At 41.1% G+C, this 225691-nt stretch overlaps 3 protein-coding genes and 1 long non-coding RNA gene across 6 annotated transcripts; all 4 read right to left on the bottom strand.

The window, feature by feature from the left end:
• Nucleotides 1-1532: 1532 nt before the first annotated feature.
• LOC309704579 (protein shisa-8) lies at nt 1533-139318 on the bottom strand. The gene is made up of 5 exons (XM_082529817.1): nt 139234-139318; nt 138172-138811; nt 89707-89822; nt 22368-22484; nt 1533-7429 (listed from the first exon to the last, which is right to left on the bottom strand). The coding sequence occupies exons 2-5, from the start codon at nt 138735-138737 to the stop codon at nt 6933-6935; spliced, it is 1296 nt and encodes a 431-aa protein (XP_082385943.1). The 5' UTR covers nt 138738-138811; nt 139234-139318; the 3' UTR covers nt 1533-6932.
• On the bottom strand, nt 72923-75440 carry LOC309704594. The gene is made up of 2 exons (XR_014276295.1): nt 75001-75440; nt 72923-74934 (listed from the first exon to the last, which is right to left on the bottom strand). It is a non-coding gene; the product is annotated as an uncharacterized lncRNA (long non-coding RNA).
• On the bottom strand, nt 75457-83139 carry LOC309704580 (uncharacterized protein). 3 transcript variants are annotated; one of them, XR_014276289.1, is made up of 2 exons: nt 78166-80010; nt 75457-75747 (listed from the first exon to the last, which is right to left on the bottom strand). XR_014276289.1 is itself a non-coding variant. In XM_082529818.1 (2 exons), the coding sequence occupies exon 2, from the start codon at nt 79698-79700 to the stop codon at nt 78480-78482; it is 1221 nt and encodes a 406-aa protein (XP_082385944.1). In that variant the 5' UTR covers nt 79701-79834; nt 82579-83139; the 3' UTR covers nt 76907-78479. The 3 variants fall into 3 exon arrangements, 2 of the variants coding, with proteins under 2 accessions (XP_082385944.1, XP_082385945.1); XM_082529818.1 differs by lacking the exon at nt 75457-75747 and adding an exon at nt 82579-83139 and having other exon boundaries at nt 76907-79834; XM_082529819.1 differs by lacking the exon at nt 75457-75747 and adding an exon at nt 80135-81059 and having other exon boundaries at nt 76907-79834.
• Nucleotides 139319-189728: 50410 nt separating the features above from the next.
• Nucleotides 189729-221960, bottom strand: LOC309704566 (myocardin-related transcription factor A-like). The gene is made up of 20 exons (XM_082529793.1): nt 221823-221960; nt 221664-221729; nt 211695-211750; nt 211118-211193; nt 210856-210999; nt 206916-207091; nt 203528-203620; nt 203148-203213; nt 202818-202996; nt 202491-202674; nt 199746-199947; nt 199505-199647; nt 197487-198422; nt 197022-197219; nt 196363-196476; nt 195372-195437; nt 193332-193475; nt 193138-193221; nt 192944-192992; nt 189729-192241 (listed from the first exon to the last, which is right to left on the bottom strand). Exons 2-20 carry the CDS (start codon nt 221668-221670, stop codon nt 191700-191702), a joined length of 3459 nt encoding a protein of 1152 aa, XP_082385919.1. The 5' UTR covers nt 221671-221729; nt 221823-221960; the 3' UTR covers nt 189729-191699.
• Between the last annotated feature and the right edge of the window lie 3731 nt (nt 221961-225691).

Here is a 225691-nt window from a genome sequence, read left to right as displayed (position 1 = left end):
CAAAACCAAACATGATGAATTTGGCAAGCGCAGGAGACACGACACGAAGGAGATTTGTCAATCAGGCTGCAGAATGCAATGCTGTACGGTGCAAGAAAAGAAAAAGAAAATCAGCGAAAAAGCGAAGCAGTGACGGATGAGCGGGACCACTGTGTGCTGTTTATTGATAAACAAAATATATTCCTATATGACAACATACATAAAAGCAGAACGGTATTTGTACGTCAGTGGGAAAATAGCGGTGGCTTGCTAGCTTTTGTGCGGCTTCCCCGGGTCAGCGAAAACTTTCAAAAGAGAAATGAATGAACTTACCAGGTTGCCCGATCTCTTTACATATCTTCCTCCAAGCTCGGTCCTTTATATTCCTGTCTCGGTACAGAAAGCAGCTGGTGTCGTACAGCTACGTTTGCTACGGCGTTGATTAGCCTTCCTTCCATTGAAGAATGAAGGGCTTTGGCTGGATCTGCCCCTTTGACTTAAGTCACAGCCACGCTCCTGATTGGCTGTCGCAGCGCGGTTTGACGCTGGAGTTCAGATTTTTCCAACTCGAGCGGTAGACGCGTAACGCGCGTATGCACAAAATGCAACACAAAAACTCACGCGCGTGGTTTTTTTCGCGAGTCAAACGCTCCAAACGCACTAGACTGACGTGCGTTTCAGGCGTTTTGGCGTTTTGGCGACGCAAATCTGCTTCCGAATTTTTGCGGGAGCCGCAATCGCGGGTCATTGCGCTTTCCCATTGACTTTACATGTAAACCTGACGCTCTGTTCGCGTCTATCGCGTTCGGTGTGAACACACCGTAAGGGTCAGTGGTAGATATTGGATTTTCTAACTTTTGTGCAAAGGCAGACTTTTTCCTGTCTTCATGCAAAGTTAAGCTAAATTGCTGCTGAGTTTTTTATACTGTAGTATATACTCCATATGTCAAAGTTAAAAAAAGAAAACTACATGCTCTTTCAGTTTTATGTATAAGGACAGAAAAGAAATCATCTAAATTAGGTAAATACAAAACATATTACACTGTGTCATCAAGATGTAGAATCAGTGTGTAAAGAACCAAGAATATCCTCACTACTTCCATAGGAATTTAGAGGCTAAATAGCAGCCAGATGCTGCTAGTGAAGTGCACTTGATTAATTGATCATCAGCAAGTGTGAGCACGTCTATAAAAGCAGAAGTTTTGGCAGTTTGCGGGAGCATTGAGCTTTATGCCAAGGAGGGAAGAAATTAGCAATGATCCTAAGGAAGCAGTCTACTACCCATCAATCTGGGAAAGGTTAAATGGGCATTTTCAAGTATTAGAAAGTCCATAATTCATTAGAGGTTGTACTTTTTTAAGGACCAGATGATTTTTATTACATCCCATTAGGTAAAACTTTAGAATTAACTGTCTGTTTACCATGCCTGTTATATCATTTAGGCAAATAATGGTGCTAAAAGGTGTGAGATAAACAGTTTCCTAAAGCAACATGACTCTTAGAAAGAAACAGCCAGCAGACACAGGTACGATTAACAAATGCTATATTTCTTGAAAGATTTATTCAAACAAGACACATGGGCCAATGCAGTATGAGTGCCTATAGACATTGTAGTTTGGCAGTCAAAACTTTATTATATAGCATTTTGTATGCGTGAAAATTCTGTTCATATCCCTTCATCCCTAAAAAAACAAACATAAAAACAAAAAATCTGGAGAAATTTGTCTTGAGTTACAGAGTGACGTCAGATTGCCCAGTCTGCTTTTATATATCTATAAAAAGCCCTTATGTAAGCTGAGTAGTCAACGAATTTCACAGCAGACAAATGGTATAGGATACATATAAACACAAGTATTACATAGCAATCCAAGGCAGCCTATTGCTGCCTATTACAAATTATTATGAGACGACGCATTACTTTTTTTTTTGTCTTTGTCTTTTTTTTTTTTTTTGCAGATGCAAAAGCTGTACAAGAAACCGCTGAGTCTTCCTTTCACTTTCAGCGAATGTGTTGGCAAAGCACTTGGATACAATGCAATATCATTTAACATTAAATATATGAGTGCATGTATACCGTACAAGCTTCAAACACATGGCATATAATGTAATTCATCTGCTTGACGTTACATTGTATGGCATGTGCTAGGTGATTGCGAGGGGCGGGGGCAAGGGGTGCGGCCATGAAATCTGGAAGCTCTTCAAAATTTTTCCGTTGGTCAATCATTGAAAAACACCGTACAAAAACGGACAGAAAACAAAGAAACAATCAAACCATACAACATAATCTATATATTGCTCGGGATCATGGAGCCCAAGTATGTCTACCAGGTTGCATTCAGATAACCTGCCGTAGAATACTTGATGATTCTTTTATAGAGAGGAAGTTTTACAAACAACAGTCAGTTAGCTCTGACTCGAGCGAGCAATGCCACAGTCTGTCGTAATCAGGAGAGATTGAGTAAATTCACTCTAAGCTGATGATCCAAAGCAGTCCCAGCATTCTCACCGTTTTGGATGTTTAAGCATCAGTTAGGTGTACTCAGTTTCTCCTGATTCAAGGCTTTTGGTCCTGCTTCATATCACAAAGTTGGAGACTTTGTGTTTAGGATATAAGTAGCGTTATACGTCTGTGGCTCTTGTGTCTTGTTTCAGGTGTGTGTGGATGTTGGTACATGTATGTCATTTGCTTGAAGGGAGTCATTAAGGTTCATCCATCGTTGATGTAAAAACACATCCTTCACTGTCCATTCGCTGTCCATTGGGAAATTAACACTGAAAGGTGCCATTGTTTTCCAGTACATCAGCAAGATTGCAGCTGTGATACGGATCTCACAAAATGAACAATTCAAGAAGCAGGCGTTCACAGCGCTCGCTGTCAGCCATCTCCGCGAGACATGACAGTTAACAAAATCCGAGCAAAGCTTTCAAGTTGCCAGTCTCTTTCACTTTGCTGGTAGCCTGTCCTCAGGCTTTGCTTGTCCTGAAGGACTAACTCTGCTCCTTAATTGCAAATCCTGGAGCCTGTGTTGGCATTCTGTTCAACCTCCGAGTTGTTGGGTAGCACAAGCTTCACGCCCTCTGAGGCCAGGCAGTGAGTACAGGGTCCAGTTCCTGATTTTGTTGTTGTGCAAATCAGAGTAAACACCATATTCGACTCCCAGCTACAGTCACAAAGCGTTTTTGATAGCTGGTTGCTTGAATGCACAGAGATAAGACCCAGAATGAATGTTTTTAGACCACCCAGACAAGTCAGAATGAAAAACAACCATCGCGATATCGGCTGTGTTCGTACAGCCACGTTTCTCTTTTCTCATCTCATCGCCTTCATTTTTTTGTCTCAAGCCCTCTGCACAGCTCATTCTTTCACTCAGCTCTGACGTGGCTAATAAGGACACCCGTGCCCTTATTAGCACCCAGCCTTAAACTCTGAGGAGGCTTCCAAATAGGCAAACAGAAAGAGAGAGATAGGGCGAGGGAGGTTTAGCGCTTATTGCTTCACTGATGCATATTGCTTGTTTACTCGCTGTCATTCCTTATTTATTCTCAACCTCTTATGCATTCCGACTGATTAGGGAGAGAGCCCACAGAACGGTTTGGTAGGGATTTTAGAGGCCAGAAAGCTTTTCATATGAAGTGACCCACTAAAAAATGTGGCACCTCGAGAAAATAAAAGTCAAAGAGATGGTGAAGCCACGCAAGAGAAGCTGCGGCACTGTGGTGCACTGAATACTGTGCAGTGCTGGCGAAAGCATAAGCACAGATGTGTTTGATGCATATTCACAGCATGCATATCCCATTGATGCTTTTGTATTCATGATCCCCATTCTCTACTGATCCCCTATTATAAAAGCATGCCATCCCCTACCACCAGTCCAACAGCTTGCCTAACAGGTTTTTCACATCTTGGAGAGGTAAAGTGGAGAAGCCATTGCAGCATTACAAGCGAGCATTATACTGCTACTTGATTCTTGCTCGTTAAAGTTTTACCCTGCTGCTCATTTTATTCGCTTGTGCACATTCACAGCTCCAATAAAATTGAGATGCAAATTGGGGAATTTGGCTGACTGACATTTCTGCTGGCAAGTAAAACATACAAACAAAATCTTCTTAAAAATTTAAATCTGTCTTACATAAAATCCACTTTACTTCTTTAAGCTTGGCATCAGCAAATCTCCAGATATGAATAATATATTGCAAAGCATTTGGTCATTGATGCCACAGCTTGTGTTTGTGGATGCTAGCTTGTGCATGTGCGTATGAATGTAATCGTTTTTGTGTGAGCGCTTGTGCGGTGTGGTGTAGTGAGGATGAATCTGGAGCCTGCCATGCTTTGACTGGCTCTGTCATTAATTATAGTTTTCTCCTTGTACATGCTCAAACACACTATGAAGACCCAGTGAGGCTATCACGTTTACAACAGCTTGGAGCAGTGGGTACCAAACATCAGGGAGAGTGCTTCGTACCCACTGCTCAACCCTTCCTGGATATGGATGCACAAAGGGAGGTCGGGCAGTAGAAGAAAGTCTGCTAGGACACTACAAGTAAGAGAAAGCAAGTGAGATACAGAGTGAAAGAAGAGAGATAGATGGAGAGACAGAAAGGGAGGGAAAGAGAGAAAAAGTGCCAAATAATGTGCGACTCTGTTAAGCGGTGCTGTTTGATGAGGTTCCACCACCTGCCGGATGCGCTGTAGCATGAGCCAGGCATATGCACTGCGGAATAGCTGGTGTCCCAGTGATAACAAATGAAGGTGAATTCAATCAGTGAGTCAGACTGGCTGTTGGATTGGTCTATATTGAGGAGGAGGAATTGGAAATAAGTGGTGGGATGGTAAGGGATTTTGAAGGATGAAAGCATTATTGCGTTTTTTTATACTTAAGCTATCAAAAAACTGCTATTTGGCAAACTACTCTAGAAATTCTACTTTAAAAAAACAGTATTTCTAGTTACTCCTCTGGAATAGCAATTAGGTAAAGGTACAAAAGGTGCCTTTTATGGTTGGAACTTTTAACATGGGCAAATTTCCATTATTTCCTTGTGTTTAGCTATTGTGCCTGTAAGGGTCATGCCAAATTTATGCTAGCTGACATTGTTGCAAGAATTTGGTGAAAATCTTCAAAAAGGTTTTTCTAAGATTAACTAAAAGTGAAAAAAGAGTTGATGGCTAACTACACTCATGATAAAGCTGATAACTAACATTTGTTTTGTTTAATGTATTTTTTTTAAATGCTATTATTCATGGCTAGCAAGCTAGCTAAGAAGACACAACCTATAAATAAGATAAATTAACAATTAGCTGGTGCAGAACTCCTGTGTTCACCAAACATAGAGAGACAGCAAACCAAATTGAAACAAAAAGGGATTTTTTCTAAGATAAAAAGATATAATTTATTTATTAAAATGTAGAATGAGCATCGACGGGTTGTTACGGGTTGTTACGTTACCACGTATGATTATCAATGGGTATTAATGATTATGGGTATTATTATGATTATCAATGGGTATTAACAATGGGTATTAATTTCTACTTTTGGCCCTTGGTATAAATCTCTCGATTTATACCTGGTTAATTTTTTATGTCAGTATTCAACAGTTTGAAGCGTTATCTCCCAGAAATCCACTGATTTATGCTGCTGTGTATGCACGTGGAAGCAGTTATTAACTTATAGTGTTTGAGCACTTTGTTAAGAGGAAGTGAAGTAAACTGCAGTGTACTATGTACAGTTGGTTTCAGCCTTTCAGATTATGTTAGTTTTGCAGAAATATCTCCATGCATCAAACAGCAGGGAAAAAGGTTTCTGAATGCATCACATCACTCTCTTCCTACATCCAGAATTATGTTAATCATTAGTGTCTAATTATGAAAATGTATCTTTGCAAATGTATGGCACCAAAAATAACAAAGCGAAATTCTGGGGTCAGAGAAAATCCATGTCTGTACTAATGTGCAGGATTAACTGACTTTTCTGTGATGCATTTGTGAAATGGAAAGAATTCACTGACTTTGCAATGACATTTCGGGATGATCCCTTTGCCCCTTTTCTAGGTATTGTAACACATCCTCGGCTTCATGTAGAGGTAAAAATATCCACCACGTCACAAGAGACTGTGACTGAAATTTGCTGTTCAACATGCTGCCACAAATAACTAAAGGGCCAGCCTGTTCATTTGCCCAGTTTTTCGGATGGAGGTGGGGTTTTCTGTGGTCCCTTGACACTGCTGGGAACCTTGTATAATTTTTGACAAGTGTGTAGTATGTACATGTGTATGCATTCCTCATTTATTCTTATCTTTCTCATCTCACTTGCGCCTGGAATGAGATGAATCCCTCCCACACTATCCTGCCCTCCACTCTAGTATGAATTGCGAGGCTGATATCTCATTCTTTGGAGGGCTGGAGGGCAATGAGTGGTGACAACACAATGGCATTGTGTCTACTGATGGGAAGCTAGAGTCTTGGGGGACACACTCCTCTACCCTCCTCTCCTGTCAGTGTTAGAGTCTGGGCCAGTTTGAGGGGTAAAGCGTGTATGAGTTGAATTTGAACATTTGTACATAGTGGAAGGGCACTCGGCACCTGAGCAAAATGTCACCGAGGTACAAGGGGCTTGAGAGGAGACGGAGGAGAGAGCTGTGCCAACTGCCACTCAATTATTTAGAGACGCTGCTGGGTTCAAAGAGTCAAAGCAAATAATCCACTAATCCACCACCTTCACAGCTTATCTGCAACTTATCTGTTTTGCTTTAGTTGTCATAAAAGTACACAAATATCACTCACATTATTGTTATTCTTGGTAACAATGACAAGGAAAATGCAGAGTTAAAAAAATTCCAGATACGATATTTGCTTGCTCCAGCACACCATTATAACTGAGGATATAAAAGATATTAGAACATTTCCCCTCAACTGCTCCATTTTTGTCTTCTGTCTGTTCATCAATCCTGCCCCATGTTCACACAGTGACCTCTGTTTTGCTGTTAGTGGCCAGTCCCTTGTGCTTGGGGTGCATATGCGGCGAATGGCCGTAGCCCAGCGGCTGCGAGAAGAGCTCGGGCAGCGTTTCAATGCTGAACTGCCTCTTGTTGGAGTAGGCCTGGCGCCTGCTGTTCTGTTGGTGCAGTGTCTGGTGCTGCTGCTGTTGGATAGGGTGATGCTGTTGCCCGCCAAGGCCCATGTGGGAGGCTGCCGGGTGCTGAATGTGGCTCTTACTTGGGTCCCATGCTTTGAAGGCTGAGCTGGAGGTGAGTGGGTGAGTGTTGGTCTTGGAGATCTTAGGTTTGGGGATCTGGGAGGCGTTGATGGTAATGGCTAAAGGTGCATGGACATCTGGTGGTGGGAGGAAGGGCTTGTCCTTGGGGTGGAAGTTGATAGGCTGGAAGGTGGGAGGAGACTGGCGGTGGGTGTAGTCTACCATTGGGTAGCTCTTGTAGTAGTCTCTTGGAGTTGTGTCTAGATGAAAAGGACAGAACAAGACAAAGAGGTGGTTATATTTTGATATTATATAATTACAATATTACCATATTCAGTTCTATCCGGTCTTTAAGTGATGACATGATCTTGCTTCTGGGCCCAACCAACTCTGCGTTTAATAAGGCTGTTGTGTTTTGAACATGTTTTCATGGTTTGTATCTTGTTCTATTTAATCTCAACAAGCCCCTAAAACAGTCATCACTGTCGACCTCTTTTGGTTTCTATTACCGCTATTCATTTTAAAGCTCAGTTTTTAAAACCTTATGATGTAACTACAGCCCAGCCCATGCCAGCAGTATATTAATGGCTAACCTCGTATTGTGGATGGATTATCTCAGTTGTTCTCCTGACTGAAGTTCAGTCCGTTTACAGCACCCTGCCATGCAATTGCATTTGTCCCTAACCATCGGGAACCCCCAACTTTTATCCAGTGGAAAAAGTTAGCGTTCGTCCTCCAGCTTCACTGTGTTTATGTTATGCTAACATAGCTGTGTTGCTAGCGATCACATAGCACGTCATTACATACCAGCTAGCCAAATTTCAGTAATCCTACAAAACGACACTGCTGTTTAGTTTTCTGTCTTCATTTATGTTGGAAGTGATAGCAGAGCTGTATGTTTTAAAATTTTAAGAAATCTCTCAGTCAGAACATGGTATGTCATGTTTAGGTGGAAACGAGCGAGCTAACTTAAATTTAGTAAATTCTGTTTTCATGGATGCCTGGATATTAAACTTAATTGTTGCTTAGGCTGCTGCCCCCGCGACCCGTAGTTTTCTATCTTCATTTGTGTCAGAAGTTTGATAGCAGAGCTGTATGTTTAATTATTTTTCTGAAATCCCTGAGTCAGAACATGGTATATCATGTTTAGGTGGAAACTAGCGAGCTAATTTCCTGCTAACTTCTATCTCTGTTAAATTTAATAAATTCTGCTTTCAATGATGCTTGGATGTTAAACTTAATTGTTACACCTGGTAGACAAGCCACATTTTATTACAGATGAAAGAATTTAGACAGTTCTTCAACTCTTAGTGATGTCGCAGTGATTGTTTGACTTTGAGACCTGCAGCGGAGTTTGGGCCCAGACATGGCTAATGACGTTAGACTTAAAGACCGGATAGTGCTGTACTATCCTAAACATTTGTATCAGGCTGTCCAATTGATCAGTAACGGCAACAAAAGTAAATCAAAGACTGATACATTCATTACTGATCTATACTGTTTACAAGGCGCTTTATTACAGTCACTTCACTATGTGCAAAAGTAGACATGGACATATGGAAATGATCAAATTAACCCTGATTGTCATCAAGTTTCTCTTTAGACTCACTCACTATGTAACTGTGCCCATGTAACAACATATAATTTTCCAGTAAATATAGTGATTATTCATGTGTGGATATAGATGATTCAAAGGTGGTCCTAACAATGAACAAATGTCAAATATAGACTGTTTTTGGTTTGATATATGAATGTGGACCCCCACCACCAGACCACCACCCACCTCATATATTTTTATACTTTGAGCATTCAAATATTTATTCATTTTTTGCAATTTTTTTAAAGAAGCTATATGGTTTGTAATGTCAGAGAATATCTTTTTATTATCAGTCACCAAATTCCAGATAAATTAACAGGTAGCCAATAAAAAGAAAGAATTTGTGAGCATTTGTATGATTGCTATTTGCTCTTTGCTCTTTGATCTGTGTGCCCGCTGACCATAGATGTAAGGCAGAAGAGACAAATAAAAATACAAGCAACAAACTATGGGGAAAAAGTGGCATGAGCGAGTCCCGAGCAAAAGGAGTGATTTGTAAGGAATAAAAATAGACCCGGTTCAGCATGTCGAGTCAGATTAGTGTGAGCTCTCTGAGTGGAACTCGACTCTGCTGTTTGGTCATCACCACCGCCCCCAACACCACCACCACCGCCACCACTTCCCTCATACATGCTCTGCCCTAAAGACACTTACAACCTTGTTTGCTTGGCCCTATTTTATCGGTCCCTTTTCCTGGAGAGAAAAAAATATTTGAAAAATATTCTGCTGTATGATTTTTATTATTTTTTCTTGCCCCTTCACCTTTTCTGACTTCATTGCTCTAAATCAGCCTCTCTTAAATGTACATTTCATTTCCTCGTGACGTAACATCATGCTTTCAGCCCCTGTTGTATCAAGTTAGTCTTGTGCATCTGTTTTTCTCGTTATACTGTTGAATTTGACAGTGGATGGCTGTGTGTGGGCGTTTGTGGCTGCAGACCCCAAATTTATTGATTTATTTACTGTATGAAAAGTTTAGCCAAGGGCCACTTTTCTGCTCCATAGCTAAATCTGTCAATTTCAATAATATATTCTAGCCAAGATGACTAAAACCATTTCCTTATGTTTGCCTTTCCAGAAAAACACCTAGAGGGCGAGTCTCACATTCACACATGTCAGGAAGCTGTCCAGCACTATCACAGTGCTGTAATTGCTTATTGAACCCTTTTGTGCGTCCATTGTGTAACTCTAGGGTACTTCAACAGCAGCTGTTGGCGACGAAGACAGAGTTACAGGAAATTATCTACTCCCTCAGAAAAATTCTCCATGCTGGCTCAAGGATTTAAGCAGGTTCTAGCATTTCTCAGTGCACCATCAAGTATTCCAACAGCACTACAGCCATTTTCAGTCTGTTAATTCTGTAGAGGAACAGAAAATACTTCAGGAACAAGAAATGAGTAAAGTACAGGCACTGGGGGCTATTTATAACAAATGATTAGCAGAAGAGTTCTGCTTTTATTTAACTTTGGCACGATACAAATGAGGATTAGTCTGCATTTCTGTGTCTCTGTCTGCAAATATGCACAAGTGTGAACTGTATGTGTGGATTCACACACTTAGCTCAATAATTTGTTGGACCTGTTTGGTTTGTCTGTATTCAATTTCATATTTAATTAAAGCTGCAAGCAGCCACGAGAGGGCCCTTTTTCTCTGGTGCGGTCCAGTCTCGCTGAACATCTCCTATACCATAGGTGTCAAACTCTGGTCCGCGGGCCAAATTTGGCCCGCAGCCTAATTACATTTGGCCCGCGAAGCCATACCAAATTACTATTAGAGCTGGCCTACTACCTATTACCTATTATACAGCTAGTATATATATTGTTTAGTATTAAGCTTTGCTTGTTCCATATTCAGTTTTCCAGCAAAACTTATTTGAGTCCATAAGAAAAGATTCATTCTTATATCTGGAGGAAGATTTTTTTTTCAATAAATATTAATGTTAGCCCGCGACTTTGTTCCAGTTTTGAATTTTGGCCCACTGCGTATTTGAGTTTGACACCCCTGTCCTATACCCACTACAGGGAGTGCAGAATTATTAGGCAAATGAGTATTTTGTCCACATCATCCTCTTCATGCATGTTGTCTTACTCCAAGCTGTATAGGCTTGAAAGCCTACTACCAATTAAGCATATTAGGTGATGTGCATCTCTGTAATGAGAAGGGGTGTGGTCTAATGACATCAACACCCTATATCAGGTGTGCATAATTATTAATGTCCTTTCCTTTGGCAAAATGGGTCAAAAGAAGGACTTGACAGGCTCAGAAAAGTCAAAAATGGGGACTTCCGATGACGTCACCGTAGTGATCGGTCGAGCTCTGAACTGCTCCTGCAAGAAACTTTGCTAAATCCTTAAAATTAAGGAAAAACGCTCCGAAACACGAAAACGAAATACATTATAGACCCACGATGCCTGGACCCGGTAAAACTACCAAGGAGAAGACTAAGTCAACCATGCAAACCAAGATATCGGTGTTTGGCGGTGAAGCTAGCGCGTCTGAGACCTGCGCAGTTAACAAGCCAGCCACCATGAGCGAACACGGCCCCACGGATAGTGGCAACATGGAGGAGAGGTTGCAGCGTGCCATACGAGAGGAGTTTGCAGGTATTGAAAACAAGCTTGCAAACGCGCAAACTGCACTTTGGGACAAGCTGGAGGGCGCTGTGGCCAAGTTTTCCAGCAAGGCAGATGAGGTTGTGGCAGCCATGAACGAAATGCAGAAAAAATTATCTGACTGTGTGGGGAGAGTAGAGCAAACGGAGAAACGCATTTCAAATGTAGAAGATGAACATGTAGTGATGGGGACCACCATTTCAAGATTAGAAAAAGAAAATAAAGCAGAAAAGTCAAAAATAGTGAGATATCTTGCAGAGGGATGCAGCAGTCTCAAAATTGCAAAGCTTCTGAAGCGTGATCATCGAACAATCAAGCGTTTCATTCAAAATAGTCAACAGGGTCGCAAGAAGCGTGTGGAAAAACCAAGGCGCAAAATAACTGCCCATGAACTGAGAAAAGTCAAGTGTGCAGCTGCCAAGATGCCACTTGCCACCAGTTTGGCCATATTTCAGAGCTGCAACATCACTGGAGTGCCCAAAAGCACAAGGTGTGCAATACTCAGAGACATGGCCAAGGTAAGAAAGGCTGAAAGACTGAAAGACTGAACAAGACACACAAGCTGAAACGTCAAGACTGGGCCAAGAAATATCTCAAGACTGGTTTTTCTAAGGTTTTATGGACTGATGAAATGAGAGTGAGTCTTGATGGGCCAGATGGATGGGCCCGTGGCTGGATTGGTAAAGGGCAGAGAGCTCCAGTCCAACTCAGACGCCAGCAAGGTGGAGGTGGAGTACTGGTTTGGGCTGATGTTGTGACCATCCGCCTTGAAACATGACATTTCCTGTTCCCACTAGGTGGCACTGTGGCCATTGTCAAATATTGCAGTTAAAGAGATGTGTGGTCCAGATCGGACCATGTATGTGGTAATAAGAACAAGTAAAAAAATTTACCAAAATGACCAAAATTTAATCTGGTGCCACGGCCACGCCCTTTGACGAAACTTCTGGTGCTTCTATCAGCAGTCATATCTTCAATAAACGCTGGTGACACAGTTCCACTGGCAGCCTTACATACCCATGCCATAACACTACCTCCACCATGCTAGACAGATGATGTGATTGGATAATTAGCCATTTCTCTCCTTATCCAGACTTTTCCCTACTCATCATTCATTTTGGTTTCGCCTGTCCAAAGAAAATTATTCTAGGACTATGCAGGCTCTTTTAGATGGTTTGTTTTTTTGGTAAAGTCTAACCTTGCCTTCCTGCTTGAATGTAACCAGTTATAAACCCTCTGTATTTACATTCACGAGGGCGTCTCTTGATTGTAGATTTTGAAAATGACACGTCTCCTTAAATAATCAATTTCTTGATTGTTGATTATAATCACAGTATCCCTGCCCTTGGTATAAAACACTTCAGCATGAGGCTAGCAGAATTTGACAGATACACTGATTCAAATGTTGCACACAAAGGGGAAAATACTGAGACACAATGAATTAAACACACCCTTGCTTCTCACAACAACTGCTGTTACTGTCCATTTGAGTGTTTCCACACATGTTGCCAGAAGAAGCACCTGACAGCAGGGTCCTCTGTGGCAGTATTACCCACCATCTTGTCCGTTCCACACACTCTCCATCTGCTCTCTCTTTCTCATCCGCTTGTTTCCCGCTCTCTGTTTCATTTATTCCACACTCTTCAACAACATAAGCTTTTGCTCTCTATCCAGTGGCAGCTTGAAGTGATGCCCACGGGCCCAATCTGGGCCACTGCATTATAACTGCATAAATTGGAGCCTCCAAATGATTTCAGTTTGACAATGTGCTGCATTTTTGTGTGGTCTATTTCAATGTCATTTCATTATGTTTACACAGTTATTTCTGCTTTATAAAGGGCTTATTAACATATTGACATTGTGGGAAGGAAAGATCCAAGATCCAGTTATTTCTAGACCCACACACATATTTCCACTATGCAATTCATAATTTTAAAGCTCATTTTAAAAGAACCCCACTAAGCACATATGCCAAAATAAAGGGATATTTCACTCTAACATCAGATACATCTAGTTTTCCTCTAGCTTGTGTTTCTATTCATGAATATAGAGAACTTTGCCTAGTTTTTGGAGATACAAGCTTTAGAGATGTCTTCTCTCTGATGTAATAGAACTCAATTGTGTTTGCTTGTTGTTACTAAATACAAAAAATATTTTAATATACATAAAAAACAACTCTGCAGCCCTGTCTTTATCCAGTAGAGATGACCCCATAACACAATCAACCAACCAACAAACCAACCAAACTTATCTAAAACCTAAACCTAGAAATGTTATTGTGAGCATTTTTACACAAGGTGAGGTTTAGGATGGGGGTGTTTTGCTACCTGTAGCACAAACCCCTTGTCAAAGTCAGATGGAGTATTCAGATAATTATTGTGTGGTGTGGCTGGCAAGTGTTGGAGGCTAAAAGAGACATGAAAGTTTCTAGATGAAACTTCTCACCACAAGGTTTGTGAGGGTTGTGATATCATATTACAATGCTGCTAAGTTTATAAGCTTACCTGTGGAGTAAACGCTCCAAGCACTACAAAGCAAGTGCCAATTAGACCAGTTACACAGAAAAAGAGCAGATATGGTAGGTAACTGCAAAATTAGGCAACTCACACCAAATTAATCTACCTGGATAAATAATAATACAAGTGTACTGAAAAATGCCACAGTTTCATTTTGGGGTGACATTTCTCTGGAGATTTGTCGGCTGCACATCCATGACGTTAATCTTCATTCCCAACACATCCCAAAGATGCTTTATTGGAGTGAGATCTGGTGACTGTGGAGGCCATTTGAGTACAGAAAACTCAGTGTCATGTTCAAGAAAACAGTTTGAGATTATTTGAACTTTGTGACATGGTGTGCTATCCTGCTGGAAGAAGATGGGTACACTGTCAACCAGTGTTGGTCAAGTTACTTGAAAAAAGAAATCAGTAACTAATTACTGATTACTACCCCCAAAAAGTAATCCCATTACTTTACTGATTACTTATTTTCAAAAGTAATTAATTACTTACTTACTTAGTTACTTTTTAAAAACACGATTTACAACCTGAATAGGTGATAAAGCGATCGATCTTTCAGCCCAATTCTACTTTTTCTGCATAATCCATCATACAAAATGTAATCCAGTGGAAAAGTCTCTTTTTAAAACTTGTTTTATTAGTTTTAATCTTTTAACTTTATGCATCAAGCAAAAATTTAATTATATGCAACATTCTCTGACTGGAAGAAATTTGTTTAATATTTAAACCTATTTTCTGCACATTCCAGCACATAAAAAATATTTTTTTGTGTGTTTACATTCACTAGATGCAAGTAACACACAGCAGAAAATAAATAAAGTCATAGACTAGCGGTCCTTTTGCTCTATTTTCACCTGTAAAGCAGGAGTGGGGTAGGCGGAGGTTTACCCTGGTGCAGGTGTGTCGCAGCGGGCAGTGGAAGAATCTGCGAGTTTCTCTGTGAATTTCCCATTACGTCATAGCGCACTCGGTGCTTGCTTGGAAGGGTTTTTTCGCTGTAAAAAGAAGTTTTCTTCCCATGCACAATGGACGCTAATGTTCCTTACAAAGTAAGGTCAGTACTTCCACGCTTTAAACGCTGCACGCTCATACTCTCTCCCGCACTCGATATATGATCCACTGTTGATCTGCACACAGCTGTTGTCACGAACGTCGCACTCACTTACGTCACTATCATGAGACATTCTCGCAAAAAATCACGGTTTTAGTAACGCAGTAACGCAGCGTTCCTACGGGAAAGTAATGGTAATCTAATTACCGTTTTTGCAATAGTAATCCCTTACTTTACTTGTTACTTGAAAAAGTAATTGGATTACAGTAACGCTTTACAAGTAACGCGTTACTGCCTACCTCTGCTGTCAACATAAAGGGATGGACACGGTCAGCAACAAAGCTCAGGTAGTCTGTGGCATTTACACAAGTTCAGTTAGTATTAAGAGGCCCAAAGCGTGCCAAGAAAATATCCCCCTTCACCATTAAACCACCACCACCCTGAACTGTTGACAGATGGCTGGATGGATTCGTGGTTTCATGTTTCTGCCCATCTAAGTGTTACAGCAAGAACAAAAATTCTGTAGTCCCAGTTTCCTATTATTTGCTTATGGACAGTAGAGCCTGCGGACTTCTGGTGCTCTAGCCAATCCGCTTCATGGTTTGATGAGTTGCATTGCATTAAATTAACTACTTAAAATCTCATATTTATATATATATATATATATATATATATATATATATATATATATATATATATATGCAGGACAGTTACAAGTACCTGGGGATCCCGCAGGTGAATGGGAACCATGAAGAGGCCGCTAGAAAAGCTGCAACCACCAAGTACCTGCAGAGGGTCAGGCAAGTCCTGAGGAGTCAGCTGAATGGTAAGAACAAGATCCGGGCCATCAACACGTACGCCCTGCCCGTGATCAGGTACCCTGCTGGGGTAATAGGCTGGCCAAAGGAGGAGATAGAAACCACTGACATAAAGACAAGAAAGCTCCTTACCATGCATGGAGGGTTTCACCCCAAATCCAGCACCCTGAGGCTGTACGCTAAGCGGAAGGAAGGGGGCCGGGGACTGGTGAGTGTCAGCACCACAGTCCAGGATGAGACAACGAACATCCAAGAATACATTGGGAAGATGGCCCCAACTGACCGAGTACTCAGTGAATACCTCAGGCAGCAGAAACCCAAGAAAGAGGAGGGAGACGAGGAACCATCATGGAAGGACAGGCCCCTGCACGGTATGTACCACCGGCAGATAGAGGAGGTGGCTGATATCCAGAAATCCTACCAGTGGCTGGACAAAGCTGGACTGAAAGACAGCACAGAGGCACTAATCATGGCAGCACAAGAACAAGCTCTGAGTACAAGATCCATAGAGGCTGGGGTCTATCACACCAGGCAAGACCCCAGGTGCAGGCTGTGTAAAGATGCCCCAGAGACAATCCAGCACATAACAGCAGGGTGCAAGATGCTAGCAGGCAAGGCATACATGGAACGCCATAACCAAGTGGCCGGCATAGTGTACAGGAACATCTGTGCCGAGTATAATCTGGAAGTCCCGAGGTCAAAATGGGAGATGCCCCCAAGGGTGGTGGAGAATGACCGAGCTAAGATCCTGTGGGACTTCCAGATACAGACGGACAAAATGGTGGTGGCTAACCAACCGGACATAGTGGTGGTAGACAAACAGAAGAAGACGGCCGTAGTGATCGATGTAGCGGTTCCGAATGACAGCAATATCAGGAAGAAGGAACACGAGAAGCTGGAGAAATACCAAGGGCTCAGAGAAGAGCTCGAGAGGATGTGGAGGGTGAAGGTAACGGTGGTCCCCGTGGTAATCGGAGCACTAGGTGCAGCTAGGCGAGTGGCTCCAGCAGATCCCGGGAACAACATCGGAGATCTCTGTCCAGAAGAGCGCAGTCCTGGGAACAGCTAAGATATAGCGCAGGACCCTCAAGCTCCCAGGCCTCTGGTAGAGGACCCGAGCTTGAAGGATAAACCGCCCGCAGGGGCGTGCTGGGTGTTTTATATATATATATATATATATATATATATATATATATATATTTTTTTTTTTTTTTATTTTATTTTTTTTATTTATTTATTTATTTATTTATTTTTAATAACATGACATCAAATGGAAATATCATGCTTGTCCCTTTTCACCATGTAAGTTACATTTCAGTTCACTGACAGAATTGGTAACTTCTGGCTCTCCAAAGCAGTGTTCTGTAGATTTTAAGCAATACTTTCCTTAGGAGTATTCAGCTTTTAATTATTTAACACCAGGAAAGTCCGGCAGAGCTGAGGTGGTAAAACTGAATAAGCTACAAGAAAGAAGAAAATCCCCCCTGCAGAACATCATAGCTCAGACGTTCCATTTGTTTTGAATCAGAAGGTTTCCCCTTTATAGAAACATTGCTGAAGGAAATGTTAAAACTAGATTGCTATGCTTTTCCTCATTAGTCTCTACAGGTTGTTCACTAATCGCTGCATGTAGAGAAATTGCATCATGAAGTGCAAAACGTAAAAAAAAAAAAAAAAAAGCTAAACCAGAGGAGCTGATTCATCTTCAAAGCCAGAGTTTGAGATCCCTCCAGTTCACGTGTCTAAAAATTCACAACACCTTTTTTTCATTATTATTTACATTATGTGTCCTGAAGCATATACTGAAAGTTTCAACAACCACAAAGAGAAAAAAAAATCCAAATTGTAATCTTATGCTGTTCTTCTCAGAAAGCAGATTTTCCTGTTTCCACCCTAATTCTGCATTCACTGGATAATAAATTCATTCCAGTTTATACAAGTGTTGTAACAAAATTCAGATTGACAGCATTTTGTCTGTACTCCCCTTTAAAACTGCAGGATTGTTAAAATGTAATTAAAAACTTCAGGCAGTCTTGGCCCGCAGTTTGGAGACCGAGTGGTTTGGCAAACACTCCTTCACAGCCTCTTTGAGAAAATCCCTCCACCTTCTGTCTTGTGTTTTTTTTTCTTGCTGTAAACCTGACGCTCACTGGTCACTGACTTGGATTTAACTCTGTCAGTCACACATAGGTTTGTAATTGTTTATAAAAAATCCTTGCCTTCACACTCGATTCTGAGCGTCTCCTCTACATGTTCATCTGGTTTCTGTCCAATCACGTTCTCCCTCTCTCACCTTTAGCATCTTTGTCCCGTGCTCTCCCTGCCAGTCCACCCCTACTTCCTCCAGTACTTTAATTAAGTTATCAGAGCTGCTTGATCCTCAGTCCTGCTGCTACACCTGGCAACGGTTTGACGTCATAGTTTCCTGACCTCTTTGACATGTTTCATTCTTACACACAAATTTTAAAATCTAAATTTTTTCCCTTTTTTTAACAAAAAAAGCAGAAGTGAGGTTTTACCTGCTGCAGGAAGTCCAAGTGTGTTAATAAAGATTTCAAAGCTTAGTTCAGATACATGCTGTTTCACCTGGCTGATGGTCAGCTGTCCTGTCCAAATTGTTGGGTGTCCTAGCTATGACTTTGCCCACACAGGAAGGATTTCTGGACCCACTGACTTGTTTATTGCACAGTAAGAGAAGTGATAAGCATGTGTGAAAAGATGATTGGTCTGAGTACATTTACTGCATAGCACTGTGCAAAAGTCTCGAGCTTGTATCTCAAGCCACTTTGTCACTAGCAGCAACAGGCTATAGTTCCCATTTCTTTGGTTGTATCTATGAAAAACACCAAAGACAACAGACAGGCATAAATAAGTATCTATATATCAACAAGATGATACCCACACAGCTATAGGCAAAACTTGGCAGATCTTGGCCTTAAAACAACTGAGAAAATTGGACCAGTGGAGGACAAAATAAATAGTTGCAAGTCTTAAAAAAAGGTATCTACAGCAGATGGATTTAAAAGTCATGTGCTTAGGAAATGAGCAAAGACCTGACGCCAGACCTGAGAGATGGAGTTTACTGTTCACTGTAGCCTCATCAAAAATGATCTCAGTGGACGTGTGGCTGTCAAGGAGCGATCCTTAAGGAAGGAAAACAGAGAAAAGCTGAGGTATGCCAAATTACACTCGAACTGTCAGTGGTCAGAAGATCAGTGGTAACAGGTCTGACGGGGTGACGAATCTAAATTTGAAATTTTTGGTTCAAATCTTGTCAGTACATACAGAGGAGGTCAGGAAAGAGGCAGCGAGCGAGTGTCTAGAGCCATAAATAAAACACGGGGGAGGCTCTGTCGTGGTTTGGGGCTGCATCTCAGGCAGTCATGTTGGGGCGACAGAACGTGTAAACACAGAAAAGCAGATTTTGATCCACTATGCAATACCATCTGGAAAGCTTCTGATTTGCGTAGGCTTAACTTTTCAGCAATGATCCCAAACACACTGCCAATGCAGTAAAAGCATACCTGGATAGAAAAACACACAATGTTACACTGTCAGTCATGGATTGGCCTCCCCAGAGCCCGGACCTCAACATCATTGAAGCAGTGTGGGATCATTTTGAAGAGAACAGAATAAAAAGGAGCCAAAATCCAAAGAAGAGCTTTGAAAGTCCTTCAAGAAGTCTGGAGAACTATTCCTGAAGACTACTTAAAGAAATGAAAAGAAATAGAGAACTCTAAGAGAACAAGCTTCTGAAAGTGAAACAGCACAAGCTGATAGGATTGTTTTTTGTGCAGTGTGAAGAATGAAATAAGGAGGAAACAGCTAGCCTGGCTTTGTCCGAATAAAACACAATCTGCTGAAATGTCTGAAAGACGTGGATCTCATTAGATTGTTGGCAAGAAAACAAAAAATCACATTTCCATATTTGTCAAATTATTCATTCCCAAATTATGCGCCACATCCAGTGATTGTGGAGGAATGAATTGAAAAGAAACAAATTGCTCGAAATGTTCTGACACAATGTCATGATGAAAGCGTTATAACATATGCAAGTCTTTCACACACACAGTTTTCATGTCTCACATGAATGTTGTCACAGAAACAGATTTCTTTTTAAAGCAGATGTGCTCACAGGGCTTTTGGAGAAGATATAGAGGGCATTGCCAGGGGTCGTAGGTTGTTCTGGTGTTGTGTAAGCTTTTAGGTACATACGGTAGTTAAAGAGCGTGGATGATCAGCATCGCTGATGACAAAAAGCAGAGCACTCTAAAACTGTGTGTGTGTGTGAGAGAGACAGAAATAAAGCAGTTACAAAACAGAGAAGAGCCTATGGGTCATCAAACAGTCTTAACTCAATACCTAGACATCGAGTGAAAGAGGAGGTTATTGCACCTCCGTCTGTGAAGGATGTGATACTTTGAAGTATTTTTCAGGGAAATGTGGCTGACGCTCATTGTGGATAGGGGATTGCTGCTGCTGCAGTCGGCCTTTGTCTCCCAGTCACTGAGCAGAATAATGAGATGAGATTGTCTCATTCTTGCTCTTTTTCTCTTCAGTCATTTTCCACAGTCACACCACATTTTGCTGGCCTCAGTTTTTGCGAGCTTAGTGTCCTAATTCTATGTGTTTAATATAAACGATCAACTTTTTCTTCATTCTTGAAAACAGTAGTCAGCACCACGTGGGCTCTGCTGCAAGGAATCACTTACATGTTTTGATGGCTGCAATTAGAAATCTTGCAATATTAAGTAAAGTAAAGTAAATATTTCTCTCTTGTTCAAAGCAACATTTTAGCTCCTGAAAGTGCTGTTGAATGAACTGACTGAATTATAAATGAGAGTTTGGAGTGAGGTGTCTTATTTTAGCCTTACCAACAGGCACATTATTATAGACAACTACTGTCTGTGTATATGCATATGTATGAAGTCCCCAAATACCACTTTCTACAATTTTTGGCTATTACATCAATTCAAATCACTCCCAGTGTATGCAGCTAAACAACACAACAACCAATCACAGTAGATCATCCCACCAGCCGATCCAAGTCCTACACCATAGCATTATTCCAAATGTTTTATACTTAATAATCAGTTCAAATCTGCTGCCAGTGATGGCAAAATCATTTCATTCATTTATTTGGATTTCCTAAACACTGAAAAGTTGCATAATGATACCAGTCAATCCGTTGCCACATTGTTTAGTTACTTTAATCCACACATTAACTACTGCAATAACATCTGCGTTTACATGTCAATAAACAATGCATGCACATGTGCCAAGCTGCTGTTCCTCATCTTTGTCACAGTGTCCTTATCTGTCTGAAGTGATCACATGAAGAAGGTGCGTGTGTGCGCTTTTGTGTGCGTGTCCCTGTTTGCATCTACACGTTTACACTTCCCTCCCTCAAGTGTGCATTTGCATTTGGATGAACAACATCCTGCGTGTGTACGAGTGTGCGATATGTTGGTTTATTCATGTATTTTCACAGGGCAAGCTTGAGGCGTGAACTAGACGCTTCACCCTGCTGCTGGCCAGACTCTACTGTCACTCAGCCAGTCTCTGTCGTGTGTGCACGCGTATGTTACAGCTTTGGTTTTATAATGTGAACCAGCTGAGTTACCATTCCACTACAAGTAAAAGTACATCATCATTACTGGTTTTACCAGTCTCACACTGCTGAGTTATGATCAATATTTCCAGGAAGGACCTGCCAGTATTATACTGGTTGAACTCACCCGTTGCACACAGTACGTTCTTCTTTAATTTAACTGACTTTTATGTTTTGTCTCTGTAAATCCAGCATGCATATTGATGGTTTTCCACTGGTTTTTGCTGTATATTTGGACAAGTTATGTGTGTTATGTGTGTATTATTGATGACAGCGCAAACCAACCCAAGCTTTGCTATCAGCCTTGTGTGCGCATCTGTGCACCTTGCTTCTAATCTCCTGCTCGCCAGTGACAGCTTCTCGGTATAATGTGTCTAATATTTAGCTGCAGAGACCAAAATGAAAGTTTAAGCTGGATGGTGCTACGGTGCATGAAAGAGCCTTGCTAACATTGTTTTCCTCAAAAACTCAATAGAAGAAAGTAGCTTCTTCAATTTCTGTTGCAGCTCTGATTTATGCATCATGGTGGTGAGGATATTGTGGTAATTTTTTTCATTTGTTTTTTAGGCAATTTTCTTCTCTTGTGTAAGTGCCTGCAGTATTTTTCCAACATTAGATCCTTGTAATATCAAACTGGTAGAACAATATTTGAGAATGGGTGATTATTTAAATCATGGTGGTGGGCTCATATGGTCATAATATTTACATCACAGCTGCTGTAATCTGGTGTAACAGGGTAAATCTAGACTCTACCACAGCACTCAAACATGATTCATAACTCAGAATGTCTGGATAAGAGTCAGACTCATACAAAAAACCCATCATTTTCTACTACCGTACACATTTGGCTTCACTGACCTTTGTACAGTAAGTCTGTGTTCTGCAAGTGACTTGTTATGTGCACACCAGCAGCCACATCCATGAGTAAGCATGCAAACATACAGCTGTAAACATGTATGCATGTAGTCAGGTTTAGTATGTGTTACTCACCCACAGCCTTGAGTGAGGCATACTTGTTGAAGCCAATTCCCAGGTTGTTGTGAGGGTGAGACAAAGCCATGGCTGGACCCAGAGGAGATAAAGCTGCATTGTTTAAATGGTTGTGATCTATGAAAGACAGAGAGAGAGAAGCAAATATCAAACAAATATCTAAAAGTTGATCAAAGAAAATGCTAATTGAGAGAATATTCTCAGGAGGAATAAGCGCATTAAACCATACAAAGAGAGAAAAGCAGCTCTCCTCTCTATAACTCTGGCCTTATTTGGCTGACATTTTTTTTATGAATGGATGGGGATGATTTTTAAATGTTTTTTATGTTTCCATTTCCAGAAAGTGATGCAAAAGCTCTTTAAGCTCTTTAGTCAGGAATGCAAGAACGAATTAGTTGCGGGCGTGATTTGTGCACTTCTTTCAGGCCACATTACAAAATGTCCATTTCCTAATCAAAATAACAAATATATTCAAAAAGCTGTTTTTTAATTTAATTAAATTTTTTGTTATTTTTACATCTGCAGGTCAACAAGGACACGAGAAAACACCACTTACCATAGGCCTCTGTTTGAGTGAAAACAAGGACAGCTGACGAGGAAATTGAGCACTCAAAACTCAAGCTGAAAGTTGACAGATTTGTTTACAGCGCTGAAAGTCGGATGAACTTGCACATTCACAGCTGCATCGCTATCGGCTAACTGAAAATGCCCGCTCACAGTCCTGCAGGCGTACAGCTAAGCATTCAACTGTAACTTGACAGCTACTCAGCTGAGGCACTCATCACCCAACCACAACCTCCATCTTATTTAGTTTTGGTATTTTATTATGACGATTGAATGGTCATGTATATTTTTATTTAACCCTTATGCCCGCTTCAAATTTTTACCCTTTCGACACCTTGGTGGACCAAAATGTACACACAAAAAATCTGCCATAAAAAAATCTTTTTCCCCCTTTTTTCACTTAATCAGCTTGAGCCCTTATAAAATGATCAAAACATTCAGGATTTTAACTCTTTAAATACAAGTTTAATTATTCATTATTTAAAAAAACAAAACAAAAAAGAAAAAATTATTTCCCATATTATAAATAGTCGGGGGATGGGGCATCGCTGAGTCTTGGACATGTCAAATATCAGCAAAATCTGATAACAGATACTCCCTCCTGACACCTTCATGGCCAGAAGTGTCTCATTGACTTCCACTAAAATCACGTGTTTTAGTCTCTAGGCCACTGTAGTATAAACCATTCGTCTTACCCCCTCTTTGCATTATTGGAGTGCAAATAGGGAAGTGGAAGAGAAATGATCACCAGCATAATTAAGACATGGTTTAGCATCACCTGATCTTGCTCTAACTATAAACATTTTTAAAAAAATAAAACGTCTTGATTCTAATCTTAAAACTAGACATGGTTTCTATCCCCCAAATTAACCTGGTTCCACAGGACGAACCACAATTAAACCTCCAATCGGAGTGCTCTGTTAGGGTAATACGATACTATTAGGTCTTTAAGATATGTTGGCACCTGATTATTCAAGACCTCATATATGAGAAGGATTTTTAAATTCAATTCTGGATTTAGCAGGAAGCCACTAAAGAGAAGCTAAGATGAGAGAAATATGATCTCCGGGGTCCCTCTTCTACTCTTGCTGCAGCATTTTAGATTAACTTCTCAGGGAGCTTTTAGAAATGGCTGATAACAAGAAATTACAATACTTCAGCTTGTAAGTAAGAAAGGCACAAACTAGTAATTTGGCATCACTCTGAGAGTCTATTTGTGATTTAAGTGACACTACACAGATGAAAGGATGTAGTCCATGATATGTGCACGTTGAGGGACATATTCTGGTCATTTCTCACAGTTTTACTGGAGGTCAAGCTAATGCCATCCAGGGTAAATATTGGTTCGATATCATGTTTCTGATGATTTTAGGGCAACGTGCAATAACCTGAATAAGTCTGAATTTAAAGGTAGAAAATTGACTTCTTGTTTTATGTTGAAGGTTAGTTTCTCATGTGGTTTTTGGTGATTTTACTTTCTGTGTTAGTGTCTGATTGAATCCACCTGTACCTTGTGTGATCTCTCCAGTGTTCACTCTGCGACTATTCATTCTTTATCAGGTCTTTGTCATTAATTCCTCCTGTTCACAAGTTATCCTGGGTTTTTAAAAATGACATTTTTTTGTTATTAAAAAATAATCTTAGAGGAAAATGGGTGACAGAATCCCAACTCTAGTCACCAAAGGTACCTGTTTCTGCAATTAATCATTGGAATCAATGGAATACATTTTTCAAAACAACATAAAAGCAACTGCACTCATCTTTGACAATAACAACACAGCATCTCAAAGACTCTGCAAGCCTTCCTGAGAAACAAGGTCAGGCCAGGATTACCTCCCTTCTCTGAAAGTGTCATCTTTCCAGAAGTACAAAACTTAGCTAAAACTGTTTCCTGAAGAGGATGACGCACACACACACACACGCACACACACACCTGACTCCTGGATCCACCAGCCCCACAATAGCTGAAATGCATCGATGGGAATCAAGCGAGGGGGAAACAGGAGAGCGAGGCGGAGAGCGCGGGAGACGCAGGGAGAGAAACCAGAGAGCGAGGGATGTGACACCAGCGCTGACTGATTGAATTAGAAATAGATCTTCACTTCCCCTTGTAATTGATATGCAGTAATGACACACTGTGTAGCACAGAGTGCAGGGAAGCCCAGTCGTGTGTATGCGTTGTATAGCTGTGTGTGTATGTAAAATATCTTGTGTGAACCATGTATGCCGCCTCTCTCATCACTCATTCGCCTACCTAGAGTTAAAAGGAGCACATCCATCAATCAACCAATAAACAAAAACCCACCTACACTTAAAATTGCTTTAGTTATTTAATTTATGCAGGAATTGCGAACGATTGCACAACATTCAAAGCAATTGCTCCTGCTCTTTAAGTGCCCTACATTTGGATCCCTTGTTCTCAAGCACTCCTTTTGTGAACCAACAACAGTGGAAATAATGAGAGGGTCAGACAGAAAGACAGGGAGTTGAAGGCAGACACAGCTAATTGATGGAAAGATCCCTGGCCACTCTCCAGTTTGACCACAGGGCTGTTCCCGGCCACCAGAAAGAGAGTTAGAGAGTGAGACAAAGAGGTTTATTTTTGAAAGATTTTGTTGTTTTACTCCAGCATAACATGTAACAGTGCGCATACTACTTTTGACTTTTTTCTGCTCAGTGAGTTTTTAGCATCCTCCTTCAGCAACGTTATGACAGACATGGTAATATGCTGAGGCACAGGACAGAGGACGAAATGCAGGATGGGTAAGACAAGTTTAGCTTAGCGTTAGTGTTATTATTCTCAAATAGTTTTTGATGCATGTGTTTATATTTAGAGCGAGATTTATGAACATGTGCGTCCTTAGAGATAGTAAATAGCTGCTGACCTGACTGGAGTAAAAAGCCATTTGCCCTTCAGTGATAAGGAAGGGCACAAAAACAACATGTCACACATTACAAATGACATTTCAAAAAGAACTTCAGGAGCATTGCCATTGCTTAACCATTAGATTATTAACCATATACAGAGTTTATACAATTTTTCAACAACAACTAAACATCAAGCAAGCATGGAGCAACAAAAGCCATAGAAATCAGTGTATGTGCATCCGTGCAATGCAGTGGATTTGTTTCCTTTCTTTTTTTTGGTCTCTTGCCCATTTATCAACAAAAGAAACAGTGAAGAAAAGTAATACGTAATAGTGAGCAAAAAAGAAAGCAGCGGAGCCTTTTAAAGGCTGTAAAAGCCGAGTCCATATTGTCCACAGTGCCACACCTTTTCTATTACGCCTTCAGTTTTATGTCATAACTTTAACAATATGTTAAAAGCCAAAGCCAAACCGTGTCACACTGCTATAGTAAAAATCTGCTTGTAATAAAACGGTTTAGAGAAATGGTCTATAAATAAACATTATTAGCCCTGTTAAAATGATTAAAGCGAATCTAACATTGTAGCTTAACTCACTTTGGATTAGCTGTGTCCTCATTTTAAGCATTGCTTCATTGTTGGCCTTTAGAATAATTGTTAATTAATTTTGCATCAGTCACAGATGATTAATACCTTACTAAAAGCAGGAGTTAAACTGGTTAATTGAACAAGAAGAAAAAATATGAGGGGGCAGTTGCAGAAGGGTGAACATCATTTTCAGTCTGACAATCACTAATTATTTAAAACCCAGCCTTGGAAATCAAGGTTTTTGACATTTACATAGCACACAGGAAGCAGCAGATTAAAAAAGACAAAAAACAAACAAACAAAGAAAAGTATCTAATGCTTGTTTTATGCTACTCTTGTTGTGCCTGTTCATGCTATTGTGCAGCCCTTAAACAAGCTAATGGCAGGTAGCTCAGCTGTGGGTAAGTTTGTGGGTAATGCTGATTGGCTGGCAAAAAGGGGAGGGAGTAACAGGCAGCATGAAAAGTACAGTCAGTGGCTGCAGTGCACACTTTTCATGGCCGATACACAAACAACAGCACAAACAAGAGTAGCCCACAGACAGGCTGTACCACATACTTTGGACACTTGGTCATAGCTGTTGTTGTAGCATGCTAAAATATAGCAAATGTTCTAGTGGCTAACTAGACTTTAGGTGCTAAAATACTCATGTGACATAGCAAAAACTAGCTAGCTAGCTGCTATCATTTTGATATAGTTTCCACCCTCAGTTGCAGAACTTGCTGCCCAAAGAGATTTCTCGCGTTGTGAGGGAAAAATATGTATTTCCTGAGTTGTTAACTAGGTGAAACCATTCACAGAGGTTGTTGCTCCCAAATCCTTGTTGTGAGTAGTTGTCCACTAACACCCACTAACAAACCACAGAGAGGCAGTGAAACTCGAAAAACTGCGACACCTTCAGAGCTCGAATACCTGTTATTTTTTCCAATAATTGGTGGTTACCAGGCAATCGCCAACTGGTCTCTATGGTCTCTTTTGTCCTATAATTACATGGTTCGTATTTTTTTCAGTTGTTTTTAAAAAATTTTCTACCCTGTAATATGCACAGCATGTTGATTGAATTGATTTCATCAGCTGTTTGATTTGATCAAACATGTTGTCAACATGTAGTGCAGCTCGGTTCTCTGAGCATGTAACTCCTTACGGATCCTCCTTCACATGTTTCTTTGAGTTTATGTTTTTCCACTGAGGTAAAGAGAGAGTTTTTAGGAGAAGTCACAGGAGGATTTTCTTTTTTTTGACAATTCATCTGCAACCCCCATGTCCTCCCTTTCTCTTGGTGTTTGTTTGTGTTCCTTCTGTTAGGTTATGTGGCCCTGGGGCATATTTCTTGTTTTTTCTCAGTCACTGTATTTTTGAAATATTTTTTGGACATCACTTGCTCCATCCAGTTCCTGGGTTCCACTTGACACACTTTTAAACTGAGTTGCTTTTGAGGGGTTTTCCCCTTCTCTCTCTGTAACCTGTCTGCTTCTGTAAGTGTCCTGTGTTTGCATCATCCCTCTTTATTCACCTTTTTTCAAACAAAAGTATTTCTGCTATCCTTTCATTTTCACATTTATGAAATATCAGGTCTCTAGTCTGTTTTCATTAATGATTTGCGAAATGTTACCCCTCAGCCGTCGCGATACGATTCATACCGCCGCAAAAAAAAGTGTGAGAGAGATTGAAAAGGAACAAATTATTTCCTGCAGTTTGTATTCGTGAATAAATTCTCTCTGAATGTCCCACATTTCCTCTGCATGTGTGTTCACGAGGCTGCGCGTGGTTTTTGATGTACTGTAGTATGGAGGCCTCGGAGGAAAAGCGCTGATAAGAATTCAAATTTATGTTTATTAAATGGAAGCAGATGAGAAAATGAGGACTTTACCATACATGAATGTAATTCACAGTGTGTAGAGGCGAAAACTGTGAAAGTGATGAAATGTATGTGGACCTGTGTGTGTGTGTGTCCTATACCTTTGTGAGCAGCTATAGCAAATAATGTCTGTTTGGCATGTGCACGCTTCCCTCCAGCGTGTATTTGTTTTGATTTGTATGTGTGTACTTTGAAGCATACCTTGTTTGTGTTTGTGACTAGAGTGTGTGTGTGCAGCCAGGCAGGCAGGCAGGAGAGCACCGCTGGGTGATGGCCTAATTCAGCAGGGCTCAACATCAAAGAGGTTGACTGCTGCAAGGGCTTCAGCCAGTCTTACTCTGAAATGACTACTGTCACACACACACACGCGCACAAACACACATACGCACACACACGCACAGCTAATGAGAGACAGAGAGCGAGAGAGGGAGGGAAGAAGAAAGGGGAATAAATGTAAGAACAGCAGAGTGGGATGGAGAGAGACGAGGACAGCTCGGTGTCGTTTAATGGCAAAGACTCGTCATGAAACAGAAGCCGTTGTCTCAACTTCACCCTTTATACTATAACTTGAAAATACAATGTTTATAAATATATTTGTTAAATTTATTGTCTGATGTTTCACAGTGCAGAGCACTAGCAGGGCGCAGTTTGAGTGATGTGCAGGGTGATATAAGATCATCTGTGGAACTGCAGGGCACTCTGGATGTGTTTGTGGTTGTTTCATCTTATGTGAGAGAAGGAAAGCAAAGACAAAAAAGAGGATTCAGAGGTAGGACAGAGCAGAGGAGGCTTAAAGCTTTGTCTCTTATACTTTGTGTACAGCACATGTAACGCACCAGCTGTTCAAGGGACTGGTTTGTATGTATGCTGATGTGCATATTAGTTTTTTAGAGCAGAAGGTACAAAATCATATATGTGGCCTCACATACTGCAGGCCACTTGGATCAGTGGCCTTCTGTCAGGACAAAGAAGGTGAGCAGTGATTAGCAGTTGCTTAATGAAATCTGAAAATAAACACCAATTAAAACTAAAGTGAATGCGATTCCTCTCCTTTCATTAAGGCTGTTTCCAAGCATTACCGCCACCTTGTGGTCATGAAAGATAGCTGTTGTCACAGGACAACAATGCACACTTTACTTTGATTCCACTGAAATCTAGTGTGTCTCGATTACATTGGGGGTGTCTTGTTATTGACCGCATAAACCTTTGGTGTTTGATGGGAAACTCATGGAAGTTTAGCATGGCAGACAAGATGCTGCTGGCTTCACTCTGCTAAGATCAGTTTTGATCTGCACATTTGCAGAATGTTTTCATGGTGTTTGATTTATTTTTTGATTTATCGTTTTTAGTTCAAAGGAATATCCCAACTGCAATTTTTTTTAAGTTCTTTTTGGCGTTAGTACTTTGTTCTATGTCTTTTGTCCTGTCACCCTTCCTTCACTTGCGGCAATGGCTGCCTCTCACTGGTTCTTCCTGTTAAAAAGGGAGTTTTTCCTTCTCACTGTCACCAACAAGTTTACTCATACAGGGCTGAGTGATGGTTGAGGTCTCTCTGTATTATTGTAGGGTCTTAACCTTTTAATATAAAGCGCCTTTAGGCAGCTGTTGTTGTGCGCTATATAAATAAATTCTATGAGTGTGTTAGGGAAAATGTTCTAAAACACTTCTTCAGTAAAGACTTCAGAGAAGAGAAACACAGACAGTTTTACTTGTTGCTTAGCAAGGGCAGCTCTGAGCTCTCGCACGAGAGTGAGGGCTCAGGGACTCGCGCTCAGAGACTGCCCCGGTCTTTATTTTATAGTTCCAGTGTGTGTGTGTGTGTGTGTGTGTGTGTGTGTGTGTGTGTGTGTGTGTGTGTGTGTGTGTGTGTGTGTGTGTGTGTGTGTGCTGCTGATCAAAGGGTCATAAAGCACAAAAGGTACACCCTTGGTCAGGAAGAGGGTAGTCTCCCCCACCCTAGATGGTTCACCCTTGATAACACCGTGAGGAAGTCCAGCAGTTCAGGCACTTAGACTAGAACAGACGTAGTTACGTTAATCCTACCGTAAAACAATAAAGCTAGGTACGAGCTCTTTCCCATGCTCCCAGGATGTGGGGGTGAACCAAGCCTGCTGAAAATCACACATCCTGTCACTACACAATTGATTATATGCCTCTAAGCATACATGGTTAAACATTTCCTAATACAAATAACTACAAACAGCATCCTACCATAAGCAAACTTATATCACTAAAAGATTATACTGACTACTAAATACAATTTTCCATTGACAGAGTGTGAGAAGAGACCCAGTCCTGTAATTTGTGAGGTGGCATTTTGTCACCAGTTTTGAGTTTTGCTGTTTTCATGCTGTCAGGAAATTGTCCAGTTTGGTGTGATAAGTTGAAGTTTTGAGTTAGTGGTTTTCTTTTTCCATTTATTAACACCATCTATAACTTCTTCATGTGTAGCTGTAATGCTGTTAAACCGCTCATCAGTGTGACAGCTAGTGGTGCTGAGGAAAAAGCTGTTATCAGTGTGATTTTCCAGTTCATGTGGATGATGTTCAGTGTAATGAGAAGCGCTCAGCGCTAGATCATATTGTACAGCAAACTTTTGCAGATTGTAGATTGGTCATTATTTTAAGTCTATGAGTTTTTTGTTGTTGTAATCAGTTTGAACATATGAAATTTCCCCCTCGCCGTCGCAGCTATCAGCTCCGGATTAAACTCTGCATCAGCTCCTTCCTTTTCCTTCTTTTGCATCTGTGAAGTCTTCATTTATATAGATTTTTGTTCCAGTGAGTGACTCAGCCCGCTGTATGGGTTTAACTGTTTGACTGTATAATTATGTGCACTGTCCTTCTTGAGCTCCTGCTGCAATCAGACAGAAGTTTTCTCATTTTTTCCCCTTTTTTGAGCGAGGTCTCTCTCAATCCACAAATCCTTCCAAACACAGACTGTCAGACACATCGAAAACATCAGTTGTTTTTTTCAGTTTGTTTGGCAATTTCTGATTTTATGTCATCCGCCTGCTTTCGTCTGAAGGGTTGTTTTAAGCTAATCTGATCGTCTGCTTATATTTAAAAAAATAGAGTTCATTGTTTTTTGTGAAATGTTTTCTCTGACATAGAAGTAAGAAGATGTATGCCATGACTTTTTATGCCCTTATTTTAAGGGCATAAAATTGACCAAACAGTACCTATAGAGTTTACATATTATGTCTGTTATATTATGTTACATATATGTACTATATACATTATTATATTCTGTTTAATCAGTACAAAAATATGTAGAAACTATAATTTGTTGTTTTATCAGTGGGTAGTGTGGGTTATGTGCTGGACTGGTAGCATTTTATTTTATTGCTATGCTAAGCTAACCATTTGCCTCCCATGGCATCATATTCACATTTAAGATATTTGATTGCACCAGGTAACCTTTAACATATACTGCAAATGGCAGAAAAAATATTTCATGGTACTTACAGTCTTCTTCAGTAACTCTAGGCAAGAATAGGTTAGATAACTGGATGCTGTTTACATGTTAAAGCTTTGAGTGGGTACCATGTGTGCAGCATATGGGCCTCCTTCATTAATATCTCTTCCTGTCTCAGTGTGTTGGAAAAAATACACACAAGCTTTACTCTGTGTTGTTGCTTAGCAAAGCTTTCTGCGTGTCCTCTCTTTCTTCCTCTGATTCTCAAAGTTGATCTTTTTAAAAATCTTTTTCTGTCACTTTTCCTCTGTTACATTTCTTTTCAGGCGCCTCTTTCTACTTCTGCACCTGCCTCTTCCCGCCTATCCTTCCTCCTTCCCTCCTCATACACCTTGTTTTCTCTGCAACCCTGTCTTGCCTAACTCTTTTGTTGTGACGGTAGAACATCTGTTGCGATGGAACGAAGCAGTGAAACCAATATGTGAGAAAGACTCATCTACCTTCATGTTTTCTTTTTGATTTCCCTGCCTCTTTTTCTCTGCCGTAAGTTTTAGTGAAGTGGGAGCTCAATGTTTCTCTACATTTCACTCTTTTCTTTAACAGCATATAATCTACGGCAATACTGTTGTACTGATGAGTACTACCATTATGAGCAAAACACTTCAGTGAATATTCAATGATGAAATAATTTTTGCCTCACTGACCTGCTGACTGTCCAGTGGCCATACTTCTAAACTCTCTTAATACTAAGAGGAACGTGAAGAGAGACTGATGAATGACTAGAAGTACCCGCGCCCTGCTTTGCCCAGCAAATCCCTGCTTTTCTCTTAATTTTTTTTGTACTCTTATTCTTGTTCCTCTGTGTTAAATAGAGTAAATGGAGTCATTTCAGCACACTAACATCAATGTTGAAGTCTCTTTAAAAACTGCTCCGCACGCCAACCCCCCAACCCCCCTTTTCTACCCCTCACACTCTATTTGCAGGATAAATGAGGGCTTATCCCAGGATAACACCATTATTTTCTGCCTTTAGCACAGACAATGAATGTGCTGAACGTTGCTGCTCATTGCTTTGCATAATGCAGTGAACACATCTATGCATAACACACACACACACACACACACTGACATGCTCATGCATGGACAGAGCGGTTTATCTAAATAAATAGAATTAGCTGTGGAAAGCATGTTGACTACAGAGTAGTCCAAATAATAAATAGAGCAAAGTGAAAGCAAAGTGAAAGAAGAAAGGATGAAAGAAATGGAGGTAAATTAGAGGTGAGGTAAAGATTATCTAATGTGTGTTGACAAACGATGATGTCACATCACTTAAACAAGACTTGAAATGCAGTCTTCAATCATGTAAGGTTCATTAAAACTACAAGAAAGATGTGTCAGCAGTTCACATCACTACTGTAACAGCTGCAGATGTCAGAAGTACTATATATATATATATATATATATATGTGTATGTATATATATATATATATATATATATATATATATATATATATGTGTATGTATATATATATATATATATATATATATATATGTGTATGTATATATATATATATATATATATATATATATATATATATATATATATATATATATATATGTGTATGTATATATATATATATATAAAAAACACCCAGCACGCCCCTGCGGGCGGTTTATCCTTCAAGCTCGGGTCCTCTACCAGAGGCCTGGGAGCTTGAGGGTCCTGCGCAGTATCTTAGCTGTTCCCAGGACTGCGCTCTTCTGGACAGAGATCTCCGATGTTGTTCCCGGGATCTGCTGGAGCCACTCGCCTAGCTTGGGAGTCACCGCACCTAGTGCTCCGATTACCACGGGGACCACCGTTACCTTCACCCTCCACATCCACTCGAGCTCTTCTCTGAGCCCTTGGTATTTCTCCAGCTTCTCGTGTTCCATCCATCCATCCATCCATCCATTTTCATCCGCTTTGTCTGGGGCCGGGTCGCGGGGGCAGCAGCCTAAGCAAAGAGGCCCAGACCTCCCTCTCCCCAGCCACCTCCTCCAGCTTATCCGGGGGAATACCAAGGCGTTCCCAGGCCAGCCGAGAGATATAATCTCTCCAGCGTGTCCTGGGTCTGCCCCGGGGCCTCCTCCCGGTGGGACATGCCTGGAACACCTCACCCAGGAGGCGCCCAGGGGGCATCCTTGTCAGATGCCCGAACCACCTCAACTGGCTCCTTTCGATGTGGAGCAGCAGCTGCTCTACTCTGAGCCCCTCCCGGATGGCCGAACTTCTCACCCTATCTCTAAGGGAGAGGCCAGCCACCCTTCGGAGGAAGCTCATTTCTGCCGCTTGTATCCTTGATCTCGTTCTTTCGGTCACTACCCACAGCTCGTGGCCATAGGTGAGGGTAGGGACGTAGATCGACCGGTAAATTGAGAGCTTCGCTTTTACACTCAGCTCCCTCTTCACCACGACGGACCGGTGCAGCGTCCGCATTACTGCAGCTGCAGCCCCAATCCGTCTGTCGATCTCCGGCTCCCTTCTCCCATCACTCGCGAACAAGACCCCGAGATACTTGAACTCCTCCACTTGGGGCAGGAACTCATCCCCGACCCGGAGTGGGCACTCCACCCTTTTCCGGCTGAGAACCATGGCCTCAGATTTGGAGGTGCTGATCCTCATTCCCGCTGCTTCACACTCGGCTGCGAACCGTTCCAGTGCGAGCTGGAGGCCCTCACCCGATGAAGCCAACAGAACCACATCATCTGCAAAAATCAGAGATGAGATTCTGAGGCCACCAAAGCGAAAGCCCTCCGCCACTTGGCTGCGCCTAGAAATCCTGTCCATAAAAATTATGAACAGAACCGGAGACAAAGGGCAGCCCTGGCGGAGCCCATCACCCACCGGGAACGAGTCCGACTTATTGCCCGCAATGCGAACCAAGCTCTTGCAACGGTTGTATAGGGATCGAATGGCCCGTAGCAATGGGCCAGACACCCCATATTCCCGCAACACCTCCCACAGGACACCCCGAGGGACACGGTCGAATGCCTTCTCCAAGTCCACAAAACACATGTAGACTGGTTGGGCAAACTCCCATGCACCCTCAAGTATCCTGGAGAGGATAAAGAGCTGGTCCAGTGTTCCGCGACCAGGACGAAAACCGCATTGTTCCTCCTGTATCCGAGGTTCGACTAACGGACGAACTCTCCTTTCCAGCACCCTGGCATAGACTTTCCCAGGGAGGCTGAGGAGTGTGATCCCCCTGTAGTTGGAACACACCCTCCAGTCCCCTTTCTTGAAGATGGGGACCACCACCCCGGTCTGCCAGTCCACAGGTACTGCCCCTGATCTCCACGCAACATTGCAGAGGCGTGTCAACCAGGACAGCCCTACAACGTCCAGAGCCTTCAGGAACTTGGGGCGGACCTCATCAACACCAGGGGCTCTGCCACCAAGGAGTTGTTTAACTGCCTCAGTGACCTCGCCCCCGGAAATTGGTGGGTCATTCCCCTCATCCCCAGACTCTGCTTCCTCCTCGGAAGACGTGTCAGTGGGATTAAGGAGGTCCTCGAAGTATTCCTTCCACCGCCTGACAATTTTCTCAGTCGACGTCAGCAGCGCTCCACCAGCACTATACACAGTGCAGGTAGAGCACCGCTTTCCCCTCCTGAGACGTCTGACGGTTTGCCAGAATCTGTTCGAGGCAGCCCGAAAGTCTTTTTCCATGGCCTCTCCGAACTCCTCCCACACCCGAGTTTTTGCTTCAGCCACTGCCCGAGCCGCATTCCGCTTGGCCTGTCGATACCCGTCGGCTGCCTCCGGAGTCCCACAGGCTAACCAAGCCCGATAGGACTCCTTCTTCAGCCTGGTGGCTCCCTTCACCTCTGGTGTCCACCATTTGGTTCGGGGATTACCACCACGGCAGGCACCAACCACCTTGCGGCCGCAGCTCAATGCAGCAGCTTCGGCAATGGAGACGCTGAACATGGTCCATTCGGACTCAATGTCCCCAGTCTCCCTCGGAATGCTGTTGAAGCTCTGCCGGAGGTGTGCGTTGAAGATCTCGCGGACTGGGGCCTCTGCTAGACGTTCCCAGCACACCCTCACTACGCGTTTAGGTGCACCAGGTCTGTCCAGCGTCTTCCCCTGCCACCTGATCCAACTCACCACCAGGTGGTGATCAGTTGACAGCTCAGCCCCTCTCTTTACCCAAGTGTCCAGAACATATGGTCGCAGGTCTGCTGATACGATTACAAAATTGATCATCGACCTACGGCCTAGAGCATCCTGGTGCCACGTGCACTTATGGACACTCTTATGTTCGAACAGGGTGTTCGTTATGGCCAAACTGTGATTAGCACAGAAGTCCAATAACAGAGCACCGCTCGGGTTCAGATCAGGGAGGCCGTTCCTCCCAATCACGCCCCTCCAGGTCTCGCTGTCGTTACCCACGTGAGCATTGAAGTCTCCCAGCAGGACAACAGAGTCTCCAGGTGGAGCACCCTCCAGCACCCCCCCCCCCCCCCCCCCAGGGACTCTAAGAAGGCTGGGTACTCTGAACTGCCACCCCCAACGTACCGGCAGCAAGCCGAGGGGATATTAGGATACCCACCCCAGCCCGCCGCCTCTCACCAGGGGCAACTCCAGACTGAGACAGAGTCCAGCCCCTCTCCAGGAGACTGGTTCCAGAGCCCAAGCCATGTGTAGAGGTGAGCCCGACTATATCTAGCCGGTACCTCTCAACCTCACGCACTAACTCAGGCTCCTTCCCCACCAGAGAGGTGACATTCCATGTCCCCATGTCCCTATTATATATATATATAAAACGTGCTAACTGTAACACATTTAATTCCAATTTAAATGCCTCCTAAAAGATTCGATAGTGTCATCCAGCCTCAGTATGTGTTACTAGACCTCTCTGCACATGTCTTTTATTCTGTCTTCATCCTGTCTTCCTTCTCTCACCCCAACCAGTCGCAGCAGATGAGTTCTTCCTTCCCACTGTTGCCAAAGTACTTGCTCATAGAAGGGTCATGTGATTGTTGGATCTTTCTCTGTATGTGTTGTTGTGATTTGGCACTGTATTGAGCATTTTGCAGTAAATGCTTGTGAATTATGAAGTCCATTCAGTCAGTACAGATACACTCGGTGGGGGGAAAAAACAAAACAAAACATAAAGCCCAACAGAAGTTTTACATGCAGAATTCTGCAGATATAAAACATATTCACATAAAACAGACATGCAGAGCCAACGCAGGCAAATAAAACTGATAATTAACAGGATAGAGCATTTCAAGTTTTTAATCACATTTAATCCAGCTCCCAGTCAGCCTTTATTCAAAAGCACTCCAAACTAAAAGCTGAGCCCAGAAAAGTCTTCCTCGTGTCAGCTGGTGCTGCAGCCATCCACTTCCAGACATACTCACAGCAACACTGCTTTCCAAACAGCAGTATAGTAGAAATTATATAAGAGATGGCTGAATGTATGAAAAATGTATGAATCAAAGAACAAATCATGGCAACCAAAACAACAGTAAATACGCAGTCACAGTTTGACTGGTAGGTTTGAGATTCACTTCCATTGATTAACTTTCAGTTAGCTGAATACTTGGACAAAGAGGTCAGATCACCGATACTTTCCTTCACTGGCTTCCAGTCAAATTCAGAATCCACTTTAAAATTCTAGTATTAACATATAAAGCTCTACATGTGCAGAAAAAAGCAATTAAAAAGATAGCAGGAATGAAAAAAGCTGGTGGAAGGTAAATGGGAACGATTGACAGGGAGAGGAAAGGAAAGATGAACAGATGGCAAACAGGATACAGGAAAGAGAACAGACGAGGGCTGCGAACGTCCCTCTTGGTTTGCAGCCTCTCTCCCAGACTGTTTTTCAGCTGGACAGAGCCATTAAATATCCCACTGAGATCGGGATTTGTCTTTTCAGCACCATGGTCAGCATCATTATCCATACAGAACAAGACTCAATCTGACCCATCACTGCTTGGAAAGAACAGCACAGGGGGAACGACTCTGATTTAACTGAAGTCAAACTTCTCATCTTGTTTTAATTCACCCCCTCCTCCAAACACACCTTTTCATTTCCCTTTTCCCTTCATTTACTCATGAAAACAGTCCATATTTTCATTTTATGTAAATGTTATTAATTCAGTCTGGCTGGCTAACCTGTCAAGCAAAACATTAAAAGTTGTGCAGCAACAAAGGGTAAAACAGCTGAATATTAATTAAAAGCCTTTTATTAAAGCATTTATACTTTGCTTTTCTTTGCAGTTGCTGTGACAGTTTCTGGGCATGATAATTAGTGCGTGTATGCATGCAAGAGGGGGTATGTGTATTTCTTTTCCTCATTTGTTTTGGTTGCATTTGTGCGTTATGTAACAGTGAAACAAACAGTGTGAGTGAATCTCTTTATTCCATTATTTTTTATTCATTATCTACAAAGAAGCGCTTCAACTCAAGCGTCTGAAGTCCGACTACTCCCCCCAGCCCCTTCACGCCCAAAGTCACCATGACTCATTCTTGCTCTCCCTCACGCCTTCTCTCTCTCTCTCTAATTGTTCTTCAAGGAACAACAAAGCAAACCCCCTTGTCACCACTTCTTAACTTCAGAAGATTCAATTATTCAGAAGAGGTAATTGTACTGAACTGTTATCTAAAGCTAAGTCGCCTACCCACAGAAATTTACTGATGTTGTAGCCTTATTCTCTCATCTTATGTCTGCGTTTATAAAATGTGATTTATGCGTGTGCGCCAGTATAAGTGTGTTGCATAATCACCTGCAGCTTCTTCGGCAGAAATTAGGAGAGGTAGACAAACCCTTGTTATGCAACAGGGCTCACAATTTGGGTCTCATACACAGAGATTATTTCCCGGTTTTAGTCTTTTATGAAAAATATATTGCAGGACAGAGGTCGTTCAGCATCCTTCTGACTTTATGTTGATTAATGAAAGACAAATAATCGACAACCTAGCTCACTCCTTTGAACTTAAAGGCATACTTTAAGTATGACTCCCAAAATCAGGTCATCTTTGTCTCGAAAGTCAGACTGACTGTAAGTCTTTATAGGCAACTTTTTAGCATTTTAATAGTGCCCCAAAGAGCTTGAATGTAGCATGGCAGCTGTTGCCAGACTGGCTGGCCTCAGTATTTTGAAACTGCTGGGAATTTCCCACATAACCACAGGGCTACAGAGAATGGTCCAAAAAAGAGAAAATATCCACTGAGCAGCACTTTACTGTGCAAAAATGCCTTTTTGTTTTTGGGGTAATTGTAGATTGCTTTGACCTGATAGGAATTCAACAGTAGCTTTAATAGCCACTTGTTGCAACCAAGGTATGCTGAAGGTCATCTCTGAATGCACATGTTGAACCTTAAAGAAGATGTGCAGTAGCAGCAAAGGACCACACTGCTGCACCACTGCTGTCAGCTACCAACAGGAAATTGGAAAAATAAAAGGTTCAACTCAATAATATCAAGATTTAACTACTGAAGGGGCCAGTACAGGTCAAAGGTAATACTTATTACCACTGCAATGGTACATGAAGTGTACATACTACACTAACTAGTGTGGAGGACAAAGTGGCGACTGGGGAAAATCATCTATTTAACTGTAAATACAAAATCAAGACTTTATAAATCTTTAGAAACTCATATTCTAACTTCCTATCACTTCATTATCAGCAATTCCGCGCAGGACAAAGATGTTAAAGTCATGCAAGCTCACTGCTGCATGCTCCCAAACAAACTCCCAAACATGGCAACGGCTTCACTTTAAACTCAGGAATTTCTGAAGTATTGAAAGACTCATTATTGTTACACATGCTGTTCTTCTTGTTTAGCATCTTTCAATCTACTGTCAATAAAGTTGCACGATTGCCACATTGCAGCTACACTTCATGAGGTTGCCATAAACCAAAAAAAAAGGCATACAGATTGCAATGCTTTCCTTTCTTTTTGTGCTTTCCTGTTACTTGTTTTTCCCCCCTTACTGCTTCCATGTACAGTGCTCCTCGGGGAGGATCCTTATAAGACCACCTGGGTTTCTCTCCTCTTCACCTCAGATGTGTTACTTTCAGCTGTTTTTATGTCCTATTTAGCACTGGCGTCCTCCTCATTGACCTGAGTTTGTAGTTCAGTTGCACCTTGGGGCTGAATCCTTGCATCTAGTGTAAATTAGTTTTTTGTGTTTCTTTTTGATTAAAATAATATAAAGATCAACTCTATCATATATACATAGTATTTGATTTAACCTTCCTACCATAAGAGAACCTGAAAGCATCTTCAAGTTTTATTAGAGAAGGGATGTCAAACTCACTGTACATGCTGGGGCACATAACCCCCAGCATGTAAAATGCACCCAGTCCAGTCCCTTTCTTTCAGCATAAAGAAGTTTAACTACACATTTAAAAAAAGAAAAAGATGGCCAACAGTATTTCTTAGTTTTCTACATGATAAAGAAATGCTGCTGTAGAAAATGAAAGAAAAGTGTCAGCATGATTTAAAGAGTAAGAAATAAATGTGTGAAATTACAGAAAAATATCCTTTTTTTTAAAAAATTGTAAACCCACAACGCATCTGTCCAGTGGGCCAGATTGGAGTCTTTGCCAGGCCAATTCTGGCCCCCAGACCTTATGTTTCACACCGCTTTATTAGAGTATCCTGCATCTGCACTTACAGAGTAATAACACAGAGGAGAGTGTCTCTGAACTCATAATTTTCCAGAAACACAAGTAACAAGAGCGCCAATGGCAATTTTGACTTAATTGGTAAATTGTTAAAAAGGATCTGCTTTGTAATTTACTGTTCTGTCATATTTTGTCCAGCAATATAAATCACAACCAATGCCAGCGTGGTTACGAGAGATTTAGTGCATTTCAACTTAATTGCTACAGCTAATGTTGTAGCATAAAAAGAGGGGAGGAAGAAAATTAATTAGGACATATAGTCTATAAATTGAATGTTTTTTTTACAAGCTTTATTCACCGTGGGGGAAGCACATCTATGAGTGATTTTAATGGTTTGGTTTGCTAGCTGCAGGCTGGAACTTGTTATTGTTATTACAGACATGCGTGACCAGTCTGGATTTAAAATGCAAATGCAATGTTGAGGTTTGTGAGATTAATAAAAGAAAAAGAAGCATCATTAGTGACCACAGTAGGCTCATTTTAAATACTTATGAGATCATCAGGGTTGATCTAAAGAATGCTTTTCTTTTCTTGGTTATTTAGCATAATGAGCAACTATCAAGGTCAGTGAGAAGACTCATTGAAAGGTCCCGCGCATCACACGCGGACTTCATTATTTATGTATGCATCCAGACAGGAAGAAAGGGCATGGGCTATGCATATTAGTCTCTCTATGAAATATTACCGAACAGACCTTTGATGCAGCCAAAGGAAGGCAATAAAGAGATACACAGGAAAAGAGGGAGCGCTAAGAGAGAGCGAGAGCATGGAGAAGAGGGAGTAAAAGAAAGTGATATGATGTTTAATAAGTTTGCTGCTCAGCTTAAATAAAAGAAAAAGTTAAAAATAACAACAACAAGAACATAAAAGAAAGCAGCGGGAAAATTCATACATTAGCTGACTTCAAAGGTGGGTTAAGAGCTAAAGACTGACGGGAGAGTCACACGCAGGTTTGATGAAAGAGCATGCACTGCACTTATATTTATACACGTGTGCCTTTAAGAGTTTGTGTGTATACAGTAGATTGTTGTCCATGCTGCAAGGCCATTATTACACAAGAGCTCAGTTCTCTCTGTCACTTTGATAACTTTGGCTACTGAAATGGGCACAATCTCTTGTTTGATCTAATTTGATATATAATGGTTGATGACAGAGATACACAAACGCGTGTGTCCATGTGTGCTTTTCTCTCAGCGTGTCTGTGGGTGAGCCTGTTACAGAGAGCTGAGTGAGCTCCTGTTTGTTCTGCTGCTCGTTTACTGGACGGCCATCAAATACGTTCATACACGTAAAGATTCGAGAACGCGCAGCCACACACACGAATGACTCCATGACCCAGTCATGCTCCGGCACACTTTGCAAAAATACACACTTACACTGACATGTGGGGAAATTAACAACCAGACATTTTCTAATTTGCACGTCTAAGATATTTAGATTTAGACTGAATGTGAGTCTGACAGCAATAAAGCCAAAATATTCTGCGATTTAATGGAAATTGATGATAAAATCAGAGGAAAGAAAAGCAAAACTGTGCTCCCAAGCACAAGCTGTTGTTCTTTCCTGTGGTTAAAAATCACGTGACCCCTATCAGACTGACGATAGCAGCTTTGTAATGTAGAAAACGTGTGTTCAACGTGATAAAAGCCAATCCAGACACCTACCAAACAAGTAGTTGTTTTCCCTAATCTTAAGCAAATTGCAAACGAAAACTAAAGTAAACATCAAACTAGGTTTAGACTTTAGTCATTATGCAACAGTGTAATTGTGTTTGTGCCTCCTCTGCTCATCTCCTGTGCCCGAACACAGATTCGTTTTGCTCTTTGAAAGTGGGAACACTCCTGTGTCATTTTGGGAACACCTCCCTGGGCGATTTCATTCGGCAGAAAAACAAAATGTCTTTGAGAAAAATGGAGACTTACCAGCTGATTGATCAGTTATTGACAAACAAACGACTATTCCATCCTTTCTGATAACTGGTTAGCTGCTTCGGTTGCTTGTCAAAGAGCGTGTGGGCATATATGTGAGGATGTGTCTCATCCTGCTGGCTCTGCCTCCCCTCGGCTCCATGGAGTGCTAGTGCTTCCTGACTAATTGTGGCAGGCCTGTAATGTGATTGTAGAGGCGATATGCCTTGCTACTCAGCCACATACTTCATCATGTTAATTCCCTTGTGTGTGCTTGTGCTTGATTGTGCATTTGCATTTGTGTCAAACCCAAGCCCTTTTCTCTGTGTGTGTGTATATGGACACATTTATATATACAGGTGCGTCTGAGGCCATTTGTTTGTGCGGCCGGGTCTCGTGTGTACTGTCTGTGTGTGTGCAGGAGTAGGAATGATCTCATCCATATTCTCCAGGCAGCAGCAGCAGCAGCGCTGAAATCACTCAGCTCACTGACTTCATGCAGCACCATAAAAACTCAGCAGCCAGCGTCGTCCTTCACTAAACAGCTCCCATTACAACACTCGGCAAGGAGTGACTGTTTAAGAATATTAAATGCAAACCTTTAGTGGGGAAAAAACACTCATCCAGCCTCTTAAAATTACACCCAAGTCAGTAACAAAAGGGTGGAAAATGCTGCGCATTTTTCTTCTCTGCATACACTCTTCTCTCTTCACTGCTAAATCACATGAATCTCTTCTTAAATCTTCCACACAGGCAGCCATTAGAGGGAAGCCATGTAACCAGCATTTACCCTGATTCTGATACACGTTTCACTTTTATTTACTCTTAGGAAGGCAGGACACCTGAAGCAGCAGTTTCTGCAAGCATATAACGTATAACGCATGTATTTGACAGCTAGTAAGGAGTGATGAAGCTTCTGTAATCCCTATATATTTTGTGGATAGGCGCTAATATGTATCTTCCCCGGGCAGCTTGTATCCTCGGATGGGGACGTGGACTGATGGAAGTAAGGGTGAATAATGACTCTAGCACAGATCCAAAAACCTCAAACATGAGAAACAGATTCTATCTCCTCTTTTCGTTTTAACTCTCAAGGTGACACTTATCCTGTTTAATGTAAATGCAGCAGTACAAGAAACTTAACATCAGATCTGTGCTAACCATGTTAATGACAGCTATTCATTTAAATCTTGATATAGCCACAGACTGCTTCAGTCTAAATATCACCAAGTGGCATCTTAGTTGAGTTGGGTGTGGACTTGGAGACACAGTGATCTCTCCTCTGTTACAAAACAGTAAATTCAATTTTAGTTAATTTTTTTTTATATCACGCCAAATCACAACAACAGTCGTCTCGAGGTTGTTTATATTGTAATGTAAAGACAATGAATAAATCCAGAGAAAATCCCAACAATCAGACGACCCTCTATGAGCAAGCACTTGGTAACAGTGGGAAGGAAAAACTTCCTTTTAACAGGAAACACCCCAGAACAGGAACTAGGCTGAGGGAGAGGTCATCATTTGCCATGACTGAACTTAGGGGAGGGAGACAGGGCAAAAGAGACACTGTGTAAGAGAGCCAGAGATTAATAATAACTAAAACAGGTAAAAGGGATTTTATTTGGGGTGCTCAAAGCATTTCCAAACATACTTAAAGCATCTGTTCATCTTCTCTTCCAGTACCAGTAACCAGCACACTATCGTGCCAGCTAATAATAATAAAAAGCACATTTTTTTGCCAGGAGTTGGCTGAGCAGAGCTCCCTGTTACGACTTCACAGGCTACAGGCTACAGGCTAGCTCAAAGACCTGGCTAACTAGCTAAACAGCTACTCTGTTACCCTCTGTCTTTCCTCTATATGACTGTTGGTGTAACTACACTACTGGTTCCACTATTGTGACTAGTTCAGAAAGACATTTCTCTCAACCAAGAGATAACCAGGCTTTACTGCTGCTGGTAGGAGAATAATTTTTGCTTTTTTCAACAAGCAGGAAATGAAAGCGGTATCCATTCCCCAACTAACTTTTAGACAGAAACCAATGAGACACATTTCTCCTAAGGTCAGACCATTTATTTAAAAGTGTCTGCAGTAATAATGAGCCTTCTTTCATAATTTGAACAAAGCAATTATTTAATTAGCCTCACTCATTATTTAATCGCTGGTTGACAGCATCACACGATGTGCTTTTTAGTTTGTTTGAATGAAGTCGTGTTAATTTGAGATGCCGTTTTTAATGCGACACCAATACTTCAAAATGGGTATTTGTAGTGCTCAGGCCAGTTTCCAGAGATTTCTCCAAACTTGAACACGTGTTTATTTGCCTCTGCGATATTAAACTAAATTCAATAATATATTGTTGTTTTGTCCACTCAGACATATATAGATATTATACATATACAGACACTAGATTTTTGATGTAATATGTCACATTACGGTAAAATAACAAATGTTCGACATGTGGCTGAGGAGGCAGATGGCGAGAAAATGTTTGAAACATGCCTGAGCTCCTCTTTTACTCGTCGGCCATACAGACTGCTTTAGAAGCAAGGCGAACAAACATGCTTCCCGCTTGGTCACACTGACTGCCTGTGAGGACTGCATACAAATGCACAACATGCAGAAGCTATATATGTACACACACATTTATATGGTCCTACATTCACACAGAGACACACACACACACTAAGCCACTCCTTCCTCTCTCCCTTTGTCTTGTTGGATCAGCTACTCTGTGTTTCCTAAAGCATGAATCTCTTGCCAGTGTGCTCACCCACCATGTCTAACAGTGATTGATGCTCCACAGACGCACCCCCAGACAGACTCTGTACATTTGGGTGAGTCTGAGTGCATGCTTGTGTTTGACCTTCAGGTCCCCCTTCATCCCAGTATTACCACCAACACCTCTGTCTCCCAACCTCCCTATTTGTGTCTCTTTCTTGGTATGCTCTGACCAACACCCAGTTAACACGGTGCAATGGGTTGGTGCAGCAAAGGCCACCTGGGAGGGAGTTGGTGTTGTCGTGTTGGGGATGGATGTAGAAGGTTATTAGTGTGTTCTGCACAGACTGTTAATTGGCTAGGGTTGGGATTTAACTATACAATGGGAAGTATAGAGAGGCCTGAGGGAAAGAAAGAGAGAAAGACTGCGATTTATCCTGGGATAGAGGTGTGACAGCAAAGAGATAGAAAGATAAAGAGAGAGTAGCACCACATAAAGAGAAACAGAGGGAGCAGATGGCTTCGAATGAGGAACGGATGACATGAGGGTGACAAAAGAACAGGAAACGACATCACTGCATCCAGATGCTGTCTTGTCTTGCAGTGAAGCAGTCTGTCGTCGTTTTAATGTTCTTCTCATGTTTTCAATATTGCCACATTGTCCTTAAGTCCTCGTATCACGTTATAAAGATGAAAATCAACCCATGTATTACATATCCTTAAAATGTTTAGAAAATGATCGCATTTAAAATCAGTAATTTTAATCCTGTTATTTACTAATCTGCCAATGTTGGCCGCCAGTTCCTCATCCTGCATATTCCTCATCCTGCATATTCCTCCTCCTCCACTCTATCTATTTCTACTCTCCCTCCTTTTTTGCCCCCAAGGCAGTGATTTGTGGATTCTGTCATACTCTGGCAGCTGGATCCTTTTTTTGTCCCCCTAAGAGAGGGGAGAAGGAGACCGAGGCAGAGATAAGGAAAGAGAAAGAGAGAGGGTATAAAAGGGACTTAAAGGGTCTGAATAATTACACATCCCCTCTGTCCATGTGCTGTCATCCTTTAGGTAGTGTGAAATGTAGGCCACCATACTAAAAATAATACAAAGTGTTGAGAAGATTTGCTCTCACTTTTATGAATGACTTTGCAATTGTTAAAAAGATCGGCTATTCTTTTCTATGAAACCATGGTCATATTCAAGGAACGCTTCAATCCTTTTATGATTCCAGTGTTTAATTGAAATACTTTTTCAAATGCGATTGACGGTTTGAATCCTGGAGGGTCAATTTGGCAGGTCGTGCTGATCTTGCAAATGCAAAATTGAAATCGAGATTGCCAGTTACAGTTTGTCAAGTGTTCGCCCACTCCCCCAAATTAGGAAAAAATGGAAAAAGGACTTTTTCATCAAAGACATTTTGATACATCAGAAAAATCTTTTCCATTATAACATTATACGTTAGTAGGCAGGGATAAAGCACTTGGATTCCATTTAGCAAGACTTGTTTCTAGAAGGACTTTGAGAGAGGGCATATTCTCTCTGCTTAGGTCACAGTGTGGTCAATATTTCCAGTCACACAGGCCTATACACCTTCTGGCACCAAAGGGGAAAAAAAGGGTATTCCCAGTCGATTCCCAGATTGGTTGGTGAGTGGCTGATAGCAGCTGCTTTGAAATCAATTGCTAAAGCCTCAGACAAACAGGGCTAGAAAACCCAAGGACAGTCACTGTTTGCTAAAGCAAAATTTGTATTCACCTACAGTTTGGCAAAAAAAATCTAATTGCTAGCAGATTGCCACAAGCACCCATAGTTGGCATGGGGCACATGGACATGTTTCTGAACAGCTACTCTCAGAGGAGTAGGAAAATGGAAAAGTGCAATGCAAACTGCTAACACAGACAGTTCGCAGTACTGTTTTAGCAGCTGCAACTTGTCGAGTACAAGTTGCAGCTGTTGAAATGTGTTGATTGCAGTGCTGAGACAAACATTCTCTGGTTTGTGTTGCACTTTTTCAGTTTCACTGCCACTTGTAATGTGTTTGCAGACAAGTTGGCGTCTTCCATGCAAATTTAGGGGTGACCGTAGCAATCTGCTAGCAGCTAAAGCAATAAAAACAAGGTTTATGGCGTGACAATCTTTGCAAATGATTTCCAACAATATCTGCAAACCCATGGCAAACTAGGTAGGGAATATGCATTTTTCACTTCGAATGTCCAATATGGTAATCTGTCCATGACATCACATGAGAAATTGCTACAGGTAAAATCAATTAGCACTAAAATAGCAACTAAGGATGGGAACTATTAAAACTACTGAAATTATTAAACCTAGCTTAAACATTAGCTTGCTATGCCACATGTTTATTTTAGCACCTACAGCCTAGTTAGCTGTGAGAATGTTAGCTATGTTTTAGCAAGCTACAACAACACAAGCTGAATCCTGTCAAAATACTTTAGCGTAGACTTCAGAATTACAGCAGGCAAACACTTACTGTTAGCAGAATGCAAGGTAGTGTGAATGGCCCTGGCATTAGAGGATTTTTAAAACACTTTCTGAAAAAAAGTTAATGAACACTTCAGATGATGTGCTAAAATGTCTACTATAAAAAGATTCTCCTTGTGACCTGTCATCCTGTCAGGTTATATCTAAAGGTGAGTAAATGCCAGCTCTCTTAATTAGTAATTAACCTTATCCTGTCTTTACACCAGTTAAAATTACAGATGCATCTAATTAGACCTCTTAGTACTTGTTTATACTGAAAGGAGTTTCCTAAAAATCCCGTGCAAAGGTCAGTTCAGTTTGGGTTAGAGGGCAAATCGGACAATCACACCCACATAAGGGTGTGCAGAGCCTTTAAGCATCACTGTTAAACACTTACTAATGTAATGTAATTTTACTGCCTTTCATCAATGTCATATCCAATTCATCCATCCATTCGCTTATCCTTTTCAGGGTAGCGGGGGGTACTGGAGCCTATCCCAGCTGTCATAGGGCGAGAGGCGGCGTACACTCTTGACAGGTCGCCAGTCTGTCGCAGGGCTAACACACAGAGACAGACAACCATTTGCGCTCACATTCACACCTATGGGCAATTTGGATTAATCAATTAACCTATCCCCATAAGCTGTATGTCTTTGGATGGTGGGAGGAAGCCGGAGTACCTGCAGGGAACCCACGCAAACACGGGGAGAACATGCAAACTCCACACAGAGTCAGAGTCAGTCTTGCTGTGCGGCAACAGTGCTAACCACCGTGACACCGTGCTGCCTATCCAATTCATTTAAAGGGATAAAGTAAACCTCTTTACAGCAGACATTATGGTTCTCATCACAGAAAAAAAAGAACTGGTGTAATTTATAGCAATAATGACGGCTGTGTCCCACTCACTCAATAGATGCAGTGCGTACATAACATAAAATGGTCATCTAACTTCCAGCTTCCATGTCGATCCACACTGACACCTTCGACCCAAGAGTTTCTAACACATCGACTGTAACTGCAGTAGCTTTACTAGCATTTTGCTCATTTTTATTCTCCAGCCACTCCTGCGAGATGCACAAACTGTGTGGTCAGAGATCAACTCCACTGGAACAAGCAGAGGTCAAGTTTTCCACACTGTACGTTTCCAACTGTACCTTCATGGACTTTCTCCACTGGTCTAAGATTAGATGTTGGACTATTTCCGAGTTCCTTTTCTGTGCATATCTTTCCATTTTAAATTTAACATGAAACATATGTTTAAAAAACAAAACAAAAAACAGACTCTATAAGGAAGAATCGTGACTTCATATGCCAAGGTCAGGAGTTTGACATTTGTAACATGTGATTCAGCCTGTTATTGATGGAGACGGGCTGGGTGAAGTGTACCACCTCAGGGTACATTATAAAACACACTCACAGAGGGCCACATAGCTGCACTAAGCTTAGTGTTTTTGACTGGATTCATAGATATTAAAGATATTATCTAATGTTACTACAACCATACTTTCTCCTCCATGGCTCCTAACCACCACTAACCACTTGTCCAAGATAACCAACGAGAAAGGAAAATTAAAGATGACATTAATGCCGTATGATTTTATAATTTTGCCCACATGCTACATGCAACATTGCTTGAGCATGACTTGCATCCTGACACTTTATATAGCGCACTCTCATGTAGTCAAACAAGTCAGCGGCTTTTACAATGCTTGACATTTCTCTCACTCTGCAACCAGTGCATGTGAGCTGTCCAGTGACATTTCACACAGCAGTTGGAGGGACGGACATGGTGACAGATAGTAGAATCAAATAAATGAAAGCAGAAATAGACAGGTCTAAAGTAGTTTTACTGCCACACATAAACACTTGTTTCCTCGTAACTGCAGCCTTATCCATCTCTCCTCTTTTAAGTCTCACTCCCTGGGCCCCATCATGTTTCTCACCTCATTGTCACCCTATTGCCTCCAACTGTCACACACAGATGCACACACTCATGTCATCTGCACCCACAGATACACACCATGTTGCTATTTTACACGCTCTCTTCCATATGTTTTTTTATTTTCAGGTTCCTTGTGACCACTCCTTTACTCGCTGCTTCCACGTTGTTGTTTTTTACCTCGCCCTTCTTCCCTTCCATCTCTCTCCTTTAAGATGGTAACGACTGAGATGCCAAGCAAATGACAGGCTGTGATTGGAAATCCTGTTTAGCAGAGAGTGTTGTCTCCTCCTCGCTTTCGCACCCCTTTTCTCTCCGCCTCTCTTTTTCCCACTTTCTCTGCCCCCCCTCAAGCATCAGCTCATGCACAGCGGCCAACGCTGGCCTCTGTCTGATCCCCCATAATGCACTCTGATGGCTGTGTCAGTGCTCAGCCTGATGTCAGAGAAGCCTCTCTCTCAGAGCAACAAGCTAAGATCAATTGTGAGGTGTCACCAGGGAACCGTTTCCTCTGTTGGTCTTTCTGCTTTCTCTGCCTGTCCGATTATCTCATTCTCTCACTATTCCTCGCCGTCATTGTTCTTTCTGTCTATAGCTGTGTTATCTTTCTGTCACTTTTAACAACCTTCTCAACCCCACACTGTGCCTTCTCTTGCTATCTTGTCATCTGCTCTTCTGTGATTTATTTATTGTCTTTTTCTTTTTGCTTCCCACTCTTTCCCGGCACACACTCCCAAGCAGGAGCGCCTCAGTGCACATTAAATATCCACTGCGGTTTTCTTCTGTGTGACTGCATTGGGTTAGTGCAGATTGTTCGCTTCTATTTTACAAAAAGGGGAGAAAAAGCTCCAAAATACTCTCGATATTGGGGAAGTGGTAATTTCTTTGCTGGAGTGAAGCACTTCTAAAAATTGATTTTGTGTCCATGGAAAGGCCAAGCTGATGTGAACAAAAATCTTTTGACAGCCGATGACAAAAGCAATGCTGTTAAAAAGAGTGCAGATATAAATATTTGGCAATGTAGTAAGTCGATATTCTAAAATCTTACCATATTTGCATGTCTATGCATACAGAAAGAGACCAGAACAAGTAAACAAAATTCAAGTGAGATCAGCAATAGATGAACAAATCCCACAACACACCAGTTTGGATTGAACTGTGAGACATGCAGTAATTTCACTGGTTATGAATGGTTTACTATTTAACTTAATATAATATATATTCAGAAAATATATGACATGCTAATAGAACAGAGTAAGTCATGTTTTAAGACTTTGAAAGAGTACTTCCATCTCTACTGCATGTGTTAATGCAAATGTTAGCAAAATGCTGGGTTGATAGGTGACAGATGGACATGGTATACAGAGCCTCCACTGTAGACACTCACTGTTGTACCTCTCTTCTGACCTTCTCTGTACACAGACCTGTTGCCACAGATTTTCAGTGAAGTTCGTGTGTAATTTAGCATCCCTCAGCCTTTGCTCCTTGTTACTCTTCTTAAATAAATGCTTCGTGACAGCCACCCTTCCACTGATACTAGTTCTGATAAGGCTTCAGTAAACAGAAGATGAATCAGCCGAAAGGCCAGATACATCTCTAAAGTCGAGTGTTAGGGGAAAAAAGCCATCAAAGACCTATCTTAAAGATGTGTCTTTCAGATATTGTTCATCTGAAAGGCAGATCCTTCTTTTGTCCTCCACTTTTCCATTTTCCTCAAATTTTTTCAGCACACACTGCACACCAAGGCTAAATTTCAGCTAACAGCTGTTTTTGAATTAGCTTGTTGGTGCAAAAATACAATTTTATGCCTGTGAAATTATATATAGATGTTCCTGGCATGATCACTCTTTGCATTTTGCTGTCATGTTCCTCTTCTTGTGCAATAAAAATTAAAGTACTGTTCATACCTGATCAAAGTAAGCTAGTAGTAGTGCAAGTGGGCAGAAAAACTTGCACTATCCATATCCATTTCTCTATATATGATTACTCTGTGACTCTATGATTGATCTTATTGTATTGCATTACAGAAAAAAAATCAACGCGATTACAGTAAAGTGTTACAGTAACATATAACACTTAATGTCACAGAGTCTTTCGTGTCCATCTCAGTCCAATACAGTTTAAAGGCTGCACACACAGTCAGAATGCCACATTTTTCTAGAAACAGACTGTAGAAGTGCATCACCTAATCTTTGAAGTGGCTGCACTAGTTTTGTGAATGGACAAAAGTATTTTGGTGCCATGGGTAACTGTGGCACCAAATACCGTGAGTGTTTAAACACTGCTAAGAAATGTCTTTGACTAAAGCCAACAAAACAGACCTGATGATTGATAACAGGAATTACAATGACAGTGACAGCGTGGTGCTAATAGAAGGACAACTATATCTTTGTTTTGGAGCAGATGGCTGATCAGTAATGGCTGCAACAATAAAGTAACAATCTTATCTCAACTGCGTTAGTTTTACCGTACTGTCATCTGGATTCAAGCAAAAACAGCAAACACAGGGTAGCAGGTATCATCTGCATATAATTTCCAGGTGTGAACACAAGGATGACTTTTTAATAGCTAATTATCAAAATTGCACCCAGATGTAGAACACTTTTCTGTTTGGGGCATAAAATAAGCGATGTAGTTATTTGTCCTTGTGCTGCAGATCTGTAACTGGCACTCTGGGATTGCAGCAGTGTACTCTGACATATGGTGATTGTGTTGGGATGAGAATGTTGCTTTAAGTTAATGGTAGTTAATTAGCATATCCATTAAGGGAGAGATTTAATTTTAATAAGGATATGAAAATATGAGTGTTTACGAGTCTGTGTTTGTGACAGGGAAGAGAGAACGCAAGAGAGCAAACATCTTGCCGTCGGCTGCTGGGAGATAAATGATATCTGTCATTTACACAGCAGTATACTGGCAGTGCTGTATGGCTTCACTTTGTTATATGACAGTCTCACCTTGCTTGTTATACACAGACACGCATGTGTACTGCGAAGGTTCAGTCCAGTGATTGATGTAACTATTGTAGTATCTGTGACACTACTGAACCCAACTAGTCAATACGGCTTTATAGAGACAGAGAGGACTCCCTGGAAAAAAAAAACCCCAAACAAAAACAACAACACAGCGCAGCAGTAGAAAGGAAACAGGCTTCAAAAACTGTGCTCATAAATAAACAAACAAAAAATAACTAAGAAAATAGAAAACTAATGAATATTGTGACGCGTTCGCCTTGAATGAATGCTTGTGCTGCTGTATCGCTGTATCATCTCAGAAGACAATCATGTGTAGGTGTTTTGTTCATGTCTCTGCTGCTCTCAAGTGACCGAAAAATAACTTAATGCTAGTTTAATAAATCAATATTACTGATGTTACACAAACTTAATAAAATAAGGATGTGCAGCAGCTGCATGCTTCTAGAACAATTCACTATCATTGCTTGAGGAAAAAAATCATCCTGGCAAAACATCGATTTTCTGTAAGTTTAACAAAGAGCCAAAGAGCAGTTTTCTTAGACGTCTGGTGTAAATCTTGTTAACCTTCTAACGCCTGATCCATGAAATAATTGGCAGAAAATTCTATTTTTTAAAAATTGAGTGTTTGTTGAACCTGCTGAGAAAATTTAGGAGAAAAATTAATTAAATATAAATGTTTTTTCCATTTTTCTACCTCTGACATTTATTGCTCGCAGTAGCGCCGCATCAGTCTGAACACACATCAGGTTTTTCAGGAAAAAAAGAGAAAAAATCACTGATGATGTAGTGATCACAAAAAAATCAAGTATCGAATATGAAGCAATCGGCATGACAGGGTTAAACTTTCTTCTAAAGTTTAAGTGTAGTAGATGTCCTGATGACACCCAGCTGTTGTTTTAACGGCTAAATGTTTAAATACAGAGTGAACAATAACAAAATGTCCCATGCAGTGATTGTACGTTTGACCTTAACAAGGTTCCTAACAAGGTGAACCAGCTGTTGCATTAAACATATTCGGTCCAGCATTATAGTGCTTCTATTGAACCGTCAGCAGGATGATTGTTATGCACTGTGACAGACCAGAGGCCCATACAAACAAGCTCATGATGTGACGGGGACATAACTTACTCGACAGTCGTACATCAGTGGTATGAATGGGTTTCTTTATATTTTTGAAACGGGTGTCATTTGGCTTTGAGTGGAGGTTGTGTGGCCCTCTGACATCAATCGTCAGTCACATATCATCACAGGCTGTCGTTAATAATGCAGCTGATTGATCTAAAAGTGGTCTGGACACATTCTGTATATGCTTCGCTCTCATCTACAGCAGAATCTCTTGGTATTTATCTATTGTTTCTATTTTTTATATTGTTCATCTCAGGACTTGTTTTCATGATTGAAATCATCAGGAAATAGCACATCAGATAGACTACGGTGTAATACATGCACGCTCCTGTCTCAGTCCCATTATCTCCCCCACAGGTAAACACACAGAATCCACTGAAACCCCTGTGAAGTTCCACGGGACAAATCTGATCAGATGTAAGAGCTGCTGCCCTGATGTCTGTCTGCTCCCAGGTTAGTGATATTGAAATGAAGCGTACAATTAGTCACTCAGTGTTGCCTTGCAGTCCTGTCTGTTCAGCTTTCTTCTTTGTCCGTCCACATGTCCGCCTCTGCTGTCATCCTGCACAGGCCTTTGCCATGTGTATGTAAAGCCACTGTGCCAGTGTGTGTATTGAAGACAGGCTGCTGGTCGGTGCTCTCTAAACCCTGTGGCTGTCACACAGCACATCGGCTGTCATAACAGACCTGACTCTCCCTCTGAGGATCACGCATGGTTGAGTGTGATTAGGTTAAACACGCTCTCTGAAATGACTTGATGGGATGTGGCACTGTGTGTGTGTGTACGTGAGCCTGTGTGTGTGAGAGAAAGAGTATGTGTCATTAATGTGTGCTGTCATTTTCATGTGATGGACTCACGTGTGCAAAGAGGGGTTTGTGTGTCTTTAGGCCCTTAAAGTGTGTTTTTCTGATTGTGATTCCTCACTCTTGTTCTGTGTGTGTGTGTGTGTGTGTGTGTGTGTGTGTGTGTGTGTGTGGTTCAAGGGCTCCCATGTTTCCAAGAGCTCTGGGTGTCGGGTGTGAGACTGATTTCAATCAGCTATGTTACAGCATTGTTTGGCTTAGCTTAAACACACAGGCACACATACACACTAATGCACACAAACAGACACACACACATGCAGACACAGAGCCACCATGTAGAGTTCAGATCAGCCACTGTTTCTTTAGTGATAACTACGGCAATTTAAGCTCACAGCGGGAGCAACCTTCACAGACAGGGGACGTTATCGGTGAAACACCCCCCGTGTTACTTCTTATTGGTTTTGTTTGCGTACTTCTGCTTATGAATCAGTCGTGTCCTGTGAAAAAAAATGACACCTTTAATCTTGCTGTAACAATTTATTTTCCGTCAAAATGCGATATAGCTACAGCACTAAGCCAAATGATGTATGGTGGCGCTGAATCGAGATACAAGGTTGTCCTTTCGTCTGATCTTATCTTTGAGCTTGTAATCAACATTTCGAGCTTGTACAAAATTGCTGGTTGACTAGAAAAAAATTACTCTTGTTGGCAGCGAACATGACAGGAATGCATGTAGAGATTTTCTGAGAGATGTGGAACAAAGGAAATTAACTGGCTGTATGGCACATGAGTAGATGCGTCTATAGTCACCATCCTATCAGAATGCTTGGTGTTTAACAGTTTGCACATGCTTCAGGGTAAAAACCCTAAATGCACTGGTAAAAGAAAAGGTGTAATTCTGGTTATGTACTGTAATGCTTTTACACTTTTAATATGTTTCTGTGTAATATGAAAGGGTGGGATCGCATCTGAAAGATTAGTTCAGCCAAATGCTGTGGCCCCTCTGTCACTCTGAATGAATGGCGGGTAAATGTTAATCATCTGGTACTTAAATTATGCCTTTCTATGCAAGTTGAGCCCTCAAAACATTTTACAGTGTTCCCTCATTTATCGCGGGAGTTACGTTCTTAAAATAAAAGTTACGTTCTTAAAATAAATAAAATAAAATAAAATAAAATAAATAAAATAAAATAATAATAATAATAATAATAATAGTAGGTGAAATCCAACTTTATTTTTTACAATAATTATAGATGTTTTAAGGCTGTAAAACCTCTCACTACACACTTTATACACTTTTCTCAGACAGGCATGAACGTGTTCACACTTTTCTCTTTCGTTTAAACACTTTCAAAGTTCAAACCTTCGTGGAAAAATAAGTCCAGTATTATAGAATGAAACCAAAGGCGGTTGCCTTTGACGGTGCAAAACGTTTCATCAACATTGTTGTGTCTGTTGGGGAGAAAACTTACAAACATACGGTACTGCACTTCAGAGTCACACTGCTAGCGAGCAAAGATTTATGTAAATATGACAAGGAGACACGGCACGAGATTGATTGACAATGGTCTACAGCCAATCAGGACGCAGAACACAATGCGCTGTAGAAAAAAAAGACATGCAAAATTGCACACAAAAAATCTGCAAAACAGCGAGGCTGTGAAAGGTGAACCGCGTTATAGTGAGGGAGCACTGTGTACTGCAAGTGTCTTTTACCTGTTTGCATATAGATTAATAAAAGCTAACATTCACACACGCACACTGATGGATGCATCAGCATCTTGCCCACGGGTACCTCAACATCTGGACAGAAGGAGCCACGCATCGATTCACCAACCTTCTTATTGGTGACCCTACCAGTTTTCTTATATTTAAGATAATTAAAGCATTATCAGGGCCAGCAGGAATAAAGTAATATACTCACACTCTTCCACAAACACCTTAGAGCATCTCGTGGTAGCTAGCTCACCTACAACACCATTTCTAGTGACTGTCGGGTGTGTGTGTGTTAGTTTGTTTGAACTGGAATCACAAGTTTGAAAAACAGTTTTCAGTGATGCTATCTGTGTTTTACATTTTGACCTCTACTCTGATGGGGTGGAGCAGCTCAGGTGGTAGAGCATGTTATCTTCTAATCAGCAGGTTGGTGGTTTGAACCCTGACTGCTCCAGTCTGCATGTCAGATATCCTCGGGCAAGATACTAACCCACAGTTGCTCTATGATACATCAATTGGAGTGTGAATGTTAAGTTCAAAGCACTTACATCTATAAACAAAAGTGCTTGTGTGAATTGGGCATGTTGTTTTAGGTGCTCAGGTAGAGTAGAAAAGCGCTATATCAGAATCAGTCCATTTACTATTTAACTTGGAATTTATCTTCCTAGTAGCAGGGAATCTGCAATTTTGTGCAATGCTCAGAGAAACTGCATGTCCTGTGACAATAATGCACATCACCATATTTGAAAAAAACTAAAAAATATTAGCTCATCATATTATACATCCACAACTCGAGCACAGTGGTGGAGGTTTGCAGCAGTACCTGGGGATTTGGCTGTCATTAAGTTGACCATGAGCTCCTCTGTATACTAAAATATTCTAAAGTCAGGTGTGAGGCCATCTGTCTGACAGCTAAAGCTTGGTCCAAATTAGGTCATGCAACAGGAGCAGCAAATCTCCACCAGAATGACTGAAAAAGAAAAGAATCAAGGTGGTACAGTGGCAGTCCACCTCAGCCTGAATGAAATGCTGCAGTGGGACCTTAAGAAGCAAACCTCGACGAACTGAAGCACAGTTTTAAAGAAGAGTGTCCCAAAATACCCTGAACGATGTGAGCGATTAATAAAGAAGTTAATGCTGCTAAAGGTGGTTCTACAAGCTACCGAATCACGGGCTGTAATTAGCTTTTCACACAACTTCTGCACTTTGACTTTGTTAAAGAAATAATGACATGTTTTGTCATTCATGTGAGGTTGTATTTGCCTAATTTTAAAGCTAAATATTTTATTTTCTAAATTCTCTCCTGATATGTTAAACCCAAGACCTGATAGAGTGTATACTGTATGAAGATATTCCTGCTCTAGAGAACAAACAACTTTTTTGTAACTTTTGCTTTTCTACTTTTGGTGCCCTCCATTGTTAAATAATAAATACATTTGGTTGTGGTAACATCCATAGATAGATATGGAACCAAGTGATGAAACCAACATATCTTTGTCATCATAGTATCCTGTGTATTCTGTATAATTTATGAAATTGTGTGTTTCAACATCCAACCTAGAAAAATCTTAGTCTTGCTGCACATTGGGCCCTTAATAATAATGTTGTGCAGTTTTTAGAGGAATTAAGAAAGAGAAACTATGCTTTTCAGTTTCATGTTTAATCTTCTCTACATAGATTTTTAAAATTGTAATATAATCAGGAAGGCTTAAAAATATTAACATATGAAGTGATCATAAACAGCTGAGAAGACATCAGTTCATAATTTGTGCTTAATATTCAACTGTTTAAACATTTTTTATTTCCAAAGCGGCCCGTGTAAGTCCTCAGTGCTGCCCTCGTTGCACAATTGTTGTCATGTCCAATAAAAAGAACAAAAAACAAATAAAGATGGCCAATCTTCCAAATTTGAACCTTTCAGTAAAGTCTTCCACAAAAACTAGCAGGTGATGCTACACTTCCTGTGCCCAATGCAAGAGAGACAAAGTTTGCATAAGGAGGATGTTGAGCACAACTGCTCGTGTTAATGAACTGTAACTAATTTGTATTGGTTTTCCACTTAACAGAAGAAGTAGTTCTGTGTCTCACTGCGGAGGTGTGGACTGACACCGTATTTTGTCTTAAGTTTGATTGTGCACCAGTGCCCAAATTCAATATTTAGCCTGCTTTTTTTAGTGTGTATATATTGTATTTTAGTTTAATTTAACAGCCAGGTACACTTGGAAATTACTGAAATTATTTTCCAATTATAAGGACCATCAATAGAATATATATTTGCTTCCTGTAACTTTTTTTTTCTTTTTGCTGGAATATTTTCAGTGTGTGTCATCTCCTATTCTGGTAGCCAGCTCCAGAGCTGCACTTGGCCCTAATGCATTAACCAGGAAGCCACTGAGTCCTCTTTGACAGGGGTTATACCTCATTATGACAGAATAACAGAGCCAAAATGGAGTCCGATTCCTTCCAGTCGCTTCATAACAGTAATGCTATCAGTGAGCCTGCAGCAGTCACGGCTAATCCTGGCTATTTAATGTATAGCCACACACTGCGCCTCACTCAGGGGCTCAGCAGAGGCTCCTATCAGTATCCAACAGACACACACACAAATACTCACATGCGCACACATTCACAAGCTCTTTGCATCCATGAAATGCATGCATCCCTCTTTGATCTGCCTTACTCCTCACTGCACCTAACACATAGAAAACAGCCACTTCTTGCTTACAAAGTAGAGCTACAGTAGGTGTCTTTGCATGCACACTCACTGAGCAAATAAAACCTGGAAACACAAAGACGTTACAATTCTCACAATTTCTTCAATGGTAAGATTTGCTGATATTTAATAGCCCTCCAAAAATGATGTCATGAGGATTGCTTTGTTTCACTTAAACCAGAGAGACGATTTTACATCCACTGAAAAATGTTGGTCATTGGGAGACAAATACGGACAACACAACCACAAGCATCACATGCAGCGCTGCTAACTCACACTGCTGCGCTTTTTCTAAGGTCAAATGTGTAAAAATGTTTCAATTCATAATGGTTAACCCCAGGGATGGCTCGAGGCAGGTGGTGACAGACATAACAAAGCCTCCCTAAGCCTCTCTTGACATTTCTAATACTCAACACACACTCATGCACGATAAACTGCACATTAAGACAGCACACACTGGCAAGGTGTTGTCATCTGTCTCCATTGAGCTCCAATTTATAAGAACGTCTGTCCACGCTACCCACGATGCTTGGCCTTGCTATGTCTGCGTGTGGAAGGGGGCTGTTATGACTGCTCGGTGCGTGGTGGCTAAGAGTGGACTCTTATGTCCTTCAAATGACAGAGAAGGAAAAAAAAAGTCCACTGCACAACACTGGAGCAATCCACACAGCTGCACACACTCACACAAACAAGCATCTTCACTCTTCACACACATGGGAAAATAGAGATGTGTCTAAAGATACATTACCCCCCCCCCACCTGTCCTATATACATTTCTAAATTCACATGTCCTCTGCAGCAGCTACAGAGGCCTGAACACCGTACTGAAAGCAGAGAACACAGAAAACCACTCACGTTACATTAACATGAAGTTTTGTACAGACACTGATGGCATCCGAGAGCATGCATCCTACAGATGTTTTCTTTTGTGCCACTATAAAGCTGTACGGACCTCTGCTTCAAGGTTGAAAAGCCTCTAAAACCACCACTCAACACAAAGCAATTTCTCTTCATTTTTGAAAATGATAACCTGTAATTTCCACCCATTTCCACACAACTAAGGTGGGAAAATAACCCGGGATCTTTTTTTTTCCATTCATTGCGTAACTACTCTTTTTTTTTTTTTTTACATAAACAACTGAGTGTAATAGAATTTCAGTACAACAACACTTACAGTGTGTATGTCAGCAAATACTGAAAAATGTTTTATCATTCGATTTAAATGATATAGTGTCTCTGCTCTTTTTGTGGCAGCTGAATTTTACTCCATCTTTAAATGTGGCTGTTTGGACATCATAAGCACTTTTTGGTTTCCTGTATGGTTAAATATCAAGGCGTGAACTTATTCTTTTCTGAGGGTAACATGTTGGTAATGTGTAAAATGTCTTAACGAATAACGGCTCCTGTGAACCTTTAAATTTTGTTCTAGCTTTTTCACAACGTACTTAATCATTATATGAGGTTTCACATGCGATGTCATGCTGAAGAGTTGTCTTTCATACTCGACGTGATGCAACCAGTGGTTGCTAGGGATACATGTGTATTACCCAACTGGTTACCAAGTGTTTCAAAACATGTCCAAAGAGGACACTGCACAAAAAACTTCTTTATGATTATTTTGGTTGCTAAAAAGTTGTTTCGGTTGCCCATAGTTTCGATGGAAGATGCCAACTTGACATAAATGTCATGAATATTCAACTGATTATTGAATACCCATTTCTCCCTCACAACCACGTGGTTGCCATTGGCTGCAGACTGGTCTCTAATCCTGTGTGACTTGGGCCTTATTCACTTAACCCAACTTTGGTTGTCAGAAATCCAAAGTTAAAGTCACCTGGTCAGCGACCACACAACAGTGTTAATTCGCTAATGCTATCATACTAACATACCTAGTGATGAGCTAAATAATCAATTTAGCATATAAACCACATCTAAAGCACATATTTTTCAGTGCAACAAGTATAACAGTTTTCCAGCAGCATGAACAGGCCGAACATTTCGGGAATGCCTTTGTATTAATCTAGGTAACTCACTCAAATTCATCTGTGTGTAAAGACTGTGGCTGCACAAACGCACCATATATTGGCAATAGGGATTGGGATAGGCTCCACCCTCCCTGCAACCCTAAGTTGGATAACCAGTAAAGAAAATCGATGAATTTGTTGTTGGATAGAAATTTTGAGTTGAAACTAAAACTTCATTAGCTGATTTCTCCCCATTATATGGTGGCTTTGCACATCAGAAGTCATTAGAGATGCATATACTGAATTACTGTTAATTATCTTGTGGGCAACGTAAAACCTAACCTGTGCAGAAGATTAAAACAGGACGCCATAAAAACAAAATGTGTTAGTAGCAACTAGAAATACAGAATGAAGAAATAAATGTAGGATTAGGGATGGGTACCGGTATCAGTTCTGACCCATAAACGGTAGTAACCAGACCGAAAAGCAGTGCACATTTCGGTGCTTTATTTTGGTGCTTTTTTTGCCTGAGACGTGATACACTTTGAATTCTAGCCAATCATTTTACGTTTCCGAGGATAGTAGGCGGGTCCAGGTACGTACGTTCTTTTAGAGCAGAGCTACAGATTAAAAATGCCCAAGGCGAAGCGGTCAAAAGTCTGGCTGTACTTCACAGCAAAAGATGCAAACTCAGCAGCATGCAACAAGTGCTTTAAGCTGATACTGTGATACTGTCAAAGGAGGTAACACCTCAAATCCGATGAAACACCTGGCGACGCATAGCGTTTTTTTAAAGCCGAAAAATGCGCCGTATTTGATAGCTTGCTGCGAGACCTCACACCGAGCGCATCTACTGCGAATGGGTTGCCTGTTATCGGACCCGGAGCAACATCCCCCAAAAACCCGAAGAGGAGAGTCCTGGCCCCCAGCCCTGCCAGTGTAGCAGAAATGATGACGGATGATGATGGCAGCAGCAGCAGCCGTTCTTCTCTGCGTGAGTAGCTTAATGTTGTTCGTGTGTAATTTACGTTGAGTAGGCTAACCACGTTATTACATTAATGCATGTAAGGTGAACTAGCGAACACCGTCGTAGTTACATGCAGCTGTCTTCTTGTTTGATGGCAGATACTCCCTTCACCCTGGCCAAAAAGGCTAAAATGACCAAAGAAAAAGTGGAAAACAGCTAAACATGAGAGGTTTAGGACAAAGTTTGTGTTTTTTCGATTGTTTAAGCACTGCTTCCAGCCAAGAGTGATACCATATATCACCACCTGTCCTCAGACATCCTGGTGAACTTCTATCGTTGCACCATCGAGAGCATCCTGACCAACTGTATAACAGTCTGGTACGGGAACTGCTCTGCCTCGGACCGGAAGGCGTTGCAGAGGGTCGTGAAAACTGCCCAGCGCATCGCCGGAGCACCACTTCCTGCCATGAAAGACATCTACAGGAAGCGGTGTCTGAAAAGGGCTGGGAAAATCATCAAAGACCCCAGTCACCCATCACATGGACTCTTCACCCTCCTGCCCTCTGGGAGGCGCCACAGGAGCCTCCGGACTAAGACCACCAGGTACCGGAACAGCTTCTTCCCTACAGCTGTCAGACTCCTGAACTCTGCCTCCTGACATCTGACCCACGTTAACACATGGACTGAACATACACACACCCACAATGGACAACTGTACCCTCAAACACAATAATAACATGGACTGAACCACCACTCACAACCACTAGCACTTTATATAGCCTCTGTAGAAACTATCTACACCCTCACTTATCTTAACTGCACTACTGTATAGCTCTGTGTAAATAATCATTCTGTACATTCAATAATTTTTAACCCTACAACTGTTTACAACTTGCATAGTTCCCATTTCTGTATAGCTGTATATCTCAGATTCTGTAAAGTTATTTATTTCATATTCTGTATAGTTTTTCATATTTATATCCTGTTCATAGCCTGTACATAGCTTGTACTCACTACAGCCTGTACATACTTATAGTTATAGAATATTCACAACATACTTCATACCGTGTACATTATAACATACCATAATAGACTCATTTCTGTAATATACTTACATATCTATATTATTGCTAATATATATTGTAATATATCTATATCACTAAAGCACTTCTGGATGGATGCAAACTGCATTTCGTTGCCCTGTACCTGTGCATGTGCAATGACAATAAAGTTGAATTCTATTCTATTCTATTCTATTCTATTCTATTCTATTCTATATGCCCTATAGCTGCAGAAAAGGCTAACATTGTTATCTTTTTACAAAAAAAACCAGCTGAACAGAGGTTTTTGGACCAATTTTGTGTTCTCCATTCTTTAAGCACCGGTTTGAGCACCGTTTGAGCACCGGCACCGTTTCAAAAGTACCGGTTTGGCACCGGTATCGGATAAAACCTAAACGATACCCATCCCTATGTAGGATACATTTTGTTGTTATCTATATAAAACTTTAACTTTAGATTTGAATTCCACCACACAGTATTCATTTCTCCCTTCAGACCACTGACCCTCTGGTCGGGTTTCTGTCTATCTGACTGCGTGACTTTGTTTGTCAGTTTTGTGTCATTGTTTTGGCCGTTCGCTAAAGCTGTAATCTGCTGCTGCCCTGGCTTGTTAATAAGCTTATTCTGGATATTTCTCCTCTGTGAGTTGGTTGACTTTCAGCAGTGTCAGCGGACAGATCAACACAGAACTAGAATGGATAGAATAAGGCTACTGAACCTGTTCATATGTTTGTTATATGAGTTCATTTTATTAGATATATTAATTTTACACTTTAACACTTTTTAAAAAAAAGATTTCTTTTAAATGAGATAAACCAAAAATACTACATGTTTCCCACAAACTCATGGCTTTTCTTCTGCTTTATCCCAGTGCTTTGCTACTGTTACCTTCAGGTTCTGGCCCTGTAACCCCCCCCCCCAACAAATTTGCTTTCAACTCCATGCAGCTCAACTCCAGAACACCTGAGATCACCAGAGGGGATATCAGATCTATTTATTGAAGCTCTGTGATCATTTCTGGGTGACTTTAGAATTCAGTGAGAAAATGACGGATAACACAGCTCAGTCTGCAGACACCGAGGCTATGATTTAGAGAGCAAAAGAGCGAAGCAGGGAGAAGAATGAGATAAAGGCGAAGGGGACAGAGAAGTGACAGAAAATACCAAAAAAGAAAGAGAGGCCTTGAGGGAAGTGGGACTGCGAGCACAAAGAAGGCGGGAGATCAGAGAAGATTGGCAACTAATGAGAGGGAACTGGAAATACTGTGATAGATAAAATGATACTGCAGTGGAAGAGCAGAGCGACTGAAGCACTATTGCATTATTAGCCTGATTTAAACCTGATTTGCCCAGCAATCAGGGAGGATTTTATTTTAACAAAACAAGTCAGAGACTGATAAGTAACAGTTTTGAAACAGCCAAGAAGGGAAAATTCTTCTTCACAAAACAGTGAAAGTCAGTGTAAAAGACATTCAAGTCAATATGTTCAATAAATTCATGAAACCACCTGCAACTTAGTAGAAAATATAACTGGGATTTTTCTTTTCAAGTACTTCATTACGGGCAGTTTTGGCAGCATCGGTATAATTTCAGCTCGAGGGGAAGATAAAGATATTTTGGCCCGAGGGGAGAGAAAATGAGGTGTTCGAAGTTTCTGTATGAGGGAAATGCAGAATCACATTCCCTAACCCTCTTTCTCTGCAGACAATAATAGATCATTGCTTTCTTCCTCTCGACCATATGAAAGTCGAGAGAAAGAAAGAAAAACTGAGAAGAATGAATAAGCTGCAAGAAGGAGGAGAAAGCAAAACTGGGAGAATGAAGATGACTAAAGAAAATTGCATATTCATATACAGATATAGGAATAAACAGGTTTGACATGGATAATACAGCAAAAGGCTTGTGCTGTGTTCCTGCTGCAGGCTTTGGAATCAACACTTTTAATATTTACAATATTTAGTTCATTTTTATATTTGATTCCTTTCACTTTTAAAACGTGATATTCATAATTTTATCACATTATTTATCAAGTTACTTATTCATAAACTGCACAGCTGAGGATGTAAGGAATGCTTTTAGTTCAGATTTTGACTTGAACCTGATGCAACACAGTGCACACTCCACACAAGTGACCCAGTTCTTCACAGCATCGATTCAACAAGGTGCTGAAAACATTCCTCAGAGATTTGGTCCATTATAGCAACATGGCAGCATCATATAGTTGATCCAAAATGTCATATTCTCACCACATCCCAGCAGTGATTTGAACTTCTAGACATCCACACATCCTATTTTAAGCAACCATGAGAAGATGGGTACACTGTTGTCATAAAGGTATGGACACGGCCATCAGCAATCACATGATAGGTGTTTAAGCAATGCTCAGGTGGTGCTAAGGTGCTCACATTATTCTAGCACCACCACCAGCCTGAACTGTGGAAGGCATGATGGATCCATGTTTTTATGCTGTTTTTTATGCTAAATTCACATTTTTAAGGCTCATCAGACCAGGTAAAATTTATTCAACCTTGTATTGATTGTACTATTACTTTTATGCAAATTGTAGCCTATGTTATCTGTTCTTAGCTGACGAAGATCCATTTGCTTCAAAGATGGATGTGTTGTGCATTCAGAGATGCTCTTCTGCATACCTTGGTTGTAGTGAGGGGTTATTTGAGTGACCTTTCTCTTCCTATCAGCTCAAAGCAGTCTGACCTTATGATTAGTCGTTTTTCTCTGATCTTTGACATTAATAAGACATTTTCACAAAGAACACTGATTCTCACGGTATATTTTCAGTAGAGGTGGTAGTGTGTGAAAATGCAAGAGGGTGAGCAGTTTCAGAAATACTCAGACCGGCATGTTCTGGCACCAACAACCAGGCCATGTTTAAAATCACCTTTCTTCTCCATCCTGACACTCACTTTAAACTTTATTGGATTATTTTGACAATGTCCACCTTGTTGCTATGACTATTTAGATATTTGCATTAATGAGGAGCTCTACAGGTGACCTAATGAAGTGGCAGATGAATGCAAATTTACACTAGATCCTTTTAACTTGTTGTGCACAGGCCTCAGCGATATTTAGTGGGTTGCCGTTTCTGTTCCTGTATTATTGCTGCCAAGCCTGATTAGACATATTCCAGATCTCATAAAATGTGTTGCTCTTCAGGATTAAATCTGGTTGCATGAGGTCAGAAGTTGAAGGCTGGTCAATGGTTACAGCAGTCATCAAAAGGTCAGCAAGGAACTTTGTGGTTCATGCGCACATCCTGTCAGGTGTTTGAACACAACGCCTGACAGGAGTTATATTTCAAACTAATTTAAAAGAAAACTCCACCTGATCTACACGGTGTACAATACACTCATGCACGAGTGCGTGTTTCTGTGATTGTATGAATATTGACTCATACAGACGCACGTACTTCTTAATATAGCCTTAATTCAGTTTTGCTGTGTTTAACCCCCCTCTCTCGTTCGTTCCGTCTCTGGTGGTGTGTTGCTGACGCTCAGCGCGGTTATAATTGGCACCGTCCCCATGTGGCACTGTAGTGACGATCCACAGAAATCAAGGGCACACACAAGTAAACAAACACCCACACAGATGCTAACACACACACACGATCCCCCTGCCTCTATAGGATGTGTTTTCACATAGCACCCGTCCTGCAGGCTGCAGTGATAACCATTTCCTTATTTTGATTTCAATGTCAGGCTGATCCCATCTCTCCCTCCTCCCCTCTCTCTTGCTCTCCCTCTGCATCAAAAGCACAATCCTTCTCTTCCTGCTCCATTTGTTTCTCTCAGTTTTCTCTCACTCTTCTTCTCTTCCTCTTTTCCGCCTCTCTTTCCCTCTAATGTTTTTATTTCCCTATCTATGCCTCCCCCTCCCTTTTTTTTCGGGGCCTCTATTGAAGGCTACTGACATGCAAATTATGCCCCACAAATGCAAAACCATACCCATGTCAGAAGAGACCTCCAGTGGAGAAGAAGAGCTTAGATATTTCCCCTTTTATAGCACAGGGAGTTTTTTTGTTACAAGGTTACCTGTGAGAACTTCTGAATAAAGAATCACATGTGTGCATTTGAATTACTGAGACGGAACAAAGCATGATTATTTAATGTGTTGTAAAAGCGTGTTGGAATATTAAGTAGAGCACAGACATATGTGGCTTTTTTTGTGTGTTTGCACAGATTCATCAGTCATCCAAAGTCTGAAATTGCAGGACATAATTATTGTAAAGCAGGTGTAACATTATAGATATGTACAATATTGTGCAAAAGTCTTGAGTCACCCCTCATTTCCTTATATTTTGCTTCCAAGGAGTCAGACTTTCTCTTCATTTATTAAAGTGGTCTTGAGCAGTAGTTCTCCAGGCTTTCTGAAGGTCCTTTAAAGTTTTCTTTCTACATCGACTATGACTCATTTTCAGTCCATTCCTTGCACCTGACTGTTTCCATTTGTTTTGTTAAACCACTTAACACTGACCTATGAATTATTCAAACATTAAAAAGGCACCAAACTCAAGGGATGAACCGGTGTTGTCTCTACACATAAGAGACGGGCATCCACGGGAGAGATCCAAGGAGAAAACCACTGATGATCAAAAACAAAACAAGGCTCGTTTCACATTTGCCAAAACACATCTTGATGAGCTCCAAGACTTCTGGGAAAATATTATGATTAGATAAAAGTTGAACTTTCTGAATGATTTGTGTCCTGCTACACTCACCTGAGGACCACTAAAAGAAACAATAAGAAAGTTCAAACTGTGTAGAAGAATAAAGGTGGTCATACCAAATATTGACTTTCAAGCACATTAGAACTGTGCAAACTTTGTTTAGCCTTATATAAGTCTATATATGTTTGCATGCAAGACCTTGCTAAAGACCATGTACAGTGCTGTAGCTGTAACAAATCACATGTTTCTATTATAATGGCAACAATCCATTTGTATGGGTAGGTTTCTGAAAATGCAATTCTAAGCAGAAATGATGTTCGCCTTCTTAGGCTGACATTTGCTGACTCAAATTTTGTGCCAGTCATGCTATTATTGGAAGAAATATGGGGGCTAAAAAGAGTGCTCAAAACAGTATCTGTTGCTATTATGGGCCAGTCTTTTACTTCTCTTGAATAAGTTCTGCTATTAAAGCCAGAAAATATAGTATATGCAAAATACAATAAACTCCACTCTGTAAAATTCTTAGACATGCTAGCTCTGTAAATTAAAGTCTAAATGTATAATATGTTTAAATGCTTTAGATTGAAGCTGACTGGTTCTTGCTTCATGTTGTTTTAAGTGGTGCTGAATTCAGCTGATTGCAATTTGATGAACAAAAGAAAGAAAAGAAGCATCTCTACTTCTTTGTGCTGCAGTCACTGTTACAGTTAGGCAACATTTGCATGGCTGACAGCAGCTATAAGTGATCAGGGAGTGTACGCACATTCCCAGCTTTCCATCTTCCTTCCCTCCTTTTCTTCCCTGCCATCTGCTCCTGTCTCACTCCTCCTCCCCTGCCACACTTTCTTATTCACATTCCATCGCCTGATACCCTCTCCACTCGGGTTCTCACTCTTATATAATCGCTCACTGGCTCACTTACACGCACCTTATGTTTTCATTTTACTTTCCCCACTTTTTTTTGTCCTCTCCCTCATTTCTTCAACACTTCACTCATTATTTCTTCGCTTTCTTTTCCCAATTTGTTAACTCATCATCTCTACACTAAATACAAAGAACATTTCCATGAAAGTTCATACCACAGTGGGTACATCGGTATATGCTCAGTTGGCACAGACTGTACGCACGTTTGTAATGACGTGCAAAGCCATGTATGTGCTTTGCCTGTGCATGCCCTGTGTGTGTGTGTGTGTGTGTGTGTGTGTGTGTGTGTGCGCGCAGAATAGGGTGACTGTCCTCAGGGCAGCTCTCCACACCAGAACAGAGCAGAACAGCAGCTGACCAGCTGTCCCCCTCGCAGCTAGCAGCATGTTGTCTCTTCTATCTGTTCTCTCTATGTACCACTGTGTTCATCCTTCCTTCCTCTACCTTTCTTTACCTGTACCTCTCACCGTCTTATTCTTTCTAGCCTCTGCTCTCACTCTTTCACACATTGTTCTGGAAAAAAATATTGTTCTGACCCAACTGTACACTGGATACTTCCTTATTTTCCACAGAGCTGTTAGTTTCTCCACGGCTTTGTTTCTCATTATCACACACACACACACACACACACACACACACACACACACACACACACACACACACACACACACACACGGTGATGCTAACACTAATTTAGACCTCTCTTAATCTCATACAGTGATTATCTCCTGCAGTACATTCAAAAACTACACATACTAACACTAATGTAACACCCTTTCTGAATGGAGGAAATAATGATGCTTTTCGACCTAAATACACACACACACACACACACACACACACACACACAACAGGTGACTGTGTTGCTTGCAGGAGTGGAAAGAGATGCTACATATTACAGGAAAAATAATATCAATTGAAAAGGCCAGTAACATTCAGATTAAGATTATTAAGATCTAAGTTTCACTTCTGCTGACTGTAATTCAGAATCAGAATCAGAATCAGAATACTTTATTGATCCCTGGGGGAAATTATTTTTTGTTACAGTGCTCCATTTTAAACCAACATTAAGACAAGACAGACAATACGCTAACTAAGAATAGTACAATATATACATATATATACATACATACATACATAAGTCACTTATAAATAAATAGTTGGAAAAGAAACATGTGTAGCTGTAGCAGCAAACAGTGTGTTAAGTGGATGCGTTGTACAGGGAGATGGCCACAGGCAGGAATGATTTCCTGTGTCGTTCAGTGGTGCTTTTCGGTAATCTCAGTCTCTCACTGAACGAGCTCCTGTGACTGACCAACATGTCATGGAGTGGGTGGGAGGTGTTATCCAACATTGTCTTTATCTTGGACAGCATCCGCCTCTCCGACACCACCTTGAGGGAGTCCAGCTCCATCCCCACAACATTGCTGGCCTTACGGATCAGTTTATTAAGTCTGTTGGCATCTGCGACCCTCAGCCTGCTCCCCCAGCATGCAACAGCATAGAGGATCGCACTGGCCACAACAGACTCATAGAAAATCCTCAGCATTTTCTGGTAGATGTTGAAGGACCTCAGTCGCCTCAAAAAATAGAGACGACTCTGGCCCTTCCTGTAAAGTGCTGTGGTGTTTTTAGCCCAGTCCAGTTTATTGTCAATGTGTACTCCAAGGTATTTATAGTCCTCCACAATGTCAACACTGACCCCCTGGATTGAAACAGGGGTCAAGTGTTTCCTGGTCTTCCTGAAGTCCACGATCAGTTCCTTGGTCTTTGCCACGTTGAGCTGCAGATGATTCTGCTCACACCACGTGACAAAGGAGTCGACCACAGCCCGGTACTCTGTCTCATCATCCCTGCTGATGCATCCAACCACCGCAGAGTCATCAGAAAACTTCTGAAGATGGCAGGTCTCTGTGCAGTGGCTGAAGTCTGTGGTGTAGAGGGTGAAGAGGAAGGGGGAGAGGACAGTCCCCTGTGGTGCCCCTGTGTTGCTGATCACCTTGTCAGACACACACTGTGGGAGACGTACATATTGTGGTCTTTCTGTCAGGTAATCAACAATCCAGGACACCAGAGAAGCATCCACCTGCATCGCTGCTAACTTATCACCCAGGAGGGTCGGCCTGATGGTGTTGAAAGCACTGGAAAAGTCAAAAAACATGACCCTCACAGTGCTCGCCGGCTGGTCCAGATGGGTGTAGACACGATTGAGCAGGTAGATGATGGCGTCCTCTGTTCCGAGACGAGGCTGATAAGCGAACTGAAGGGGATCCAGATGTGGTCTTACTATGGGTCGCAGCTGGTCCAGGATGAGCCTTTCCAGGGTCTTCATGATGTGGGGGGTCAGTGCCACGGGCCTGTAATCCTGGGGGCCACTGGGACGAGGCGTCTTTGGTACAGGGACGAGGCATGATGTCTTCCACATCACCGGGACCCTCTGCAGACTCAGACTCAGCATAAACAGTTTATGAAAGACTCCACACAGCTGGGGGGCACAGGTCTTGAGGACAAGGGGACTCACTCCGTCTGGTCCAGCAGACTTGCCTGAGTGAAGTCTCCTCATTTGCATCTCAACCTGGTATTGAGTGAAGGTGATGGGTGGGGGAGGGGTGTCAGGAATCTCACAGGAGGTGAGCAGCTTGCAGAGCATGTCTAAATGTTGTAAACCTTATTTTCATAAACCTGCACAGCTCTGTTTTGTGTTCAGTACGTTAATATTAAATGGGTTTGGTAAACAAACTCCCTTTGCTCCACTTGCATTGTAAATCATGATAACAGTCGCTTCTGAGCCCCCCCCCCCCCCATATGCTCTGATTATATCAGACCCTGAGATTGTTTTGTGAGATATCACAATCCAAGCATGTTTTTTTTAACTGTAGCAAGGTGACTTCAATGATATTTGAAAGTTCAGGCGATTTTAAGTGGAGTTACGTGCTGTAGGTGCTTCACTGGGATTATGTTGGAGAAAAAGCAAAAAGGTAGAAAAGAAGAGAAACCAAATCCAAAGAGGGGTTTCAAGAAATTTTCACGTCAACCGTTTTTTTTCTAATTTAAATCAGTTTCACATGTTTAGTCTCATTTGGTTTGGGAGGCAGCTCAGGATATTACCATTAAACGCCTACGATGATGCTTTGAGACAGGGCGTAGACTTTGTTATATTTTATTCATTACTGAAACTGTAGAGAGGAGACTCTTTAGACATTAACAGTGGACCATTACTATTAAGTACCCATTGTTATTTATAGCACATCGCTGCAGTTTTCAGATAGTTTTATTAACATTAATGTGAAGAACTCTTTCTCAGATGCAGTCTTATTGAAAACTGAAGCGTTGATGCAGAACAACTGTGGTCTATTACTGGCAAACTAAGCTTCTATACTGCACCATAATCCTGACTTTTTATTGCTGAATGCTATAATACATGTTACAATACTGTGTTTTTTTTTTATAGCACAGTGTTGCTATAATAAATTAAAGAAGTGACAGCAGTTTCTTGTTCTTTTCCCTCCGCAATATCAGCTGTCATTGGTAACCCCACAGGAACTCTTTGCTCTACACTTTCACTCATTCAATCATTGAAAACAGACCGTGATACTCCTCTCCCCCTCCCCTTCCTCTTTCCTTTCAAATATAGCAGCCTTTCACTTTACATCTTGACACTTTTATGCCTTACTTCATGACTTATATGGTATTAAAACTATACTGTATTGAAAATGAGGAAGCGTAGAGGAGAAAACATGATTTAGCTGCATTAGCATTGTATTCAGGTGCACTCTGAAAGTACAGCCACAATACATCAGTGCTGAAGCTTCACCGAACAGCAGATGGATCCAGTTGAGGTCCAGATGCATCTCTCCGGATCAGTGTCAAGTCTTTGGAGGATTTTTTCCTTTTCCTCAATTTGTTTAAGACACGCTGCAAACCATGTCAAGAGTGAAAGAAATGGGGGCACGTTGTATTATTTTACATTATTCTAATTACAAATTATTGTAATAAGCTGCTATTAAACAAAGCGTGTAAAGAAACATTTTTAAATTGTTTTTTCTAAGTTGTCTGTTATATGTAGATATGATGTTGGTTCATGTCTTGATTTAAGTGTCTTTTTTATAACTGTATGATTCGTAGGTCAGTGTTGACTGGTTTAACAATAAAAAACAAAAATAATTTCTCATTATTGAAAACGTAACCAGTGTCCAAAGAAAACTGTCACAGTGTGTGGAAGTGGACTGTGTGGAGTGTGAACAATGGACCTAAACGCAGACGCAGAACGTGGAACGTACCTCGAATTCACAGAAGCCGAGCCGTTTAATAAGGCTGATAAAAAGGTACAAACAAAGGGCAACGCACACTCATGCAAAACTAAATATTAACCTAAACTGGGTGAACTAAAATACAACATGAAGAACCCTGACATGAAAGTGAACGTGAACGTAAATGTGAACAAACCTGGACATGAATACATGAGACCTGGAAACATGGTGTGAAACAACAGATGACCTGACAAGGAATGAATGAAAACACACAGACTAATGTTAAGATTCAATATTGAGGAAGGGTACAAGAGGTGATCGAAGAATAACCACACCGATCCGGCCGGGTGAAGTCAAACGATGATTTTAATGAATACACGCGTGGGAAGACAACTCTGTACGCAGACAGGAAGTAGTCTTCGACTTAATCAAAGCATGAACAGATATTTTATAGCATCAGGGTTTGTTTACTGACGCCCCTTCATGCGTCACAGACACATTTTATACATAGATCAGATCAACATCATCATGACTTTTCACCCAGAAAATCATCTTCTATTTTCATGGCTAGCCCTTCCTGTCTACCTTTCAGTTCTTGTCTTGTTCCTCTTTCTTGCCGAGACACCAAGAAACGGTTCCTCTTTTACCAAGACAATTTTGCAGTTACAGCCAAACATAACTAACCTCTCCTCTAAATAAATCTAACTTAAAGTGTGTGTGTGTGTGTGTGTGTGTGTTGACCTCACATGCTCTTTGTGTCACCTCTTCACCTACTGTCTGTGTCTCGTCCTCAAATGCTCTTTCTCAATTCACCTGTTGCACTTCTGACCTTTTACCAGACCAGAAGCTCACTGAGACTATGTGTATGTCTTCTACTAAATAAATGTTTTAATCAAGAACCTCTACTAAAACCTTAATATAAAATGACCTGATATAAGTGTTTTGTAAGCATGTATTGCGATTCCTTCTATGGCTCCAAGTCACTTGCACAATAGATTGTCCGAACATCGCGCCGAACAAAGCTTCCGACCCCCAATTAATTGACCGAGCTCCAACTCTTTAATAAGCACAGATATGCATTGTGTATAAAATAGTCATAGCTGCTTAAGGCCTTCTTAAAGCTATCTGTTACATTGTTAAAGCCTCGTCTTAGCCTGCGGCTCAAAATAACTTCCTGCTTTCACTTCTGCATACAACTTCCTGTCAGCCTGCAACTCAGTCTTTCTGAAAGAGACACTGTTTAAACCTTGGAATGCAATATCCATGCTGCAGATTATATTATTAATGCAATGACAATTATTTAACAATAGCAGTACAATAATTTCCCTCCTCGACACTCCCTCTTTTGACCTCTGGAACACCAGAGGTCACAATACATTGTGTCCTCACGCAGACCCTTCTCTGGTGGTCTCGAACCTCGAGATCTCCAGGATCCTCGCCCCTCCTGTGGTCGCCGAGATCGATCTTCTGCAAAGGAAACAAAACACCTTTTCTTGCATCTCCCTAACTTATCCTATCTGGGACTCTTTAATCAAAAGCCTGATCCTAATTATCTTCTTAACTTATTGACTTGTATTTATGTATACTCTTCAACGTTACTCATCCCTTTAGAACTCTTTAAGCCCTGCTTTCACGTCCGGTTGCTCGCTCTACTTTCCCTTATCTGATCATCAACATCCTGTGCACAAGTTGTCGCTGCTGCAAGTTAATCTACTCCAAAAGAAAACAACCACTTTAATCAATTAAGTTTAAGCATATAAGCAATTACTCCTGTATACATTTCATCATAGCTAAATGCTGCCTTGAAACAACTCCTATGTGTTAACACTAACTTCATTTTAAAACCTCACATTTCCTATGTTATCACCTGTTTTGGTATAACCTTTTTATTTCATTTTGCTCCCTTTAATGTAACAATACCTTCTAATTCTAATGTATCAGACTTAACCAAAATATATGCTTTCCTTCCTCTTTGGTCCTTCTTTAAGTTCAGTTAAAAGCTAAATGAATTTAGGGCCTTTTGCCTGGAATCAATACTGTCATGTGTGTTTCTTAACTCTGTGTCTGTAAGCGTGTGCAATCCTTCATGAACTCATATTATCCTCACAGTAGATTGGCTAATCATAGCGCTAGCCAAAGGCTCGTGACCCTCCAGAGACAAATTTGAGCCACAACTCCTTTAAAAGCACAAAATGCAATATGTATAAAATAGTTATAACTGCACCTGAAATACAAAGTTAACATCATCATAAACATCTTATGGTCATCAAAGCAATGGGCAGGGCTGCGACCCAATTTAGCCCTGTCTGCGCACAAATTTTAGCCAACTTGTTTTTCAAATTTAGGTTCATCCTCTCTACCTTTCCTTGAGATTGAGGATGAAAGACCGTCCCGAACTTATGTTGCACTCCCAACATCCTCTCTACCTCTTGCAAATCTTTATTCTTGAAGTGAGTACCATTGTCTGATCTAATTCTCTTGGGAAACCCATGCCTTGGAATGTAATGATTGATTAAGCACTTAATCACGCTTTTCGCGTCTTCACATTTGGTCGCCCATGCTTCGGGCCATCCAGTCAGAACATCCACACACACCAACAAATACCTCACCCCACCTGGGCCTGTATCAATCATGTCGGCATAATCAATCACGACCTCTTCTCCTGGCCTTCCTGGCATGAGAAACTTACCAGCTTCAGGTTTTACTGCTGGCTTTGGGTTGTGTGCCCCACAAATTAGGCACGTTCTGGCCTTTTCCAGTATCATCCTTCTCAAATCAGGATGCCACCATCGGCACAAATTTCTCTCCATCTGTTTCACTCCCACGTGACCAAGCCCGTGAGCCTCATTCACCTTTTGTTCCGCCATTTTGGCTGTTAAAGCGGGACGCCCATCTGGCCCCCTCCACAAACCGCCATCTTGCCAGGCTCCTTTGTTTTCCCACACCCCCTTTTCCTCTGGGGATGTCTCCTCCTGAGCCTGTCTAACTTCTTCCATGCTGTTAGTGCTAACCTCCTCTTCTGGGGTTACCTGCACCAGTTGTCTCTGTCCTTTGTAGCCCGCTGCTTCCTTTGCGGCTTCGTCAGCTTTCTGATTTCCTCTTGCCACCATACTGTCTGCTTGTGAGTGGCCTTTGCATTTTATAATACTTACCTCGTCTGGGTCCTCCAGGGCCTTTTTGTGACAGATGGGTGCATTAGTGGCCGTTCTGAACCCGGCTCTCTTCCACTGAGCCAGTTCCACATGAGCTGCTCCAAACGCATATGCTGAGTCAGTGTAGATGTTCACTCTCATGTTTTTAGCCAACCTCAGGGCTCGAGTTAGGGCTATCACTTCAGCTCTCTGGGCCGACTGTTGTCCCTCGATTTTTCCTTCTTCTTTCACCTGAAACTCAGTTCCTACTCTACAGACTACAGCATAGCCGGCTTTCAATCCTTCTTCATCTCTGTGGCAGCATCCATCTGTGAACCAATCCTCAGCTCCAAGTATGGGCTCTGCCTTTAGGTCTTCCCTGATTTTTCCTTCAACTTGGGCTTTCTTAATACAGTCATGTGGTTCTCCTGACCCCATTAGGTCTGCCATATTTATTCCTTCATGTGTGAATATCAGATTTGGCGCCTCTAAAATTTTGCTGAACCTTTGTTGCGTCAGTGGAGTCATTGTGAATGCCTGTGAGTTCACATAGGCCACTACACTGTGTGTAGTAAGCACTTTCAGTGGGTGTTCCCTCACTATATGTGCTGTTTTCTGAATTATCTTTGCTACTCCTGCTGCGTGTTGTGTGCATGTGGGATGCCTTGCTTCTGTTGAATTTAATCTTATGCTAACATACATAAGTACATCCCTACCTCCCCCTTTTTTCTGAAACAACACACCATTCACAACTCCCTTTGTTTCTGAAACATCAAGATAAAATGCCTCATCATAGTTAGGTGTGGCCAGATCTGTGGCTCTTGACAAATCCTGTTTTAGTGAAATGAACGCTGTCTCTGTGTCCGGCGTCCAAGGCAATTCAGCCTTCAGATTTCGAACACCAACTTTCTTGATCAGGTCCCTTAAAGGGGCCGTTTTACCCGCATAGTTCGGAATGAACTGCCTGCTGTAACCTGTCAAGCCAAGAAAGGAAAGCAACTCCTTCACAGTTCTTGGTTTTGGATGTGTCAGAATTTGGTCTCTGTGTGTGTTCATTAACCCCACTGATCTGTGTGCGATCACCCGGCCCAGGAATGTTACCTCTGGCCGGACCAACTGCAGTTTTTCTTTGCTCACTTTGAAGCCACACTCCGCCAATTTGTTCAACACCACGAGCGATGCTGCCGTACAGGCCGCTGCTGACGGGGCTGCAATAAGAAGATCATCAACATACTGTATTAATGTACAGCCCCCTGGCAGTTGACATGGGGACAATGCCTCTTTCAACACCTGATTAAAAATTCCTGGTGAGAGTGCAAAGCCTTGTGGTAGGCGTGTGTACCTAAATTTGCGGCCTCTGTATGTAAATGAGAAAATGTCTCTGAGTGACTCGTGCAGTGGGAGACAAAAGAATGCATTCGCTAGGTCAATACATGTGAACCACTTTTGGTCTTCAGTTTTGTGCTTCTATTATGGTCTGTTAAATGGTATGTCAGACTTCAGCTGGAACAGGACAGGCGAACAGTTAGCTAGACCTACATCTGTGGGCCCTGCGGACCACAAAGTACCAGGCAATTTTGAGAGCTCAGCTACTGCATCAGGATGATCCATTCTTTCCCTGCCATGTATTCTGGAGATTTCTTTATGTTCTAAGATCACTGCATCGTTGGACAAACAAGTTATGCGATATATTTTACATTTTGGTGCATACCAAACGTTTGGAATTTGGGTGCTTTGCCAGCATGCGTTGTCCAGCGCCCGCTTGACCATTGGTCCCAGATCTCTTGGCCCATGACCCTCGTGGACCGCCAATGTAATGTGAGGGGCTGAATCCTCTCCCACATTGTACCAAGGCAGTTGTTCATCAGTAAATTTCACAGCCGCGGCCACACCTTCTGGTCCAACATAAATGTTATGTGTTTGCACATTCCACGTCTGTCCCTCAAGATCAGACTGGAACTGTTCCCGATAGATATCATTATCTTCCCTATCATAAAAGAGTGTAACGTGGAAAGGATCTCGCGGGGGGGAATAGACGGCCAGGCTCATTATCCAGGGTTTCCACAGCTGATAATGTCTCAGAATGCCTTCTTCCACTAGCCTCCCCCAGTAGATTTCGGCAGTGGGTTGTTCAGAGTTCTGGACTAAATATTGAGTCTTTGAAGGTGATCCCAGTTTCACAAGCAGGTCCCTGCCCATGAGATTTTCCAGGCACCTGTGAGGACACCACATATTGGTGCTTCAAAGTCTGTTTTCCCAGCTTTGTCAATGCTGGATCATCATCATTGACAGCATAGGTTCTGCCGTCCCCACGCTGTTCAGTTTCTCCGGGCTCCATCAGTATTGCTCCCCCTCCCAGCCCCAGTCGGCTACTGGGTACTGGGGGGCTGGTGCTGCATTCGGGTTTGGAGCTTGATGTGCTCCCCTGTAAGCAACTCTTTGTCTTGGGCCTCCTCGTGCCTGGGGTTGATAGCCTCGCCTCTGATAATTTCGCTGCGATTCAGGGCATTCTCGGGACCAGTGTCCTTCTGCTCCACAGCTGTAACAGCCAGTCCAAGACACACTGCCAGGATTCCCCGGATTCCGAGCCCTTTGTCCTCCCCTCACGGATCCACCACGCCCTCTCTGCGGTCCACCGGTCCCCCAATTCCCTACGGGTTGACGCTGCCTTGGTGCATTGGCGGGCCAACGGTCATCAGGGTAGAGACCCGGATCCTGATCTGGCCAGTCAGGCACAGGATCGGGCTGAGGCCTTGCCACCATTATAGTCTTATTTAGTTCTTTCGGTTCTTTTTTCTTCGCATTATATTTTCGCGAGCCTCACCCAGCTGCAGCCTAAGCAGCTGCGCCTGTGCTTCATCTAACTCTTTCTTTTGTTTGTTCGTCAAATCCTGTTCCTGCTGAAGTCTGTGGGTCACATGTCTCTCCCACTGCACCGAGTCTGCAACGGCAAAATCTGGGTTCTTTTCCAAGTCAACTGCAACCTGGTTGGGCAGCCCTGCCAGCACTGCCGAACGAAACCACGCTCTACTTTCACCCTCCTTCCCCGGATGTATTCCTGTTCCTAACAACCATTGTTCCTTTGCTTTAGCTAAACACTCTCTGGGTGTGTTTTTGGGATCCCAAATAATTTTTGGAATGGCTCCAGAGTTAGGAGTTGGGTCCTTCTCCCGAACTGCATCTGCTAAGTCACTCTGCACCTCATGATATTTCAGGTCATTTGCATATCTGGTTGTTTGAGCTATCTGCTCTACATCTGCTAACCCACCACCCAGCATACAACGTCCGGCCAAAGCGCGAAAGTCGCCCAGCGCTAATTCTTCTCCTTCCCAATGTTCTCCCTTGGTTATTGGTGGAAGTTGTTTAACCAATGCTTCCAAATCTCTCACCTTATAGGCGCGATAAACTGGTTCGTTCTTTGGACCTGCTATTAGAGGCAGACTTAAACCAGGGTCAGGAGCTCCTTGTTCAAAACTCACTCTTCTACTCTTCCTCAACTTTCCTTTCCCCTTTGAGCTCTTAAATATGGGCTGTCTCTGTGCTTGGTCTCTCTTCACACTTCTTTTCCTCAAAATTAGGCTTGTACTTGGTTGGGGTTCAGCTCCTCCATCTTCGTCCTCCTCATCGTCTTCTTCTTCTGATGACGTCGCACGGTCTTCATTCTCCTCTTCTGGCCCTCCCTGCATTACTCTCTGCTTTATAACCTCCAATGCCGTTAATGCCTCTATGGACGCACGTAGGGCCTCATGCATTTGTCCATACACTTCTCCTTCAGTTTTTAACACCAAGCTCAGAGGTATTTTATCACCCAGCCCTTTCTGTTGGGATATAATAGGTTTACTTACCTCAACCTCCATCGCTTGGCACTCTTTCTCTGCTGATTTTAATACTCCAGGGGAAGCCAAGCGAACAGCTTTCTTAAGCTGTTCGAGCTGATCCTTCAGAGGTTTGCATCCCCTTTTCCTACTAGGTGTCGCACCCGAGCTGTCAGCCATTCTCTGAAACACAGACTTACCTCTTCCAATGGCGTTGGTCGACTCCACCTTCTTGGTCTAGGTCACCCAGACACGCTTAACTTTCGGTTTCAGTCTTCGTCTCGCTGTTCTCGCAACCACTGGCTCCTCTTCCCCTGCTCGGTGATACACAAAGTTTAACCCAGCACTTTAGACGCTGTCCTCGCGTTCTCAAGCGTTGACACTCAATCAAAATTATTCGCCCTCAAAGTGTTAATATATGACACCAGCAACCCTTATGCGCAACGCGCTCACCTCCGTATACTTACCTCTCCAATAGTTCCTCGGATTAGTGTTTTTTCATTTATTGTAAACCCATTAACGGCGCTGCGCGTCCCTTATATACTTTACAGCAACACACCCTCAAGGGTCCCTCAACTTGTCCCGTACTAATAAGTCTAAAACCAAGAAATCACCTTTATGACATTATGTCAAAGCTTTCTCCATGTTGCACAGCCTGCCACAGGTTTAACAAAAAATCGCTGCCCGAGAAGGCTCCCACATATCAAGGTGGTCGTTTTCACAAACTTCCAGCAGACCCTCAAATAAACAAAAACAACGACCCAGGCAGGCTTCCAGTTCAGCCTCCTCAATTTCTATGCACACCGAAAACTCATGGGGAGATTCTTCTGTCTCCCCGTGTCCTACACAATTCACCTCCAAATGATCCCCTACAATTGAAATTTCAGTGTGGAATGACGCAGAGATTAACATTTCCTTATTTATTCACTATATGTAACCTGAATTTTCTCTCTCTTATCAAATAACAAAGGTTATCTTTACAATTTGTTATTGAACTACTAATTAAGTTGCTTTTTATGGTGTCAGTGATAAACTGCCCCTAAAAAGTCCACTTTATTGCGTGCTCATTGAGTTACTCCTATCAAAGCTATTTAACAAGTTCAATTTACACATACTCATTAATTTGTCACGCTTATTAGTGGCTCATGGTTGCTTAAAGCCTATGTCTGACTTGACCACAGAGTTAGAGCATCATTCAATCCTCTCAGGATGACCACTCCACTTACTCTGCATCCAGTCAGCTCATGAATTAACAACCCTTGCAGACTGTAACCCTTTTATTTTTTGTTTATGCCTTCAAATCCACCTTAAATCTTCTTTACCTAAACGTTGGTTTTAAACACAAACAATTCTTATATTCTATTTTGAAACGCTGTCACCATTCATATATTTACAATGTTATTATTTACTAAGCCAGCATTTTAATTGCAGACATTTATCCACATTTGCAAACAATAGTTATAGAGCTGAATGACACACAAAACCGAAAGCATAGTCCTCTCATGCGCTCTGCATCAGCTGCCTCATTTGCATGCACACACACTCTTCATCTAAAAATAGCAGCAGCATTGCCTCAGACTCCTTTCACACAGAGATCTCTTATTACAAAGACGTCTTATATTTACAACTGCACAGATTTTAAACCTTTTAACACCTATCGAATTTCGACAAATTTAACATAACAGTTTAACCGATAAACTCCCTGAGTTTTTTGCGATCAATTAACCAGTATCAAGACTTTAACTGTTTCTGGCCTCATTTCTAAAATCCCTAACTCAATTTAAAAGCGTCAACCAACCCAAACTTTTTGAAGTTTTAGGTTAAAGTTACACGCCCGAAGTCCACTTCTGCTGGCCAAAAAAGCGCAGATACCGTTTCAAACGGTAAGGAGACTCTAACTCCTAGCTTAATTCCGGGATGCCCTGTACCCCACAGCTAAACCACACTGAACTAACCCTCTTCGCCGAGAGGTCAATGTCGCGCGTCCACGACAAGGAGGGAGCGTAACCTCCGGGCTCTGCGCTTCCTAGCAGACTCGAACTGCCGTTCTAGAATAATTTATAATACTTTGAAACAACAATCAACACCCGAAACAAGTGTATAACTGAAGCAGGTGCAACCTAGTGGTCAAATGGAGACTCCAACTCACAAAATGACCGCTCAGGTCCACTCTTATGACCAAATTTGGACTCTAACCAACACAATAACCAATTCCCTACCAAACTACTTGAGACTCTAACTCAATTTCTTTGGGACTTCAACCCAGTATTTAAACTTTTCTTATCAGACTCTTAACTACTTTCATTTCTTCTTAGCAGAACTCTAACTGCTTCAACTCATGAGATTTTCATCAAAATCAAAACAGACATCCACCAGTAACTTCAGTGAGTAGACTTAAATTTTATCATGTCCAATTTGGCACACTTTGGAAATAATTCAACAGGTAGTGCCTTACCTTTTGGATAAGCCGGCTTATGCCCACTCACTTAGACCACTGGAATTCATGTCTGCCCGTCAGACCACCCAAGACCCCGGATTTCTCCGTCCAAACCTCCAACTCTCCCTCCTCAATAACCGGACGAAGCCCCCAAATGTTAAGATTCAATATTGAGGAAGGGTACAAGAGGTGATCGAAGAATAACCACACCGATCCGGCCGGGTGAAGTCAAACGATGATTTTAATGAATACACGCGTGGGAAGACAACTCTGTACGCAGACAGGAAGTAGTCTTCGACTTAATCAAAGCATGAACAGATATTTTATAGCATCAGGGTTTGTTTACTGACGCCCCTTCATGCGTCACAGACACATTTTATACATAGATCAGATCAACATCATCATGACTTTTCACCCAGAAAATCATCTTCTATTTTCATGGCTAGCCCTTCCTGTCTACCTTTCAGTTCTTGTCTTGTTCCTCTTTCTTGCCGAGACACCAAGAAACGGTTCCTCTTTTACCAAGACAATTTTGCAGTTACAGCCAAACATAACTAACCTCTCCTCTAAATAAATCTAACTTAAAGTGTGTGTGTGTGTGTGTGTGTGTGTTGACCTCACATGCTCTTTGTGTCACCTCTTCACCTACTGTCTGTGTCTCGTCCTCAAATGCTCTTTCTCAATTCACCTGTTGCACTTCTGACCTTTTACCAGACCAGAAGCTCACTGAGACTATGTGTATGTCTTCTACTAAATAAATGTTTTAATCAAGAACCTCTACTAAAACCTTAATATAAAATGACCTGATATAAGTGTTTTGTAAGCATGTATTGCGATTCCTTCTATGGCTCCAAGTCACTTGCACAATAGATTGTCCGAACATCGCGCCGAACAAAGCTTCCGACCCCCAATTAATTGACCGAGCTCCAACTCTTTAATAAGCACAGATATGCATTGTGTATAAAATAGTCATAGCTGCTTAAGGCCTTCTTAAAGCTATCTGTTACATTGTTAAAGCCTCGTCTTAGCCTGCGGCTCAAAATAACTTCCTGCTTTCACTTCTGCATACAACTTCCTGTCAGCCTGCAACTCAGTCTTTCTGAAAGAGACACTGTTTAAACCTTGGAATGCAATATCCATGCTGCAGATTATATTATTAATGCAATGACAATTATTTAACAATAGCAGTACAATAATTTCCCTCCTCGACACTAAATACACACAGGAGGTGATAAGGGAAAGTGGAAACACATGGGGAAACAGCAGACTGAAATGAACATAATTACATAACAGGGGAAGCGAAACTAGACACAATGAACATGGGACAGCAGACCTCTTCAAAATAAAACAGGAAACATAATGAGAGGCAGACATGACAACACACGAAGGGCAAGGGAGACTTAAACACAGTGACTGAAAAATGAATGAAAAATAACAGCAACCTAAGCATAATAGAAATGAACTTAGAGAACCTAATGAGCCTAAACATAAACCATAAACATCAAAATATATTAAAACTCAAAACACTGGGTCAAATGGCCCAGGATCGTGACGAGAGCCTGTAAAAGAAGTTCAGAGAGCCTGGAGAAATCACAAGAAAGTCCGACTCCTTGGAAGCAAAATATAAAGAATTTGGGGTGGTTCGAGACTTTTTTCACAGTAGTTTATTTATTGTGTCAAGTTAAAATTTCTGTCAAAGTTCAAAATCTGCAGTTCCATGCAGATATAAATGTTGACACAGGATTTTGTTAGTTGTGCAAGTTGATATGTGAGTATAGTAAACGCACTACAGCAAAGGTCACAAAAAAGGTTATAGTGGAGCCCACAGGGGACAAAATAGCTGTCAAGTTATTTCACTCTGGTGCAAAGTGATAGACCCACTCAATGAATCAACATTACAGACTGCTGTCATTGCTAAAATGTTTCAATGGCTGGATACAGATGACATTCTAATGCATTTGATTAGATTTGATTACAAATAAACTCTGTTTGGGTGAGTGGTGATTGGCTCGAGTGTGAGTTTGACTCTTTATAACAGTGAAAAGGAGCAGATTGAATAATATTGGAATGAAAAGCTCTATTAATGTTCCACAAAATTCAAACCATGAAACAAAATAGCTTTATTATACATGAAAGCTCATTTACTCAAACTTCCAGTAATTTCTTATGAATTTTCACACCTCTGTAAAGCATCCGGTCCCAGTTTCTCTCTGTCTCCTTCATGCCCCCTCCTCTCTCTCTGTCTTTGTCGCTGTCCCTGTCTAAGTGGCCGGGAGGATTAAAAGTGTTTAATTAAGAGGTGATTATGTGACAGCTGACCCAGCAGGATCAGGAAGGCTTTATTTTATTGTACCCCATTCTAGATGATATACACCACGTCTCCATATGTCTGTGCTTATTTCACACCTCTCTTTCCCTTCCCCTTGTTAGCTTGCTGTCTACCGTATTTCCCGGACTACAAAGCGCACCTGAATATTAGCCGCACAAGCTAAAATCAGGGGAAAATCCTGTTTTGTACATACATTAGCCGCACCTGACCAAAAGCCGCAGGTGTTTCAATGTTGACTTATCATATGTAAGAGAATATGCACAAAGCGAATTGTCAGGAAAGAGATGGCTGTTTGGAGACACACCCCTTTTATTAATATTTTGAAAAACAAGTTATGGGTACATATTTGCACATGTGCTGTGCTTCATAAATGAGTAACAAATGTAGTACATAACAGTAACCTACAGCACACCAGAAAAATAGATTCGGACTACCTTTTAGGCTCAGGTGCAGTGACACGGCTTTAACAAGAAGAAAAGTCAGTCATTCACCACCATCTTCCTGCGCACTAAAACCACCAAAGTCCTCTTCTCCAGTGTCGGAAACGAACAGGCTCAGGATGGCTTCGTCATCCACTCTCAGCTTCTTTCCTTCGTTGTCACTTTCAAAACCAAAGAAATCCTCATTGTCAGTGTCAGAGTCGAACACCCTCTGAAGGGCCGTGGCGGTGTCCTCCTCTCCATCATGCAGCATTCAGCCCTTCGAAATCCGTTGGTGATCGTGGATGTTTTCACACTTTTCCACGCTGTCAGAATCCACTGGTGGTGTTGAGCATAACTTGCTTTTCGCAAGTTTATCGCCGCTGGTCATCCACGACTCCCGCTGAATGCGTAGCGCTACTTTGAAGTTTGTTTTTCGCGCTACTTGTACGGCACTATGTTGCCTGGCGGATGGACATGTGACCAACATACCACTCTTGAACCCCGATCCTTCCGCCAGGCAACGTAGTGCCGTACAACAGCAGAACAAACAAAACAAATCGTCTTACGATATCACAAAAATCATGGACAATCCATAGAAAAGCCGCACCTGACTAAAAGCCGCAGGGTTCAAAGCTTGTGCAAAAAGTAGCGGCTTATAGCCCGACAATTACGGTAATTTAAACTCTGATTCACTGGTTTGTCCTTTTTCCTACATGATTTCTCACTCCCTTAAGAGTCAACCACTCTGGGTTGATTTGAAAGTGTGTGCTTTGTTACCAGTTAGCAAAAACACTCAGAAAACAGTTAAAACCGAGACCAGTGCAATACGCGAAGTTAAACACTGGTGCTGTACATATTGTATGTGTATTTGTTATTCCTTGATAATCAAATGATGTTTTAAATGCTGCTAAAACATGTGGTGCTGTGCGTGATGTTGCACACGTGAAATATTAAAAGAGTGTGGCTAATATGAGCGGGCTAATGTCAAAATGCCTGTGTAGATGTTTGACATCCCTTCTGTCGTGTGGTTTAAAGTTGGTTTATGCTCACACCTGCACTGTTTCTTTAGGTCATTTAGTTGGTTGTATGGTTGTATTTATCTCACAGGTTACATAAAAGAAGATTGATATCAGTACAGAAGTACCTTATAAACCTGGATTGTTTTACAAATAGCAAAAAGGGGCAAATTGTCTTGTTACTAAAAGAAATCCCACTGTAGAGTGAAGTCCTACTGCCTACTGCTTACAGGATTTATGATCTTAGTAGATGCTGTCTTGATGCCTTTATAGTCTTGATCACTGGTTTAAGACAGCATGATGTCCACTTTTTAAAATTGGATCTCATTTAGATTAAAATATAAATATTAGAGTCTACAAAACCAGTAGGTGTTGTCAAGGTGATCCAGTGCTTCCCTGTATTTGTGTTTGTTCATTTGCTTGTCTCTCATTGTGTTAGAGTACAGTTACAGAAGGAGACGATGATGACAGAATAAAGCTGAGAGTTGATAAGCACAGTATGTGGTGAAAAAGATGGCTAAAACTTGTTTACATCAGTGGTGGGAAGATGAAAGTAAAGGGAGAAGTCCCACTAATTCCCCTTTGTAGCTGTGTGGATGAATATTGCCTCTATGGTTTGTGAGAGAAACAAACAGACTTTTACTCTGAAATGCAAATAATTGATGGGAACTAAAGCAGAGAGGAACATCTGGGACATCCTATAGATGCTTTTACATCCAATGAAGCAGCCATCATTAGTGAGTTGTGTTTATTATCATCATATGGCTTCACATCTGCCTCTGGTGCAAAACTACATGATAGAGAGCCAACCTGGATATAAATACAACTGGACAAAAAGGCAACTTTTTCTCTTTGTGTTCGACAGTGAGAGCAGAACTGTGAGCCAACAGGGACCTTTGTCCTTTAAACACGCCATCAGTCTTGTCACAAATGAGCCCTCAGGAAATATGTCCACTAATTTAGGTCTCAACCCACTGAAGAAGCAGAGGGTTATATTAAGCATGTATACCGTGTGTGTGTGTGTGTGTGTGTGTGTGTGTGTGTGTGTGTGTGTGTGTGTGTGTGATCCAAGTGTCTAGAGAAGAAGGCAGACAGATGGGTCACACAGTTTTCCCTCTGTGGGTCTGGAGCTGGAACAGCTAATTAAATCTTAATTAAATATGACCTGTCTGTCCCTGCACGTCCCCGCCCATGAAAGACATGTATGTGTTTATGTGTGTGATGAAGACGCACCAGCTGAGAGTGCGAGTATAAGAGTAAAGTGTCTTTTCTTGTTCACTAGTTTGAAATTAAGAGCAGCACAGAAATATAAATGTGTGTGCGTATCTGTATATTATGCTTCCATGAACTTTGTGCTTAAATGATGAACTTCAGTGTCTCCTGAGCTTGTTGTGTGTTTGAGGATGATGAGTGCCACAGTCAGTGTTAAACTTTGTTCAAATCCTTCCAGTTGATCCAGCCCCTTGTTTCTGAATCCCCTGGACATACTTGCAATTTAGAGGGAACTTGTCAGGCAATATACTTGAATAACAATGATTAGCTAAAAAAAGGATAACATTTGAATAAAAAATCTGATCGATCTAGATATACTGTATGGATCTGGACACAACATAAGTCCTCCATAAAGTTTTTATTATTTTGTGCACACGATTGCATAATTGAAAAAGAAGTGAAAACATACTATGCTCATTTCCACCTCTGTATTGGTTGTAGTTAGCAGCTTTGCACTGTTCATGGTTCAGAATAATCCACATTTAGTTTATCCACTGGCTGAAACAGTTTCTGTTACCTGATTGGCTGACCCTTGCTGTTGAACAGCAGTCAGAGAAGGACTAAGCTTCCCTGAAGATTTCTGGTCTTTTTGACATTATGCAGAGCCAGAAGCACTGCTTGCCACCAGGCAAACAACTTGGGGCCCCAGGTCAATACGGGAGACCCTGAGGGCTGACAAACTTCAAACTTCAGCAAAGGCAATGTGCAAAGTTTACAATGACAGTAGAAGAGACCTGACCTCACTAAGGGGACTTTGCCTGACTCCACTCACTCTGTTTGCAAGTGGCAAGCATAGTTCAGTTTAAACAAACCGAATGACAATGATGAAAGAGTTATACTTCAGGGAGAGAAAAAAAAGTAGAAAAAGGTAAAAGAGGAGAATAGGAATCACAGTTTTGCTATCCCGCGTGATGCGGTGTGGGTTCTCTGTTATTATTTGCTATTTATTTCTTCAGTATGTTACATCATGTTTATCTTTTGTTCATTGTCTGTGTTTGTTTTAAAATGTGCATGTGAGGATGAAATAACCTTACTTGCTGTAGAAAAAAATCTACCTTGGTCTCTTGTGTTCTGGGGGCCTCTGGATGTCTGGAGTTTTGATCTCCTCCATACCTGCTTCATGCCCTGGAGGACGGGGCTGTGGCCCCCCCACACCCTCTAGCAGATCATTACATGAAGGAACCTTTTGAAAAAACAAGCGCGTCCATGCTCACAGGTGTACACACGGGTGATCACACCCACAAACTACACCCTTTTTGGCTCCTACCTCAAAGCACACTGTTCTGTTGATCTTATGTGCTGCACAATAATGTTTAATATTTAGTATTTACTGTCATATTCCCATATATCATTGTGATGTTGTTTATTCTATTACTCTTGTTCTCTTCCGCTTGTTTTCTTTTTTCTTTCTCAGCAGGTGATCCAGGTGATTGATATATGCATTTTTTTCCTTTTTTTCTTTTTCTGCTCATTCTGTTGGTTTTTGTCTTTTGCCCTTCTCCCCCGTCCCTCTTCTCAGCTGTTTCTCTTTCCCTCTTTCTTTCTCCCCTTATTTCCCCCAGTCAAGTCTGTCCCGTATTCAGTAAGTGAAAATAAAATAAACAATAAAAGGTGAATCAAATGGACCATTACGGCAAGGCTGGGATGGTCAATTTGGTAAAGTAAATCCGTTGGGCATCTTTCTTTGCCTTTAGGCAACAATTCTGATGGCAAAAGAGCCAAACGGGACAGGCAAAAAAAAAAAAAAAAAAAAAAATCTACCTACAGTACAAATAAAGCAACCTAGCCTAGCCTAACTTAGCCCAAATAGTGAGTGGAGCAGATAATAATAATTAAATTAATGCTAAATACCTAAATGCTGCGAGTCTAGTCTTAACTATGGGAGAAAGACAGGATGTAATGCAACTTCCACTAGAATCACATTATTTCATGTAAATTATTCTGGCATTTAGCATTAGTTAAGTTAGCTAGCCGAGCAGGAAGTGTGTTCAGCTCTGCTAGCTGGAGTATGACCTAACTGAGCATGCTCATCCAGGAGTCAGAGACACGATACCGGCAATCCACTTGTTACTGTAGCTAGCTAGCTACACTTGCTGGCAAGCAGTATTAACACTTCATAACCAGTCAGTGTGGTTTAGTTATCATTACCAAAAAAAAAAAGGTCTCTGCCATTTCTATTATAATGTGTTGCCTATCAACTTTTATTGTTTCTGGTGTCAGATAATTTATAACAAAGTAGTGATGACGGTGGGAAGGATTTTTGCCCCGGGCCCCAACAAACCCTAGAATCACCACTGTGCAGAGCCAAATTTAGCAAAAACTGAAGTCTGAAGCCAGAATTTTTATCTTAGCTTCCAGACTTTAGCAATTACAGAAATTCTCATCTTATTATTTAATACTATGGCCATATTTATTATTTGCATCCACTATTGTAAGTGAAAAAACTTTTAGTAGTTTTAGTAGTTAATTCTTTGGGGTCTTCATCTGGTAATGAAATCGTAACACTAAATCAATAGTAACTTAAAGTGTGTACAAATCTTTAAAACAAAGTAAATCTAGAAATTGCAGCTAAATAGTTAAAAATTGAATTGGTGAAAATTTTAGCTAGAGCTAAGAGTTCGGTAGCGCCATGTTATCATGTTATCAGCCATGTTCTGTCAGCTCAGTTTGCTTGTATGGTAACTCATACATGCCAAAAAACAAAACTTGCCATTGTTGGAGCGCAGCGCTCTGGCAGAGATGCCGTTTGTGCCTATAGGATGATGAACACCAGTACCATCCACTGCTCCGCCCTCCCCGGGTTGCTTCAGAAGCTCTGTCAAAGTCCTGGAGGGAAGAAGAAAAACAACATTTACACACTTTGAGCATCCTGCACACAATCTGAGACAGTAGACAAACAAATTGCCTAACGAGCTTTCACAAGTGCACTCACGCACATCCACAAAAAGGGAAGAAGAGAGGAGAAAAGTGTGATATGAGGCAAAGATAGAAGAATGAGAGAGAGAGAGCGCTGAAACAAAGAGGACCAGAGGGAGAATGTTTGAAAGATTGCTTAGCTGGGACTGTCAGAAAGATAATAAAAATTGGAAAAAACAAAACAAAACATGGATGTGCATATAATATGAACTGCCATTTTTTTTTTTTTAGCAAAACAACTTTATCTCAACAGCTTTACCTGCGGATAAAGATTATTTACATCAATAACACACAAAATGCTCTGAATTCAATTCAAGACAGTGGAAGTGAAGATAAAAAGGATGAGTCTCTGGTTGTTTGCCAGCTGGGAGCGTCAATCATTTATAAGAAATAAGACAGCTTCCCCTCTTGCTGTCTTTTACTGTTTGATGCCTTTGAACAAGTTCTGATGCCGCTTGAAAACTGGAACACGGGCAGGAAAAGGCCTGCAGATTTAACTCTTTGGGAGCACGCAGAACTTCAGCTGCAAACAAAGACTTGGACTGAGAGTTATATCTGATGCACAGTATGGCGTTACTCTACTTTAAATGTTTTAAAGACACTGGATAATGGCCATGTGGGTGTACTACATCGTGGGGGTACTTCCTTACTTGCTTCAGGATGTGCTGTATGTAAAAATTGTGGAAATGCACAGCTGATTTGGGAAAAAACATCTTTAGTCAGGTATGACAGGCAGGGCTTCGTGTATACTACTGTTTATAGGGTTTACATGCAGTATATTATATGTGAAGACTGCTCTCAGTGGTGTGCATACATTTAATTCATTAAAAATGCTAAGCCTAACCAGATTCTAAATATCCCACTTGTAACTTTAACTTAAATTAATGGACCTTATGTGATGTAATGTCTGCAAGAAGGTTTAGTCCAGAATAAGTCACATGGAACAAACAAGCTGAAAGAGCTAAGCAAAGATTTTTGGAGAAGCAATGGCAGAGAAGATGGAAAAATGACGGAGAAGATGGAAAATGTTGGTTTCAAAACTGCAATTCCTGCCCCGCTTGATCACCATTAATTGCTAAAATCCACTATTTGCTTTTAATAAGGCCAAAGAAAAAGAAACACTCACTGAATTATACACTATGCCACTGCTGACTTAGGAGTCTATAATTGGTTCTTACAAACTTTCTAGTGTTTTGTGTACATGGCAGGAGAAAGCGCGCCATCAACGTGTCGTTTTTGACAAGGAAATTACTGTGACATAGTCAACAAATCAGCTGTGACCTCAGAGCTGCTTTCAAAAGACCCATAAATATTTCCTCACTGTTAATCTCACTGTTGAAACCTTCACACAGCCTCCCAAAATGCATTAAAGCAATTGTCTTTCTATTAGCCTGCTGTGAAATGGTTGCCTGTGGTCATGAGAGCAGTGAGCATGAAAACATTAACATCAGCACAATATAGTGCAATCAAACACAATACACGTGCAAGAGGCAATGAACGCACCCAGCTTTGTGTGTCTTTGCAGGTCATTCAAACTCAATTCATCAAATTTAAATTCTAATAATTAAAAAAGGAAACTCTTATGTGACAGTCACATGGAAAGATGCACTTCTTAATAGGAATTATGCAAAATTTTAATGTCTGTCATTATTTTTTTCATGCATCAGTTTTGTGGCCATTTTGAAATTCCATTATCCAGAAAATTTACTTAGTTCTATGAATCTGAATTGAGCAGTTGACACAGATTGGTGGATGCTTAAAGTCCCTGAAATACTTGTTTGATCTCTGGTAGCAGATTTGGAGGCCTGTAGAAATATTATGTAAAGCAGTTTTACATATACAGTACACGTAATGTTCTTTAAAATCAATTCAAATGAGAAATAAAAGCTTCAATATAAACAAATTATTCTCAGGCAAATCTCAGATGGTCAGGTGGAAAGTGTCTGGTGAACCGACCTGTTGAATAAAATGCTTTTAGTGCTCAACCATAGTAGAAAAACACTATATTAGAAGGAGTGATGACTATGTGTTTGTGCATTTTTCCTGCTTTTTTTGTTTATCTGGTCGACCATCATTACTGTGACCTGTGTCTTATTTCTTTATAAAATGTTCATGTATATGCAGTATATCAGTCTTATAACTAGTAGCCTACACTAGTTACTTACCTGCCTATTTCAATTTAAACATTACTGTTGCTTGGGGTTGACAACTGTCCCGTTTTAGCCAGGATGTCCTCGTCTAATGAGTAAAATTGGTTCGCCCTTTACTCTAACTTAAATATTCCTTTTATATTGACCGTTACCTGGACGAGTACTTGTGTCACAGCTAGGGCTGGGCCATATTATACCGTTCACGGTAATACCGGTATAATGTTAGGCAACGATAGGAAAATGAAATATTGCGATAGAATGGGAGTAAAACGCGCATGCGCAGTGCCTTTGTTTTCATACGCACATGGCCGATTGTTGAGTGAAACAGATGAACCAGAATTGGTTTGTAAAAATGGTGCAACTTCCGTGATGTGGAACTGGTTTGGTGTTTGTCCGTCAGATACACAACAAAGCACATTTTTTTGCAGAACATGCAAGCGGCCGTTGTTATTGTCGTATTTGTCGGACTAAGATGCTCTTAAATCTGGGAGTAATCTGGGTCCTAAACTCCGTATACTTCAGGTCAAACAACACTGCAGCATCACTTAGAGTTAAAAACTGTCTAAATTCTTTCATCTTTAATAAAACGATCAGCATTGCTGCTTTACCAGGTGTAACTATAAAGTTTAACTTCCAGGCATCCATGAAAACAAAAGTTATTACATTTAACGGAGTTAGAAGTTAGCAGGAAGCTAGCGGAAGTTAGCTCGCTAGTTTCGCTAGTTACCTAAGCATGATATTGCATGTTCTGACGGAGAGATTTCTGAAAAAAATCAAACGTACAGTTCTGCTATCACTTCCAACATAAATGAAGACAGGAAACTAAACAGCAGTGACGTTTGTAGGGTTACTGAAGTTGGGCTAGCTGGTATATAATGATGTGCTACGTGATCGCTAGCGACACAGCTATGTTAGCATAACATAAACAGTGAAGCTGGAGGACGAACACTAACACTTTTCCACTTATAAAAGTTAACGTGAAGGTTCTTCATGGTTAGAGACAAATGCAATCGCATGGCAGGATGCTGTAAACGGACCAAACTTCAGTCAGGAGAACAACTGAGATAATCCATCCACAATACGAGGTTAGTCATTAATATACTGCAACAACATGGGAATAGAGCAGCTGCCAGAGAATTCAACATTAATGAATCAATGGTACAGAAGTGGAGGAAGCAAGAAGAATGAGTTTAATAAAGTTTGATTTATCTGACTGCTTTGTTTCGCTTAATGTGCCTTATAATCCCGTGCACCTTATGGTCCGAAAAATGCGTACTGCACACTGCAGTTTAATGTTGCAAAGCACCTCTTTTTAACTTCAGTGGATATTATACATGGTTATGCTCAGGATATGTCAGCCCATTTCTACTGGAAATGCCTTTTGGTTAAACTTTCAGCAAGGAATTTGCATTTGCACTGTTACATTTTTATAAAGCTTTAATGTACATAAAAACCAGCTTCTTGTTTAAGTGAAAATAAATGGAAGGTTGTCTTTTTGCGCTAGTAATGTTGTGGAGTTGTATTTTGTCTCGCATCAATTATATCGTCGGTTATATCGTTATCGCAAATTTTCAAATATATATCGTGATAAATATTTTTGGCCATATCGCCCTGCTCTAGTCACAGCCCTCAGTGACACCCGTCATGTGCACCAGATGTGTGAAATAATACGTCATTTGTGAAAATATGGTGCCGTTTGGTCTGCGTAGCATATCAACCAGGGTACCTGAATCCCCCATTTACAGTATTTTATTTAAACATTTTTTCTTTTTTGCTTATTTTTCAAAGGAAATGCCATATTGATTGTTTTAAATGAGGTATTGATTTAATTGAATACCAACATTTTACTGCATTTTTATTATAAAAATATGAACATAGAGTACATATTTGTATTATGCCCAGCTGGTTGTCCATTGTGCTTCTGGCACGCCACAGTGTCCTTTATTTGATAGCTAAAAAGTTGGCAACCCCACTGTCGCTGGTTGTTCTTAGCAAACCGTGCACTTACCAGCAACAACATTTGCAATGTTGGCTGTGATTGTGGTGCTAGCTACTGCATTTTAGGAACATTTGCAGCGTGTTGTGAATGTAAATTCATTTACACGAAAAACTAATTAATGCTACAGCACATAAAGTGTGTTGCTGTGCCTGCAATGCCTGAAGAAAATCTGCTGTTAGCTCGCTAGCATTATCAGTGCTAACGTTCCTTCAAAGTCTTTGCTGCAATCAGAAGAGAGGGGAACTGAGGACTGAGAGCAGTAAGCATGGAGCATTCACAACTCAGCTCCACTCAGCTGTTATGAGTGCTCTTGGGCAGTTGACAGAGAGAACTTATGTACTCAAAAGAGAATTTCAAAGTATAGAAGTAATAGCAAAAGTCTTCAATAACAAGCGATAGAGTTTAGTTATTCCTTTAGAATTTGTATCCTGTTTTTCCTTTCACATTTATTTTGGTTGAATGTTTTACTGATTTTTTAATTCAACCCAACTTTTTTGCCAAACTTCTGTTTGTTTAAACATCCTGACTCAGTGTCCTGACTTTGATCCTGAATCCTTTATGAGACTTAGCATAAAATTAGCTATACTGTAGCTTATTATTATTTGACACTTGACATTATGTTATAACTGTACTGCTAAAATTTGTGGATCAGTAGTTTTGTTTTTTCTTTTGGAAGTTTGTGGTCTGTTGGAGTGAGTCAGCAGTCACCGGTAATGTTCATTCTGCCATGCAGTGAACATCTATAAAACTGATATTCTAGTCCTACATCTTTCCCTTGAGGAAATACATTCTTCACTTTTCTGTTTATTTATCTTAAGCAAAATCTATTCCAATCAAACAAAAATACTAACTTCACAGAAATGTGATCTAAATTGAAATCTATTCATTAGCTTTCAATATGCAAATCACCCTAAAAACTTGCTCTTCACCTTTGATGTTTCGCAGACTTTAGCCAATCACAGGACTCTCAGGACCAGACCAGATGAGACTATAGAATAATATGACAGATATGCCAGAAAAGCATTTAAAGCAGTATATTGTGGTGGTTTAACAGGTTAGATGGAGTCCTTGAGCCTTGAACAGCATGGCTTAAATCTCAAATCTTGTTTGGTGGGAGGAGCTTAGAACAAAGAGGTGAGAGCTGTCAATTTTTACATTTTGGCTTTTTTTGTGTTGTTTAAAGATGGCTGCCTACGACAGCTACTCCCAGGTGTGAATATGAAGGGAGGTGCTGCTGTAAAGCACCCAGCTCAGCAAACCTCCCCTGGATAATTTTCTAGCCGAATAACTTTTTGTTTTTTTTCTGTTTTTCTTTCTTTCTGTTTTTTTTTATTCAACTTAGTGGAATTTCACATATTACACATGCTCTCTGGGCTGAATGTGATTAGATTGAGCTTACTGTCAACAAAGGAAAAAATTGAGCAACTCAGCAGTTTTATTAGAAATTATTACTTAAATTGTCATCATTTATCATGACTATTAGCTTAGACCTTTATCTCTAGCATTATTTGGTTGAAACTAGCATGGCTAAAAACACAAAGTTTGAAGTTAGAGAACAAGAATGAGATTTCCACAGGGATATTGTGTAACTGATGGCTTAAAGGGACATGGAAGTATAAGCAGTACCCACAGACTAGATGGTGTGTGCCACATAATGTATCCACACATGCATCTCAATTGCCCTTTGATTTTCCGCTTGCTAGCTAATACATTTTCTCATTAATACGTGTCCACTTCCAATCAATTACTCCATTTGTCTTCCTCTTTCATCCCTCCACCCCCACTCACACTGTCTCTTGATTTTCTTCAGCCTGCAGAATGCTTATGAGGGCTATTGTTGAGCACTTGTTGTTCACTGCACCCCCTATCTCCCTGGAAACATCCTCTCTTTCTTTCGCTTCTCTTCTAATTCTGTTTTATCTCCCCAACTTTCTGGGTCTGACTTTGCCCCCCCCCCCCCCCAACACTCACACCCGTTATCTCTCCCACATCTTTATTTTCATTGCTATGAGCCTTTTATCTCTCCCTGTATCACTTCCTCAACCCATCGTCTCTGTCTTCCTTCTCTGTCCCCTCTGATTCTGCCTGTCTTGCACTCTCTCACCGTTGTGTCTGCTCCGTCTCTCAGTCTCTCACCCTTTGGCCCACTTTCTTTTCCAGCCTTTTCTTTCCCTTTAGCATCCTCAGCCCTTCTTCCCTTGCTTCTCTTCCCCTCCCTGAGGAAACTGTCACAAACTATTCCAACTTGCGATATTTGTCACGGCTGGCGGAGGGAGCCGTGTGGTGTGGAGGAAAAGGAGGACCCAAGATGCAGCAAACTGATGATACGAGTGATGTTTTATTTACAAAGGTGGTGGTGACAAAAACAGGCAACGAGGTATGAGTACTTTACAAACGGAAACCTAAACTGGGAGAAACTAAGTGACAAACCTGAGACCATACAAAAGGGGTGCGGGGCAGAGAGCCGCAGAGACAGGAACACCATAGAACGCAGAGGTAGACAGATGAATGCAGACGAGCCGACAACAGGCAGGAGAACACACAGGGCTTAAATACACACCAGTAATCAGGGGATGAGGGACAGGAGGGCAACACAGCTGGGAGAAATCAGAACTGACGGGACAGGGGAAATGTAAACTGAACACACTCACATCAGACAGAGACCTTCACAATAAAACAGGAAACTCAGACACGGGGAACCAAACAAGACACAGATCTAAACAGACAGCTTCACAAACAGATGGGGTGACACCATAGACAGACAGATCCAGACGCAGACTCAGAGGCAGACCGAATATAACACAGAACTAAAACAATCATCATCATGAAAATGATAACAAACTAAAAGCGCTGGGTCACCGACCCAGGACCATGACAATATTAGCACTCTTGAAATGAGACTGAGTGATGCGAGGACATCGGAGCTGCATATTCAGATTCACAAAAGGGCTCAAACACTGATCGGACTTTGCATTAAAGGCATACGTTTAATTCCTGCTTCTGACTATCTCTACATTGCTGTATGAGGTACGTCACAGCAGCACGGCTAAAACGTAGAGGAAAAATGCTTAAATTGTGGGAAAAAAATTCAGATACCATGTAGACCTCCAATCAGAAGAGCATCCCCCCAGTCTGTACGCTGAGGGAAATCTGGCCCTTTTGTCATAAGGGGAAGAGCGATAAGAGTTGGGTAGATGCATGTGGGTAGGCCTACACACGACACACATTAAGTACACACTATATCCTGCGCCTGCCTAAGTTTGTAATTGAATAAGAACAATTAAGGTTATTTTTCCAAAGTGAGCATTTTGGAGGTTAACCAATATTCTCTGTGAAATGTGAGCTTTAAATTCCTTCATTCATTCATTTCCTAGAGCTATGAGTCCTTCTGGAGGCATGACGTTGGTAAATGGATTTGTGTTTATATAGTGCTCTTCTACTCTTACATACACAGCCATACAGAACTTTATGCTATCAAATATACACTCCAAATGGACTTCCTCTGCAACACATGATGTTATATAACCTGAATAATAAATAAAAGTTCATGCACATGCTATTTAAAAAACAGCAGAATGCACAAAAATATCTGCTACAGATAATACAGATTATTCCAGTGAGGTTTGGAAGAACTTCTGGAAAACTCCAAAGAAACATCTCCAGGCAGTCTGATAGGCTCAAAGCACCACATGCCCAGTTTGTTCCCTAACAGGACTTCCTGAACACCGCAGAGTAAGAAAACACAAAAGCTGCTCCTGATATCTCCCGAAATTATATTTGATAAAACATAATCAACTTTAAAAAGCTAGCAGGCGTGGATCTGTTGAGACTGATAACAGGGACAAATTAAAAGCCCTTATGAGCCCACCAACCAAGCATGAGTGTGTTTTCCAGTCAAGCATTTTAATATGTGCGGTAATTGCTTCAAATGGAGTCAGCCATCTACCGTCGTAGAATCCTTTCAGTCGTGCGCAATTAGTGATCATTCAGACGTTTGCAGGGAAAAGGATTAGTCTCTGGAAATTGCGCTGATATTCACGCAGTGTGAACCCTCTCAAGGGTGAAACATGTGGCGCTTGATTAGTCAGTGTGTTTGACAAGGTTTTTCTCTTTAATTTTACACACATGGAAGCTGAGGAGACTGACAAAGCTGCCTTTAAAAAAAATATAGAATAATGTGTACTGTGATTTTTATAGGGTATTGTTCTATAGAATCAAAGAGACCTCACAACACCAAGGAGTGTGTGATGTGAGTAATTTCTTATAGAAAGAGATCGTTGTTTTACTGAAAGCACATGTTGGTGCGAGACACACTGACAGGCTGATAAGAGGTTTGCACTGAAAGCCACACAAGTTTATAAAAACATGTATATTTTTATTAGGTCAACTCTGTTGATGTGTCACAATATTCATTTATTAAATTAAAGCAGCACATGGGTGTGTGGGTGAAGTTTCCAAGAAAAAAACCCCACTCTCAAATAGTAGCCTTATTTTACCTCAGTGGCAGAGAGAATTCATTTTCATGTCCCTGCGATATTCATTTTCACAGCTGTAATTTCATCAGGAAACAGTTATGAAAGGTGTTCCACTTTGCTTTTTACCTGAAATGGCATTAAACTACTGTTGATGGAACTCCTCTTATCCTCCAGATTTTTTAATATTTTGAGATTAACTGTCCCTCAGCCTTGCCTTTACTCTATTCCAGTGGTTCTTAACCTTGTTGGAGGTACCGAACCCCACCAGTTTCATATGCGCATTCACTGAACCCCTCTTTAGTGAAAAATAAAATATGATTTTTTTCAAATTCAAGACATAGATATGTTTTTTATTGGTGCACAAAATGAGCGGTGCAGGGTCTGCCGAACCCCTGAGACCGACTCACCGAACCCCTAGGGTTCGATCGAACCCAGGTTAAGAACCACTGGTCTATTCGCTCCTGCAGTCGGTCTTCAACTGTAAAAAAACTTAAAATCCTCAAAACATGAAGATAAACAAACCCACAGGATGTGTTGAATTAGAAACATTTGGATTTAATATAAAATGTGATTTGTGTTAAAAGGGATTTAAAATATCAGTGTGTTTAATAATACTGTGAAACATCCTGAGCACCGCTAATTTCTTTATATAATGCCAGACTTTATTGGCACTTTTTAAAAGTGAGCGATCGTGCTCCTTGATCTCTGAAGTTCTGTCAGTTCAAAGGTTTTCTTTGAACCTTGGCTGCTTTTTCACTCGTTTTCTGTGCAGTCCTTGTACCTGACTCATTTCAGAGGAATGCTTTGAATCATTAAAGCATAAAAAAGAGACCAATTCAAGGGATTAACTAGTGTCATGTCTACAATTGTTTGCTGCCTACAAATAGACCAATTTTAAATGGAATTTTTGGTATTTGATCCCATTTTTGTAGTCTATAAAAACACCAAAGATAACACAGTTTGATGGAAATAAAATAGCATTTTTGCACCAACACGGTGACTCTTTAAGAGATATTAACTGAAAAGTGTGCCACATCTCAGCGTGGTGTACAGTGTGCACTTAAAAAATTAAGGAAACTGGACAAGTGGAGGGCAAAAAAGAAGTGTCAGTTCTAAAAAAAACCCAACAAACTATCTACTATCTACTCAACTATTCTGTCTGATTTTTTTAAATTTAAATTTTTTGGTCAAATCTTAACCGAGGAGTTCAGCACTGAGTGCGTATAGCGACCAGTAAAACACAGTGGAGGCTCTGCCATGGTTTGAGGCTGTGTTTCAGCCAGTGGTGTTGGAGATCTTGTCAACAATGATGTAATTATGAATGCAGAAAAGTACCATCAGATATTGATCCACCATGCAACACTATGTGGAAAGCATCTTAATGGCACTGGCTTAATTTTTCAGCATTATGATCAATGATCCCAAATACACTTCTAATCCAGAAGAAAAATATACCTGGATAGAAAAACACACAGGGGAGCAGTCATGGATTGACCTCCCCAGAGCCCAGAACTCAACATTAATGTGTCGTGGTGCGACTGGTGATCTTGCGTTTTGTTTTTTGTAGTCTGAGGTGGAAAGGACGAGTCCTTCTGCTGAGTCCACCTGTGGGAAGGGCTATCCTGGAGTAACACCTTTGCACCCGTTTCTCATTCTGGAGATGTTGCAGTGGTCCCCTGTCAGATCGTCATCATCCTTAAGGTGTACTCAATTACTTTTCTGAAAGTAGCTTTGTCTCTCCTTGCTTCTGCTAGTTGACCAGTATTCCCTCTCTGTGTCCCGGCCTGCCCACTCTCACACTGGGCCACCCAGACCTTTCTCCCCACACATTTCTCTTAGGAAAGGCGACTATCATTACACTGACCACATTGTGCCTGTTTCCCTCTGATCGCCTGTTATCTCCCTGTTTCCTGTTTGACAGATTCACCTTATGTAAATCTGTAAAACTGTGGTTTCTCCGGTGCCCTCTCATTGCTGCTCTTGTTGTTTTTTTTAGTAAACTTTCCAAAACTGTCTGCTGTTCTGGTCTGCTCACTGGGTCTGTAATCAGCCTTATCATGACGCATTAAAGCAGTGTGGGATCATCTAGAGAGAGAACAGAATAAAAGGCAGCCAGCAGCCAGCATCCAAAGAAGAGCTTTGAATTACCTTTAAGAAGCCTGGAGAACTATTCCTGAACACTATTTTGTGTGCATGTGTACATATTTTAATAAATTGCTGCATCTCTTTCCCATTTTTCCTACAAAATATGAAGAAACAATGTGCAGCTCAAGACTTTTGTACAGTTATGAAGCAGCAGAGCAGCTAAAGGCTATCTTTATAAGCTCTTATAAGCAATTATTCTCTCGCTGTTGTGTCATGACAGAAAATTCAAACGGGTGTGTTGAAGTCCAAAATAATCAAGCCACAACTGACTTGCTTGTCTCAATCACTCAGCTGCATGCACGTGGGAATTTGTGACATCAGCTTAACAAGTGGTTTGTGATGGAGTGCAATTTGCCACCTTTAAAGAAAAGAAATATTCAAGACGCACTCTTTCTGTAGGCAATTTCAGCAAAACCGCACGGCTCTCGCTTCCAGGAAAACACAGTTTTCCCTCCACCGAGAGGAAGAAGGCCAATTTTGTTTTTTCATGGTCAAATTGCATATCAAACAGGGCCATAGAGTCAAACACTGTGAAACTAATTCACTGCATCTGTACAGTTGTTTTTCACAACCCTGCCGTGGCCCAGTCCTTGTTGTATAACTAAATCCGCACTATTGTTTTCAATTGTCAAAGAGCGTTTGATGCTAAAAATAAAGTGAGAAAAATACCCCGCGGTCATGTAATAAGACATTCAGTATTGTTCCACACACACGCACGCATTTACTCCCCTGGGTCTTTACCACAGCATTTTGTGGCTGAATCACTCTTCACTGTCACAGCAGGTTAGTTTATATTACAAGGCCCCCCCTCCCCGTGGATGATTCCAGGGGCCAGTAACCTAGCATGAAACAGAGCATGGAGCTGAAGCCCTGCTGTTTCCAACGACTGTATGCTGTATAATTGTGTGTGATGGCGCTTGCCACCTACAGTTGTGCCATTTGACTAACCTACACAAACACTGATTTGTGTCCACTCATGCACACGCAGATAGACACAAACACACACGCGCAGCTGCCAGTCTCCTACCTACAGTTGTGCCTAGGGGGAGTTAATTGATGCCACATAGAAATGTGACTCATCCCTTAATTCCCAGGGGTGGTAATTTAGCGAGGTTACAGTAGGCGGGAATTGTACAAGTGGAAGTGTGTAGTTAGCAATGATTTCACAAAAAAAAACCCTGAATCTTTCAGGGGGGCAGAAAACAGATTTAAAAACTGAACAAAAGAGAGTTTACTCAGGTTTATGACCCCATAAACAGTTTTTTTTTTAAGTCATTATTAATTAAGACCTCAAATTAAACAAAACAAACCACTTCTCAATCATTTCCCAGCTTCATGATGAATATTACATAATGTGCTTGTGTATTTTTTGCTTGTTTTTTTTTATGTCCAGGAAAAATAACTTCACAAGCAAATTGATTACAGTACACATGATTTCCACACTCCTGCACCTTTGCTGTAGTGGTAGGTTTTTTTTAAGCAGCTGATTGTTATGTAAATAAAGTTCAGAGTTATTGTTTCTAAAGTGTTGCCTTTGAACCGGCTGTTTAAAGCAAAAAATGCAAAATGATACCTTTGAAACTAACAGGAGGAGGCAGAAATTTAGATTTACTGGAGTTCAAACCTAGCTCTGTGTGTTTGTGTTTGTGTTTGTGTGTGTGTGTGTGTGTGTGTGTGTGTGTGTGTGTGGTGCGCGCGCTGCATGAATTTATCTGCCTCTTCATCTATCCTTCCTTCTCTTTGTCTTGGAGCATTATGAAATGACAGAGTCAACACTTGAAGTCACTTTTCATCAGTTTTTCACAGCACTTCATCCCACTACTGCTGTCAGAGGAAGACAACACACACACACATGCACACACACGCGCGCACACACACACACACACACACACACACACACACACACACACACACACACACACACACACACACACACACACAGGAGGACAAGATCCCCCACATAAAGGCCACTGCAGTGGGATAAGTGGTAGCATGTATCCTATCACAGGGGTGTTTGATAACCCAGTACCTTTGACACATAAACAGCCACGCATGCATGCACGTATACAGGCGCACAGCAGATATACAAACATGCCGTTGCTGCCAGATAGTGCGCCGTTGTAGGCTTGGTACAGAGCCTGGATCTGTCTCCCACCCTGCTATATTCCTATTAGAGCTGACAGCTGCCAAATAATGTCCCTTGGCATGGCTGAGTGCCTGCTGTGCCAGGGCCTGTTTGCATTCATGCGCGCGCTCTCATCCGCTTACATGAGCGTGTGTGTAGATTTGGACGACCACACTCTGGTCATTGGTCCACTTAGATTATTTTTTAAAATGAGTATCATATTTTGAATAGAAACATCTATTTAATCAGGAATTTAGTTTATTGGGGGCCACAGTGCGGAGATGCACACACAAACTTGAGAATAAACTGAAAACTTTCTGAATGAAGAGCTAAAGCGAGAGGAAAAGAGATGAGCTGAATGAAATAACTCAAAAACTTAAACTCGCATCTTACTTAATCAACATGAGCTTCACATCTAGTTAAGTAAGCCTGTCTTATAGTCAGATATAGCTTCAGACTGTTAAATTTCAGGAAGCAATGGCAAAGCTGATGCTGTTACCGCAGACAGAACCCCTAACACTCTAACACCAGATGGTGTGTGTTGGTCAGAATCTGTCAGCTTCAGATTATTAGTATCATTTGTCAACTTGTGGGTCCAGCTGATAGAGTTCAGTACGAGTCCCTGAATGCTTGAAGCAGATGTGATGAGCCAGAGTGCAAAAGTGCTCTGCTGGGGTCATCCCTGTGGTGGAACGAGTAACTGCGGTAACTGCAGGGCACTAACTGTGGTAACCAAGGAAATGTTGGAGGAGCTGAATGAAATGTTTGAATTTTAAACTGTAGCAAGTAGCTTTATCTGATAGAGCTGGTAATTTATCCTCTTAATCTGAGTGGTGACCCACAAACAGTAGAGTTTGTTTTTGATTAACATCAACAGTGTGAGAACTTCAGAACAACAATTTGAAGTTCTCATGTGAGGTGCCTTTTAAATACAGTTCGTCATATATATAGATATTCCTGGTAGCTACATATGATTATTGAAAATTAAATTTGAATGTGCTAAAGTGCTTTGATAACGCAATAAAAAGAAACTAAGTACAAAAACTGAAAAAGGAAACAAATCCAAGCCCTCTTGCTTCAAGCTGCATGAACCAGTTGCTGGCAGCATCTCAATGCTGAGGCTGTGGTGTTGCTAAAGATGATGTCACAGAAAAATACCATATGTCAGCCTCTGAGTCACTGCCTGCACTCATTATTTTGGGCCATCTTTATTTTAGAAACAACAAAACGCACACGCATGCACACACAAAGATTCACTCTCCTCAAGGGATTTGTTCTCAAACATTCATCAGTGTGACGCACACATAACCCACGCATGAATACACCTCCACACACAGACGCGTGTTTGTCAGCAGAACACCTATCGTCCTGTGAAGCCTTAATATTTCCGACCATACGCAGGTACTTAGCGTGCTATCGACTCAGCGCCGGCCATCTTTGTGTGGACATAGACTGGATGGTATTGATCTTTTCTGCCACATTTCTGTCTAAACATCTTGAACCACTCACTGCAGGAGCTTCTAACATATGCATTCATTACTCTTTTTTTAATATCTTATGTAATATTTAGATTTGTACGCATGGTTCAGTTATATATCTCATATGAAGAGGTTTTAATACGATTGTAAGGGTTGAATTTAACTGCACATTCAACTTGCAGTTGTGCAAAACTGCCATTTGAGTTTACTACCCACCCTTTAAAATTGGATAAAGTCTTCCTTTGTCCATTTTATGAATGCAGTGCCCCATCTGTTCATGGTATGTACTGTGAATATGACACGGCTAAGGCAGCACTGACAAATTAGAAACACCACAGCACTCCCTCGTCTGTCCACAGTGACAGGCTGTAGTAAATGCGTGTGAACCGAGGAGTTAAGTGACCTTGGATTGCAACCTCAGGCACGGACACATGGCACTGGCATGGCCAGTTTGCCCAGAGCGCTGTGTGCTCTGCTCATGAAGGTGAGATACACACAGTTGAAAGAACACAACAGGACGGATGGATGAATGGCAAATCTTAACTCTGCTCGTTTTGAACGCACTTTGCATGAGCAATGAGATGCAGCAGCGCCGCGCCTCCCAGATGGGCGCTATTTGTGGGTGAGGGGATGCAGCTGGTTAGCCAGCAGTGCGAGCTGTCAATGGACATGCACGCAGCACACTCTGATCTAATCGACATGCTTGATGCTTGGATCCAGATGCACAGATGCTTGTTCCAGATTCGTACCCTCTCAGAAATGCTTTTTCAATTAACAATAATTAAGAAATCTCTCAGCTAATGATAAATACAATGCTGCTGCCAAGGACAGCACAGTCACATGGCAGTTTGTGAAGTAATCATAAAACTTAATAGATTGATTTGTCTTCTTGTAGAAGCACATGAACACTGCTTGCCACTCAGTTTATTGTGTAAGACTTCTATACAGTCTGTTGCAGATGTTGCTGCCGGCTGCCAGCTTTAATTTTATTTACAGTATATAACGCCAAATTGCAACAGCATTCAACCTTAAAGCACAATAATACAGGGAGTGCAGAATTATTAGGCAAATGAGTATTTTGTCCACATCATCATCTTCATGCATGTTGTCTTACTCCAAGCTGTATAGGCTCGAAAGCCTACTACCAATTAACCATATTAGGTGATGTGCATCTCTGTAATGAGAAGGGGTGTGGTCTAATGACATCAACACCCTATATCAGGTGTGCATAATTATTAGGCAACTTCCTTTCCTTTGGCAAAATGGGTCAAAAGAAGGACTTGACAGGCTCAGAAAAGTCAAAAATAGTGAGATATCTTGCAGAGGGATGCAGCAGTCTCAAAATTGCAAAGCTTCTGAAGCGTGATCATCGAACAATCAAGCGTTTCATTCAAAATAGTCAACAGGGTCGCAAGAAGCGTGTGGAAAAACCAAGGCGCAAAATAACTGCCCATGAACTGAGAAAAGTCAAGCGTGCAGCTGCCAAGATGCCACTTGCCACCAGTTTGGCCATATTTCAGAGCTGCAACATCACTGGAGTGCCCAAAAGCACAAGGTGTGCAATACTCAGAGACATGGCCAAGGTAAGAAAGGCTGAAAGACGACCACCACTGAACAAGACACACAAGCTGAAACGTCAAGACTGGGCCAAGAAACATCGCCGTCGCTCATCGCGACGGCATGTCTCGCCCTCCACTGAGCAACACGAGGATGCTGTGGAGGTAATGGATTTCGACCTCGAGGAGCGGCAGCGCGCCGCATGCGCACAACTGGAGGAGGAGCTATGGGGGGAGCCATGGCTCGCTCCTCACTACGGTGAGAGTTGCCAGGAGCTCCCGCCTACCGCTCCGCCAACACCCACCTCCTCAGCCTCTGCGACACTGCAGGAGGCCCCACCGTCCACTTCAACGGGGTCCACAGCCAAGAAAAAGCGGTGTTTGCGTCGCCGTCACACCGCCCAACACTCGGAGGTGAGTGAAACTGTTCTGTCACCCCAAGTTACCTCTGAGTGGAAGGCGTGTGAAGTGAATACAGACTTAGCCGGAGATATGGTTAGTAATGAACTATTAACCAAACCACAGTCTACACCATTTTCTCCTGTCTCTGTGAACACATCACTAGATAAGATTTTGGCCTCGAACAATGGTGTTACCACGCACTCACAGCCTGAAGTGTCACCTGCTTCAGTTAATGTTTCAAGTACTGTTTTACCTGTGTCTGTCTCTCAACTCAATATAGCTATCACTCCGAAGTCACAGATCATTACGGGTGCGGGTTCCAGAAAACGCATCTGTCCAACATATCACAGTCATGCTACTACTATGCCATCAGTTAGGTCCATACCTGAGTATTTAATGTTTGTCCAGGAGCCACACTCTGATGGTCTAAGCCTTGTTTTTGTGGGTCGAGTGGCGATTCTTTTTCATATGGTTAAACCAGCCCCTCTGAGCCTTACACTACCATTGATTAAGTCCAACCAGCTTATGTTGAGTCCTCCTGTGACTACAGAGACTGGGCCATTAGCCTTTAAGCCACTTACAACTGATGCAGACTCTGAGAACCTAAAGATTGCTGGCTCGGAACTGGTGGTCATTAACACTGCTCACTTTGACTCCTGTGCTAAGATAGTAAGCCCTATAGACTGTTTTCCACCTGCTCTCTCTCTGTGTGGGATTATGCCTCAACAGCCTGTGTTTCCTCAGCCTTTACCTCAGCTCCCTGTCCAGTTAGCAGCTTAGCTCCCTGTCCAGTTAGCAGCTCAGCTCCCTGTCCAGTTAGCAGCTCAGCTCCCTGACCAGTTAGCAGCTCAGCTCCCTGACCAGTTAGCAGCCTCATGCCTCGTCAGCTGGAGGGTCCGAGGGGCCCGTTCAGCCTCATGCCTCGTCAGCTGGAGGGTCCGAGGGGCCCGTTCAGCCACCCGTCTCAGCTGGAGGGCCCGAGGAGCCCGTCCAGCCACCACCTGCAGCTGCCTCGCTGTCACCTGGTCCTGCTTCTGCTCCGCCTGGGCCAGCCTCTGCTTCTGCCTCGCCTGGTCCAGCCTCTGCTTCTGCCTCGCCGGGTCCAGCTCCAGCCTGTGCTTCGCCGGGTCCAGCTCCAGCCTGTGCTTCGCCTGGTCCAGCTCCAGCCTGTGCTTCGCCTGGTCCAGCCGCGGCCTCCGCTTCTGCCACGCCTGGTCCGGCCTCCGAGCCTTCGTCCTCCACGCCTGGCCCAGCGATTGTCACACCCCCGTCCAAAGTACATCCAGCGCCTCGGCATCGTCGGCCAGTTTCTGGGCCTCCAGCCGGACGTCATCGCCGTCGTGGTCGGCCCCCAGACCGCCTTCGCCTGAGTCGCCACCGTTGCCTTCCGCACGGTTGGCCCCCTGACCTGTCTCTATGTCATCGCCGCCGTTGCCTTCCGCACGGCTGGCCTCCGGACCAGCTCTATCGCCTGTGCCACCCACCTGGTCGGCCCCCCGACCGTTTGACCTATGAACTCTTGTGCCTGCGAGCTCCGGGTCGGCCTCCTGAACTGCACCGCTGCTGCCTTCTGCACGGCCGGCCTCCTGATATGAGATGGCGTGGCCTGTTGTATTGCCGCCCTCCAGGCCGATTCCCTGAACTTTGTTTGGACTTTTGTCATGTGCTCCAATGTTTCCTGTCAGCTGTTTTGTTTCCTGTTCTGGGCCCTCAGTCCTGGTCCCCCGCCGCCTGCCCGGGCTCGGTGGTCCGTTTTTTGGTTTGGGGCTGTCTGGAGCCAGCCCTTAGAGGGGGGGTGGTGTCATGGTCCTGGGTCAAGCGACCCAGTATTTGAGTTTCATGTATCTTTTGTATTCATTTGCACCTAGCTTAGTTCACCTAGTTAATTTCTAGATTGCAGTTTAGTTTTGTTCCTTAGTTGTTTATGTCATCTCCCCCTGTACTAAGTCTCCCTGGTTCATGTGTCATGTCTGCGTGGTTATGTTTAGTTCTTGTCATGTCTAATCTCCATGTTTTACTTTGAAAGTCTGTATTCATTGTCAGCGTATTCAGTGTCACTTCTCCTGTCCTGTCGTTAGGTTCATGTGTGTCAGCTGTGCTCCCATGTGTGGCCACTTCCCCTGATCATCCCTCATGTGTATTTAGTCTCTGTGTTTCATGTAGTCTGTGTCGTGTCGTCTGTGTTCCCACCCTCCATGTTGTCACAGTCAGTCTTAGTATTCATAGTTATGGTTTCCTGTGTCTTCATAGTTTTTTCCTAGTTTTACTTTCTCAGTTTAGTCATAGTTTAGTTTGTCACTGCGTTTCTGCCTTGTCTGCACTCCTTGTCACCAGACAAAATAAAGGCTCGCTTTCAGTTAAGTTTACTCCAGTCTACTCTCGTTGTGTTCGCACCTGGGTCCACCACACACACCGCCGCACGGTCTGCCTCCGCAGATCCCGACAAAAGGTGGCTATATTGGTCGCTGATTTGTTTTTGTTTTGTTTTTCAATGTCAGAAATGTATATTTGTGAATGTGGAGATGTTATATTGGTGTCACTGGTAAAAATAAATACCGTAATTGAAATGGGTATATATTTGTTTTTTGTTAAGTTGCCTAATAATTATGCACAGTAATAGTCACCTGCACACACAGATATCCCCCTAAAATAGCTAAAACTAAAAACAAACTAAAAACTACTTCCAAGAACATTCAGCTTTGATATTAATGAGTTTTTTGGGTTCATTGAGAACATGGTTGTTGTTCAATAATAACATTATTCCTCAAAAATACAACTTGCCTAATAATTCTGCACTCCCTGTATAGGGAAAACCTCAGCAATCAACTTCTAATATTTTACTAGTCTTTTAGTTTCCACGAACTAGCATCTGTTCATTGGACTCGTACTCTTATTGCTTATGGACTAAGCTTTACACACCCTGGAAAACATGAACTGTGTACCAGATATCTCACTAGTAATCTTGTTATAACACCTACATGAACCACCTTCTCCTGGTTTGTTGCCTTCAGTCCCCAAAGACTAAATTAACCTCGTCTGATGACTGCAGCCGGGTTGCTCACACACTGAAAAACAAACTCCGTGCTCTGTTTGATGCTGTTCAATATATTTGATGCAATGCGCTGTAATACACCAGAAATCAACAAAAAGCTTTGCAGAGCGGCACAACAGAAACAGGAGTCAGCAGTCAACCTATGTTTTGCTCATAGCGCATTCACACATGCACAGATATTTCCTTCACAACTCAAAGTTCAGCCTTGTGCACACGCACAAACACATGCGTGGCAAGGCTATGCGCACTACGTAGTTTGTCACAGGGTTTACGGACACACCTACAAACAGTGCAAGGGCACGCTGACAGTGTTGTATAATATACTAATGGATTAGCAGCTCTCACAGCCAGTACTTGCCCCTAATTTGTCATTAATCAAACACTCACTCACACACACACACACACATACACGCATAGACACAAACATGTCTGTGACTATGATCTTGACTTTTCCCTTCACATGACTGAGTGCCGTCCTGCAGGGTGGGTCACATCAATGAGTCTAATCTATCAACCTGTCCAGCTTGACTGCTTTTAATTCCATCCACACACATCTCCCTTTCTTGCTTTCTCTGCGTACCTCTGTACCCAACCCGTCTTTGTCTCACAATTTCATTGAGGTGCTCCATTTCACTAAAGCTGCTTCTGCCCTTACACCTTATTTACCAATTCTCCCCTCTCTCATACTATGGAAGATAACCTGGAAGACTCTCTACCTCACTTCTCCTGGTTTTAGAAACTGATTCAAAACCCATTTTTCTAACCTTAAAACATTTTGTAACCTGCATTGCATAGTCAAAGCTCCTCTGGACTTATTTATGAGTTTCTCATTTTCTTTTTCATTTAATAAAAATGCTGATTAAAAATCACATTAATGCTTACCATTTAATGAATCTGCTCCTACATTTACAATAGAGGAGAGGAAAGGAGGAAAACATTCAAAAGGAGAGGTAGGGAGCCAGATTAATGGAGCGAGGGGATGAAAAATTAACTCGCCCAGTTCTTTCTTTTGATGAAATGCCAATTAACCAATCTCTTTCACCAGTTAATCTCAGTTCCAGCCTTTTCCTTCCAAGTTTTCTGTTCTGCCCTAGTCCACTCTCCATCTCCCACTTCTTCGTTTTCTTTTTTTTTGGCTCTCTAACCCTGACGACTATCCCTCTGTTTCTCACACTTACTTTATTGTCATCCCTCTTTCCTCATCTCCCACACTCTCTGTCCAATTCTCCATTTATTTGCTTGTTGGACTTTCCTGCTGCCTCTCTCTCTCTCTCTGCGCTTAGCTTCACCTGTCAGCTCGGATCAAGGCTCTGGAGCAGCAACATGACAAACTGCCCTCTGATTCACTTATACAAACACACAGATGCACACACAGACACGAGCGTATAAGCGCACACGCAAGCAGCGTCTTCTCAGACTCAAACTCTGACCTAACCACCTCTCGCTCCCTGCGTTTATTTGATGATGCACAGATAAACACACATACACACAATAATACAGTGACGCACAATTTCCAGCCTACTTCTAGTGGCACCTTTAGAATCTGCTTTATGAATTACTCTTGAGAAATTTGAGGTTACTGCCCCTGAAACAGTAAATTGAAAGAAGTGCTCTTGTAGTATCCTTGTACAGCTGTGTCGCTATAAGCAGACTTCATATAGTACGCTGATGTTACATATTCTTGTGTTCTGAGTGAGTGTCCTGGAGCTTGTTTGTCTGTTTTACAGCTTCACACACCATCACAACTCATTTATTAATCTTTTTTCCTCTCCTTTTAATCTCCTCTGTCTTTATTCATATTACAAAAATCTTTCAGATCCTTTGTTCAGTCTTTGGAACGTTTTCCATTTATTTAATCATTGTGTTCATTAAAAGAAATCATTTATTTAATTAAACAATTTATATTGAAGTGAGTCAAGTCAGCATTTCTAGGTGTATGTGGGATTGTGCTGTGCTCACCTCATTAATGGTTGCTCTTCTCTCAAAACAGCCTACATGCCGTATATGCAGGGGAAATGGATTGATTAGGAGTAGTAAAGTTCCTATAGCTGGCAGAGCAAAGGACGGATATAAATCCCCTTAATGGCTGAAGCTTTTAGCATGAGCTAACCGTCTGAAATGCTTATCTCTTTTACAGAAGTAGAGATGAGTGAAGGAAGATAGATTTGATAGACAGAGAAACGCCTTTATGAGGACACTTATTAACATAATGTGAATTTTTCCAACCCTGACATCAGCCAGCAACTGCAGTGCTGTGAACAACAATTTTTAAAGTATAAATGATGATTTGTTTTATTAGGGAAAAAAACCTCTCCAAGCCTACCTGGTCGTAAAAGTTCATTAGAGGACAATCTAAATACTGATAGTATCGATACCAATGCTGGTATTGGTATAGGATTGATAGCAGCGCAATAGGTACTTTGTTTCTAAGCTCCAAGTTTAGTATGTAGCTCGCTGAATTATGTTAAATTATTAATGTTTTATAATGAAAAAATATGCCTCAAACATGCACTATGAAAAACATCTGAACCTTTTTGCCTTGACTGCCATGTCTATCACATATTTATAACCCATAACCGAAGTTGAGCTTTAAAGTCCTTTAAAGACGCAGGCACATTTACGGTCAGTATCCAAGAAAAAAAAAATCAAAAGCTGGAAGTTTATTTTGTTGTGTTGGAAAATCAAAGCCGGTCAGAGCGGACACGCTCCATTTTGCATAACTATTTTTAAATCCCGGTAGCACTGCAACCACGTAAGCTAGCGCAATAATTCTTTTTGCATATGAAACCGGAGGAGTTTTACTTACATCTTATGCCATCAGCTTGTCCTAAGTCACAGTTTCCTTCCACATATAGCTTTACAAAAACTGCATAAAAACATAATATTCCAGAAACACACTTTGCCGATCCGATCAGCTGTTCATAACACTTCCTACGTCCATCAGCGTGAACTATCGCATGTCCGCCATGACTTGCCCAAAACAGGAAGTGACGTCGGAAATGAAACATTTGCGGAAATGTAGTTTTTTACCATCGGGGCATTATGAGCCTATACTTGTGTTTTTAAAAGTTATGTTTGACTTTATGACTTTCTGTGTCGTTTCTGCTGGAAATAGTTTATTTTGATGCAGATGCTGTTATTTTGCAAATTTGCATTACAATATTTATTTTTGTTTTTCCTGCAGTATATAAAAATTGGTGTATTTCAAAAATAAAACTATGAAGACACTTAAAATAAATTTCCTGAAACTAGTTTGTGCAACTTTTTTGTATTTACAGTTTTGAGGGATAAGCCTCTTAAATTTGTCTAACTAGAAATATATCTCCCTTAGAGATAGGGTGAGAAGTTCGGCCATCCGGGAGGGGCTCAGAGTAGAGCAGCTGCTGCTCCACATCGAAAGGAGCCAGCTGAGGTGGTTCGGGCATCTGACAAGGATGCCCCCTGGGCGCCTCCTGGGTGAGGTGTTCCAGGCATGTCCCACCGGGAGGAGGCCCCGGGGCAGACCCAGGACACGCTGGAGAGATTATATCTCTCGGCTGGCCTGGGAACGCCTTAGTATTCCCCCGGATAAGCTGGAGGAGGTGGCTGGGGAGAGGGAGGTCTGGGCCTCTTTGCTTAGGCTGCTGCCCCCGCGACCCGGCCCCGGACAAAGCGGATGAAAATGGATGGATGGATGGATAGAAATATATGTTAAAAAAACAATTTTCAATGTTTTTGTAGTTTTTTTGCACTTTTTTGCAATTTATGTAAGTACTATGCACTTAATGCATACATATTATTAAAATTTGGGCTATAACGGTTGTATTGATGTATATCAACTTGAAATGCTCCCAGAAATGGCACTACAACATGTAAAAATATAATATAAGCTCTGGGGGACTTGGTTCTATGGAAGGTCTTAAAGGGTTAAAACCAAAATTTTCAGTACTTTAATACGGAAATGGAGAAAACGTGAGGCATTAGTGCACCTTCCCAGGATTGGCGTCCTAAAGAGCATACTAAAATGACACCAAGAGTGCATCGACAACTCATGAAGAGCTGCAGCCATCACTTGCCTCAGTTAAGGTCAGTCCCTCAATGCTCTTCTGCATACCTTGGTTGGTTATTTGAGTTATTGACTGGCCATTCCTGTCCTCTGACAGGATATCAACCAGGTATCTTAACTGAGAGAACTGCCTCTCCCTGCATAGTTTCTCTTTTTCAGACCATTTTTGTAAAGCACAGAGATGGCTGTGTGGAAAAATTCCAGTAGTCATTAAACTTTCCAAGTCACTGTAATCCCCTTTCCTCCCTGCCATGTCTACACATCTAATTGCATTGTGTTGCTGTGATCAGCTGATTAGACTTTTTGATGTTAGCAGGCAGGTGAGGGGGCGTACCCGATGTAGTGGATGTCTCCACTGAGCTAGAGGTGTAGAAAAATGTTTATAGCAATGCACAAACATACTGTGGTTAAATGTGCTTTAAAATTGCAAATCCCTGAGTAATTATGGCTTTGGACATTTGTTCTGTTTGGGTTTTTTTTCTTGCACTGACAATTTATAATGTTTTGAGTGTTGTGCATCTTGCTGGCTGGCCTGCTCTTTTCATCTCCAAGCTCTTAGAAGCATTGGAGGTTTGTCAACAGGGTGGACGTGCCTTTTGAAATGGCCTCTTTTTTAAGTGTCTTGGAGATGGAAGAGGAAAAGGCAAGTCAGGGAGGCAGAGAGGTGACAGTTGCATTCAGTCAGTCATTTCAGACATTTCCCATTAACAATATTCAAGTCAAATATCAGTTTTTACATGCAGCGAGCAAGGCAAGTGACTGGGCACTTTTTTTTTAAAGGAAAGGTTGTTTAACTGAAACAAAATCCACAACTCAAACACTTAAAACTAACAGCAAATACTGAAGAAAAAACATTGATTCAAGATAATTTAACCCAGTCTTGTATTTAGAGTCTCAACAGAGAGAACACTGAGAGAATATGTATGCATCCTTTGACCCAATGAAGGTTGCAGTTTTTCATTTTTGTTTCCTACGGGAAGAAAAACAAAGCTTTCTAATACCTTTTTTTTTACATATGCAGCACACATATCACTCCTCCTCTCTCTTAAGATTTATCGCATTCATTTGTCCCAAAGTGAAGAGGAGTGGGAACGTAAGTGGAATGTCAATGTCTCAACACATTTCCCACTGACAAACACGGAGTAACCGAGGGAGTGAACGGAAGATGTGCAAAAAAGGTGAGCAGAGGAGAAAAAGCTCTTAAAGAGGGGGGGGGGGGGGGAGTAGAAAGAGTCACTTCAGGTTGCCTGTTCATTTTTATTGATGATTTTTATGATTTATAATCATTTATGATTTGAAAAAGCTTCTTATTTAACTTGTAGCATGTTGCATGACTAGTGGACTGATGCCAGAATCAGTGACCTCAAGGTCAAGGTCAGAGGTCAAGTGTCCTGACTGCAACAACTTGAGAACCAGGTTGATCTAGTTGATGCCATAAGTGGATCTACTAGGAGGCTGAGGGGTAGCATTTGCTGATGCCAATATTTTTGTACTCTAACAGAGACCTCAAAGGACTTTTTACTACAGCCTCATTCATCCATTCATAACAATTTATTCTGTCCCTTTAAGCTCTATCATGCACACCCTCACACTCACACCCTGATGGTGCAGTTTGGGATTCAGTATCTTGCTTTCCGATTAGTAGATGACTCGTTCATCTTCCTGAGCAACATGAACCCTGCGTCCACTTGCATTTTGTTGACTAACAAGCTGTGCAGGATGTACCGCGCCTCTTGTCAAAAAGAGGCTGGACAGGCCATGTTTGATAGCTACATTATAACAAAAGACACAATTTGGCAAATCAGTGTTTTTTTGGGCAAATTTCATACACGCACTTCATCAAATGCCACTGAGCAGTCCTTATCTTTCAATATAACCTCTTGTCTTCCTCTCCTGTCTTATCTTTCTCTATCTCAGTGTGAGGTTATCTCTCTTTTTTGCAGCTGGACCTTTAGCTAGCAGACACAGTGTGTTGCAGACTGCACACAAACCATTTGTGTGTTTGACCTGCTACTTAGAAAACCTTACTCTGATAACTCTGGTGATTCAGCATTAGGACTGACTTTCATTTTTCACTGTTTAGGCTCAAATTAAGTTTGATGTTTGAACGAGCCTGTTTTGAAAATGGAAGTTGTAGAAAGTACAGGTATTTGTGTGAAATAAAAAAGGTGTTAGAAAAATAAATACGCAAGTAGCTACTACCCTGGATATCGATAATACCAGCCCTGTATTTACTAGATATCAGATCCTTACCAAAATGGTCTCTGCCACTTCTACTAATCAGCTCGCTCGTTCCTAAATTCTCCTCCCACTGATCTCATTGCTCTGTTGCTGATCTCTCTATTCCCTATAAACCCTCCTGTTTGTGTTTTCCCCAAAGTCTCTCACTCTCTTACACCCTTGTCGGCTGTCCTGGGTTATGTAACTGTGTTTCTTCGCCTTCGTGCTCCACTTCCACCAAGATAATAAAGACCCTGTATGTTTTAACAGTGAAGCTAAATATTGGGGAATGAGGGGAGGGTTTATTGGTTATGGGTCTAGCAGCTTTCTTTAGCTGTATTTATTTGTTCCCTGAAGACAAAGCAGGCTGGATGAAGTGTCTTTGTTTGCTGGAGAATTGCAGTTGCACTCAAGAGTGCTTTTCACACATTAGTTTCTGCAAAACCCAGAAGACAGTCATAACATTAAGGGCTTTTTTCGTAGATATCATACCTTTGTGGATTTTGTGTAGTGCCTGCCAAGATTCCCATCACAGTAGAGTGGTATAATAGTTGTGATGCACTGTTGGGCTTTATTTTACTCATAGTAAATGGAAAATAAAATGGAGAGCAAACTGTTAATTATTTCTCAAACACAGAGTTGTGCCAATTTTAGTATTTTTGGATCCATCATGTAGAAAATTTCATTAAAAAAATTATTATTATTATTAGAAATAGCATCCCCTATCTGGACAAATATTTTCCTCTCTGCTTGCCAATTCCTTTCAAATGGCTTAACACACAGCAGCCCGAGTATGTCCCAGACATGCTTTTTAGGAGAATGCACCTCATTCTGTCCTCCAGCGTTTTTGGATGTTACCAGAACCTGGAACAGAGAAAGCATTTCAAATCTGTGTTTCCAGCCCTCAGCAGAGCCTGCCAGAGAGCCTGCGCCCAGTAATGCTTGTTAATGATCTGGTAAAAGTGTTTTTTCTACTCAGCGGGCTCCAATTTTAGTTAGCCATATACAGCTGCAATATACACTTTTAACTGCCACTTTGTTAGGTAAGCCTGTTCAGTTGCTTGTTAACACAAACATCTAATTGGCCAAGCATATGGCAGGAATGCAATACATTTAGGTATCAGCATCTCATGAGATGCTGAAGTTCAAAATGTGTGTCAGAATGGAGAAGAGAGGTAATTTAACTGTCTTTAACACGGTTGTTAGTGCCAGACAGGCTCACCTGGGTATTTTAGGAATTGCTAATCTGCTGGGATCATCTGTAGGGTTTACAGATAGTGGTCTGCAGCAGTTCTTTAACTGACAATGACTTGTTGATTTCAGAGGATGAGAATGGTCTGACTTCTTTGAGCTGAGAGAGAGGCAGCAGTAACCAACCGAGGTATTTGCAGGAGATCATCTCTGAACAGACAGAACTTTAAACTTGAAGCAGATGGGCCACAGCAGCAGAAGACCACACCAGGTGGCACTGTTGTCAGCTAAGTACAGGAAAATGAAGCTGGTCTGATGAGCATCAATTTCTGCTTTGACCTTTTGATGGCAGGGTCAGGGCCTTTAACTCTAAGTAATCATGCATTACTTCCACACATTAGTCTACCTGAGTATTGTTTCTGACCATGTCGCTCCCTTTATGACCACAGTGTAGCCATCTTCAGGTGGATGCTTCCAGCAGCATGTCACAAATCTCAGATCATCTTAAGCTAGTTTCTTGAACATGGCGGTGACTTCTCTGTACTTTAATGGCCTCCACAGTCACCAGAGCTCAGTCCAATAGAGCAGCTATGGTACAGAGACAGTCACACCATGGATGTGCATCCATAAAAATCTGCAGCCAGTGTGTGATGCTGTCGTATAAATATGGACTAAAATCTCTGAGGGATGTTTCCATCACAAGCATTAAGGGGGTCCTCCACAGTACTTAGCAAGGTGTACTTAATATAACGTTGAAAGAGTGTAAATGCAAATATTGCCCTTAGTTACATTAAATTAATGCCATTCATTTAAACATTTAAACTCAGCCTGCTTAGTCTGAGTCACCTGCACTTTTGCCTGCATACTTGTTTCACCTAACAACTACTTAGGTTTTCTGAGTATGGATAAATTTGACATGAGAGAGTGCAGCGACTCATTAATGTTTCAATTCTGATTCTTGTGGATGTGCGATGTCGTCAGTGTATGGGTAAGAACAAGGCTTAGGGTTAAAGAAAAAACTCATAATTAAGTTGTCAACAGGCCACCACAACTGAGTGTCCTGTACAGATGGATGACTTTACAGTCTGCACCATGTAAATGTTAATAAGTTTAGCTCCTGTGGCTAAACTCAAGGCTAAATGTATGTGTATTAAGTGCATTTAGTTATATATTTGACTTTAGAATGTGTTGATCTGCGTATTTTTAAGTAAAGTCTGTGAAAAATCCTCTTTATTCAGGCGTCTAAGACGAAAACATGTTAAAACACACGGACACGGGATGGCCACTGACTCGGAGGCACAGCTGCAGCTGTAGATTTAAAGATTACCGATCGTCGTGCGAGTTCAATGTTGACATTTTAGCAAGTAATATAGGCTCAGACACCTGAGAGGCCCAGACACTTTATGAGAAAGATAACAGAGGAGGCGGGGAGGAAAGGAGGGAACGAAGAAGCATAAAACGTGTAAGAAGGTGATGAATGGAAAAAGAGATGACTGGAGAAAGAGTTCAGCGGATGGATAAGGTGAATTATATTTTGACGATCAGGGCTGTCGTGTAGGGACGACAATTCTCAGATCCCCTGTCATTTTCCATTGACTTTGTGTTATTTCACTGTTGCCCATGGGGAATATTATATTGTTTTCACTCCAGCTCAAGGGCAAGACATCATAATCTCTTTTCCTCTCTCATTCTTCCCTTGTCTATCTAAATGCCAATATGCACCTTCTCTCTCACTCTCTGTGTCTCCCACTGTACTCCACTCCCAGCTCTACCCACAGTGCCAGGTTTCCCTTGGCCGGCAGCACCAGTGTTGCGTCATGCTGACATTGAAATGTTGATACAACATCAGTATAATTAGAACACGTATATCAATCGTTTCACCGCTGCCAAATATGACTGTGTGATTGTATGCTTTTTCACATGTCTGCAGAACAGTCATATTAAGTCAACAGCAATTTTTATGCGATACTTTTCAAGGTAGTTGTTCACTTAAGGGTTAAATTTATCACACTTGTGCTTTTTGCAAGCTTGGCTATCATTAGCCTACCAAAATAGAAGTAAAGGGAGAGGGAGAGATAACAGCGTTTTAGAGAACTGGGCATGTCTCCAGTGATGATGGGAGACTTCCAAATAGCCAGGTAACATACTGAATTTAATACTTGGCTCATTAGCCGGAGCAAGAGACACGGCAGCTCCTGCTCACAGGGGCTCTTGCGGATTATGACAGTGTCGTCATGTGCTGTAACTGCAGGGCACGGTCCTGATTGATTTTCATTATAGCACAGACACAGTGTTATTGTTCCTGAGTGCAAAAAAACACGCAGCCACGGTCAGGGCAGGGACGCTTTCTCACACTTTGTAAGGTGTTTTTGACGTCTTGTAAAAAAAGAAGCTGGCTGAAGTCTGTCTGCAGACTTTTGTACATTTTTTAATTTTTGTATGAAAATTCAGCATAAACTGAACCAGTGTTCTTCCTGGGATTTGTGCTTTGGTGCGTTTGTGTATGCATGTGTGACAGAAGTGGGGCGTGACAAACAATAAGAGGCGGGGGTAGATGTTATATCTGGGCTTTTTAAAACAAATTCGTTTTCAAGGCATTTTTAAAGGCTGAGCATACGTGTGTGTTTGTGCGTGTGTGTGTTTGTTAGAGAGGCAGAGAGAGCGAGAAAGTAAGGTTGAGTGTGTGTGCTAATCGGATACATGTTTGCTAGTTTGCAAAGGCATCAATTCCCTGGAAAACAGCTTGTATTCTTCCAGTCTGCTTTCTTTCTTTCCTTTTTTTAAGGAACAAAGTGCTTCCTTTAGTAAAACAGGAAACTTCTATTTGGAGACGGCAAGTGTGCAAATGGTAAACACAGCTCTGTGCTGTCTGTGCTACTGTAGATCGCTGCTGTTTTCTTATGAGTGTGAATGGGTGTGAGGAAGAAGGGAGAGGTTAAAGGGAGTGGAGCCAAAGACAGAAATGATATAGGAGTGGTATCGACTGTAAGCCCCGAAACTCTGCGGACTCATCGATCATACGGCATGTTGCACCTCTGATATACACAGTAAAGCATAGAAAAATAACACGCTGTAGGAAGAAAACCAGCCTGAACAGCTCTCACATGATTCTGATCTCACACTGTATCTCTTTTAGTTCCATTGCATCACTGAATGGCTATTTAACACACCAGTAACCTCTAGCTGAATTCTTATTAAGCTGCCTAACAGTAATTGAACAGATTCATAACCTTTGCTTGACGTAGAAGTGATTATGTGTCTGATTAATACACTGATTATTCTGTATGATGTGTATTTATGTATGTAGCTCATTTTGTATTCATACATTTTACTCTCCCTCAGCCTGAGCAGAGTCAAGCTGATCTCAACCCCCTAAGCACTCCTTTTTAAAGTAAGAATATCAGGGCGCAGGTGTTGCTGTGGCAAGGTTTAGGCTTTATTAATAGACAAAGCAGGAAGAGCTTTCCTTTAGGATCAGCACTAACAAGGCTTCCTGTTTCGGGGGAGCTGAAAATATTCTGATACATTATAAGAGCCGCAGAGGATCTCAGGGGGCAGACAGGTCACCTGCAGTTCCCTGTTTAGTTTCCTTTCTTTCAATTTTGTATCATCTCTAAGGTTTTCACAACATTTAAAGGTTTTGGTGATGTTTTTTAAAAGATATTTTAAGAAAGAGAGATCACACTGGTATCTGGTGGTTCTACATCGTCTTTGCGTGACCAATTAATCTAATGGCTCTCTCCTTAACTGTTGGAATAACTGCAAAGCTCTGTTGCCAACATGGCTTCCTCTTCTTGTCCTTAGCAGGCGACCAGCGGCGGTGGTCTGCCGCGCAACCAGTGTAGGTGTAGGTGCCGCAGGTTCTCTTGCTTGACCAACGATTATCTTCCACGCTTTTCGATCTAAGGCGATGGTTCTTGCCTGCTCGGGGTCAAGTCGAAGGGCCTTCAAATCATCCTGGATTTGTTTCATCCATGTCTTCTTTGGTGCATTTCGATGCACCCTCCAATCGGTGGGGTAGCGGCTCGGGTCCATTCGACAAATGTGGCCAAACCAACGGAGTCGGCGGCGCTGGATTAGGTCGCCGATCGTCGGTTGGCTGCCGCAGCTGGTGAGGATGGTGTCATTCGAATGACGGTCGCGAAGGGAAACGCCGAGCATGCATCTAAGGCAACGCATTTGGAAAACTTCAAGCTTGCTCAGGTCGTGTTTGAGCATTGTCCACGTCTCTGCACCGTAAAGTAGAATGGGCAGGATCAGGGTTTGGTAAAGGCGGATCTTTGTTGCTAATGAGATGTTGTTCTTCTTCCAGACGCACCAGCGCAGGGAGGCGAATGCTGCCGCCGCCTGCCCAGTTCTGGAGCGTATCTCCGCTGATGATGCCACTTTCTTCTCCTCGACGAGGGACCCCAGATATTGAAATTGTTGGACTTGTTTAACATGGCTTCCAGGCGAAGAGACTTCTTTCTTAGAGGATTTTGATTAACATTTTTCTCTTTTCAACCTCCTAAGATCTGAACTCTTGCATGGCATAGATTTACAATTTCTCTTTGTTATTTGGGCTAATTGGGACCTGATGGATGTAAAAACAAAGAATTACCTGGGTTTTTTTTGGTTTTTTTTTACCTGATTTCTGTTTCTGAGAAAAATGAGATCCACATATGAGGACATTCGTTTTAAATTTTGATAGAACAGTGGCAGTTATAATGTTCTGGTAGGTGGATACCAGGCTCCTGTAGAGCAAAAGCATGTGATGTCCACATATGTTGACGCCAGGTCCTAGGAGGTTAAAGATGATGCTGTCCTTTCTTTTATAAAGATATCCAGCCATCTAGCTTTGCACAAACTCATAACGACAATCAAAAGTGCACCAGCATTTGGCATCTCGCACAAAAATGTACTTTAAAAATCAGACTGAGGCGTGTCATTATTTTCTGTGAGACACAGTCTCAGTCAGCACTTTCAGTTCATTCATTTCTGCATTCTAGGTCAGTTCTCCGTGATTTAGGCAGCCGCAGTGTTTTGTTTCTGATTACAGCAATGAAGCAGTCTGAAGCGGATATTACACAGATTTATTCATATCTTACTGATAGTTACACCATGTTTTCTTGAGCTGCAGTAAATACCAGGAAAACTGCCGCACTGGAAAAATGTAGGAACTTTCCACTTTTCCCTCCCCCTTTCTCTCACTCTCTCTCTCTTTCTCTGAATTTGAGCTTCTGTGGGAGGAAGATGGACAACCCAGCTTTTCAGTCAAAAATGTGAGAAACTACTGGATAGATTGGTCACAACATATATAGGTGCTGGACTCTATGGTCTCTAACAAGATATTTGTGTGTTGTTGTGCAGGCAGGTGCACTTGCATAACGCATGCTGTGGGGAAATTAATCGATTTGCATGCTCACTTTGCCTGCATTAAATATATAACAACGTTATAAAGGTTAGGAATGGGTGAGTATGTAAGTGTTTGCTACTGCTGACAAGAAACAAACATGGTTACGATAAAGCACATTCATTAACTTGTGTAAAAAACACATGTATAATACAGATGGCAGCAATACAATACTGCTCTCTAAAGCAAGGCGTGCCAGTTAGATGAGACTAATTTGTGTCTTTTGATCCTGCTACAATGTTAAGAGAATCACTAGTAGATGATGATTGCATTGGTGTCTTTATTTGCAATAAGAAGAAATGGGAATGAGAGGAAGAAAAAAAGTCAAAAGTGAAAAGGATAAAGACTGAGACGAAGAGAGGACAATGGAATGAGACGAGCACACAAAAGAAAAGCAAATGGAAGCTGAACAAGAAGGGGATGAATGTAGATAGCAAAGCAAAGAAGTGAATTCCTCCCTGCTGTGTTATCCCATTCCTCCTTTTGTGGTTCCCCTCCGTGGCACTCATCTTCCTCTTTATTTCATCTCTGTTCCTGCACAATGTTGAAACTGCACAAAGATTTGAAGGAAGGTATTTTTGGGACTATAAAGCAAACGGACAGATAGAAATGGAACAGTGGGAAGTTTATGTGGGAGAATGATGAAGGGGAAACGATAAATTTCACAGAGAACAGGTCCTTCTCGATTATTTTATCCTCTGTGATGTGTAAGCTTGATAGTGTCTGTAAGATAAGAGCTGAAAGGTCACTACTGAGAAGGACAAGGGCCATGGAAGAAATCAAAAGATGGATAAAAGAATGGGAAAAACACTTGGAACATCCCAAACACCAAATAGTGGCTGGGATCTCACAATTTATAACGGAGAAGTAAAGAAAATTAAAGTTTGTATTAGAATACAACACCTTGAATGAAATAATTGTGTAGTATAAGGTGTATATCCCTATTGCTTGTTATTAGTAACCACACAGACATGCACGTAGGATAATTAGGACAGTGATAAAAGTGTTTGAACTTCCTGTGTTATTGATTGATGATATAGTAACAAGGTAGGGCTGTTCGATATAACGATATATATCGGATGACGATATACAAACATCTATCGTTTCATTTTACGCTGTCGTTTGTTTCGTGGTGTTACAAGATAAACTGTTTACAGCAATATTTTTTCATCGTTTTGATGGTCACTGTAGTGGTTATATTAATTTTCTGTCTTTCTCTTATATTTAATATAACCACACCACCATCGCGTGTCCGCTTGTTTATTTTCCACATAAACCTTTCACAATAAAGCTCAAGATCCTGTTGAGGCTTTTCAAAATACACTGAATCACATGAAAGAGTATGCAGTGTTTACGGATGGGAAGCAAAAAAGGCCCGGCAGGTGCTAAAAATAAACCTTAGACTCAAACGTTAGAATAGGCTTTTCCCTGCAGCACGCCGTGTAATAAATATTCACAAAGAAAACGGCGGCCGTTACAACTTATGTCTGAAAATGTATCGTTTCATGCATCGGTTAAAACATTCGACTCCAGCTACACAACACGCAGCTGGAAACACTTCACGCAAGTCGAGCTGCTCGAGATTCACAGAATTTACAGAAAATGTTACATTTTTGTGATTTATATCGTTATCGGACGATAGATGTCTTATATCGGGATATGAGATTTTGGTCATATAGCACAGCCCTATAACAAGGACATTATAATATGCTAATTAATCATCTATGCGGGCCTCATCAACTGGTAAACATTTGATGAGCTTAATTTTTCAACTCAAATTTGCTCTGTTTACAGATGGCTATCTTCACAGTAGTGAGCTAGTTGTGAATACAGAGCTCCCATGGAGAAAGCTAACTGGATGATACAGATTTTGTCCTTTAACCATTTAGAAATGAATGGCTGTTTTTTTTCTGTTAACTTAAATGACCTAAATATCACCATACGTGGTTTAGTAGCAGTATTTATCACAAAGGATCCAGATGTCTTCCTTTCCAACTTTTCATTAAACCACCATGAACAGCTGTTTCAGTGGAAACTACCATTAACTAAATAAAAAAGAATTAACTGCATTCAGGCTGTGAAGCCTCTTCCTTCAATTTGTTAAATTGCAGGTAAATGCCTGGGCTGTGTTTTGTGACATCCTACAGTTATGAAGGCCATTGCCAGTTATTGTGCAGCTAGTATTTAAAACTGAGGTCCAAGATGCTGTAGAACTATTAGAGTTTGAAAGGGTCTGCTGCTGAGTTCAGTCGATGTAACAGAGTTGCTTCCTTCCCTTTATGGAGATTTGCCCTGCAGAAAGCTGAAAAAAGTGCATAATCGAAGCATACTGAACTCTGCTTTATAGGAATCTTTAGTAGCTGCGATATAGACGAATACTTATTTATCATTTTAAATTGACAGCATTTGGGCTTTTGCAATTGTAGACTATTTGAAACCTTAAGTGTTGAAGTTAAATATCATAGCTGGCCAAGTGGAAGGAGCTTTTAATTAAGCTGTTTGTACTGTTGCATTTGTTTGAAGCAGCCGAAGAGGAAAATATGAGACTGAGGATAACACGCATATTTATTTCATTGAAAAATACATGTTGCAATATGCTTGTAAATGCCGTAGTTAGTTCATAAATATTCTAGATAGATAGATAGATAGATAGATAGATAGATAGATAGATAGATAGATAGATAGATAGATAGATAGATAGATAGAGCACAGGATGAGTGATAATGCTTTCTATTGTGTGCGCTTCAGCAAACAGCTACATGTAAGCAGTTGATATTCTGTCAGGTCGACTTGTAGCCAGCATCAGTCTACAGTGGGACAAGACCATTACTAGGATCACTGGAGTGAAAATAGAGCCCATGCTGGACGGCATGTTCCCAACTCCATGTAGACTGTACACAGACTTATACCCACACAAATATACACAGTCACAAAGAAGCTCAGAGACACACAATGCGACTCACACAGTCAGCGGAGTTTAACTGAAGTACTTTCAGAGAAAATATAGACGTAAGTATATCCACTTGCAATTGTGCCTTCACAAACCTCCTACAGAGCCTCCAAATTGCAAAGTCAAAAGTGACACAGATTGTTGTTAACAGCCCACAGCTAGGCTCAAAAATAAACCTCTCATTATGAAGCGATCACACTCCATTTATCTGTATTGTGGTTTCTCTTTGAACAGACAGTGAACTGTGGTGCTTTAGCTCTTTATGGTAAACGTGCTGTAAACTCTCGTAACGTTGGTGCGCTTATTTAAATGAAAATAAGTCTGTAGGATTGATGTTTTTTGATATAGGTGTTTGCTGAAACATACATAGATAAAGTGTTTTTGTTTTAATCTACCAGAAACCTTGACCAATCAGAAAGAGCAGTCTGTATACAACCTAAAACTCAACACCCAGGGAGAAAGGGCATAAATAACTGAGTGCAACAGAAATTAGTATACAAAGATTGTATCATCTTGAAACTTAAGATGCATGAAGATCAACCTAAAGTAAAATGTGGAAATTACACCTTTGAAGACGTACAGATTTTGCATATCATCTGATTATCTCACATATTTTGGTGCTAATCAATTAAATACGTTTCTTAAAACTCTTTCAACAGTTTCCAGTATTTTAACAGTGTGCATAATGTACACACCAGTACTGTATATCAATTATCATGCACATTTTACTGCCCAGTTTTTGGCACAAAGAGTGTTGATGTTGTGCATGAAACATGAGAGGGGAACCAGGTAGAAGGAGGAAATACAGGAAAAAAATGGGAAGACAAACAGGAAATTAGAAATAGTGAAAGAGAAAGGAAGGGGGACGTTTAAGATTCAGAGAAAGTCTGGCGATCGGCTGATGTGGTTCACAGCCACTGCAGCAACAGTTGAGCTTAAGAACTTCAGGGCTCTGCAGCAGTCTGGTCTCACTGCTGCACTGAGGTGTGGTGTGGAGTTACAATCACAACGCAACTGATACAGCCGTCTCTAATAGGTAAAAAATTCACACCGTATAAGCGGAAATGCAAAGTATTGATAAGCATTTCCAGAAGGATGCATCAACCAAGAGTAGCAATGATGAAAGCAAAACAGTACTCTATTACAAGTAAAAGATATTCATACATAATTTTATGGAAATATAAGCACATAAAGACGTGATATCCAGAAAACTGAATGTGTCAGTCTAGTTTCTGGATAAAACACATGGACCTGATATCCTCCAGAGCAGCATTCCAATAACTGAAACACATGAAAGAAAATTTTAAGGCTGGCACATAAAAGTCAGAGTCAGCTAAAAGCAAAATGTGTGCTTTAGTGCTTTTTATGTTTGCATATTCTCACCGCTTTTAGAGTTGAGCTGCTGGTGATAACTTTGGCATTGTTATGTGTTTTAAACTGTGGATTTAGTGGCAAAGTGAAGAACAGAAACACAAAGTGAAGTCAGTAATGGACTTTGATGGCACAAACAAGACTGAGGTAGAAAATATTCACAACCGTAAGCATCTCCTTAAAGAAGACGATAAAACGGATAAACAATAATTCCTTGCTGATTTGAGTTAGCTGTGCACTTTGGGAAAGGCAAAGTCTATTTTTCATACCGCAGCAGCATCAAAGAATTTATTTTCAGATTAAGCTTTGAGGGAGACGTGCATTTAATGAGCTAACTCAGCCTTGCTGCGTTTTCGAGATAGAAGCCAAAACACGCTTATGTTAATGAAAGGTGAGAATAACAACAGCACTGACAACAAAGGCGATATTAGCACTGCTGCATGCTTTACATCAGTGATGAGTTACAGACACGTCAGTTGGAAGGACCTGGTTTTAAGGCATTCCCTGTGTTTGTCAGGTTTCGTCACTAAACATCTTCATGGTAACTACTTTACACATTATTTTGTTATCAAGTTGTTTTTTCCTGGTGTTGTTCTGCCTGTTGCAGCAGCTTCCATTGTGGTTGTTTTATTTATAATGACTTTATCATGGAGCTTCATGAAGTGTCACAGAGCATCGTGGCGAGACATTGTCACATTCACACTTCTCAGACCACAGTGTGACCTTACATAGCTTCAGGACTTTTTTGGAAAGACAGGGATGTTAATCTAAAAAGAAATATGGAGGGATTGCAGCGGTTGTGATTGAAAAGTGGTGTTATTCCAGACATACGGTGAGTAAAATTAGTATTGAACGCGTCACCAATTTTCTAAGTAAGTATATTTCTAAAGGTGCTATTGACATGACATTCTCACCAGCTCTCGGTAACAACACATCCAATCCACACATCCAAAGAAATCAAGCTATAGATGCCCATAAATAAATTCATGTACAGTAATGAGAAATCACACAGGGAAACAGTATTGAACACATGAAGAAAGGGAGGTGCCTATTAGCTGGTTCAGTCCCAACTGATGGCCTATAAAAACGTGTCTTATTACCAAGGTGTCACACAAGAAACCGCTCATGACGGTTAAAACCAAGACATTCAAAACTGTAATGTTGCGAAACATACTGATGGCATTGATTAGAGAAGAATTTTAAACTACTGCAGGTTCTGGATTATGGCACTGTTGGGGTCATAACCCAGAAGTGGAAAGAACATTATTTCACTATAAATCGACCAGGTGGAATCAGTAAGTAAAAATCTTAAAAAAGTGTGTTTAAAGTTTGCTGAACAACATTTAGACAAACCTAGGAAATACTGTGAGAATATAGTCTGTCAGATTAGACCAAGATTTAACTCTTTGGATGCCAGAATAGACACCATGTTTGGAGTTCAAACGGCACTGCATATCACCCCAAAAACACAATACCAACAGTGAAGTTTGGAGGCAGGAACATCATGGTGCGGGGCTGTTTTTAAACATACAGCATTGGCGCGCTTCATATAATTGAATGAAGGATTAATGGAAAAATGTACCCAGACTTTCTTGATAAATATCTGCTCCCATGTACCAGGATGATGAAGATGAAACCAGGGAAGACAGTTCAGCAAGACAATAATCCCAAACACAGCCAAGGAAACTCAAGTGGTTTCAGAGAAAGAAAAAGAAGCTGCTAGAGTGACCCAGCCAATCACCTGAACTGAATCCAAGTGAAAATCTATGGGCAGAACTACAACTCAGAGTTGTCCCAGAAGGAACCTGCAGGATTTGAAGCCAAAATTAAACCTGAGCAATGCATGCAACTAGTTTCTCCATTCAGGAGGCATCTTTGAGTAAACACATGGTTTGGATTCCTCCATCAGCTGACGCAGCAATCATTAAACTGACTGTAGCCATGATTAGTGGCTTATCCACCTGACTACCCCCTATTCTAATTACTGGATGTGCAGCTGATCACTTTCTCCAGTATTCAGTTCAATTCAGTTTTATGTCTATGGCGCCAACAACAGTCACCCTACAATAGAAGAGCAGCCATCTGCTATGACTGGCTGTTGGTGAGGGGATGAAGACAGCAGTGCTTTGACAAGGACAGATACACACAAGCTTCACCATCTCATACAACAAAAACTGCATTAATTTGAGATTTAAGATCCCCTTATTATATTATATTTAGGTTTGTATTCATTAATCTCTCTCTCTTTTTTTTTAACCTTTTTGAGCTTCTTTCTATGACAGTTCATGTTTTGGCTGCTGTAACACTGTAGTGCCCTAAGTTTGGGGATAAATAAAATATATATCTTGTTATTTTAACAAATTTAAGTCTCATCATCACCCTATAGTCTAAGAAACAAACCAATTACACTAATTGCACTCCACAACCCACTAAGTGTTGTTTCATCTGGTTATTGCTTTAACTATTTCAAGAAAAGCAGAAAAACAATTGGAGCTGTGTGCACATATTTATCCAGTGGCTCTAAACACCTGTCAGGCAATGATAAAAAGTGGCACTGTGCCTGAACAATAACTGAAATTGAAAGCACTTTTGATGAAACACAATACTGTAAAGGAGGAGAATGGCCGACGGAAACGGTTGTTTAGATCCCCAGTGTGTCATTCAATCACCTGTAACCTTGAACACGCAGCCCTCCAGTGGAACAATTTCCGATAAGTGGTGCATTGTGCCCTGTGTGTGTGTATGTGTGTAAGTACATCTATCATCCTTACAAATTGGGGGCAACATGTTGCTACTTTCTACTCTGTCTCACTTCTTCTGCCATTCCCATAATTATTTTCACCAAGTTTCATGTGTGCACTTCACATACTCTTGTGCCTGTAACTTTATAACCATATGACATGAGACTAGAGATGGACCGATCCGATATTACGTATCGGTATCGGTCCGATACTGACCTAAATTACTGGATCGGATATCGGAGAAAAATAAAAAATGTAATCCGATCCATTAAATATCACGAAAGCACCTCACAAAACTTGCAACACGCCGTAACTCACCTCAGAACGTTAGCACGTCGGAGCAGTATGCATCACGTGATAGAGCGGCTGTGGCATGCGGGACCTGTCGGTGGTCTGGATAGCATGTGGAGCTTCGCTAGCAACCCGGCATTTCATCTCTGACAAAGTTACCCCGAGAGAAGTAAAGCAAGTGTGTAAGTCCATCTCTGAATGTTTGTAAAGCATTCCTGCGTTAAGCTTAACTAGCGACTGCCTCTCGCTCTCCGGCTGCTACTTCAATCATGAAACTGCTTAATGATCAGCTGATCGGCTTTTCTGTCGCAAGTCCGTGTCTCTTGTTTGTTTTTGGCCCACTTTGCACCAGAAAGAGGAAACCAGCGGCTGAACAACAGCAGCACGTTTAAGCTTGATCAGCTGTTGTTAGAATGTATTTAATATTACTTTCTACTCCAGGATCTTTTTCTACGTAGCTGACGCTGGTAACTGTGCAGGGGCGGATCTAGCAAAGTTTAGCCAGGGGGGCCGATAGGGCATTAACAGGGAAAAGGGGGCACAAAGACATACTTTTCTTTCTTATTCTCATTTAAAATGTCTGGCTGTTATTAAATAATTATCTGAATCTTACACCCAAAGTTTTAATCTGATGTAAAATGTATAGAAGTCCATTATTGTATATAGTAACTGTTAAGTCTAATATACCCTAGTAAGCTATAGTACTTTTTCCTTTGGGAAGGTACCATCTGTGCAGTCTGCAATTTTGTTGAAGAGAGATGTTGAATCTATTTAATATTTCTTGAAAAATAATTGATTTCTGTGCATTTTTTTTCCACACTGCATCAAATTAAGGTTGATTACGTCGATTAAGCATCATGAGGTGGAGCGTGAGGGGTGGTTCCCTATTTTTTATTTATTTATTTTTGTTGTTGCTGGGAGTTGGAACCCTATTAGTTAGGTTGCTTAATATTTATGCTAAGTACTCTTTAAAATACCAGAATAGGGAGGATGGTGCAGGTTTGAGTTTATTAGATTGATCAGTATTGCTGAACTATGAAATATTTTTTTTGCATACAGGTATAACAGAATAGCTTTAGTGTAGTTGTTGTTTTAAACTTGAGTATGAACTTATACAAAATGCAGCAAGATATTTAAAAAACAGTTTTGTTGATTAAAAAACATTATATCGGATTCATATCGGTATCGGCAGATATCCAAATTTATGATATCGGTATCGGTATCGGACATAAAAAAGTGGTATCGTGCCATCTCTACATGAGACACCGGTTGATTCATTTTATTTCTAATATTTACTAAAATTAACATTAAATGATATTCAGACCAGAGCCCACTTACTTAATGCAACTGCAACTTGGACTTTATAGAAAGGTTATAAGAATAGTTCTATTTTGGTTTGTTTCCAGCATTCACCGAAATTGGCACAGAAATGTTAAAAATGGTTTTTCGTTGCATCCAATCAGCACTGGCAGAAAAGCTACCGAACAGGAAGCCGGAGCATGTTTCAGTAAATCTTAATTTACTGACATCAAACGTAGTGTTTGATGTCAGTAAAAGAAAAATTGTACTACTAGACCAGTGAGGTTGTATCAATTGGCAAAAACAGTGGTGCCAGTATAAATGTCCCAGCAAACTTGATATGTATAAAAAAAATATGTGAAACAGTATTAATTGTTGAGAGAGTCTATGAGTTTGAATGCACTTTATTTGACCTGTTTTCATGCTGTGCTTATCCTGCTAACTCTGCCATTAATTCACAACATGCACTCGGATTATTAATGCTGTTGCTTGTTAAGTATTGTTTTATGATAATTGCTTAATGCGCCACTGTGTTTTGATTAATGCTGTACAAATAAACTGACTATAGTGTGCAAGGTGGGCTTACAACAAGGCATTCCCAATACAAGTGCCTTCTAATTTCTGGCATTATCAGCATGTTAGCCAATGTGCTTTCTGCATAGATTATTTGGAGACATATCTTTAGGCGTTTTTTTTTTTTTTTTTTGGTAATGTGATCTTGTACAGGTCCATGAATGGCCCTTGTCTACAGCAACTTGTTTTCCTCCAGCGCCTTCAGTGCCGCTGCAGTCCACAAAATCACAAGCTGAGCTCTTATTAATGTGGTATTTTAATTCCCTCAGATGAATCACGTATCAAAAGATACAATTAATTTTTAATTTTGCTTTGCAGCAGTTCCCACACAACAGGTGCAGACACAGACAGACTGACGGCAAAGCAAAAATACCAAGAACCACGGCGGAGGCGAGAAGCTATGCAATAGAGGAGGGGGAGAGGGCTCACTGTAGGGTCGTAATGAGAGGTTTGTGTGTGTGCCCAGGTGCACATGTGTGTCTTCTGCTCTATCATTGCACCACTGGCTGTTGTGATTGCTTGACCCAGGGTTTCAGCGCATTACCACCTTAACAGCTTTGTGGCTGGATTTATTCGTTGACTGCACACACACATGCACCCAAACTCACATACACGCATAGATTTGTCGCCCGCAACCAGGTGAAGGTGTCTCTTGGTCAAATGTATGCAGGCTGAATATGAATTTTCAGTTGTTGATGGACATGCAATCGATGTGATAAACAGTTTCACGGAGGCGCAGCCTTTCCTGGCAGAAAAGTGTCTCTTACAGACAAAACAGACACTACACTCACTGGCTACTTCATTGGGTACAAGTGTTCAAGTGCAATTAATGCAGATATCTAATCAGCCAATAACTATCTCTACATGCATTTAGGCTTGTAGACATGTTTGACACAACCTGAAGTTTAAATTGAGTGTAAGAATGTGGAAGAAACGTGATTTAAGTGCCTTTAAGAGTGACATTGTTGTTGATGCCAAATGGACTGGGCTGAGTATTTCAGAAACTGCTGATCTACTGGGATTTTCCTGCATGACCATCTCTAGGGTTTACAGAGAATGGCCCAGTAAGTAGTTCTAGTTTATCAGGCAGAAACACCTTGCTGATGCCCAAGGTCAGAAGCCACAGAGCTTTGTGCTAACAGACGGGCAACAGAATGGTCAACAATTGGACAATCCGATTGTTCAGTCTGACGTCACTAGCCGTGTCTGGACCTAAACTCCGCTGCAGGTCCATATATCAAACGATCACTATGGCATTACTGAGAGTTGAAAAACTGTCTAAAGTCTTTCATCTTTAATAAAATGATCAGCATTCTGCTCTACCAGGTGTAACAATTGAGTTTAACATCCAGGCATCCATGAAAATGGAATTTATGACATTTAACGGAGTTAGAAGTTAGCAGGGAGTTAGCTCGCTAGCTTCTATCTAAATACAATATAGCATGTCCTGACTGCGGGGTTTTGGAAACAAATTAAAACGTACAGCTCTGTTATCACTTCCAACATAAATGAAGACAGAAAACTAAAAAGCAGTGACATTTGTAGGGTTACTGAAGTTTGGCTAGCTGGTATATAATGATGTGCTACGTGACCGCTAGCGACACAGCTATGTTAGCATACTATAAACAAGCTAACTTTTTTTCCACTCGATAAAGGTTAACGTGAGTGTTCTCGGTGCTCAGGAACAAATGTAATCGCATGGCAGGATGCTGTAAAAGGACCAAACTTCAGCCAGGAGAACAACTGAGATAATCCATCCACAATACGAGGTTAGTCATTCATATACTGCTGCATGGGCTGGGCTGTAGCTACATCCTAAGGTTTTAAAAACTGAGCTTAAATAAATGATTAGCGGTAATAAAAGCCGAGGGAGGTCAACAGTGATCACTGACTGTTTTAGGAGCTTTTTGAGATCAAATAGAAGAAAATACATAACATTAAACATGTTAACAACACAAAAGCCATATTAAACGCAGACTACTTTAGGCCCGGAAGTAGGATTCATCGCGTCATCACTGAACAACCGGATAGAAGATTGGAAAAATGTTGTATGGTCTCATGAGTCTTGATTTCTGCTACAACATTCAGATGATAAGGTCAGAATCTGGCACTGCCTTGTGGCAGCGGTTTAATGCCGCAGTCTGCCTAAATATTTTTGCTGAATATGTCCATCCTTTTATGACCACAGTGTACCCATCTTCTGATGGCTGCTTCCTGCAGGATAACATGTCATGTCATAAATCTCCAATAATTTTTAAACTGGTTTCTTGAACCTGAGTTCACTGTGCTCAAATGGCCTCAGCACACTCCAATAGAGCACCTTGTGGTTGAACGGGAGATTCACATGGATGTGCAGCTAACAAACCTGCAGCAACCGTGTGATGGGATCATGTCAACACTGGCTGAAATCTCTGAGGAATGTTTCCAGCACCTTGTTGAATATGTCATTAGCTTAAAAGGCAAATGACAGTCCAACATGATGCTAGCAAGGTATACTTTATAGTGGCTACTACTGTCAGCAGGACTGATAGCCTGTTCACACTCCCAAACTATCACATACTGAACCCTGGTCAGGATCTGTTGCCTTTACATTGTAACACAGTGAGTTCCCTTTCAGTGTCATTTTTCAATAGGGTTCGATAGGAGTCCCTTAACATCTGACTGCAGGGGAAAGTGGTCTGCTGGTGTCATCAATAAGGGAGCACTAACCAAAGAGTGTCATGGTAAACAAGTTAATGTCAGAAAAGCAAACAGTGATAGAAATTATAGAACTGAAAAAGAATGGTAGGTTTGTGAAATCGTAGGAGATGCCACCTCACGCTGGACGTCGATATTAAAGAGGTACCTGTGTGTTAAAATATGGTGTTTCTCTGTGGCACATTGTGAGTGAAAATGTCTTGGAATCCCTCTGGATTAATCATTCACTCATCGGAAAAGCTTCCTTTCTCATGGCTTGTTCCTCTCATCCTTCCATCCACCACATAATAATGCTACTACAGACTGTCCTTTCATTACTGGTCTTTGGTCACATCAGTGAAGTGGTTAGCTCATGTGTCATATCTCAGGTTCTCCTCTTTCTCCTATACCAACACACACTCACACACATACTTTGGCAGATATGAGGTAAATGGCTGTGTTTAACAATGGGATAGTAAAATGAGCGAGTCCCCGGTGTGACTTAATATCATCCCTCTGTTCCCTCTGGATATCTTCTCACTCCTGGTTTTGTCCCTCTCCTGCAGTGGTCATCACTCTGTCTCTGACCTCTTTCCCATCCTGTGAGTTAATAACAAGCTTGCTTGGAGACCTTTGCTTGAATCCATGATGTCTGCATTCATTTTGTGCTTCCATTAAAGGCAAGCATGTTCAAGGTGAATGAACAAGTGCTTCAAAAAACACATGAAGACAGATTTGCTTTTACAATAGTGTGAAACTTTAAAACTATTGAATCTGTTAAAGAAAGCAAATCAAATGTTCACCTTGTGTCGCTATTATGGAAATTTTACCTCCTCGCTGACTGTCAGACTCATGTGACATTTAAACACAAGAATATCTTTTCCTGTCTTTTTCAGCTGTCTCTATGATCATGTACAACCCTTGAAAGTTTTACATTCTGAGCATAAACCAAACAACAAGCCCTCATTCCAAAATGCAAAGATGCAAGTAACATGGGCCTACAGCAAACATAAAAAAAAAAAACAGTTTATTACAGTTACATTTAGATCTTCTTCAGTACTGTGCACACTGTCTCACTACAATAGCTTAATAGGATACTTGATTAAATTTTGTTTTTCTGAACTTTTCTATTTCAATATAAGAATGATAAGTTTAAGTACACAGGCAAAATATTGGATAATTATTATTCGGTTCAGAAAATGTATATTATGACATAAAAATATATATTTCATTTAAGAAAAAGGTATACAGTATTGTCTCTAAGATAAATAAATACATTATGGCATATAAAATATCTGATAAAAGAAGAAGATGTGACATGTTCACTGACTTGCTGTGAACCGGAAACTATATACCTCATCATAGAAACAACCTGATAGCCTGACAGTACCAACAGTATCAGTATTTGCTATGATACAGCTATTAACTGTGATAAATGTGCAAAAACTACAGATCTGTTGCTTTCTGTTGCAAATCTGTGGCCATCCACATAAACATAAATTCACATTAATCAGAAATAAGAGAAGAATTATTCATAACACAAGGGAAAAGACCCAGGGAAACCGAGTTAACGATAAAAACCGATAAAAACCCTGAAAACCATAAATTTCACAGCCGAGCCTCAACTCTCATAACTTGGTATCAAACAACTTACGGACCAGTACCGGTTGATGGCCTGGGGGTTGGGGACCGCATAGAAACACATTGAGCTCATCCACACAGACTGACTCAGATGTATTGCACCATGTTGGCAATCGGTGTGAGAGTGATTCCAGTCACTCCAAGTCAAAACGTGATTGGTCAGACTAGACAACCTGGGCAATGGCTTTGCCTTTGCAAATGTACAATTGGTCACCATAACTACTCCAAATGGGTTGGCGAATGCAAAACAATTCACAGCAATTACCGGCAACCCCTTATTTTTGCTGGTCTCAAGGAGGTTATCCTATGTTTACTCTTAAAGGGAGTGAAGCATTAGAGGAGATAATGTGATGTTGCTGTAGTATCTAAAAATCTTCTGTTGGTTGTCTATGTAACAATACGTATATACTGTATGCAGTACTGGTCTTGGCTGATATTAGCTTTGTTTACTGATATCAGCCTAACAGAAAGCAGTGGATGATGTTTATCTGCTGCGTTGATTTATGTCTGGCAAAACTGTGACGAAAAGTAGAAATACTTTAAAACAGTTAAATTACTTTTATAATGAGTATGTTTCCATCTCCTGGCATAACATAGGAAACAAAACCCTAAACTGACAAAATGAGATATTTTATTTTAAAATTAGCCTACAATAATGAACAATCTAACTGGCACTTCTTTGATTTTGCTTTTTTTGGAGGGAGTAAGTGGTTTTGCTTGTTTGTTAATAAAAATGCTGAAAATGAATATTAATTATTTTAATCTGGGGTGATATTTGCTTAGACTTAGAAAATTGACTTGATTGTTTTTTTAAATAAATTTTGCATTACATGAAAAATTTGCACTATTACCATGAAGCTGTTTGCTTTATTATAGGATGGACAGTTACAGTAAATACCATGTGATCAACCTATGTCACTTCTATTCTGCCGATTAAAGGGATACACGTAACATTTCTGAACATTTATTTTCACATTATGCCTTGAATGTGGTGAAGACAGTCAACCAGATTTCCGAAGGATTTCTCAAATAATCCTTGTACTAAAGAATTCAAATTCACGCAGTTGTTTGATTCGGGTAATAAAATGTGCCAAGCGATGCCATCTTTCATTGTGTTATTGGTGGCATGGTGCAGTTTAACATTAACAAGTGCTGATGTCTACTGCTTCTTCCTTCTCCTCCTCTTCTCCTCTTCATCATGCTTTGGGGAGGTTGAGAGGAAACGCGGCGATGACAGGATTTTAAAGAAGCTCTTACTCTTAACACCCAACAGGCTATCCGGTCAAACCAAGCACCCCCTCTCTCTCACACACCCACACATCCACGCACATACACCCACCCCCACCCCCACCCGTTCTCTGTACTAGAATTAGCCACTGGCTGCATTCCAGTCAGATCCGCTCAATATTCCACCCTTCCAAAAAAAAAAAAAAAAAAAAAACCTCTCTCTTCTCATTGCTCTCTGGAGGCCACACATTGCCACAGTCATAGTTGTGTCACAGCAATCAATCACCCATCAATGTGAAACAGCTACACTGATGCAGAGAAAACACAACGCAACCTCACTGTCATTTCCTCCGAAATCATCTGTCCTTTGGAATCTCCATCCTGCTGCCTGACCTCCATCCTGTGGTCTTTCGCTCTTTCCCACCCTATCACCATATCCATTGCTCCCTCGTGGTTGCAAACTTCACACCCATTATCACCTCACTGTGATTCACTCACTTTATTCATTACCGAGCTGGTGACCTTCTCAGCCATGTGTTTTCCCATTTCACATATGTTGAGAATAAATACTTGAACATTCAGAGAATGACTTGGAGACGGAGATGGGATGTTATGGCTGTGAATTGAAATGAGTTTCAAAGACATGTTTGCAAATAAGCAGGGTTATTCTCACAGAAAAGAAACTTTCTTCTTTTTCTGTGATACAACTCCATAGTTTGACATTTCTCTCTGGCTGAGAGCACAGGAACCCCACCCATCATCAAAATCGTTGTTTGCAAGAAGCAACCAATCAGGAAAACGCTGTCTTAAAGGGAGTGCTGTCTAAAAGAGAGAGGATACTAGGTAGGGAGTTGCACAAATACCCAGTCATGCAAAGCTACGCTAGTAGATTTAGTGGATAAAATGTAGAGCTGGAAATTACCAAAATGAGTCTAATAAAATTTGGTTGCACTGCTACTTTGGTTCTGTTGGAGTTGCATGCTAGCCCTATAGTCTGCTAAAATCAGAACCAACTTATTGTCTGAATATGTAGGTGTGGCCAGTAGAAGGTTAGCTTAGCTTCACATAGAGAATACTACCCAGAAAAGCAGCTTTGTTAACTGGCTGCTAGCTTTAGCAACTTTAAAGACATTTATCTCTCATTTGGCAAAAGACTTAATTTCCTCAAAAATATTTTTACTTAACTCTTTAGTCGATGCCCAGTATCATTCATCTATTGCATATCACTTCATTCATTGTTTTACTTTTCTCAGTTCCTACCTAGAGTTGGTCATGTCGGTCTGCCCTCCTTGACTCTTCTCCAGCCCAAGTTTGGTGAAAATCCCCACCAGCACCATGATGGCCACCACTCCACAGATAATATACACAATCATGTGGGTCCGATCCCGGTCCGGTTCCTCCTGGGCTTCTGTAACAGGTGCCACCGGTCGTCCCGTGTTTGCCCACACAGGTGTGTCATAATTTGAACAGGATGTCTGATCCAAACTGTGGATTTTGAACTGGCAGCAGAAGCGGTAGAAGCAGGAACCGCAACAGAACAGGTAGATACCTGCGTTACAGTTAAAAGGTGGGTCCCACTGGCCCATCACATCATAGTAACCCCAACAGCGGTTATCCCCAGTCGGACCTGCTTGCTCCTCTGTGTCTGGTGTCGGGGTTATTAGCGCTGCTTCTGGTGACGTAGATGGTTCTGTTGTCTGGTTGTTGGAAGAGAACTGCGCCAAAGCCTGACCTGACGGCTGAAAGTTCAGACCTCCCAGAGAGATCAAACCCAGGAGGACGGCTAAAGATAAGTTCACCAAGAGTGGATGAATGATGGCAGCCATCTTGGTCTTACTCCAGTATCTTGTGATGTTAGTCCTGATGTGTAAGAGTTAATGACAGTTCCAACTGAAAGCACCTAGGTGTTAGAAATAAAAGAAATAGAGAGTTAAATATCCTCCTTGCCCAGAGCTGTTAGTTATAGCAAATAAATGAATCTTTTTGCTGTGCAAGCAGTGCAACTTAATGAGATACAGTATCAGTGAAACAGGAAGCTGAAGAGGAGAGATCAAGAGATTTTTCCCAGAGTGATAATCTGAAGAAGCATTTTAAAAAAGCCTTCATTAACTAGTTATTAAAATTCCGATTTACAGAAAACTAAACTGTCACTGTGGGAGCAGAACAAGTGAGGAAAAAGAATCTCCCATTTTAACATGCTCCTAGCTAAAGTAAACGTGGGCCCTTGTGAGCGGAAACTCACATGCAGAGACACACGATAGTCCTCGGCAGTTAAATACGTGTAGGTGTGTGTGTCAAAGCGCATTCTAAAATTTCTGTCACCTTTTACAAAGCCATATGTCATCGGCAGACAGCAGAGGCGGTTGTAGACAAATCCAAAGCTGGTGGCTTGGAGGGAATCCAGTTTAGGAGGCCGCGTTACCTACGGATGAACTCGCCTCTGGCATTTCTGACAGTAAGCTCCCCCGCAGAGTGAACGAATAATCCGCAAAAAGTGGGAAGTCTGGGGTCCTGATGTTGCTAGCTGTAAAGGCAGATATCTCTGAAACCTGCAGGCAGTCATGGGTTCCCACGTGGAAAACTTTTCACTCCAAAGATGGACTCATATTCCGGTGTGGGGAAAAAACTCTAATGCTCGGCAATGGAGCCAAATCAGTTGCGATATCATTAAAAAGAAAGAAAAGGGAATAAAAAAAACTCTGATCAATAGTTTTTCACTTAAGTTGTCTTCGTCACCCACTACTCCCTCTTGAGATTTAACTTGCATCCATCATCCTCTTACTCTCACCGTCGGCGCTCACAGAAAGCTTTTTTATTTTTGTAGTGGGCATCTTTTTGCTGTCACCTGAGTCCACTTTGGTGGGTGTTTACTTCCTCTCCTAGAAGCGCAGCTCCAGACTTTCATCCACTGAAGTTTTTGTATTGTTAAATATTCAGCTTTTATGACTAAAGACAGTATTGGATAGTTCCTTTCTATTTCCAGTCAGAGCCAACAGGTAACAACAGCTGTTCTGTTTTTTTGGGGAAATTACTCCAGGGTCTCGTCAAGCTAAAATCCTGTGGTGATTACAGTCCAAAAGCGTCCCTCTTGCACCTGAGGCGTGTTTTCGCGTACACGTAATCTCACATTCACTTTGTGAACACATACAGCTCCAATCCCCCTGGTGATAGCACACTGTCAGTGTCAGTCTCTTTTAAGCGACCCACAAGAGTCCAGTGGTTTTTCGTGCTCTGCGGGCACCGGGCTCCTGTTGCTGCTGCTCTGTGTGTGCTCCACTGAAACCCCTCCTCTCCGTGGATCCCAGGGTCTCTAACAGACCCAGGACACCAGCTGGGTACTCTGTCTATCAGCCCGCTCAGTCCTGCCCTTCAAGTGCTTAGGCGAGGAGAGATGAGAGAGAGGGGGGGAGAAAGGGGAGGGCTGATGTTGTGATCTTAATGTCTTGGTGCTGCTGCAGCCGAGACTCTGGAGAAGCCGTGAGAAAGATAAACCTGTCAGAAATACTTGACCAGGAGTGGAGTGGTTTGTTCTTTAATGGCTGTGTCTGCTCCTGTGTTTGGCTCAGTCTTTTCTTTTCTTTCTTTACACTCTGATCTCGCTCTATCTTCTCTATTTTATAATTTTCTCTTTTTCTGTCTCTTCCACAACTTACCTTACTGTTTGCCCACAGCCTCTAAGTAGGGCTGTTTGTTGTTGCTGAGGAAATATCACTGTGAGGTCAGAGAGCCCGTGGACTGCCCTTTGCACTTTCAGCCAGCGCACTTGCACGAGCCTTGCTGGAATAAATATTCCCGCAGCCCAGCTGGATGACAAAGACAAGTGGAGATGCGACAGCCAAACAGCAGAGTGGCACCGAGGGCAGATCAAAAAATATCCTGTTTTCAAAAGAAGCCCCCTTTTGGAAATATAGAGCTGCGTGCAGCAGAAGAGCTTCGCTCTTGCTGGTTCAACTATTCAGTTGGCAGGTTTTTCAATTTTTCCGTTAGCATCAATGTATATATATATTTTTTTAATTTGTCTTTTTTCCCCACTGAGAACAAAAAAAAAAGAATGAATTACAAAAAAGCTTAAAGCATTAATATGCAACAGTTTTTAAGCAAATGTTGCACATTATCCCCCAATTTTCATACATTTTGCTGTCAATTAAGTCCTTTGTCCGGCTGCAGCTTCTTTGAAAACAGGCATAATTTGATATATATGTATAGGAATTTTATATATATATCATATGTATGTGTTTTCACTGGTGATCTGCTTGTGGGATGCTCCAAACAGAAGTGAAGAGCAAAGGAGACGCTATAAATGCTCTTTTTATTCCATGTTTCCCCGTTGTTGTTGTTGCTGCTGCTTCCTCATCAGTGTGTATTCCATCCTTTCCTCGTCGCCTCACTCTGCTTGCAGCGGGTGTATCCCGTCCACTGGTGATGCTCGCAGTGCTGCTGCTGCTGCTGCTCTGGCAGGACCAGATGACAATATCCCGCGCACTCTCGCTCTCACTCCTCCCTCTCCCAAGTCACTCCTCCCTCTTTTGCTCACTCCTCCCCTCCTTCTCAGCATCTCTCTCTCTCTCTCTCTCTCTCTCTCTCTCATACACACACACACATACACACACACACATCCATACTCACTCATATCTTTTGTGCGCAAATGAACACAGCTCCCGCTTGCTGACTCTCCCTTTCACTCTCCTCCTCCCTCCCTCATTATGTGTCACTGACACTCTCTCCCTCTCTCTTTTTCCCTCCTCCTGATTTTTCCTGTGTTTTTGTCTCGGCCTCGTCAACACTCACTCTTTGTCCCTTTTGTTTCAGGTTACCTCTATTTCTGTCCTTTTTCATCTCCGTTTGCCTTTTGTCTTTCTAACCTTTTCAGTTTCTTTTATCTATGTCCGGTGCCCTGTGCCTGGGTTTTCATTCTTCCATTGTTCCTATGCTTTATCCACTCTCTTTGCCCATTTTTCCATGGTTCTCCCTCCTCTGTGCTGTTTTCCTTTTTCCAAAATGCCACAGTTCAACATATAGGAAGAATTGATGCTGACTGAGCAGCACGTTGTAATGTGCAGGAATGCTGGTGTGTTCATCTGCAATGTGTGCGTGTTTGTGCCTCAGCGTAATTACTGCGCTAATACCTCTGCACAGTTCGTCTTTGTGTGAGCATGTTTGGACCATGCGTGGCACTGCAGTCTATTAGGGCTGATTTAGGGAAAGAGCGAGCGGTGGTTGAAGTGAGAAATGGTAAATGGTAAATGGCCTGTATTTGTATAGCGCTTTTCTAGTCCCTAAGGACCCCAAAGCGCTTTACACAACCTGTCATCCACCCATTCACACACACATTCACACACTGGTGATGGCAAGCTACAATGTAGCCACAGCCACCCTGGGGCGCACTGACAGAGGGTGTAAAGAAGAAAGGAAGGAAGGAAGGAAGAGGAAACAAGACTTAGATAAACAGAGAGGAAGGAGAAGGAGGAGGCAGGAAGAGAGAGAAAAGAGGGGAGGAGAGAAGAGGACAGCGGCTGCCAAAGAAAGAGGTTGGCTTGACAGAATAGAGCAGGGGGAGGGAAAGAGAAGAGGAATTATCATAGGAAAGGGAGGGGGATTAAGAAACATGGAGAAAGCTAGTGGAATAGGAACTGACAGAGGGATAGTAGGAGTGAGGGAGGGAGCGAGAGATATACATAGGAAGGGAGCAGACAGGTAGGAGGAAAACCATCTCAAGGGAAGGTGACATTGGGCGTGGAGAGAAAGAAACAGGAAAGGCAGGAGAGGAACAGGGACGGACAGTCTCCAAGAAAATTTCCAGGATGAACCGAAGAGAGATGGCGAAGCAGACGATTATGAATTTTGAATACTTACAGATTTAATGCGGAATGTGAGCCAGATTTTTAAAGAAGCAAAAGAAGTAGTGCCTTTGGGTCTGGCTTTGAAGGGGCCAAGCATCATCATTTTTGCATAAAAGCTTTAAAGCTTTCCTATACTTTCCTTCTCACCCCCTCTCTATTTTATCTTTGTTTATCTTCTTATCATCCATTTTCTTTTCCCCTCTCTCACACATTCACTACAGACTCTTGTGTTTGAGTCACGCTATCCTTTGTTTTTTTCTCTTTTTTTTGCCCCTGCAAGCCCAAGGCTCATGTTCTCTTGCTGTGTGTACTCTGTCCAACCCTCTCGGCCTAAATTCGCTTAAAATCTCTGGCAAAGCGCGTCAGGAGTTATGTCAAAGAAACACACATGTGCATACTTCAAAGGTACACGAAAACATTCATGCCGACACGCACGCTCCGGTGACTTCACACCACCGCTACGTGGCACAAATCAGCTAATCCTCCTCCTCCGTCCTCCTGTCTGGCAGTGTCCTCAGCATATTTTCTCTCATTTAAAGAAGGTCATTAATTAAAAGGAAAGAAAAAAAATTCAAAGTCAGTGTGATTGAAAGCTTGGTGTGCTTTCAGATAGGCAAGATGCTGCTTTTCAGTGGTCAGAAAGGCAGTGAGACATAGGTGCACAGCGTGTTGGCTGAAGAGCAGGACAGGAGGCAAAGAGGGATGAAAATGGATGAAGAGGTACAAAGATGGCCCCAGGGGAACGATGGCGGGCAGAGAACAGATTGAATGGGAGATCTTAAATCACTTCACTTTCTCTCTTCTTTTCTGCATGGCTATGGTCTGACAGCACGCAGACTCCCATTTCTGCATTGCATAGCTTTGCTCTTTGGTGATGTTACCTAGGATGCATACGCATGTATTATTTTCTCCCTTAACAAGGACAGCCTTACAGTAACATTTAAGGACCTTTGTGTCAGATACTGAGAATGCCAGCGCACACATTTGTGCTCTACAAAAGACATTTGATTTACAGAAAGTTACAATGCACAAAAGTCAACAGCATGAATGTGTTGATTGAACAACTTGAACACATCTCTGCAGAACTGCCGTGTTACAGTTTGGGTGAGTCTGCTCAGGTAACCTTGGGTTCCAATAAAGTAAATTTTGTACTCAGATGCTGAAGATGCCAATTTTTTGTAACCGCATGGACTTTTGGGTTTAATTATCAACTACCATACAGATGTGTGTTAAGTGGACAGACCATCAGTTCAGGTCTGCGAACTAAAACTCTCCTTAGCATTAATTAGATATAGCAGTGTATGTAAAATAAGTTCACCGTGCTGATTAAAAACGTTCCATTCTTTTAATGTAGCACGATGTTTTATTCTGGGAAAGTAAGCACAGTGATTTAGTCAAATAACAGCAGTTTTCATTTAATCACTTAACCTTATTCATTCATGCAAACTCACTCATTGCTCACTGCTTGAAGCTTCTCTTTCCCTTCCAACCAACAGCTCTTTTTGTTCGCACTGTTTCACAGCGAACAGTAATCAGGGCAGTTTGTGTAAAACATGGAAATCAGCTTTTGATTGGAGACAGTTAGCTTAATGCAAACCTGTCAGACTTTAGGAAAATTTGCAGCCTGATTGTTTCCAATCGTACAAATAAGCTACTTAGTTCAGTTACACTAGAGTAGAAACAGGATGGCAACGTCCTTGTGATTAGTGGAAAAAATTAGTGGAGTGTTGCCCAGTGATTGTGTTGGTTTTTCTTAATTGGAAGGAGTTAAGAGAGTTTGGGACCAACTGGTTGATAGTGCAACACCCACAAGCTCAGAGCGAACACTTTCAGAGTCGCCAGCCGCGCACACATCAGCAGCACCACAAGACCTTCATTCTTGTTTTAAGCCAGCGAGGCGTGATTGTGGATGCCGCTCAGGTGCGTCCACCTCCCCCGCAGCCGCAGGCCACGCCCTCCACATTTACTAATACCTTACTAATGCTTAAAAGTGTGACATTATTATAAAGTGCTACCAAAAAGAATTCCATGTCACCTTTACTTTGTGCTATATATTTCATTTAAGGAATCTTAAATTCCTTAAAATAGTCTTTGCAAAATTTGTAAAATAGTCTTTGCAGACAAATAATATAAAGTCTTTCACTCATTTCATTGTGTCTGCATGATGGATGTGAAACTGGAAGCAAAATAATCAACAGCTGTCGGTGCGTCTTTGTGAGCTGGATGAATACGCTGACATGCTGTACAGGCTCGCTTTCATGGGCGTCTGAGTCAGTGTCACTGCAGCACACATGCAGCACTCTTTGCAGATGATTTCTTCTTAGGGAACATTATTTGTGTTAAATCAAAAGTATTTGCAGACAACAGATGATGATCCGCTTCGAGGGACAAGCGCTTCACCTTCTGTTGTGCCAGGCGTTTGATTTTTGTTGCATGTCTGCCTTTTTGCATAGTGTTACTTATCCAGAAAATTGCAGGAAACTTCAAGCTGCACAGTGCAGAGAAGAGCTGTGACCGGCACATGCCGGCATGTGGCAGGTCCTGGTTTAGGGAGCACTCGATTTGCTTTTACTTTGGGTTTTAATCAGCAGAGCACACATTTTCATTATTGCTCCAGAATGCTCATTTGTTTGTCGGTTTGTTTGTTGGTGGTCAATAAAATTAGACATGAGTGCAGTCCACAGTGAAAGTTACATATTTTTGAAAGAATTCATAACATCTGGTTCAAAGTTTTTTTGTTACTGGTAGCTCCGGTTTGCATTGTATAAACAGGAACTGCTGCTATAGTGAAATGAACCTAAGTCCATCAGAAGGATCATTTTCAAAGACAGCAGAAATGTCATCTCTTCTCACTTTTCTCTTTGCCTCTATCTTTTCATCCTCCTCGCTTTTCACTCTTCCCCTCTTTTTCTCCCTTACGTTCCTCATCATTCACTTCCGTTCTTTACTTTCTCTTCCTTCCCTTTTCTTCACCCTTTGGAAAATTTCATTTCAAATTTAAGGAGGATAGAAGCGTTTCCTCAAAGCTAACCTCAGTTTTCATCTCTGTCACCTGCCATCTCCGCTGCCACTTCAAACCACGTCTCCTCTTTACTTTTACTTTATCCTTTCCTGAGTCTGTCTCCATCTCTCACCTCACTTTCTTTCGTATCCTCTCATCAAACTGTCTCCCGTGTCTCTCAGATTCCAGTGCATGTGCAGCACCACGCCACTCCTGTCAGTTCCACTCTGTTTTTCCTTGTAATGTAGCATTCTTTCGGCACCGTGTCACTCCTCTTTTGCTTGCTATAGCTAGGCATCCTTCCTTTAGTCTCTCACTGTCACTCCCAAAGGATTGTTTCAGGGCAGAGTAAATGGATGGAGATACATGACAGCAAGTCAGGCCAGGCCATGAGAGGATGCACGGAAAAACAGATACTCCAAGTTACACAAATTCAAACCACCATGAGCAGTTATTCGGCCTGAGCTAACAAACTCAGTTTACTTCAGTTTACTATTACAGCTAGTTTTCTACTTTTTTTTTTTTCCAGTTTTCAGTTTTTAATATCAAAAATAAGACATTTTAGACTGTCTCGCTGGAGGTTTAAATGTCTTTCTCTGCTCTCATCATTGCAGTTCTCTTTAAATAAAATTTTTATTTGCAGAATGCGTCTCAGATCCCTCTGGGGGTTGCATCAGGAAGGGAATCCGATGTAAAAATCTGCCAAATCAAATATACGGAATTACCCGCTGTGGCGACCGCTCGTGAATAAGAGAGCAGCCGAAAGTATTTTTTTTCTTCTTTTCTTTTTTAGTTGAAGAATCTCCCATGTGGACCAGCTGGGTCTAATTCCCAGCTGTGGCCCCTTTCGTACTGTGATCACTGTTTGTGTGGAGAGCTCGCCCTGTCTGTCTGCGCTGTAAGGAGAGCCCTGTGCTAAACTCACATTAACAGTGTGGATCAGTTTCAGTTTCACACACACACACACACACACACACACACACACACACACACACACACACACACACACACACACACACACACACACACACAGAGTATATGCTATATTTGATGATTTTTTTTTCGAGAAATGCAAACCATTTTGAACCTATTTACCTTTTGACGCAGTTCAGTTTTTGTATGATTTGCAGATTAACATCATCCTGTCCGGCTTCCAGCAAAAAACCACATTCATCCTTCGGGCCAACAAGGTTCTAGTTAACAGCACTTTTTTTTTAGAAATGGCAATAAACAGATGCTTCATCTATTAAACTATATGTTTTGTATAAACATCATCCCACAACTATGAAAGCATTGTTGAGCAACATGCTAACTATAGAAGTATCGACACTGACTGCCTGACTTTGAGGGGCTGTACAAGCCAAAATTCATTCTTTCACTCACACACACATACATTCTTCTGTCACATACATATATTTTCACTCTCACATAGTTTTATTTTAATTTTTATATTTAGATATTTTTATTCTCATGTACACATATTTAACACACACATTGCAATATTGTGCTCTCTTATACATGTATTTCAATGTACATATGTACAAATTTTCACTCTAACATGCAGGCATTTTCATTTATGCATTCCTACATTTTGCTCCCATTTAAATGCATTCAATATGCATTTAATCTCACAAATAATATATGTATGTAAGAAGAGAATGTATGTGAATGAAAGAGTATAGTGGAAACGTAAGGCTGGGTGTCTGTACCGCTGTGATTGGCTGAGAAGCACGCACGGGTCACTTTCAAGTGTCTGACAGCATGGAGGGGGGAGAAGAAACTTGAGTTCTTCAGCAAGCTATCGGGGTGTTAAGAAATATTTTATCATCTCCTGAAAAGGTCACATCGTTGTCCTCGTCACTTGATCGAGATGGGACGGGCTCAACTGCACCCAGTGTTACCCACAGCACAGTGGAAAGTGAGATGAGGGAACTTTTTAGACCAGCTAACATCCAGGTAGCTTCAACAAGCCAAGTAGCTACACGGAGTTCGACTGGAGTGGGGCAGTCGTTTAAGGTGTTATTTTTGTGACACTATTATGAGCGCACGTAAAAAAAAATTGCAGGTGCAAGTGTTGCATTTTAAGGAGAAATTTATTTTGAGCGAAGAAAAGCTAAATTTGAGTGAACAAAATTCATTGCTGTGTGCAAAAAATGTATTTCAGTGTTTGCTATTATCCACACACACACACAATGTTGTTTTTGTTTTGTCTAACTTCTTTAGAACAGTTATATCCATCTGTCACAGACATTATTGATATATTACTCACTATGCTTCAAAGTCAAAGCACACATCTTGTTTTTCTCTTGCAAATTTAAATCTGAAGACCTGACACGAACTGCTGTCAACACACTAAACACTTTACATCTACTTTAATGTAAATACAATAAAAGTAAAAAGTGAAATACACTATAGGGACAAAAGTTCTGGTCCACCTACTCATTATTCCTACAGGAGCTGCTCATGACATAGAAACCCACGTCAACAGTTTTATCAAGATGTTAATACCAGAGGATGCTTACTCTATTACTGATAAGCAAAATTTGGCCACTTTTATGAACCTCAGCGACTCCACTCCATGCGACTCCGTGTGGCCAAGGCGAGAAAAAGTGACTTCTTAGTGACTGCTTCACAGTGGCATACATACATATCTATCTATACACACACACACACACACACACACACACACACACACACACACACACACACACACACACAATAGCAGCCCCTCTTGCTCAGTTTTTGCACTTGCGCTTGCTCGCAATGTGTTGCTCGCGGTCTCAACATTTCTGCCCGTGCGCGCTCAACTCTTTCTGTACACCGCTATATTTGTGCCACAAAACCAGCCAATCACAGACTTGGATGCAAAAAAAATCTGATTGGCTGTTTTGGTCTCCAATCAGCTCGAAATGACGAAATGCAATATCCCAGAATCCATTTCGTCCAAAACTCAAACGAGGCAGTGGCGGAGGAACACAGAGTGGCGGAGTTTGAAATATTACTCTTTCTGGGTCACAAAAGAAACTTTTAAGATATTTTCATGCCAGAATGGTGCTGTGTAAACTTCAAATATCTGCTCGATTTATCGAGACATCACATATTTGCAAAAGTGCTCTAACGTTTTCGGAGATGCCAAAATAAATTTCTCCTTAAAATGCAACACTTGCACCTGCAATTTTTTTTTACGTGCGCTCATAATAGTGTCACAAAAATAACACCTTAAACGACTGCCCCACTCCAGTCGAACTCCGTGTAGCTACTTGGCTTGTTGAAGCTACCTGGATGTTAGCTGGTCTAAAAAGTTCCCTCATCTCACTTTCCACTGTGCTGTGGGTAACACTGGGTGCAGTTGAGCCCGTCCCATCTCGATCAAGTGACGAGGACAACGATGTGACCTTTTCAGGAGATGATAAAATATTTCTTAACACCCCGATAGCTTGCTGAAGAACTCAAGTTTCTTCTCCCCCCTCCATGCTGTCAGACACTTGAAAGTGACCCGTGCGTGCTTCTCAGCCAATCACAGCGGTACAGACACCCAGCCTTACGTTTCCACTATACTCTTTCATTCACATACATTCTCTTCTTACATACATATATTATTTGTGAGATTAAATGCATATTGAATGCATTTAAATGGGAGCAAAATGTAGGAATGCATAAATGAAAATGCCTGCATGTTAGAGTGAAAATTTGTACATATGTACATTGAAATACATGTATAAGAGAGCACAATATTGCAATGTGTGTGTTAAATATGTGTACATGAGAATAAAAATATCTAAATATAAAAATTAAAATAAAACTATGTGAGAGTGAAAATATATGTATGTGACAGAAGAATGTATGTGTGTGTGAGTGAAAGAATGAATTTTGGCTTGTACGGCCCCTCATACCCTGACTGCTTTCAGTCAGACTATGATACAGAGATAAATTCCCAGCCCTGTTCCCCTGCGGTGAACATGTTTCAACGTCCTAACAAGATTTCTTACTCTTACAGTGTTTTCACACTTGTGGTGTTTAATCCCTTTCATTCAAACTCTAATTCATTAACAGACCAAAACAGCTGCATCAAGACCTCTGAACCTGAAAGTCACTGGATGTACAATGAACAAGGCAAAAGACATTACTGGCAAATATGGAGACAACAACAAGCTCAAATAAAACATGAATGCTTGGCTGCAATGCAGGTAACTAGTAGCGTGGAGTTATGAGAACTATGGTGAACTCCATAATAAAAGATCACTTTCTGACTATTTGTGGTAGCATTAACTAAATTTGGCTGTTATAGCTGATAATCAATGATCCGGTGTTCTGCTAATAACTGAACACCACTCTACATTCACTCAAACCAGATGCAATATACAAGCTTAACTCTTGACTGAGCAGCAGCAACTTGAAATTTGCTTGTTTCTGCAATAACTACAAAAGTACTGATTGAAAGCATAAGTATTGAGCTTGCACTGGCCCTTCATAGCATCAGTGCCTCGTGAGTTGGACTCTTCCAGTTGATAATGGATGACTGGACGGCTGCTCAGTGATCAATAATGAACAAACTGAGAACTCCTAATCATCCAACACGAGCACCAAGGGTCGAGAGCTAGTTGTAAAGTCAGCCAGTACAGAGAGCATTATCCTGCTGCGTCGCTACAGGAGGTCTAGGTCATTATTAGCTGTCTGCCTCTGTTTCCTCCTAATGCAGTCTGAATCCCCCGGACAGCCATCCACACACACACACACATCCACAGTGTGTGTGAGTGTGTGTGCGTGTGTTTGTGTGTGTGTTTGTGTATGTGGCAATGGGGACAAACACAGTAACTCAATCACCCAGTCAGAGATGTGATCTGTCTTCGCTTGTGCCTCAGAAAGGGGTTAGAGTAAAGAGGGGTGTTGAAAGAATCTGTGTGTGTGTGTGTGTGTGTGTGTGTGTGTGTGTGTGTGTGTGTGTGTGTGTGAAAAAGATAATAAGGTCACCTACAGATGAACAAAGACGTTAGGGAAACTAATAAGGCAGGAGAGGCTGAAATAAAGAAGAGTTGATGCACAAATGTCAGAAGAGACCCCCAACAGACTTTAAATAGTTCATTAAACTTCCATCCATCTTAATCAGGTTCAGAGTTTTTAGACTTTGAGTGAAATTGATATCCACCTATGTGTTAATGTTTTAATGTGCTTTTCTTCAAGATAATTTAGTCTCTCATTTTGTGCATGTTGTCATTTTATGTGTCTTCGTTTTCATTATGCATCTCATAAAAGACCTCCAGGGTTTGTGTGTGTGCTTTCTACGTCCACCCATGTCATTTTGCATTTCTTTGTGGTCGTTTTTCATGTCTTCGTAACTCCCTCTCGTTTGAATCTTTTCGTTTTGGATGGAGCTAATGTCGACACTCCCCGACTTGCTCTCCCTGCTCCTCGGCTCTCTGTTTCTGTTAAACTTTTGTGACACAAAGCGGATTTGTGAAATCCACTAGACTTTCATTGCAGCTTAGTGATGTGTGCACGCACACGCACATGGCTGGAGGTGTAAAGTCATTAAATTAGCATGTTTGATAAGCTATGCAGTGTCAGGACTGTAAATCACATGCATTAGCACATGTGAAAAAAAATCTCTAACGAATTTGAAAGGATCTGTGCAGGCACTCGTTTGATTTTAGAGAACGTCTGTGTTTTGTATGTGAGTGAATCTGTGGCTTTCAGTGGATTAGCCTAGTTTAGGGCTGATGTTTTCATCACCCAGGCTCCTAAACTAAAAGAACCGCTTATGACATCACCATGCATCTCACAGTGCTTCTCCTCAGAGCTGTTTATCCAACTCTATATTTATCATCTCGCCACACTTCCAGAAACGCATTCCGGCTCTTGTGCAGTCTGTTACATACATGCCATAAAGAGCACATGAGCACCTGGAAGCTTTCATGAAGGAGGGTGAACCAGACCAAATCCCATATAGTGTGTAAATATGTAGCATATTGGAAAACAAATTGCCTCTGAAGGGATATTTTTCCTGATCTAATCTAAAATGTTCATGCTGAGATAGCACTATCAAAGTCAGGGCTTCCTCTTCTTTAAACTTCTTCAAAGGGAAACTAGAGTGAAGTAGGCTCATGGCAATGCCTGAGTTACTTTTTTTCCCTTCTCCATAAGAGAGGTTAGATCAGAGCATGCTTAATGGTTGAGCTGTACACTGGAATATTCAAAATTACCCCCAAATAATTTAATGTATCCATTCAAATATTCATTCAGAGAGGTCCAACATATATAATTCAATGAGACAGACCCGATTTAGTCACGATATATATGTAATTAACAGTTCTAGGCAACATATTTTGCATACATCTGGTGTCAGTGAGCAGTAGGAGTCGAAGCATGTCTGCTTCTTATTGCTCTCAAATGATAAAGAGAAGCAAATACAGCTACTTAACCAAGAGTTTTATTCATTTCCTTAAAAAGATTTCTTTTTTTGTGTTTTTTATTTTTTACCAACAGTCTGGCAGCACATTGAGTGCATCAGAGCTTTCTTGGAACCATAGTTCTGATAAACCCCTGATGTTGACAACACATTTTCCCGACAGATGGAAAGCTTTGAAAACAGTTAGGCTACAGTCAAACCAGCTTGTGTCAAAGTGGATTAAAGTCCTACAAGGTGAAGTCTCCTTTTGGTGTTTCATATTGCGAACTCATTAGTCTTCAGAGCTAGAAACAGCGACAGAAAGGTTTTCTCTGTCGTCATCAAAGCCTGCTGCAGTGACCTCATTATCCCACTCAAGTTTCAAAGCTCTTCTGTAATGGGTTCATCGCAAGAACTATCTCGACCTATCATAAAAATCTGAATCAAAAGGATGTCCTCATGTGTAGCGAACAGGAATATCTGAATCGCAGCTAAGGGAGAAAAAATTGCATCATTATTACATTTCAGTTTAATTCCCTGTAAATATGCTGGAATAGGTTGATACAGTTATTCCTTAAACAAGCTGAATAACTGTGAAACACTTAAAATGACCCACATGAATTTTTCCTGAGATTGCAGCTGCAATTTTCACCACAGACGCTTGCTTCAGCTGTACTACTGACACTTCAGTTTAGCCCTGAGTTGGAGTCATTTATGTTAGCAGTGCACAAGTCCATTTATCTGGTAGTAGGGTGACAGCATATCAGGTTGTATTAATCAGAATCAGAATCAGAATACTTTATTCATCCCGAGGGAAATTAGGGTTACAGCAGGCAGCACGCTAATGGCGCATGCGCACTTACAAAGGAACCTTCTGACCAACTTTACACAAACATCACATTGGGCAGACATGTCAGAAAGGTAGGCTGATAGGAAAAAACAACGAAAATACACTACATGAGGTAAGAGGAGGAGAAAAAAAACTCCACTCAGACTGAGCTCCTAGTGGGAATAGTCAATCCGTTTATTGTTGCAGATAGAGAATAGACAGATAAACCCAGATTTATAAAATAAAAGGTCACCACTGATGCACAGGTTGACAAAGCGCTTCTTTTTCCTTGTTTCTTTCACACCCCAGCCCGATCAATGGACAGTCAGATGCCCGACTGTCCATTGGAATGGTTCTCAGCAAGGTTCTTTGTTATAAGGAAGTTCTTTCTTCCCACCGTTACCTAGTGCCTGTTCTCATTAATACTGTAGCATCTTTACCTGACACTATAAAGCACCTTGGGGTGGCTGTCGTTGTGATTTGGTGCTATATAAATAAAACTGAAGAAAATTTAAAGGATGTTTGTTATGAAGCACAGGAAAAGCCAGCCAAAGACACAGACCGACAATGTGCACCAAAACAGCAAAGGTGATGGCAAGCTACATTGTAGCCACAGCCACCCTGGGGCGCACTGACAGAGGCGAGGCTGCCAGACACTGGCACACAACGACCAAGACTGTCCAAGCAGGGGCTCGAACCGGCAACCTTCCGATTACAAGGCGAACTCCCAACTCTCGCCTAATAAGACATGTAACACAACAGGGTTTTTTCTTTTACAACATCTGGCTCAGGATGTATTTATTACTGATTACAATGGATGATTGCAGCCGACTGGTTATATCACAATCTACCCCTGACATGTATGAAACTGAGACCAAATTATGAAGAACAATTATTGTCTTATAACATCTGAACTGAGTGTGTGAAAGAAATGTTTAATAGAGATGACACTTATTTAACTTTTGAGGATATTTTTTGTGAGATTGCTAATGAGGCCTCCCCAAAGGATTGCAGTGTTTTGAAAATGAAGACAGAGAAAAATGATCCAGGCCACATCTGCGATAGAAAGGCAGATGCTTTTTTTTAATATGCAGACTTAACATCTCCCAGCGGGCTCAGTGCAGACACATCATAAAGGGCTGAATGTAACTGAACATGAAAAATAGTATTTCCTTTACAATAATATTTGCTTGACTTTATACTTGAGACATCTTTAAATAGCAATTCCCATTATTCCTATCACACATACTTCTGGTAGTTTTCACACCCAAACACAGCTTCACACAGAGACGCTTCCACCATATGTCATGTCTGTACAGTGTACAGTATGATGCTGGTGTAATGCTGTGAATGGGATGTGTCATATTTCACCAGCTTTCATTAACAGGAAGTTCAAAATGCATTAAATAAGCAGATGCATGCACAAACGAAGAGCTCGATTTGCATGCTGCGAGCCCTTAACTTATACAATCATTATTAGTCCTTAGCGGGCCATTGTTATATCTATAGTGACACTTGATGCAGAGATACAGTCAGCCAAAGCACGCATAAACTTTCTCTCATACAGAATAATGATCTGAATTTGACATCACCATAAAGGTTTATCGGAAATATAATCAATTGTGTATGAATTTCATTATCTTTGTCATTGCTAATGTAATCACACGATAGCCCGAGAGGACTGTAGCACAATCCTTTATCATCATAATCATCATCGTAATTGTTATTGATGTGAGTGGATGGATATTTAAAGCACAGCGCAGCACTCGTCTTCTGGAAGATCATTTGGTGGGAGGATACGTTGTGAAAACTGTAATATTCTAATTACAGTACTGAACAGACTCTGCTGGTGTCTTATAAAAAGATTAAACATGACATGGCTATAAGTGGATTTTATGTGTGAAATAAACCTATTTCAGTAGGTTTGAACTGGACAGGTTGATTATTTAAAACTTTGGAGATCCTAAAAGAAAAAAGTTGTAAAAGAAACTTGCTGTAGAGAGACTTGTTTTATTGGAATTTTAAAAAATTTAAGGACACTGAGCACAAGCTGGACACGTGTGCCTTAAGTCAAGTGACAATTATCATCAAAGCTCATTTATGACAATTACAGGTCATCAGAGGTAACCCTCTGAGGTAACTTAGAGGTAACTCTGCAGCTTTCTGACAAAAGTCTGAGACTAACTATCAGCGTCCTCATTTGCCAGTGAACTTTCTAGCTCACCAAAGCCTGATTTTGCTGTCCCCCATACCCAAGAGTTGACCAAGCTTGCCATTGAGCTGGATGATTTCAACAAATTACTTCCAAGAGTTAGGAATCTCGTAGCTGAGTTAGCTGACCTCCAAGTATTTAGAGTCTGCCTTCCCAACCAACATCTGACCTGTTCCAGAATGCTACGACCCATCAGATGTTCAACTGCGCTGATTTTCAGCCTCCTGTGTTCCCTGTATCCTGTCCTGAATCATATTTTCACTTCACTAACCTCACAGTTGCAGACCCTGCTTGCAGTACACCTCGAAGTCTTCACTGGTGGCTTCTGTGCTTTTGCAGTAGTCTCCTGAGCTGCTAACCAGGCCACTGTGCTTGATTATATCAAAAGTTCTATAAGTGATCTCCATATAAGTACAGGGTGGGCCATTTGTATGGATACACCGTAATAAAATGGGAATGGTTGGTGATATTAAAGTCCTGTTTGTGGCACATTAGTATATGTGAGGGGGCAAACTCCTCAAGATGGGTGGTGACCATGGTGGCCATTTAGAAGTCGGCCATCTTAGATACAACTTTTGTTTTTTCAATAGGAAGAGGGCTATGTGACACATCAAACTTATTGGTAATGTCACAAGAAAAACAATGGTGTTCTTGGTTTCAACATAACTTTATTCTTTTATGAGTTATTTACAAGTTTCTCTTTGTTCACAGCCATTGACATGTCGAAGAAGTTAACACGTGAGGAGCGGAACGAAATTGTGTTGATATCTGGTGAACGCAGTAACCGGGTCATTGCAGCAGATTTTATGGGGTGGCTGTAGCTCAGGTGGCAGAGCGTGTGTGAATGTTAGATACTTAGCACTTAAGCTTAGAAGTGCTTGTGTGAATGGATGTGATTGGGTGAATGAATTAGTTGTATAAAGCGCTTTGAGTGCTCAGACAGAGTAGAAAACCGCTATATAAGAACCAGTCCATTTACCATTTCAATGCAAGACACCCTACGAGACCTCCCATGCTACAGTCAGCAAACTGCTTGCTAAGTTTCGTGAAACTGGTTCAGTGTTGGATTTGCCAAAATGTGGACGCAAGAAAACTGTCACTAATAGAGAAACACCAGTGGCTGTCCTAGCTTCATTCAGCAAGAGCCCACAGCGTAACACTCGCCGCATGTCACTGGAGAGTGGCATTAGTCGAACATCCCTTTGGCAGATATTAGCTACTCACAAATGGCACCCTTACAAACTCCAGCTACTGCAGCATCTCAACCAGGATGACCCAGATCGGCGCGCAGAATGGGCAAAACAAAAATTGGAACAGGACCCTCAGTTCACGCAGAAGATTTTGTTCAGTGACGAGGCAAACTTTTATGTGAATGGTGAAGTTAACAAGCAAAACCACCGCTATTGGTCTGACACTAACCCACATTGGATGGATCCCTCCAAGACTGTTGGAACAACAAAAGTGATGGTTTGGTGTGGTATATGGGGTACAACGATAGTGGGTCCATTCTTCATCAATGGAAACCTCAAGGCCACTGGATATTTGAAATTGCTACATGATGAAGTGTTTCCCCCTTTATGCACTGAAGCTGGCACGTTCCCTGAGTTTTTCCAGCAAGATGGTGCACCACCACATTATGGGTGCCAGGTCCGAGCATTCCTAGATGAACAGTTTCCTGGAAAGTGGATTGGTCGTTGTGGGCCAGTTGAATGGCCCCCAAGGTCTCCCGATATGACCCCCTTAGACTTTTATCTTTGGGGTCATCTGAAAGCAATTGTCTATGGTGTGAAGATATGAGATGTGCAGCACCTGAAACTACAGATACTGGATGCCTGTGCTGGCATTTCTCCTGCGGTGTTGCTATCAGTGTGTGAAGAGTGGGAGAAGAGGGTTGCATTGACAATCCAACACAATGGGCAACACATTGAACACATTTTATAAGTGGTCAGGAACTTGTAAATAACTCATGAAAGAATAAAGTTATGTTGAAACCAAGCACACCATTGTTTTTCTTGTGACATTACCAATAAGTTTGATGTGTCACATAGCCCTCTTCCTATTGAAAAAACAAAAGTTGTATCCAAGATGGCCGACTTCTAAATGGCCACCATGGTCACCACCCATCTTGAGGAGTTTGCCCCCTCACATATACTAATGTGCCACAAACAGGACTTTAATATCACCAACCATTCCCATGTTATTATGGTGTATCCATATAAATGGCCCACCCTGTACATTCAACCCATTATTCTAAAATATTTTTGTTGTTGTAAACTAGTCGTAGTTATTTTCTACTCTACCTGAGCACTTAAAGTGCTTTAAACCACTTGCCTCTTTCACCAACTTTTTTGCCGCCACTGCCTAACCCGCAGCGGGTCCCGCTTGTTTTGCCGTCCTACAGGTCGGCCGCCAGAACTGTGTTTGCTGCCACTGGACCGGGGGATTGAACTGTTGAACTGTGTTTTTCTTTTGTTGCTTTGTGGTGGCTGTTTAGCGAGTGGTTTTGGCAATATGAATATACATGTTTGTGCATGCTTCCATGTGTTAGAGCCCTGACTTCAGTTCAGGACTTGATGCTTGGGGTGAGGAGGAAGAGGATGAGCTAGAAATGAGGGAGAAGAGAGTGTAGTTTTGAAGAGGAGGAGGAGAAAGACATAATGAGAAACAGAGGATGAAAATATACAAGTAGAAATGTTCAGTAGTTATATAATGTTAGAAGGAGCCATCTGTGATCTTATAACATAGCTTATAAGATGTACTATGCATGTGTCCAGTCTTTAGCCACATACATAAACCCAATTGGGCAGAATGGCAATGGCCATCTCAGATACCTTATTCAAAAGGGGGCGACATGTGGCTTCCACAAACCTATACTTGCTCTTATGTATTTTTAATGGATTAAAAGTTTATGAAATACCAGTTTGTTGGAAGATGTAGTTACTCATAAACCAATCTATATTTATGAGTACAAAGTTCTCTTTAAAAAAAAATCAAATAACAGCAAAAAACAACTGACTGTACCTTTTTAAGAGAAACTATGCAGCAGTCATGAAGCCAAAATGTGAACACACACAGAAACACAGACGATCCCCTTACATTTGTCTTCTGACTCACCAGTCAGCACTCTCACAAATCAGCAACTGTGCATCTAGGTTTTCTTGTGCAAAACTGAAGACTGCTGTTGTCAGGAGGTTTCTTTCATTCGGTGTCTGCAGTTGAACCACAGTGTGCTGCAGCTAACTACAGAGATGGTGCCCAACAAAATAATTACAGGCTCAAAAAGCAAAGGTTTTCATTCCCATAAAAGTCACAAGACGTGAGAAGACATTTCTGTTAAACAGCTTTGTTTCTGGCATAGCAATTAGCAGCATTTCTCATCATTAGGGCAAAATAAGTCTTGTATAACTGCATAATTGTGAGAGCCATTCCCCACATGCGTTGCTGCTGACTGTCACTGTGGGAGACAAGAGGTTGAATCCTATAAGCTGAGTGTGGTGTTGGGACTTAGAGAGTGATTGTATTTGACATCCTGCTAACAATTCCCCTGGTGGTGAAAGCATTTAAAGGTACAAATAGCAAGATGTTTCACTTTAAGCTGGGGGCATATAACACAATAATAGCATCAGCTGTCAGCCGTGAAGACACTGTGGGGGAAAGCAAGCTTTCAGCTTGGTGGAAGAGCTCTTGAATCAATGGAGGCTAAGGCACGAGGATGAGAAAACAGAAAAGAACAGAGGCGCTATGGGATGAGGAAGGACTGGGTGAAAAGAAGGTGCCTTTCAGTTTAATTAGTGTTGCCAAATTAATTAGCAGCAGGATGTGAATTAATTAGTGTTCCACTGGCAGTTTAAAGGCAGTGCCATAAGGAGCCACTGTAGAGGTCCCACAAGACTTCACAGTTTGTTGCAACCCAAACATTATCCTATTAATTAGCAATTAAATGCTTCTAGCACCCTTCTATCCCTCAATTTCTGTCTGTGTTTTCTCTGTAATTTTTGCCTGCGCTTTGTCTTTATTGCACCTAAGAAAAAGAAATTTGATATAGATATTGATAGAGACATTTTGTAATTGAACTGTGTTGCCCATTTGTGCTATTAACGGATCCTGTTTTATGTGTCTACTTTGTGCATCCACCCAAATTATCCCCCTAAGGACATTCTAAGGAGCAACAAGGCTACAAAGGTTTTTTCTAAGTATTTCTGTCTCGAGATTAAACCCGGAAGACGAAGACGAAGAAACAGAATATTGCTTGACATCCTCATTGATTTTTAAAAGCTATCTCATTCCCCGTGCTCTCGCTCTGGTACTTTCTGCTGACTGCTTTACAGCCAACATAACCAGGTTGATATAGATGAATGGGTCAGTGCACAATGAATTGGCCGGTTCAGAAAATGGTTACTGCTTTGCTTTTCTGAAAAAAAAAAAAGATTAAGAACCCCAGTGTCGAATGCACTGATGATTCATTGAACTGAAGGAGGATCATGGGGCTCTCCACACTGATAGGCATGTCTCATAGAAGTAGTAGAGTGGGAGTTTTGTAGGCTTTGTATCACCTATCAATTTCTTCTTCTGTCTCTTGTTTATGACATAAACCATACCATAGCATTCAATATTTAAAAGATTGCCTACATAAAAATATTTTAATACGAATATTTAAAATGGATTAAAAAAAAAGTCATGTCCCTCCCTCTATAATCTCTCAGCCAGGTGAATTCCAATCAAATGCACTTGATTGAGTGATCGGCAACAATCTGTAGCCTCTACAGGCCTCGGTTAGCATGTTAAATGTTAACGTTCATGACAGCACAATTAGAAAAAGACTGAACATTGTGGCTTATTTGGAACGGTTGGATGGAGAAAGACCTTCCCTCTGTGGCTTACATGACAATATGGCTTTATCAATGGCTTAATCCCGAAAGTCGACACAATCAAGTGCTCTCATCGTCACAAATGAGCAAAAATTATCCTCACAAAGTAAGAGAGAAAAACCACCACAACCCGCTCCTGTGGACAAGATCTGCTTTCTGGTTTTGACTGTTTTGGGGAATAGACAGATCATTGCCATCTTTGCCATTATGTAATTCTTTTTTCCTATTCAAGATTATTGTCTCTGGCTAAATACCAACATGACTGTAGCAATGCTAACATGTGACGTTAATATTTAAGACGTGTTTGTGTTATTTAAGAAAGTACAGACGATCCTGATGGGAATGCCGTTAGTTTTGCCAGGTGGCTCTGCAGAGCAAACCGCAGCTGAAATATCTTCCATGTTTGGGTCAGTGAGCTGAATCTGTCATCTCTCTTCCTGACTCAACCTGAGGAAGCAGTGCACCCTCTGCCCTCCAGGCCAAGACGTGATTGGTGGCCTTCAGGTAACCACGGAAACCAAGACAATAGAAAAAAGAAAGACTTCAACACAGTCTTTTGTTTTTTGTAACATGTACTGATTACAAATAAAATGATACGTGAAACCTTTGACTTGAATGTTTCCCTTTATGTTATTTCCGTATAAATAGCTTCCAAAAAATATTTAAGCAAAAAGATAGAGATGGAAAAAGTATATTTATAGGAGCCACCTGTTCCAAACACTCTTCAAATCATTATTGTTATTAAAAAAAGAGGAAAGCAAAGCAACAGCTCCCCAACATGCAGCTCACCTGAGCCTCAGGCTACATGCCGTCTTGTTGTAGACAGCTCCAAGATGAGAGGGAAATGCTGGGAGTGAGCTAACTAAGCAGGATGTTAGGGATGCATTTCTGCCTCAAGGCATAAAGTTGCGGTATTGTTGCTTTCAAGTCTGGCAACTCACTGATGATTTGGGAGTCAAAAACAGTCAAAAGCAGGTGGCTTTTGTTAATTTTTCTCATTTGCGATACATTTGTAAAATGTCAGCAGGCTTTCTCTCATACGTTGGTCTAGCTTGTCACCAAAGCAGCTGGTTTCGGTTGCTCTGTCAAATGGAAAGATACAGCAGAGTTAATGAGACTCCGTTGGCATTAATTGGTTCGTCAACAAAATCAGACATGCTGCTTTAAGACACAACACTATTACATAAAAGCCCTCCAGTGATAACACTGAGTACTTGCTACAGCTCTGCCTGGTTGTGTAGCATCAGGCTGTGGCTGACCATTGATTCCTCTGACTGCTGTGAAGTCATTCTCACACAACTGCCACCAGGCCATTGACTACTGCAGCCGCTGATCAATGTTAATGACACTGCATATGAATCATGACACAATTTTTGCACAACCACTATACAGTATATTGTATATTTAAATGTGTTGGTGTGCAAAGGTTTTGATCCACCCCTCGTTTCTTTAAGTTTTGCCAGGAACGTAGCAACCAGGTGATTTACTGAAAAATATGGGAACATTTTATTCTTCAACACAGTCTGAAATTTCTTGGGCTAGCTTTGCTAATTTCTTTAAAGTAGTCTTCAGGAATAGTTCTCCAGGCTTCTTGTAGGACATTCAAAGCTCTTCATTGGATGTTTCTGCCTTTTGTTCTGTTCTCTGTCAACATGATCCCACACTGCTTCAATAATGTTGACATCCGGGCTCTGGGGAGGCCAATCCATGACTGACAGTGTTCCATTGTGTGCTTTTCTATCCATGTATCCATTGGCAGTGCATTTGTGGTCATTTTCATACTGAAAAATGAAGCTGTTGCCAATCAGAAGCTTTCCAGATGGTATTGCATTGCGGATCAAAATCTGATGGTATTTTTCTGCATTCCTTATTCCTAATTCTATCAATTGTCACCCAGAAGTCACTCAGAAGTTGCCAGTGGAAACTACAAATCTTGATTTAAAGGTAAACATACTCACAGTAGCATCGAGTAGATTGCTATGAGCTACGGTAGACTGAAGCAAGGCTACTGGCTTTTTCACAAGGGTTGGAAAAAAACCCCATCAGTGGTTATATCGTCCCAGCCACAGTTGTTTGTCCTGAAAATACGTGACAAAGTTTTATAAAAAACAAACAACATATCTTCATGCAAGGGTAATATGGAGTAATATGGAAATATGGAATCCTCATTAGAAGATTTTGATGAGATGCAGAGAGGCCAGGCCACCAAATCTGTAAGATTGGAGGGGATGATAATAATACTGTACTGGAGTCAGCAATAAATCACACTCTGATAAGGTCAGCATCTGAATAATGTTCATAATAATGAGTTCCAGCCACGAGACAGAGCCCGTGGACATTTCCTTTGGAGACTAAAATTGTTGGAGTGGAGCTGTTACACAGCGCGTATGGGACATTTGTATATGTGTTGTAGGTGTTTGTATGTGTTGGATTTATATGTGAGCAACAGTGCGCTGCAAAAAGGTTTAGTGAGAAAGCTCATTTTGGCAAGGCATCTGCCTTTCCCAGCCCCCGTAGCCAGAAAACAATAGCTCCTCTGCTAAATATAGAACGTCTGCAATTTACCTCGCCCTTCTTTCTCTCTTCATCCCACCTCTCTCTAACACTCTCTTATCGCTCTAACATATAACACAATCCTTCCTCCTTGCAATCTCACATCCTTTTAGCTTTTCTGGAGGCATGGCTCCAGGGACGCTCGGTCTGAATCCAACACTTTGATCCTTTTGGATTGCTGTGAAATTTGTTTCGACTTCTGCGGTCACATGGGGATCAATCCAGATGACTGTGGTGATTCACTGACTTGTCTGCTCTCTTACATTCTACTGTAGTTCATAACTAAAACCCTCAAAAAGTACTAGTTATTAAAATAATCAAGAGTCATTTATAATAGTTAATTTATAATCATATGATTGAGGACATTTTATGAGGCCATGATAAACATTCACTGTCCTTGAATTCTCAATTACATTACATACAAATGCAACAGTTGGGGAACAGCCATAATATAAGGAGCTTGGAAAAAAAGTAATTGGACTTCTTTAAGTTTCTGAAAGACGTCTCACCTCTCATCCAAATCATGGAGACTCCCAGGTATTTAATCCATAGCGGGAGTTGTGCCTTAAGAAGATGGCTGACCCATTTTTGATCATTTGCCTCATCACATGAGCCAAGGTGTGAAAAAGGGTGTGCGTCAATCTTCTGTGTATCATAATCCAATTTTAGTGTACGCACTTGCTGAAGCAAGACCTTGCCTCACTCTATCATGTGACTTATAGAGATCAACTGATGCGAGATGTGAGTGGGCGTCAAGGCGTCTGGGAAGGGACCTCAAAACTGGATTGTAGGTGGCAGACAGTTGGTGCCGAAAACCACCCCCTCTTTTTAAAGATGGTCGTTCACAGTGAACATAGATGACTTTTTTCACTCCTCTTGTGTTTGGGAGTTTTGCCTTTGGGATGAACTGTTTTTTGTCAGAATGTGTGGCTGGGTCTGAAGTGCACTGGGATACAATACAATGCTGTTCCGATTGTCCTACTGTTACTCCCCAGTTGGTGTCTGACCTTCTTTACTAGGCATTTTTGCTGATTTGATGAAAGCCCAGTTTGGATAACCACATGTTTTAAGAGCTCTCTTTACATATGTGTGTTCCTTTTCTTTCGCTTCTGGCTTAGAGGGAATGTTTTCTGCCCGGTGTTGCAGGATCCTGATTGCTCCAAGTTTGTGTTTCAGAGGGTTGTGGGAGTCAAAGAGTACTGGTACTCATCTGTGTGTGCGTTGCTTTTCTTTTCAAGCTTCTTAGATTACTATGATGACCTGGATAACTGAGAACCTACACAGACATATAACCATAGAAGACAGACCCTTGTCACCCACTGGTTTGAGAAGTTTTTCTGAAGCCACATACTGAGTGTTTCTGCAGTTGCTAAGTTGATTGTAAAAAACTCGGATTTAAAGGAAGAGGCAGGAAACTGACTGCATACTCACTAGCTAACAACTTGTCAGTCTCAAGCTTTTGGCCAGTGAGTGTGTGTGTTTCATACCACACACCACATCTCTATTTTGAAACAGTATGACCAAGATTTACAAAACAGATTCCATTTTTTAATAAATATTACTCAATATAAGTGACTGGGCCCAAGACTCCTCAGGAAACAATCACAGCTATCGCCCCCTGGTGGCAGTCAGATTGAATGCAAATTTAAGGCACTTCTGCGGTGGCTTCGTTTTTATAACCTGGAGTGTTTTATACTGTCTATGGCAGGGCTGCCCAATCCCAGTCCTCGAGAGCTACTATCCTGCAGCTTTTAGATGCATCCCTACTCCAACACAGCTGAATCAAATGGTTTGATTACCTCTTCAGCAGGCCATCGTGTTTGGCAAAGGCCTGATAACAAGCCATTCATTTGATTCGGGTGTGTGGGAACAAGGATGCATCTAAAAGCTGCAGGACGGTAGCTCTCTAGGACCGGGATTGGGCACCCCTGGTCTATGGGAACAAGCTGTTTGCATAACATTAGCATAAGAGCATTAGCAAACATTTGCTTGTTTTTAGGATTCAGAGAGGAATGAGTGAAATTTTAATTTAATTTTCTTTCTGCTAACATTTAAGCATTATACAGGAGATGGCTCTGTTCCCTAGCTAGCTGCTAATTGTACTAGGGGTAGTCAGACCAGCTGACCTCCCACAGCACATATTGCTGTCAAGTTGTCATACATTATCATTTAATAGATTATAGCTGCTTTATACTGTATTGTACATTTTGCCAAGTGCTTGACCTCATGCATTGACGCACGCTATAGCCATGCTAGTGTATTACAATCAAATTACTAGCACGCTAACTTCTTCTGTCTCACTGACTGTGTGTGTCCTAATATGTCCTGACCCTCTGTATACTATTGCTGAGCTGTGATCATTGTGAGCTCAGCTTTCTAATGCAATAGGGTCACACTGATGCGAACGGCTTTAATGCATGTTTTTTTGTTGCTCTATTATCGACCCCACTGCCCCCATTACCAGGCTTCCCCTCAGCACATGCTGTGTCAGCTTTTTGTGTGTGTCAGAGAAAGCACAGGTGGAAGCGTGTTGAGTTTGATTGCTTGTCGATGCAAACTGATTCATGTCATTTGCATTTTGCTGTGTGTGTCTGTCAAATATCTTTAAATGTTTGTCTCAGTACTGACTACGTGACATGAAGCACATGCAAAAAGCGCTACCAATTTTAATTTTAATGTACACACCTATCTGTGGTGAGAGCTGATGAGCATGTTGCTGCTGCTGCAGTTTTTAATTGAAATTAATATGTTAAAGCTCTCACTTGTTTTACTTAAGGTTAGGTAATAGGATGATATTACCTGTAAGCCAGTCTAAGCAGCCTATTTACTGTCTTTTTGCATCACACCAAATGAGCTCAGACAGATGAGCTTTTATATAAACTTGTAATTAAATGTAATACGGTGCCCTTAATATTGTAAAACTTGAAGATAAAGATGTTTTTAATATTCTTGAATTTTTGTGCTCTTCATTTGTGAAACTCAAGTCTAGGAACCAAAATGAAAGAATTTCAAATTATAGCTTGTGACTATAAAAATATTTGTTTGTGTGAATAATTTTGTGTATTATTAAAAGTCCTTAGAGGAAAGTATAACACTTAAAAAAGTACAGCAAAGAAAATCTAAAAATAAAACAAATAAACAAAACAGCAAAAATAAAAACCTTTTGCAACTGGTACAGAGTAAGAAGAGAAAATTACAAACAATAACCCAAGTAAATAACGCAGGAGACAATGAGGAAAATTCCTAGAAGAAGCTTTTGGTTTGACTGCACCTGTTTGCCAGTGATCGGATTTAATGCACTCGACCAGAAAATCCTGCCTTCAGTGAGGTATTCATCACGTCTCCACTGTTTCTTGAGTGTTCCTTATTTGCTGCCCTGGGATTTGCCTGGGGAGCTTAATTCAGTTTCAAAGTTTTCTGTACTTTGAGAAGTTTAGCAAGACTGAGAGGCTCACTTGACTGGCTACATTTATTTCATTTTGAGGATGAATGATCATCAAAAGATGAACCTACAGGGACAGGGCCGAGGAAGACTCGGGTGTGGTAAATAGGAACATCACTGGCATAGCCTGGTTAAGATAAAGGCCAATAAGTCCTAATTTATTATATTAAAAAAAAACATGAAATCAATTAAAAAGCTTAAAAGAAAAACACATTGAGACTAGCAGTGAAAACAACCTGATTGAATAAACTGATCAGGAAGGCTTGCTCTGTGATTGGCTGCAAACTGGACTGTGAACATCACTTAAACTGCTATGACAAAAGGATTTTACAAATATGGAATTGTTTTTATCTTTATTTTTTGAGCTGTATAAGGCCTCAGTAACAAAAACCTAGAGCCTAGCAACCACTGGGCAACCACCAGTCAAGAAAGGCAAAAAGGTTTCCACTGGTTGCAGGATGTTGCTGATAGTTTCTAGCATGAAATTGCTCACAAAGATATACAGTGCTGCACCGAAAAACCTCCTTGTGATTGCTTTGGTTGCTAGCTGGTTGCTGCTGTCACCTTTTATTTTTTTGCATGGAAGATGCTGGCTTGTCTGCAACCACTCATAAACCACTTGACAAGCGGCAGTGAAGCAGTGAACATCTGATGGACACTTGAAACACAGAATGTTTGGCTTGATAGTTGAAATGTGTGACCTCCAGTATTAACAGTAGGGTATTGGATATATTGAATGCCACAAATCATTTAAAGACACGGGACAGATATGTTTCACTAAAGGGCAAAGATATATGGTGATGGTGTGGTGGACCACTAGAGGGCTCCACTCACACCCAGTGTTGAGGAAGTCTGTTGCTGAGTTTTGTGGCGCTATGTGTTCAGTTGATGTGAGGTGGAGAATAAAACTGAAGTGAGAACTGAGAGCTCCCGTGTCGTCTGTGCTTACCTCCACAATGGAAACATAAGGCCAAGGTGTCGCTACCCATGCTGACATGCTCCTTCTGTCTTCTCCAATACATAAATGACTGGTATAGATGGGACAGGCAACTGAGGCAAATGTTAACACCAACTGGAAATCTGTATCGTCTATAGCATTGTAAGTGTGTGTGTGTGTGTTTTCAATATGTTACGTAGTAACATTTAGATAGATAGATTTCCTGCATGCAAGAAGCAAAAGGCTTGGGTAATGGACACATTTTATTCAAATGGATCAGAAAGAGAGTCCTAGTGCAGGTCTCGCTGTTCTCGTCTGATTGTGTTCTAGATGATATTTTTACAAAAAAGCACAATCAGCAAGCTGGTTGCTGAGATGACACGTGTTTTATTCCCGCATAAAGATAAAAGGCTCTTTGATCTCTTTTTGTACCATTTTGTTTAAAGCTCTTTATGCCATCATGAATATTTAATTGTCATTTTACAGTGTGACAGGCAATTCAACTGGTCTTAAAGAGAGAGAGATATTACGGCTTTTTCCATCACATTAATGCTTGAAGTTGTATTCTCCCTTTATGGAACCGTTGGAATCCACACTCAGCCTTTTCTTTCATGGCCGGAGGACTTGATCTCTTTTCTTTTCTTTGAATTTTCTTTTCTTTAAAAAAAAAAGAAAGAGCCCGCTGATAACTCTTCCAAGTGATGGCATACAATCATTCCTTGTGCCTGTATTTCATTATTCTTCTTATAATTTCATTTTTCTCAATGTTATCATAATCTTCTGGAGTGGCTTCAGGTTTCAGCGTGATTGTTCGGTGGGTTACGGACAATATGAGGGTCGATTAGTTCCTTTCTGAGAGGGTTTGTAAAAGAGAAAAATATCATCATGGATTGATATTGGTTATCAAGTTATCTGTATTTATCCAATTTTGTCTCATTCCTTTCTTACTGTGCTGTACAGCAGGATATTCCCAGTTACTATTTGCAATATGTTGATGCTGCGGTTATATCAGGATAACAAGAAGATGAGAGAGGAAACAGAAAGAGTGGGGAACAATCTTCTGAGGCAAAAAATGTTTGTTGCTTAAACCACTTTCCTGTTGGAAAAGCACGTTCTGTGACAGCTGATGATCATAGAAGATGGTTATTTAGAGAATAACCCTCATATTATAAAAATTCCCAAAGAAAGTGGTGACACGGGGCTCTGCATTTTTACAGAAAATACCAAAACATTGTTTACATCCAGCATCACTGCAGCCTCTGTATTTACATGCTCGGCTGCAGTTATCTGGCAGGCCTGACACTGTGATCACAAGTTAAATAGCATGCTGCCAGACACAAATCACCCTGCCTGCTGAAGCATGTATTGGAAATCAATTCTGTGCAGGCAACCCATGCAGCACTGGAGAGGGGCTTTCCGATGTCCCTGTTTTGCCTTATGTGCTAAAGAGGTAAATACCATTGCTATGCTAAAGAAAGCCCAGTCTAAATTCTTGTCAAAATAAATAATTAGTGAGAGTTAAATGTTTTAAATGTTGATGGAAATCAAAAATTGTTATTCCCTTTTTTTTGGCATAGAATATGCAAGAAAATCAGGCAAAAATAAATGAGATCCATGAAATATGATCAGCCAAACCTGATCCATTGTCCTGTGTACATTTGACACTATTGTCTTACTTTTGCTTGTCTGTTATGAAACTGCAGAATGCTTATTTTAGACCAAATTTGGGTTTAAAATATACTGCTTAAAAGTTTAAAGGGAATATTCAAGCTAAATGGCCCACAGTATTCATGCTGACTGTATGAATACTGTGGGCCGTTCCCTCAGTTTGATAGCTACTATTCACAGAGCCCAGCTGTACAATGGGGCAAACCAGATATTATAACTCCTTCCTCTTCTTCATGGAGCACAAATGACAGAAACTGCCCAGAAACAGGCCCAGATGCATCTACTGGAGTGTGTGAGAGTCACACACATGAATATGTGTGTGACTGGATGAATGAGACTTGCAGTAGAAGCTGACTAGAGAGGTGCTATTTAATTCAATTCAATTCAATTTTATTTATGTAGTGCCAAATCCAAACAACGGTCTCCTCAAGGTGCTTTATATAGGAGAGAAAACCCCAACAATCATATTGCACCGTATAAGCAGGCGCTTTGGAAACAGTGGGAAGGAAAAAGTCCCTTTTAACAGGAAGAAACCTCCAGCAGAAACAGGCTGAGGGAGGGGCATCCATCTGCCGCGATCGGTTGGGGTGAGGGGTAGGTTACCAATCCATTTACCATTTATCATATATTCAGGTCTTCCAGAATTGTCACCACACACCTAGAAGGAAGGTTTGGTGGCAAAAATTCATTTACAAACCCTCCATGCCTCCTGTGCTCTGTAAACCAAAAAGAAAGGCCAGACGAGGCTGTCAAATCCAAAATGTGAAAAAGCAGACAAAATTGGGTGACGAAAACTAACCAGCTGGAGCGAAGGTATCTCACAATGTGAGATGCCAATCATGCCTAATACGCCAAATGCATAAAAGCTGCAGCAGGCTTCTGCTGCTGGAAGCTGAAGGTAGCCTTTAATCACAGCACAATGAGAGATCTTAGCTTGTTTAGTAAAGCTATACTTAAATATTCTACTGCTTGGATGTTTGTTCATTTATCGGATTTTCAATTTCGGACTTCGCATATTTGTTTTTGTCTCAATTTGTGTATCTGACATCCCTCCCACTCACAGAAGTGATCATTGTGCTTCAGTTTCGTTCATTATTGCTATAATTAGCCACTTTTCTCTTTACCATTCGTTTTTCTTTTTCAAAAAAGGCCCAGTGAATTATCTGTGCACAGAGGACTGCTGATTTGCAATGATGTCTTGCTCTCTTGGTGCAGGAAAACTGCTCTCTCTCTCTCTCTCTCCCTGCAGTGTTCATGGGGTGAGCGGCGAAGATTCAGAGAGTGATGGAGAGCAGAGTTGCACAGACCTTCTGTGGCTTCTAACTCTCTCCTGCAGAAATCTCTTTACCTGCAAATGTAGCCAAAATTACAGCAAAGATATTACCTCTATTTAATGCATGCGGTGATTTAGTCAAAGGTTTAAAATGAGACACAATAACACCGCTCAGAGAGTTAGCATGCTTTTATGAGCGTTCACTGGAAAGCGCAGTGTGTCAGGATTAGGGAGAGCTGTGCTGGTGCCTGAGCCCTGCAGCAGGGGTTGAGTGACAGGCCCAAAATTTGTTAAGTTGTATCATTTAGTCCAAACCTTAGAAACTGTTGAGTTTCACAGAGTGACTTTTAAATCACCTCTTCTTTGTCTCCTCTTAAGCAGCTTGTTTATTTCCTCCCCGATAGCTATTGCTGCTATTATGTCCCCTAAAGCAGGGTTTACTTCTGAGAGGAAATGAGGTGCTCTGCCCTGGACCTGCAATTGGTAACCCATGGCAACAGTTCTCTTTGCCCAATAAGCAGGTGAACATATGAGCCACTCAGTAGGTGAACTTATAGCTGACTGACCTGCAGAAGTCTGGAGGTGTAATGGAAAAGTGGCAAGCGCTGTAAACATTTTTTGTGATCACCTGGGAAATATAGGCAACCACCTGAGGTAGCAAAACTGTATTAGGGTGCATGGGGGTGATGTACATGGAACACTGAATGCCTTTTGGGACTGGATCCACTTCTACTCGGTGCCAAAGCTGCCGGAGGACTGTGTTTTCTCTCTGGGAATACTTGGGACCTTTGACCCCACCCAGGAGGCATGGCCTGACACAGGTCATCAGCCTTAAGGTCTTCAGTCATACCCTGCGGGAGTGTGATCCCATTATGACTTAGTGTAAGGATAGGTTTATTACTTAATAGCAGAACGTTAAAGAAAAACAGCACAAAAAAATCAATGACTGCTTATGTGTGTACGAGATGTTTTTGGAGGCAGAGTATACCTTTATTTGTTCACCGTTATCTAATTAGATCATTCTTTTTCATTTCTCTTTCCCAACAATTGAAGATAATTTATCGGAATTTCATGGTCGGGAGCACACCTCACACACTTCCCCTCTGGTTCTGAGAGTGTATATGACTTTCTGCAGCACAGCCTATTTGTTTTACTTTAATCCTCAGTTGTCACACCTCTGAGGATCGGCTCAGCCCAGTCCTCACTGAGGCCTTTCCCAAACCACAGTCTCAACCCTAGATCCATTTTTTTGTTCCATCCACCATTGTCTTTCAAGAAACACTGTCTAATTTCAGGATGTGGTGCCTGTTAGTGAAAATACATTTCCATTTTAATTCTCCCTCCTTCATAACACTGACCCTGCTTGGTTGGATTCAATAACACGTCTTCCTTAATTAAACCAGCTGTTTTCATCCCACCTTTTGTCTTATCTCCAACAAAAGTACTGCGTGGACTGCATGCCAAAGAGTCTGCATGGAAGAGGACATTTGATCATGCTCTGTGATCATGTACTACACCTGTACCATAGATAAGAAACAGACCAGTTATAGACTTGCATATCTAACCGCATTGCCATTTGAATTCCGTGTAAGAACACATACCTTCAGTGTCTTTGGGTTTTTCATGTGCTGACAGAGTATTCAGTGTCATTTTATGCAAAGCCATGAGTGGTTTATAAAATGCAAAGCTTTCCTATGTGTCTGTATGTATGCGCACACACATATTTCACCTCAAATTAGAAAGATGGATCCTCAAGATGTCATTTTCTCATCACCGCAGCTTATACCCATTTCCTTATTTGTTGTATTTCACAGATACATAAAATCCCCTCATTGTATTTTTGTTTACAGTGTTAAAACTGGCAGGTGTTATCTGTGAATAAGTAAAATACAAAATGATGCTGTGTAGAGAGGGTGAAAGAAGCCACATGAGACGGTAGAGGCTGGGACGGGAGGAAGAACAATATCCAGAATGGTATTTGCAAAGATAAGGTTTTTAAATTATAAAAGAAGAAAGTTATAATTGGAGGACATGGATAAAGTGTTAAAATAATTATGGAGAGGTGTCTGGATCCTTTGGTAAAAATGGGCAAAGTTAAGTATAGATTGAGTTCATGTTGTGTTCAGATAAGAGTGAAATTTGATTTGCACTAAATTTATGTAAGTCCCGTTTTAGCAAAGTGCAGCAAGAATGAACACGTCAGGATGAAAGAAAGGGAAAAATCACAGCGCTGTGGTTTTATCTTGTACTCTAGGTGGACGCAGTGAGTTTCAAGGGTTCCAGAGCTTCTTTAGCTCCAGTTGAAGTAAGTGACATAAGCACTAAACTAACACATCCATACACTGGGCTGGACTGACTGTTCTGCGGGAAATGACGACCACGAGTTGAGAATAAAAAGAAAAGAAAAAAGCTCTGCCTCTCCTGCTCTGATATCGATCCTTTTCTGTTTGTTTGTTTTTTCAGGCCATTGTGGGTCTAATGACATTATCAGAGCAATGCTAATTCATGCAGACCAGTTTTAAGAGCGAGGTCAGAAATGTCTCACCCAGTATTGCATAAAATATTGGAACATCAGCGCAGCTTTATGGTGCAAAATCCATTTCACTGTACAGTGTTATAGGTACTGGGTAGGTTAATTGTAGCTTAGAGCAAGTTGTGTAGTGAGGCGTGCTCTGTGGGATTGCTATTTGTGTTAGTCACAGCATCTAATCTTTTAGCAGCACCTCCTCCTGTTAGAGAATCTTCTTTGGCATCTGTGTGGAAACAGGTTTAAGTCTGGACTCAGTATCAGACAGAGGAAAGGGGCGGAGGAAACTGAGGAGATGTTTGAAATTTGAGGAACGAGTGAGGAATACGAGTAAAGAGGAGAGATTGTGAGAATGAGCAAAGAGCCTGAGGGTCTGATGCATAGTGTAAGTTTGACCTCAGATGGAGGAAGACATGAAATGAGGATATTTGTGGGAGTGCCGACATCAGCACATTTCTATTTGCAGTCATTCACATGTGTTCACCTCACTTCCTTGCAATTTAACCTTTTCCTTCCCCAGTGAGGAGGTCTGATAAATGATCAATCACAGACAAATACACACAGACATCTGTATGTGCAGTGCTTAACAAATTTATTAGACCACCAGCAAGGCCAGGGTTTATGTCACAGCTGCCCTAAATTACCAGCATATCTAGTTCCCCAAATCATTTTTATGCTACTCTAATGTTAATCCAATACCTGTGAAGCCAAGCATAGTATTTAAACAATATAATACTTGCACAGTTGATATTTTTGCATAAAAGAAGCAGCTGAAAATGTAAGAAACTATAATAGCTCAACAGAAAACCAGAACCAGAAACTCTGTGGCTCTGTGGTTATGACATAAAACTTTGGACATGAGGAGAAAGATGAGATCAGAGGAAAAATAATAAGATTCAAACTCCACCTTTAAGCTGTTGTCAGGGGAAATGTGAATTTGCAGAACAGGAGGAGGATAAGCTCTCTGCCTTGATCTTTACTCTTTGGGAATATCACAAACACCTTCTAATATCCTTGACTGAGAGTACAAGGGAGCGCAACTGACTCATTGATCATGCCAGAAGGTTTTCAGAGAGCGTGAGCGGGCCGGGGGTAAAGTAGAGACTCCCATCATTCTGTGGTTTTGCTTCTGTGTTCATTTAAGATGGTGCACACTGTGGAAATCTGGACAGGGAGATAATAGACTGAAATCAAGAACACGTTTATCCTGCCAACAAGCTTGTGTATCGCTTCGACCTGAATGGCTTCTTCTCTGCAGAATTTTATCATTGTCTTAAAGCAATTAAGGATAAAAAAAAACAAAACAGGAAAAACACATTTGGCTTGGTCAGCAAAGTCTCAGCTTGTAATTAGCTGATTCTTAGTAATTAAATATATACTTACAACAGTGGAAGGGATCTTTGGAAAAACAGTATGTGATTAGAAAGTTGCAGACTGGTGTTTAGGTAACACACGAGAGAGTAAGTATCCACAGCACTGCCCATTGTAGTAAGATGGTAGTATTTCCCCTGTTTTCTTCTGCTGTTCTCATCTTTTTTTTCTAATTGCAGGGGTGCATGTGCTCCACTTAAAGTAGGTCAGGCAACACCTGCACCACAGTCATGCATCTTGCAACTCACATGATAGATAGGGTGGAAGGAAAAGACTGCTTCTGAAAAAGATAAAAGGGTGAGATCGTTCGGCCCTCTGTTTGTCTCAGCACTGGTGATAAATGCATGTTTGACAGGCCGCGAATCAAAAACATGACGTAACATATTTTACGAGTATTGATACAACAAAGACAACTGAAAAGCACACAAGTTGGATTTTGCATTATTTGTACATTTGTAGAAATTGCTATATATATTTTTTTATCATTGTCTTTGTTACAAACACATTTGTAAATCATTGTTTTTATTTGAAATTAGCTGCTCTGGTCACTGCCGTTGAGAAGCACACTCATAACAAGAGGCAATCGCTACCATGCTTCGCTGTATCTGTGGTTGTAGCCACATAATGAGCATTGTTCTGTGTTTGATGGGTATGACTTCTGCTCAGATATTTCAGTTTTTGACTCTTCACATTAGAGGATGGTTTCCATAGTGTCTTGAGTGCTCTTTGAATATAATATGGTAAACTTCAATGGACTTTAGCCAAAAACAATCAGGCCAAGATACACTAACATAAAGACCTGGCTGACAGTGAGAAGCTCAAATAGTTATCTTTTGACAGTTTCTTCCGTCACTGCAGAGGACTTTGCAGTCTCCCTGACCAAGGACCTACTTGCTCAAATACTCAATATTAGCTGGATGGTAAGATCTTCAAACAGTCGGCCACTTTATCATGTATGAGTGTGATGGACCGAGCAGCGAAGGAAATTTAGGCACAGGTTAAAGTCCCCAAAAAAAGATTTTTTATTTAACCCAAAAACACAATTGGTTAAATCATGCAAAAAGAATCAAAATCTTGGGCCCATAAAAGAGGTCAAAATAACAGCACTCTACTCAAAGTTGACAAAACTACTGATAACTAAAACAAACTGACCTAACTTAACAAGACAAAGGGGAAACTTAAATAGTGGCTGATCAGCCCACAAAAATACAAAGGGGTAAAACACACAAAACCTAACTGAAACTAACATAATGAACTCCAATTCCCCCCCCCATGGTCCCGAGTTATGGAATGAACCAATTTGCAGTCTTTCTTTAAAGCTTGCTCTGCCCCTTTTCCACCTCTTGACTCCTCAATCAAGGGACTGGAGCAGCTGCAACTAAGGTAACTCAGAAAACAAAAGATGAATCATACATAACAGTGTAAACTAAAATGTGCGCACCTATTTTAGAATGCAGTGTTACATGGATATGTGAATTAATTCTGAACCAAACCAGTTATTTGTCCTGTAAATTAATTCCTATACTTAAAGACAAATGTGAATGCAATGTTATGTACACTCAACAAAAATATAAACGCAACACCTTTGTTACTGCTCCCATTCCCCATGGGATGGACGTAGAGACCTAAAATTCATTCCAGATACACAATATAACCATCCCTCCCAAACAGTGGTCACAAATCAGTCCAAATGTGTGGTAGTGGGCACATCTGCTATATTGAGATAATCCATCCCACCTCACAGGTGTGCCACATCAGGATGCTGATCTGACATCATGAGTAGTGCACAGGTGTGCCTCAGACTGCCCACAACAAAAGGCCACCCTGGAATGTGCAGTTTTTTGCGCTATTGGGGGTCTGGGGACCCAGAACCGGTCAGTATCTGGTGTGACCACCATTTGCCTCATGCAGTGCAACACATCGTCGCATGGAGTCTATCAGATTGTCAATTGTGGCCTGTGGAATGTTGGTCCACTCCACTTCAATGGCTGTGCGAGGTTGTTGGATATTCGTGGGAACTGGTACACGCTGTCGTATACGCCGGTCAAGCACATCCCGAACATGCTCAATGGGTGACATGTCCGGTGAGTATGCTGGCCATGCAAGAACTGGGACATTCTCAGCTGCCATCTGCCCTGAACAATGTGAACCACGATTCATCCGTGAAGCGCACACCTCTCCAACGTGCCAGACGCCATCGAATGTGAGCATTTGCCCACACAAGTCTGTTACGGCGACGAGCTGGAGTCAGGTCAAGACCCCGATGAGGACGACGGGCATGCAGTTGAGCGTCCCTGAGACGGTTTCTGACAGTTTGTGCAGAAATTGTTTGGTTGTGCAAACCAATTGTTCCAGCAGCTGTCTGGGTGGCTGGTCTCAGACAATCTTGGAGGTGAACCTGCTGGATGTGGAGGTCCTGGGCTGGTGTGGTTACACGAGGTCTGCGGTTGTGAGGCCGGTTGGATGTGCTGCCATATTCTCTGAAACGCCTGTGGAGAAGGCTTATGGTTGAGAAATGAACATTCAATGCACGGGCGACAGATCTGGTTGACATTCCTGCTGTCAGCATGCCAATTGCACGCTCCCTCATTGCTTGTGGCATCTGTGGCATTTTGCTGTGAGACAAAACTGCACATTCCAGGGTGGCCTTTTGTTGTGGGCAGTCTGAGGTACACCTGTGCACTACTCATGATGTCAGATCAGCATCCTGATGTGGCACACCTGTGAGGTGGGATGAATTATCTCAATATAGCAGATGTGCCCACTACCACACATTTGGACTGATTTGTGACCACTGTTTGGGAGGGATGGTTATATTGTGTATCTGGAATGAATTTTAGGTCTCTACGTCCATCCCATGGGGAATGGGAGCAGTAACAAAGGTGTTGCGTTTATATTTTTGTTGAGTGTAAAAGCCTCTACACTAATATGGTGATATTCCCACTGTGTGGCTGTAAGTGCAGCCATCACAATGAGTTATTATCATCGAGCTTTGCAGGGGTAGTTTTGGCAGCATGGACTGGGTTTTATAGTTGCTTTTTAAACTGTATAAAATCCCATCAGTTTGTAATAGTAAGGCGTTTAATGTATGTTTATGTGTCAAATCTAATTCATTACTCAACTGCGTGAGTAATGAATACAAAAAGTGATGGGGATTCAACAACTGCAGGCTGTAACGTGTGAAGGAAGTGACTCGTTATAGGCATGGCAAAAATAATGAAAGTAATATAAACTCTGTAGAACAAATCTGAGTCAAGATTTTGGGCTTTTGAGGATTGATGCCAAATACAGACAAATCAACATGAGTGAAAATGATGAGTGAGATGAGTTAACTTTGTGAGTAGACAGCAAAAAGTTCAGCTGCCATCTGTTAGGTGCTCACGCAGTGACCTCATAGGACAGAGAGCACAGGCTACATACTGCACATTATCATATCAGATGATTACATTAAAACAAATGCTTAAATTTATCTTCCATTAAAGTGTACTATAAACACAAACGTACATGCTATAGACTAGATGTATACTTACATACAGTAGCTACATACAAACACCAGTCATATACAGTACACAGCACACCTTATGTCTGAAGGCGCCCACTCCACAACCAGAGGAAGGAAGGACATGAAGGCTTTTGAGAGCAAACATTTAAACCTGACAGAGACGCTGACAAGAAAAACTGCACACTGCTGTAAACAGATGGGAGCCCTGGATGCAGAGCTACCAGGCTCTCTCTCTCTCTGCTCTCAGGCTCTGGCAAGGGTTCAGCAGTTTTATTGAGCAGAGGGGGAAAGTATGGAAGCTGTCAGTGGCCATATGATGCTGCCTCTGCAGTTTACACACAGAAACAGACCTTGAGATTGATGGCAAGGACACAGAGACATAAAAGGGTTCTCCTACAGATAAGTGAATGTGAAACACAGGGTTAAAGGTGGAGGTAAGCAACAGCTTTAAAACTAGACAATGTACTCCATCATTCCTCCACAATATAATATTATATTAAAAAAGAAAGAAACACACATACACACAAGAGAGCGTATTGAGCCTCCATGGGAGGAGCCTAAACAAGCCTGATTCATGTCCCTGTGCCAGAACCCACAGGACACCGCCAAAGGTTCATGCCCTGATGGGTCAGATGTTTTTTGGCAACATGTGAGGATTTAGATATTATTAGGTAGACAAATTAACAGTACAGCGAAAGTCTCAAATAATTGTGAGACTTGGTGGTTCATTTTCCTTTATTGTTTGCTGTGTTGTTACTTCACCTGTAGTTTTTTCCAGGTAATGTGTGTTGTTTGTGGTAAAGGTCAGTACTGTCTCCACCAGTTGGCTGACCTAGATTTAAAAGGCCCCTTTATGTGCTCATATGATGATGCACATGCTTTGTGTGTGTGTGTGTTTGTGGGTTGGTGGGTGGCCTGTCTCTGTATAATCCCGCTGGTAGAATTTGGTTTCAAGCATAAGTCAGAGAACAGTCACAGACACAGTTTGCAATACGCCTGACCTACATTGGCTGCTTACAGTGTGCTTAAGACGACACATGAAGTCACACTTACTGTATCTCTCTGAAAAATATCTGCTTTCAAGAGCATGTTTGTGTGTGTGTGTGTGTGTGTGTGTGTGTGTGTGTGTGTGTGTGTGTGTGTGTGTGACTGTAGTCTGTTTAAACAGACATGCACACACTGAAGATCAACAGTTTAGTGACAACGGTAGTTTTGCAGAAATGCTGCTGTCATATTAAAGATTAGATTAAGCTTCTGTCACCAGGCAGTGTCTCGTCAGGTGGTTAACTGGAGAGGTATAATCGCCGTACGCGTACACACAAACATTCGTGTGCGCAGACACACACAGAGGCACACGCAGTAACAAAGCAGGCACTGAGACATAGAGACTTGACATGTCGTGTAAAAGCACAAAAATAGGGCGGAAACCATATTTTACATATAGATACTATGTACGCAAATATACCTACGCAAGGAGAAACACACGCACGCATTCACATACACACACTTCCCTCACTCAGTGCTATTTGCAGCAATGTGGCAGCAGTAATTAAAGGTGTGACAGCCAGACAGGTAGAGGTGATGATAATGGGCCGGAGCTATTTCTGTTCTCCTCCCTCCTGCTCCTGAGCTCTCTGTCTTCTCCCTCGGTCTCTCTCACTAGCTCATATCTTTTTATTTTTCACTGCCAAACACTCACCTCTGGTCCAGGTGGGACCGAAATGTTCTAGTGCACACACTCCAACACATGCATGTCTGAGTCCTTACACGCACCCTTTTCTCATCTCCCCCTTCACCTCTTCCTGGAGTCTCTCACAACATATCGCTCTTTCTCTCACCTTTCAAAACTGCACTTTCTTTGTTCCCTTTGTCTGTTTTGGCGTTATCTCTATAGCTATAAATAGGGATTGCAACTATTTCCAACAGCAGCACTCATTTTCACAGTTTGGCAAAGGGGCAAAGATGGCAACTGAGATACACAGTGTTAAAAAAAGCACTTTAGTACGAGAGTCTATTAAAGTGATGTCATAGCCTTTAATAGGGGGCTTGCAGGCAGTTCTGTAAACTAAACTTCACCTGATTTCTTAGAATAAGTCCCACCAAAAGGAGAAAACCTATAAAAAATACATAAATATTGTACTTCATGTTAAAACTTTTGGCAAATAGATTTTTCCCTTACTCTTGCAGGGAAGTAAACAGTACATTCAGCATTTGCGTGCTGTCACCTTGCAAAGCTGATGTGGTGAATGTGTTAGTCAAGAGTTTACAGATGCAGCAGACGCAGCCCCTCTAACCACCAAACGTCCACAGACCTTTAAAAAGACATCTAAAGTTGGTTGGTAAGTAAAAAAAAAAAGGTGGAAAGTTTTGTTTTTGTTATATTTTCTCAACTTTTTGCTGGGTGAGTGAGTGACATCAGCAGCGATGTGTCTGTCCACCGAACTAAACACTCACTTAGCTGCTGTGGTCTCCTGAGGCATCTGTATCTGGCTCTTTAGCTGCTAAATGTTCCGCTGTGTTCACCAGCTGGTCTCTAAATGTGTCTGCCTGTTGTTTGGTGCTACACAGGTGCATATGATGTTATTTTAGAGCAAAGTTTGAGAAGAGAATTAATCAGTAAAGTTGTGAGCCATAAAAACTTTAAAATGTAAATGATGATGAAGTGTTGACAGAGCTGACAGGGATGAAGGTTGGTGTGAAACTCTCCAGTTGAGTTCAGCGTTATGAGAGAACCCCTTCACTGTGTAAAATTATTGATTGATGTTATAAAAAGGAACCAGTGAAGTTATTAAAAACTAAATGGAGTTTACTGCGTAACGCATTTGTAGATTTCGATGATCCTTTTGTCACACAAGTTTGTGTCAATACTGAGATGTGCCGTTTTAGTTAATCAGCAAATGTATTAAATGAAGCCTAAATATGAGGGCCACTCGTTATAAACAGAATTTAATTTCAGCTTCTCATTTCTTATAGTTGTATCATTGCAGGTCTTTTAAGGTGAGATGCAACACGAGTCACTGGGCAGAAGCTAAGCACTAATAGATCGAATCAGTCATTTCTGCGTTTGCCCTTGAAGGTGACTTTCATCTGATGGCGGCCACACAACTCACGACTGCCAGACCTCATTTTCTAAACCTTCACCTTAGTTCAAACAATAGTGCAATAAATACAAGAGTATGTATGTGCTTGTACAGTCATGTGATAAAGAGTGATTTCTCAGGATTCTCTGCACTCCACTAAAAAAATTAGATACATGCTGCTTCCACAGGAATTAAGGGGTAAATAGCAGCAAGGGGCTTCTTATGGAGTGCAGTTGATTAATTGGTCATCAGTGAGTGTGAGTGTCTCTATAAAAGTGCAGGTTTTGGCAGTTAGCAAGACTGGAGCATTCAGGTGTGTCAATTCACCCCAAGCTCAGACTGTGCAATGTTCAGAGAAACTGCAAAAAACTCAGGAGCTACATGTCAGGCTCTACAGGCCTCAGTTAGGATGGTAAATTTTAAAGCTAACAACAGCACAATTAGAAAAAGACTGAACAGTTCAGCTCATTTGGAGAAGTTCCTGAGAGAAAAGCCACTTCCCTGTATGAAGAATATATCAGCATGGCTCAGGTTTGCAAAGTTGCATCTGAACAAAGCATAAAACTTCTGCAGCAATGTCCTTTGGACAGACGAGACCAAAGTGGAGATGTTTGGCAATAATGCATAGCATCACAGGTGGTAGACACCTAAGAAACAACCTAATGCGGCACAAACACATCATGTCAACCACACAAAATTGCAAACTGACTGAAATGCTGTGGCGGGAACTTAAGAGAGCTGTTCATAAACAAACCCATAAACCTCTATGAACATCTTTTTCACATGTTTTCTTGTTTAAAAAGAGTTCTCCAGCCCTACTGTTGCTTTCCAAAAATCAGAGATCCATTTCAGGATCACAGCAGAGTGTTGAGGTTCTGCCTCTAAGGGTTCACTCACACTCGGCATGGCTGCCTTGTTCTTGCGCCCAAGCACAATTGTTCCACTTCCCCACTGGCCTGCACTCACACTGCACCAAGTACACTTCAGATTGTTTCAGCATCTTAACTCTTCCCTTTTGCACTCACACGCTCTCTTTTTCATGTACAGACATACTCACAAAAAAAAAAAAATATATATATATATATATATGTCTTTTGAGTATTTACTGAACCTTTCCATTTGTATTATCGACATCATGTCTGTTACCCACAACTGAAAGGAAGGAGGGGTGTGGGACTTCCATTCCCTCAGTATTAGTCTCTTGGCAACAATCCTAGTTCCAGTGGCCCCTGCAGTTTAACCGGGAGTAGCTCTGACGTCAGAGAACATCCAAAAATTACAAGTTCAGGTTCAGGCTGTAAAGGTTTCATATATGCCTTGGAGTACCAGTCAAAAAGTATTGTACCAAAAGCCTCTTAATGAGGGACAAGACCAAAAGGCATGAAACAATGTACCTTCTGCCCGTCTGCACCTGTCACAAATTGGAGAGATAGAAGGATAAATCTTGTGCAGTCTGACCTTAGAATAGTGTAGCCGGTGGAGGATTTTAAATTTAATTAATTGATGTTATAGAGCAGGAATGGATTTTGGACAGACACTTACCTCACATAGATTCGGGCACCCTCATCCCCGATTCTTTCTCCCAAGCCTGCCTAATCTCAACGGTATGCACTGCGATAGAGTCGCCAAATAATTGTAAAATCTTTTTGATAAGATGTGTGGAATCAGGTTGGCTCTTGAGTATTTCATAGATCCCGTGCTCCGAATGTAAAGTTGCAAAGTCTTTAAACTTAGTTTGAATGTAATGCCTGACCTGCAAATATCTATAAAAGTGTGAATGCGGCACATTATATTTCCCTTTTAGTTGACCAAATGACGAGAATTTATTATCAATATACATATCTTTAATAGACACTAAACCCTTGTCTCTCCAGTCATGATAAGTCTTGTCTTGCCAAGGAGGCATAAAATTATGATTAAAACATATTGGCGTAGGTACAGATGTGTCTGGCAATGCCCAAACTCTTATAATCTGATTCAAGATTCTAATGGTTTGTTTTAATACAAATCCCAGACATTTATAAGAGTCTAATTTTCCAAACTTGGTAAATAACATAGCCGACAGAGAGGAATTGTTCACTGATTCAGCTTCTAACCCACAATGGGGGCGTCGATGCCTGGTTATCTGGGGAGTCCTGCTGCCAGAACACTAATGCTCTGATATTAGCAGTCCAGTAGTAATGTTTAAAAACTGGCAGACCCAGCCCTCCTTCTCTCTTGGTTTTCTTCAAATGCATTTTAGAGATTCTAGCCCTTTTACCATTCCAAATATAAGACTGAATGACTGAGTCCAAATGTTTGAAAAAGGCTGCTGTAAGATAAGTGGGGAGATTTTGACATAGATATAAAAATTTGGGAAGTGAAATCATCTTAATTGAATTAATGCGTCCAATCATTGACAGAGGTAGTGTTTTCCAGTATTCAATGCTTTGCTTTAGACCTGACAGATACTCAGTCAAGCCGAGATAGTTTAGATGATTCCTAACTACTTTGAATGGAACTTGCTGCAGAAATTCTGGCGAGCTGTTGTTGGAAAGAGGCATAAACTCACTCTTTGGCCAATTAATGGTATATCCTGATTATTTACCAAAAGCTGCAATCAGGCAGAGGAGCAGAGGAACAGATTGTTCAGCATCCTGCAAGTACAGTATTACATCATCAGCATACAAGCTAATTAGTGATTCAACACCTCCAACCCAGAGCCCCTTGATATCTGGATGCACTCATATAGCCACAGCAAGAGGATCCAAAACAATGGCAAAGAGTGCTGGGGATAGTGGGCAGCCCTTCTGCACCGAGCACTGCAGAAGGAATGGGGCAGATTGGTTGTTATTTGTCAAAACAGAGCACATTGGTTCTGTGTAAATCAGTTTCACCCAAGAAATGAAAGATTCACCAAACCCAAATCTGCGCAGTGACTCAAACATGTAAGGCCACTCGACCTGGTCAAAAGCTTTATGTATATCCAAGGCCAAAACAGAGGCTCCCTTAGAATTTTTATAGTCAGAATAGATGATATTGAGTAATCGCCTAACATTAAAAAAGGAAAGTCTACCTGGGATTAACCCCGTCTGATCAGGATGAATAATGGATGCCAAGTGCTTGTTCAATCTAGTAGCCAGGATTTTTGTAACTATCTTATGGTCAGGATTTTGAAGTGCTATCGGCCTAAAATTAGTAGGGTCAGTCATATCTTTTCCCTTTTTCAAAATGAGAGTAATATTGGCTTGACATAAAGTTTTAGGCAATTTTCCTTCTTCTTTTGAGCTGCGCAGCATCCTAAGCACTAGTGGTGCAAGAATGTTGCAAAATGTCTTATAGAACTCTGGACAAAAACCATCAGGTCCCGCTGTTTTGCCATTAGGGAATGATTGTATAGCCTGGATAACCTCCTGAAGAGTAAACTCGCACAAAAAGCACTCTTGCAGAGCACAATGAGGCTGATGGTTTTATGCATTTAGTGGCTTAATTGGGGCCATTTGCAAAGCAATTACACACTGTCCACTCATGTAGATCTGTTAACTGCTTGACATAGATGTCTGAGGAGGTATTTGCATTACATGCTCTCCAAACAGGGCGTCGTACTCAGCAATCAGTCTTTAACCAAGCTTTAGGGGTACAGATCAGACAGAGGGAGTAAACTCTGAAGTTGCATGGTCTTAACAACGTAAAGCCCTTAAGATGGCTGCTGATGTAAGGTGGAGCTACTAAAATAAAACTGAACTGAAGTGCATTACTTCTGTGTGTGAATGCTGGCGTGTTTATATGTGTGTCCATGTACTTGCAGACATGTCTTACCCATTCACATGTGTATCTGACAGCCCGTGTCAGCATTTTTATTTACACATGCAGCTGGAGCTGAAATCTGCCACTTTAGTATAAGTGTGTCTCTTTGTATGTCACTAAACATGTCATCACTGATGGTTTCCAGACTGGTCCACATTTTGCATGTTATTTGTCATTTGTCATATATTCACCCCAATCTGTTAAACCTAAATCAATTTCACTCCTTCCATCCACCACAGTGGAGTCATGGTGTTGGCTCTGAAATAACCTCAGCTTTCAAAGGACTGTCAAATGTCCTCTAAAACAACAGCAGCTTCTCACGAGGTCATCACATCAGTGCTTTTGTTGTCTTAAACTGGAGACACACACACGGACTGTTAAGCCAATAGTAGTGACTCATCGCATGGAAATGGACTGAGTCTGATCCAGTTTGAGTCAGTGGGTGTTAACAGTCTGCAGATGAAATAGTGTTTGATATGCCTTCTTTAGTCTTCATGTTCACTTGCTACCAGTGATTGTCATGTTCGATGTTTGCGCCTGACATCTACACAACCAATTGCATCACTTTTGTGTTGGCTTCGACCCTATACTCATCTCCACCACATGTTTTTTTTGTTTGTTTGTTTTTGAGGAATTTGTACTGAGCCCTGCAAAGGGACATGGGAGAAAAAAAAATTACGATGAACTTTTGCGAGATCTCGCAAAACAAACTTGGGATCTCGCAAAACTTTTGATGAAGAAATTGATGAAGCTGGACAGGAAGAGGTTAAAGAAGAAGTGTCAGGCCTGAAAACCATCCAAGAACAAAAAGAAATCAGACCTAAGATGCATCTGTACCTCAGTTGATCCAACTGTTCACTGAACCCTCACGAGAAATGGATCCAGTGGAAGGTTGGCAGTCAAAAAGCCATCGTTAATGAAGAGAAACAGGGACAAAAGGCTGTTGTGCCTAATTACACAAGAACTGGGCTGAAAATCAGTGGCAACGGGTCTAATGGAGTGAAGAATGCAAATGTGAAATGTCTGGTTAAGTTTGAGGGGATCATTCAGCTAATGAAACAGGAGCAAATGATACATTTGTACGACAGGCTGCTTGTAACTGTGCCTAAAAATACAATTTTAAATAGGTTCTTAGCTAATGTGTCTATTGTGTCTATTAAACAACTAAAAATGGATGAAAAAGAAGCCAATGTCCAAAAAAATTCCCTTTAGAAAACCTGGAGAGCTATTGCTCAAGAAGGATAAGGAACAGACTCTACTATCACTGTATCAGTTTCCTAGCAAAGTATAGACCTTTGTTACCACCACAATGTTGTAATCAGACATTGCTCTGAATCTTCTCAAAATATAAGTTTGTGCTCCTGTAGGAGTGTTATAAAACAGCCATTGTGTACTTGGAAGTCCACGTGTTGTAAATGTAGGTATTGTGTATATTTGTGGATGCATGTGTTGCTGTCTGTGTTTGGAAATGCTAACATACTTCCACATCACAAGCAGACCCCCTACTGTAATGCTGAGGCGCATCAAAGCATCTGCAGAATCACTTCAGGCTGTCTAATATCAACCCCCCCTGCTGTGGCTCATATGCCAAAGGTGAAGCTCTGCAGTCAGGAAAAGCGAGATAATGGGACAGTTTGCCGGGATGGAAGCTTTAAGGACATCTCCACAAGTTAAGAAGTTGTCTGGTGTGACAACGCAAGCTGCTTGATTGCACTGACGTCAGTCAAGATCAAAACTTGAACCACATCTCCACTTTTCCTTAAGTGAATTTTAAAACAGTTAACAATGATATACTATAAAGAGGAGCAAATGTGAAAAACTGCCAGTGCATGTATAGTTTAAGCTACCTAGTGATAATTTGCATAATTGCTTCAGAGCTTTAACCTTTCAGCATTTTTCTCAACTACCTCAAGAGCACACCCAGCCGTAATATTTGCTTTTTTTTCTAGGATGAAAAGAAGGAAAAAAGGACGAATGATGAAGGTGGAGACCAGCCGCCATGTTATGGGTTTGAGTGAAAGGCAATGGACCCCCACTGTGGAGTGCCCGCTCCCCTGCATTAGACTTTAGAGTATGTTATCATTTTCAAATAAACCTCCGTCTCCCTCATGGTGAGAGTCTGTGTGTATTCATCTGTGTTACGTTTCATATGTGATCTGTGTTATCAGTGATGTGACAACATATAATTCACCCCCTGTTCAAGTACTGAAATGCATTGAGGAGACACACTAGTGTATATGTGTACTGCATGAACACTGGATTGCATTCCTCGTTCTCCTGTAGGTCTCTATGAATTTCTATTTCTGAGATTCTATGCATCTTTGAAAATAAACAGCAAGCTTGTGGGTGTGAAGATAAGCCTGCAATTATCTTCAGTATCATCGGCTTTGCTAAATCAGAATATCAAGGAACAAACAAGCAAACCGGAACTAATCAAAGAATGAATTCACTGAAAAACTGTTTTATTCTGGCTTATAGAATCAAAGCTTCTGCTGCTGAGTGAGCGTGAGTGTGCTGTAATGGTTATCTAAAGAAGTCAATCCGTATCTGCAAGAGAACAGTTCAAGGTTTATTAAATGTACTGTAACATGTCTACTTTTACATTAATATTATTATAGCATATGTATTTTAGTGGGTACAAATATGATTATTTGATTATTTTATGAATTTCAAGATCCACATATAACAAATTATTTCCACATTGTTAAAGTTATATAAAAATAGACTCATGCTAGGTCCACAATGGCCAGTATCAGTACCATGACTGACATGTTTAAGTACGTACGTAGTTAATTATAAGCACTGATGGGAATAACGGCGTTAAGAGTAACGGTGTTGCTAACGGCATTACTTTTGTCATTAACGACTAATCTAATTACTATTCCCATCGTTACTAACAAGAAAATGCGGTGAGGTCGTGTTACTATTTTTCAACAAACAGACAGTCGAAGCTGTGTTCAGCTTACCGCATTTTATATCAGTTGCACGGAAGTAGCTGTAAGTAATCTGGACGCTACAGCTTTAAGCAGCTGCGCGTGCTCCCGCGGACGGCAATCACTTTCTGGTAGACGATCACTTTTTGACACAACACCTGGAGCTAAGGGGGCAAAACAATCACATGAGTGCTGCTGTTTGACTGAGGAAGAATAAAGTAGTCGTGGTAAGTCAATCACATGACCACTTCAAGACAAAGCAACAAGGTGACATACACCAGTTTATAAATTGTGTTGATAGGCCACGTAAAACCAGAGTCATGATAAATAATATATAAGCGTGTTTTTCCTGAATAGTTTCGCTACGTTTACAGCGCAGCAAGCACTCTCTGCTTATGAGCCCAAAAATAAAAAAACAAAGCAAAAAACAGCCCGTTCGTTTTGGTGGAAAAATGTACCATGTCAATCCAAAAATGATATGGCAACATGACATTTGGTTGTTTAGGAAGAGGGGGAAGGTTCAGGAGAGCGAGAGAGAGAGATAAAGACAGCAGAAAAAGAGAGAGAGGGAGTTTTGGGATGTGAGAGATTTGTGACGTTTAGCGTGTTTGGAGCGTGTAGTTAATGTGTTGTCTTGTGTAGTTAGTGTGTAGTGTTGTGGATAGTATTGTGTTGTGTGTCAGAACAATGAGGCGATTGCTGTCTCCAGGTAGAGACAGGAGTGTTACACCTGCTGCTGTCAGACCTGCAGGTATCAGGCTGTGATGTTCTCCTTCATAGTGGACAGAAATAGTTTTTTTGGAGTGGCACAAATAATTTGTGAGGCATCTTATTGAATGCAGAACAGCTGATGGTTCTGTAAATAGTTTGAAATGGTTATAAAAAAAAAAGGGTAAAAGGTAAATGGCTGCAAATAACTTTGTTGTTTGCAAAACTTGTGCAGAGGATTTTAAAATTGACAATTTATATTTGCATTTAAAATTATGAAATATGATTCAATAAACATGTTTGTGGTTGTTACAGTAAAAAATATAACTTTCTACTCGGATTTTATGTTTTTTGTCTGATTTTAGATCAATTGTGTTAATACAGTATGTCAAAATGAAAACATAACTGTAAATTCAGACACGTGAGGTTGTGCTGAAAAGGATGATACCAAACAAGGCAAAGTAAATAGTTTTCAAAGGTGAAATGTGGAGGGAAAATTAAAAGTGGTTAAAAATGGCCAATTATACCCTGGACAGAGGGTTAAACATTTTTTTTTAAAGTAATGCAATAGTTACTTTTCAATTAATTAATTACTTTTAGAATCTTGAAACTCAGTTACTAACTCAGTTACTTTTTTGAAGAAGTAACTAGTAACTATAATTAATTACTTTTGCAAAGTAACTTGCCCAACACTGATAATAAGTAAGCTTATTTAATAAGACATAGACAGTCACACAGCACTGTACACAAAAAGAGTGCAGTGGTGATAGTTTTGAATGTCTTCGGGCAGGTTTTCAACTTTTCTTTGTGTTGTAGCTTTTGCATTCAAACACCAAAGAAAGAGGGTTTTTGTTGGTGTCCTCTTTAGGATAGGGATTTGTGTCAGTGTGGGTGTGAAATTTATGGTTTTCAGGGTTTCTATCGGTTTTTATCATTATTTCTTTTTACCGTTTTTCCCATTAACTCGGTTTCCCCAGGTCTTTTTCCATGTGTTATGAATAAATCTTCCTTTTTTGTACTGGTACTGATTTTATTTTGTTGTATTTATCTGCGACACCTTAAAGGCCGGTCCATGAAAATATTGTCAGACATAAACCGGTCCGTGGTGCAAAAAAGGTTGGGGACCGCTGGTCTAAAGGGTCTTTGCATCACCATCACCTGACTGTATGTGTGACCTTAGGACCACTGCCCACTTTCTACTCTTCTTCCATAGTAGAAACCTGAAGATTAGACAAGCTGAAACGAAGCACAGACGAAGAGAGTTCTTCATCTGAAAAGAATAGTAAACAAAGAGCAACATATGAATAGTTAAAATAGAAAAGAGTAGCCTTTGGGACTGTCCTTTCTTTGGCACTAAAATGCAATAAATATTTCTTCCACCTACAACAGAATGCCTGAAATATTTTTTCCCACAGGGGAAACATGGTCTTATGACAGTTTCCACAACACTTATAAAATATTAGTATTGCGTAAAACAAATTCAAAATGCAGTAGCAGCTCTTTCATAGGAGCCAGAACATTACACATTTAGTACAATATAAATAGTAACGCACTGAAAAATGTAATGACATGTATATTGCATGTGCATGGTAAATTCAGCATATGTGTTCATGGATATCATCATAGTTGTCTACATTGCCTTCAAATGTTTTGTTGTTGTTGTTATTCTCAAGACAAATTAATTTCTGATCAAACAGCACCAAGAAACCTGAATTACACAAGAAGAAAAGAAGAAAATTAGAAACAAATGTGCCTTAAAATGGTAAGTGTTCAGTGTCTGAAATGTGAAATGACAGCACTAAAAGCTCTGATACAGTACAGGACAACTAAACAAGTAAAAAACAAAATAACTGCAAAAATCCTTTAAGAATAATTGAATTCAAAATAAGTGAATCAGACATCAAGAGTTTCTCCTTTTATATCATATCTTATTCTCTTTCATCATCACGTGTGCATTGATCATTTATAACAAGAGCAAACATAAAGACGGCTGAATACAGGCAATGTCCAATCCTTTTGGGGATCACTAATATACCATAAATACCAAACAGTATATAAACAGGAAGCACTGTGAGCATATCATACCAACAGATTCACACATTAAACAGAAATATAAAATGATCAGAGTTTTTTTTAAAATAATGTTTCATGTATTTACATTTATATCATTTTGGAACTCTAAAATAAACCCAAACAAAACAGTAAAACACTGGGCATCACACTTTATATTGTCAAAAACACTGATCAGTTCAACATTTTCTATTGAAAAAGTGCCAAATAAATTGCGGCATTGTTATTATATTGTTTATTTCCTCATTATTTTCAAGAACCAGCAGCTCACATATCAGTTTTCACGTTCCATACATTCAAAACCAGGGATTTGTCTTTGGCATACAGTTAATCTTCTATATAATGTATATAATATTTCTTTAGGAGAAGCTGGGCTGTGAATGAAACAATCAACAATTTTCAGTAGTTTCATTCCATAACTCTCCTGTCACAATCAATTTTCTATTTTCTTTTTTTTTTTGCATAGTTTTATAAATTCAAACGCAAACAGTGCTGTGCAGTCTGGGTTTTTAAAACCAACATTTAATACCAACACTGTCATTGTTTTTGTTTTCCCCACTATACTGTGGGACTTAAGCCAAATACAGCCTTTAAACTCCCTTTATTGTAACACTGTTAATTTTGATGTAATAATTCATGATTGTTCCAAACATTTTGCATAAGCTAAGTGTGTACCTAAGTTTTGATATTGTGCTTGGATGATTTTTGTACTTAATTCTGGAGATAGATGTATCCTGTACCACAACACTTATAACATATTAGCATGAAAATGCTTGTGAAATATCAACAGTTTGATTTTTCATGGGAATGAATCCTTGAAAAATCCAGAGTTCAGTTCCAGAGCAGTAGCACATACATAATGTGTGTAAGTTTGACTAGCACTAAATACAGTAGTAACACTTTTATGGCTGTAGCCTGCAAAATATCCAAAGTTATTTCCATAACATGGAGCTACAGTCATTGTAAATCCCACTATTATTAGCCAGCATTAGATATTTGATGATCTATCGGTATCTGCATTTATTGGCTGATGACTGAAAATTTTAAAGTAAAGAAGAGAAGGGAGAAACACCCTTCAACCATGTTATGTGGGTTTGAATTTGCATAGTTTGCCCAACAAAGGGCGCTTGCAACTTCCCTTTTGGCAGTAAATGTGTTTGCAACATCAGTGTTGCATCGGTGTCCCACTAGTCCAAGCAGAGTTGGGCAGTGTACAAACAAGTAAATAAATAACTACACATAGCAACTATCGAGGAAATCTGTTTGTGTTTTCTGTGCCTGAAAGGAGAAAAAATATCAGCCGATATATCAGAATATCTCATTTTAAAATTCACCCAATATTGGTATCGATCTTAAAAGTTTCTCCTTTAACTTTGGTTATTGATTACTATTTAAATTACAAGCAAGGAGATTGCATTGTCATTAGACAAATATCAAGTAAGTTTTCATACCTCTTTACTTGAACACTGTGTCTATGGTAAGACAAGAGTAATTTATATTTTTGGGGATTATGTTGGAGTTAAAAGCACAAAAGTGTCAACAAGACCTTTGCTAAAGATGCACTAACAGATATAGGACCTGCCTAATAAGAGCATCAAAATCAGTGCAGCAAAATATAAACAAATAAACAAAGGTCAAAGCTCTTGAAGATCCAATATCCAAATGTATGAGAACATAGAGACTAAGTGCCCTAATCAAATACTGAAACCTCAGCAATCAGTTGCATGTTTTTATGTGTAAGTGACTGGATAATGAGTAACTGCACCCATCTACATAGGATATCAGTTTTCCAGTAGCTCTAGGCTATAGGGAGAATTCCGAATGTATGTGCAGGTCAGAACTATCCAGGAAGTCTGTGGAAAAGACACTAGGGGGAGTTTGGAGTGATGGACTTTCCTCTTCTCTATCTCTTTCTGTGGTAAGATTCAACCAGTCCATACTGTCCAACCCTTGCTCCCATGACGCCGTGTCTGAGGTATCCATGGGAGAAAGGGGGTGGTTCAGAATGCTGGAAGTGCACAGCATTTGGTTGTGAAGGTCATCAATCAAGCTAAGTAGACCTCCGGGCTCCACCCCGAGAAGAGGCCTTCCAGTGGTGCTTTCGAGGAAGTCCTCAAGGCGCCCACTTTCAGCATGACTAAGGTGTTGTTTCTGTCCTGTGGTGTCGGCCACAGTTTGAAGCTCAGGCTGCAAAGAGGGGTCAGGGTGTGGAGTGCCACAGCAAGGCGGAATGGGGGGAGACGGGGGCAGCAACATCTGGAGTGGTGAGGGAGGAAGTGAACAAGCAGAGGAGTCTTGATTAAGGCGGTTCAGAGAGAGGTCTGGTGGAGGCTTACAGGAAGTTTCTGAAAGGAAAGACAAAGATAACATTAAAACAACAAAAATAGAAAGAACTCTAAACCAAGTATTAGGGGCAAAAGAAGATTATTTACATCTCTCTCTATTTCCATCTGCAGTAATTTATATTTAGTGGCTCGCTCTGTTCTGGAGCATATCTCCAGGGAAGGCTTAAGGCAGTGAAACCAACAGCACGACCCCCACACAGAACCCAGCAGGTATTAGTGACAACAAATCAAAACACTGATTAAGTCAGAAACCTACAGAGTAACTAAATATAGCTTAGAGCTTGACCAATCAGCGGGCCAATATTACTGGCTGATATATGCTATTTGCTGATAACTACCAATCCATGATTCCATAATGGAATTGCTGAACTTTTAAATGAGATGTGATGAAAATGTGATGACAAAAAGCCAATAGGGGAAAAAAACAACAACTTTGGACCTCTTGAGCTTTTTCAGTGCCCCTGCTTCTCTAGATTGAGTTGAAAATGGTGATGAACATGTTGTTGAGGGCAAAAAACTCGAACATGATCTATCTATCTATCTATCTATCTATCTATCTATCTATCTATCTATCTATCTATCTATCTATCTATCTATCTATCTATCTATCTATCTATCTATCTATCTATCTATCTATCTATCTATCTATCTATCTATCTATCTATCTATCTATCTATCTATCTATCTATCTTGAGATCTTACCTCCTCTCTGCAAGATGATGTCAATGAAGTCATCTTCATGATCTGTGTCCTGATGAGAAACAACATGTAATGTTTTAAACTACATATAGTGTTACTATATGATACAAATGCCTCATGTGAAAGCCCATGATCAAAAACATAGTTTAAAAAAAGGGTAAATTTTGCGACTGAAATGTCTTTTTTAATCATCATACTTTGTCATCGGGAGATGAGGCTGCTGTCTGAACAGAAGCCGGAGATACAGGACTAAACAAGTCCTCCAGATTTGGGCACACCTCCTGGTAGAGATAAGATGAAGTGAGCGAAAATGAATGAAGAACTAAAAAGTTCCAAGTCCTGTTCCAGGCCCACCATGACAAATTATTCACATCAATGCTGGATTACTTACACCCTGAGAAGGAGATGAAGGGGTGTTTTTTCCTGAGGGAGCAGGCTCTTGGTCCCTGAAGAATGGCTGTAGACTGGGAGGTGCTGACAAACACTGAGCTGTGCCCTGGTGTGGTTTCTCTACAGACACTTGAAGTACTCCATTCTGTGTTTTCAATTAAAGAACAAAATTGAAAAGGACTGTAAGCACCGTAAAAGTAATAAAAGTCAGCAGTACTGATGTAGTTACCAGTAAATTTATTCATAAGATGTAGACAAGTTCTAAATCAAGTGTCACAGAAGGCAAAACGAGACACGGAAAAATTGCTAATCAGGATACAGTGTTCCACTAAATCCTGAGGTGTTTGAGGCAGGCTTTGGCCCAGTGACCACGCGCTCCAGCACACCTGCACTCGGCAGGATATACTGTGCATCTCAATTAGCCAAAATGCAATAGAGTCTTTGTTCTTCCTCCATTAACACCGTAAATCATCGTAATGGAGGATGTCGTAGGAGTAATTAGCAAAGCAATAATAATCAGCATCGGGCTAGTGTCAGAGACTTATCAAGGACCGCTGTCATTGTCTCAAACAGCATACATCATTAATTTTCGATGCGATTGCACTCACTAGAGCAGTTCCCTCACACTCTCATGTTTCTCTATCTCTTTGTGGCGCATTAACAGACTTGTTTCAGCACTGGAGATGGCTCAGGGGGTGTGTGGTTTTCATTGAGATTAAACTGTATAACTCATCAAATATAAAAAGAAATGGTACAAATATTTAAGAAAATTACTTGAGATCTTTTATACGGAAACTTCATGGACAGCAAATAAAAAGATCCCAAGGATTTTGGTTTTTCTCCTCTCACTGTAGTCTAATAGAGATAAATGATATTTAAAAATACAATTGCTTAAAGCCTTGAAGACGATGTGCCTTTTCAGATCCTTGATATGACAGATAATCTATATACCTCAGAGTCAGCAATTTTTATTACAAAATTTTGCTACAAAAGAAATATGCTCTGAGCTAAAAACCCACTCAAAGTGGCATATTGACCATACTGATCTACTGTAGTGAAATGTAACACTTTAAGTTTTTCAATACAGTTACAATGGGGTAAAAAAAATAGCTGATCCCCTGTTGAAGATTCTCTAATTGTTATGGTAGTTTTGTGTTAATGGAGAGAGACAGAATATAAACCAAAAATCCAGAAATGTACATTGATTTTTATGTTAATGACCGAAATAAGTACTTGATCCCAAAGTAGAGAAACTGTTGTTGGTTAGCTCAGTAGTAAGGCATTTCTTGTAGAAGGTCACCAGGTTTGCACACATCACAGGTGACCCCCCATCTTTAAAGAAATCTTAAACTCCTTTTGGTTTCTTCGATGGCTCTTGGCAACTCAGAGCTTCAGCTCTCTCCACAGATCTATGAAGCGCCTTGAGGCGACTTTTGTTGTGATTTGGCGCTATATAAATAAAATTGAATTGAATTGAATCTTCTATAAGACTGAAGTCGGAAGACTGCCTAGGGTACTCCATGACATTAATGTGCGTCTTTGGTCACTCTTTTGTTGCCTTGGCGGTGTTTTGTGTCACTGTCATGCTTGAAGACCCATTCATGATCCACCTTCAGTGTTCTGGCTGACGGAAGGAGATTGTCATCCAAGATTTTACTGTACATGGCCCTGTCCATTGGCCCCTCATTGAAGTCATCATGTACCCTCAGCAGAAAAACAGCTCCAGTGCAGAATGTTTCCACCTCCATGCTTGACTGTAGCATTGGTGTTCATAATCAGCATTTCTCTTACTCCAAATATGGTGAGTTAAATTGATGCCAAATAGTTTGATTTTGGTTTCTTTTGACCACAGCACTTCCTCCCAAGCCTTCAAATTTAAGATGGGCCTGTACATGTGGCTTCTTGAACAGGGGATCCTTTTGGGTGCTGCAAGATTTCAATCTATTACACCCCATGAGGTAAGATCTTCCATGGAGTGGCAGGCCAAGAGGGATTGATGGTCGTTTTAGATTTCTTCCATGGCGCCTCAACAGATCCTTACCTTCTCATCAAGTCTTGTAATCGATTCCAGCCTTGTGCAGATTGACATTGTTTGACAACTCTTGGCCTATGGTGGTGGAGAGGTGGAGAGAGACAGATAGCCTCACTACTTTTAAAGATTAGGCCTAACACTTTCTGTTTTGATAAAACATATAGTTAGGGCTGGATCAGGTGACCCTGAATTCTCCCTTAGTCATGCTCCAGTAGGTTTAGGTTGCTGGGGGGTTCCCATCATGACCTGAGTGCTTCTTCTTCTGTCACCTTTTTGACTCACTATGTGTTTATACACCTCTCTGCATGTAATTATTAGTTACTATTAATTTCTGGCTCTCTTCCACAGTGTGTCTTTGTCCTGTCTTCATCCCTTCACCCCAACCAATTGTGGCAGATGCCTGCCCCTCCCTGAACCTGGTTCTGCTGGAGGTTTTGTCCTGTTAAAAGGGAGTTTTGTCTTCTCATTATTGTTCATAGTTTCCTCTGTTTTTTTCTGTAGTATTTTTGGGCCTTTAGCTTGGAATATAAAGTCGAAACTGTTGTTGTGATTTGGCTCTATATAAATAAAATTGTAAAAGGTTAGAATGGAAGAAAGTGATGCTGTGTACAGGTGTGTTTTATGCACACAACGAGTTGAGATCTTTGATTGATTGACCGATCGATTGACCGATTGATCGATCTTTGTTCCACGTGGGCACATAGCACATCTGTGGAAGCCAGAATTCTGGCTGATTTGTAGGGGATCAAATAATTATTTTACTCAATGAGATGCAATTCAGTTCAAAATTTTATGTAATGTGTTTTTTCTAGAGTTTTGGTTGATATTCTGTCTCTCTGTTAAAATTAAACTACCATAAAATTTTGACGCCTTCCATTTCTTTGTACACGAGCAAACTTATGAATTCAGCAGGGAATCAAAGAATCATTTCTCCCATTGTATACACTACCTAAGCTTGGGCAACAAAGTCATATCAGAAATGTCTTGTTTTAATCCTCACCTTAGTGTGCTTTTTCACAAGCTTCACTTGCATGCTTTGCTGAGCTTTACTATCAGCTCTGGTCAGCTTAACAGGGTTGTGGCCTGGACGTTTGGCTGGAGTAGACTGGAGTCGCTATAGGAACAAATGAGGTAGTTATCAATGTAAGAAGTGAACGGACAGCAAAGCAATGAAACAAATTTCATGCAGTCCAGCTCAATTAACAATGATCTGCTTATCCGTTTTTGGTCTGCCTGTGTACACCACCAACCTAAAAGCTACTCGGCTTCCTGATGCTTCTACAAAAAGGCCAGCCTTAAGCAACATCCACCTGTTGGATCTGAATACAGCTTTGCCCTGAGTTGCTGAGTTGAGCTTGATACTTTTTTGCAGGAAATGCAGAGATCAGTGCCTGTGTGGCCAACATTAATGCTGTATAGACTATATCGCACTATATATTTATATAATAAATTAATCTATGTAAATATGACTGACAAAGCTTTTGTGAGTCAGTCCTTCAACATTTTAACACTAATGCTATCATTGTAAAACTTAAAATGAATCTTCTTAAACATTATGTTGAGAATTGCAGTACTGTTTGATATTCTTTACATTTAACTATAATTGTAATTCTGTAGCTCAAAAAGCAGCAAGATTGCATGCACACTGAGTTTACGTACCTGCAGTGTAATGTGATTGGTTGCCTTTCCCTCAGCAGGGTCCTTTATTTTGTTTCCAGTAAGGTGATTGGTCAGCGCGATCAGAAAATGGTTACCGTTGGTGTCAGTGACCAGGGTTGGGGTGGAGTCAATCTTAAGGTGGTCCAGTGAGAAAGAGGCACTTGAGCCTGACTGCTGTTTCAGGTATGCTTGAGGCACCTGTTCAACAGAAAAGAGAACTTTTATGGGAAGAACCTACACAGTCTAGTCTACACTTCACTGCATACCAGCATGGCAACAAATTAACTTCCGTTTTGATTCATCATACTCAGTGCTTGCTAGATATGATTGTTATAATTATTCTCTTTATTCTAAATTCTTACCAGAGCTGATTGTTCAGGATCCTTCTTAAGAGCAGAACTTTACAAGCAATGCAGTTAAATAAAACTCCAACCCCACACACTATAGATAAAAGACAGTCCTAACCTTAGATGGCTGCTGCTGCTGCTGCTTCACCTGCTGTTTGGGCACCTGTTGCTGCTTCAGCTGTATTTTGGTCTGAATCTGGATTTGCTGTAGTTGTTTAGTCTGTTGTTTAGTCTTCATTTGCTGTGGCAACATGTGTGACTTTTGTTGCTTCAGCAGAAGCTGTTGCTTCAGCTGCATCTGTTGCACGTGTTTTGACTGTTGATGCTGCTGTTGTGACTGCAGCAGGAGCTGCTTTTGCTGGTTTTGAGATTTTTTCTTTCTCTGCTGACAAAGTTTCTGCAGGTCGTGCTGATTCTCCAGCGTCTGATTCTGGATGATGTGCTGCTGCTGCTGTAGCAGGACTTTCTGTATGGTGTGTTGTTGAGCCAGCTGCTCCTCCTGTGTTTGGGTTGAGGACTGTGGCAATCCATGAGTGATTGGGGACTGGAAATTTTTCTCAGGTTTAACTTCTTCTTCCTCAATTACTTCCTGTTTCACAATTACCTTGGTAATATCCATCTCTTGTGAAATAGGTGATTTTTGCGAGGGAAATTGATCAAAGTCCATTGAGAAGGCAACATCGGGCTCATCGAGAGGTTCTTCTTTTACCCCGAGAGGACTGATTGGCTCTGGAGCCTTTCCTCTGTCTCCATTTTCCAGCTGCATTTTTAGCACCTCCACCAATCTCTGTTTCTGCCACAACATCCTGGTCAGCACCTCTATCTGCTTATCTTTCTCCTGCAGCAATCTGTCTTTATCAACACTCAGTACAGGAACTGTGCTCGTAGTGGCTGGGACACCTGAAGATACTGAGGAGCGTCTTTGAAGAGAGGCAGACTTTAAAGAGTATTGACAAGGAGCGGGAGTCGAGCATCGAGGCTCCTCTTTAACGTTTGTGGAGAGCTGAGCAACTGAAGATGGCTGGAGGCTCAATTGGTTGAGAGGTGAACTCATCTATTGAGAGAAGAAATAGGTCATCTATAAGTGTAAAGCAAACTGTGTGTCTGCAGTTTTAATTATATAATGGTTCACCTTACAATATACAAGGAGCTGAAAAATTAAAGGAAAAACTTGAATACTTATGGTCCAGTGCCTCTGTTACAGTGTGGGATCTGAGCGATCACCTTTATTCTGTCATTAAACATTTCTGGCTAATGCATGGGGGCTCTTCCAGGCTGATAGTGTCAGAGGGGCAGCTGAATAGTTGATGAGTACAGAAATAAGAGGAATCATGTGCTGTAGAATTTTTACAGAATTGAACTAATTTTGGTGACATGTCATGGTTTAACATAGCGGTCCCCAACCCCCGGGCCACAGACCGGAACCGTTCCGTGAGTCGTTTGGTACCAGGCTGCAAGAGTTGAGAGTTTTTATCATTATTTTTTTAGCGTTTTTATCATTAACCCTGTTTCCCTGGGTGTTTTCCTGTGTGTTATGAATAAATCTTTTTTTTGGTACCGGTACTGGTTTTATTTTGTTGTATTTATCTGCGACACCTTAAAGGCCGGTCTGTGAAAATATTGTCAAATATAAACTGATCCGTGGCACAAAAAATTTTGGGGACTGCTGGTTTAAGACCTCACAAAGACATGTAAATTGGGTTTTCCTTTAATTTGTCATACAAATGTACTTCATGTTCATTCATTTTTTATGGTGGAACATGAGATTCACATCATGGATGTGCATCCAGAAAAACTGTGTGACGCTGTCATGTCAATGTGGACCAAAATCTCTGAGGAATGTTTCACTTTTTTTTTTTTTACCATAGCCATAATGTTTATTTTTGCTATGTTTATAATTATTGTTTTTGTTAATATAATAAAATCTATCATCTTCCGCTTGTCAACTTCATTAGCAATATAAGTGTCTCATTATCAACACTTGTATTTTAGTTTTGATCTTGAACTTGTCAAACAAGGAAGTTCTGAGAGGAAGTGAATTTATCACTGTGACACTTAAATATGTGTAATGCATGGCTTTCTTCAGTAAATTTCTGAAGTCCTCTAAGGTTTATTATAGCAACAAAAAGGTATTACCAGCTCCCCTAAGAGGTCACTGTTAAAACTGGTGTCTTCTGGACTCATGGAGGGAATGAAGGAGACAGCTGAAGAGGCAAGGCTCCCATTGGAGGTCATGAACTGTTGAGGTTTTGCTGCATTTAGGCTCCCACCGCTGCCCACTTCAGCAACACAAAAATGTCCAGAAAGACTGGTATTAGACAGTTAACAGAAAGTTTATATACTCTTTCTAGGATAACCTCTATGCGTGTATTGTTACTGGTGATGATGAATGCAGCGCTCTTGGATGATTTTCCTGCTCCTTCAGCCCCTGGCCCTGTGGTACACCCTGCTGTTGGAGAGGAGGTAGTGTCACTGCCTCGGCTTAATTCCTGATATGTCCTCAGCCTCTCAATGAGGTCGTTTTTGGTGCCGGAGACGGGCAAGTTACGCAGCTTTAATTCGGACTTTAGTTCCGCAACCTGATGTAAAGACAGCATTAAAAACAGAATTGAGATAGAAGAAAGAGAGACGGGGAAAGCAAAGAGATTAGGATAAATTTGAAAGGGAAATCAAAACGGGAACAAGAAGAAGAAGTAATCCATCACTGTCTCATTGTTTAACTTCGCTGAGCTGGTTGGCTCCATCGAATGAAAGAAACCTTGAGGATTCTTTTTCCATGCATCACATCACATCTCCCATTTACTCCATCTAAAGGGTACGAATGTCAGGCCAGCTGCTCCAGCCTCCCTCTTCTCTTTACCTTAGTCTCAGTTCAGGAGTGGTTTCAGTTGTACCATTTGAATGGACCAGTCACCTTCAACTTCAACTCCACTACAACTCCAGATTGTAGAATCAGCTACTACAGCCGGTTAGTCTCATTCCAGCCTTTTGAATTAATCTGCAAACCTGCTTGTTTCACCCTGCCTCTCCTCCAGCTCTAGCCTCTCCTCCAGCCCCCCTGCCACTAGGGGTGCAACGATATTCGTATCGATATTGAACCGTTCGATACAGTGCTTTCGGTTCGGTACGCATATGTATCGAACAATACAAAATTTGTAATTTATTTTATCAACTTTCCTTCTGACGATGCTGTCTGTGTTGAGCGCTCAGTGAATCTGCGTTCGACTACTCCGCCTAGGCTCGACAGTGCAGCCTAGGCGGAGTAGTCGAACGCAGATTCACTGAGCGCCCAACACAGACAGCATCATCAGAAGGAAGAGCGCAGGGCAAGCTAGCGAGACAGAAATTAAGCTCTCCTTGCAACATGGACCTCCCCCACCCTCATTCAGATCTGGCGTTTGGAATTATTTTGGTTTTCATGTGACGTATGACCCTGAAGGTAAGCGAGTCATGGACTAAAGTAAAACAGTATGTTGGATGTGCCACGCAATGCTCAATTACATGGGTGGGAACTAGTGTGTTAGCCCAGTTAGCTCGTTAACGTGTTGGCCGTCTAGCCCCATGCACGGAGTGATCGGCGGTAGCTCGTTAACGGAGATTTGCCGTGTTGTGGCGTTAAGGTCATTTCAACGAGATTAACCTGAAAGCACTAGTGGGAACACAACGAATATGACTGCACATTTACGCCGACATCATCCTAGTGCAAAGACAAGTGGAAGCAGAAAAAAAACAAGCAAGCATGCTACTAACTTTAGCCGAGTCATTTAGACAGCTGTTAGCACATGATTCTCCTTATATGTTTAATATGCTGCTGAGAATATAGCCCAGAAGAAGCGGATAGTATAGCTTTTATTTTGGAAAGAGACATTTCTCTGTAATAAACTCTCTTTTCCAAAGATGAGTGATTCCTCAATCAGATACAGGGCTCGCAATATCGCTAGCCCGACGTCCCGGGGCTAGCGATTTTTTCAGTCGGGCTACCAAAATCTATCTCTGCCCTGCCCGTCGGGCTATTGTAGGAAGGAAAAATATATGTCAATGCTTTTGCATTCTTTCAGAAATGTAGCTGGGTAATTATGTCACTGGCATCGGTGAGCCACTGTCAATATGTGACATATTGCAATCGTGTTTGAATTTGCGCTTGTTTTTTTGCTTTCACCTTGCAATCGCGCGAACTGTGTATAGAGAGCGACAGCACTGATCTGTGAGTGATGATAATTTGTGCACCAATTCCTCTGACATCGTCTTATTAATTGTTAGCTTACTATGCAAACATGACAAGTGAAATCTCCCGCAGCAAGCTTAAACATGTGAGAGGTTGATCGCAGAGAATCGCTGAGCTTATGTGAGTGCGTGTGTAAAAGCAGCAGTATATATATTTTAGTTCTGCTGAACCAAATAAGACAGGTCAGGGTGAAGAAGTGACAGCCAAAGAAAAGCTTACCACAAAACGGAGAAGTTATGACAAATCAGACTATAAGGCAAAAAGAAAGTGCAGCTTTATGGTTTCATGGACAAAAGAATTTCTGTGGCTGCAATATGACGAGCTAAATAACCAGGGCTGCACATAAGTGGTCCGCAGGTGCGCATTCGCTGTCAAAATAAAAAACACGCACAAGGGTTAGGGTTAAATTTAAAAACTGTACTTTTGAGTTAAAATATATATTTATAATTTTAATAAATGACAAATTAAAAAGGCATGAACATTTTTTTGTATCGAAAAAATATCGAACCGTGACACCAAAGTATCGAACCAAACCGAACCGTGAATTTTGTGTATCGTTGCACCCCTACCTGCCACTATATTTTTCAAGAGAAATCTCTGGATTCCCTGAACATATTGCTGCTGTGGCCCCCACCTGGCCACAGCCACCCACTTAGCCCTACCATTACTACACACTTTTAATACATCGTTTAACTCCATCCTTTATTGATAAATCGTCCGTTCCTGCTATAAACCTAGCTTGGTTCTGACAGGTCATAGCACAGACAGATATTTATTTAGACTCTTAATTCTTTACTGGATGCTTAGTATGCAGTCATGCATGTTACTCATATTATAAAAACGACACATAAGGTAGGAAAGGTTTCTCTGGGATGTGCATGTCGCTGTGCAATTTACCTTCATTTCATCGAGGTTTGGAGGCAGAGACACTGGTTTGGTTCCACCTAGCGGGACAGAACTTAGACAGGTGTGGACGAAATGTTTAGAGAAGTTTAAAGGTGCACCAGCAGGTCGAGGTGGGGAGGAGGAGGTGTGCATAGACTTAGAGGAGGAAGATGGCTGCTGAGCTGTCTGGGATCTGCTGGGCAAAAATACAGTGACACAAAAGTAAATCTTAACAGGTGCTCTTGAGTTCTGAAAACAGAAGTTTATGTCCAATGTTCCTTCCAGCCTTTGAACGTGCAATCCTTCAGACTCCACAGAAGAGCATGCATCTGGACTTACTTAGTTGGTGCAGGGAGGATGGTGTGGTAGCGCTGCTGCTGCTGACTGAGGATCTGGAGCTGCAAGAAGAGCTGCTGCTGCTGGAGGATCTTGGCATAGGATGAATCCAGATGAGGAGGAGGCTCTTTATCTCCCTTCTGATCAGGAGGGATGTACTGATGGTACTTTAACTTTTTTATCTGGAAAGCACCCCCATTAACAGCAAGTCATTATTTCAGCACTGCAGTACAGCATTTCAGACAAATATTTGCCTTCTCTTAGCTGTAGCTACACTGGGTATTTGGAATGCCAGCATTAGAATAGTTTCCTCAGAGAAGGAGAAGTTTCTACCTTTGGTTTGTCCTTGGTTTTCTTGTGTCTCAGGCCAGAGCGGTCACAGTTTGGTTTGGGTTGTGGCTAAAAAAAAAAAAAAAAAAGATGAGTAATTTTAATGAGAGTAAAATGAAACTTTAAACCACATTTTTTGCTTCCCTCATGGAAGCAAAATGAGAAACCCACAACACATGCGAGATTTCCTGTTACCACCAGAGTTCACTTCATCATCTGCAGTTCTGAACAGCTGTCAATAATAATTTTAGCAATTAGCACTAACAGCTAAAATAATCATTTACGAAAGCTCATAATTTAGTCGTCATTGTGACAGGACTGAAGCGGTCCAGTCTAATGTATGCGTGTCTAACAACTAACAGAGCTGAACTGACAGATGTTACCTTGTTGGCACCTGTCCTCAGGAGAGATGACGCCCCTGTCTCATTGGTCAGCTTGAGTGAAATGGGTGACCCAGAAGGAGCTGTAGGTGGGACCTGATTGGTTGGATGGAAACACTGGCTGATCATTCATGGCTAAACTGCAAGGCATCAAAAAGAATCATCCCATTTGAAAAGGTCTTCATTTTTTTAAAGTAGTGAACATCGAAGATTGTGGTAAATGTAAAATTACATAGCAGAAAAGGTTTACATACAAAACGCACAATGTTCACAAATGCTCAATTTGTCCCCCCTCCAGATGCATGGCAAATGTCCATACGACAATCAAACTCATCTCATAGATGTCTGGAGTCGCTGCATCCACTGCTGTTACTTAGAGGCTGGTGGATCGATCCAAATATAAATACTCTCGATACCGACACTGGTATTGGATGGATATTTTGTTTCTGTCCTCTAAGCTCTAACCCACTAAACTGTGTTTGCTAAATCATTATTTTTTGGAAGCTGAAAAAATAAACTTCAAACATGCACTACAACTATATGTTGACTGTCACAAGTATATTATTTATAGCTCATTTAAACAGCAGAAGATCCAAAGTGCTTTAGAGGCAGGAACATTTACAATCCAGTGAGTCATTACATACCGCTCTCCCCTACGTAAGCTGCCTTTGTAAGTTGGAAGTATCTGTATCGGTACTGGCATTAGCAACATTGGTCATGTATTTACTTGGTATGGGATCAAAACCAAAAATCTGCAGTATCAAATCAAATCAAAATCAAATCACTTTTATTGTCACATCACATGTGCAGGTACATTGGTACAGCACATGTGAGTGAAATTCTTGTGTGCGAACTTCACAAGCAACAGAGTTGTGCAAAATACAATAATGTAAACAAGCAAAATACAAGAATGGCTACATCTGAAACTAATAAATATATGTACAGTATATATAATAGTATATGCATTTCTGGATGTTTATACTAAATATTTTTCTATGTGTGTGTGTGTGTGTGTGTGTGTACACATATTTTACAAATTAAATAGAGTACACAATAAATAAAATATATAAAATAAAATATACAGAGTTGAGACATGTGCAAAACAGTGGCGTTACTGTACAGTATGGAGTGCATAATGTTAAAGTTCCAGTAGTGTATGTAACACGACTATAGCCTCTTAGCTTGGTTTGGAAGTACTGTTGTTGATGCACTTCAATGAGGGAAGAACTGGATTTTAATTTATTCAGTAAATAAATCTCCAGGTAGTTTTCACTGCTTTTTATTCAGTAATTAAATGATACAAAACAGTACTTTTCCGTGCATCAGATGGTTGATGTAGCGAAATGCTAAACTTGCTAGTGTGTGAGTGAGTGGGTGCTCAAAATGTTGTTATTTTCCCCTCACCAAAGCCTGGTTATCCCCTCTGTGACAACTGCACCCACTATAAACTCTCCCACACTTAGGGTTGCCAACTCCCTGAAAAATAAATAAGGGACACCTCGTGGCCAGGGCCGGGCGACCCAGTTGTCTTCACCCTTCCCAGTGTGGTGAATTTTCTAGCTCTTTTTTTGTGTGTGAAATTATTTTTTTAACCATTTGACTTGAATTTGATTTAAGTAGATGTGTATTCTTTGTGATATGAACTCATGTGAAACAAATGATCATTTAGCCATTTATTTTTAGCTCAAAATGACAACATTAACACAGTAAAACAGGTCTCTTTCTTAAACAGAAGCCTGTCATGCTTAACTTTTGAGAATATAAGTAAATCTTTCTTTAAAAGAACTCTGTCCTGCTTAACTTAAAATAATAGAAAACAATAGAAAGAAAAATATTCTTGTAACAGTGCACATTTAGTGCATTTAGTACAATTGGCTTCAGTTGAAATATTATTTCAGCTTTTCTAATGCTAATCAGCTGCTCCCGTTTGTAAACCCGCTTGTTCCCATGATTACGCATCATAACTCATCATCATTATTCATCTATGTATTACTTTTATGTATTAGTCATCAATTTGTTGTAATCATCTATCCTTGCAGTTGTTTATTACACAAAATAAATTATATTATCACACTTCTGGCCACATAGCGCTGATATTCACTGCACATGCCCATATTAACTTTTTCCAGCCAGGTGTTTTCCTTTTCCCATTCTTCCCTTTCTCTGAGGGGAACAAACATTGCTGCTCTAACGCTGGGCTCACACTGTGCGGTTTTAGGCCCATTTTGAGACGATTTTTGAGTGATCGGACCGATTTTGGCCTTCATCGTGTAGTATACGTGGGGTAACGAGAAGTGATTAACACCTCACGACCAGCTCCCGATCATCAATCGCTCGTGAGGGTGTCACCACAGGGGCTCACACTGCTCACGCGCAAACACGTAAACGTCGGTGAAAAAGACGGAGCAGCACGGCAGTGCAGCGTGTGATCTGGACACAAGCGACGGAGGCACAACTTGTAGAACTTTGGAAAGCTCATCCGAGCCTTTTCGATGTGGCCTCACAAAATTATCACGACCACAACAACCGTGAAAATAGTTGGATCTACATCGCTGCTAAATCACAGCTGCCTGATCAATGTTTTTCATTAGCAATTTAGCAAAGTTGATGGTGGTGGTGTGTCTGTGTGAGTGAAAGACAGAGAGAGCGAGCGACAGATTTTCTGTTATAACCTTCATTTTATGGAGGCACAGTGTGAGTACTCAGGTCGCATCAGAGCATCGGGCCGTATAGTGTGAGACCTGCATCGTGACCTACCAACTTCTAACCCCTGCGAGTCAATCGTAAAGTTTGAGCAGGAGCTGAATAACGCGACTGAAAAAATCGCACAGTGTCTGCCCAGCTTTAGGTTTACTGTCATCCGAGACTTGCACCGCAGTGTCGGCGTTTGTTTCCCTGTTGGCCATGCTTCTTGTTGTGGTCATCTGTTGTCTTCCGGTATTTTCTCCGTAAGCGACCTTTCCTCGACCAATGAGATGAGCGGTAATCTGAATTGTTATACTCGAATTGTCATAAGTGTGCTGTCAGCTCATTGGTCACAAAGCAGGAGAGGGGCTGGGAATTATGTTTTCAAACAAAGTGTTAATTCCATAAACATTTATAGACTACTTTTGATTCTCACTGTATTACGGGACAAAGTGCATCCCTTATTAGCTCAATACGGGACGTGTACTTTTGTTTCTAAATACGGGACGATTCCGTTTTTTAAGGGACGGTTGGCAACCCTACCCACACTGTGCTACACCACCACCAGTGGTAAATCTGATGCACGTCACATATACACAGACAAATGCACTAATTCACAGCCTCTACATTGCTTTTAAGCTGTGGATTTACAGTCTTGCATACATTCTGCACAGCATCTTAGTCCCACTCTCTGCGGTGATCCTACCTGTGTAGGAGACGGGATGCCATGGCCTGTCAGTGTTTCCTTTGGAGTGGGCAGAGGTTCCAGGCCCAACGAACAACCCTCCTCACTGACAGATGTGGACTGCTCTGGAGACAGACTGTCATTAGTGTCCTCATCAAATGAAGAGTTCTCTCCTGAGGCTCTTTGAAACTGCGTCTCTGAGAGGAGAAGCATTGTGGGGGAGACGAGGGAAGGAAATAAACATTATCTAGTTAAATTAGACCATAAAATAAATGTACTACCCAGTGATTCTAGGTCCTTGCCCAAGTCTGTGTGCCTGTGTAACACTATCACTTGCATTAACAGGAGCTGAGCCATTGGACTTCTGCTTGTGACTCTAACACCTTGTGGGCACCTCCAATCCAGACAAATTATCACCGGTGCCTCCTCCACAAGTATCGGTGACTCATCAAAGGCTTGCATTTGTTAATGTTCAATATCCTACAAAAATGCACACAAGACACTCGTCCCCAGTGTCTCGTCAACAACTGACACAGAGAGCGAGAGAGCTGTCTAAACTACTTAAACACTTTTCTGTAGTCATATCATGTCCACCAGAGCCAGTCCTAGATGCACTTGTGATGAGTCAGGTTTTTGTCAAGCATTTTGCTTTTCATTCATCTATGTTCATTTCCCACACAGCCAAACAAGGCTTTTATAACAGTTTTTATGTAACAGATGGCGTCTCTCTAAGGATGACGTTGTGCTGAGGATTCTGAAGGATCGTCTGTGTAATTTATGCGATGAATATTTGAACTGTTTATGTGACGGCTTCCCCTGTTTATGCCTGCTATACTAATAATATTCTCTTTAAAATATCTTTAAAATATGTTTCGTATGCAACAGATAAATGCAGCTGAGCGTGATATAATAGTAAATCAGATACAGCAATGTAAAAAACTGCAAAGAAAATTGTCAACCACATGCCCAAAGTTTCCTTATTAGCCAGCCACAGGAAGGTTAAGACATCTTACAGCATAGCTTTAATCCAAGCCTGCCAGCTTTCCCATGCGCCATATCATATAATCATTTCATTATTATGCAGACTTATGAGTCTTCACAGGGATTTAAGGAATAAAAGTACCCGCTAGGATCCCCAGGACTGCTGTAGAGCCATTTTTTTTATTAATAGAACTGAGTTATTAAATTACAGGAGGTGCTAACGGGCAGTAGCCCACTGCTATTTAGAACACACTGCTGTCCATTAATTTACCATCAGCAGGTAATGATGAAAAGACAACACGGGGCTGATTTAATAATGCAATGACTCGCTTACAGCTGTGCTGTGTGTGGGTGTGGGAGTGCATCATGCTTTGTATGCTCATATGTCAACCTCATCTAGCTAGTTCCTGGTGCTCCTACCAAAAGTGGCGGTAATGTAATTGTGTTTATTGTGTAGCAGTGACAGAGATGGATATTCCACTGACACAGTCTGTTATTAAATCTCAACCTTCTTCCTCTACACATCAATCAAGCAGCTGGACCCACTGATTCCTTGCTCCCACAGTACAAAGAAAAAAAAAGTGTTCTATATAAAAATCCCACTTAGACGATCCTCATCCTTATTTCAGGAAGTGTCTTTTATTCTTGGAGCTGTATGATGCCAGTGAGAGCAGACAACACATTCTCACTCCCAAAGTATAACAATTAAGGCTAGGTGACAAATCATATTACGCTTTTGGCCACCCAAAAGGTCCCTATATTACGAGTTCTGAAAAACGAGGAAACATGAGAACCGTTTGGAATAAATCTACACATGTACGTTTATTTTACTTAAATCGCTTTGAAAACACGGAGGGCTGGAATACAGGGCTGGAACACGTGTTACCACGGGAGCTTCCCTCTATTCAATTTCATCCATAATCCGCCGTGTAGCATAGGAAGGCGGAAGGTCACCATAGAACGCCTCGGGACGTGAAAAATCATCGGTATATCACGCGTCGGGAGTGAGAACAGGCTGGAGCAGATGTACTTGATATGGCCAACTCAAACACAGAATTCAAATCCACCTGCTGCGCAAATCTCTTGACTACAATGGGCAACCAAACATATAGAAAATGACCTTGGTGGGTAAAATTTCACTGCTATATGTCAGTAGACTGCAGTCAACTGAACTCTGTTTTCTTAATTCTCCTAATTTAAGTTCATAATCCTAGCCACCGTGGCATTGTTGGACAAACATGTTCAAGATAGCCAAGAAAGATCAAAACATTGCATTTACACCGGGCCCCATAACAGCCGTAGCAAAAAAACTGGAGTCTTTGATAGCTACAGAATGCCAGATGAGAAGTGTTCAAGTCTATTTACTCTGGAGGAGACTGTAAAACTTTGTGAAAGGAGTTGAACACGAGTCAATGAGTAAGTGAAAGTCACTTCTTTTGCTGAGGATATCCTTTTATGTCAGTAAGCACTGCTATTTTTGCCTGCACAAGTGAAACTTTTGTTGAAGTGGATCTAACATTGTTGGTCTCAAAAACTCTCATATGATGTGAGAAAGTTATCAAACTGTTTGTCAGAGGGGAAATGTGACTGTTAAGACACTCGAGTCTCACATTAGTTGACACAACATTAGCATATAACCAGCTAACTGTGTTGTTTAGTTGCCTCATTGTCAGCTGTCCAGAGATGGAAGGGTGGTATATCTGATCTGCTGACAATAAGTAATTGCAACAATATTAGAATAAAAAAGCATGTTTATGGACGTTTTCATGTGTTACTTTTCAGATGATAAAATATAGCTAACATAGCTAAAGACACAAATCAAAATTTGCGTTCGTTGCTGTGTATTTTTAATGGGTTGATTCTAAGTTTATGACAATGCATCTATTTGTTGGAAGATGTAGTTGCGCACTAATCAATGTATATTTATGAAAACAGCATTCTTTTTTTCTATTAAATTACCTCAAAAAATTACTGGAAAAGAGCTAAAAGCGCTTATTTCAGACTATAGATGAACGGAGGAAGCTCCATTAAGGGCCAGTGTGAAACAACTAAGGATTATTTTTTTAGTGATCTATTCTGAAAATATTAATATGCAATTGAATTAAGCTTAATAGGTCCCCATTATTTTAAAATGTCACCTCTTCAATTAGCAAGTGATTCTCTATTAACAGGCACTGTGATTGTTTAAAACCAACCGAGAACAGAGAAGGAAGCAGTATCTTCGTCTCTTGTCTGTTAAAATGGGAATCAGAGGTCATGCATCATTTACAATTACCCCCCTCCAACCTTTCCAAACTCATAGAATTGATCAATTGAAGTGTTTGCCTGTCAGTGCGCTGTTTGTGAAAAATTTGTATGTTAGGTGGTTCTTGTTGACAGGTATGGATGCCTGTGTGAGTATGTGGTGAGGACAACTGAAGCATCTGGGATCTGGGAGGAAACAGTACGTTTATGATAGGTGGAGGAAGGGGCCAGGAGGGATGTCCTGTCAGGAGCCTCACAGTGTGGGTGTGTTTTGATGAAAATCTATATCACACGTCCTTCTTCCACACAGACTGTGCGCAGGAAATTATATAGCAATGGTACACCTGTTGATTGTTGAGGGGGCAGAAATAATAAAACAAAATTTGCAAAGTAAGGCCTTCTAAAGTTGGCATGACTAATGTGTTATTGTGCAACAGCCCTACATATCGAGACTGTGTGAAGAAACATTGGTATTGGTTTGTGTACTGATGGCTGGAAAATAGAGACTTACAGATAAGCTCTTGAAAGGCTTACACAAGTTGTCCGCAATAACTGCATCTATCTGCTTAAGATCATTATATCTGGTCTCAACGCTTTGTTTGTGGGTTTTTTCTCTGCGGTCAGCTTATTGCAATCAACCATAAATAACTCTGCACTTATAACATTTAAGCTAATAATTTCCTCCACTCAGCAGAAGTAATCCTGAAACTGTTGCCTAAAAATAGTTCTCACTTACCTATGAAGGCTTGTTTAATACTGGAGTGAACGGGTAGAATGTTTTTATGGATCAACTCCATCGGCCCTGGCCTCTGGGCAATCTTATCATTCAAATCAACAGCGAGGCATGCTTTCTTCAGCTGCTTGACCGGAAGGAACGGCTCTGCATAGACACACAAACCAGGCATGGAAATTCTTTACGAGTGTGCATGGATGTAATGGGTCTTTTTCCATTAGATTGACCAAAGTTCCAGAGGTATGAGGCTCTGTGTAGTGTTTACCCTCCAAGATGTGCATCCTGATCAGTTCAGATTTCTCTGGTCGACTCCTGATCTTTCTCTTGAGATAGTCTTCCGTCTGGAGAGAGACCAAGAGACAAGATGAAGAAGAAGGAATGGAAAATCTCTCAGTTTTGCACTCACAAATCCTTTATTGTGCACTGTTAAACATTGTGGTTCCTCTCCTTCTTTAGGTGTAGTTCCACAAACCCTTCTCTTAACAATGTAGACCGTGCTTCCTAAGCTAACTAAAGGGCCTGTGTTTATCTAATCATTTTAGCTAGTTACTAATGGAGAATTACTTTAACCTACTCATCCATCTTCCCACGTACTCACTCACAACTGCTGATGATGTTGCCCTTGGGGCAAGCACTGATTTGGTGGATAGTTTCGCATTACTCTATACAAGTCTATTTGTCTGAGCCAATGGTCTTATCCCAACTCTTTTTTTGGCTTACATTAAAGCAGGAAAAGACAAATCAGAATGCTTCTGTAATAATACCACGTGTTTTAAAAACTCTCAAAGCTTAAATTGCATCAGTTTTGACATCAGTGACTGATTTGAGGATGGCATACTCACCCGAGCCCGTTCCAAGCTCTTTCTCTGTTCGTGGAAGGCAGCTGAAGTTTTCAGTGCTAAGAGGATAAAAAGAGAGAGCATAGTAAAGAAAAAAAAAATCAGGCAAAAAGAGTAAAAGTGTATTGATGCTAGTGGGGGTTAGCAAAAGAGCGTTTCATGGATCTTTGCCTCTTTAGTTCAATTTCAAGTCTATTGATGGTCTCAGCCAAAGCTTTTTCCTGAGTACCAGTTCAATGTAGTGCATAAAGTACAATGATGGCTGGGATACTGGTCCCCAACAACAGCTGCTGTAAAAAGCTTAAAAAAATCACAAAGTCAAAGGAGAAATGTAAAGGGATGAAGTCTGACTGCTTCGATCCAATGAGCTTCTCTACAGCAGTGGATTTCCTGGAAACTGTTCAGCATTCAAAGATGACTTAAGTAGGACTTGTGCAGGTTTGTGATTATGCAAAGCCTCAGGATTAGTGGTAATGGAAACCTTCGAGGTAATCATGACACCGTGATACTGAGTTAAATGCAACAGCTCAACCATTACAATATAGCTTTGCTTCTAAGCAGTCTAAGACAAAAAAGAGGATCTAAATCTTGACCTAATAAATATTCTACATGTGAGAACCAAATTATTTAGCAGCAGACAAAGAATTTTGTTTAAATATTTTAATAAATGTTTCAAACTTTTAAGAACAAGCGGATTTCCAGATACATTTGGTAATGTATTTGACAATACCTGCAAAACCAGCCAACTCTAATGTGTTTCAAAAATAACCAAAATCTGACTTTGTTTTTGGAAACTGTCTGTAAAATTCCTCCAAGTGGCACAGTTATTATTTTACCTTCTCTTTAAATACAATGGTCCAGGTGTCAAATTTCCAAATTGGCCAAGTAAAGCTTATGTTAAAGCTCAACGAGGAAGATCTGTAACCACTAATCTTCCTGTTTTCCTGGATGTTCAGGCTGCTAGTTTATGCTTTACATCACTTCCTCTTCCCCACACTATTAGATTCAACACTGACACCATTACTCTAGTTTGGTCATGTTCTTGGCAATCGGACTCTCACATTAACTGTCAGTAAATTTAGGTCTTGGTGTTTAAATTGCTGTAAAGAAAAACACCACTGTGGATGACCGAGTAGTCACATGTCTTGCACTGACTTGAAAATTTGGACTTTGATCCAAAATGTATGATTAATGATTCAGTCTGTGATCTTTCCATGTGAAGATACCATCAAGCATGGATTGGTGGGTGATGGTGTTGGGGGAGCTTCACTGCTAGTGATTGCAATTTATCCAGAATTCAATCTATCACAGTACTGTGTAGGACTACATGCCATCTTATCTGGTTCACAAAAAGATGCACTCGGTAAAATATTTCTATTTGCTGGTGGGTTGTTTTTTTTTTAAGTTGCAGTGTGTTTGACCTCTCAGGGCCACCATACAGGCAGCACATTTATTATATAGTGTCCCCATATCCATACTACATGTATGTGAGGACACTGGAGTTTTTTGCACTCAAAGTCTTAGACTCAACTTTAGCCCAATGTGTTTACATCACTTGTGTCTTAAACCAAGTATGAAGTTGTCAGTATCTACGATGAGGGCTGCATGTCATTTTCTAGTCACAATATAGTTTCAAATCTCATGCGGCAAAGCTAGGACAACAAAAAAAATGTCTTACTGTACTGTACTTCACACACACACAGTATGGCTGCATTATCAAACCAGGGGCAGAACTGCTGGTACCTAAGCCTCAGTTCACGTCACTGAGCACTGTCACACTGCCGGTACACACTCACTCTCACACACCCTGGAGAGCCCTCTTAGACCTCTCACCCATCCACAAGGAGGTTATGTGTCCACCTTGAGGGTGTATAAACCTGCCTGTCAGTCAGCTACACTGAAAATGAGTGATGGGATTGAGGGAAGGATGGCTGGATGAGCACACGGGGGGAGAGGGGGGTTAAAAGTGTGAGTGAAAGTGAAGAGGATAAAATAGATTTAAGGAAGATGAAGAATCATGAAAAAGATGTAGAGGAGATGGGGAGAGATGACAAATGAGAGGAGGCAGCTGGAAGAAAAATGGAACAACAGACCAAAGGGCAAAAGACAAGGAGGAAACAGAGAGTGCTGAGATGGGGTCAGAGAGAAAAGACCCCATTATGTGCACGAGTGGTTCCTTACCACCCTGCTAGAGCTAAGCAACAATCTTTAAACATTTTAACATTGAACAACATCACTTCCTCTGACAGCAACTGTTCAGTCTCCTGCTGTCTAGCACTTCCTCTTTAATGTCTTTAGCTGTCCTGCAGGTCAGCTGTGTAAAGTGTGATACATTTGCAAATACTGCACCAAGTATACATGCAATACTCAGATATTTACAGAGCTCATAATCTGTGGAGGAGCATCTGCAAAAGTAAATATTGCAATTCCATGCAACTAGGGCAGGTTTACTAATTAATGCTTTCAGTCTCTTTCTTGTGTTTTTGCTCATTATATCAACTGTGTTAACAATTCTTTAGAAATAAAAAAGGTCCCCGTCTCCTTTGTTTAACTCAGCCTGATCACATGCAGGTTAGTGTGAACTCACAAACTATTTTTAGTGTTTTTTCTAAGAAGTGTAAAAATTACAAACTAGGTGAGGTATCACACTGAGTGCTGTGTCAAGTTTCCCCACAAGAACAACATGGCTGTAGCATGGTTTTTACCTTACTAAGGTTAGAAAGAGGCTTAAAGCGAAGTGCAGTGCATACTGGGCCGAATGGTCCAGGGAGAAAGACTGGTCTGTTGTACTGGCTCTGTATATATACTCATCTTGCGGTCATGAAGGCAAGGCAAGGCAAGGCAAGTTTATTTGTATAACACAATTCAACAACAAGGTGATTCAAAGTGCTTTACAGAGACATTAGAAACAAGAACAAATAAAAAGCATGATTTAAAATTGATTAAAACAAGCAAATAAACTAACTAACTAATTAACAAACAAACAAACAAACAACAGTTTGTTTGTTTTGCATGCTCATTATTGCAAAACATGGCTGACTTATGAGTTTCTTTTTCTCTTAAAGGTTGTTCCCAGGCACCACATAAATCTAGTCAATTAGAACATGACAACAGCAAGCACACCACAGAGTTCAGGGGCGCTGCAATACAGCTTTTACGTGACAAAACTAACTTTCAGGTGCTTTCTCAAACAAAGAACTACCGGTAGTTGATTTTGTGCACCCTACCCTGGCTCAACTGCAACGTTCCTGAATACTTCTGCAGAAAACTAACAAAGCTACACACCTTTTGTTAAGAAGCAAAGAGAGGCATGGGATAACTGAATTAAAACATATGCACATAACATTCATCTTTGATCTCCATGTCAGTTTTTTTTTTTTTTTCAAACATTCGGCAGGAAAGTGGAAGCAGATAAGAACTGTGATGACTCCTGTGGTCACACCTAACATGACCACGACGAGCGTGGTGCGCACGAAATGCTGTCAATAAATAAAATGGAAACTTAACAGTACCAGCATGTTAACAAAGATAACATTTACATAATTCCATTTTAGAGTTGTTGTTTGTCTGCCCACAAAGATAAGATGACATTATTGTATTATAAATGCTACCTATAGCGAGGGAAAATAGTAAATGCATATTTGTGATGGCGAATACATTCAGCAGCAGTAAAGCGCTTGCATACAGAGTCCATATGAATAGTGTTCAGGCTCCCAGTTTAAACATCTACCACATGAGCAGGTAAATATTAGAATCATTAGCAGATAAGACACACTGTCTCTTCTGACACTTCCTGTGTCAGACTGCTTATAGACCTACTGTGAGAAGCATTGTCAGAGGAAGACTGAGCCTCATTTTCTGAAGAAAATAAAATGTGGGGAAAGCTAAAGTTAGCCACACTGAGCATAAAAAAACCACCATTAATAGTACCAGTTTGTAAAGCATTCAGAACTTTGTGCATTACATACTTATATTAATGCATGCACTGAACAACATATTATGCTCCCTAAAGTAGCATTAAATGGAAATTGTCCATTTAACAGGATAATTAAGACTCTATAAACCAAACAGAAAAAAGTGCCTTTTTTAAAAACTGAGCCAAAAGTAGCAGCTAACTTGGATGGCAGATGGGGAACTATCACAATCTGATAAGAAGCAGCTACGGATATGCATGATGGCAGCTGCAGTATGATCTTGAGTAACTCACTGTAAAGATTGAAAGGAGACAATGACACCTTTTAACTGCAATCCAAATCTCTTTAGAATAAACCTAAAATGGCACGGCGGACTGCACTCAGATGCTTCTGTTTTCATTTCATTACTAACTTGCATCAACTAATGTAGCTGTTATGCTGAAATGCATCTTTCTCTGTTCAATGTTGCGTGTTACTTGATTTATATGTTAAATTTTCTTGTGCTGCTTTCATGTTATTTTGTATGAGCCTATATGCAATCCTCAAACGTAAGCATTTGAAAAAGAAGCAAACTGCAACACATGGCACAAGCTTTTTATAACATATGGGGGGGATGAGTCTGCCTACAGGGACAAAGTGGAGCGACTGACAGCGTGGTGCAGGGACAACAACCTGCTCCTGAACACAACCAAGACGAAGAAGACTGTTGTGGATTTTATGGACATTAAACCACTTTACGTCAATGGGGATGGGGTGGAGAAGGTGCCAGACTTCCGCTTCATGGGAGTTCACATCTAGGATGACCTGTTCTGGGGTGTGAACACAGTGGAGCTGGGAAAGATGCTCAGGAGAGACTTTATTTCCTGAGAATCCTCAGGGAAAACAACATCCCTCAAAAGCTGCTGGTGTCCTTCTATCATTGTTCAATAGAGAGCATCCTATGCTACCGCCTCTGTGTGTGATTGTAAAGATGGCCCAAGGGATCACTTTCTGTTTTTTACCCCCTCTAGATGAACTGCACTGCTCTCGTTGTCTCAGGAAAGCAGGAAATATCATAAAAGACTCCCCACACCCTGCTCATAATCTCGACAAACTGCTGCCATCAGCAATAGTCACACTGTTAAAAAAAATATCTTTAAAAAACGGTAATATTCCGGCAGCTGGGGCGCCAAAATACTACCGTAACATAACAGAAAATAACTTCCTCATAAAAATACGGTTATTTTCAGTAATGACAATACAGTTTGTTGCGCTAATTTTACATGGCATTCTGCCTTTTCCAAGTGCTTTTAGACATTAAATTAGGAACATCTTAACGTGATCAAACAATGAAATTACCTATAAATAAGGTCAATGAATGTGGCAATATGAATCATAATACGTAAATGTACAGAAATATACAGTTAACAGTTGGTTTAAATAATAATGGATTGCATGCCTTGGGACAGACTGACAGAGCCGAGGCTGCCATATCGCACCATCAGCCCATCACCAGTAGGTGAAGAGTCTTGACCACGGACACAATACCGAGAGTGTCCGAGCCGGGGCTCGAACCGGCAACCTTCTGATCACAAGGCAAACTGCCAACTCTTGAGCTATGATCGCCCTAAATAGCAATGATAATAATACTTATGTGATGTAACACAAGCTTATAGGGATCATGTTATATACTTTTCCATAGCATTACATTTGAATTCAACAGTTCAATCTTTCAAATAACCGACAGATATTTGTGAAATCATGATACATTTGTGAATGTATTTTTACAATCTAAATATGCATATGTACAAAAAAGTATATTTAAAAAACAAGTAAATTGTGTTTTACTATATTTACAGTGATGTTATGTTATTTTACCTTTGACATGTAAAATCACAGTCTACTTATGTAAATTTAATGATATTCTAGAAAGACAGTACAAAACTGTAAAATATACAGCAAGATACTTTGACATTACTATTTTTAGAACAGTGCAGTTCTCCCCTATAGTTGTTAGGGCTTTGAATTACAAGTAATCACTTCCAATACAACCTGACGAATACGGTCCAATGGATGACAGCCTGTAACATCCTGTGCAATAGTGTTTATGTGCAATAAGATTCTTTCCATTATAACTGAAAGACTATTTTATTCCTCTTTTTTATACTATTCTTTTGTAATTATATTAAAACCTTTTTCTCCTGACACCACAGGGACTCCACTTAATAAAGATAATTGGATTCTGATTCATTTTGCGTCATCTTATAGACAAAACTAGTCCTTCTTTTGTAGCAAAATACACATATAATTTTCTTTCTTTTTCGTGATTTGCCATTAATTAATTTTTTAACAAAAATTTAAATCCCATTTTTTCAAAAAATTTTATAAATGACCTTTCAGATAAAATAAAATCTGCTACACGCTTAAATGCTATGTCACACCTTTAGTGAATCTAATGGACCAATGAATAAATGAGTGTAATGCCATGCAGAAGTCTTGAATCACTTCTTTATATTTTGATAGGGAAATGGCAAAGAGGCACAGCAATTTACTGAAACATGCACACATGCATGGAAATAAAGTGGGCAATAAGGTAAAATAGAGTTTGTGCAATTCTAAAAAGCTTGAAAGTCAATATTTGGTATGACCACCTTTAGTCTTCAGTCTGAACTGTCTTAGGCAGCTTTCTTGTCATTTCTTTAAGTAGCCTTCAGGAATAGTTCTCCAGGCTTCAAAGCTTTGGATGTGTCTGCTGTTTGTGCTGATCTCTGTCAAGAAGACCCCACAGTGCTTCAATAATGTTGAGGTCCAGGGGAGGCCAATCCATGACTGATAGTATTCCACTGTGTGTTTTTCACTCATATATATATATATTAAAAAACACCCAGCCCCTGCGGGCGGTTTATCCTTCAAGCTCGGGTCCTCTACCAGAGGCCTGGGAGCTTGAGGGTCCTGCGCAGTATCTTAGCTGTTCCCAGGACTGCGCTCTTCTGGACAGAGATCTCCGATGTTATTCCCGGGATCTGCTGGAGCCACTCGCCTAGCTTGGGAGTCACCGCACCTAGTGTTCCGATTACCACGGGGACCACCATTACCTTCACCCTCCACATCCTCTCGAGCTCTTCTCTGAGCCCTTGGTATTTCTCCAGCTTCTCGTGTTCCTTCTTCCTGATATTGCTGTCATTCGGAACCGCTACATCGATCACTACGGCCGTCTTCTTCTGTTTGTCTACCACCACTATGTCCGGTTGGTTAGCCACCACCATTTTGTCCGTCTGTATCTGGAAGTCCCACAGGATCTTAGCTCGGTCATTCTCCACCACCCTTGGGGGCATCTCCCATTTTGACCTCGGGACTTCCAGGTTATACTCAGCACAGATGTTCCTGTACACTATGCCGGCCACTTGGTTATGGCGTTCCATGTATGCCTTGCCTGCTAGCATCTTGCACCCTGCTGTTATGTGCTGGATTGTCTCTGGGGCATCTTTACACAGCCTGCACCTGGGGTCTTGCCTGGTGTGATAGACCCCAGCCTCTATGGATCTTGTACTCAGAGCTTGTTCTTGTGCTGCCATGATTAGTGCCTCTGTGCTGTCTTTCAGTCCAGCTTTGTCCAGCCACTGGTAGGATTTCTGGATATCAGCCACCTCCTCTATCTGCCGGTGGTACATACCGTGCAGGGGCCTGTCCTTCCATGATGGTTCCTCGTCTCCCTCCTCTTTCTTGGGTTTTTGCTGCCTGAGGTATTCACTGAGCACTCGGTCAGTTGGGGCCATCTTCCCAATGTATTCTTGGATGTTCGTTGTCTCATCCTGGACTGTGGTGCTGACACTCACCAGTCCCCGGCCCCCTTCCTTCCGCTTAGCGTACAGCCTCAGGGTGCTGGACTTGGGGTGAAACCCTCCATGCATGGTAAGGAGCTTTCTTGTCTTTATGTCAGTGGCTTCTATCTCCTCCTTTGGCCAGCCTATTACCCCAGCAGGGTACCTGATCACGGGCAGGGCGTACGTGTTGATGGCCCGGATCTTGTTCTTACCATTCAGCTGACTCCTCAGGACTTGCCTGACCCTCTGCAGGTACTTGGTGGTTGCAGCCTTTCTAGCGGCCTCTTCATGGTTCCCATTTGCCTGCGGGATCCCCAGGTACTTGTAACTGTCCTCTATGTCTGCAATGTTGCCTTCTGGTAGTTCAATCCCCTCAGTTCTGACTACCTTCCCTCTCTTTGATACCATCCGACTACACTTCTCCAGTCCGAACGACATTCCAATGTCATTGCTGTATAGCCTGGTAGTGTGGATCAGTGAATCGATGTCTCTTGGCATACAGCTTGATGTCATCCATGTACAGGAGGTGGCTGACAACTGCTCCGTTCCGTAGTCGGTATCCGTAGCCAGTCTTGTTAATGATCTCACTGAGGGGGTTCAGGCCTATGCAGAACAGCAGTGGGGACAGAGCATCTCCTTGGTAGATCCCGCACTTGATGGTGACTTGTGCTATGGGCTTGGAGTTGGCCTCTAGTGTTGTATGCCACATCCCCATTGAGTTCCTGATGAAGGCTCTTAGGGTCCCATTGATCTTGTACAATTCTAGGCATTCCAGTATCCAGCTGTGGGGCATTGAGTCATAGGCCTTCTTGTAATCAATCCAGGCAGTGCACAGGTTGGTCAGTCTGGTCTTGCAGTCTCGGCTGACTGTTCTGTCTACCAGTAGCTGGTGTTTTGCGCCTCTGGTATTCTTGCCAATTCCTTTCTGTGTCCCACTCATGTATTGACCCATGTGCCTGTTCATCTTAGCCAATATGATGCCTGACAGGAGCTTCCATGTAGTACTGAGGCAGGTTATTGGTCGGTAGTTGGAGGGGACCGGTCCCTTCTTGGGGTCCTTGGGGATCAGGACCGTCCGGCCTTCGGTTAGCCATTCCGGGTGTCTCTCGTTAACTAGCAGCTGGTTCATTTGAAAAAAAAAAAATATATATATATATATATATATATATTTTTTTTTTTTTTTTCCCCCTCGTTGTATATTGTTTTCTCTTCTTACTTTTGCATCTTTGTGGTCCAGCTACCCAATCTGGCTGTGCAAGAAACTGCACAATGACAATAAAAAGCTCTAAGTCTCAAAGTCTAAGTCTCTTTTTCTATCCTTTTACTGCATTGGTAGTGTATTTGGGATCTTTTTCATCTTTTTCATCATTCCAGATGGTGTTGCATGGTCAGTCAAAATCGAATCATAATTCTGTGTACATAATTCCATCAATTTTGACAAGATCCACAACAACACTCACTAAAATGCATCCCTAAACCATGACAGAGTGTTGTACAGACGGCTGTAGATACTCATGGTTGTACTTCTCTCCTGACCTCATCAGTATGTGTTGATGACAATTTCAGAAATTTTTAAAGGTCCTGTGTTACTGGAGTTTTTCCTGTTTCTTAGGAGATGACATTCAGATACTGTTCAGACTCTGTACATCATGCTGTTATATGTCATGACAAATAACTGACAAATAATTCTTTCAGAATTGCCTTTTTGATGTGAAATTCAGTTTTATTTATATCAAAATTTGCTACGTTTGACATTTTGGATAAATTCAACTGAAAAAATGGGAACAAAATAGATGTTCTTGTGATAGGCTGCCAGTAACAAACAGTCTATTTAAGTTAAAATGACTTCTTTGATAAGTTGCCCCTTATGTGTAGACACAACTCTGGTTTATCTATTAAGTTAAGTGCTTGAATGATTGATCAGTCAGTGTTTAGTGGCTTAACAAAGAAACAAACAAGCAAAAAGCATTCTACTGAAAATGGCGAGATACAGGGAATGGACTGAAAATCAGTGAAAAAGCAGCCAGTGTCCAAAGAAAAACTTTGAGCTTTCAAAAGGACAAATTAAAAAAATACAACAAAGTCTGGCTCTTTGGCAGCAAAATATAAAAAACCATACAGTGGGACCCAAAACTTTGGCGCAGTACTAGATGTGCTGGTTGTATCTACTAACAAGGTTATTGTAAGAGTTTACATCAGCTTCATTTTACAGTTCATAGCAAAATATTTCTTAAAAGTGTTTTGTTGTAACTTACGTGGCATGATCCCCTGGCTGACGAGCTCCTCTCTGCTCCTTCTCTGTTGCAACTTCAGCTGAAGAACTGAACACCAAGATGCAAGTCAGTAGCGGCAGAATGAATGGAAAACATCATCAGACTGAGTGTGTATGCATGTTTATCTCAGTTCTCACCCACCGAACGCCACAAAGGTAGAGACATTACTAAGCAAATGCCCACGAGCAAAATGAAAGCAGTAGATTGAAGCAGTGATATATCCAAGTTACTCTATGAGGACTTTTCTGTCTACACTATTAGCTGCTACAAAAATTGTGATCTTTTATGATCGGATGCACAAAGGTTATGTAACACACTACAAAGGGAAGTCAGACACACACATGAACACACGTACTGGCAGTTTCCTGTTTCACGTTTTTGATGAAATGGCAGCCCACAGTCACACATTCGTGACATTACAAGATCCCACAGAGTGTGAGAAAAAAAAGACAGCAGACTGCTCATTTTGAGAGCACCTGGATTGAACTTGATGCTTGTTTGATTGTATTTTATAAATTATTGATTTGTTCACACAACTTTATTTATATCTGCAAAACATTTTGAGGGCTGAACTTCAAGATGATATGAAAATATGGACTGGCAGGAAAGGATTTTCTGTTCATCAGCACTTTGATCTGAGCAGTGAGTTGCAGTAAAATGCAGTAGCTGGAAATGTTTTGAGTGTGAAGGTCTTTTTCACGCACTCTGACTTTCTGCATCCACAGTATTAGTACACACAGTTGCCACATAGAAGTGTGGCTGAGGTGTTGCACAGCGTATTATAAGTTGTGACTATCAATAAGAAATAACTTCACCTACAATCACAGGTCTTTTCAGAGCAGATCAGGCAATATGACAATGTGACGTGGTGATTGAATGGGATTAATAAATAACTTTTGGTCTCAGCTGCAGGTTTTGGTTCCCATGTAGCAAAGCCAAACATTTATGTTTAGCTTGTTTCTTTTAACACAAATGAAGCGCGTGCATCTTTTGATAGTTTTTGGGGAAAATCTTATGACAAAGTGAGGAAATGCACAACAGAATAGCTGTGTTATAATATTCTTTCTTTTTGTTTTTTGCCTGGTCACATTTTGTTCTCATTTTCCTAAATAGGTTCTATTAAATGTTTAAATTTAACCTTCTACAGTAAGTACAAATCCAGTACTCAGTGCTGAGCCATAATGTCTGATCAGTGGTTTGAAAGGACATATCCATAAAGTGAAAATTTACTGCTGTACTTTCTGGGCTGAAGCTGACTGTCACCCCAGTGACATTCAAACTGTAGCTCATCTTTCCTCATCAGAGTATTCCTCCACCATGGGCTAAGACCCCATGTGGGTATGCTTGATCAGCACTTTGTCAATTTTAGACAAGTAAAAGAAATAAACTAATACAGAAATACAGTTTGGTTAAATGTAGGTGATTTTGGGCTGTCTTCGAACTGTTTTTTCCAGGGGGGAACTGATGTTAAAAAACAAGAATTGGGTAAAAAAAGTTTGAATTTATTATGGATTTTCTCAACACGGGGTCAAAAGTATACATATAGACTCAAATGTACATACACCACCATTAATATTTGGTTAAATGTCCCTCGGCATGTACCACTTTGACCAGAACCCTATGGTAGCCATCAATAAACTTTGGGCTGGACATCGTACCACTTTTTCTTGACAAAATTGTTAGTTCATTTAAATTGGTTGGTTTCCTGGTTAAGATTTATTTTTCAATGATGGGCCACAAATTTTCAAAAGAGTTAAGGTTGGAGCTTTCAGAAGCCAGTTTCAGAAGCTTAATGTTACCCTTCAGCTATTCCAAAAAACCAGTTTTGCTGAAGCTTTGGGATCTTTATCCTGTTGGGGCATTCAACTGTGTCCCGTCTGACCATAAAGATTATTGAATAAAGCAGGCTAACATTTAGACTGACCATTCCATTTTCTGGAATAGGCTTCCGAAATCCCCAAGTTCAAACCTATTAAAATGTATGTACTATTCTTTAAAAGCCAGGTCCATGCAAAGAAACCATCCAATTTACACTAACTTCAACTACCAATTCCTTCACGAGGAATGGTCAAATATCCAGACAGTCTCAAGCCAGAAGCTTTTTGGTGGCGACCAAAAGAAGCTGGCCGAAGTGAAACTTGCCAAGGGACATTTAACCAAATAATAGTGGGGGTCACAGAAAGTTGGTTCATCTGGTCATAGTGTTTATAGAGGAAGAAACTTTTCCTTTTTCATCCAAGTAACTTCTTCAGTCTCACCTGACTGCAGGTTTCCCCCACTTTATAAACAGTACATTTGTGTAATGACCGAAAGTAGCACCAATGACTAACAAAGGGCCGATAATTTCAGAAAACTACATTCGAAACCTTAGGGGTATGAGTTAATTGCTTCCATATGATAAATAATAGACATATTATTGCCCAGTTTGTTAGAGAACTGAAATCAGGTTAACCTCTTAAGCCCCAACGCCTAACCCCAAATGCGATCTCCTGCCTTTTGCCCCCGTATCCGGGGTGTTGGGGCTTAAGAGGTTAAAATAGATGAACTGCTGCACAGAAAACACTGAAACCACTAATTGTAATACAGTACTATGCAAACATCTACCCCTCATTTCTTCCCATTTTCTAGGAAAATGGGAATTAGGTTAAGCTACTTTTCTAAAACATGTACAAATTGGAAATATGGCACATAAGGCAAAAGTTTGTACAATTTTAACAAGCCAGAAAGTCAATATTTTGTAAAACCACCTTTGTTCTTCAACAATGTCTTAGGCAACTTTCTTGTCATTTCTTTAAGAATTCCTCATGAATAATTCTCCAGGCTTCTTGAAGGACATTCACAGGTCTTTGGATGTTGGCTGCCTTTGTTCCATTCTCTGTCAAAATGATCCCACACTGCTAATGTTCAAAGAAAAACTTTGATAGACTTTCAGAAAACCTATAGAACTATTACTAAAGACCACTTGAACAATGACAAAATGACAAGAAATTCACTGGAAACAATATATAAAGAAATGAGGGGCGAGTCAAGATTTTTGCACTGTATGTACTGTAATGAACAAGATTTGGATATTAACAGATTTCAAGTCTTTTCTAAACCTGAATCCAAACTTCCACATCTATCTCTTAAATCTCCTGTCTTCCTTTTACATTTTCAGGTTTTCAGGTTCATGTCTTCTGTCTTTATACCTGTAAAAAGTCTTACTTAATAAGGACAAGCTGAATGTTTTCAGAAATTTGAGTGTGGCCTACATTTTCTTCCCTGAGTTGGAAAAAATGGGACCATGCTGTGTTACTGTGGCCCATTAGAATCTACAGATAGTCCTTATGAGCGACTACAAAAGCATTCAAATCGCTTTGATTTCTGTGATGAGGACTTGGCTGACATGGATGGTGCAGTTTCTCCCCTTGGCAGCAGGAAAGATTTAACTGGCTCCTGCAGGGAAACATGGGCAGCCACACTAAGCAAACACTAACACAGATACTCATTACAAGCATGCATAATATTTGCATACGCACGCAAACATACATTGCAGTGCAGATGCACATTTTAATCTCCACTTATGGTGGCATAGTGTAATCACATATAAACACACACACTGACAAACACTTACATTTGCAAAGTGATGTTACTGTATGTATTGAGAAAGAATCTATGTTTGCACTCACTGGTCAAACGCTACTACATAAGAGGAAGTCTCGCTTTAGCCTAGTCATAAACAGTTTATGCACACAGCACTTTGACCATGCAAAAGAGCCCATTGTGCTCATTGAGTAAAATGAAACATCGGATCTATGTCAAAGGGGGTTATTTGACTGTTGAGGTTTTCTCTGTTTTATTGTAGGGGCTTTACCTTACAATACAAAGCATTCAGGCGACTGTTTTTGATTTGGTGAATTGAATTGCATTATCAGAAACTAAAATTGTCACAAGCTGAACAGGCAATGAAGCAACAAATTGCAAAGACTGCACTGAGCCTAAGAAATTTCTTCATGACTTAAAGTTGTTTG

Source organism: Aulonocara stuartgranti, assembly GCF_965226115.1.
Source record: "Aulonocara stuartgranti genome assembly, chromosome: 4".
In the NCBI taxonomy this organism is placed as follows: Eukaryota; Metazoa; Chordata; class Actinopteri; order Cichliformes; family Cichlidae; genus Aulonocara; species Aulonocara stuartgranti.
Note: the sequence above shows the minus strand (reverse complement) of the source record. Positions and strands in the feature narration are given on the sequence as shown.

Coding starts and splice junctions, on each gene's coding strand:
- LOC309704580 (XM_082529818.1), bottom strand. CDS start 79,700: ATGGCTGACAGCTCGGGTGCGACACCTAGTAGGAAAAGGGGATGCAAA.
- LOC309704579 (XM_082529817.1), bottom strand. CDS start 138,737: ATGGCTGCCATCATTCATCCACTCTTGGTGAACTTATCTTTAGCCGTC. Junction 89,823..138,171: donor ACCGACATGACCAACTCTAG/GTAGGAACTGAG, acceptor TCTTCCCTCCAG/GACTTTGACAGAGCTTCTGA. Junction 7,430..22,367: donor TGCCTCACTCAAGGCTGTGG/GTGAGTAACACA, acceptor CTTTTCATCTAG/ACACAACTCCAAGAGACTAC.
- LOC309704566 (XM_082529793.1), bottom strand. Junction 207,092..210,855: donor TATTAAACAAGCCTTCATAG/GTAAGTGAGAAC, acceptor TTCTCCTCTCAG/AGACGCAGTTTCAAAGAGCC. Junction 203,214..203,527: donor TGAGGACAGGTGCCAACAAG/GTAACATCTGTC, acceptor TTTTTTTTTTAG/CCACAACCCAAACCAAACTG.